General features: G+C 39.0%; 1 protein-coding gene, 3 long non-coding RNA genes and 1 other non-coding gene across 19 annotated transcripts; 3 read left to right on the forward strand and 2 right to left on the reverse strand.

Annotated features, from left to right (window-relative positions):
- Positions 1-8047: 8047 nt before the first annotated feature.
- Positions 8048-162743, reverse strand: COBL (cordon-bleu WH2 repeat protein). Of its 15 annotated transcripts, none has more exons than XM_068671105.1 (16): positions 162249-162743; positions 122856-123062; positions 114889-115099; positions 113864-114092; positions 111838-111882; positions 109692-109786; positions 106325-106408; positions 81022-81216; positions 59277-59415; positions 56242-56412; positions 33201-33513; positions 20880-20983; positions 17599-19616; positions 16826-16945; positions 14432-14686; positions 8048-9383 (listed from the first exon to the last, which is right to left on the reverse strand). In XM_068671105.1, the coding sequence occupies exons 1-16, from the start codon at positions 162578-162580 to the stop codon at positions 9366-9368; spliced, it is 4536 nt and encodes a 1511-aa protein (XP_068527206.1). In that variant the 5' UTR covers positions 162581-162743; the 3' UTR covers positions 8048-9365. The 15 variants fall into 15 exon arrangements, with proteins under 15 accessions (XP_068527206.1, XP_068527193.1, XP_068527199.1 ...); XM_068671092.1 differs by having other exon boundaries at positions 20880-20980; positions 162249-162595; XM_068671098.1 differs by lacking the exon at positions 162249-162743 and adding an exon at positions 162023-162242.
- On the forward strand, positions 156121-156192 carry TRNAG-UCC (transfer RNA glycine (anticodon UCC)). Its single transcript has one exon. It is a non-coding gene; the product is annotated as a tRNA-Gly (tRNA).
- Positions 162744-173715: 10972 nt separating the features above from the next.
- LOC137850754 (uncharacterized) lies at positions 173716-209915 on the reverse strand. The gene is made up of 3 exons (XR_011092788.1): positions 209789-209915; positions 177823-177981; positions 173716-173941 (listed from the first exon to the last, which is right to left on the reverse strand). It is a non-coding gene; the product is annotated as an uncharacterized lncRNA (long non-coding RNA).
- Positions 193265-199814, forward strand: LOC137850752 (uncharacterized). Its single transcript, XR_011092787.1, has 2 exons — positions 193265-193620; positions 197728-199814. It is a non-coding gene; the product is annotated as an uncharacterized lncRNA (long non-coding RNA).
- A 72283-nt stretch (positions 209916-282198) lies between the features above and the next one.
- LOC137851764 (uncharacterized) lies at positions 282199-286470 on the forward strand. Its single transcript, XR_011093444.1, has 3 exons — positions 282199-282326; positions 283741-283889; positions 285680-286470. It is a non-coding gene; the product is annotated as an uncharacterized lncRNA (long non-coding RNA).
- Positions 286471-288358: the final 1888 nt, after the last annotated feature.

Genomic DNA, 288358 nt, shown 5'->3' on the forward strand with positions numbered 1-288358 from the left:
GAAATAGTTGTACCAGCACACAGCCTATAAGCAAAAATTATAAAGACAAGCTCCATTTTATGAAAAAACACACAACATATTAATAACTGAGTGGGCTGGAAGTTTTGGAGCACTGGGATGGACTACCTTGTGGTGCTCATTGGCAAATGTGGGCCAAATATTCGGCGGGCAGTGAGACATTTCCAGCATGCTCAAAGTGCTACCACTGCACACCCTGGGGCTTGCTGAGGGTTTTCCTGCCTGTCCCTGCAGCACAGCCGGGGGTCGAGGTGGGAGAGGAGGGTGCCAGTGGCTCTGCCCACACCCCAAGGAGTTTCCAAAATCAATTCCGAGACCAAACCACACAGCAGAAGCTGTTCCCTTAAAAACAGAAAAATGCAACCCTCATCAGCCTGGGGACCAGTCTCATGATTTTGCGGCTCTGACTCATGATTCTTCATCACTGATAATTCTGCTTCACACACTTAAAAATAAAATCTGCTCCTCGGCTCAGGTCAGGCAGATTTGGGGTGAATTTCCTTCCCTACACATTCCACTTGCTGTTTCATTGGCAGCCTCCAGCACAGGACTGGTTTGTTGCTGGGAGAAAAATGTTACCTGCCCTTGGGAGAAACCTCTTCTCAAAACCGTTATTTCTGATCCCACCTTTGGTTGTTGGTGACAATTCGAATATATGAAGAAAGTATATATTTTTCCCATTTTGGCAATGGTGGAAAACCTTCTCCTGGTTAAAGGAAAACATACATGAAGGGACCTTGTTTAAATTATTTTTGAAATCTCCTTCAGATTGCACCCTCAGTAATGTAAGATGAGATCAGCATCCCAAGGAAAACAAGAAATCCTCACCTTTTGTTCCCAGTTTTGGGAACACGCAGCATGTTATTACCCTGGGCTGGGCTCCATGCAATCTCGTAGCGCCAGGAAAAACAGTCGGAAGATGAGGTACTGCATCAAGCTGGAGACCACACAGACCTAGAATGAATGGCTCTTCAGAGGCAAGGCAAAAAGAGAAAAAGGGTGGCAAAAAAAAAGAAAAGAAAAGAAAAAAAAAAAAGCTACAGGCCGTCCCCAAGCACTTTCATTGCTGCTGCAGTTACTGTGCTCACCAAGCTCTGACAGGTAGAGAGCATCGCTTACAGCAGGAGGTTGCTGCTGAAGTGGCAAGATTGGGAATGCCTCCTCTTCCATTTTCCCTGGGGAGAACAGCTACAGGTAGGCAGGAAGCCATCATGGGGACAGATGCTATTTCATGACTGGGGAATTTCTACCACTGAATTCAGCAGCAGTATTCCAGCTCCTTATTGTGTTATGTGTTTGCTGGAGATGTGTCTAGTTTAGATACAAGTAACTAGGAGCATGTTTACCTAGTATTTTGTACCTCATGCACTGGGGAGGATAAATAAAAAGACACGAGCACATTACTGTGTTCAGCTCTGGGGCCCCCAGCACAAGGACATGGACCTATTAGAACAAGTCCAGAGCAGGGCCACAAAGATGACCAAGGGGCTGGAGCACCCCTCTGAGGAAGACAGGCTGAGGGAGTTGGGGTTGTTCAGCCTGGAGAAGAGAAGGCTCCGGGGAGATCTTACAGCGGCCTTCAGTGCCTAAAGGGGGCCTGCAGGAAAGCTGGGGAAGGACTCTGGGTCAGGGAAGATAGTGACAGGACAAGGGGGAATGGCTTTAAACTAAGAGAGGGGAGATTTGGATTAGATATTCAGAAGAAATTCTTCACCCAGAGGGTGGTGAGGCAGTGGCACAGGTTGCCCAGAGAAGCTGTGGATGCCCCATCCCTGGAGGTGCTCAAGGCCAGGCTGGATGGGGCTTTGGGTCTGTAGGGGCGTGTGGACTAACCCAATCCCATGGCAGGGGTTTGGAACTGTGTGGTCTTTAAGGTCCCTTCCAACCCAAACCATTCAGTGATTCTACGATTAAGGTCTCTGGGGAGAAAGACAGCTGAATGGCTGCTTTGCCAGCATTCCCGATGCCTGACCTATACTATGAGAGGTTTTGTTTGTTTCTTACTCGATCCATACCTACTGCACGCAGTATATGGGCCAGGAAGCAGCATGACTTGGAGGACAGGGCCAAAATATGACACATGCATCTCAAGTCCCAGCTTTACTTCTGCCACCATCATCTTGGGTGACCACAGGCAAGTCACCTGAGTGCTCTGCTCCCATCCAATTCTCTTCCTGACTTTTCTAGTTTGGAAAGGTCTTCAGGGCAGGGACAGTCACTTGTGTTTGCACAGCACCAAAGACAACAGGGTTCAGGAGCTCAATTAAGGGTTGTATTTACAAATATAAGCAAATAGTAATATAAATAGAAGCCATTCTGCTAGCTCAGCATCCTGCTGCTGCAGAGGATTAACCCATTCCAGAAGTCCAATGTCTTCTTGACCGCTTTGATGCCAGGACAATATGAATAAAACATGCTACTCATTACTTTTACAAAGCATTTGCATAAAATATATTGCTACATTTTACTACATTTTCCTGTTATGCAAGCCCACCTTTATGTGGTAAGATTTATTGCAAGCTAAGATTTATTGACTTATTTCAGCATGGAAATGACTATTAAGATTGACCTGTCAGCAGTTTTTAATTTAATTGCTCTTTGATCCTTCAGCCCTGAACATATTTGCATTTTCAGCTTAGCATCTCTTGGCAACACTTGTAGAATACAGCAGAAGTAGCAGCCGAGATGCAGAGTCCTAAGAAAACCCATGAATTTCTCCATTTCTGGACATGTTCTGCTACTGAAATACAACAGCATTTCAATCTCACTTTATCCTTACAAGTAAGCTTGTGGGTGGGAAAAATACTGTTATTTGTTTTCATTCCCTAATCTTTTAATCCCACTCTGAGCAGAGAAGAGAGTGAATCTCAAAGGAACAATTTTCAACCTGAAACCAAAACAAGATGCATCAAAATCTGTCCATATTCGGTGCTCCCTACCAAAATAAGTGCACAGGACTCACCCACCCACAGTACAAGGGGAATGAAAACTGTGGCTGCTATGCATCCAAACGGTATTTTAGTTTGTTCCTTCACATAACGCAGAGGTCTAAGAGGATAGATGATTTCCATGGTGTTTATATGGAAAAAATAATCACATCTCATCCTTTCCTGTGGAGAACACCTGGACTAATCAATATATACTATCTAAGGCAAAGCTATTTGTAAAATACGTAGGATGATCAGGACTATAAATGAGGAGGATAGGGAACTGCCCTCTCCTGGAATGAAAGACCTGCACCGATTCCCAGCTTGAAGGTGGAAAAATTCTGCCTCATGGCAGATGCATAGGATAAAACTGGCAAGCTTTAACCTGTGTAGCTAGGCTTAGAAAAACGCTTCATACCAACACTGGCCCTATCAGCAGTAGAGCAGCAATTTTACATAACACAGAATTGGTGCTAAATTATTCATCAACAGATAAAAATATAACTCTTTGCACTTCTGCAGCAATGGCTATCTGCAAATTGCCTTTGACAGTTCCTTCCATAAGCTGGAAAGTTGGAACATTAACAGCGAGGCTAATGAACAAGGGAATACGTGCTGGGGGGAAGGCCAAATTACTGCCCTGTGCTCAGCATTTGCTGGTCAGGGATAACACAGCCTGAACCCATTGCTGAAGCTGACCGAGGGACTGAGGGCTGTAGCTGTGGTGAAGGCTGGATTTTATCAGCAATGAGTCTACAGTAGGGATGGCTGAATCTGGTTTTGAGGACATTTACCTGAGCATGTGGTTGCATTGACAGAGATGCTCGCAGTCTCAGGATCTCCCTGGTGACTTCCAACACCCAGTGCAGGTATCAGATCCCAGTGTTTTGGTGGGGTTGCTGCTCACTGAGGTTCCCCCTGCACGCCATTGGCACTGGTACGTGTTGCTGTGGAAGGGAGGGCTGCGGCTCCTTGGCTCCTTGACTTAGGCAGAGGGCAGACACATCCAGTTCCCTCTCCCCTCACCATTACCTCTGGTTTACGACCGAGAGGAAACCATGCAGGCAGCTGGCTCCCAGGACCTCGGTACTGTAGCTGCACAAAGGCTGAACCACGACTTGCTCCCCTCTTTGACTGCCTCTCACCAGAGCCTTTGTCCGTCAGCATAGTGTTAGCACTTGGTTTGCCAACTTGCATGCTGGCTAAATCAAACCACGTATTGGTTTGTTGTGAGGAAAAACATAGAAGTGACACCACAAGTCAGTGGTACCACCCAAACCAGGGCCCTCAAGTTGTGACCCCCCTTCCCTGTGCCAAGCGCTACAAGGAACAAATCCAAGTACATCTGACAGAAACGCTTCTGTTGGATGCATGAAATCAGATAAAGGAAAGCCGTGCATATTTGCACTGTGTTTGCTTTGTTCCTACTGCAGTAAACACAGGTTACAATATAGAAGACAATGATGTTCCACAGTCTTGTTCTTTCAGTACAGTTTCCTCTTTTCAGTTCCTGAATTGCAAAGTGGACAGCGTGTTCGTGTAGGAATAATGTCCTCTTTCAGCCTGATGTACAACTGCAACAATGTTGTGCTTTGTTCAGGGGGAAACCTTTTAGGACTTCAAACACAATAAAGACCTCAGAAAAAAAAGAGACATGGCACGTACATGTTTTTATAAGCATATAGACAAAAAAAGTAGAGAAGAGTGAAAGGAAAAGAAGTTGGCTGAAGATGACATTATCTGGAGCTTGCAGCAGTGACTGTGTACAACTGTTGTGACTGCATAAAAATTTGGTCCCTGCCTTTCTTGCTATTTCACAGGATAAAAAGGCTACTGTTATAAATGAAAAAAGGATCCACTGGTAAAGATCCTTTTTCCAACAACTACTAATTTCCTGAAATGATGAAGAAGACTCTGTGTGTGTGTGTAGTGACTGGCGGAAAGGAACAGACGATGAAAAGTGAGTTTGTTCTTAAACTCCTTAAGTGTGAAGAACATAAAGTATTCCTGTTAAGTTGTTCTAATTTCTCTCTCTTTTTAAAGATAAAATATTGCAACAAATCAGAAATCTGCTTAAATAGGAACAACTCCCCCTTTAATTGTTAGACAAAACTAGAAGGAGAGCATGACTTTTATATCTGGTGTGGCATCATGTAGTCTGTTAGTACTTAAACCCAACTACACTTGTTTAACATACACTTAAAAATATTTAGTAATAAGAAGGAAATACCTTTTTGCTCCTAGAAAGGTTCATCCATCTTAGTGTACTTTGTTGAACAACCCTGGGAACTGAACTACATGGAAACTTTCCCCAGCCAAATGAAGACATCAGCAATGAATCAAACTCCACACCCTACTCAGAAAAATAGAATAGCAGATCAGAACAACGTTTATTTTTTTTTCTTCATTTTGTCCTTGAGAAAGAAACTCTGCCATTGAAAAAGTCATTTTCTGCAAGTGGGGAAATGCAACCATTATGGAAGCTACAGCTCCCATGTGGTGTGGCATATTTTATTTTGTGTTCTCAACAGCAATAAGTGGAGAAAGAATAGGAATATCCACATAATCTTAATACAAGTTTCAGAGGCAAAGTGTGTTGGTACACATGTATCTCAGTGGAGGAACAAAGACGAGTAGAGGAATAATGCACAAATAAATACTTTAAATATGTTAAAAGTGCTAATTTACTGTTGTAGAAGACAACTATTTTTCATACTGCACCAACAAAGAACCGAATTATGAACATTTCATTCAGACAAACTTTGACTTAAATGAAGATTTGTGCAGATTTTTGCATTCAAATTAAAATACGTGCTTACTGCTAAGCAACACTAAACAACAGAACTAATTCTTTTCTGGAGAGATTAGAGGAAAAACATCACAAACTATCTCTGGGTGGCATTTTCCATTGTTTCATAATTGCATCTCTTGTTCTCTTCCTTCTTCCTACACACTGATGAAATGCCAATTTTTGGCTGTGGTAAATGTAGCATAAATTGTGCAAATCACTTGAATGACCTGGGGAAGTTAAAACCTGCCACGTTCAAAACCGTAGATTGATGTACATGTCAAAAAGTCTTTTGGTCCAATACTTTGCATGACCAACATTAGCAGGCTGTCTGTACAAGTTTTCCATAATGAAGTCCCCTAAGTCAAATAGCTCATGCAGACAGTCAATATTATTTAAAATTAAATATTTAATCAGAGCTATTTAATGCTAGCTTTATGGTTGAGTGATATTCTGAGCTCGGCAAGAAAAAAAAAAAAAAAACATGTAAAAAAGAAGGGGGTGAGGTGGCTTTTTTTTTTTTTTTTTTTTTGAGAAATGAGAGTGGATTCTCTAAGCCCTGAACATCGATTTATACCTGCACAAGGAATAAAGATAGCAAACTCAGATTCTCCATTCACTTTCTCTGATGATACTATTTTTCACCTCATTGGACTACATGTATACCTTACCCAGATAAAAGGGCAATATAAAGGACCAGAAGAACCAGGAGTGTATCAGACTTTCCTCTGGTCAAGTTAAGAGTTCTGTAGGGAAAGCCTAGGCCAAGAGATAGACTGTGGAAAAAGGGAGCTCACTGCTCTTATTTTGGTCCCTCAAGAAAGAAACCAGCCTTCAGATCGTCCATCTGAAGGTACCATGAAAAGACACATCGAAGACTAATCTATGTGGCACGCAGACCTCTAGACATAGGTTGTATATACACTTGCAAACTGTGTGGACCAATAAGAGAAGATAAATCTAAATACTTGGTGCTGAGGACATGATGTCTACCAGGTATCTGTCAGGGTTTTTTCCTTTAACTTATGACAAACTCCAGTCTGGTTCCATGGAGTGAATGTCAAATTGTGATGACTGCATCTCCCAAATCAATTTCATCCAGTAGCAACCCAGTTCCCAAGTCCCGAATCACAGTAAAAGAGGGGGGTGACATGACAAAGGGATTCAAAAGAGCTTGTCTGACATGCACTGAAACACCAATGTATGCTTACTTCCCAAATGAAGACTGCTGAAAGTCTCCATAGAAAGTTATTGAATGGAAGGGTCATACTTATAACTGGACTTCATCCAAAATGGGCTTATATTAAAATTTCCATTAATTTGGACTTAAATTAAATTGCTACCAGGATTTCTGCAGTACCTGGGATGACAATGTTAGTAGCACACACATCTCCCATCAGCAAGAATGCACACCCAGTCCAGCTTCTTGTTGTAGACAGCTGAACTCCCTTTGCATTTTCAGCTTGAGCTCTGAGTGAACTGGCAGGATTTTTTGTTATTTTTTTTCATGTCACACTGAAGGTGACATCTCATCTTGCAGCTGTTCTTAATCTTATAGCTTCTTTGCCATGGGAATTTGATAACTAGAAGTTATCCAAGAATAAATATTTTATGAACTTAGTTCTATGCAGCAGCCAGAGACAGAACCTTTGAGTCTCAAAGACTGGAGTATCTTATTATCTCAGAATCCAGTTTTGGATCCCTTACTTCGAAAAGTATGTATCTACACAATTCGTTACACAAAAGGGGCATTAGGAATGAAGGGCTACAGACCCAGGCCTTCAGACAACACTAAGAAAAACAAGAGGAAGAACTGCAATGAATTCCATCTCACTGCACCTCACCAAGGAAGCTGCACTTGATACTGGTGGGACAATCTGTTTAGTATTCAAGCTTATGAGTGACTGAACCTTTTCCTGCAACAGCAATTTATCATGTTAATATTTCTTATCTCAAGGACAGTGAGAAGACTTTTAAGGTATAAGAAGGCTAACCAGTCAACAGAAGTGATCTTATTTATCTTAGGGTGTGAAAGAAGACCTTAATTCTAACCATATTAGCTTCCCTAATGATGAAATGGATCTTTAGCAGAACTGGGTTAATATCAAAATGTATACAACTGATACCTTGATTCTAGTTGTTGATTTCTGACTGCGTTCCTAAAGTATTAGCTGCGAGCCCTTTTCTGTTTGAGACATTTTATATTAGAGCTGAGATATCAAACACTGCATACTGGTTTGCTTAAGAGCATCTTCAGTTCTACTTTCTTTTTTTAAACAGAAAACATTTGGCAAAAAGAGTCTTTCAAGCCATGTAAGGTTTGATTTTATGTTTATTTGTGGCACTAACAGACATCAATATTTTACAATATATAATATACAGTCATATTAAATGCAGATGGCTAAATATTCTCTTGCTCTCAACATTACATAGGCATACATTTTAAATTTCAGCTAAAAAAAAAAAAAAAAAGGATCTACCATCACTCTGGCCTGTGATTATAAAAGTGTAAATGTACAAACTTCCTCTTCCTCCACTTCATTACAATATAGGAAATACGAAAAAGCATTTTGATCCCTCTTTTATAAGTTAATCATTTCAATTTAATGAAATATTTTCAAAATATGTACAACAACAACTACCAAAGTAGTTAACATTTGAAAAAGATGCTGCTATATAAATACTCATGAGACAACATACAACAGCAGTACAACCTGGAAGCAAAAGGCCAACTTACGCATGACCTGACCAAGGGACTAAGTCCTGACTACTGATCCAAACCAGCTTCACTTCCTTTTGCAGTGCGGGAATGAATTCTAGACCTTGGACCTCTATGCAGTGCTCTGAAATCTTACTAGTAACCTTCACAGTCTGTTGCAAATAGAGATCCCTTAAGGTGTCTCAGTATTTTTAAAGTGCCACAAACGTTACTAGGGTTCGGTATATCTATACAGCTTAGTATTCTATACGTCATATCCCATAAGTAACTCTTCAGTAGACACAGTCTCAATCATTATTGATTGCCTGCTTTCACAGAGCTCCACCAAAGATATGAAGTTTATCTAATCTTAAAAAAAAAAAAAAAAAGACTCCATCATATGAAAATTAAGGTCCCTCACAATGTACCGTAACCTTTTTCTTGTGATTTTTTTCTATAGATCTTTATTCTCTTTTTTTTCTCCCTGATCACTTTCAGCCCTTTTCTCAACCAAATAAGAAGCAAGTGAAGAGTTTATAACAGTTACATATTTTTAACAACTTGAAATGAATATTACTTTTCAGATAGCTAGCAAAGCCTTTTTATTTTGCCCATAAACACAATTAAGTATTAACACAGGACTGCACAGTGTTTATATTCTTATTAACCTGCCAACAAGAATAGTTTATTGGCAACCTTAAATATTCAGAGGCAAAACACAATTCCTTGGCACAGATGCTTTACAGCAGAGCAACACATTTTTCCCTTAGAACCATTATGCAGGAACACACAGAAAATTAACTACAACTTATTTTGGCTCGTAGACAAGAGAATAAACTAAACTTCTTGATGTTTTTTGCCACTTCAGACCTTGAATGATGATTATGGGTGCATATGGGGTTAGATTTCCAATTACCTGTTCTTTATACATGATTCAAACGAGCAGAGGGACCTGTAACAAAGAAAAGCACATGATCACTCAAGATATTTTTAAACCTTCAACTGTTGACATTGTTAACCAAACATTCTCTTGTGGGGCTGTTTTCAAGCCTAGTCTCTTCATCAGCTCCTTAAGACTTAGAGCTTATCTGTTCTTTTTTTTTTTTTTTTTTCTAGCTGTATCAGTTGGTCTAATAAAAGGTTATATTATCCTTGCTTAAAACCCCACACACCTCACATACCCTTAGATCTTATAGTTGCAGTAACATTATTACTATAATGTAGGTGACATTGTTCTGTGAACTTCCTTCATCTCGTGGAATGAACAGAAACCCTGGCTGTAAGCATGCAGTATCTGACTGTCAACATCTATGCAGAATCGGATAGCTGTCACTGGTCACATAAATCAATCGATGAGTACTTTGCTTCCTGACTGAAGGAAATTCCCATAGCCTTTAATTCAGGAAAATCCTTAAACAAATGCTTATCTTCCTTCCTACTCCTCAGGTCATCTAAGCATATGCTTAATTTTAATGCCAGTGTACTCTTCCAAAATCAAAGTTGCTGAGCTTTGATTCTATCAGACAGATATACATTAATGTCACCACAAAAGCTAAACAGGAATAATGTATTTGATTAAGTTTCAACCTTCCATATTGGCCTTAGTATCCATGGCAGAAACTTCATTCTTAGGGAAAAAAGTAGGCCATGGTACAAATTATTATCAAGGTGAAGAGTTCAAATTAAGTTTTATCTTTCAATTCAAATGAAGTAGCAACATGCAAATGACTGCTTCTAACTATGCATGGGAACTAGAATCCCTTTATGTGCTCATTTGACTACCTGTATATCAAGCTTGGCCAACCTCTAAGTGGGGTCTTCTCCCCCTTTTCCAGCATAGCAGTGCCAACATCAACAGTGGATTTGAGTCTGTAATTTCTGTCATTGCTCCCACAGACAACAATGATGAGAAACAGTCTTTCTTCATTCAGAATACCACATCTCTGATTACATGAGAAAAATAATACAGTGCTAGACATAAAGACATAAGGGTACAGAACTAGGCCATACTCCCTGGAAGACACTGAACATGCCATAATTCAGATCGATGTATTACTTGCTGGCAACCAACTTCACATTATACCAGCATACAGCACTGACTTATTGTAATAGGTGCAGTAATTACCTTACCTGGCTCCTTTGATTGCCAACAGAGTGATACACTGCACGTATCAACAGTTCATGTGACTAAATGCCGATGCCAAACACTGGAATGAATGCTTGTACATACTGTGATAGAGCCAAATTCATTTTGTTAACTTAGAAACGGCTGCTTAAATATGTCTGGCTCTAATCTTTACTGGGAAATGTGAAGTCTGTAGAATACCTCTCATACATACTATTAAAAATGGTCTAGAGAAATCATTTTTCCATGAGCAAAAGCTTGTTTTTCAGATATGCAACTTGCCTTCCCCACCTTGTGCAGGCACATTCTGCTGCGCTATTTCTACCAAATCCCCGGGTACAACTCTACCTAATATGAGTAGATGGTATAGCAGCACAGGCAACTTTTTTAACTTCTCTTTGTTGGGTAAGATTTTCCATCCTGCATGGACTTGTGCTGCAACTATACCTACAGCTAGACATCTAATGGGTTATTTGCATGTGTAGTTATGTTATTTTTCCACAGATAATCATAGTAAATCCCAAGGCAAGTATACTTCTGTGTCTGTGTAACATGTAATGATACACAGAATTGCAGAAATCTAGCCAGATTAGGCTGCATTTTCTGAGACAGAAATAAAACATTTAAAAACTAATCATAAGGATCTTAACCGCGTGAACTTGTGACAAAAAGTTCTTTGACACAATTTAAAGAAAACACTAATTCACTTTTAACACCAGAAGCTCAAATGTTACAGTTCTTCTACTAACCTGACTCAGTAGAATTAGCCAATATTTGGTCTCAGATCAGCTGTTTATTTCCCCTGCCGACTGACTATCCTTTGTACAGGAGGCAGACTGTGTGGCTAGGAAGCAGGCTCCTTGCTAGCGAGGTGACTTTATTTCTAAAGTCAATTAACTGCCAAAGGCGTTAACTGGGTCATCTGTCCTGGTCAGTGACTTTACTTCACACCATCTCCCTGACTTGCTGTTACACTTTGGACATGCTAAACACGTACCAGGTTGCAGGACAGACCACTCTAAAAACTGAAGAAAAAGGTTGCTGCCTGCAATCTTTTCCAGCATGGTAGGCTCATCACATTTGCACCTCTATTCCCTTTGGGTAGGATATGAAATCTAACCTCCTTTCTGGCAGGTCTCTGAACTGCACTGCACTGCACTGGGGATGAACCATGTTCCTCAGGAGGACCAACTGGGCTTGGCACCCTCAAGAATTTTCCTTCAGGAGTCTGTGGACAGCAACAGTGTGCAATAAAACAGAAGCCGTTTCTTCAAAACAAAGTATGATTTATTTGCCAAAGCAGGCACAGTACTCCAAGAAATGGATTAAAGAACAGCCAGGAGACCCGTGCACATACTGTCGTACCTTCACTTGGCATTTCTCTCAAGTACCTATTTTTGCTCTAGTTTGTTTTGGGTGACCCACTTACAGCCTGTGTGGTGCAGACCCTGACTCGCAGCAAGGCAGGGTCAGCCTGCAGCAATTTCTTTCCTCCCTTCCTGCACAGTGGATCTTTTAACCTTAAAGTTCATGACTTCAGCAAACAGCTGTGTAATCAAGGGTGGAGTGGAGGAGTTGCCTTTTCACAGATATTAATAGAGCTCAAATTTTGGTTGGGATGCTCCTTATCTAGGCAATTGGTTGCTTTTTATGTTTGGTTGCCCTGACAGCCCCGTTTGATCTACTTCCATTGCAAATAACCCCTCATAAATAAGGCCAAATTGAGTCATACATAACTAAGCAATGCAGATCCTTCCCAGTTCTCTGCAATATTAGCTAAATAAATGACTTCACCATCAGAAGCCCTTGTTCCAGAAAACTTCGAGAAGACAATAAAAGGGAAACAGGTACAATTCAGAACTGAACTTCCCAGTCTGCTGTCTAGTTGCTGAAACCAAAATCTTCTAGAAAGCAAAGCCAAAAAAGGCTCTGTGCTCATACCTGCAAATCATGACATCATAGATCCTGGACAGAGAAGACAAAATAAAGAAAAAAAGTTTGCTGTGGTGCTGATGCAAAACCACCTGCTAGTTACTCTCTATCAAAACCTCAGTGCTCACTGGAGACATGTTTTTCATGTAAAGAGACATGTAAAGGGAGAAACCTCTGATATGCAGATACATACTTCTACCAACTCAACTTTTGCTATCACAAGTTGTCCAACTGCAGGGGAAATATCAGCATTCAGCTCTCATTTAACATAGCAAACTAGGAGAGAGATTAATACACGCTAGATAGAAAGCTCTTTGGGAAATCTGACATTCTTACTCTATCAGTGATCAAGGGCATGAGATACCAGATGTCAAAGCGATATGATTCCTTTAGCATATACAAGACTTAGCTTGAATATCCAATATCATGGAGGACAGCACAACAATAAGAAAATCTTACTTTGTCTTGGACAAAATGCTGCTCTCTTTATTTTCCTGAAAGACCTACATAATAAGAGATGCACTCTCCTGTCATCTCAATGTCAAAACTACCAAAAAATTACTCTGTCTTGAAAATGAAAGAAGACAGGCACAGTGTTTAGCAGAATATATCAGTATATCAAGATTACTTTCATAGACTGCAATGGCCATCCAACTGTTTCAAAGTAAATCCCCAAGGATATGTTAAAGACTTGCTTAAATGAGTAGTGGTACAGGTCCCCCCAGAGACTTCTGCAATAGTTATGCAGTTGGAAGAATGAGGAATTTGAAAAGATCTAGAAATCAATGAACCACAAGAAGCATTCCTGAATGTTGAAATCCCCCCTTTTTTCTGTAAACTGGTGAAGTGTGGAAACAAAGGCCTGATTTTTTACCTTGAAAAAGTATTACTTTTTCATAATTTGCAGTCTTCTACTAGTATGCATACTATAGATGTAGCTTTTCACATGCAAAATAACTGCACATCCAGAGTTCTCTTTGCACGCTGATGTAAACTTCACTGAAACACTTTGAACGATTCTGTGGAATTTCTCGTTCGTCAGATTTCTTTAGCTAGCCTTTTTATTGTTGAAATTTGGTCATCTTTTCTGAATTTTTTTTAAAGAGGACAACTGAGCAAGGTTAAAGACTATTTACATATTTAAGGCTGGCATTAGGCAAATCACATGTTGGGAAAATGACATCTGTTTCTGTACATTCCTGAAAGTCTGTGGATCAAAGTCCGTTTTTGATACTGTAGTATAATACTAAGATAACTCCACTCAAACCAATTAATCTGCTTCCCTTCACCTAGAAACATACGGTGACACAAGATTAGGAAGAGTAATTTTCGGTCAAAGAGATAAGTGAATTTATGCCAAAAAATCATACCAAGCATTTAGCCATCTGGGAGTTAAGTAACCCATAGATGACCACAGGAGTGATACACATATCATCCAATTTACAGTTAAGTTCAGACTGACATTAAAAAGAAGCCACAGTCTTACTGACAGCTCTCATCTCTGTGTGATCAGGGTGCAAATGTTGGGATTCAAAGTCTAGGACACACTACTGAAATTGGGAGAGAATTTATCTCTAAATTTGCTTCAGGGTCTCACATCTGATCTTTCTTAAGTTCACCTAGTCTGAATCATCTCAGATTCATAATAATGGAAAAGGGCATGGGAATGCTTTCTGAAATGATATTCATGCTCTCTTCAAAAAAGTACTGTCTGTTCATACTGTTGCATGTATGTACAGCTATGTTTTGGCCTCAATAGTGTGATTTAATACCCATTCAAAGGTTTGAAATATGCTAGATCTTTAACTCATTTAGAGAAAACACTGCACATACTTTCTCCTGATGGCAGAAAGAAATGCGTGGCTAGCACAGCTTACAAACAGCTCCCAGGGCACAGCAGCCCCAGATTACTTCATCCACATAGAAATATAAAAGTAATTTACCTTTTTTAACTTTGCTGCTCCAGCACCAGAGCGAATAGCCTCCATTAGGGCTCGCCTTGCCTCCCCAGGGTCACCTGCAGTTGTAGCAGAGGAATTAGGAGCTGCTGTTGACAGCTGAGTTGGAGGTGGTGGTGGTGGTGGCTGAGCAGGGGCAGGTGGGATACAGAATAGCTCTTCCTGAGAGTCTTCTGTTTTCTGCAAGGACAGCTCTGCATTCCTAAAACTCTGGAGCTCTTCAGAAGCCAATGAGGAGATCTGTTCATGATGCAGTTGAAAGGAGGAAGTTAATACCAAGCATGACTAAACAGTAATTACTTGACATTTGATGCACTTTAATTTCAGTACCCCAATTTCACTTTGCTTGAATGACATAAAACATGTAGAACTTTTGTTTGCTCATGAGGTTGAACATCTGTTACTACTCACTCACATCACTCAGCTGGGCTGATTACAAGCATCAAGGATTTGGCATTGACTCTGACTCAGAAACTCAATCTTTATTTACTGTGAGCTCTAGCATCCTGTAACTCTTCTTGGCATGTAAGGTAACAGACAGAGAGTTGGACTTGGTATTCATTTGGAAACAACCACAAGGGGTTTTGGAATCAGGAATATATATTAAGGCTGCAGTAGCCACCCAGGAATCTCATTACTTTTCACATTCTGTGCTGCATGGAAATAATCTCATATGACAGAGAGGCTCTTCTAGATTTAAGATTTCATTGCTTCATTGAAAAAAAATAGTATTAAACCTAAAGATCTTAGCCACACTGGAAAAAAAATAAGAAAAGAAAGACCAGAGAGAACAATGTGGAAGCAGTGGGAACAAAACTGATTGCTCTTCCAAGTGGCTTTCTGTAGAATTTCTGAACCTAAAATTCCTGCATGAATTACTTACTTGGAAACTCTTTCTAGTTAAAATGAATGCAGGGGAGGAGGTAATCTTTCAGACTAAGCCAGCTTTTCCATCAACTGCTTCAATAAATAGTTTTGCCATTAGCAACATTACTAGTAATAATCATGATAAATTATTTGTAATCAAATGATTTGGCAATTATTAGGAAATTCAGTTCTATGTGCCAAACAGGAGGTATTCAAGTAGATGCATTAGTATTCTGTTGCAGAGAAACTGAGGCACAACACTCCCTTAGTGAAAAATGAAAGGATTCATTGCCCGTCAAATAATCCAAACTCACAGAGCTCCTATGTTCTATTCCTTCACTGTATACACACACACACAGACATGGACAAATACGTGGTAATAATGTAATGTCAAACAAGACATGAACATCTGAGATGACATGAAAAGACAGCATTTTCATCACAGCACATCTATATCCCGCCCTGTACACATACAAACACGATGCTTCAACTAGCACAGGTGACAGAGTGTGAAAAAGAAGCGCACGGTTTCTAGGCAACTTCCTTTAAAACGATGGCAAATGCTTCTCTGCGGGAGGAAAGTATTCCAAAAAGTCTCTGTGGCAATACAACACCACTTCGTTGTCAGAGCCTCTTTTGCACAGATCTACATTTATTCCTGATGAGCACAGGCTGCAGTTAAGTGTGCGTGAAGATGGCTGCTGCGCTGCATGTTCTGCTGTCAAGCTCCCAGGAAGCTGCACCCTATCTGCAGCAAGGGCAGTAAGGTATTTAGAACTGCTCTGAGGGAAGGAATAAGTCCCTAGCAGAGACAAGGGAGACTTTCTACCTAGTGCCAGCTATTTGGATGTGTGCTAATGGCCTGAGTCATTGCATGAGGGAAACGGGAACCTCCTTGCCAAATACACATCCTTGGCTGGATTAGTGAACTAAGGCTAGAACAATGCAGGCTTCGGCTATTAGGAATAAGAGATGCTTTAATGATTAGGTAAAACTTTCAGACAGAAGGAATTATCCCGCTGTGGTGAAAGTGTTTGAAATTTTCCATCAATGACTTGCATGCACCAGCTCATATTAACAGATAAACAGCACGCATGGAGAAGTCATAGTGTTTTTTCAGGTAGCTGGAATTGAATGTATATGGAAGGAAATGCAAATATATTAACCTAACCTCATACCTCTAAAGTGGAAAAAGCAACACCTAAAATGTGAATGTGATGAACATTTGATGTCACCAGTGTACATTCACTGTAATCCATTTGGATTTCTATACACTTCTTTCTCAGTTAAAAGCACACTGGTTGAAGAAATGTTAAGTTTTATAGCAGAGGGCAGAATCTGCCCTGCCCTGCTATCTGCATAAGTCAGATCTGTTTTTTTATCATCACACTCCCTCCCTAAAGTCTTCTCTTTGCAACACAACTTGTAGTTTGCATCTTCTCCATGTTTATTCGGAACACTCAGCAGGCACAGACTGCCCCTAGGAGACCACTCATCATCTTGATTTCTTACCTTTTTCAGCTTCGAGGTGCCACTGTGGCCTCTAATTGCTGCTAGCAGGGCTGAGCGCTCATTCTCTGGCTCAGCATATGAGAGTTTGTTGTGATTGCCGTACAGTGCACTGTCTGAAACCTAGAATGTGAAAAGAATAAACCTCAGATTGTTTTTAGATATTTACTTAGAGATACTTTGTAAACACTATTAAAAGTATTTTTAGCACTTGTACCAGAATGCAAGCTATGGAAACTGCTGTCTGTCGGCTTTTGTGCCTGCTTTACAACCTGAGCTCACACTGAATGGTGAGGGTACCCATAGGTCCCAGTTAGTAATTCCATACTTATAGATTCAGTCTCATATCCCCTAAGCATAAAATCAGTGCTTAGGGCAGTGCCACTCAGTGGCAAGCTGGTATCACCTAGCAATACAAAACGGAGTTTTCTTTCCTTTGCAGGTTTTTACAAGTTTTCTACGTGCTGTGTGTTCTTGTTTTTACGTAACAGCCCAAAATGCAGGCTAGGCTCTTTGGCTAACCTCGATTACCTCTCCTTCATGCTGTATCTATGCAACCTCTGCTTCTTTTAGGCAGTGCAGCAGCAATGGTGTTGCGTAACACACAGGACGTGCAGAACCACCAGTGGCTTGGGCTGCATTTTGCCACTATAAATTTTTCAAACACCATGTGTACTCCAGGTCCCCAGCAATGGTAAGTTATAGGACCTCTTGTGTCTGTCAGACTTCTGTGGGTTTCTGCAATATGAACAGACTAAAGGAAGTCTCCACTTTACCTTCCTGAGCTTCTCCTTTCCCCCTCCTGTTTGAATGGCTTCCATTAGGGCACTGTGCAGCGACGTGTCTTTAGGAATTGGTTTTTGGACAACAGGTTTGAACTTCTTCTTTGGTCCAAAGATATTGGTCTGCACATTAACATCCAGTTCGCCAACAGCATTAGTAAGTGAATCATCAGGTTTGTCCTTCTGTTCGGACTCTGCCTTTGCTGTCACACCATTTAACTTGGGCGATGCTCTCAGCGAACTCACTTGCATGCTGTCAGCAGGAGGCCATTTAGTGATCCGCAAAGACGAGCTGAAGGGGGGTGAGACTCCTTGGAGATCAGGTGACTTGAGAGAGGAGGCTGAGTTACTACGGGGCAAAGTCTCACATTTCTGGTCCAACAAAAGACGCTTCTTTTTCTCCGCTATACTTTCTTTGCCATTTAAACTGTGCTCATCTTCTGTACCGTCGTTATCCTTCAGAGAGGATTTAGTAAGTGGGACACTGACATTCTTTTTATAGAAACTAGCAGGAGTTGCTTGATTTGGTGCCCTGATGTTAACTACTTTGTTTTCCATGCCAGAATTATCACCAGGTGTGAGCCTGTGGGATACTTTTTGACTGCTAGTAAAAATATTTGCATTTTTTTCTGTTGTTTCTGCCGATTCCGTTTCCACAGGGCTGGAATTGGCCACAATAATACACCTTTTGGGGGAAACTTCTGCTTCAGTTTTAGCCTCTCCTGCTCCATGCTTATATTCATCTTTCTCATGAAATTCTGCAGAGTCAGGCTTAAAGGTAGGTAGGTTGATGTGTTTTGCAATGGCAGAGGCGACATACTGACTTGAAGTTCTCCTATGAGGTTTTAGAAATGGAAGCTCCATCTTGTCTTTATTAACGGCTGGGGCCATTAATGGTTTTACCTGAGACTGCGTGACTGGAAGAGGTGGTTTGGTCTTTTCGTTCTCAGACGGTTTTTCAGCTACCTGGGAAGTAACAGTTTGTGGTGCTACAGGTTTTGGAGCTGCAGGACTGACAGGTTTGTGTTCCTGTTTTGTAGCGAAGGACTTAGAGTTTGTGTTAACTGCTGGCTTTTTAGCAAGATGCTCAGCAGAGTCATCGCTTTGTTTTTCCACAGAACTTGACCTCCAAAATTCCTTCACTTTCCCGAGAGGAATTTCCTCACTTTCACCAGTAGAGGAACCTGGTATGTTCTTACTGACCACAGCCTTTGGGTTGATAAGGTTGCCTAGTTCGTCTATCTTAATGGCACCAGTGGAGACTGAAGTTCCTCTATCAGAATGTTTTACTTCAGGTTTGGGAGGGACAACTTTAAAGGTTGTCAAACCCATTTTGGGTTCGTAATTTGTTCCCCAGTTCTGGGCACGATGACACCACGGGGGTGTTGATGGGACCTCTTCTGCCTCAATTTTTTTTGCTGGTGGCCATTTGATTTCTAATTCTGATTTACTTTTTTTCAGAGTTCTCTCTCTGTTACTGCCTTCATTAAATGGATTTATTTTCTCTTTTGCTGTACTGATTTCAGTTGTGGTCTTTGAGTGAGATGGAATCAGCTTAGATTTACACTCCTCAGACTTCATACCATGCCTGGGTGGGGCTTCCAGTCTTACGTTCTTTTCACTTCTTTTTTCGAAGGAGGATGTGAGAGATTCAAACATATCTCTCCTCTGTTCCACAGGCAAGTGAACAAATTCGCTTTCAGATGGTTGCTGATGTAGTAGGTCTTTGGATTTACATACAGCTCCAGTATCTGTGTGCCCTTTATCAAAGGAACCCGCATTGTTGTTTTTATTTGTAAAGTTTCCTGTACTGACAGAGTCAGCTAGTAAGTTCCGTGAACCCCTTGTCTCTTGGTTTCTAGGTGAATCAGAGATGGTAACTTCTGGAACATCATCTATGACTGTCACTGGAACAGAACTGGCAACATCCTGGGGATCCTCAACTTTTCTTACATGTGGGCTCAGCACTTCACTCATACACTCAGAGTCAGAGTTACTTTTAACATCCATTGCTGCAAAATACACATATAGTATTACATATAGGCAATATTTAGGCAATATGACTTTAAATTAGACAAACAGCTAACACAAAGTTACCCATATCAGATATTTCAGTTACACAAAAACTAACAGGAATATATTTATGCCTGTATTACAAAAAAGGAGAGATCTGGGTCCTTTTTATTGTCTGGCTGCTGATTAGGATCAGCCAAATATTCCTGCAGTCCTCCTGCTTCAGCCAGTGGGAAACATATAAATGCAGCTGAAAGCAGAATTTAATCTATTGTTCATACCTTATCTTTGACTAACTTCTCTCAGTGATAAACATTTCACCACATGACTCCAAAGGAGAAACACTTCTGAGAAACAGTGAGCAACTCCAAATTATGTTTCCCAGACCTGGTTAGTAATAACAACCCAGCTGAAGGATTTCCTTGAGCAAGCAAACAAAGAAACAGTACTTGTATTTTTTTTTCTCCATTCTTTCGTTTTCCTTCATTACCAATGACTCCAGAAGCCTCATTGTGCAAGAAGCTTAACTCTCCTCTCAAATTTGCTGGTATAAATAAAGGGTTACAACACAGAAGCTAAGAAAAAGCAGTGTTCGAAAACTCACAGAAATTAAATTGGAAGTCCACTGCAAAAGTACTGAAATAAAGATGGAAAGTTTTAAAGTATTCAGCATCATTTGATGACAAACCATTAATAGTGAAATGTTTGTATTCACAGCTGGAAAAACAGAAGCACATTATTGCTTTGTGATTAGATTTTATCTCTTCCCATTGTTTCTTCCTGCGTTTTTCAATTTTTAACTTTACAACACATGTCTGCTAATGTAGTGGAGACACGTAGAGTAGACCAAAATGTCTCCCCTTCTCTGCTTCACTAGGATAAAAGATGCAGCAGAAGTACTGTTTATAAAAGAGAGCTAAATTCACTAGTGATTTAGAATCACTGAAGTCCATGAAATTATACCAAATTTGGCCCACAATATGTGTCCACAAACTGCTGATCATCTCTTCCTAGTAGCAGACACCAGAATACAATGACAACCTGATAAACAGCTTGATAAATACTCAGTGCTGTTTTATAAGGAATGGCTGCCCCAGAAGCAAAGGGAAAGCAGCTCCTTTGGGTGCACCACATTCTGCCTCAGACCTGTGAGTTGCTCCCAGTGATCTCAGTGAGAAATGTGCAGAGTCTCAGATGTTTGACTGAGTACCTCCCAGCTATGCATATGTCTTTTGTACCTCAGAGGTTACACAGTTCCCTACCTTCTAAATCTTCATCCAGGTCAGCCAAAGTCTGCTGGAGTTGTGCATCAATGAATACATCCTCATTTCCATGCTTAGCTGCAGTTATTTCTTCATTTTTGCTGCTAATAAAGAGAAAAAAACACATTGTGTGTCCTGCTTTTTTGCTTTGTACTGTTGCTCTGAAATATGCTCTCATTGCAGCCCCTTTGGCTCCACTGGGGTTCTGAAATCCATTCCCCAAATTATGAAAAATACGCAGCCTTAGAGACTCAAACCACGCCGACACATGCGCATTTAGGAGGGACTTCAGTGATGCCCAAGCGTATTCCGTGTGCTGGTGATCAAAAGATTAGGATTAATACACCCTGTCACAAAGAAATGGTCTGGCCTCACTGTGAAGCATGCAATTCAGCTGGACCGCAGAAAAGCAACATATGCCAAGGCAAAGTTTTTGCATATCCACCTAATTTTAAAGCAGACCGCTAGCCATCCTGTGCACACTCTATGCCAACAAATCTGCACCTTAATTAAATAAAAATTGCATGGCAATGAAAAATAAATACAGCTAAATACTGTTAGACAATCGCTCTGCATCCTGGGGGGAGGGAGGAGAGGAGTAAAGAGAAACTAATCCCTTGAGAGCTGTTTCTACTGAAACATATCGAGTGGCCTGATTTTGCCAAGAAATAACTATATGGTTTTTGATGGAGTTGTACAATGATCTAAAACAAGTCTAAAATCAGAATGAGTGCCAAGTGTTGTCTTGGCTTATTGAAGAAAAAAAGAAAATGAAGATGAAACTAAGAAGAGTCCTAACAAAACAAAACAAAACAAAACTAAAATAAAAAAAAAATACACATGACAACCTGTTACACAACAGACCTTCTGTTTCTTAGGAAGAAAAATCTTGACCAGCAGAGCTTTCCTATCTAAATAATCGAAACCAGGACGTTATGTTGGACAATTCATTTTTAATAGCTACCTGTTTCTCACCTGAAGTTAAAACATTGTCATCTGTGACACTGCCTCTAAGTTCTGCCCATGTGATTAGTTTATTGACAAAATAGTTTTCCCTTCCAACCACACCTAACACACTCTGGTCAGGTGAAGCAACTTTGCCCTTTTCAATATCAAGCCCTTAATATCATAGATAAAGAAACATGACTTGTTTTTTTTTTTTTTTTTTTTTTTTTTGTAGTTTGTTGAAGATCACATGAAAAAATACTACTTTTCTATTACTCTTTAGAAGAATTTACCGAATAAATACTCATGGATGTTACCTGACATTGATTTAAATGATCTCTAACAGTGTAGCTTCTTTTTTTGCTATTTGATTGCTTTAGTTTTCTCTTGCTCTTAACAGGACTAACTGAAAGCACATGTTCAAGCACCAGATATTTCATTTTTATTTTATTTTATTATTTATTTTTTTTTGCATTCGCCTCTCCTTTCTTTGCATCTTCAGTAGCAGCCCTGGAGCCTGATTCCCTACACTAGGATAAAATCAAGGTTTGAATACAGAGGAAGAGACGCAGTGCTGCCATAGAATATCACTTCTTCCAGCATCTTCCACTGACCAGAGCTTTGGCAGGCTCTGAATATCCCAGAAACTGATGTGAACTGATGATGCTCAGGCTCATAGTGCAAGATCATGGCAAACTGAGTTTTCCACATGATAGATTAAGAGAAAGGTGGCACAATTCAGCCAAAGTCACCAACAGAAGCAATGGGTGCTGAAAGGCAGCAGTCCTACTGTACCCTGAACACATACACACACACACACACACACACACACACACACACACACAGATCAATGAGATCATTCATCTGAGCAAACTGATAAAAAGATTTAAGCTTACTTCAGCATTCAGATTGAGGTAGAAGTCTGGCAAACAAAACTCTCAACTTTATGGTGGCAGAAAGTATGAACCACCTGAATGTCATATTGATTTTGCTGTGAAAAGTTTTATAAAATTAATAAAAAATAATTGCTCTTCTGAGTGCATTTTAAAACCAATTAATTGCAAACTCAAAGAAACCATTTGTGATGGGAAAATGATCCAAACTGTGCACCAGCTAAACGATATGCAGCATGGAAGGTAAATATTGCTTTCTTCTTTAAAAAGATGGTCTTGTGGGATAGTTGTGAGCAGTTGGAAGTAAACTACTGACATACATTGAGACCCTTTCTCTAAGCTACTGTGAAGAAGGTGCTTCAGGCTACAGTGCTTGAGAAAAACCTTGGAAGATACATGTGTAAACCCCTATCTACCACAGAATTAGACCATATTTTCATGAAGGCTGTGCCAGCTCACCACCTTTTGGTACTTGATCATATCTTTCTGTCTCTTGCCTGACTGTTCTTCAACACAGGCAAAATCTGTATTACTAAGGTTATAGGTATTGGGCTTTCTCCAGGAAATAATGAAAACAATTGGCTTGAGGATTTTATGGGTGATTTATCTAGGAAAACATATTTAGAGCTAGAATGGGGATTCTTATGTTCCAAGTAGGTAGTTTGGGTTCACTGGATTGACCAGCTCTTTTCTCATGTCAATCAGGGAGAATCTTTCAAAGACTCCTTATAGCAAAATCATCTTCTCCTTGATGGGCACAACAGTCAGCAAAGGTTTCTTTTATTATCCTCTGTGCACTTATGCAGAGACTATACGTAATTTGCCTCTCAATCTCTGCTTCAATCTCCTTATCTAGACAACCAGGATAATAATATCCAATTCAGAGAATTTTTGTGAAGGAAAGAGAACAATGCAGTGAAAATGAAAGGATTCTTATTCTTTTACAGAGAGAGCTTCAGAAAAAGCAGATCTTTTCTTGTGCATTTCCAAATTCCTAAAAGAGCTATTGTTCATTTCATCTCCACACTCACCAAAAAAAGCAAGACAGAAAGTATGTATTAATCACAGAGCCCGTCTTGAAATTCTTAGCACTGAGAATTTAAAATGTGATACGTGTTTCAGGAGGTGAAAATCTGGTAGTTTCCAGTAGCTCACATAGTTTATAAATACATGACTGAAAAGACTCTTGCATACAACAGCATTTGGAAAGGAAAACAAGAGGGCCTCTGATTTTTACTTTTTTCAAAGACTTCTTCCCTTCTAACGCTATACACTTTTCTTTTGTTGACAGCTCAGTTTTGGCCAGTATCCAAGAAAAATATAGGACTTATTCCTACGTTTTACATTCTGGATAAACATTACCAGTGGCATTTTCTCACACATACTTTTTTTTTGACGTAGGGAAGAACTTGATAACCTTTTTGCTGCCTTTCTGGTAAAACGTGAGGTGCTAAAAATACACCACTCGTGAGTGTTTAGCACAAGCTCGAAAAGGCAAACTTGTGCGGTTCTTGGAAGCCTGCTCACTTATTGCTTATGTAGATTAGCTGAGATTTGTGCAGGAGCACAGAACTGAGCAAAGTGAGTACTAAACTACAGCCTTTAGTGCTCCACTGAGCTCAGGCTACAATACACAACTACTCCTCAGCAGTCATTCATGCAGTTGGAGACAAAATGAAACTTACGGCAGCATTTTGTCAAATTAGTGCCACGGGAGACAGACATTTATGAGAAAGTTTACATTCTAAGAAAGAGAGGAAAATCTATGATAAGCCTTGCTGGAAATGCATTAGAAGACAATATATTTGCCATGAGAGAAGCTGCTATTTTGTTCTACTGAGAGCAGCTTTATCTGGGGGTTTGCAAATGACACAACTGACTGAAGTCTCTTTGGGCACTTCTCGGGAGTTCTGGAAAGCCTCCCGTATGGGACCATGGGTAGAGACCACGACTCTCAGCATAATTGAGAAAATACAATCAAGAGCTATGCAAACTGCAGAGAAGGGACCGAGGAAGAGATTCAGTTGTCATCCAGCTGGGACACTCAGTGCCATATGAAACACTGTAGGACATTCAAGACATCTGCATGGGGCTGGCAGACAACAAGGAACTGATGGGAGATCCATGCCCCTGCTGGAGGTGGAACACCACTACACGTCTTCACCGAATGTTTCCCCAAAGTCTCATTCATTTTGCACCACCTTTGCTTTAACAAGACTTGAGAACACAGCTCCTATAAATTTGTTACCAGCTGGACAGGGAAGACAGAGCCCTTGTAAATCAGAGGCAAATCGAGGGAGGCCCACAGTGCAGGAGCACACACGGGGAAAGAGCAGCTTCTGTGAGGCTGGCAGTTCAATGGACACGAGAGCATTCAGCCCCTCACATGTGTCTTAAGCAGCTAACAGGGATGTGGAAGGCTGGTATTATGGTTACTCTGGACTGGGCTTTGGAGCATTTTGGCTCCTTTCCCTGCTCTGATAGTTTTCTCAGTGGGGTACTAGGGATTTAGTTTAACTCTGCTGAATGTATCCAGATTCATCCTCTTCAAAATGGATCAACAATATTCTCCTCTTACATAAATGCTGGGAAGATAAATGCTTCTACCTGGGGTTTATCATAGCTGGTGTTAAAGAAAAGAGCGATGGTGAATGATTTTATGTTGTAGAAAGTAGGGCTGAAAGTATATCCTTTTGGAAAATGCCTTTCTGTTCAACCAGGTCAGAAATGACATCAAGATATCTCAAAGTGCTTATGTATTTGTTTTGTGATTGATGCGGCAAAGTACTCTTAAAAACTGGAGGTAACTATTTTCTAGAGTAGCTGAGTTTACGAAATCTTAGGGTCCATTTTTCCATTATTTATATTTCTTATGCTATATAACTTTTTTTTTTTTTTTCCTTTTGAATAACTTCTTGCTCTCTCTCTCATGTTTTTCCTTGTAAACCAAGAGATGTTATTTAACCTCACTGCACCATCTTTTAACCTGCAGTGTTATTGCGCACAGGTTAAGTTGCTGCACTGAGATTTAAGTTGAGCTAGTCCACTTTCCTGACTATTTCTGGCAATCCTGTCTGCCTGCAGGCTTTCCTATAGAGAAGTTGAGAATGGCTGCAGAAGAGCAGTTAGTGTAAGTAGTGGGCTTTCTGGTCACTGAAGCTATGACCGGACCAAGGAGATTCTCTGCTACCTCCTGTGAACCTGAGCATAATGTTTAAAAGATCTAGCTGTGTATGACCAAAGCCTGTAAAAATGCCATACTGTGGACTGTTAAAATACTGGAAAGTACATCCCACTTAGGATTGGCTAGGTAACAAAGTCATCAGTTGTCTTCCACATAAGATTTCCAAAAGTGTCAGGAACTAGGGAAAGGAAAAAGTACATGTTCATATTCTGTTGAATGCCACATAACCTTGCTTTTGGTGTTCTTCAACAAGGAGTTAAAAAAATCGCTGTAGATACTTTTTGAGAACAAATTGCAAGTATAATTTCTGCTCCAGGTTTTTAGTTTGTGTTCTGTTTCTAGCTCTGTGGGACTGCATCATACTTACAATGGTCTTTAGGCTGCAATTATATTTGTGCTGAATAAAAATCATCAGAAAATTTAATTAATCTGTTTTCAAATTCTAGAATACACAGGTCCAGTAGTGCCCTCAGACATAACACCTGGTTAAAATAAGAACTTGCAAATACAGAGAAGGAGGAAAATGAAGTAATTTTTCATCAGCAGCTAGGTTTACAGTTCTTTTACAGTCCTCCCCCATGGCTACTGGTCAAAAACTGTAACAGAAAGCAAATGAAAAAGCTTTTGCTTATTTATAGTATCATTTTGTGGTTTTGAGATCCTTAATGCTAGAAATCTCTGAGCTTGTTACATAGTGGGATGATTTAAGCTTCTAGAGCCCCAGACATATGTCTCATATGCTTCAGGGTCCTCCCCTAGGCTGCAGAAGCAGCAGCTTGCAGTTGCTGTACAGCTGGAAGCATGCCCCCGCTCCCCCTCCTTGCACCGTCCTCTGGCAACAGCTTCTCAACGGGAAAGCCCGCAGGCAGATAGGATTGCCAGAAATAGTCAGGAAAGTGGACGAACTCGACTTAAATCTCAATGCAGCAACTTAACCTGTGCGCAATAACACTGCAGGTTAAAAGATGGTGTGGCGAGGTTAAATAACATCTCTCGGTTAACAAGGAAAAATATGAGAGAGAGCACGGACCAGAGCCTTTCTCTGCTGGAGGCAGCACTGCATCTTTAGCAACCCAAGCTGCTTCCTAGCATGCTGCGTATTATACAGCTCCAAAGTACATGGCATTTTACAAGCCGATGAGTTTAACAGAAAGGCTAATCTGGATTCTTGCTGTATAATGACTGTGAGTATCTATTACTTAACTGTAATATCATTAGTACCTTCCCTCCATGAACATCTGCCAGCAGAAAAGTGCATGAGAATATCCAAATCCAAAGAGTTTTCTGGAACAAGGGGAAAGGGAAAGCCAGAGATAAGGAAGGAAATTAGCAAAACTATGTAAGAAGCAGAGGCTTGCAAATCTGTCAGACATCTGGGTCTTAATTAAGTAATTTTTCATCCCTGAAGTTCTTCTTGTCACTTTAACCCTTTCTCTTCCTTCCTCCTCCTAAAAGTACATTTATTCTTTTTTCAAAAAAGTTAAACACATGCCCACCCAGCTAAAACAAAGCCTATCTTATAGAGAAATGAGGGAATAAAACTTTCCCATATTTCTCTAAGATTGCTACAAGTGACATGCAATTATATAGAAGATATTTGTGCACACAAATGTATACATATTATATACACAGTGTTATTCTCCTTCCTGATTGCCTTCTGCCACTCTCGATTATACTTTTTCTTCCTCTGACCTCCTTCATCATTAAATTCTCTCCAGCTACCAAGTTCTCTTTCCCCCCTGTCCTTCCCAAGTGGAATACAAAACCTTGTAACATTTGAATTTGAATGGGCTGAAAATTAAGCAGAACAAGTTCACCCACCCTTGTCCTTTCAAGCATTTTTTTAAATCTAACTCGTCAAAACTCAAAGAGTTTTGTAGCAAACAGCCGAGTATTTCTCAGGTTGGTAACAAAGCGGACTCTTTTCCTTCTCCTCCCCATAGCTCCAGCTACCACAACCAGAGCCAAAGGTAACAAATTCTCCCAAGAGAAAGGGAGGAAATAGGATTCTCCCTCTCCAGATCCAGAGCATGAACTGATCTCCGCTTGGTTCCCCCACCCCCACCCCGTGCCCTCAATTAGCTGTACGTGAAAAAATAATCCTCCTTCATGGCTACTGACACAGGAACTCAAGGGAGGGGAAAATCCCTTTTTAACCTCTGGAAGGTATCTTTTTGTCCCTGACAAGTCACCGTCTATCATTATGCATTTACTTCGCTTTAAAACTGCAAAATTCCCTTTAGATTTTAAAATACTTAAAAACAAAAACAAATACAAGAAAACTAAATTTAAAACCTTTTTAAACTTTAAAAAATATTTTGTACTTTAAGTATTTTTACTGCCCTTAGTGAGGCTGGTAGAACAGCTCACTCTTAAGGGCCCTTACAAAATCCCAATTTCAGTTGCTCATATCTCTGAGAAATAATATATCTTTGCTAGGTGCCAGTCCAAATACAACAGTTTACAACATGCCCACGATCATTCTATTATTTTCTTTCTAGCAAAATGGTTAAGTGTCTTTGAAGAAGAGAGTTTGAAGGAAATGGAGAGGTGCACCCTAATACACGAAATGCTGTTTGAATGCTCAGTCCTCTGAAAAAAATGGGTCCTGTGTGATCTAACTGGTCACTGGTCTGCCTTGACTCTGTGCATCACCTCTCCTTCTCTAAAGTAGGATAATGCCACCTCTTCATCTCACGTGAGCACTGTGAAGAGAAATTAATTAAAGTCTGCATGGCACATGGATACTAACTAGCATGATGAGTAAGATAGAAAAAGCAAGAGGAATTTAAATAATCCTGTCTCCAGAAGAGAATTTGAACTGAGAGCAAATGTTGGTATAGCTGCTCTGTTAAGTAAGTTCTGAAACTTAGAAAGAAAACAAAAGACTATGATCATTTAACCAAAGACTTTATCATACTGCACAAAAGAGGGGGAAATTAAGGTTAAAGGGGGGAAACTAAGGTTAACCAGACAGCCTTAATATTAATGTTACCTAACTTTGAGCATGTGACTTAGCATCCCTAATAACATTATTTTAAAATAATTTTTAATGTGTAATTATTTATAAAGCTCCAGACAGTAGGTGTGCATGATGCTTTATAGGCATATAAAATTGACTGATCCCTGCCCCAAGGAGCTTGCGTGATGACACCATACAAGGGATGGGAAAGGAGGGGGTATGGGAGGACAGGGTTGCAACACTGTGAGATCATGAGATGTGCTTACTGCTACATAAGCAACATTTCAGCTTCTCTGTGGTTTTCTTGTTACTCATTTAACACTATATATTAAAATTTGGTGAACAGATACATAACACAAATCAACTGTAAGGAAGGATATGAAGAAAGAGAACTATGTTGTACAGTGTTGGGAGTCAGCAGTTAATATTAAAACATTCACAGCCCAACGCTGCATGTAGTCAATTATTTATATGGGGTTAGCCCGTGGCACCTCCAGCTGAGATCAGGATTCTGCTCTCAGGCACTGTGTGAACATATCATGAGATATGATAACTGTGTGAAGAATTTTACCATAAAAACAGTAAGTGGCTGACAGGAATATCAGAGGCAGAGAGACAAAAATAGTTTAACAGGTTAGAGGCAGGTAGAGTGAGTGATTTGATACTCTACATGATAACTCTTAGGTGTATTTGGATTAAGATCGCTTGAACAAGAATCCCAAAACAAAACAAAGAAGAATGCAGGTGCAAATGGCTCCCATGTGCTGGAAAACAAGACCATGGAGGAAAAAACCCAGCCTGGAAACCCCTGCACTATGGGGACCTTCTTTTAAAATTTGTTGTCTGTGTTCTCTGGGAACTGAACAAGATTTGAACTCTGTTGCAATTTTCATTTCTGTGTGTGCAAAACCTGTGGTAGATGCCATTTCTTCCTTGGCCACACTATTATAATGCTACACAAAGACAAACCTATTGCATATTGAAGCCTGTACTCTTAAACACTCACAACTTTCCTCGAGTTCAGTAGCAGATGAGGTGCAGACCCTGCTGTGATATTCCAAAGCCATCAGGTATTTCAGCTGCTCTGAGACCACCCACGCCAGCCAGTGAACAATTCCAGAAGCTTTAAGAAAAATGAATTTAAAAATACATGTACAATTAACCAAAGTAAGCTATGTGGTAAAATATTCTTGATGATCTCCTGGAGCACAGGCTAAGCCTTTGTAGCAAACCTATCTCTAACAGCTATGATCTTGATCATGCTTTTCACTGCAGTTTGTTATGGTGCACATGCCAAACACCACTTGGTCTTTCTTTATAGCCTCTTCACACTCTAAATATAATTTGCTTCCACTTTAAGGGTGGTTCTCATTACCCACACAGTACAAAATGAATTTACTATACAGCACTACAGTTATTTCACAGCGTGAAAAGCCCAGATTTTAGTCAGCTTTATAGTTTAAAGTGATAAGCTAAATATTTCCATTATTCTTATTAACTTTTTTCCCCCCAAGTCTGGGCCACATTAGTCACTCACTGCAATTTCTGGCTTCAGTGGAGCTCAGAACTCAAGGACTCCAATTCACTGCTGCTAGCTACTGTTTCTCTACAGTAGTGACATACTCTCCAAATTTCTTTGTTCTTATCCTCTTTTTAGAATTGAGTTAGATCTAGGTACAGGGAAGAAGACAAAGGAATTAAGAAACTCCATGTAAATTTTTCCTTGAAGTTCTGCAGCTTTTGAAACACATTTAATACTCTGTATAGGTTGGTATCGATTATTCATAAAAACTGCACTTTGACTTGTCTGGGAATTTAGAAGGTTTGTTGGTCCTGATTGTAGCCCATTCATCACAAGAATTACATATAATCTCAGAGCTCCCAACAGATTTTGTTATTGGGGTGGTGGCTGCTCTGACAGCAGAAGTTGACATTGATGTTCTCCAAATTGGCTGTACTCCAAATTGTACTCAGAATTGATTTAAATCTCACCAGAACAAGAGTTTAATATGAATAGCTTAAAAAAAAAAAAACACCAAAAAACACAACTATTTTTTCTTCCCCTCCACACTTATGAAGTGACTTTTAAACACTTAGCAAGCTGACCTCAAAAGGATTTAGAAAAGCACAATTTTCACAGCTGGTTTGTTTATAAACACATGTTAGGGGGATAGCTGGATTTACCTTCAAACACTGCTGGCACATTCAGAGCACAAAAGTTTAAAAGATTTTACTACCAGTATCTCTGCTGTGGCAGCCTAAGTGATTGCTGCCATACGACTAAAATCAATCACAAATGTTAGACTGCTACTCTCTCCTAAAGGTGATCTGAAATAATTTTTCTGCCCCAGAGCCCCCCCAAAAAAATCACGATTCATGAAAAATAGCTTCACTCCCTGAAAAACAAAACTTTCTCCTCTTCTAGCCTAAAACCTCTCCTTTTTAATTATAGTTAAATACAGATTATTTCAAATGCTAGAATCACAAAAGTTTAGGTTAGTAGCATAGTCCAAGCAGGGCTAGTTTCAAAGCTAGATGAGGCTGTCTGAGGCTTTGTCTAGCTGAATTCTGAAAACCTCTAGGCACGGAGATTCTTTGACCTCTCTGGGCAACCTAGTCCACTTTTGCATTTTGAGAATGAATTTTGTTTCTTCTCTAAGGACTCCTCTCTTCCTATTGTCTCTTCTCTAAATACTTTTTCCGAATATTAACAGTTCTGTGTGTTTGTGTAGCAAAGGCAAATGTCAGTGCAATGTAAAGAAAATCTGCCTTTTTCTGAAGTGAAAGATGCAGAAAACGTTGACTTTTAAGAGCTAGCGTGTCAATTAACTACTTCTGCTCGATCTTTCATTTTACTACAAAACACCAGAAAAAGTCTGAAGTACTTTCCACTGATTAGGATTGTTCTTACAGCACCATGCTTTGATGTCTTTGTTCAATATTATGGTAATCTTTTCTTTTTTTTTTTTCCCCCTAAATGTGCATGTGTGTTTTTCTAACCAGTTTAGAACCCGGATTTTGAGGAAAGCTGCTACTGCTTAATTATTTTACTACTGAAATTAAAGGGTTGATTTTTCAGACCGAGTCTGGAAGGTTCACTGTAGCTACTATATTAGCCTATCAAACCCTCCAAACAGAGACTGTATCAAGACCTAAGAAACTGTAGAAGGACAAATGCTGAGAATAATGTATTATTGAAGAAGTATTTAAATGAGACTTGACCTTGTTCCCCTTGATATTGATGGGAAAAGAAAAGCCCTGAGATCATTCCAATAGGTTAAATACTGACTTTGGCCTAATTTATCCCTAATTTATCCCTAATTTATCGTCCACTGCATGATCCAGGATGAAGTTCTCCCTCAGAAATGTGTGGAAGGAAATAACTAGGTCATGATACATGTTCTTATGAAGGGGCTACAGATTAGCAGCTGAATGGAGAGAGACCAGAAAGCACAGACTTTGTGTCAACTGAGAATTCAGAGGAATTTCTGGCCCCTGTCCCATGACTCTGCAGCATCACACAGAGCGGATCCCTGTCAGTATTACCAGGCCACCCTCCTTGCTGGAGGCACAGCTTCCTATTTGGCCAGTTTGTATTTGCAAAGTCCTATAAATTTTGGGTTCCTTCTACAGCCCTGCCACCAACTATGTGAGTTTTGGCAAACAAACAGTGTCAGAGTCACTTCTGCTTGAGGGCAGTTTCTAGTTAAATTCCAGGTTCTCGTATTTTCTTGCAAAAACTTCAGTAAAATATTTATTAAAAAAAAAAAAAGGAAATATGCTGGGAAAAAAAAAAAAAACAAAAAAGAAAAAAAAACAAGGTACAACATCAGTGGAGGTTAGCATTAGTTGAACATACATATGCATGCACACACCCACAAATAAGCCCCCAAATTTCACTGAACACAATCCTTTTCTACCTGGTTTTCAATGACTTGAATTTTTCCATTTTACACATTTTTCATTATATGACCTGCATGTAATTTTTCTAGATCAATACAAAGTATCATTTTAAGTGCTTCATATCAGAACCACAAAATATAGCAAACTGAAACAAAATTATTTCAAACTCCTTGGAGAAATTAACTCTGGAGGGCAGCAGTCTTTAGCAAGAAATGTAACTACAAGTTCAAACAGAAAAGTGACCTTTGCCTGTTGCTACAAGTATGTTACTGGAGGGGATTTGGCAGAGAGTTTTTTCACTGGGAGGAGTCACTTGGCATTGGCAGTGGTTTATGAAAGAGCAGAAGAAAGAAGAAGTTGGTTTTCTTAAAAGATTCCCTACAAGGAGGACATGCAAGATATTTTCTAAAAGCCAACCGCAAATGAATCTTTACCTCTGTGGAGCACTGTCATATCCCATGTTACTGCAGGAGGTCTTCTTTACAGGGCATGTCTCTGTGCCACACATTGCATCTGCCTCAGCTGAGTCCATGTAGCCATTGACCAGCTTGACGTCTCTTGACTTCATGCTGTCATTTTGTGAATCCAAAGATACAATGTCAGATGGGGAGCTCACAACACCTGAGTCTTCAGTGGTGTCCTCTGATGCAAAACAGCTGCTTTCTGATGCTGTTTCTTCTACCTCAGATAGCTCCATAACCGTGTCATCCACTGCATAAGCATTATCATGTGCAGGCAGCAGGCTCTCTAAATGAAATACAGCAAGGAAAGTTAGCTGAAAGTCATTAGCAAATAAACCAAGGACAGATCTATTGCTTTATAACTAGAAAAATAATACATGAAATCCATTAGAAATAGTAGAATGGTGCTCAATATCTGTATACATGATAGAGATGATTTGCAAAGTGACAAAAATTTCATCCTTCTTTACTTCTAGAAAGGTTTTTTGCCATGCATGTCCTGTGGAGTTTGGGTTTTATAACGTTCGTATCATCTTCCTTACTTTTCTGAAGAAACAACTCTCTAGGGACAGCTTCTTGAGGAATTAGAGAAATGCAAAGTCTCAGCTCCTTCCAATGAAGCATGAAGATAAATTTAACTGATATTGTGTATAAAAAATAAAATAAAAAATTCCCATAAGAAGTCTATACAGAAGTAAAAATGGGCTGCATTTCCTAGTTAGGAAACTGAATTGGTAAATTAGTTTTTTTTATTGCTGGCCCACTCTGTGGGTTACTTTATTTTACCACCCTTCAATTTCCTACGTGTTAAGTGGGAGAATAATCACCTCTTTGCAAAGTATACAAAACCTAGTAAGTGTTACAAAAAGGTAGACAACTTAAAGCAGAACCTTTTCCAACTTTCAGTTGTTTATATAGGAGATCAAGGGATATGCCCTCTGTATGTTTAACTGTAACATCACTGCAAGTGGTGATAGATGATTAGATATAGCATTTTATGCTCTCCTTTAGTTTGGTTCCTATGATCTACTTTTTTTTTTGTTTTTTGTATGTGTGAAAAATACAACTTTGTTATTACCCTTAGGAATTCTACAACTCTGGATTCCATCCTGCAATTATGCCTTTAAAGGGGAATTCCCAATAAGGTCAATAATTTCAGAGTGACTGAAGACAGCATCATGCCTAAACACACTTCTTTTGATCAAGAGGAATCAATAAAGACTAATCTGAATGTTTAATTGGGAATTATAAGTGTGCTCCATTCTCTTCTTCAACCTCAGTAAGCAAAAGGAAGGTTACAGAATTGGTTATGGTCTGATCCTTCAGACAGTTGTGGTGGATGTTAATTATATGAGAAGTCCCATGTCTACAAGTATGATTAAGATTTAACATACACTTCACTGTTTATAAGGTCATAATCTACAAGTTTTTGAACTACACATGAAACTACAGGTCAATGAAAATGATAAATACGGGGAACTAATTCTGCATTATAAATAAAAGTATTCTCTTTAGGTCAGGGAACTGAAAACAACTTTGTTAAAGTATTATAGAAATAATTTTGTAAGGGTGTAGCTTAGCAGTGAAGCCTTGAGTAAAACTAAAACAAAAATCAAACCAACATTCTCCTTGACTGAGGTTACAAGACGCCATTAAGTACTGAAATTGATTTCTGACAGCAGAAGCAATAAAATTCACAGGGTTACAAATCATGATTAAAGTCATAAGTGCTGTCAAGCATTAATATTAATGATGGGAGATGATCCAAAGACTCTATCGTGACTTTGGAAGTAATGTTACTTGATTTCTTTGACCTTATTTTCTGTTACATTAGCTCTACATTCCAGATTTAATCCAAGAGATTGTTCCATGTAAAAATATCTGTTACAGAAAAAAAGTATGCGTCACTGACGGATTACAGTATGCTCCAAGACAGAGTAACAGTTAGGAAAACACCAATATCAAGGAGAAATAAGAATAATTTGACATTAAATGCCAAGAAATAAGCACAAACAAAAATAGACAGCAAATGAACAGGTAAGAGTGTATGGCCTACTTGGCTTTCAATCAAACAACAAGAAGCACCAGTAAAAGCTACAATAGGTTGAAAACAGAACAAAGTAAGGCATGGTAAAGAAAAGAAGCCACAAGTGGAAGTTAAACATTGGAAGCAGATGGGAAGTTTTGGAGTAATGCACCATGCAGTATATTTTGATGCAAAAAGACCTCTATGTAATACTGGCCACATCTATTGTTACTAGCATAAACGAGCTCCACCCTGTAGCTGGCACGATTTATAACAAAGAACCTTCTTCCAGTTCCCGACACCAAGGTGACAGACAGGCTTTTCCTCCTGAGCTGTCTCTCTCATTTATGGGTCCTCTCTTTGCCTGCCTGCAATTATTTCCTGCATCTTTCTGCTCAGGAATATAGATAGTAACTACACCCTAGTCTCTCACTGGTTTTATCCTCCACCCTCCAGCCCCTTCTTCCCACATACTGTCAGAATAAAAACCAATTCTCTTATTATCAGGGTCCATGTGTGATTCGATCCCTATCTGATATGCCTGGATCTCAGCAGCTGAGTCATCCAGTCCACTGAAAGCACCTCCTTGTTCAACAACTTCAACCTGAAACACGGGAATAGAGAAAGACATCTTTCTATTCGATGATTAAATTCCCTGTGCTCACACAAAACCAAAATGTCTCCCTCTCTTCAAGCCTATCGGTTTGTCAAAGCAGTTCCCTCATCTTTTATTTTCACTGAGAGGATCCATTAATTCTTAATATAGTTAACACATGTCAGCAGAGCTGCTGGCTGAGGTAAAACGTTTTGATTGCCACTACTACTCGTCTGAACACGAAGGCACACACTTAAAACCTGACTGCTGAAGTTGTGTGTCATGTTAACAACCTTGTTTCAGCTGTTTTTAAGTGGTGTGACCCTTGGATGGATGAAGTGAGAACCCGCTCTTCCTTCTACACATTTGATTAAGTCTCCACCAGTGCAAACTGAAGATGGCCGGGCTGCATGGGGACAAAGCAGCTTGCTGGGTAAATACACAGCATGAAAAAAGCCTTCCCCAGCTTACTGAGTGGTCTTGACTCTGGAAGTCAGAAAGTAGCTTTTACAACTTTCCAGTTTTACACAGCGCGCTGGGTAACACATTGTAGTAGATGCAATTCTGCAATTTTTGTGATTTTCTTTTTCAGAGGGAGCACACCTGTGGAACAATACCACACACTGAGCACTGTGTGACCACAGTGATGGCAGCCAACTCAGGTAATTCGTTGGTTGAACGAAGACAAATCCCAATGCTTGTTTCACTCTTCTCTGTCACGACACTAAAATGACTTCAGTTTGGGCCCTGATCTTCAAGTCCTTATGCAGACATGAGACATTCAGGCTAAGATGCAGAATATTGAGTAAATACTCCAGGACTGGGCGCACAATGATTGCCACGGACAATGTGTTACTGAAACAGTGCTGTTACCCAGAACACTACCTGCATTTCCAAAGGCATAACAATGCCACACTCTTCGTTCAGTACCTTGTAACCCACTGCACCGGCTTCAGGTGGGGTGCAGTATTTTGAAGGATGCAGAACGTGGCCTGCAGTCTCCAAGTCCTGCTAAAACTTGTGTGACATCTCATCCGTACCTGAAGCTGGGGGGTCCTTCGGTGCCCTGCACTCCCCCAGCACTGGGCTGCAGAAGCTGCAGTGCCCAGAGGAGTGCTACAGCAGCACAGCTCCAGCACAGCACCAGCAGGCTGCACAATTAGGTCAGCCACAACCGACAAAGGCTTTCTTGGGGGGGGTGCTGCAGGAATGCTGCCACTGATCATCAGGAAGGAAAGAGGAGAGTAGCTCATCAGTAAAGAATGCGAGCTTCTTGTTTAACACAAAAGAGATCTTGTCGCTTTAATCTCAATAGGCTGTAAGTAATTAGGAAAACACCGAGCTTGGAGTTTAGGAGAGCCGTATCTGCACTCCTGCAGCCTGATATTGCATATATGTACACATTACTCATACAGAATGCCAACGATGGGGAGGCAGATAAACCTCACCTAGTTTAAATGCCAATCAACACTTTCAGATATGAAGGCTGAATTCAATACGTGAAGACTATCATGGGTGAAATTCTCACTTTGATTACTACTATGAAAATCACCACCGTTGACTTCACGTGAGACTGAAATCAGACTTCAGTGTTCGAAGGACGCGTGTCCTACCCAGATGTACAAAATCAGAACTGAGTCCACGTCATTAAAGCCCAAACTGTCCCTCCCTCTGAGTCCAATGGGCGCAGAGCTAATTCTTTACTTGCCAAAGCCTAACTGTTTGCTAAGTGCTGTGACCTCCTGCTTTTACAGCACTGCTGGTTGTTTATTGTCACATTCATTAATGATAGAAACAGTACATCCAAAGGCATTTTTTAAGATGTAGCAGATGATATAACCCTAACATGGTGACTAACTGGAACTTTGTACTTGTTTTACAGATGCAGAGTTTCTATAATTCTTCTGAGTTTTTGCTCTCTAGGAGGTTGGCAATTATTTTCCAATTTCTTTCATCACTTGTTCCACTGCCAAAAACTTTCTTTTCATGGATTAAAATTGCTTTGCTGTAGTTCAAATGGCCTATTACAATAAAATCATAAAAAACATTACAAACTTCATGATGTTAAAGAATATTAATTCTTAAAATGATCCCCAAATTACAACATAATTATTTTACTGACAGTACTTAAAACTTCTAGTAAGAGAAAGAAACATTGCTCTAATTATTTGCACTGGCAGTAAAAAGTTGGACCATCACAAAAGACCAGTATTAAAAAAAATAGTGTGCATTTTTTCATACACTCAGAAGAAGCCTGGTGGAAAAATGGTAAAAGAAAGCATATATTATGGCAACGATTAACAGAGATTATACAAATGAGCAACACAGGAGTACGGTAAGAGTTTTCATACAAGTACAATATGTTCTGGTTACATTTCACTCGTTTTGCTCATCAACCAAAAACTTGTAGGTTTAGGTAGGAGTTAAAATACAAGACAGAATGGGCTGCCTTCTCTGTATTTATGACAGTTTAGATCAATCTAGTTCAATATATTTCTTAGCATACTTGAGCCTACATGCCTACTTCCATTTTGTTTTCAATTGAAAGAAAAAAAAAAGAGGAAACAAATGACAACTGTTATATATTAACAACAGCATGGGGGAAGTGGGAGAACAGATCAAGCTCTGAAGCACTCCTCTCTCAATTTTGTAAATGCCTTGCAAAAACTGAATGCGTGTCCTAGAAAGGCTGTGGTGAGGATGCTTTGCAGCTCTAGCCCTCCTCCAAAATGAGGATGCAGGGCAGCTTAGTGTTGGATCTGTTCATTTACCTCATAGAATCACAGGAAAAACTTCATTTGGAAAGAACCTCTGGAGGTCATCCTCCTCAAAGCAAAGCTGTCTTCCAGCTTAGATGAGGTTGCTCAGGATATTGAGAAGCTGAGTTTTTAAAATCCCCAAGCCCAGAGACTCCATAGACTCTCTGAAAAATCATAAATCTTTCCCTGGGTAATGTTTAATGCTTCTCCCCATAAAGAACCTTTTCTTATAACAAATTATTATTTTTTTCTTACTGCAAGTTGTAATTGTTGCCTCTTATCCTTTTGCAGTGATCTCTGAGTCTGGCTTGGTCTTCTTCTTCCTACAGATTCATTTCTATGATAGCATTCAAATCCTCCTGACCCTTCCCTTTTGCAGGCTGAAAAAGCCCTGTTGTGCCTCAGCACCTCCATGTACATGTGATCCAGCCAGCCATCTTAGAGACCTACCAGACTCAGCTGCTTCTGCTCCAGTTTGTCAGTATCTTGCTTGAGAGAATTCAAAACTGAACCCACTTTTGGACAATGAACACACATGTGGCTTCATGGCAGCCAAGTAGACGGGAATAATCATTTCCCTTGATCTGCTGGCTATGCTCTTGTTAGTGCAATCCAGTATGTGGTTAGTGCTTCATCACCATGAGGGCACGTTGTTGACTCACACAGTCATGCATGTGACTCCCAATTCTCACATAATGAGATATTTTCAGTCTCCTTCCTTGCCTTATGCCCCACATGTTTTCTTTGCCAACAGGTTCTTTAAATGCAGTCCTTCTCGATGCAAAAAATATGCAAACAGAAATAAATCTATTCCTTTGTACACTAGTCAATAAGAAAAATGAAGCCTCACAAAGGACGTCTCACTACACACATCAACAAAAAGGTACATACGGAGTATAATTATATACACATCTGCAACATATACACAGATCTACAACATTTCCATAGTCAATCCTAAGTTGACCACACTTAACTTAGCTACCCAGATCTACTCTGCTTTTCCGTGGTTGAAAAATAAATGCAAGGGGGACCAATTCCACCTGCCTTACTAATCTGAGCCAGTTAAGCATTTCTCACTTCTCCTTGTCTGCCGTTTGTTGATTCCTAAACAAAAAGGTAGTTTTGTAGCTTCTGCAAAAGCTTTTTTGTCAGTGGTGTTCCCTACATCAAATGCAATAGAGGATAGGATCAAGCCAAGGGTATTCTGGTTCCTCCACTGTTTTTTCCATGTACAAGTGACCACAAGGGTTTGTGCACCAATGTTTCATTTCCCTTTCAAATTTATGCTGATTTTTTTTTGTGAAGTCTCTCTCTCAGAGCAACACTAGGTAAGTGTGTCTATTGTCTCTTTGAAGGCTCAGAGGAAATGGCTGCCCTCCCATTTCAGCCCTTTATTTTTACCACCTTCCAAACAGGAAAATAAAGAAAAAAATATGAAATTATGCAAAACAGATTTTCAAACAGGGGAAAATTAACATACAGGATTTTATTATCACTATTTCTTTCCCACAATCTTTTCTTCCATGACTGCAAAATCCTCTCTGACCTCTGCAAAGCTCATTTGACCTAGAATGCTGCTGCCATTACTAGACTGATTTTTATCCTCTTTTTTGGCACCCTGTTCAACCTCATTCTTTGCTAGTTCCTTAATGTTATTAAAGCCTTGCTTGAAGACTCTGATGACTACGCACCACAGCCAGTAACTAGCCATCCTTCTTCTATGGAATCAGGCTTATAATGGCTCCCAATTGCCTGCAAAAGCAACACGAAGAGCAAAAAGAACAGGATCGGGTGTGCAAATAGACAGGTCTTCTTTTGACTAACTGAAGAACATTGCCACTTGGCTTGGAGAAGGACAGATTTTAAAAAATGAGATAGTGGTGTGAATTTTCCATTTAAACTTATACACAATGAAGTATGATGGGGAGACTTTCGTAACAGTTCCTAGTGTTCAGTATCTGAGTTAACAGCAAGCTAGGATTACATACAGGGTGCCTTCCTGGCTCTGCTTGCTCCTTTGCTTAGGTGTGAGGAGAGATGCGGTGTGCCTAATCTGTGCAGCTCAGAAGATTATGAACAAGCAGACAACATAGGTTAAAGGAGCCAGATAAAAATGGGAATATATTTAAGAATATATATTAGATGGCTTCAGACTTGCACTTTATAAATCATCATGCGTAATACTAGTAACATGCCATTATCAATAATGGGGCTCTTTGGTGGCCTTTGTGGGAAGGGAGAATCTAGATCTAACAACAGAAACTGCCTGATAGAGTAAGCCTGGTGGAGAAATAAACCACTCTCCACATTTTGCTAAGTGATGCATTTTGGCAATCTGCATCCTTTACAGAGGTGGTCGGCTTCAATTCAAGTACACTGCAGAATCTAAACAAATGGACTGTGAAGGTGATTTTCATGAGCCACCTTTGAGAACAGACTCTATAAAATTGCTTGAAAAGTGCATGCGGTATAATGATTAAAACCAGAAACGATTAGTGCACCTATGCAATAAAACAATGTTTTATTAGGTGATTTTTAAGACCACAGAAAAAAGGCCATTTGCTCAACATTTCTATTTAAACTTCTCCATCTTTTCCCCTGTGCATTCTGTTCGACTCAATTCATTCTCCTCCTTGCTGTTTGTCTTTATTGTTAACAATTTCATAAAATGTCTACTACAGTCTCATATTTCTAGCATAATCCAGAGAAAAGAACCATAAAACACTTTTGCATTGTAATTATATTTTCCCTCCCCAGAGACTAGCTGCCAGAAAGCCCAGCAAGGAAAAGACAAAAAAAAAAAAAAAAAAAAAAAAAAGCCCTAAACACACATACACGTTCACTTGCAGGTTTTAAGAACTTATTTTGTGTTACAGAGATGACATTCTGCTCACAATTACTTATTTACTTCTGATTAAAAGTAATTTACAAGTTGAGAATTGTGGAGGAGAATCAGGTCAATCTTTGATTATCTATTACTGAAGCCATCAGGAATCACACACATAAGTAAAAAAAATTGAACAGCTGCTTTCTGTTTATGGGGACAAAGTACACTTGCCTTGACAAAGTACTTCTGTTGATAACTTCTGCACAAATGAGAAGAAAATACTTGCATTATCTTTCTAACAATATGGATTTATTAACCACTAATGGCAACAAACACTAGTCTTGCTTAGTGCCAACAGTTAAGAGTGAACTCCAGACTGGAGTTCTGGTTAACAAGATGGGATTTTATCACTTTTGGTGTTGTTTTTTTTTCTTTTTTTTTTTTCTTACATGTCCTCACAGCACCTCAGTCTGTTCAGAACTGCGATGTTTCCCTTCAGTTCCTCCATCAATGCATCCGTCACGTTCCCTTACATCACCTTCTATCTTGGTACAGAATAGTATCTATAGCATCATCTGAAGTCAGACAGAGCCCTGAGAAAATTAAATGTTTCATGCACAAACCACCTGTCTAACTTACAATTAGGACGGCACAAAATAACTCCATTTAATTGGCTAAAACATGCTTCAGCCAAACCACCAATAACATAAATACCTTCACAGAAGTTTTTCGGCAGCCAGCTCTGAATTTAGATATGAAAACATTTTTATACATGTCTGTGCCATAAAGACACGAAGCTGTACGCAGACCTCTTTTGATGTATGCTTCCTGACTCTTTCCCTCTTGGACCATCTGATCAGTGGATAGCTGCTTTCCTCTCCAAAGTTCAAACTCCACGAGGCTACTCTATATACTTGGGCTGGTGGCTTACTTTGGCAGTTACATTTGTAGGAATATTTTAACCTAGAAAAGCAAGCTTCTTTTCTAAGTTTAGTTATTGAACATTTTACTCTGCATATCCACACTCAATGAGGAAGAACTACTCTTCCAGCTAACAAAACTAAGGACCAGAGTGTGGTGTCTCCCTGAGGATCTCATACAAGACCATCCACAGGGACATCGTGCCATTGTCAGAGGACATTTCATAGTCACCCTGACCAGACTTCCCTGCTGGGGAATGCATAAACCAAGGGCAGTGAGACCAGGGCAGTGTACGCCAAGCACGCTCATCATGAAACACCCTGCCAGGTTCCCTGGGGCTGTGCTGTCAGCAAAGAGCCACAGACATGCTGCAGAAACCCATAAGGGCCATTGCTTACATGGAAGGAGAGCAAGGGATGGGCCTCTTTTCCGTAACATATACCCAGGAAATGACCACGTGGGGCAGGAATCAAGTGCTGGGTACCATGAACTCCAACTCAGACTCTAGCCAGGAGGTTATCTGGTTCAGCTGTGCACACTGAAGGTCTCAATGACAGCCTAGTAAGGAAGGAATATAGGACAGGTAGAGAACATGGTGCTCACAGAAGAGCTTTGCTGTTGTGCCACTACTCTCTGACAGCACATGAACTGGATTAGGTCATTTCAGACTTAAGCAGAGAAAGCAATACTTAAGTCAGAGCTGAATTTGGCCTGTTCTTTCAACGCCGTCTTCTCAAGTCAATTATCTCATCAATCATGCTTTGCCCTGGGGCTTTCTTTCACTATTAACTTGAAATACCAGGAGGAAGAAATGCAAACATGCAAGAGTGGTAACTGGATGTTGTGCTTTGTACTCACGTGTGGATAGTAAAAAGGTAATGGCAGTGCCATCTCTGGCACTGCTGTGAAGAGTACCCTGATGCAAGAAAAGCTCTTCTTCGGAAATGGGTCTTCCTCTGAGCACCCACTTGGAATAAACTTTCCCCTTTCATATTTTGCTCTGTTAGCAACAGATCCTACATGTCCTTCCATTTTATGAGGTGGGTTTTGCCACTGACTTCAGTGGGAGCCAGATCGGGCCACTCACTGATTAAAATGCAAAGCCGCAGATATCTCCTGCATGGGAGGAATCCCCACAGGGAAAATTTGTCTGCATTTTTATTCATGTGAAGCATTTTAAGGCTTTCATTTACACAGTTCGTTCAATAATAATGTGTATGCTGTATAATGGGGTACCCGATTAAGCATGCTTAAGTGCTTTCCTGGAGCAGGGCCATTTCCAGAATTCGAAGGTTTACTATGAACATATCCTCAAAACAGACATGCTAATGTGGGGAATTCTTCACCTGAGTTAATGGGCCTAATTCTGAACAGGATCAGCATAAAGGGTCATTTTTTCATATGAAATTTGGAAATGTCTTTGACTTTTTTTTTCTTTTTAACCTCAGTTCCTACAGAAATTAGGTTGAGAAAATTCACGCTACTGTGGGTTTATGATGAAACCCTCCAGTAACTTCTAGACTGTTGGCCAGTTGCTCCTGAATTAGTCAGAAACATTAACAGTGCTAAAGTTCAGTTCCAAAAGTTTCATCAGGAAGTAGAAGGACAGAGCAAGGAGACTCATACATCTTTTTATCTACCAGAGAAAGGGCACCTATCTACTATTCATCTATCCATATACTGAGGGAAAGATGCAACAAACTATAGCTAAGCTTCAACCCAGAGCGTGGTGTTTTTAATATATTAGAGAACTGTGTCATTAAAGCAGAAGTCCAAAAGAAATACTTAAGGAATTACTTGATGGGGTCTGAGGGAAGAGAAGAAGAAGACAAAGCAAAAAAAGATTGAGTCCCCAATCCTAATACCCTATTTGGTCTTGGAAAAAAAGCAAGAAGGTAATGCTTTTGAGGTTTTCTTCTCCACCCATTTCTTTCCCTTTCTCATCCCTAAAAAAAAAGAAAAAAAGTCAGAAAAAAAGAAAGCACCTCCTCTTGTAAATAACCAATTATTTTTCTCCTAAAAACCTAAAAACACCATACAAAGACTGTGTTTGGAAAAATTTTAAGCAGGAGTGACTGGCTACTGTACCAGTTTGTACAGTACACTTTGTACTGTAATACTCAAACAATATCTTCACTCTTCTGATTGCTCACAATTGTCCTCTCACCTTAGAGTGGCCCCTGTCACCACAGAAGCAAAGAATTGAGATGGTGATTCTTTATTACTTTTCACATCATGGCAAGTAAGTTTAAAGACTTCTGTCTCCAGTGCTTTCAGTCTGCTAATTTTCTCACAGGCACTCATTTAACCACATGGAAAAACCGCAAGGAGTTGCCTTGTGCAAGGATTTTTTGTGTAGAAAAATTCAATCAATGCATTGCCAAAGCCTTGCATTATGAACAGTGACATGTATTTTGTGTACCCTGCAAGTGCAGAAAAGCCTTTTTAGTACAATCTGTGTCCTTTGTAGGAGTAGACTGAAGACAAATGATTTTATTTGAGGAACATCTGAATCACATCGATTAGCTTGATGAATACAGAACAGGAAAGCTGCCAGGTACAAAGGAAGCTGGGCATGTCCACAAGGGAGTGGAGCAAACAAGCAAATTGCAGTATATGCACTCTTTTTTTTTTTTTTTTCTTTTTTTCTTTTGACCGAATGTTTTCATTTGGAAAACCTGGACACTTAAACCTCTAAGTTTCTTTAACGGACTGGTCAGTTAATCAGCACCATGTTCTCACCTTCTGAAGGAAAGCAGGAAAGTATTTTAGAAGTAAAAAAGTATTTAAAAATCATAAATTATCAATAAAATGTCCATTTGCATTGTGTTTAATTGTAATAAAGTTACTTTTGGGAAAAAAAAAGAAATCGTTCCTCTCTTTGAGAAGAAAGCAGGGTAAGTGTTACCTGGTAGAAGAGAATCATGCCATTCCTGACCATTGATTTAGCATATCTGGAGACTGCAAGTACACAAAAAGTTTTTCAGAATAAAACTAAAATATTAATGTATTCTTGCAATCGTCCCAAAATGTTTAGTTCTACTCACAGTAATACTAGAAATTGATTCAGGCTGGCCCTTCTACAGCCCCCAGAAGGCCACTGTTAGGCTTTCTCCGTAGAGGCTAAGTATAAAAGTCTACATAGCTTCCAAAATGCTCCTTTCTCTTATGAGCATAAGTCAAGTACAGAAAATTCTTACACTGAACTCTGAAGTTTTGCTAGTAATTTGTTTATTTATTTGATTTCCCTGCATTTCTTATACAATTCTTTATAATTCTCATAGAATAAGAATTCTTGAATTCTTATATCAAGTCTGTACTGTTTCACATATAGAAACATCTTATAAATAGAGATCGCTGCAGTTTTTTCACTTAGTTGAGAAAAAAATGTTGGAAATGGTTCTTCATTGATTTTCATGCTTTTACAAAGTTAAAAAAAATATTTTTCCCTTCTTTAACCTCATTAAGTGAAAAAAACAGAGGAAAGAAACAATCAGAGAGAAAACAAAAAACTGCTAACCTGTATGTTTTTAAAATCAGGTATCAATAATAATGTTTGAAGTAAAAATAGGTTGGTTGTTTACTCTAAGAAGTAAGTAGATATTCCCCTACCACTGTTTATGAGAGGCTACCATATATTTTTAGCAACTTCACTTTCATCTTTTAATCACAATACTCTTATAAAAATATTTGCCAGCCATAATGGTCCTTTCTCATTCTTTCCTCTGTCTTCTTTTGGTTTAGGTCTTTGTCCTCCATTACACCCCACCTTTGCTTATGGTACAGTAGGTTGGAAAGTAATTCTTTTATCCATGCCAGGAACCAATTATGGAATCCACAAAAGGAGCTGACAAAAGAGGCTCTGTCTCTGCTCTCAGCCTTTTGCTCCCTCAGGCCCTAAAACCCAGAAGTGAATGTGCATGGCCAGAATTCTCAATTTCTTAAAAGAAAGCAGGCAGTCATTTTAGTGAGTGTTTACTGGCTTAGAAGTGGTAATAGGAAAAGCTGAGTATGAGCATCTCTAAGGATGGACAAGCAGTTTGGTATGGTACTATCACCTACCTGGAACAGAGAACACAAAAAATTTCAACACTTTGCTTTCTGTAGCTCTCTGTGCAATGACTGCACTTGAATTGGTAGGATCTTGCACTACAAATTTCCATGCCATTTCCAACACCAACATCCCTGTTTGATTTGGCCCATTATGCGTAAATCAAGCCTAACTTCAAATTCATACCCAGGACTGAATTTCCGAGACACACACAGTCACACCACGTGCATCTGGCTGGCTGGACACAGATGTTTAGTTCAGCTCGTTAGTGATAAAGCGCAAGTCTGCTGGTATGGGTGTGACGGTTTCTACAAATCCCACAGAGTACATTTAAGATGCTACCCAGTTATTAAAGGTAAGACTCGCAGAGTTAAACTTCTCTTATTCTGACTAAGGAAGAAGAAAACAGGGAATTTGGTTTCACTTAGAATAAACATTCACAGTTTATCCACAGACCACTTGGACTGCAGAACTGGGCTGCAAGGGAATTAGAAGAAGAGAAATGTCTTTATATTTAGTCAGGGTGGGAAATGGGAAGCTAAGTTTTATTCCACACTTTATGAAGTAGGTAAATAAACAGTCAAAGAGCTAAATATCAGGAAATGAGATTAGAAAGACTATTTGATTCACTGGAGTCCAACCCCTTACTTAATGTAAGCAGAAAATATTTTGTTATATTCAAAGGAATTAGGCTAGGGCTTCTGGCTTGAAGTCTGCAAAGTCACAAGTATTATTTCCAATACTGTGGTGGGCAGCTGAGTAGAACGGACATGTAAGGGAATACAAATTCAATCCTTCCAGCTGGTGTTACCTTTACACAGGAATGCATCTCCTTCAGAGCTTTCTCAAGGCATGAGAAAAATTAACAGATTTGGTGACCCAAATTTAGGATTTGCTTATTAGAACTGAACAGGAAAAAAAACAATCTCTCATGTTCAAGAAACATTCAAGGGATATAAAGGATGCTGCAGTTACTGCCTAGTCAGTACCTTATTCAGTTCTAGAGTAGCTCCCTTTTGCTACTGGGCTGTACCCTTTCAACAGCCACTCGCCACCTGAAGTCAGATCATCACAGAAGAACATGCAAGAAACTCGTAATAAAGCAGATCATAATGCAGACAAATAGAAGACCACCTCCCCCTTCTCCACCTCAGCAAACAAAACGAAAGTGGAATTCATTAGACATAAGTTCTTCTGGATAAGCAAGGAATAAACTGTGTCAACTTACGTATTTCAGCAGTGGATTTCTGTGGCCATGCAGGTGCTATTCGGAAGCCTATCTACATACTATACATGAGATAATCTGAAAAAGAAGTGTAAACAGTGGCAGCAAGCTTGTTTCACTGTCCTTGAGGGGGGAGTTCATAGTTTTGCAATGACATTAGAAAACAACATGGCTGTAATTTTGGAGGGATGGAATAAGTTACATTCTGTCTTCTAAAATAACATGTATTTTAGTATGGAAAGTTAAATGGTGCCTGCTGCATGAACTAAATATATATTGAGAGTCATGGTAGTGACGGGAAGCCAAGTTAGGGAGACAGAACTGCTGTCTTATACACACACAGAGAGCACGACTCTCACACTGGGGCACTTCATACTGGGATGGAACCATAAGGAAGGCTTACAGTGGCTGTAAACATAAAGAGTAAAAATAATATGAGAATCATGCCCACAGAGCTGACTTTACATATGCATAATAAAGGGACAGATGATGGGCATATGATAGGTTGCATGGCCATGTCTAATAAATAAGTGCATCCTAGGCCTTTGCAATTTAGATCACCCAGTCAAAATGGTGTAGTATCTATTAATCACTGTCCCCTGACACTTATTTGAACACTCTGGACCCCATAGCCAGCTTCAAATAATTACAGTTAAAAACAAATAAAAAGAGAAATATTTCCTCCTATCATCCATATATTTATTCTCTCATATAGTTGGAATATTCTAAATATTCTCTCCACATTTTACCTGTCCAGAATCAGTTTCAGTTCTGGACCAGTAGCACATTTTCTAAAGATAAAAATGGAATGAATTCAAAGCTTAGTATTTTGCAGCCCTGTCACTGAAAAAGAAAAAAATTCCAGCTGCTCAGTGAGAAAGTCTGCATTCATTTAAATCCTCAAAGATCAATCATAAAAAAAAAAAAAGAAAAAAGAAAAAAAAAAGAGCATTATATGTAGAAAAAACATTTAAGGGTGTTTGCAGAGTCTTCAAAACTTCAGTCTTCATCTCTGAATGACTGAATTGCTGATAACAAAGTCACTTGTCAGTGAAAGAGGATGGATACTAAAATAATCTGCACACACTTTTAAAATGCTACAAGTCATGCTGATAAACATTTCTAGCAGAACACATCCTTCTATATCAACACTAAACATGACGTATTCCTATGCACTTGTTCTTAAGCACATACAGCAGCTATGTGCACTAATTTCCACACCTTGGGCACAGCTAGACTAGATACACAGGCAATATCTATACAATATAATAGGCAACATAATATGCCAACACCCTTTGCAAGAACACCTAAAGTAGAAATTTGAGCTTATATTTGGAAGATGCCATCACACTAGCATCACATGCAAATATGATTTATCTTTGTTTTCCTATTTGTGATGAAACTGATTAAAAATCATAGAAAATAAATTTGTTTTTCGTTTTAGTTGATGAACAGAACAACTCTGTAAACTAGGTTTAATTTTATGACTTTGTTAAAGACTTAAAGCCTTTGCATAAATATGACAACTATAGCTTAAAATTCACTTTTAGCATTATCCTTTCTCGCTACCTATTGCAGATATGCGACAACGTCAGCTCCCTCTGGTGGTCAACATTAAAAAAAAAAAAGTTTTAGAGGGGCAGTCAGTAAAATCTGTGCATCATGAAGCTTAATCTGTTTAAGGACATTTACCATGCATCAGAACGGGACTAATCATAAATTATATATCTGTCCTTATTTCCTACAGGCACTCGGTGTCAATGCCTTTGGAGTCATAATACTGGAAACTGTCTTGATTTATACTATCTCTGCATGTTTTTTGTTTTTTTTTTTTTTCACCTGAGGTATCCTACTCTGAAGGAGAGTATTCCAGCATTGCTGTTTGGTAGTGCAGACAAATGCTGAATAACTTAAATGCATTTTCCTACTAACTCTGGTAAGACCATTTTGGTGAAGCATAGAATAATAGTTTAGCACTAGGTTAAAGGTTGGACTAGATGATCTTAAAGGTCTTTTCCAACCTGAATGATGCTATAATTCTAATAATTATCAATCAGTCATTCTCAGCAAATTTCTATTGTCTCTATGAATAAAATGAAAGGAGTAAACAGTCAACATGCTTTTATATCACTGTTAACTTCATGTTCCATCAAACTGACCTAAACTAGTATTTCTTCCTGCCACTGAAAATGACAGAAACACCCTTATTCTCTTCCAGGAGCAGAACTGAGGTGACTTCAGGAACACTGGGTCAAAGCCCAGAGCAAGTGGGGATTCCCCGAGCGCACCTCGGTGCTGAGATGGTGCTCGTGAACCAACATCCATCAAGTTCACATTCCCATGGTCACGCTTTGCTTGAACAGTCTACCCCCTTGTACACACATTATTAATGAATTTACAGTTGTGAAATGGCATATCTATGCAATTCCATTGAATAGATTTGGATTTAATGAGTGTCATTGGAAGTTCTTTCCCACACTGTATATACTAATGGGAGGTTTTAAACATGCTAATGATAGAGCATAAGCATAATTTCTTATAATTAAAATGATTTCTTGTAAAGATACAGTACTTTTTATTTTTTGTGTTGTTCAATACTATATACATGTACCCGGCATTTAGAAATTTTAAGAAACAAAGGATACGAGCTAGCAAAAGCATGGATTTTCTTTTTAAAAAAATCAGGAAGACAAGCTAGCTAGATAAAATGGGTCATTAAAATATTTTACATAGAAATTTGACAGACAATATCAATTTCCACAAACTTTTTTTTAAAGGCAAATGTTGCATTTTAATACAAAAAGCAAGTATATTAAGGATGAGTCATGAATTTTTTTAGTTTTCACCCAGAGCTTTTTCAAGTTTCAGCAGACCACATGGAAACAGCTTCTCACAGCAAACTGTCAGATATATGGAGAGGGTCAGAATTATATTCTTTCATGGCAAGGAAATTTTTTCATCAAAAATGTAATTTACTTGAAAACTTGAGCTTTCAGTAAGTGAAACTGGTGTCAGTACACAATACTGCTTTTACAATACACTGTACTTCTACACTGTGCTCAATATAAACCCCTTTGTTTCACCACTTCATTATTCCATTTTTATACTAGTCTTAACTCCATGGGCATGTAACTCTGTGGAGTTACAAATAGGATGTAAATAGAGTAATGAGAAGGGGTAAATTAGCTTCTTCATCTTCATGTTGTGAATATCTACTAGTTGTTTCTTTGTTTTATTTTATTTATTTATTTATTTAAAGAGAGAAGACTTACAATTAAACCATTGTCCTGTCTTAAGAAGCTATTACAAAGTACCTGGCAGCATCGAGAGTTCAATTCCACTCCACTTTTATTAGAATACCTTAGGGTATTAAGTATACTTTCTGAGGCATCACTTAGAACTTATTAACTACATGTCATATTTGTATTAAAAACCATCAGAACCCTTTTTAGTCATGTTTCATATTATCTGTAGGAATGCGTTGTTTTCTTATTCTCCATTTTGCCTACCTGGAAAGGATTCAAGATGAACATGATTGTTTGCTTGAGGGTAAAACAATAATTTTTCATCATTTAAATTATAGTTATGTATTGCAACTCACTAATTTAAGTAACATAAATGTCTTAAATCACAGTACATGTGAGGTCAGAATAGTTCTGGGTGTGTGCACCATTGCAGCTCATAAAACCTATGTTTATAATTCAGAATGATTAAAAATACATGCCTTATGGGCTGTTCACACGAAGAACTTTCTTCAGTGAAAAGAAGTTTTCGTTAAGTACAGTCCTATAACTGATATAATTATAACATACTGAGTATTCCTACTACAGCTGTAAAAAGGGGACTTGTGGAACGAGATTTATCTTGAGCAAACGGTGTTTGCATCTTTTGTTACAGAAATAGAACACACACCTTGATTTCCATAGGATGTCTCCAACATCAAGATAAAATTAATCATACTAAGCATCAGGATGAAAGCAGAAGTAAAGTCTATGAATCAGTGCATTTGGTACTGATTCTTAGTATCCCTTTTAGGCCCCTTTTAATCTGACAGATCTTTCTTTTTTTTTTTTCTTGGCACCTTGACTGATAGCCAAGATATAGAAAGAATCCTGTACTTCAACTTGCCTAGGCCATGCCCAGTTCTACTTTTGTACCAAGGGAACAGAACATACACTATGTAGGAAAAATAGGATAAATTTGAGAATGTAAAATGTTATACCTACGCTAATAGAGGAAAGAAAAATGTTTTTAGAAAGTTTTCATGAAATCTTTAGATGGTATTGAAAGTAAACCACTCTTCCCTCCCCCATACACACACTATTTGAAACAACAAATCAAATCAAACCATGGATCAAAATAAAGACAATCTTTTGAAAAAGAATAGACAAATGTACGGATAATCTTTCTGAGGCTGATACATAGATTTATATAACACAGCATTCAGTTCCGGAGCATACATCTCACAAATGAGTAGGAACAACAGCCAAAAATAATCAACAGTAATTAAAAGAGAATGTGCAAGTTCGAAAAGAAAGGAAGCTGAAATTTCAGTCAGAAAGAAAAAAGGTTCTTTTCCAGCAGGGAAAGAAGAAAGGCAACAGAAGAATCAGGGTAGCAGAGGCAACAGGAGGTTCAGAGGTATGAAGGTCATAGGAAGAGGCAGGGTCTGTCAGACGCGCTTGGTGTATGAAGGGAATGATGCACAACAATAAACTGTTGGGGGAAAAAGAGTAAAATGATAAAATTATAAACATTGTGTACATAAGGCAACAGAATGGCTAGCATGCCCAGCAACCTTCAAGAATCAGATGCCCAAAGGAGGTGTAGTTAGGTGCAGACATACAGAAATTGAAAATCCCACAGATGCTCTGAGACTAACTCCCTGGGTTTATGTATAAGCTAACTTGATCCCAACAGCACAACACTGATAGGCAGCATGTCTATGAACTCTGCTTAACTTGGACTGAATTTTAATTCTCTAGAAGGTACAAGATATATGGTGCTGGAGATTCAGCTTCGTTCTTTATTCTCAGATCAGGCTGGAAAAGAGTGATGGTGGTATAAGCCTCCTAAGTCACCCTTACTGATTTTCTTGCCTTAAAGCCCATCTTTAAAAAAGAAAAGGCTGGAAAAACTGAAAGACTCCTTTTGCAGTACTGCATTATAATAGGCAAGCAAAGTTACCTACTGAGCAGTCCACAGTTCTCTATTAATTCTGAAACACATGTAAAAAAGTCATTTTCTCTCTAGGAGTTTCTCTACCTGTTTTTGCTTAAAGTTAACAAAGTCCAACCCTTAGAAACTATCCCTAATCACTGTGAAAAACTAAATATCTAAGGTGACTGACTGGAGAAATATGGCTAAATTGCTTGTGAAACTGTCACAGCTTTTGTCAGGTGGCTTATATTACCCATCAGTATATCAACGATATCACAGAAAACGTTAAAAATTAAACACGGGGACAAGGCTCCTTTCTTCTCTGTTTCTTAAAATGAACTTGTTATTACCCATCAACTAGTAGCATACATGTTGTTCATATAAAATAATTGGGAAATACTTCTTCTACTAATCACTTCATCACTTCATCCCTACTTCATCCCCTTCAAACTTTCTGACTAAGTCAGAAGAAGAATATTTCTGACTAAGTCAGAAGAAGATTGATTATTTTAAAAAAGACAAATTCAAATAACAATCTCATTTTTAAAGACAGAAGTTCATTAGCACCTTATTCTGTGTAAGAGTGAAGGTGAAGTGTCTTTTGTTTTTTAACCTTCTTAATTTCTTACTGGATTTCTATATGACAGTTCATAACAGCCAAATAAAAATGGCTAATCAAAGAGGTTCACAGGAATACTGAATTTATTCTAATGACTCCCATGGCAGGGGTGTTGGGTTAGATGGTCTTTAAAGGTCATTTCCGACCCAAACTGTACTGCCTGATTATCTGATCTACTTGGAAACACTCCAAGGCAATATGTTTTAGTTGTACCTCTAGGTACAGCAATCTTTCAATATATGGATTCTTTACCTGATATGAGTAGTACAGAGCTTGCTATTGAGTTGTTTATTGAGAACTTCAGGAGCTAAATGCCATTAACCAAAGCCATGCAAGAGAGGTGTTAATCTCCATTTCTGTATTACCAAGGCACACTCAATCTTAAAATCACAGGCCATGAACAATCTGATTAATAAGATAAGGAAGGAGAAAGGATCCCATAAACATATAATTTTCGACATGCACACAACATGCAACTAAGGTTCAACCAGACCAAAAATTAACAGGAAAACCTGTTAATAAAAATTAACAGGAAAACCTGTAATGAGAATAAAAAGATTGAAGAGCAAAAACCAGGAAGAACAATTGCACTCTTGTTTGTGGGAGAGACTCTTACCATTAGAGCCAGAAAAACCCAAGTATCTTACTAAAAGCTCTATTCATGAATGACTTATGCTCTACCTAAGTTTGGAAAACTCTGTGAAGAGCGATTACCACCATCCCCTATGAAATGAAAATTCCTCACCATGGGTTTCTCAGAGCACAATGGGACGACTGTGTGTTTGCTGGGAAGGAACAAGGGGTGGGGCACAGTGCCTCACAAACCATAGCAGATCATAAGGAGCAAGAATTTAAACTCCACACGATCACAGAATTATAATTTCTGAACGGGAATCGCATCTTGTCAAACTGCTGCTGACAGTCACCCACTCAGCAAAAGGAGACCACAATCATCATCAAAGAAAGCTGTTTTGAGAGTGATTTCAGAACAAATATGCCTTTCATCAATATCTGGCATCAGTAGCTTATCCGCCTTCCCACCTTGTTCTATGAGAAAACACTTACTGAGGTTAGAGTCAGGAAGATTGAGAACTTTGTTGTCCTTTGAATCTACCGCCAAAGTCCTATTTGCACTGCTTGAGGCATTCTCAGGCAATAAAAACCATCATTGCAAAACTCCGTTCCTATACCACTCAGTCGCTACGGTATCTAAGCACCTTTCAGAATGGCATTAAGCAATATAATTAGCATCCGTCGTGTGTGCTGCCTTCTCTCATGGGTACATCTATACACGTTTCTCTTCTGTAAATCTATACATGACTATATCTAGGTAGCGCGCAGCATAATTATGAAGCTAAACTTGTCCCTCTTCAACACTGATGCTTTAAGTCTAAAATAAATATCCACTAAGCAGTACTGCTTTGCTCTTAGTAAACCGAGGATAATAAAAACTCATCTTATGTTTCCATGCACAAGCTTAATCAAATCATTTTGGCTGGGATATTGTGTTTGTTTAAGAGCAAGTGATCGGGCGGATAACATCAGAGCTGCATTGATTAAAGTGTATTTGATCACCAAGGTAGATCAGGAAAGTGTTGCAAAATATTGGAGTGGTAGAAACTCAAATGAAGCAGAAATATTAATGCAAAGAAGGCCACAACAGACTTTTAATAAAGAAAACATTGTAGGCAAGCTGATGGTATCTAGTAAAAAAAAAAGATTTCAAGTATGATATGGTTTCTGTGCATATGGTAGTAAAGAAATGAATTAGGTTTAATCCTCAATAAGATTCAAGTTTTCTGTTAGTATGGATCTCCTTTTTTTTTTTTTTTTTCTCTCCCCGCTATAAAGCTCATCAATCTGTATTTCCTTAGCACAGATTTGAAAAATAATACTTTAGATTTAGTTGGCACTGAGCAGATAAACCACTGATGTTAATGTATCAGTTTAACTGCTACCTGAAGAATAATTTTGGTAAAGAAAATGTCCTGGAAAAATATCTTTGTCAAATTAGCAGCTAATGGAGGCATTTCTCTATTCCACGGTTAGGAGACAGACTCCTAACCTTCAAAGAAGTGTGTCCATGAGATGCCATAATGTGCAGAGCTCTGTTGCCTTCACAGGATCTCCATGGGTGTGCAGGTCAAGCCCGCAGAGAATACACTATATGATCAAAGACTTGGATCATGTACAAAGACTTAAAGACAGTCAATGGATAAGCGTGAAAAAGCATGAAAACATGCTTTTCACAAATACACATGGATGTGGAAACTATTGCATTTTTTTGTCAGATAACAGTTATGCCCTGAGGGGAAGAGCACACAAAGGATTATCCAGAGATGTCAAGGAAGACGTATCCATTAGGACAGGAAGGCCTTTAACAATATACAGCTTCTGTAAATGGCTTCATTTTCCTGAAGGGAGACACCCTGGAGTTTTCAACCTAGACTGATAGACCTATTGACTCTCAAAGGAATTTGTCTCTGGAGAGAGAAAAAATGTTAGTACAGAAAATCAAAGATGGAGAATTAATACAAGGCAACGAATTTCTGCTTCCAGCTGGGTGAAGTCATGTTTTGATGGTTGCTTTTAAATGCTTCTAGAGAATGGCCAGGTATCTCCAGCAAACCGGTCTCCAAACAAGTCCTTAATTTACTTTACATCAATTAGTTACACTGCATTGGGCATTTCAAAAGACAACAGGCTGGAAAAAAAGGGAAAAAAACAGACACATATATCCAAAGAGCAGAAAGGAAAGTCTGGAAAGGCTACCCCTGAGAATAACCATCAACAGAGATGAGATGCATACACACATATATTTGGAAACATACGTTTAGGTACCAGCTTTGTTGGTGCTGTAACATCTGCTTCTCTGTAACAGACTGCTGGATCCATACTGTCTCTGTCAGGAGGAGGGTAAGGTGGGGGTGGGGGGATCACTAACTCGGGTGGACCCCGAGTGATGCCTCTAGGAGGCTTTTGTGGCACCTGCCGTCCATCACCTACAGGGGGGATCAATCGACTAGTTACTTCAGCGTCAAGACAACGATTGCTACGTTTGCTGTTATTTCTAAAATACACGATGATTTTCCCTCACCCACAACCAAAGTCCTTCTGGATCTAATTCTGCTCTTATTTAGCCCCAGATAATTAAGGGAGAAGGAAAAGCCTGGTCTCTCTTAAATCAACAACATTGGGACCAGAAATAGGCTAAGCACATACGTGTACATCCCAGCTAACAGCTGAAATCTTCACTGGTGTTTTGCCAAATATAAGGAAGGATGAAAATTCAAAAAAGAAAAGTGAAAAAAAAGGTGTGTAAGAAAATAAAAACAAGAGAAAAATGTTTTATTTTCCATAAGTGCCAAACTGCATGAATTTGTTGACCTCTAGGATACATTATGTGACCATTTCCCCCTCTCTGTAAGAGAAAAAGGAGAATGCCTCAGATCACTATTTTTAAGTAGGTATGTTGACGGGTTTTTCTTTTTTGTGAGTAGTTTTTGTATTATTTTGACATTGCGGGAAAGCAGCTGATTAAGTCATTCTTTATAAAACTGTTTTAAGCTACCAAAGGAAATGCTCATAACTTGCTGGAGGCTCATTTCAATGCTATGTACAATATCTGCATAAATACGTGCACCGTTGGACTACGCTGCATTAACCATTTGCAATGTCAAAAAGCTGCTGCCAGTTTGTGGTGTACAGACCTAGAGCTATTGCAGCTCAGCAAGTCCTCGGAGGCTGCAAGTCAGCTGAGGAAGCAGGACTGCCTGCTTGTTCTGCTCTCATGCCCTGCCCTAGGCATCTGCTACTGGTCATAGCTGAAGATGGATGCTGGCTGAGATGGACCTCTGGTCTGTGCCATCGCTCCTAGGCTCATGCTCTGGTGCTGCTGAGAAGGGGAATAGCGCCAAGAGGCAGGAAAAAAAGATTAAGCCATTCTGATTTGTTACTTAGGAGTCACTAGTTTGTAGAGATTGAAGACAATTAAATGCTGGCAAATGTGCAGACTTTTTTTAACTGCTTTGAGGAAATTGGGCACAATGCTTTGGGGTCAGAGGAAGTGGTTCAGTATTGAATGTGCCCCATTCACCAGTTCGAGGATATTTTTGATTGATCTTTTGCTTGGATTCATGTTGCTAACTTGGGAGATATACAGGTAGCTTTAATCCTTTTTTCATCATGAGGCTGCCTGTTTCTTGCAGCACTTTTTCCCCCTCACTACTGTCTTGCTTTTTTCACAGCTTTTCTCTCCTGCTTTCAGAGCCATCTGTGCTTTCTCATCATTTTCTTGCAAGGGCCTCAAAGAGAGGCTGTTTTACCAACCTTCCCTCACTGTAACATTTTTTTCTTGTTAATGAATGTATTCATTCAAGAAAGCAGCAGAAAATGAAAAGCACTGGGGATCGGGCTACTGTGGGATGAGTTCTTTGTTGGTGTAAATTAATAAGGCTCCATTAAAGTAAACGATACTACAGAACCCTACGTAACAGAGTCTGGCCAGCTAGCACTTATGTACACAGCACTGAATGGACTAGAAGTGGTTATGCTCTGCTTTATTTCAGCTGTAACGTTATGAGCACTGATACAAAATAAAATTAACACTTACAAAAAGTTGAAGCACCAAATGTCATCAATAAGTGACTTGCAACAGGGCAAGACATGAGGAGTTTCAGGCTGTGGCATCAGCAATAGTTAAAAGTAAGCCAATTTGCTGAAAAACCCTGTATTATATGGCACAGTGATAACATTCCCCTTGGAGGGCTTAAATAAGAGATGTCAATGGAGTCGAGCATGTCACAAGATAATGGACTCCTGCTGCTACATAAATGCTGAGGCATTAAATGTGAAGCATTTACTGTAAATAAATGTTGGAACAAAGCCAAGAGGTTTCTTTCTAAACTGTGAGGCTTTCATAATGTAAGCAATTATGTATGACAGGATGTCATATCTGTATGTCTTAGGCACTTTATGGAACATGAGGTCAAAGACATGAACTGAAGTGCATTGAGTGCATTACAGCACTTGAATGCTTCTCTTAATGTACTGAAAAAAACGTTTCAATATGTGGGGTTATTATCTCATATCTTTACCCATCACAAAATCACGTTGTTTGCTAAAAGCATAATCTTGGGGTCCTCACTTGGACAAAGCTCCCACCAACCTGAATGAGCTAGCAGTCAGATCATGACAGAGGTTTGGGAGAACATTTTCCTACGTGAGAGTAAAGGTGTATCACGTACTGCTGAAGACTACAGTTCCCTCATTGTCACCAGCTATGTATGGAATTCCTTTAAGAGAGCCAGTTCTCTTCTTCTAGCTAAAGACTCAGGAGAGATTAATTTAGGAACAAATTCAAAATAAAAACTTCACTGACCATCAACTGACTTGATGTCAAACTTTTGGAGGCCTACAGAAAAAGAAAATGTCTTCAGGCTTTAGGAATATGAGGAGAATCTGAACTAGCTTAATTGTACCTCAGTTCTAGTAGACCCCATGGCTTCAGATGTATTCAGTATTGCCTTGTCTCTCTCTTCACTTTTTACTAGCAAAATGACCATGACCTTAGAGGCACAGAATAGCTACTGCTTTTGAATTATCTAACTCATACAAAACATTCAAATCATCTGACAAGTGTCATATACATTTTACTGTTTTCTGGTCCTCTGAATGGTGCCATTAAAATGAGGTAATATAGAAACACTTATTTCCAGACTTTCATTCTGCAATGTAAATGCATTCTCCACCCCAGCCAAGTTACAAAAGCTCCCAACTCACAGCATAACAGAATTAAAGAAACTTTGAACAGTGAGTGTTGAAAGCACATGCATGGAATTATACAGGAGAAAACAGCATCTCTCACCCATTGTGCTCTTCCTCTTGTCTTCCACCTCTTCTGTCCTATTTGGCATGGCAGGAGTGGGCGGAGCAGACAGAGTTGGTGGAAGAGGCGCACGCCTCTTCTTTTTCTGTAAATCGTTTAGGGATGCTCCTTGCGAAATCTAGGAAAATTGAAAAATATGCACAGTAAAGGATGTGTGTGTATGTGTGTTTTTTTTCTTAAGTTACCGATAATAAAAAAAAAGTGATTGTCATATGCTACTTGCTAATTTCTTTAGCACACAGCATCACCAAAATATTTATACTACGTATTTATAGTGAGGAGATTGAAAAGGCAGCCCAGAAGAGCTGTAGCAATGCGCTCGGAAGGAATAGAGCAAGAACCTCAGAGATACGTTACAGCAGGACCACCAGTATGCTTCATTTGATGGTTTTGGTAGGAGGGAATTGGTGAGCAACACACAGTTTGACACTACATGTGATGTTAGGTTTAACCCATTGCACAGTTAAAAACTCCAATCTGTACATGTAGGTAATAAATACTCTAATTTCTTTCATTCTTCTCTCAAACTGATGTTTCAGAACTTGTGAGAGACGAACCAAAATTGAAGGTCTGCTTGTATGATGATAAGAGATCACAACACACTCTATTTATGTCTACTGGACTTAGACATACTTCTGAAGATCTGTAACACCTCTGCTTCCAATAATTGCGACACACTGGTTGGCCAGCCAAAACTTCATTACTGTTTATACTGCTTTTTAAAATATGGAAAATTTTATTACAAGCGACTTGGGTTTCACTGCATTGAGTAATATTTTCTGTTGATTATTGGAACTTAGCTCTATTTCCTTTCACCGGAAGAATAATTAATAAAAAATAAGTAGGAAAATCTGTTGAATTTTTGTATTTGAAAGGTACTGGCAACGCTAGACAGCACCAAGCGCAGCTGAGGCAGAGGGTAATGGAAGCTGCCCACACATAGCATGCTGTTGGCATTCCTCAGTCTTCCCTCACATTGCTTCTTTGCTCTGTCCATCCTGATACTCCACATAGCTGAAGATATCTAATATACAGAATTGCCCAGTGGTTTTCTAATATTACAAAGGTCTAAATAATAATAATAATCATCATCATCTCCCCTTTAATCCAAAGGGCTAATGATCCCCTAAAATGCATTTGTTGTGGGAGATTTCATTAAATAAATAGTAGCTTCACACTGCTCAAAGCTATTATCAGAGTTCAGAGGAAAGGCATTCATTTGTATAAGTCTTTGCATAGACTGAGTGAAAACTCTTAGGATAAATGATTTTTACAGAGAACAGGACCTGAATAGAGCCTCCCTCACTTAGCCTTCCTTTTTTAAAAGCCCTCAGGAAGGGCTTAAGTTTATAAAACACGGACATTCAGTTCCCACCTTCCAGGACAATGCTCTAACCACTACACCACGTGACATTCGGATGCTCTCCACCCGTTCTTAGCGTCCTGCACACAGCAAAACTTGGTAGTAACAGAACTGGAAATAGAGCACATTAACCAGGATGAGCCACAGCTTCCTAGCAAACAGATTCTGTAAGGTGCAGGGGGCAGACAGTGGGAAAGGAAAAGCTGTCCTGGTTTTGGTACCTGCTACCATGTTTTGTTTTTCACATTAAATATCCATTGGATAGAGTGCACAACTAAAGCCAGTGAGGCCAATCTAGATAAACCTGGCTAGAGTTAATGGCAAAGAATGTTGGCCAAAACTTCATGGAATTTGAAAAAAATAGCCTCCCCTCCAGGAAAGAGCACCAGGCCAAACATTCAGAAATAGTTACAGCAAAATTTTAGATCTTATTTGAAAAACTTTTCCCCAAATTAATAATTTTACTCTATATTAAAATAGGGCACATCTCCTGATGAAGATACTGTCTGCCACTTGTTATAAACAGATTGCAGTTAACTGAAGTCAGATTTAATATTATTTTTAATACTTATAGAACCAGAAGGCCCAATACTCAGCTGAATATGGATGGGAAACTCTGTTCAGTGAAACAGACTCATTAGGCTTTGGTTTTGCAGATGAGGAATTACACAGATGACAGCCACCTAATTCTGCATTCTGCTCCATGCCTGTTTGGGGTAATTGGCAAATAAGCAGTTAGAAAAAAAATCACGTTCTTCTGTGCTGCCTTTTAGAATAACTAAAGACATGTAAGCATTTAACACTGTATCTTGATTCCTCAGGATACTACCTTACAAAGAGAAAATTATCAAAGTTGGGACTAAAAATTTAAATCTGACCATACTCTCTCCAAAATTCAGTAGCTATGAAGAACCATCTGGGAGACAGGCAGCAACTTCCCCAGCACTTCACAAGCATAAGCTATGACTTTAGCAGCTATTTAATAGCATTTTGTAGCTTCCAAATTCACTCCTGTCTCTCCAGGCAGAAAGGTCATTTTATTTAAGGACAAAAATGGATGGGCTGGTGATTTAAATTATAAGCCTAAGAAATCTTGAGAATCAAGGCAGAAAGAAATGTGTTTTTCCACTTGAAATGACAGAGATCACTAGTCAACCTTCACTGAGTACCAGGTGAGTGAAGGATATTATTTTGCCATAATCAAATTCCTCAAAGATAAATCTCAGCTTTAGAAAGAAGAAAGAATCCTTAACAGAAGCCAACATAAATGAGCGATATGCTTCTTATTTAGTTGAACCTTCTAAGAACATTACGTAGATGTATGGATAAACAAAGTGCTACTTCTAAAGAAAAGGCTAGAAAATAGCTACAACACAACTGCAATAATGAAAGTTTGGTCAAATACACACACAAAAAAAAAGCTTTTTCATACTGTCAGCTAAGTGCAGCATACTTCACAAAACCCATAAAGAAGATGAAAAGCTTGCTTAAAGCTAGACATACTACCATGTATGTAAGAAGTGTCTAGTTCAAGAACAGGTTGTGAAAATTGTAAAAGTAGTTCTTTAAAGCCAACCTCGGTAAACCAATGAGGCTAAACATAAATAGAAGAAAAAAAAAAAAAAAAAAGAAGAAAACGCAAAGAACATTCTGTTTCCTTCTTGCAATTGTATATACCAAAACAATAGAACTTGAAAATAATTTGTTATGACTCGTTGCTTCTTTTATAAAGAAATCAAGCCCTAACAACACTATCTGAAGTAATTTCCCATCCAAACTTCGTTACAGAATCCCCTCTCCGAGAGTAACGGAGTATTTCCTATTCTTAGCACGTGTGCTTTACCTATCTAGAGTTAGATGGCATTATTAGGTGAGCTTCCAGTTCTGCAACAAATACATAACTTTTAAAGATGTTAGTGACTGTTCTCTGGCTATAACTAATAACATCAACTGAGCTAGAGATTAATAAAGTGGTCCAAAAGGACCTAAATCAGAGAAATACAGCAATTTCTATTCCCATATTGATCATACCAAATATGATGCAAAAACAAACAAACAAAAAACACACACATTTTCCATTAAATTCATGTCATGGCTCACATACTGTTTGAAATATACTTTCAATATTGCAAACAAAATATTTGAGGAATATGCTGAATGTGGTGTACCTCTCTGAAAGCTCAAAACCTTTATTAAAATTTGAGGGCTTAAAATAAAATTTCAGAATATATAATATTCAATGCAAAATAACAAATTTATATGGAGGCTATGTGCCAAAACTGTGAGGAAGGGCATCCTACAAAGCTAGTGCTTGAAAATATTAATCAGTAGCATTTGATAGTCATCTCACTACTTTACATCTTGCAAAAGGCTTGTGGATACAGTACCAGTGGATGTGTAAACAGTGGATGTGTTCATGGCACCAAGCCTGTCAGAGTACAAGAAGTGTTTGAACAACGCTCTCAGGCATATGGTTTGATTTTTGGGTGGTCCTGTGTGGAGCCAGGAGCTGGACTTGATGATCCTTGTGGGTGCCTTCCAACTCAGGATATTCTATGACTCGGTGATTCTAAACTGATATTTTTTTTTAATGTGTAAGAATCCAGTATTTTCTTTGGGTTAGATTGCAATGAATATGTATTCATGAAAAATCATTGAACCATAGAATGGTTTGGGTTGGAAGAGACCTTGGAAGACCACCCAGTTCCAACCCCCTGCCATGGGCAGGGACACCTCCCACCAGGCCAGGTTGCCCAGAGCCCCATCCAGCCTGGCCTTGAGCACTTCCAGAGATGGGGCATCCACAGCTTCCCTGGGCAACCTGTGCCAGTGCCTCACCACCCTCTGGGTGAAGAATTTCTTCTGAATATCTAATCCAAATCTCCCCTCTCTTAGTTTAAAGCCATTCCCCCTTGTCCTGTCACTATCTTCCCTGACACAGAGTCCCTCCCCAGCTTTCCTGCAGGCCCCCTTTAGGCACTGTCAGGCCGCTGTAAGGTCTCCCAGGGGCCTTCTCGTCTCCAGGCTGAACAACCCCAACTCCCTCAGACTGTCTTCATGTGAGAGGTGCTCCAGCCCTCTGATCATGTTTGTGGCCTTCTTTTAGACTGATCATCTTCATCTTCTGGACTCATTCTAATACATCCATGTCCTTCTTGTGCTGGGGGCCCCAGAGCTGAATGCAGTGCTCCGGGGGGTGCTCATGAGAGCAGAATAGAGGGGAAGAATCACCTCTTTTGACCTTAATGCATCCTTAAAAAATGCACATAGTGCATCTTTGTTAAACAACAGCATACAGTAATGTTGTAAGTCCTATAGTCTTATCTTGCCCAGTAAAGTACGAAGCAACTACCAAGGTATTTCAAAATGGTCATACCAGCAGGTAAAAATGCTTAAGGTAGTGCTAAAAGCCCAGATGGATTTTGTGGACTTTTGGGGCAGAAAGTATCAGGAAACTGCTATATTGGATGGTGAAGGCGAACTTGAAGCTTTCTATGAACCTTTTCTATGCCTTTCAAGCAACATCCTTTGTCCATTTATTGAATAGCTGAGGGAGATTTCATCATCTTCAACAATTGCTGTGTTGGGACACAGAGACCTAGGGCGAATAGGAGACAGAAGAGAGACATACTTTTTGCAGGGCTGAGAAAGAGCTTGGAAAAAAAGCTGTGTGATCCCAGCTCAGAAGCACAACTAAGGACACATGGAGGGAAGAATAACCTAAAAACTGCCATGGAAAGACCCACTTGGATTTGTGCATTAAAAGCAAACAGCACCTAGAGTTACTTGGAACAACTGTGGGTATCTGTATTGTAGTTGGTGTCTACACCTACTGGAGAAAGCTTTGTCAATTGATAGACAAATATAAACTGTTCTAACAGAAGCCCTCCTCCACCAGTGGACCTAGTCAATATGTGATTGAAGTGTTAAAAAAAGTGCATAGCTTGTCTTTCAAAATCCAAACTACTTTTCGTAATATTTTCATAAAAATGAAAAAATGTTTGTCTTAGAGCAACAGATTTTTCCTTTCACTCTCACTGTTATCATTTTTACCATAGACCAGGAAAAATGGAAACTTGAAAACCTAACAATTTTCCAGGGTTTGCTTTTTATCAAAATCACCCTTAAAGCTATTTTCTTTCTGCTAAAACGTTGCAGCTACAGATGATACGCTTATTCTATCAGCAACAGGATTAAGGACTGTTTTTAAAGGATGTCCCATGATGTCTTAGCATATATGAATCAAATATTTTATAGTGAATGATATAAATTGTGTGAAGTAAGCTTATACTCTCTTGTTCCTTTCTCTCTTTTTTTTTTTTTATGCAACATGTTAGGATCTTTTATTGTTTTTCAGAATGCTCTTATTTTTGTGACTTCTGTCTAATTTGTATGTAAAACATGTTCAGGGAAACAGTGAGTGATTATTTGTAAAAAATATTTTTAGAAGCAAATTAAAAGGATTGGAAAAAGAACACACATGGATTCAATCACAGGCATGCCCTAACTACAAACTGATTTCTGTCATCCAACACAGACTAGACACACATTGACTTAAGCAAGCCAGATTTCAATACACCTGCTGATGATGATACTGCGTGGGGTCAGAATGCCTTTTGAATTACAGGATTGTTTAAATATGACCCACAGAAAATTTCAGAGTTAACTTTTAACTAAACAAACAACAGTATCACCCCAAACTATGTGTGGGACCATCCCAATTCTTGTCCCCTCACACAGAACTGTAAGAGATCTTGAAATAATTAAGAGCCATTTCACAATAAGCTCTAGAAATAAAAAGACACATTTATTAACCACTTTTAAACTCTTGATATAACTGTAACTGAACTGAAGGTTTTGCAGCATTGTACAAAAGACAAGTGGTAGGTTGGTATGCTAGTAAGATTTATGGTTTAAGAGTTTTTAAAAATATTTCTGCTATGATTTTGTACATAATTTAAAGCAGTTGAGAAGAAAATATTTTGATCCGAGAGGAGCTGTTCTAGGAAAATCAGAGAGATAAATCTTTCAGCTGCAGAACAGAGACATAAATCTGTCCACTAAACTTGATGATATAAAAGCTACTCTATCCAGCTGATTCTGCATTTTCACAGGGTAACAGATGCTTCAACATGCCTAGCACCAGAAACCACAAGAAGTCCCAACTGAACGTTAATGTGTCTTAAACAACATTTACTCATATGTCTAATATTCCCTGGACAGGTCATACATTATTAGGCTTTTCACTGACATTAGGCATATACTGACAAAGGGAAATTCTGGGAGCTCTCAAAGAAACAGAGCTTATGAGCAATTCATGAGGCTGACCACTGTCAGTTACACTGTATTAAACTGTCTATTCAGCACTGAACTCCTAGCTTGCTTCTTTATTGGGTAGTACTCCATTACTGTTGATTAAAAACTGAGTTTCTAATCCATGAGTATGTTGTAGTGGCATTCAAAGACAGAAGTCTGATGTTTCTCAAAAACATGTCTTTATGTTGCAGAATGCATTTGAGTGGTGGGATATTTAAAGTGCCTTCTAGGATGTCATGCAATGCAACAACATATTGTAAAAGCAACATACACATGGATACTAAAAAAACTGGCACATGGAAACAGCTTGAGAGAGCATATTCTTTGAAAAACTTGCCATTTTGATAAAATGCATAGAAATGACTACATTTCAAAAATTGGCAAGAAGCTTCTCTGTCTCGGTCATTTCAGTACAGTACATCTTGATTTCCTAGACCTGGATCTCACAAATGAATAGGATAAAAGTAAAAGTAAAGGGAGATTTTGAAATAAACCATATGAAGATAAGAAACGAAACTGTGATAACAAGATTGATCATCTGACATTTGGACTGACTGGACCCAAGGTCTTGCTCTACCTAGGACACATCAGTCTCATACAGCGCATTTACATGGGGAGATTCCCAAGCTGCTGCCAAAATGCAGCACCAGCTAACTCACATGATGGTTTGGCTCATGTGATGGCTGCTCCCCCACCATACTCATGGCCTCTGATTCTGAGCTGCTTTTCTGCTGGAAGTGTTCAGTCTCTGTGTTAAATTGGGAAGTCAGGCTTATAATTAGCGTGCAAACTGTATTGCTCTTCTGAAAATACCCTTACCATTATCATTTTAATTAGATGCCACAAAATATTGTATAATTTTGCCCACTTTTATGCTGTTTAATTTCAAATTAAATTTCTCGCATTATACCATTCTGGTATTAAACAGGATTTTGTAATGAAATTTAGTGGTCATTACCAAAACTGAATCTCTGGCTGCAAAAACAGCTCAGTATTAATAACAGATAAAAAGGTCAGCATTACTGGATTTTACAGAAATTGCTACGCTCTTGTGCTTTTTTTATTCATAAAATGAAGAAGACAAAAGTCAAGGATGTCCTTGAATGCTCAGTTGATTGGCGACAGAAAGCTAAATCAGTTGACACAAGAAAGCCACTACAAGGTGAAGGGGCAAGCTCATTTTTCCGTCTGTTTTTATTGAACACACCCTTTGTGAAATGTCATGGTCAAGGGCAGTTAAAAATTAATGTCATTCTAATCTTCTTTAAACACTTTAACTTGTTCAGCTAAATGTGTCAGACAGGAAACTATCCATAAACAAATTCGAGATGTTAAATTACTAAGATAGCTGTGATTTCCTTCTTTTGCAAAATCTCATTACTAGCTGGAATATTATTTCCACTCAAGGAAGTCACTCTACAGCAGCAAATACTTTCACATGCATTGAAACATGTAGACTACACAAGTCTGCGGATGTTTGTTTTGGCAGAGAATTGAACTTCCTCTGTTTCTCTGAATACAATGTAATCCTCCTCATTTATGTCTTTATTTAGGGGAAAAAAATAAAAAACCTCAGTCACTTCAAAATCATATTTTAAACCACCACAAACTGATTTGCTATTAAGATTGATTTTTCTTCTAGAAATAGCCTACAAAGTAAAACAAAAAAAAAAGGCAAAAAAGAAAAACAACTCAAAATTTTCTTTTAATGTTTCTGCTTATCTTTTCAGTTAGAGCAATAAATTTGAATAGAACAATTGAGCATTAATTAGAGTTTAAAATACACAGTTGGACTGTAGCTTAATATTTCTTCTGGCAACTTTATGAATGAATTTGATAGGTGTCTGTCATACCTCCTTGAGCCGCTAGTGCCTTTAGGAAAGGCCATGGCACGACGGTTTTATGTATAATCTTTTCTTCCTGCGTATCTCATTCAGGATTACAGGCTGGTTGACTAGTTGGTCTGTTGTTCTGTCCCTAAAAATCTGAGAAATGTCATACAACAGCAGAAGATCTGCAAAATTTAGTTTGCATCTTTGTCTAATTTTCTGCTAAAAGGATGGGCTGTAATCTAACATGTTAGGGCCAGGAAGTGGAATGCAATCACACAAACATTTTATCAGAAGCAAGGAAAACCATATCCTTTCTGCTGCCAGTAAACTTCATACCGCTCTGGAGCTCAGGTTTTCCTTTACACTAAGAATTTTCTCCTGCAGAGAAAATCGATGGGAATTTCTAGCACTTAGAACAGCACCAAATCCTAAGCAACATCCTTACAATCCTTCTCAATTTAGAAAAGAGCACACTGGATTTATTTGCAGTATTCACCTTCCTTGGACAAGCCCTCTCTGTCTGCAAACACACAAAATGCCTGGGAAACCTGTTTTGGGCAGTAAGTCAAGTGATAGTTTCATGTCATCATTTCCCACTCCTCCCTGAAAATTTCCACTCAGTCTAGCTCCTTTCAGGGCTTACAAAGGGCAGCCAAAAAGCCCTGCTTCCACGATCTTGAGAAACCAAGGAAAAGGTGGAATAGCAAAATGGTATCATGGTGTAGATTAGACATATTACTATGGACTGTAGCGTTAACACAGCTCTACATCAAGCCACTCCTCACAAATACAAGATTTTTATCACCCAAAACAATGAACGGGCTCTGCCACAAATCTTGGTCTGAGAAACCCACCGTGGTATTCTGCTTCCTATCCTCGCCTGGAAGTGGCAGCAACACGCAGCTGAGCAGGGCTCTGGGACAGTCGGCTGAGCTCTGATGTTCTGGTTAAGGTGGGCACACAGCAAACAGAACGACGTGCCTGTACCTTTGGGTGACCTACACTGTTGGTTCTCCAAAGAGATGAAAAACTGAAGTGTCACGCAGTCAGATGAACTGGATTTGCATTCCCCTCTCCCTGTTTTTATTATCTTCATGGTTCGACTGTGAATTAGCTCAAATGGAAAAAAGCTTTAGAAAGCAGTGAACAGTTTTTACTAGATTATACCTATTTGTGATGTTTCTCCTTGGTTTCTTATTTAGCTAAAAATGACCAGAATGCAATTAAACCTGATTTACACAGCATACATTTAATTAGTTAACTTTGGTAGTATATAAATATTTACCTTTCTAATTTAAGATATAAGAAAGGTAGAATTACAAGTGAAATCTGAAGAGTGACACAAACCCAGTTTCTAAATTAAGCAAGGTGTTAGGGTCATTTTTCACTGCTTACTGAATGCCAGTTCTTTAGAAACCTTGCAGCTTAAAATTATCTGTCTATTAACTTCCCCTAAATACCTTACCTGACAAAGTCTAATAATTACTCAACACATACTTTCTCTTTAATGAGAGTTAAAGCTTACGATGACATCAGCCTGTCCTATTTGTCTGTGACTTGCAAGCCAGATGAAGTTTACTTACTAAATGTTGCAACCCTGCCAAAATTCAGGGCTGCATAGAACAGTATGTTCGGGCCCTGATGTCTTGCCAGTTTTCAATGAAGTGCTTGACGGAGACCACATGTGGAGGTCAAGTGATACTATCATGATCTCACCAGATGGTAAATTGTGGTATTATTCCCAAGGCAGGTAGCATAATCTGTTCAGAAACAGTTGGCAGGTGATCCATGAACTCACAGCCAGAAGCAACTGGATTATTGCAAAAGATCAGGAATGTTATTGATGTTGGTGAAAAGACTTTTCCAAGAATTTTTCTTGCACATAATCTAAGGACTCAACTCTCAAGCTGTATGTTTTCTTGAAAAAAAAAAAAAAAAAGGATTTATTTTATTAACTGCTATCCTAAATTAGAAGCCTTTCCATAAACAAATCTTGTAACCTTACATGATTATTATATGATGCATGTTAAGTGGTTAAAACAAAGACACAACAAGCTCAGTTTGCTTGGGTTCCTGTTACTACACAGGTTAGAGGGCAGGACTGGATTACTTTGCAGAGAACAGCAGGAAAGATGACCATGTCAGAAGTCACAAAATTCTTCAGGTCTTCTTTTCCTATCCTCAAATATCAATCAATCCAAACCCCAGTGTGAAACAAGCTGCACTTCACACAGTCCAGCCTTCAGTTAAAGCAGGTAAGAACTTAAAATCAGTTCTGGACTCATCTGACCTTTCTTGAAAAAAGCTGCAAAAATATTTCTAAAAATGTGACAAAGCTGCACAGTGGATTTCTCTTATGCAGTGACTTCTTCATAATATTTTTTTTTCCCAATCTAGAAAAGCAATATTCTCCTTCTGATAAAGACAGGACTTTACAGCAGGTTTTAAAAATTCAAGTTCCAATGGTACATTACCTATAAATTAACTGTGTGTTTTATCTGAGTAAAGACAAATTCTCCAATGGCCAGTGTAGAGTCAGCATTAGTTCTCCTTGTGCTTCCGAGAGGCTGCACCTTCTGGCTAACATCAAAACCTCCACTGAAATTCTACACTAACATCCTCATTCATACCGACCAAACTTCAGAAAAAAAAAATCAACTGTACTTTATCACTTTGTGACTGAGAAAGTCACGATTCCTTTTAATTAATTCATCACACCAAGAAATCTTACCGAACAAAGGAAACAGAAAATAAGTATATTAATTACCAGTTAGAAAAAATATGGACACAGAAGAAACTGGAAAGTAAGCTGCGTACATAAAAATCTAAAGATATTGAAATGTTTTCTGAAATATTATTTCTAAAATAGGACACATGCTGCTAGTAAATTAATGTGCAGCAAAACAAAGTTGAACATTAGGAGCTCTAAAGAGGTTGGGTAGCAATTTGCACAAGCTATGGAATTTCTTTAGAGATATGGAGAAAAATTATGCATTATAATTAAAATGTAATATATCCTTAAATGATACTCTTTGAAGATATTCAGAAAGTAGTCACCACACTGCATAAATCATCTACCTTTAGCCTTTCATAAATGTTTTGAAAGAAATAAAGTTTGCTTGATTTAGTATGCATGCACCAGAAATAATTTTTAAGAGATGTTTTTCTTTTTAGAAGAGGTACCACTTACTCCCTTTAGCTAGCAGCTTTTTTTTTGAGGCTTTGATATGTTTTCTAAAATTGATTCTATGTATGACAGCAAGATAAGCCTTCAAGCCATGACTGCACTTTTCTCTCTCTTATTTTAATTTGGGCCTGCATCATTAGCCAAACTAGAGTGTACTTGTCTAGCTAAATTAAGCATCCAGACTGCACAGCAAACATTATCTGATGTTCTGTCGGCTGGTTTCATGTTTGCCATCTGAGCATTGTTTTGTCAGACATGAAAAGAACAAGTCTGGATACCTCTCACTCAACCAACTCAATGTCATGTTTAAAGCTCTTTAGGGAAAAATGAACAAATCACCTTCAAATTACAAATTAATTGTTCTGTGTTCTAATTTCATAGTCATTTACTTCAATATAGAGCATTTTAAGGACCACAGACCTCCTTTAATACTCACAATTGTTTCTAGTAATTGGTTCTGGTACATCTCAATAATGGACCCTGTAATAGGATAGCACTAGCCAGGTTCAGCTCCAGTGAAAATATTAAATAGATAAAACTTTCCAGATTTATGACTGGTTACAAAGACCATTATTTCCATAAAACTTAATTTAGTATATCATCACAGAATTTCACATCTATGAAGGGCAACAGTTTATGTACATGGCTTTTTCAACACAAAGCAATTAACTGAAAATCATTAAGAAAAGCTCTGTGCTTACACACTCATCTTAAAGAAAGAAATATTGCCTAATCCTTTTGGGAAAACTAGATAGGATCCAGGAAAGCAGCATGCTGTAATAGATCTATCTGACTTACTATCTTCTGAAAGGTAAAAATGTCATAATTTGCTAAGCAAAACAATAGACCCATCACTACACAAGAAAGAAGTGTACCAACAGTCCATTCCTCAAAGGTCTTGTAATCTAGAAATCAAGCACAGAAAGACAAAAGAAAGTACAGCAAGTAAGCATCAGTAAAATAAACAGTTCATCTGCTTTTCTCTTAAAGAAAAATCTGTCCTAAGTTGATAACGATTGATGACGGTTGGTCTTAGAAGCAACAGCTGTGAGGATAGGGCAGTGAGCATGGAAGACAGTGGCACACCTAAATGACAGCACAAAGCTACAAGTGCAGTTTTTGGGGATGGAGAATTGAAAGTACAAAACGTGACTATCCACTTGTCCATTTTTGTCTTGTGTTCCTCTTTAAATCAATGAGCATACTTGACATTGACATGGATCTGATGCTGATTTCACATGGAATAGGATCAAATCTTTCCTGATGCTGCCTTGCATTTTTTTTTTTTTTTGGTTTCACTGAAGGGCATGTGTTCAATGGAGTGCACTGGACATCAACTACACAGCTCCCAGCTATCTGCAATTTGAGCTGCCCTCCTGCATCTCCCCATTTTGAGATTTAGCCTGAAAATATAACCCTCCTGAAGGGCACTTTGATGCTGCAGTTACAACACTTACGTTGAAACACATATACCAGGGAAGTTGCTTCAGGGGTCATCCTGGAAAGTGATTATTGCTCACATCATTTACTGGCAAAACTTATGACCTCATTCTGCAAATGCAAACCTTTGCACTTAGGACCACAAAATAGAGAGCAAAGATGGGAATAGGAATCAAAGACAGCTGCTTCTGTATTAACAAGAGGCACGTTGCCTGGTTAGCTAAGTAGTAGTGATGTAGTGAATTCATTGAGAATGTGTATTACTTCACACTTATCTACACAGAGTATCATCTGCTTGTTGAGCAGAGGAAAAAAAGCCCATCCCATCCATGAACTCTCAACATCTACAGTAATGTATAAATGAAGTTAATAAGCTTCTAAATAAAATTTCAGACGACAGAATGACTGGAATAAAAGTGCCAAAACAAGTGGGACAGTAAAAGCCTAATGGAAAGTTTCTTAACTACCATACAGTATTTGCAGCCTATGCCATCCAAAATAAGTGGTTTCTACATGAATTTGCAGTGAAATACAGAGGAATAGATACAATTTCCATTCCTAATGGGTTAGTCTATTAATTATCTATTTACTTGTTGTCTATTGACACAGAGAGAAAGACTCAGCTACTCTTTGATTGTATCAAAATACTGACTAATGCCAATTGTGTCACAAGTCCCCAGCCTCTTGATCTGGCATTGTACAGCAGTACAATGTACACTACAGCAACTAATATCCAAACTCTAATACAAAAATGAGGAAGAGAGAATGATTTAACAAGTTTTCTTAGGATCTGTACCCCCTCTATAATCTTTAGTATTATATCCCACTGTAAGCTCAAGAACTCTGAAAAGTAACATTAGGTTTATTTTTAAACCATGACAGGACATCTCATACATCCTTGACTACCTGCTGCTGACTTCTTAACATAAGAAGAGGATTTCTTCATTATGCTTACATAATTTGGGCACGTGAAGGTTGTTTTTTTTTCCAAGAAAAAAGCATCTTTAACAAAGATTCGGTATCCCTGTCGTCGTGACAAAATATTGCTGAGAGGTATCACACATCGCCTGAGGGTTCAATCAAGTCTGCCGCTAACACCAGTGAAGATTATGATCTAGTAGTCACGATGTCCTCTGTTAAAAAACAAAGACTAAGGATCTTTAAAAATAACACGTGCCATTCACATTTCAGGCCTTCTTAATACACAAAAAGAAAACTGCACCAGAACATACAAAAAAGGGGTACAAAGCCAGTGACTAAATTATTTTTATTCAACTTTAAAACAAACAAACAAACAAACAAAAAACTAAAAAGTTAAGTGCTTTCCCTCCTCTTTTAGAAGAAATCTTGCTTTCATATCCTCAGGGAGCTTACGGAAAATTGAGAAGTGATCTACAAGATGCAGTATTTTGTAGAACTAAAGGACACATTTTGAAAAACAGCTTTTTCCTGCAGCAGAAACTGATTCATTGCATCCTTCCTCAGAATGTGAGAAAAAGTATCTGTTATTCTCAAGGGAGACTTCTGGATGCTCCACATAAAAAACAAACCAAAACAAAAACACACAAAAATCCACAAAAAATGCAGAAAAAACACACCACAAAAGACCCCCACCCACCACCACCAAAAAAAACCCAACCACATCCACAGAACACTTAAGGGGAAAGGAAATGTGTCATAAGAGAAAGGTTGAGAAGACCTCACCCAGAAGACCTCTGAGTCAAAAGAAACCTCCCTTCCTCTCTGAAAGATGATAAAAAAAACAAGCACTCATATCTTGTTGACTTCTAGCAGACATTTCTGGCTTAGGTGTAACCTATGGAAGGGAGATAACTGATAACTGAGTCCACCCACCCTTTTGTTGAATTATGGGCTCCCTATTAACAAAGAATACAACTGTCAGATGATCTCCACCATGAACTGCTCATTACCTTTCACTTTACGTAGAAATACAAAAAGATTGAATTTAAAAGGGAAGCAAATACCTGTAGCAGAATCCTATTCTGCTGCATTATGAAAAAACAAGCTCTCCTCGTTCCCCAGGTAGGCATGAGTATAATCATTTGTGCAAAAGTAGGACCGACCAGATTAGTAAATCTAAACAGATATGAAATTTTGCCCCTTGGGACACAGAGCTCTGGTTAAGAGTAGGGTCTGCACAGCAGTGAACTGGAGCAGATGCACAAAGGAGGAGGTAGAAAGACTACTCAGGAAGAGTGGTCAGGCATAGGGACAGGTTGCCCAGGGAGGTGGTGGGGTCACTGACCCTGGGGGTGTTCAAGAAGAGGTTGGACGTGGTGCTTGGGAACATGGTTTAGTGGGTGACCAGATGGTCTTGGAGGTCTTTTCCAAACTTAACGATTCCATGATTCTAATACAATAATCTGGTCAGAACAGGGTGCTGACAAAGATGATTGCAGCATCATCTCTAGACACCTGTCCACTATAAACCTCAGTTCTGCAGGTATCCACAGTAACTTTTCTCATTCAGTTGTGATTCCATCCCTCAGTTTCACTACAATTGCAATACCTGCTGGTATCATGACTCTCCTTTAAAATGATGCTTCTGACAGTCCGAGAAAACCTGTCAGAATAAAATGCACAAACAGAAGAAGGCACATCCACACAAGCACAGTCTCTTTGCTAAACACTCAGCTGTTCCTTAGAAGTGAGCAAACTGCAGAAGTATTATTATTATTTTAAATGTCAAACTGATCCAGAGTATCTAGCAACAAAGCAGATTCAAGAAACTTCAACTCATGCAGCAAACAGAGAGCTCTACCGATGGCCTCTTCACTGACACAGCTGCACATACTATGAACCAACTTTACCCTTCACTGCCCTACAGCATTGGTATCCATTGCGTTAGGGTCTAATTTGCAGCCCTATGGAAATACGTCACTTTGAAAACCTGATGTGAACAGCAGTAACAGTGTGATTTCATACCAATCGAGATTATCCCTGCAGTCAGCACACCACAAATCTGTGCCCTTAGATAATGAAGATGTAAGGTGGAAGAGTGGTAATCACTTAGTGGAAATGAGTGTGAAAGATATCTGCTAAAAATCAAAGTATGCTGGGTAGACGTGAACAGCAGAAACACTTCCTTTGCTCAGATTTTTATATGAACAATTTCAATTTAAACTTCTTTTGCAACAGAAGGTGGCATAGTGAAGAATAATATGATAATAAAATCACTGTGTCCAGATACTGAGTTGCTGAGCAACCAGACGTAGCTTCTGACATCTTAAAAGTTCAGCAAACATCAAGCTACAAACTCAGCTTCCTAATTATGGACAGCAAGGCTAACCGTTTCTAAAAATCATGGCCACTGTTTAAAGTATATTTTACTTCTAAGGAAGATCATGAATCATATTTCCAAATGGCTCCCAAGTTCACCCCTGTGGCATACTCACATGTACATGGGACTTTTGAGAAATGCAAATTCAGGGACTGATTCTGGAAATCCAGGTGAGTGTATGGTTTAACAATTCTTTGAACAGATTTCCTCTGTTAATTATGATTTCAACATAATTTTATTCATATATTTCCTTCACTGCCTTCCCTTTATTTTTACTACTTGAACATTATTCCGTGGTTCTCACTGGCAGTATCAACAGCAGGTATGTTTTCACTACCCAGTGCCCATGTGCAGTGTGATTTGGAGTACTCCAGGGTTGCCTGCAAATGGACATAAATCCAATGGCTTTCAACATGGTATTTCATTTCATTAGCATATCTCATCCTTTGGACACAGTCTTAATGTGTTCCATAAACCAGATGGGACGTACCTTTCACTGATATATTCCATTTATATGGGTTTATATATAAGAGGACGAGTGGTACTGTAGCACAACTTCTCCCATGAGAAAGGCGTCATTACCAAAGGCATGACAATGCTACTCAGCGCCCAGGATGCCTAACCCAGGGGCCTGCCATCTCAGTGGCACTTCTCTTGTGGAGTGGTGGTGGAAAGAGAAGTCTTGGAAGCATAAGATGTGCTGGAGCAGAGGAACATGAGCCATGGGAAGCTGCTGTCTCCCAAAAGAGTACAGAAACATTTGAAAAGAATAAAAAAAAAAAGAAAACAACAACAAGAACAAAACACCCTTGTGTGGTTGTCAAGAGAATTTTTTAACTAAGATGGTAAAAAATAACTTTTCCTCTGCATTTGCATATTTTTAGTTTTCTTCATTTAATAAAAGATGTACAGCAAATGCTGAAATATCTTCTCCAAATATACAAGAAATTTAGCAAATTTTTAACGAGTATTTTTTTTCTCCAGGAAAGATAAAAAATCTCACTTATATTTGTTGATGTTAAAACTATCATCGTAAAGCTATCTTCTCATTTAGACATAAAACTGGTCACAAATAAACCGGAGGTAGGGAGAACAAAACCTGCCAGAAATGCTCTGAGTAAGCTTGTGATTCTCTTTGGCTGCAATATTCCTTTTTATTCACATGAGTAAGCCTCTTCAACAAGCTATTCTTGGTGAGAAAATATCACCCTTGATAAAACACTGGGGGCAAGTGGTCTCTTCTAAAGGAATGGCCTTGAGCAAGAATGGTGAGTCAACAACTGTCCTCAGCAATCCAAGCTGAGATCTACATGGAGAAGAAAGGTACGTAAGAAGCAAGGCAAACCCCACAGCATGTCACATAGGTTTGTTTGTTTGCAGCAACATCCAGGAAATCATATAAACATGGGGAAAAAATATATTTTTTGGTGCCTTCTGAAAACGTGAGGCCATTTCTTCACCTACACTAGGAGCAAAGATGCAATTTTTAATTGAACCCACTGTCTTGCCATGTTGGCAACTAAAATTAAAAACTACAAAACAAATGCTAGGATATTTATGTTTGCTATATTGCCCCATTCTTCATTCAGTACAGGAATTTGACTGGCTAATAACAAATCCCAGATGCCTCCCGTTACATCTACATATTATATGAAAGTGCTTCTGTTCTGAAAATCACAGCAGCTGAAACAGCACATGGCTCCTTTATCACAGTCTACAAATTGCATTTCTGGCTTCTGGAGTTGACATTAGAGCTATTAAAAAGATGGAGGCACTGAAGAGCCCTCTTCTAATTCTGATGTTGTCTCCAAAAAGCCTCATGATTTTACTCTGAATAAACCACTCAATTTCATAGAAAAGGCTCTTACAGAAAGCCCCTGAGGCCTAATTTATCATCTCCCCTCACTCTAATTTCTGTACTTTTCCATACACACTGAAAATAAAAAGTGATTATTCCCATAAACTTATTTGCCAGTGCACATTAGTCTTGACCTCCAAAAGACTTAAATACTCAATTCTGCAATTCTTCCAAGAAATGACCCAAACCACACTTTTTCTTTTAAAGAGAGGCCAGTGAATAAGCCCCTGAGATGTGCTTAATTCTGTCAGACTTCATGTGTGGCTTCTCTCCATGTGCTCTATAATGGAATACTCATACAGATTTTCTCTTATGTGTTTTGCCTACATAGCACATGCTTTTTGGGTTGTGAACCCAGTTTTTAATATGCCTACAATAAGGTAGCCCCAAATTTTGCTAGCACATCCTCTAAAATTCTGTAACTGTTTGCAAAAAAGTGTGAAAGAGTTTTTTTTTTTTTTTTTTTCCACCACTCCATGCTCTTTTTACTCTATACATTCGAACACTTAATGGTAAAACAGTGATATCTGAACAGTGTTATGACAAAGTGTTACTACTATACCTTGGTCTTTTAAAAAATATTTTTTCAATGGGCTTCTCATTATTCTAAATTGCATCACTTGGGAGATGTTTACAAAAAGGGGGAAAAAGTCTCCAGGGAAGAAATCCATAAACTCCTTTCTTTGACTGAATTCCTTTGTAAAGTACTTCGTGTATGCACAGCACACTCTGAAACATCGCTCAATTGCACTTCGAACTGAAATAAATACTTGCTAGAAGAGATTTAATACAGTTACAGAGGAAATACTACCTCTCAATAGACATGGAAATGGGAAGACTAGAAACGGACCAGGAAAACTAATGATGCTGCAGTAAAAAGTAATTAAAGTTACTGCAGGGGCCTTACCCTCAAGGAGGTAAATTACTATAAGAAACAAAAGCTGCACAACAGCAAAAATACATTGCCATGATCCACCTATCCAGAAAAAAACAAGCAGAGAAAATATAAATTTAGAAGTATAAACATCCTTTCATACACACAGAAATTTCTTAGTACAATTACTAGGTAGGGCGATTACATGTATACTCCCAAAGCTTTATGTATGCCATAAAGAAAAGAGAATGCCCTAGAGCTTAACAATGGGTTAAAAATAATGGGCTTGTTAGGTTGGAAAGTCAAACTACGTGTATCCGTAACAGCTCCATTATTTGCTTTTCTATGCAGCTTTATGGAAGAAGATAGTTTAAAAAAGAAAAATCCTTCTGAAAGTTCAGAATACCACTGTTTTAATTTTCTATTAATGTGCTAGCTTCACTGGAAATAAACATGTTCCCCTTTTGCAGGATCTTCCTGTTAGTAACAGTTGCACATAAATAAAGTTTTCTAAACAAACATCTTATCTTTTTATGGAAGGAAGTCCATTAATAAGGAATTGACGTCCTTCCCTGAAAAAAAAAAATCAGTGCTAATTCTTTCCCATAAACTAAAGAAATAAACTTACACCCTGAGATTTTTTACTCTATTTTCACAGCAAACTGGATAGTCTGCACGTAGATAAAATAGAACTGTTTGGGTTTTCATGTAAACAATATTCCTGTTGCTACCTTGTCACAGAATACGCAATAACTAATCTCTTCCCTCAGTTTTTGATTGCTTCATTTCAACTGTACTTCACTCATTCCCGTTTGAACTACAGCGCAGCCTGTGAGCCACTTTCAATCTGGGAGCTTCAGAAGCACATAATAACTGTTTAATATTTTGATGTGGGCAACTGTTTTCAGAAAGATGTCCATTACCCACCAAATGCAGGCAAACTAACTCTAGCAAATGTGCCCATAATATACCATACTCTTCAATAGCTTTGTCAGCTCCACACAACAGTTCAATTGACTAAAATTAATTTTGCTATGGAATATCCTCTGATGCAACCTTCATCTCTTTCCTTTTGTCAAAGTAGCTTTTCCTTTAGACTATGAGACTTTGAAGTTGCCACTGTACTGTATGCTACTTTTGACAAATTAACACTTTTTTTCCCCAATGGATTCAAAAAGCCAGCATTTCCATCTATTTGCAACAATGTTGATGCTAAAATGTTTAATAAGAGTTTAGCTTCTCACTGTTTTTGTCTAAAACAATTTAAAATGTCAATGCCACAATGCACGGAGATAAGCCTAAGAGAATGGCAGAGTAACACATTATGTGATGACTATACTTGTATAAACTTAATATTTTTATTGAACACATTGAACGTTTAACTTCAGGGGACACAAAAACCCATCACAGTATCTACAGTGAGAATTTCAAAAGGACTTTTTTTTTTAAATGGTGCACCAAATGTTGAAAAGTAATATAATTATTTCTCTAGAGCTATATCTGTAGATGAGTGTTCTACCAATGGCACCTAACCGTATTTTGAAAGATGAAGCACCATCATGTCCCACCAATCATGCTTTTGCCTATCCTAAGAATGGGAAAGTGAAATCTGATAATCCGTTACAAAGTCCATGCATCAACTTTGCTTACACAATGCCTCATTGGAAAAGGCACTGAAGGTATGCCTAATGCAGGTAAATAGAAGAGTGACAGGGAGTAAGACTGAGCACTAGACTCCTCCTCATCAGCTACAATGACCTCAAACATTCCTCCTTGACTCCATTTTGGACTAATAGAGTTCACTTTCCAAAAATAAATCTGCTACAGATATGACAAGCCCTAACCAAATAGAACCAGTCCACATTACATGACCTTGAAGGTCAACTGGTTCCTTGCATTTTATTTGGCATCCATATCTAGTTTTATGCAGTGACTATTAAAGTTTACATTTAGAATAGAATGGTTTTGTTGATGGTGGAACCAGTAGTCTTTATGTGATTGTGCATGTTTAGTAACACTTTTCCACTTAACTCCATTCTTTTCAGATGGTTAGGTCCTGAAAAAGGTTTTTCTTCTCAATTTGTGTTTAATTCAGCTGACTGTGTCATGGAACATTGAACCTTTTTAAAGGGAAAACAGAACACCACTTTAACATATCTCATGGCACAACTGGGAAACAGGGCAGATCTTCTAGTATCCAGCACAGGAAACAATCCAATAAAGCTATCTAGTCCCCCTGTATAACTACCAACTTCTCTATCCTTACTTCTTCATCCTCCTCCTTTTTTATAATAATGCTTCACATAACTTTTCTCATTCAGAAGAACTCTTGATAGTGGGAAAAGCTTGGGGAGGTCTCAAGAGAGCTAAAGTATGTACAAACCCAACGCTTTTTCTAATTTTATTTGGTAAGATTAATTTTGGTAAGTGCTGTGAAGACCTGCTGCAGTTACTTGCTAACCAACAGATGTGTGAATGACTGCAACTCTGACAAATGAACTGAGGGTAGCCAGCACATTCAGCAAAGAAGCTGATTTCTGTGGTTTCAGTTACCTGTACTGCCATCTTTTCCTGTTCGCTCATCTCCATGTTCTGCAACGGAGGTGTCACAACTGGAGGAGGAGGAGCTCTGCGCTTTTTCACTTCTGGGTTTGCTGTCATTCCTGAGATGTTACCGAGGGACAGCGATGAACCCAGGCTACTGGAACGAGAATTCACCGAAGGAGAGTTTGGTGCCGTGGAAAAACCCTGTAAATGGATTAACATCTTGGATTAACATCACTTTTTAAAAACAATGGGAAAGAAAGAAGAAAAACAAGACACATCTGGTTACCGTTTAAACAATGATATGAATAGTCATATACGTTTCTTTGCCAAACTTGCTGAATTGCAAACTGTAACTTTTGGACACTTCTAAAGGTCAACTGGAACAAAGCTTACAGGCAGAATTAATAAATCAGAAGGCACTATGAGCACCTACTGCAGCTTAACAATACTGATGACAGGAACACTACTGCTGTTTGCTATTTAAAATATAAGCTTAAATTACATGTAGCACACATTTCTGAAAGCCAGATTTACTCTCAAGTGAGAACACAATATTAATCAGATGCTGCCTGTATACCAGGCTTGTCTATTTTGTTATTGATATGCTTGATTTACCTAAGACTTCTCTGCAGCTTTACAGAAGAAAAACACTTCTACCGATAAATTATTTCAAATTTACATGAAAAATCAAGCATAAGTATTTACAATCTGCTAAAGCCAACCAATGAAGCTGGTCAAAAGACATCCCACTGACAGGTACCACTCTGGATTTAAACAGGCCCAGATGAAAGGAGAAGCAGAAACTATCTCAGCAATTCCTTAATGTTAAAATTTACTTAGGCTCAAAACTTAATGAAATCAATGGAAAAATATCACTGATTTCTGAACAAGACCTTCCTACATTTTTATATTAATATGCAATCAGAAATACATACAGTCATAGAGTAGTAAATCCATCAATAGGAATGGACTAGGAAACATGATTACTTGAAAATGTGCATTTTTATTTTAGTTTGGACAATTGAAATTCAACTTATTTGCATTTTTAAATTTGCAAATGATGATCTTGCAAATACATTTCCCTCAAAACCTGTTAGTTCCCTTTCGCTATTTATATTAAGAGAAGCCTCCATTACTATTTAATTAAGCTATGAGACAGTTGTTTCTTCTCAGAAATGGCTTCTGTGAAATCATTACTGATACCAATCCACTATGAGCTGGAGCAAGATACCTACTCTCGAAGTGAAGGTTGATGACCATGATTGATAATGCTGTTCTTATCACAACAGAACATGCTACTGCATGTGCAAAACTCACCCATCCAGGATGTAAAGCTCTCAGGTGAAATTTTGTCCAAGACCACAGAATACATACTATCAGGAAACTAAAGACCACCACAAATCTCATAACTTTCCAAATAAAAGAGGCTGTTCTTTCAACCTAAGTTCTCTAGTCTGGGAAGTGGAGGAAATGCTCTCCCTCATTTGTATGACTGCTTCATTACTGTGGTGGATATGCATGAGATAGTAGGATAATTCTTTTCTACAAGTGTAAAATCTTAGGTAAAAATTTAAAACATGGGGCATTGAGCTCAAAAAGACAATTAATTTAATTTGAGCACTGTAGAGGAAGCACTCATGAAACATAAAGAGCTAGAATATATAGCATCACAAAATATACACACATAATACAAGTTCCTGACTGCCTAGCAAGGTTCAGTATTTTGTAGATTCCTATGAAAGCAACTGAAAATGGTAATCCAGATAACAAATTGTTTTGTGTCCTGACCTCCATGTGATAATTACCACTGACTTAAAACTATTTGCTGGACTTTTTGGTTACCTTTTACTTTGCACACTGCACAGACTTCACAATATTTAGCACAAACAATGCATAGTACCAGCCTCCTCTGATCACCTGTAGTTTTACTAAACGATTAGAGCAGTATTTGCCAGATATTTTTCATGACTAATTTATCTGAACTGACTAGCATCAATAGTTTTTTCACCTTTCTAGCAAATGAACAAAAAAGCTCTAATTGGAAGGTGGGGTTTAAGAGACTTGGTCTAATCTTATAAATTAATAAGCTTTTTCCTTGCTCCTACATCTCAGGCAGTGGGAAAAATAATGATCTACTCTAAAACCTATTAAGTTTCTAGTTGATCACAGTCCATATTATACCTGGTTCTATAAAATAAACTTTGTTCACTCCCGAAGAAATGATTGGGTTCACATGGTGAAATACACAGTAGTCTCCTTTTCCCACACACTTACAAAAGGACTGAACAAAATCATTTTAAGTTTATTCTACAGGCTATGCTTTTGTGACTGTTTTAATTCTTTGATTTTCCTTACTGCATTAAAAGGTTGAGAAAATTTGTTCACAGATTTACAGATAAATAAAAACAATAAATAATCCAAAATCTTCCCTCCCAGCATTACAAATACAATGTACTGATAAGAACATAGGATGTACCTAGATTTAAATTAATATCCCATTCAATTCTAACTCAGTGTCTTGTGGTTCCCTTTTCAGGCACTTTCAGATCACTGTGAAGGAATGCAGTCATGAATAACTAAACATTTTAACCTATTTTTCTAAAGCTTACATTTCCTAAGAGAAGATACAAGGAAAAAAAAAGTAATACTAATATGAAACTGTAAATAGTCTATAATAAAAAGGCTTTATCAAGAGAAAAAAATGAAAAACTTGGAAATTCCTCTACATTTTCATCACACAGTCCAACCTTGATATCAAGCCCTTTATTTACTGATTGAGCGTTTCAAGAATATTCATGTTGAGACTTTTCCCCTACAATAAAAACATACTACATCTTCCAAGGGAATGGATTGAGAAAAACATCAAAGTAGTTTTGAAAGCCCCATCATTCAGCAGTGAGAGCTCTGTCTAACTGGAGGCATATCTTCTAGGTCTCCCACAAGTGGAGCTCTTTTCATTATCTTTAAGAAAAAAAAAAAATACACCTTTGGACACGAACCATTGATACAAGTGTTTTTGGCATTCATTTGGATTTATTTGTTGTTGTAAATCTGACCCAGAGAGACAACACCTTACCCAGCTCTAAAATATTTTAGGTTAGGTTAGATGTATTGCAGCTTCTTTTCAAATCACTGGATTTTGGAGACAGCTTTCAGACAGGTTAGTAAAACAACAAGTAAAAGCATACAACATTAACTAAGCAAACTTGCAGGGACCTGATATGCACAAGTCATTTGCCCAAATTCCCTCTCATTTGTTCTTGTTTTAATTTGTTATCAGTGGACCTATTTCAGTGGGACTACTCAAATTATAGCAGCATAGGTGAGAGGAAAACCAAACTCAAGCACTACAGCCAATATAGTTTTCTGAAGAAGACAGCCCTTATCTCCTGTTTCATTTGATAACAACAGGCTACGGTTAATGTTTTGTTCAGAATCAAATTTGGCTCCTACAATCTGTGTGTTTTGTAACTATGCTGCAGAAAAAAAAAAAAAAATCAAAAAAAATCAGGGCAATGAATTATATAAAGAGCTTTTCAAAATGTCTCCCGACTCGTAAAATCATAGTCTTTGCTAGACCACTGGTATTACAGCACTTTTCCTGCCATTCTAACAATTAAGTAATGCAAACTAGCAAGAAAAAAAGTTTCCTCTTCTTTTTTCAAATTAAGCTGAAGCAAACAAACACAGATGGACCAGCACAGGTCACCAGTAAACCTGGCCTCTAATTGAGCAGGTGTCTTGAACAGGTCCTAAACTACAACCCCAGACCAAAGTCCATTTCAGTTCCATGAAGCAGATGTTGGAAGGAAGCAAGGAACAGCTACATCTGTTCTGATGTATACATTGTTTAGTGTTACACTTGCCTTGGAGTTTTTTCCTGCTCTTTAAACTTCTGAAATACAAGGGACCTTTCTTTATTGTTAATGCATATGACTCTTTAGGGATAAGCAGTTTAATTTCTGTGTTTTCCTCCCAGTTCTTATAGTGGAAAATTAGCTTTCGAAGACCTTTTGGATGGCCAGTACTGCTTAAAACACAGAAGCATAAAGGCTCAGAGTAACCCAGTGACTTAGGCATACCAATACCATGTTCAAAAGAATTTGACTTTCCATAAGACTACCAAAGGCCATAGCCCACTGAACTCAAGACAGGTTATGAGTCTAAAGCAGAGGCTAATCTGTGTTCCTAGACCATCACCCTGCAATGCAATTACAAAATGCCTTTTGCAAACTATTCGCTTTTTAAGGATGAACAGGAGCTCTCACATCTTACAGGTACTTCTGAAAAAAAATACATAAAGATCGTATTAATAAACAAATTTAACTTTAATCTATTAAAAATACATTAATATGTAACAGTACTGTTGTGAGAATTCTGTTTTACAAAAACAGGTACCTATAAAAAGGGAAGTCAGCTTATGTTTGTTTCCAAAAGATATCCCTGATATAAAACTCGCTTACCCAAAGCCCTGTTATTAGCATTTCCTTGATTTTCTGATGACACTAAGTGGCATTTAAAGGTCAGCAAGGAAGAGACTGCAGCTTGCCTGTGAGAGCGATCTGACTTCCCGTTCCCTGTCCACACCGGTCAATAAAAATTTTTCAAAATGTCAAGTTCTTTTCTTGTGAGGTTGCTATAGCCAGGGCTTTCTTCCGCAGCTCTCTGCCAAAACTCACATGCTTGAGCTCTCAGTCTTGTTATGCAACTTCCTTCTGAGAAGTTTTTAAATCAAAGGTAATCAGTTGGGTTGTTTTTTAGCACGTGATGTATGGGACACATCAGCAAATTTCTTTTTTTTCCACAAGAACAGAGAAAAAAATAAGAATACAATATCATAACAAATTATTTTTTTTATAATTATACCATGGGCAAATATGAAAAATAAGATCTAGGGCAGGGAGACAAATCCATCTACACAGTGACAAGAATATTTATGCCTGTTGCATGTTTAAACTCCATTAATGTAAACTCTTATTGATTTGCTGAATGATACCCCAACTGGTTACAATTGGCCATTTAAAATGCCAGACATGTTATGTCAGATGTACTGCACAAATTAAAAGTTAGTCTGCTTTCTCTGAGATGATATTGAAATTCCTTATACTAGCATTAAATTTGACAACACCAAAATTGAATCCAAGCTCCTTTGCTTCAAAACTGAAGCAAAATACTGTCATTGATGAGATTGCTTAGAAACTTAAAAAAAAAAAAAAAAAGAAAAAAAGTAAAAAAGAAAAAAGAAAAAGAAACTGCGACCACACAAATTTTCCCTTTTAACTGGCCACATTGAATATGGTTTGTTTTTTGTATTCCCTGAATCATCATATCACGATGGTACTTGCATACAGCCTGCAGCCAGAAAGCAAAAAAATCTTTTATTGCTCTGATTTTTTTTAATGAATTTTTATGCAATTTACTTTATGGTGGTTTATCATCTCATTCTCTGTTCATATTGGTAGGAAATAACCTCGTCATCTCTCTCAGTATTAAAAGAGAAGGACAACTATTTAATTTTTACAGCAGTAAATAATATGGGCATTATCATCTTGATTTTAGGTATCTGATGAGGCTTTCGAGGTCTTACTGTAAAAGTTTTGAGTTATGTTTTGAAGTCTGTACAACTCCAACCCCACCTTACACTTGTGTAAGTCTATTTTAGAATCTAGCCAGCAATTCCAGATCCTTAAGGCTACGTGGTGAACATCAGAATACTTAGACAGCCAGAATCAGAAATGCCTAAAAATTTTCTCTCTCCTGTGCCCTTTCAGTTCTCCCTTACCATGGCCAACCACATTTCTTCCATTTTAGTACCAAGTTTGTTAATCAGAAATCCTAGCAATGCCAGGTGCAAGGAGATCACCTACTTTACCAGGTCGTCTACTGTATTTCCCAGCACTGAAGTAGCACAACCCAGCTGTCCCTGCAAAGGTTACTAAAACCTTCCTATGACACAGGTCCACACTATCCACAATTACTGTGTTTTACTGCTTAACTGTCCTTAACATAACAAAATCTTTTTCCTTGTACTTTAAGTACAATTTCCCTTCTGAGAAGTTTATCTGATTCCTTCTTGTCCTCACCTTAGTAAGGTCATTCAATGCAAAATATCCCGATGTCTCTAGAGCTACGAGTGCAACTTTGGTTTATGTTTACTTTGCACCTCCTGTGGTGTCCAGCCTCTTTGAAAGGGTAGAGAAAAACCTAGGTGATTGTTCTTTCAGCCTTTATAGTATGAAAGTTCCCACCTGGGAACTACAAAAGAGGAAGCCTCCAGGAGAAAAGTTTTCAGAAACAGTCAGAGGAAACTTAAGAGTGGGCTGCTTGTGAACTTCTAATATTAAATAAGTGTGGATATTATTTCAAGCCCCGTGCACTACACTGAGAACAAAGAGGGTGCCCAAGCAGAGAGCTTCCAAAAACCTTTTTTCAGTTTTTGTTAAGCTTTTTGTGTGTGAAGTAATCTTCAGAACTCCTTTGTCGCTTGGAAATCTGACAAGTATTGAATGAATATAGCAAAATTCTCAAAAAAGTTTATTATTTTTTTAAGAACAGTGAAATATTTGAGTTTGATGCTTAGGAATACTATTTTTTAAATCAGATCATTAGTGGATTAGAAAACATGGACTGGGAATACATGCATTCCAGCTAAACATAAACTTGCCTGAATTCTTGGAAATGCAAAAATTGGATGCAGTATAATCACACCTAACTGCTAATATCAGCATCACCTACTACTGCTAACTTCCTCAGTATTCAATCAGTCTCAGATCACAAATTTAATCTCAGTTCTCCAAAGCTGAATGAACTATTGTGGCACATATAAAGCAGTGGAATACACATCTATGAATTCAACAATGTGTATATAATATTCAAGTACTTTGTTGAGATTGTCAATTTATATTTTTTCAAGAGTTAATAATGGATGTGATTCCTCAGTATTTTGAGAATAGAAGCTTTCCCTGAAGTATGGCTCAATATAGGAATTTGCAATAAAACCTGCTGACTCTTCCATTTTAGCACTGTACTTCAAAACCTCTGGTGATTTAAAGTTCAGTATATTTACTCCAAATAATCTCTCCTTTTCCATTTTTTGCTATTCCAATTTTCCCAAGCCACACGACTCTTCATGCTTAATGTAATTTTTGTCTACTCAAAACCACTCCTGTGTCAAAAGTAGCAAGAATTCATCTGAGAAAGTATCCCTGCTGGAAAGAAAAAAACAGTCATGTATCAAGGGAAATGGATGCAATGATTTCCTTCCATCACAGCCATACATGCAGATGAGGGAAGACAAGCTAACCTCATTTATGCTTGTGTGCTTGTATTACCTCTTCTGTTTAAGTGACAGTGTGCTGCAAATACATTACAAAAAAAAAGTATATCCCAGCAGAATAAACAAAAATAAACTTTTTCGACAGGGGAGGGCAGACTCTACGTTTTCTAACTGGTGGACAGAAGGAAAGAAGGCAGTGCAATCTCTAAACATTCTCAGAAGGTGGGAGCAGGAACCGTGCCTCCTGGTGAAAATGGGAAGACCTAAGTATATGAATCAGTGTTTGGGAGGCACACAAGAATTATTTGTGCCCTCTGATATCAATCCAGACACTTAAGTCACTGCAGTAACAAACAAGCACGCACCCTAGGGCCTTGTGAATCAGAGCTGAGGAACTTGGTAAAAAGAAGGGAAAATATCTTGATTCAGAGCTCTTAGCATTGACAAGCCAACCTCAGTTCAGTGCAGTGAAAATGCACCTGCTACAGGTCTTTCTCATGCTCAGTTTGTTTAGATTCTACCACTGAGTGTCCTGTGAAGGATAAAAAATTATTTTGTTGAAATCTGAAGCTAATTAGTCACAAATGAAAGAAACTTAGGTTGCTGAACATTCACTTCTAAACGAATGTGATTGGTAAAATAAGTAGGTGTATGTTCAGAAAAGCAAGCTTCAGCTCATAACCACACAAGCTGAGATATTTTCCACTTAATATTCCAGATATAAAGTACCTTCTGCCTTCCACCACATTCTCAATTTCCAGAAATACAACTAAAAATCTGTGAAACATAAAATTATTGGAAGATATTTCAACGTTGTTATAAATCTAATGACATCCACGAAACAGCCACAAGCTTTAGCATGCATGCGTTACATGCATATCTAATCTCACAAAATGCCACGTTAAGATAAAGGTGACATACAGATCACAGAGAAATCAGACACATTTATGCACAAGCTCCCAGAACACGTCAAATTCCTTCACGCCCTTCTCGTGCTGTGTACCTGATACCATCCAGCTAAATGCTTTTGATTTATTTATTTTTTTTCCCTGGATGACAGATGTATTTTAAATAGCTCTACAATATAAATATTCTTGGTGTTGTTTTGGATATGTAAATCCCAGTGAGACAAAACCATCATTAACATAGCACAAAAAAAATACATCAGCGCTGTGTATTTTCTGTGCTATGTGGTAGTTTAATACAAAGTTTACTGTCCACCACTCTGGCAGGAGGTAGGACTGCATGCAGGCTGCAGAAGTGAATTTGCAATTCAAGCTGAACCACGGGTGACAGTGTGATGCTGGCAGGTGCTTAGAATAAAGTTTCCTTGCATTTCATACAAGTGTGAAACGTTTGATCTTGTCTTTCAGAAATACATAGACAACTTTGTGCCTTATTTGTTAGAATGCTGTCTTTTTCTTTCTTTAAAAAAAAAATACTGTTTGGGGAAAATACCAGAACCAATTTATATACAAAACGCACCCTCTCAGGGCTGATTTACATCTTTCTGGTTAGACTGCTAAAAACTCATCTTCCACAAGTCCAACGCTTTTTGTCACAACACATTGTCAAAATGCATCAGCCGATTAAAAAAAGACCATATTTTGAAATATAGATTTTTCATAACTGTCAGAAATATGAATATGTAAAGGCAATATGGGGAAAAAGATTAAATTCAAAATATTATCACAAGGGAATGGCTAACAAAATAGTCAGCAAATTCAGCTACTAACACTATTTATCATTTTTTGGATGGTTGCATGCATATAAACTAAATAACTGTATCATTATGACAGATAAATGACAACATGAAAAAAAATTTGTCATGTAATATGCCAAGCAATTAAAAAAAAAGGGAGGAGGGGGAGAATAAACTATGAAGAAAAGGGAAGGTTTATCCAAGATAAAATGTCTCATTAAATGGGGATGGAAGATGGACTTGCACTGATAGATGTGGAAGAAGCTTGGTGAATTACAAAATGAACTGGGAAAAAAAAAAAAAAAACATGGAAAACACCACAAGTCTCTTTTGGATATCTGTCCAAGTTGTTCAAAAGGAGAAGAGGAAGAAGTATTAAAGAAAATAGGAAGAAGTAGGAAGAAATAGGGTAGCAACAAAGAGATGGTCATTGCAGATAAAAATGAAGTGGGTATGTTCAGATTTGACCAGAGAGGAAACCCCTGCATAAATTCAAACACAATAATCTGGAAAAGGAGAGGAGCAAAGCAAAGAGCAGAAGACTTCAGAAAATGTGATGATAGAGTACTGGCTCATATCCTGGAGAAGAAACAATGAGCTCAGGAGATTATGCACAACAGAAAACATATTCTGCAAGAAAATGCAATGATTGTTCATATGTTAGTCCAGGAAGATGGCAACGCTAATGCTCAGTTGTTGACATGAGAATGGTGGTGGTAGGGAAATCACATGAACAGAACTCAAACTGGTAAAGATTCAGCACTGAAAAGCAGAGGGAAGGGGGTGAAAATATGGATTCGTGAGTATGTAATAACTATTCCTGTGCTATGAATTCAATGCATACAGACACACAATGAGGCAGATTGGAAGAAAATAACCAAAGAAACATCTTAAAACCAACCAAAAGATGTCTACAAGTCAATGACAGACACTAGTGGAAAAGTACGTTTTAAATAAAGTAAAGGAGAAGTGAGAATTACAGAGGAAAATTCACATGGATTCTAACATTCAGTTCAATCTTCGTATAGAAAGGAGACAAAAATATCACAGCAGAAGGGAAACAAAAAGGAAAGAACATTTAAAAAGAGTCTGTTTACACTTGGCCATGGGAAGGCCATTAATAAATCTAGTGAGAACAATCTTGGAAGAATGAAGATGGAAAAAGCCAAATTTTTGTAAGTCTGAAAAGGCTGCTTTCTCCTTTCAGTTACACTTTTGCATTATTTAAAAATAGATGAGCTCAACCAAATAGTAAAGCACAACCAAGCCAAAAATCAAAATCTGTCTTTATTAATGGCCTGGCAACAGACTCCAGGAAAAGGGGAGTTCAAAAGGTCAAAGACCAACAACAGCAAAAAAGACATTTTCGTAATTTCCACTGGTGTTAAGCATTCATCAATCATAAATAACTGCAAAAAGGATCAGAGGTCCTAAGCAAAATTAATTCATCATTGCAGTAAGAGGTTATTTTTTCTAGGCTCAGTGATTCTTTTAAATCAATCAGCCAATGTGATCAGTCCATGGAAGATATAAGCTGCCATATTTGTGATATATGTCTTTATAAAATTCAAAGTATTTTGAAAAACTACCAAGAAGAACTTCCACTGCAATAAATTCTTTTAACATATAGGGGCTAGAGTTGAACATCTTCAGTATATTTTCACTGTAGATATGCCAATGTATACTGGAGGAGGAGATGGAAATTTCACTTAAAACATACAATTTAAAAAATATCTGCTCTAATGCCTGTATAGCCAATTCTTACGGGACCAAAAATATGAATAAATCCTGGCATGAGTTTTTTGTGTATTTGTTTAGTTTCAAATAAATAATTTCAATTTTTTACCAAAAGCATTTTTAGGCCAGGTAAATTAAAATGAGTTCCCTCCCCCATTTTAATGGAAGTGGTGCCCCCTTCAGCAAATTTTACAGAGACAAAGAACATTAACAACTGATTCTCATCATCCTTCAGGACTGCTGAGCTTGTGACACATATGATTTTTGGCCTCTGAAAATTGTTACTTGGTAAAAATAGTATAGCTATTGATGAATGGAGAAAATCTGTACTGAAATTCAAAGGGAAATTTCCACTGAGATCTAGAGAACTTCTCTAAAGTCAAAGAAGTTGCTCTGATTTACTCAAGCTCAGGGAACTGGCTTCCAGTTCCAGTCCCTATAGTCCAATTCCCACACAAATACTTTGTTAATTTAGAATGAGGTTGTGCAACTACTTTTCCCTTTGAAGTCTATGGTAACTGTAGGTGTTTAGCTAGAGGGAGACAAATAAAATCATCCAACTGTCAAAGCAAATTTTCAAAAAGGAAGCTTTATAATTTTTTTAATGATAAAACTGCCAAAAATATTACTGCAAAACGATGCAACCTCTGAAGATTTTAAAATTTACATTAGAAGAACAAATCAGCTTCTGAACTCTGAATTTAGTGCATATCTTAACAGAAATCCTAATTACAGAGTCACTAGGAGGACTCTAGCAACATGAATCAGATGTTGACAGCCAGGAATTTTACTGTTTTAATTAGCCCTTTCAATTGTCTGTGTGCGCGCGTGTGTACATAACCTGTGTGTGTATATGCATGTATATACATACATACACGGGTATGTACACACAAATTTTATTGCTTCAATTAGCTCTTTCAAATGCCTGTATACGTGTTTATGTGTGCACATACACATACTCAGATACAAAGAGCACAACATCTTGAGACCTAAACCTTAAAGGGGAACCCAAGCCAGCCCCCAAACTGTATCTGCGGTTTCCATGATGAGCATTTCTGGCAGCAAGTAATGGCACTGAAGCAGACCAGCCTTCTTTAAGGAGATACGACAGCTTGCTACTTAAGACAAAGACAAAAAACAAATTCACACAAGTTCACGCACACTATGATCAGAAGGTTAATGATCAGGTACTGATGTCAATAAATCATTTTGATTTACAACAGCTGAATATTTGGTCCCAGTTTGACTGTGGTGGTCAGGAAATAAGAGTACAGTGGTGAAGAGAAGGTATAGAGACAACATTTTGTGGATGGACACTGGAGAGAGCACATCCAGGTGATACGCACATCCATCTTTTGTTTCATCATACTATAGATCAATACCTAGAGAAATTAAACTTGTCCCATTAGAGTTTAAACATTTAGGTAGAAAATACACACACTTATATTCTGAAAAAGTCACAAGGATCTAAAAGTCAAAAGTCATTTCAGGATCTAAGTCTTGCAAAAGCCATAAATTTAGATTTAAAGATTCCTCTCCATTCTGGAGGATTCTACAAAGGCTATTCCCTTTAGAGAACAATCAAAATCCTCAACATGCTGCCAAAAATCACACAAATTCAATAACTGGGCACAGAAGCACAGGTTAAGAATGAAGAAGCAGATCTGTCTTTGAATTTTCTTAGCATCTTATTCAAACATGAGTTCAAATAATTTTGGCCTTTTAATTCTTCTTATTGTAAGCATTCATTATTATAGTTATAATGCTGACTTCTAAATAAAAGTCAAGATAGAATATAGGATACTGCAAAATGACTGGACGTACAGCTGTGGTGGAGCTCAAGAAACTGCCTTTTCCACTCACCCACTTTTATGTATATCATTTCATATTTCATCTTCCTTTGCAGAATACTGTGGCCAACTATGTTTTTCCAAGTCTATAAATTCAGTACATTTTTCCTCCATAGCCTGACTCCAGAGCCTGACTTTTGATAGTCCTAAAAGACCAAATTTCCAACTGTGTATAACTTTGTTTCCTATGCGGATTTAGTGTGAAATACTAAGAAATTAAAGCACTCTGATTTATACGTTCACGTTGACTGGACTATTCCAAGCCATTGGAGTGCACTCCCCATGAAGGAGCCGTGGAAGAAATTTTTCAAGTTCAGCTCTGAATTTAAGTGACAGTGAAGTTAAAATCTGTGGAATCAGATACAGCATATACCTACATTTGGACTTTCACCAGCACTGGGACAACTACCTCTTATAAAAAATTAGTGCTGAGAACTCTGCTTATTTCTCTGGGTATGCACTTCTTCAGATAGCAAAGAAAAATTTGCCTTTGCAACAAATTATTGGTTGGGGAAAGCCACTCCTTCCTTCACCACTGTTTGCAATTCATCTTCTGCAAGACTTAACTTGTTTACTTTGGGGTTTTCTCCCTCCCCAATGGGAAAATGTTCTATAAATTAAGCAACTTCAAGGGGTTTATCTGTGTCAACTGTCCATCAAAAAGGAGCTAAGTTCTTATGTTTTCAAAGAGGACAGTGAAGTTGCCAGCAGATCTTTCTCCATACAAAAGAGAATCTAAAGTAGCAGAAGAAAGAATGATTTTAAAATGGCCTAGTGTAGATAATGGCTAACAGCTTGTAAAAGACATGGTCTGAAGCCAATTGAAACCAGCAGGAATTTTTCCACTGGCTCTAGTGAGTTCTGCATCAAGTCTCCAATGGTCACTCTAACTTTACGATGCCAAAAGACAGTAACAATGTGATCTAAACTATGCTACCCCTTCTCCAGGATATCTTTTTCTTCAGTATATTCCCAAACTCAACGAAAACGACAACAATGCCAGAATAGAAACCACAGCTCTTATTTTTTAAACACTACATTTGACTACAGATACTGATACTTTAGTTTCTGCTGCTGAAGAAACGAAGAAATTAAAGCCCCTTCCAAAAATACATGCATTAATCGAATCACAACCAGTTGGCAAAGAGTTGTATTAGATGTGTTACCAAAATGCACATTATGAACAAAAAGCCTAAGGAAAGAGCACATGATTAGACACACTGATGTATAGCCTGGCTCTGTAACTATTTCGAGAGGGTTTAAAACAACAAAATGCAAGCACCCTCACCCCAAATGATGTTAAACAGAATTTGAACAAATTACTACAAAGCTAACAGACCCTATACTACTTTCACCCTCAGCATGATGCTTTCTTTTGATTTAATATTCAGCCACATGAAATTAAAAGTAGGATAATATATTAAGACAGTACACAATCCAAAGCAAAAGCACTGCGAAGTCTTGAAGCCTTGTCTTTTCTTTGCACAGGCATAGAAGGAAGGGTTTTTCCTTAATTCAAAGAGGTTGCATTGAATTTTTTCTCCCAAAACATTTTTTTTTTGGTGGTGGTGGTGGAGGCAGCTTTGGAAAGGCACGTTGCTTTTAATTATCTACTAGTTAATGACTTTGACTGACTTGTACAATTGCCAATATTTTTAGTTGATATTGCCTTTCTGACCTGTAGCCCTTAAACTGGAACAAGGACCTTGTTTAACGTTTGTTAAATTTAGACGGCGCCACTATCCACTATTACCCCCCTCCCACCCCTGCTGCACTAATCTCCCATGCCAGCTGCTCAAATGTTTACATTTGAAGGGCTTTCTCTGTTTGTGCAGAAATGGTCTCTGCACAGTATCTCTCATCTGTACATTTGCCAGAATCAAGGCAAGAAAAGCCTCGCTGCTGGAATTCTTGATTAATAAATAGTCTTAAATGCTTCTTCTTCCCTTCCCCCTTCTGTCAAATCCATTGCCATTAGGTTTTTATAAGGCAAAACTCCATAGTGCTCTTTATTGGCCTGACTCTTGTCCTATGCAAACAACTGTAAATCAGAACAAGCTCCATTTGGAGTCTATGAAATTACACCATCTCTGTGCTGAAACTGGGAGAGATCAAAATCAAGACGTGTACCTGAACATTTGCTGGGATGGAAAGAAGAAAATGTTATAATCAGAGGAGGGAAACAAACCAACGGCACTAACAGCCATAAATCTTATGCTAATCTCTCCATCTCTCGTTGGTTTGCTTCAGAGTGGCTGTACAGCTCACGTCCTAGACATCAGTTCCACCCGGCTCTCACCGGGTCACCAAGGTGCTGAACCAGCAAAACACATGAACAGGTGCTCAGGATGACACTGGAAAAGTCAATGGGTCCACCTCCTGCACCGACTGCTCATCATCAAGCTCTCCAAGGCTATGTCTTGCTATTTGCCTTGATCTCATTTCCCTTCTTCTGGCCTTCCAGGTGACCATTTTTAAAGCCAGAAATACTTTCCCCAGTTTTCCCGAGTACTTTGAGAATGGCTTAAAAGTGTAAATGACAAAAACAACAACAAAACCAATCAATCGAAAGGCAACAAGAAAGTCATCTACCTGTAGGTATCACAACTTCACGCTATGCAAGTCTTCACAAAAACTGACCACTATTTGTCGCTCTCCTTTCCCTCTCCCACTTGACTCCCAAAATGCTGCCATGTGAACTCGAAAGAAAAACTAAACACAGGAAGGTAACAGAAAAAGCAAAGTCTGAAATTACTTGTAATCATTTCTGTTAAACACAAGGGGGAAGATCAGCATTGAAGCTACAAGTAATAAAACCTAATTTAGCAACTGTTTATTAAAAAGAAGAATGTGAAACAGCTACACAGACTGCAGGCATTAGAAGGTCTCTTGCAGCAATTAACAGCTGAAGAGCACACACGGAACTGAGAGTTATACAGTCCTTGCTTCATATGCACAACTCCTATTTGAGTTAAAGGGAGACCTGCAAGGCCTGTGAAGACTTATGTAAGTTTGACTTTGCATGAGAGAACTAAGCCACAAAGTTCACTTAGGAAAACTCCCCCATCAAAGTGAAATGTATTGTGTCCTGTCAGCAAATGTTGTTTTGCAAATCCTCTCTCACCTGCCATAAGATATTATTGAGACATATGGTTTCACACACTACCAAGCAGCTCAGTTTTGCCAACGAACAATAATGCACAGAACAAATATGTGTGGAAATCATGAGATCATCTAATTAAAAGAAATGTTATTGTTTGCCACTACTTTTAATGAAATCGAGTCTTTGCTGTCCACAGAAGAGGCTGGAAAAGAACCAAATCCTATTAGCGCTCATGCCTCAGAAATTCTTTGCAAGAGAAGAGAAATTATACCTTAGCCAGTGTTGAAAATCTTTGCTGTATCTAAAATCTGTATATGCTAATAGGATATTTTAGACTAGTATAATGAATCTATGGTTACATGTGATTCAGATTATGCCACTACAAAAACAGGTGTTACTGTCTGAAAAAAAATTTCCATTGTGTATTAGCAACATGGAGTCCATGACATGCAATTAGCCATTCCTGATTTCATCTAGTAAAGGGCACTGGCATAAATACACACTAATCCTTTCATTACAGTAGTTACATTTGGAAAGCTTTAGAAGAAATATTTTGGATATCCATCATTAAATCAAACAGAAATGTACTTTGCAATGGAATTAATAATTCCCTGACTCATTCCCAGACCATCCCAAACTTAAACACAAAAAGCATTTTATGTACACAGAAATATGTGAAATCCCTTTTTAAGTAACTACATTTCTGCTTATCCAAATGCAGAAAAGCCTGATTCTTGGATAAACTTTTATTTAAAGGTGGTATTTTCAACACCACTGCGTGCTGGTCAGTTACACTAAGAACAATAAGCTGAATAAATTATGACCAAAGATGAATTACAAGGCTATTATACACTATTAAGGGTCTCTGTTAATATTAAATACCAAGGAAGCAAAGCATGAGTGGTTGAGATGTCACTAGAAAAATCTCAAATGGAATTTAAGTTTGTCTTTGTTTTGTTTTTTTAATGTCCCCTTATTAATGTAAATTAAAAGCCATCAGCCTTATTAACTGCTGCTTTATTCTATTTTTTTTTTTTCAGTGAGTTAACTTCAAAACTTTTCAGTGAAATCAGTAACAAAAGATGAATCAGACATAAAAGGATTTGGGTGGTTAAGGGTGTGTCGTAAGGTCTTAATTAAACATCCGAGGGAGATATCTGAGCCAACTTACGCCAGCCCGACTAGGTACATCCACACAACACAGAAGGATGCCATGGAGCCCAGGTCTGGAAGCTCAATTGCCTCACACATCTGGCCAGCCTAACTTACTGCGTTCTTGTTAGCTTGGGCCTCTCCAAGTCACACCTCTTTGTGCTTTCCCTTCAATAAGCCTGACACATATCCTTATGATGTGCTTACTCCCGGCTTTGGTGCCTGAATTCTGCTTCTGGGCATGCTGAGCATGAAACTGCTGAGAAACTATGCTGCTAACCTCCTGCCTAAACTCCTAACCTCCACTGGGATCCGTAAAGTTGGCAAGTCTCTCTGTCTTCGTCAGCAAAGGGGCTTAATCCAAGAGGTGAGCACAAGGCACAGCTAAGAAACCTGGCTCCAAACAAATCCTAACTGCTGGAAGAGGCAGCTATTGGATTTCTCTCCTGTCTTGTCCTCCTCATCCATCCATCCATCCATCCATCCATCCATCCATCCATCCATCCATCCATCCATCCATCCATCCATCCATCCATCCACCCCCCCACCACTTCAACAGTTCAGCAAGAACATGGGAAATCCAGGTTCAAAACTTTATTCTAGTTAGGAGGAATCAAACTTCCTTCTCTCCGGAGCAGATTGAGATTATGCTCTGTTCAAACACACAAATACGCTAGAAGAAGAGTGAGACGAGGCCACTCATCCCAGCAGTGAACAGCAGCCATTTGGCTCCCCTGCTTCTAACTTCGGTGACAACTTACTTGCTGGATCCAACATCTGCTTAGCATAAAGCATACAAAAACATCTCCAGCGCTGGCACTGGAACGCAGAGCTGCCACCACACTTAAGTTATTTTGTTACTGGTCTGAATAGTTAAGCTTGCTCTTGGTCTGTCTTTCTGAGTCACTGAATATTTGGGTATTTTTACGAAAGGGTGCTTCCCACATCAAGAATACCTCACAGCTTTGTTCCAAGCATCTCTAGCCCAGCAAGTATTTTGGTTTTCATTACAAAGGAGGAAATAATTCTCTCAATAATGGTCCTGAGAGAGATAGATTGGCTGCTGTCTCCAAAGGCACAGAAGGGATCCAAACTTTGATCTCTCGCATTATGGCTAACAGTGGTAGGTGGTAAGTTTTTAAAGTAAAAGCCTTAAACTCAAGATTTCATCCAGAGTAGAGGCCGGTAGCAGATATACATGATGGTCAGAGTTTAACATGCAGCTCAAGTGTTGATTTTGGTGGCTTCAAAACTCAGCAAATTAAACTCTGATGCTTAGATCCAGTGCCCTACATAGCTAGAGAGCTTTTCCTTCAAAACGCCCTGCAGAAGCCACTGGTGGAACAGAATCTTCAGAGTTGCCCTTTCACCAGCAGCAACTAAGGGAGAAGAATGACACAACTCCAGTTTTTAAAGATGTAGCCATTTTCTTATTACCTGGTTTCATCTATGACAAGCAGGCAAATGCAATGCACTGTAGTGATTTTACTCTGTACCACACAACTTTATGTAAAGATGCAACTTCTGGTGATCACCGACTACATGACAATCTTTATTTTTAACAAAACCTTCACTGCTGCCAAAAAAGTGACCTGTGCAAACCCTGCACTCTGAAGTGGAATGGAGGGAAAGAAAGTCTAGCCTAAGTGATTTGTTACCAAATCTCATGATCTTAAGCCACTTTTGTGTGGTGAGGGAAGGAGCTGACAAGTGATTCCTGAATGCATGAAGTTGGCAGCATTTGGTTGTACAAGCTAAGAAGCACAGCCAGAAGATGGGTCAGCCAACATGTCTCTTTGCAAGAGTCTGTTTTCAATAGCTTGTAACATTATGATGCTTTAACCAGAGCTGCTGAGACTTTCCATTCCAGGTGTCTGCCTAAGGCTATTTTTTTTTTTTTTTTTGAGACAAAGTAGTTCAGCTGGTTCTGAGAACCAGACTTCTTTTACACTCCACACTAACTCCAAGGACCTTTTCTTTGAAGAGGTCTAGTAACACCATGCTTTGGAGCGAGAACTTGAAGGCTCATGGCAAGCAGCCACTGTTCCAAGCTCTTGCCTTCTGCTATCACATAACTGAAGAAAAAACTAAAGGCATTATGTTAAATATATGAACATATCTATGATTCACATAAATGAAGACAGTGGATCCTGTAAGTGCACACCACATAGCTGCATCTCTTCAGCAGACATAACTCTTGATGAAAGGCACCTAATCCACCTAATCCATCCTTCTACTCCAAGACAGAATCAAGTATGTGTAGCTCAACCCCAGGATATTTTCGTAGGTTTTGCAGCCCAGATTAGGTGATAAGTATTTCACAGTCTCTTAAATCCCTTCTGAAACCTCCACACAGTCAGAATTATTTCCCAGTTAGATTTTCATTGCTATATATAGAGCAAATTACTTCTTCCCCTGCCCTCAGTGGACAAGGAAGAAAAAAAAGTTGATAACTGTCTTGTTTGCTACCTATCTGAATTTTGTGAATGCCAGTTACAAGACTGTTGAATCTAGCAAAGCTCAACTACTTGGCAAGAAAAGTTAACAACAAAATGTTTTTTTTTTCCAGAATATCAAAGGACATCAAAATAAAACTGACATCACTAATGTGATGGTGAATCTCATCTTAGATAATTGGTATGTAATAAATCTATTTTTCTTTTAACCATGTAAAACTTTGCACAAGGGAAAGCATTTTTAATTATGTTGCATCTTCTTGAGTGTGATTTTCTATTAACCACTTCTACTGGCTTATGGGCACCCTGTAACAGAAGAGTGATGAGGACAGACCAATCTGTTGTAATGTTTAGACAACTCTCCATGTTCATCTTGGGTTTTAAATTTTGCAAACAAAACTACGCTAAGCAAAATTGCTTCAAAGCCGTATCACAAATCTACGCCTTTGACGTCATTGCTCAGATATCTCTAACTGTGTAAAATGCAATAGAAGTATCCCAGAATTTGACCCTGCAAGTACAAATAGATGCAGACAACATCCTAAGCACTGCCAGGAGACCAAGAAACAAGAATACAGATCTAAAGTGAATGCAATTGTCAGAAATAAAAAAAAAAAAAACATATTAAAAGTAGATGTCTACTCACTTCCATTTAGATGACATGAACAATATTCTCATTGCTACAGCTCTTACTATCTGGCTACATGAGGTGAAATCCTAAACAGCAAAGATGATATTCACTGGTCACTTGGAGCCTGAGATAGTTGAAAAGAAATCACGTTTTCTTTTATGTTTGCATAACCATACTTGATCAGCCTCCAAGCACTTCTGAATTTAGAAAGTGCATCATGAATAACTCCTGCCAGCTCTGAGACATCATAGTTAGAATATATTAAGAGCAAACAAGGCCCTGAAAAGGTAAATAATAAGTTTTTTAAAACCTTTTATAGGGAAAATAGCTATTTCAACCATTTAAGAAGTGACTGCCAAAGTTACTAATGTACCAGAAGTCCTCAAGATTTGTTTTCAAACTTTAGGGCAGTATTTTTCTTCTGGATTGATGACTTTGTTTTTTGTATGGGGACTGGTATGTAAATCAAAGAAAAGAACAAATAAATAAAAAAACAACACCAGAAACAACAACGACAAAAAAATTATACATATGTCCTAAATGTATCTGATAACTGTTTGAAACCCAAAAGTACTTTTTTTTTTTTCCTGGATATTTTTGTTCATGAGCATATGTAATAACGGCCATGACAAATTCATTAAGCAGAGAACTACTAAATTAGCTGCTTCACTGAGGTTCAGTGATTCTGAGTAATATATTAGTGATTCTGAATAACATATTCAGTCATATATATACCAAAGACTAGATTTTTAAATATGTGCTGATGAAAATCTTCTAATATTGTTCTGCAGAAATCGTGTTTGAACTAGAGAAACCTTATGTGATAAGACTTTGTGCTGAAGTTTCAAATCCTCTGATAAGTGTCCCTGGCTGTACTTTTAAATATTTTTTCCCAAGCTGATTTATTACATAAACAAATTCCACATCAGAGATACACGTCGTTCAGCACTTGGGATGTGTTTTTTTCACTCTTGATTTATGAAAACACAAAGGCCCCCAAAATAAAAAGAGCTAATTTTAGTACTGTGTTCCAAGTATCAGGTTTCATCTTGATCAACTGTTCACTTGAGGACAGTGACACCAAGTGGCAGAGATGACAAACTCCTCCTTTCTTTCCCAGTACTCAATTGCAGCTGAGTCCGTCTTTGACGCACAAAAAAAAAAATAGGGTTAACTGTGCTGCAACTTCCAACTGCTTCATTTGTATGTTGCATTTATACAAGCTCTTCTGCTTAGCATAAAATTGGTACAAATTAAAAGAAGAGATTTCTGCTTTGTTTACGACATACCATTAAATTTCAGATCCATTCTGAAGACTGTCATGAAAAAGACTTTACTTCCATTCTTACCGTCTCTGCAGTGTTAAATTTTTCTTTTATCTTTTTTCCTTTATTTTTGCTGATACTGTAAGTGTCCTTTCATCTCAGCATAACTGTTGACTTTCCCATCTCGATTTTGAAAATCAATTTCTTCATCAACAATCAACATTTTAAAAGCATTAATAATTAAAAAACTAATTATAAAAATAAAGAACTGAGGATGTTCTGGTGTATATAAGGGGAATATAACTTGTTCTTCAATAAATATCAAAGACTTCCTAATTCTTATAGCTTTATTCTATTCCTTCATATTCCTCAGTTAAAAAAACAAACAAAAAAAAACAAACAAAAAAACACGCTAACTCTAGAACAGTCATTACTTTTTCTACTTTTTTTTTCTTATTTTTTTCTTACATTTTTCAGTGCACATTACCACCATATAATAGTGAAAAAAAGTATTTAAACAAGGAATACCAAAGTTTTTCATCATGCCCACAACTCATCTGTACTTCACAATTTGCCTATTTCCATATAGGCAAGAAAGATTTTCCTGATCCAGACAGTGTAACTCCTTGCACTATGCTGAAGACAATCTTTGAAAGGCAATGCCAAAATATTTTCGTTTCAAAAATTACTCTGGAACTTTGGTTTTAATTCCTGCACTACAATGCAAAATCCTTTCAAGATGACCTGCAACAGTGAAAAAAATAAATCTGAAGGACAGACTATTCAGTGGATAAGGAATTGGCTGGATGGCCACAGCCTGAGTGTGGTCAATGACTCTAAGTCCAGGTGGAGGCTGGTGACAAGTGTTGTCTCTCCAGGGTCCATCTGAGGACTGATGCTGTTTATGATCTTTATCAATGACATATACAGTGGAATCAAGTGCACCCTCAACAAGTTTGCGGGTGACACCAAGCTGAGTAGTGCAGTTGATACACCAGAAGGAAGAGATGTGATCCAAAGGGACCTAGACAAGCTGAGACCATGTGAAATGAATGAGGTTCAACAAGTCCAAGAGCAAGGTGCTGCACCTGTGTCAGGGCATTCCCAGACATGAGCACACACTGGGAGAAGAGCTCATTGAGAGCAGCCCTGCAGACAAGGACTTGGGGGTTCTGGTGGACAGAAAGCTCGACATAAGCCAGCAGTGTGTGCTTGCAGCCCAGAAGGCCACTGCATCCTGGGCTGCATCAACAGAGGGGTGGCCAGCAGAGCAAGAAAGGTGATTGTGTCCCCTTGCTCTGCCCTTGTGAGGCCCAACTTGGAGTACTGTGTTCAGGTCCGGGACGCTCAATCATAAGAAAGACATGGAGCTGTTAGAGCAGGTCCAGAGGAGGGCCACAAACATGATTAGAGGGCTGGAGCACCTCTCCTGTGAAAGAAGGCTGAGAGAGCTGGGGATGTTCAGCCTGGAGAAGAGAAGGCTCTGGTGAGACCTATATTGGCCTTCCAGATGGGGGCTTGTAAAGAAGATGGAGAGCAACATTGTATGCAGGCAGATAGTGGTAGGAAAAGGGGGAATGGTTTTCAACTAAAAGAGGGGAGATTTAGATCAAATATTCAGAAGAAATTCTTCACTCAGAGGGTGGTGAGGCCCTGGCACAGGCTGCCCACAGAAGCTGTGGACGCCCCATCCCTGGAGGTGTTCAAGGCCAGGCTGGATGGGGCTTTAGGCAACCTGGCCTGGTGGGAGGCGTCCCTGTCCATAGCAGGGGGTGGGAACTGAGTGGTCTTCCAAGGTCTCTTCCAACCCAAACCATTCTATGATTCTGTGAAACCACGAAATGGGAAGCCTCTACTGCATGACAATTTGCAAGAAGTCCTGTCTTACCCCATTAAAATTTCTTCTATGTAATGAGATCTACATGTATATTTGACATACATGGCCATGTAAGATACCATTTAGTTTGAGTAAGGATACTCAGTTCCCCTGAAGTATATAAATGAGACTACAATCACTGGAACAAAGAATTATTCAGAATGACTGGGGGTCTCAAAGTCCAGCCCATACGGAATTGCTGAGCTGAATTTTAGAAGTAATGGAAGTGCCTTCATTGGAATTTCCAGATTAATTTTATCTTAACATATGTTAAGATACGTATGTATCGGACGTATGTTTATACAACTGATCTATGCTAGCTGTCTATGCCGAGTTTACAGTATATTAGAATTTTTTTCCACCTGAGATCTCACAATTGTTTACCTTTTTCTTAAAGCCTATCTAGCTTGTTTGAAGGATTCATGTCCTGAACTGCTGAGAGAATCAGTTAGACTTATTTTATACATTCTCATCAAACTTTTAACAGAATAGTACAGAATTAAATTGAACTATTTAAATACATTCATTCAAGTATGTACTTATGACTTAGTAGGATCAGTGCTCAAACAAAAGTGCCAAGCCAGAAGTTGAAGATATAAACACTGAACAATGGCTACATTGTTCTTGAAGATTAATTGCTCTTAAGAGGAAAGAAAAAAAAATCCCTGACCTGAAGGTGTTGATGTAGCTGAATTAAAAGGTAATGCTTTTTTTACCTCCTACTACAAGATCCCTTTGGTCTCTAATCTCTATTGTTTGTGCTTTCAAAAGACAAAAGTTACATTGTTTTGACAAGACAGGTTTGAACATTTTTCATCAATGACAAAGGAAAAAAAAGGTCTTCATTTGTAATTTGCCCTTTGAGATTCCCTACAAAAATTAAAAAGAAGCATCCCTCTCTCTTCTGAGGAAGCACAACACACTAGTATAAAAGACAGTTCAGCATATTTGAACTACCTTCATGATATCTTCACTTGGAATCCCTCTTCTTCCTCCTCCTCTTGTCATAGCTGGGTATTAAGACACTGAGATTAATGTTTAATGGCAGCGAATACAACAGATATTTTATTTTTTGTCAAGATTATGAAGGTTTTTGTAGACTTTTATCTCATGTATTTCAATTACTGACATGACCTTCTACTATAACTTTATATCAATAGAGACCTCAACAAAACAGTCTTTTGACAGTGTCACACAAGTTTTTGGTGTCATACACTACTTTCTAACTTTTGTACTCTTTCATATAAGAAGGCTTCACAGATTTGAAGAGTTAGGTGTTTTTTAATCTCACAACCAATCATTTCTCCATCTATTTCCCCATTCTGAGTTCTTTCATATAATTTTTATTCTTCTTCTTCTTTAATTTGGGTTCTGTTTTATCACTCCTCCTCCATTTTTTTCTGTAATTTTCTGTCACCCTTCACCCTGACTAGTGATTTGCACATTTTGCGGATCAGCACTCTTTCTCCAAATATTTGTTTGTAAAATGGGGATTCAGATCTAAGTCTCACATTTCAGGCTTCTATCATGTCATCAACACAGTCTTCTCCAGGTTTTGAAAACATAAGAAAGAGCCAAGTAATAATAATAGTAATAATAATAAAAAAAAAAACAACAGAAAGACACCACGTTTATTATGATTACAAATCCAAAAGAACAGCCTTACAAAAATATATAGAATTCACACTTACTAATTATAAACCTAAATCCTGGTAGTTTCGTAGTCTGACAGGAACTTAAAAACCTTTCTAAATGTGGTTCACAGGATTTTTGTGCCCCCAAACCTACTCACGTATGTAACAAAACCCCCTTCTGTTATCAACAGTATTTAAAACAAAAGTATTCTCCATCCCCAGCTACTTGAGAAACAACTTGAATGCTGCCATGCGGAAAGCAGACATATAAAGGGATAAAAGAAAGGTGTGGCTTTATAAGAAATGTCACAGATAAGGCACATAAACACATGCTTGCATCAGGCACTGTTTGGATGTCACAACTACGCCCTTGTTTTTTTGCTTTTTTGCTCATGATTGCTTAGAATTTAACTTTGAAAGAAACATGATTTGTGATTAAGCTAGCAAGAGTTTTACCTGAAGAAAATGCATTGCACTTCAAGATGTGAACCCAAGTAACTAAGCTAGGAAGTAGGCTATTTCTACTTCTACTTGGCTAAGCACTGGGAACAGCAGTGGGTTCTGGCTACTCAAACTGGAGGATCTAATAGGAATGCAGTAGCATCTACAGGCCACATAAGTACTTACATCCAAGCTTCCTTCACTTGTAGATGTAGAACTAAAAACATCCTCCTCACCATAATCTCTGTTCATCCTCAAGTGTTCTTCTGTCTGCAACAGAAATAAGTATCCTACACAGAAGTAGCAAAGCAAAGAAAACAGCAGAAACATGCCACAGCAAAGCACCAAACCTCATTATGGAACCAGGATGAATTGCTGCAGTAGCATTAGATCTGATTGCTGAGAAACACTGAAGTAGTCTGCAACATTTTTCTGATGTAGGCAAGGCCCCAAGAAATCTATTAACAGGAGCATATAAGAAAATAAAACCAGAACAATTCTAAGGCAAAGAAAACAGGTAGCAGAAAGCAGGTCCTGCAGCACCAAGGGCCAGGCTGTCACTCTCCTATACCTGCAGAGACAGGGTTGCAAGCACAGAGCTTCTTTTCCCCCACATGTAAATGACAGGACTGCTTCAGATATCCCTCTCAAGCCTGGATCCCATGATCACCTGCAAAGGATCTCTGCACTGCTGTATTGCTTAGCAGTGCCAATTTAATCTTGATTTAGCCTCAGGCACGTGGCTACATTTCACATCAAAAAGATGTGGGGTTCATGCCACCTTTATGTTTTTTATGCCAGCTCCAGGAGAACAGAGGGTAACTGATCCAGCATAAAATTAGAATAGACTGAAGATGATACCTTATCTGGCATTAAGCCTGTAAGCACAAAGTTAACCAAAGAAATACCTTCAATCAGTTTGTATCAAACATGAGAATAGGTTTCTGCTTTTATTCTGTGTCATGGTGTTCTTCAGACAGCAGAAAAAAAGTACTCTAAAAGCTAGATCTAGTGTATTGTCATACCATGATTATTGCCTTCAGCGAGCTCAGAAAGCAAGTATGTGTGTGGGCATGGAAATCTGAGTGTGGGCCTATAGAGTGGAGTGACACTTGATCCCAGACAGCTTGCAACACAGGCTAGTGCTCTCTTATTCCCTTGCAAAAGAAGTCGTCTTCCCTGTAAATGTATGCGACTCTACAGCACACCATGGGTTCAAGACTCTGGACAAGTCTTGCCAGTAATTAGTTCTAAAATAGAGACTACACACAGCCCCATGCGGTGATTCTGTATTTGTGTGTGTGTATGCAAACGACGAGGCAAACAAAAAGAAATTAAACAAGTAAGCAGAACCAACTGAAGTCTTGCAGAGGAGTAAAACTCTAAGGGAGTAACAATTAAAAACAGTTTTGGAAAAAACCTTCTGGGCCTGCGTGTGTGTGTTCTGAAACCACAGCACATCCCCCCATACAATCCCTTCATAAACTTATTAAATCATTTCTTAAAAGAAGTTAGTTTGCCCCCATTCTGCTAACTACATCTGTTCAGCAGTTTCACTGTTGTTTTGTCTAGAAATCTGCCATAATACTGAGCCAGATGTATTACGGCCACTTAATGCTTGCTCTTGTGTGCTGCACAATTCTTCAGTTTTCAGTAATTCTCCTGAATATTTGGGCTCAAATTGCTAGAGGTTCATACTGGAAAGGTAATGATGACTTTCTTGCAGGTCTAAATAAAACTGTTGTTTTAATCCCTCTTCCTACAGACTATTCAACATCTGAAAGTAAGTTCAATAAAGACATCATCATGAAAAGTCAATTAACTTGTCAGCCAGCAAGACTTGTCTGACAGCAAGACTTACACCTTCACTTCAGATTTACAAGTTGTTCCTCATTCTTGTTTGAACAGTTCTTACTACCTACCAGGACAAACATTACTTGTACCTTATTAATCGACCCTCCGTATCTTTAACACTTATTAAAATATATCTTTAAAAAAGCAACCTCAGAGTATGACCTCCTGTGTCTGACTTACAAGCATGAGAAAGAAGAGAGGGGGTGGTGTATAAAAGAATAAAGAGTTTGTAATCTCTAGGACACTCATCCCAAACTCAGCTGTGAAAAAAACACTGCAGTAACCACAGCACTGGCAGGCTTCAAAGCTGTTTTCCAGTGTTGTAAGTGAAATTATTCTATAAGCTAAATCCGAGCTGCTTAAATCAGAGCTGCTTAAACACAGCTCTGATGTATCATCCTTCATAAAATGTTAAGAATAGATCAGCATCCATGTTTGACCAAATTTTTCAACATAGTGTCGATACAGTGTCCACACAAGAAGCCATTGCCTGATAAAAACACTCCAAATTTGATCATAATAAAAAGGGCTGAGAACTAATAAAAATTTTGGAAAGCTTATACAGTTTTAAAAATGTGACTGAGGAGACTGGAAAGGTTAAATGTAACACTGGTCCATCAAGGAAGTGTACGTTACTTAGTACCAGTTAACCTGATTTCACTGCAAAAGCCTTAGAAAGCTTTTAAAATAAGACAAAAGAAAAATGCTATTTTACTCTGACATTCTCAAGTAATAAATACTTTATAATCAAATCATTTGACACAGCAAATTATAGTGAAGGAAGTAAAAAGTGTGAAGTTAAAAGTGTAGTATGTTCTTGAGCTAGAAATTTTTACTATATTTACTTTCTGCAATGTGGCACATATTTTTCAAAAAGGCATCTCAATAAATTCTAAGATCTACAGAGAATGCATAAACATTATTTTCTAGTTTTCTCCTTATAAAGTTACCATCACATCTTCTTCTCTAATTGTTTAAAGTTATTTAAATTTAGCAACTCTAATTGTATCTTGAGTTTAGTTGAAGCAAGTTTTTATACAAACTTTCTTTTTTGAATTTTCCAACTCCAAATTAAAAGCAAAGTTAAAAATGTCCAACATGCACCCCGGTGGACACTGATCCTTCAGTTTATTACTCCTTTTAGTACTGTGAGCTTTCTTCTACACCTAATTCACCAGTTTTACAGACTGGAGATGGCAATAACACAAAAGTACAGATTACTGAAAATATAAATGCTTTAAAACAAAGTATCACACACACACACAAGAGTTAATAAGACACTTCTACTTGATATCTAGAGTAATGTTTTCTATATTGCATCAGTTCCTTCATAAATGCTTTTTTTTTTTTCCTCTTCAATCTGAGCGCTACTAATAAGTGGATATAAGTTGCTTAAAACTCCTGCCTTTTGTTGCTACCTACTGAAGTAACAGCACTTAAAAAAAATAAAATTAAGTGGTTAATATGCCCAACTCCTTGAATTAGCAGCTGAAATCCCCATCGGACTGTACTGATTAACTGTAGTTTATGCATCTGCTAAAAGATGACTCCATGGAGGAAAAAGAAAAAAAAAAAAAAAAGCAGAACAAAACCAAATCAACAAGAACAACAGATCCCATTGCCCAGAGACAAAATACAAAAACACATCTGGAAATAAATCAATTCTCTTTATCAAGTTAGTACATTGATAAACACTTACCTTGCTGTTGCTTCTATTAGCTTTGAAAAATCCCAGAAACCCTTTCTTTTCTTTTTCTACTGCATCACTGCTTAGCGAAACACTTCGACTTGGTTCTGAAACAATTACAATAGAAAATTTTTACATTTCTGCAATAAAGATCAGTATTTTAATACATTCTGGGTTAATGCTGTATTTTTATGAGCTGGCGATGTTATGAACTGCAGTATCTAGTAAATGCCAGATCCTGCGCTTTCTTTTTCATCAGACTTCTATTTGCTCCAAGTTTGTTCCCATATCCAGTGAAGTGAAATGCAATAAGAAGTGAAATGCAATAATAAAGTCATAAACTTAGTAAATTTTTGATCACAGTTTAGTACTCCTCAGGATTGTCTGACCCCCTCGGTCTCCCTACAACTTCCCCCTCATCAGCTCAGCTGGATGAGTGATGTGATAAGGTCATATCTTACGGGGAACAAACATTAGTTTGACATTTGATATACAGACTGTCAAGCTCAATTTTATTTTATTTTTTAAATGAACACTGCATAAAGCTAGAGAGATTTATTCTCTTTCAAGAACATCAGAATATCCCACTAGCACAAAGAGTTTAACGCAGAAAAGTTGCTTTCTCTTTTAAGTATTTACTTGTTTAATAACAATTAATAAAGCATACAAAATAACTTGTTTCTTGACATAAAAGTCTTCACATACACACAAAAAAAGACAACTTTATCCCAGAACTTTGGTAAACTAACTTGCATTTCACACAAAGCACATGATTTTCACACAGGATCACTTGCACATCCATAACATAAGGTGTTAGAAGGTGTTATGCACATAGAGTAGTTCAAAGCACAATGGAAGAGTAGAGGTGGTGAACCCTGGGGAAAACAGGGAGAAACTATCCCTAAGAAAGACTGCAACTCCACTGCAAAAAAAAAATAAAAATATCCAGTAACACGTTAATACCTTCCTCAAATACGACGCACTGCCTAAGCTCATTCACCAGAAACTTCTATTTTTCTACTCAGGGCTGGGCTGCACCTGGATGTGGATCGTGATTGCCTTGCTCAGCTAGTCTTTGACAATGACCAGTAACAATCAAAGGCTCGTGTAAGCCATGATAGTAACTGCTGATATCAACAGTTTGATGGAAATCTCAATGGAATTGGGATCTTAAGCACTGCATACCATCTCAAAACAACAAGCATATTTTTTTTCTGAAATAAGCACAGCAGCTATTCACTTTAGCATCATGCTCTGTATAAGAAGAAGCCACAGCATGCAACAACTTAAGAAAAAAAGCACTGTCTTCAGTGAAGCCATGAGGGAACAGGCCATGAATTAAGATCCACTCAATGTCTGTCACTGTTTGCTTCCTACCTGAAAAGTTATAGAAGTTATTCACTGTTTTATTTTGGTTACGTTGTATTTACTACTAGCAATGCAAAGATGTAACTAATCAATCATTCTTCTCTTGAGGATAATTAATTTAGCTATAACAGATTTAGTGGAGGAAAAATATATTAAATATACACCTTTTCTGTATAACTGGAAGCAGAAGCACAAATGTCATCTAATCAAACCCTATTTAGCGTAGTAGTTCAAAAGTCAGCATCTACCCAGAGCTATCCAACATGCATGCATACGTTTAAGTTTGGTATTAAAATGCTTCATTACAAGTAAATTGGAATTAGTGGAAGATCTCATTGGTCTCAAAATACTTTGTCTCCACTACTATAAAAAGTTTCAATGCAGAAGACTTGAAATTTCAGTATTCCTGATATTCAGCTAATCATGTTTTAGGTAACAATAAAAGGCTTGGAATCTGCATAGAAGCATACTACGCCAGACAGTGGTTAAATGTCAGGATTTGTTAATTGTTGGTATTTTGATGGACAACAGTTAAATGACAAAATTTGTTAATTGTTGGCATTTTAGTGGCAATTACTGAATAAGCATTACGAGCATTATGCACATGTGTGCTGGTTCTGACGCAAAGCATGACCACGGGAACAACACGGTCCAAAAGACAGCACAGACTGTGAAAATAGCTTTTTTCTTGACAGTGCTTTACACTAGGATGTTAAAGATCCATCTCCTAGAGCCACAACAAACAGCAGGAAGGGAAAGCTGACTTCCCCTCAGCATCATTGTACAGTACCTCTGTAGTTCAGAGAAGGTTCAGACTGAGTTTTTGATGGAGGAACTGGAAAAGGCAGGCAATGAAAGGACAAGAGAAGACATATTAAAGTTCTAGTATTGCCCAGTAAACCGCAGCATTATTCATTCATCACTCCTAATGTTTGTGTCCTAAGGACTGTGGAAAAAAAACCTTATCTGATATCAGGCATGCAGCGCTCCCACTAGAAGCTGCTTAGCTGAGAAAAAGTTTGTGTTCCTTGTCGGTTCACTAGGGAAGTTGCTTCAGCTGCTACACCAAATTGTGTTAGCAGGTGGCAGCAGAGATTGTCTTTCTATATTTTGGCTTCGGTATTTTTACTTCAGGGAAGGAGCACTTTGTTTTTTTCTAGAATCTGCTCTTATAAATGCAGCCTGTGCTTTCAGCACCTCTGGTGCCACACTCATTAGTGAGAATGTACTTTAAAAATCTGTTTTTTCTGGTAATTAAATAGCCTGGACAACCTACTCCATGCACAATCCTTAGGCCAGATGCTTTTTGGAGCAATGGGGTTACTCCTCTGGAAGGTTACAGATGAGAATATGGGAGGAAGGAATTTGCTCGAACAAAGGGAACCTTTTGTAAATTTTATGTGTTATTTACTGTTCTCATCAGGACCACAGTGCAGACTGAGAGGGATACAGAGAAGGCTGACATACATTCAAGAACAGGGGATACTATCAGAATGAAAGGTATACTAAAAGGTTCAAAATGATAACATATATATTTTTTTCTGATGCTGAGAGCAGCACCAAGTGTTACAGAATTTTCTTCTGTAATCTCAGGCCTGAAGTCAAGTCTTGTTTTTGACTGTACAAGATAATTGGATTCTTCAAACCTGGACTTGCAGACCTATATAGCACCTATATATAAATGATCACTTTCATTTAAAACATAAAAATGTAAGGAAGGACTAGGTTAATTTTTCCGTAAGTTGTCCCTGAAGTATGCTGAACAAGTCCTGTTGAATACTATGCATTTTCAATATGTTGCTCCAAAATGCTTAGCTTAATTACAGTAAACATGTCTTTAAAGAAAAAAGAAAAACATTAAATTCAGTTATGACATGTTGTCAGCAACTTTTTGAGCATGCTGACAATTCAAAGGAAAAGGAGACATTTAGTTTACTTAAGAGTCTAAACTCATTGAAATTTGGCTCATATAGAGTTAGAACTGTCACTTACCACAGGAGTTTGAAAGGAGAGACAGAACGTCAACATAAATAAATAACCGTATAAATAAAAAATAAGCCTGCTGCTCAGTGTATACAAGACTGACATTATCTAAACAATAAGTAAGGACGTCTACTGTGCTAGAAATGATACCAATTGAGACAAACTGCAGGAGACAGTTTTAATGAATATCACTTTCTGACCTCAAAGGAAGTAGCACTTGTCAGTATGTACTTTAAAGCATGTATACTTAAAAACACATGGCATAATTCTGCTACTTGAATACACAGCCTGATGAAACTCAAGCCCAAGAAGCTACTGCTACAACATCATCTATGAGAAAAGAAGAGGGGGGAGAAATAACCAAGAGAACAAAATTTTAAATACAAATACCTCTCAGCTCCTCTTCACTAAATCGTCAGCAGCTTTGCTGTTTGGAGGAACCACCTCTGCACCCATCCACAGTCTGTTATCACAAGCCCCGCTCTGCTGCCTCTGCCTCTCCGCTTTCGCGGCTGCCATGACTATGGCACGTCTCCTCTTTCTTTCTCTCTGACCCACAGCACAGGTCGGTGACGGGACCCCAGGTGACATGCGTGGTACCAACAGCAGCTCCGGGAGGTACAAAGCTCCTCCTTTCGCCCTGCCCTAAGCCAACGCGTGCTAGGGGCTAGCAAAGCCTGGTGCTGGCCCCAGAGCAGCTAGCAATAGCTGGGCACATCACTGACCTGGCTGCTACTCTCTGGGACTGAGGCCCCCAAAACGTCCTTCAATTGCCCATAATACCATTGACACCTCATCTAACCCAGCAGCAACCGCTTTCAGCTGCAGCTCACCTCTTTTTCTGTCCCAGGCGTACAGCTCACTTATCCCCAGCTCTTCCAAGGACTTGGTAAGCTCCAGCTCTTCCCCAGTGATGCTGTCTCGCAGAAGAACGATGTGCTCCTGACTGACCTCGCACTTCTCGCAAATAGCCGGAATGATGTTGTGGAGAGGCACCTCCGGACTGACTCGAACCACTGCCTTCTGTGTCTTCAGGTAATTCACCACCAGCCTCACAGACTTCTGTAGAAACAAGCACAAACTCTCAGCCCTCCCTCTGTGATGGCCATGCATTCTTATAATGAGAAAGGTTTTCATTCAGAAAATGGAAAATGTACGAGGGACATCTGTATTGTCTTCTTTCATTTTACACAAGCTTACCCCACATGCATATTTATTGCAAAACAAAACAAAACAAAAACCTATTGAAAATAAACAAAAATTCTCAGAACACACCTATCATTAAGGAGAGAATCAGAAAAAACAGGCAAGTAAAGAAAAGGAATCAAATACTTTTTTTTTTTTTGCCAATGTTTACATGTGCCACTCTGAAAAACATCGCAGTATAATTAGCTATCCTGGTCCAAGATAATGAAAATTCAACAAAAAAATATTTCAAAAATGGCTATTTCTCTATATTCACAATTCTGTGAAATATGTTTATTACTGATCAGTCTTCTCCCTTATCTTTAATAAAGATAGCAAACAAAATATTACCAAAGTTCCATCTACTTCCGCACAATCCCATAACCCTTATGTTAACCACTAATGTCAATTTCCATCAGTTAAGTCTTTGAACAAAGTTCTTTACAAGAGCAAATTTCCATCTAAACAACTGCATGCAACAGAAAGTTGTAAATGCTGCAGTCCAGACTGGCAGCTGCCAATCTGCGTGCAAATCAGTTAACTTGTAGAAAAAGGTTAGAGTCAATCTCAGGCCTCTCTCACCTGGTCTGAAGATGCAAAGATTGGAAAAGCTTGAAATGTAAAGAATGAAATGACATCTCACGTCACTGTTTCAGTGCTACAGAGTACTGACCTCAGGGGCCCGTGGCAGAGGTCGCTTTATCTTTTCTTCAGGCACCTTCTCTTTCAGAAGTACTGTCTGTACGTCCAGTGCTCCTATCAAAGTGTTTGCCTTGTAACTCAGAGGTTGCTCGGTTCCCAAAGACTTCAGTTCAAGACTGTATTGGGATGGATTCAAATGATACCGGCTGCATAAATCAACCAACAGATCCATCACAGCTTTACTGTAGGGAAGAAGACATTCACTGTTAGCATGGAGAAAAAATAGTTCCTTAAAAAAATGACTTTTGTTTTAATATTGGAGAAAAGACAGGACAAGCTGTGGATGTGTCACAAGGAAGTAACAGTGCTGATGCTTTGAAATGCTAGAAATCTCAGATAAAAATATTAGGACTTAAATACATTCATGCTTTAGTGTGTGCTTATGAGCTGGTAATTAGCTATTCATTATGAGGCAGACAACAGTGCCAACGATAGCACTAACAAACCTAAGCCAAAAGCAGAGAAAGTGCATCTTATCTGCTAAATGCATACATTAAATTAATTCAAACCCTGTTCCTTATCAGGAAGGCAAGATACAAATAAATGACTCATTCAAGGTACGGTAAGCTCTACCTGCATTTGAACCATAACATAATGCAGACCAAACTGCAACACATGAATTTGAAACGAGGTAGACAGGATTTCTTCCAGTTTCCATATTTTTGTGTGTGTTCATCTGCCCTCCAATTACACCAGTAATATTTCCAAGTACAATTACACCAGTAATATTTCTAAGTACAACTGAACTCCTCCAGATTTATTTTGGTGAGAATATTAAGCCAGTATAAAAATATCTGACTTCAAGTATTTGTATTATCAAGACGTCTCATTGCAGATGTGATTCCCAAACCACGAGGTTAAAAAGTCAGTCACTACTCCTTAACACAAAGCAGAGGCACTAACTCCGCTTTAACAAAACAGCAAGGTGGCTTGATACTGTCGAACACAGCAGATGCAAACTACATTCCTCCACACACCAGAACGTCTCCTCTTAACCGAGGTACTGAAAGGTTCTTTTTTTTTTCCAACTTTCCTCATTAAAATTCCATTCAGGATCAGAGAAAACGTGTTTATTATAACTGGTTATGTTTATGAAAAGTTTTGGTTTCATAAACCAGCATTTGTCATTAACAAAACAACCAAGGTTGAAAACATTATTGGCCCTACTTGAAGCCTCTGATATGCAAAGGATACTTTTCTTCTAGTGGAGAGAAATTAAATGTGTAGACAGCTTATCTCCCAAAGGAAGTGACACCTTTTTTAATGTGTATACTGGAAAAGTGTATACAGATTCAAAATGCAGCAGACAAATTCAAGGGAGAAAAAAAAAATCCTTCAGAGATTCAGTACTTGGAGTACTGCGTTCAGCTCTGGGGCCCCCAGCACAAGAAGGACATGGAAGTATTAAATGAATCCAGAAGAGGGCCATGAAAATGACCAAGGGCTGGAGCAGCTCTCCCATAAAGACAGGCTGAGGGAGTTGGGGTTGTTCAGCCTGGAGAAGAGAAGGCTCTGGGGAGACCTCATATTGGCCTTCCAGTGCCTAATGGGGACCTACTAGAAAGCTGGGGAGGGACTCTGTGTCAGGGAAGATAGTGACAGGACAAGGGGGAATGGCTTTAAACTAAGAGAGGGGAGATTTGGATTAGATATTCAGAAGAAATTCTTCACCCAGAGGTGGTGAGGCACTGGCACAGGCTGACCACAGAAGCTGTGGACGCCCCGTCCCTGGAGGTGTTCAAGGCCAGGCTGGATGGGGCTTTGGGTCTGGTGGGAGGTGTCCCTGCCCATGGCAGGGGGTTGGAACCGGGTGGTCTTCCAAGGTCTCCTCCAACCTAAACCATTCTGTGATTCTAAGATTAGTAAATCTGTAGCTCACGAACTGCCCCTCGGCTGCAAGCTGATGGCATCTGAGAGACTGCTCTGTGGGGGGCTGCCCATCTTCTTTCTAGGCATGTGCTCTTTGCCTAGAAGTGTCCAAGAAGTGTGAAGAACCTTGGAGGGCTAATGACAGAGAAATACCATGAAAATGGGAAATGAGTCTGATCCCTTATTAACAGGCAAAACACTAAAACATACATAAGTGCCAGCCAGCTTTTGTGCAAGAGATGAGAAATAACTCAAGGACCTATTTCACAGTAACCTATTTCAAGTTAACTGAGTTATGCAATATAAGCTGAGAAAACTGAAGGTGTGGAAAATTTGAAATAGGTGATCGTATTTAAAGGAAATGAAAATAAGTGAGAAAATGAAGATCAAATGAGGAGAACTTTGTTAATATGTATAGAAGGCTTCAGAAAAACTGAGGACTGTGGCAATGCTAGCATAAAGAGCATCTAAACAGAAACGGGTATCAGGTCACTCCATGACATTTTCCAGTGCCTTTTTCTGGCACTGTCCCCAAATTGTGAATGCCTGTATTTCACAATCATTGTTACTTCACACAAAACAGAAACTAAGTCCAGGCTATACAAGAAATCCTGCACACACTGACATTTGAACAAACATTCATTATGTTGTGCAGCAATCAGAATTCAAAAAAGTGTCAGTCTGTTTGATAAAGATCTCAGCTCGTCTGTTTACAGATATCTTACTTTTTAAGTGAAATTTGCATGTTGTTCTTTTTTTTCCCTCAGCCTTATTACTATTGTTTCAGAGAAAAGTAAATAACGTGGCAGAACCACAATACATGGTATTCTATTTGATACACATTTTAATTTAACGTGGAATGCTAATGTATTTCTGTAGCGTATAATATTGATATTATTCATTCAAATTTAGACTTTTACCTCACATGAACTACTTCATTCAAAACACTAAAAAATGCAGCACTTGAAAAAAAATTTTATACCCATAGTCCATCAAAAAGGTACTTTATGATGCTGTGTACAGAGTGTTAACACTTAATGAAGTCTGAAACACCCCATCCTGTTTCAAACCGCTCAGAACATATGCAACTGCTGAAAAGCATCCCTAGGCTTCACCTGTACCATTTAGGAGTACAAATTAATCAAAATCTGATTTTTTTTTTACAGACCATCAAAGTGCACAATATGCTCTTCTCAAAATGTAAATTTGGGAAAAACATATCCACAAAACTTCAAAATGATAAAAAATAAACAAAAAAACATGGGGACAAAAATTTTAAACTCATGTGTTTCCAGAGACGTTAGAGAGCTCGGAAGTCCTTCTAAGGAGGTTACTCTTTTATCAGACTTTAGGATCACCAACTCTAAAAATTTCCCTTCTAAACTGCAATAGCGTTCAGCTTGGTTTTAAATTGGAGTTTTATTTCAACCAGTTCCATACACAAGGCACTCACAGAAGAGAGCCACCAAGCACAGCCAAGAGAATGGTACTGAAACAACTTTTCTTTCTAACTTTGAGCTGAATATGGCTCTTGGAAAATGCAAAAAGTTTCCTCCCCATTTCCATCTTGTTCCAGACATACCAGAATTTGATTGTAAACTGTTTTTGAGACCTGGTACAGCATATACTTGATTTTGAAACTCAGGCAGGTCTGATCACAAAAGACTAATTCTAAAGCTGAAGCAAAAGAGTTAAATGTCTCCTGTATTTCCAACTACTCATCTATGAAACATGTTACTTTCTTCTGCTAAAAACCTTGCTGGAGTTTGGGAGGAGACCAAATGCTATGTGACAGACACTAAACATTCATCACTGATAAGGAAATACAAAAGCACAGAAACAAAAGTGGAGAACGAGGCCAATACATGATTCACACAAGGTGGTCCAGACAACTATTTTTAGCAAAGAAGAATACTTTGGCTCTATCCTGGTATTATATTACTAAGCTGTACAACATTAAAAACCAATTCTGGAAAGTGAAGAATAACTACTGTGTCAGCAGCGCTTTTCAGGCTGAGGTCCTGACCAAACAGGAGTATGTCAGACCATTTGTGTCCTGCAGTTCACCAGTAAAATGCAGCAAGGACATCAGGAACTTAAGAGGTAGAAAAAAAAGAAAAAAAAGAGTTGTTTTGGGTGTGGATTGGGCCGATCTCTTTGGGATCACACAGAGCAATCCATTTTAAAATACAGCCTTGCACACCTAGGAAATAAATTTGTAGGATAAAGTTGTACTCTAAAATCACTGACTCTCCTGTTGTCTTCTACTTTCATGCTACAAATGCTCAGAAAGTAAGACTAACTAGAGGAAAGAATTTCCTTTATTTAGATTAATTTCAAACACACATCAGAAAGCTAAAATGACAGACTGGAAAAGAAAAATGTAAGCATAGAGGGAATGAGATGAAGTCTCTAAGGCTTTAACTATGCACATTTAAACAGCAGAAAACAGTGTTAGTCATTATTTTCTCATGCTCCAAAGCACAGCAGGCACTTCATGAAAAGATTAGAAGTTTTCCTACGCAACCAGAAATATGTATAGTAAAAAGGCAAACTGCATTCAAAGAAGCCATGGAAGCATGATAAGTAGGTATTCATAAATGCTGTCTCTTCCTTTTGTTATTTTACTGATGTATATTTCCCTCTCATTTTCCATATTGGAGAAAATCCACAAAGGGGCCATCAGTATGACATGTATGCAGCAGCAGAGGACTGTGTTTTTTGAGCCTTTCACACCTTCAGTCTTCTACCATTCTGTATGTTGAGCTATAAGCCACCAATTATTATCACTTAATTCTCTCCCGGAGAATAATGTGAGAATATTCTTTCTGTGATGGCATTAGGTTTATGCTCTATGTAGTGCATGCTTTTGCACTCAGCTGTGTCCTCTGTTATTTGCAGAATAGGACTAAAGCTTCAGCTAGTTGATTATTTGTACCAGTGTCCTCTTCTGTGTATCACATGTACAAGCAAATTTGCCTACCATGTAAGAAAGCAGCAGTTACAACTGCCCCATCTCCTCTTCTATGGCATCCATGTGTTGACAACTCCAAACCAAACACTATTTATCTTCAAGCATTCCCTTTTTTCTGCAGTATGTTTCAAATACTACTGATTTCTGAAGCTGCTGACACTAGAGCTCTGTATCTGCACTAACCAGGAAGCTCTCTTCAGTGTGACAGACACACAGTCCCTGCATTTGCAGGTTACCCATTCAAAGAATTACCATTACCATACAAAGAATTGTGAGTATCACAAACAGAAAAGGTTTCTGGTAACTCTTTTAAGTTCTTCCAATTATTTTCTTTCTAAATGTCTAGTCATCCCCTCTGTCAGACCTGATAATAGTTTGTGTGGATCTGCTGTATGCACAAAACAGTATGTTTTACAGTATAAAGCACCAACACTGTCTATCCTTTCAGGATTTCATGCATTTCTCATACAACAGTACAAATATAGATTAGTTGTGGGGGGTACTTTATTTTTTTTTTTTTGAGCGGGGAGGAAGAAGGGGGAGTTAGCACGAATGCTTTTACATGTTTTACAGTAGAGTTTACAGGGACCATTTTTTTTTTTTTAAATACCATTCTATTGCTACACACACTCTGCAAGGACTCAACTTTGCTCTTAAACTGTGCTACTCATTTCCAAAAGCTGCAATAAACTATGTTACAAAATGGCAATAAACTTTTGAAGACGGACTGTCAGCTTGAGTTAACTTTTACAAATAAATGTACTTAAAATTTCCAGATTCTAATAAAGGATCTTTAAATACTATGTACTTTTTTTTTTCTTTGAACAATATTTCAAGGAAATTTAATGAGAATTTTCTGCTCTCTTGCTGTTGCTTAGAAGAAATTTCTATAAAGAGAACAAAGTAAAATTGATGACATGCTGCTTTGCTTACATACAATGAACAAATTGAAAGAGATAATTCTGACTTTCAATTTAGTGCATTTATAATAACCTTAAGTGATACTAATTAACTACATTAGTTACATTTTCAAACATCCTCTAGAGTACTTCATTGCTCTGTGAACTGCTTTCCTTGAATTACAGAATGATTTTTCATTATGATGATGCTCAGAGCAAGATTTTGTAATTTTTTTCTGAAAAAGTTATGTCCCCAGGGCACCCAAGAGCAGATTTTGAAGAATGCAGTTCCAATGTTGGCCATGACAATACTCAAGATTTACAGCAGTATAGGCAATAGCAGAATTTTCTGAAATCTCCTTCCATGGTACCACCATTGAAAGTGAAGAGGGAACAGAATTTATTAACTAAACTAGCCCCCATATTTGCCTCTAACTAAACTAAACTCATCATTTTTTAAATCTGTTATCTTGCCCATTAAACATTTACCTCTGAAGACCAACACATTTTGTAGCTGTCCAGTTTGCAACATCAAAACAACACAAAAAGATGAAACACTCTCACCCAAACCTGGAGACTCAAGACAGTCCACCTCCTAAAAATTTCAAATGCTTTTGGAATTTTATTTATTTACATTTGTATCCCGCATCCCTAAAACCGTAACAAGTGCTAAGGTACAGACAATTTTATCTTCTGCCTGCAAGGAAGAACAGCAGCACACACAAGGCAGTTGTCGTACAGGGCTCATGAGAGGGTGCTCTTTTCTTCATCGCTCGTTCAGGTAACGCAGCCCTCCCCTCGGCTTCCATAATTTACCACACCGCCCACAGCAGCCTGCCCATGCATTATGGTCATGGGAGAACACCTCCTGCGCATTGCACGTGCCTGAGGTGTGCAGCAGAGCAGAGGAGAGCCAGCAGCAACTCAACCACCGCCTGTGCTGGGGCCTAGACCCGCCATGAAGCCTACAGGGGAAGCGGGCACCCCACTGAACAACCAAGACCTCATTTTGGTTACCTCAAGTACTTCACATAGGCCAGAGGAAGAGCTTCACAGAAATGTCTGAGGTTTAATTTGTTCACCTCAGGTTTCAGTCCCCAAACTAAAGATTGTAATAATCAAAAATAACCAGCCTCAGCATAAGTGATAGCAATGGCACCTGAGGCAGACTGCTTGTCGTGTAGGGATTTTCCCTTTGTTCTTTGCTCTTGTGACTCCTTCAAAAGGTCACACTGAAACACTACTCTTGTAATGCTGTTGGAGTGTTTTTTTTTTGATTGTTGTTGTTTGCTTGTTTTTTTTTTTTGAGGAGAAGAAAATCTTTTCTACCCATACAGCAAAGATGTATCTCTGCTCACAAAATGCTGCAGGAAAATTTGCCTTATTAGCTCTCCAAGTGGCTGTGATTTCCATTGAAATAACAACTTTCTTTGGCATCTCACAACCACCTCTGGCTTTGGGGTAGACCCACAGAAATTACTGCTTGTGTTAGTCTCCTGAGAGTGGCTAAGCAAACACTAATTACTGCAAGAAAAGCAGGGGGAAGAACGAAGCACCAGACACTACAAGCTGCTACACACCTCTTCCTCAACCATCAGAATATACTAATAGACAGTTAAAACAGACTACTATATCAGACCAAGATGAGCAGTTTTACAGGGATGCAGACTAACTATTGCAAGCCCCAGATGTACAGACCCTGATTTATCAGCAGGCAACTACATATCCTAATCTGATATTATTACTTTCCACAATTTCTTGACTGCACTGTGGTCACTCATATCATGGTTTGCTATAGTTTCATCAATAGCATTGAAGATATTTTAAAAACTCTTCCTCTATAAATATGCCAGTTCCTTTCTGTCCAAGCAGAATGGATGAGAAGATGGAAGAGCTCCCACAGTGAAGACAGGTATCTCAAAACTACCCTTCCAATACAACTTGACATTGATAGCATCTTAATTACAAGGAGAATGTTTCTCTCTCTTCCAATGGAAAAAGGACACACATACAGAAAAGGGTTCCCAAACTCCAGCAAATACTTTGCTACCTACGCAAACATATTACACTTATGAATGCAGGATCTCTGAATTTGATGAATCATTTGTCTTCTCAACCTAGAAAAGGAAACACTAATATCTGTAAGTATCCTACTAGCAATGGAGGGCTCCAAAAAAGAGCTAATCAAAGCCTTACCTTCCTTGTACTGTGGTCTTCTGTTCCACCCCGTTGGGTAGAATAACTGTGAAGTCCACCGATCTGTTTATCATATTCTCCTTCATACTCACAAGGTTCTGATCAGAAATTACTGCTGTCTCTGCAGATGACTTGTGTTCGTTGTTAATTCTACTGGCTGCAGAAGGTTGATTTGGTGGAGGAGGAGCGCGAGCTTTCATTCTTCTCCTTAAGAAATAAGGTGAAAAGAAAATAAACAAATTATCATGAGCAAGTTATAAACTTAATAGTTTATCATGAGCAAGTTAATAAAAAAAAAAACATTCTTTAAGCCATAATCTCAGATTATTTTTACAAAGCTCCTACAGCATGAGCCATTTTTCTTTACCGTAAAACTTCAATGGAGCTGCATTTTATTTTTACCTCTTCCTCTCTAAAAATACACTAATTTTTTAATGATGCATTCACTCCTACTGCTTGCTTTCCACACCCCAGGGTATGAATCAGTTCCATAATTAGGATATGAAGTAATCATTCTTCTGTTGAGTATGAAGCATGTTTCTATGAAGAGAGAATCAGAAATACTGGGTCCAGTCCAGACCTGACTCAATAAAAGAGTTGTATTTATGTAAATTAATGTTTTCTCCAAGCCAGAGAAGCAGGAGGGGAGGTAGGGTGAGCTTTCATTCAGCTGTGTTTGGGTTCCATAATATTACTCTAGTTAAAATATTGTCTCTGCCTTACTGAGCAGTATTAAATTTGGTTTATCATACTTGATAGGAAAGGGCCATGAAAAGGTCAACCATGAGTGATACCACTTCTTACCATGCCACACAGAGAGCTCTCTGAAAGCACCCTGAGGAGAGCTTGCTCTCCAGCTTTTCTGTATGAGTGGCATACAGAAAAGCTGCATTGACTTGCACCATGTACTTTGCAGGGAGATAAAACCACCACAAACTCAAAGTTTCCTTCATTGGCAAGCAGCATGGTTGATAAGCAACATATGTGTGCCGTTAACTTCTGAATAGCTGGCCTCATACCAAGCACATGTTTAAGAGGATTTATTCGGATGAGTAATATCTCAGTGACCTCTTCTGACTAGATGTATGCCTAGTTTAAGTCAGATTTCAACGCAACAGATGGAAAAGACAGTAAAATATTTACTGAGAAATTATTACTCAGGCTTACTGCCTGAATTTTTTTAATCTGTTGTTAGGGTAGAAGAAGCGAACAGATTATGATTCTGCACATCATTTTCACCCTGCAAAGAACATAAGCAGAGACCCAGAAGAAAAGACTACAGAAAGAGTACTCTAACTCTTAGAAACCTGCAAAGCTTAGTGGTTCAATCAGACAAGGACAAAATTATGTTCAGGAAAACATGCATTTTAAAAACTGAACAGGATTAATACCAGACCAGCACTTCTTTAATTGAAGACAATGTGTATTCTCACTGATAAAAGGACTAAGCATACAGACTGGATTACCAGCCTAAGTTCCTGGCAGAGAGCAGAGGAAGAGCTCCATCACAAAACAGTTCAGAAACAATCCAACTCCTCTGTACTTTTTAATCAGTATTTGTGTTTGACCACTAATTTCTGTGACATGTTTCAACTTGCAAAAAAATCACTACGCTGCCTTGAAAGTGTGTTTCAGTGAGAGCACATCAGGGTGCTGTAGGATGAGCTATGCAGGTACTTCCATTCATCCACTACATGCATAACAAATAGCATTCCTTACAAATAAGCAGGGAGAGCTACTGCCATCTTTACTAGCACACAACAATTTTTCTTCTACGGGAAATTTTCCCTGGACTTTCACTTGTTATCCTATATACACCCAGTGAGTCATGCAGGCATCAGCTACTAACCTGGAGCTTCTACTTTCCTCCCCACGGAGGTGATAAGAAGCTCAAGGCTTTACTGTTTGGCAAACCACCTTTGCTTTCTATACCTCCCAGAAACAAACTCCTAATTTATTCACTTGCCTATAAAGAAGGAAAAAAAAAAAAAAAAGAAGGAAAGAAACTCTCATGCTAAGATCCCTTTACGTCCAGCTACAGTTGTTACTCATAAGCAGGTGGTGAGTGACATGGCAGTTTTACATAAATCCATTTCTCGCCAACGTAGTCTTCAATATAACTCAGCGTAGCAAGTGCAACACTGAAGGACTTCAGATCAATTTACAAACTACATAACTCTTGCCCTCCATAACACCAACTGCATTAATATACACAGCTTATTCACAGCTTTACACAAAACCATTTTTGAAATCAAAGCTTGTTTTTGTTTTTTAAGGCTTTCCTATAATGTCAGGGACCATCTCCAACACAGTGTTGCTAACAGTGAACCGCAGGAGTGGGAATTAAAGCAGCAGCAGGTGTAGTGAACCTTGCATGACCGTTTTTGTTTGTTTGAATTATGATTTACCTGGACTTGTAAATTCTACATCTCAGGGCAAAGAGAGGAAAGAAAGCAATCATAATAAAACAAGCATGAAACTGAAAGCAGCTGAAACAGAAACCAGTGGAGAAGTAAAGAACAACCGAGTTTTGAAGCTGATGAAGGAGCTGGAAGTGAATTGGGAGTGTGCTACACGCATGACTGTTGCTTTGCAATGACATAAAGGTGCATCTACTTTTCTGAAGGAACAAACAAGCAAGGCCTGACACCTTAATGTCAATTTATAGATCCGAAATGGGAGGACAATCTTTATTTGACTGCTTTTTAAGTACTCTTTACGTTTCCTGCTACATCTACAGACCTCGCACAAGGCTGCTGGCAGGGGGAAGCCAGGCATCACACCACCACCAGCTTCAGCCATATGCTGACCAGTGACGCTCCCTTTGCCTCCACGAAGTATATAACAACATGCATTGGTTTTGGTGTTAGGCAGTCAGGACCCTTCTCATGTTATAGCTCTCCTCGTCTTCCGCTCAGAGAGGACGGCGCAAATCCATTTCCTTCACAGAAACTAGAGAAAAGAAAAGGGAAGCATTCCCACTATAGCCCTGTTAATCCACCAACAGGTCAGGCGACCTTGTGAACTTCTCCACTACAGTGACCATATATTCTCTTGAGACACTCTAACTGCTTAAAATGCCAGCCTTTCAGCCTTTTCCCCAGTGACAAATCTCAAATTATTCCCCTTGAAGCAGATCCCTTTCAGGTTCACGATTTTACTGTGATACATGGCACAGATTTGCACTTCTCAGTCGACCTTCTGCAACATCTTGGTGGCAGAAAGCAGCTCCACGAGCCACAGACTGCAAACCACAACTCAATCTCACCCTGGGATGTGCACAGAGCGGCTGCTGCCCACCCGCGCCCTGCAACCACAGCCTGACCGAGCGGAGCAGCCTGGCAGCACTGCACAATGCCGGCCAGAAAAAGAAACCATCTTTCTCCAGCACAGCTACGATGATTACAAAGGACAACACAAAAGCACTCCGTAATGAAAGATTTTTTGTTCCCCCACTAGAATAACGCACATAGAAAGAGCGTGATTTAAAAGACAGTTTTAAACAGGCTTGCTTTCCATGCTACAAACACAACATAATAATAACAAAGGCAAAAATACCATACCTTAGTCTGAGCTAAATTCTAACTAGATTTAGCTCAACAGCGAGTTTTGTCCAGAAACACCTTTCCCTGTGCTCAGCACCGAGACACTTGCTAAGCTCCCAGCTGCCGTTAGCCTGCTGCTGAAGTCGCGAGTGAGAACACCTCACGCCTCTGATTCACCCACGGTCACACCACGGCTTCCACCTGGCCCCAGATAATGAGACAAAGCAAGAACAAGCGGCTGATCCTAACACATACATGTACAATAGCTTTTAACGAGGATTCATCTTCGTAATTCATAATTCATCTCATTTTCTTCCGAGCTGACAAAACGCATGTTGCCATGAAATGACCAGGTAGAATAGGAAAACAACCTACCAGCACTGTTCTCATCAGGCTTCCCAACACAGGAAGGGAAAAACAACAAGCAAACTGAGCAACAAGACCAGCTTTTCTGTAGCACAGCCTGTAGAAGAAAAGCAATAGAAACAAAGAAAAGTTTCACCAGATTAAGGAACTTCAAGACGAGCCCTTTGGACCTACACTTTATTAATATATAACTACCAAGCAACAGGATCCAACCTTGAATTTACAATCCCATGCTGAAAAAACATGCTCTCTTTCTAACCAATGTGGTCCTGGGACTTCTACCCTCATGGCAATGCTATTCAGGTTGTCTCCTTCAGATAAGCTCTAAGATGCAGAGGGGAAAAAAAAAAAAAAGACTTTATTGACTGCCAGGTGATTGCAGGCCTACACGCACAGCTACAAACCCATCCATGAGGCACACCTCATACTTCAGACCATCAAAACACAGATGGTATGGCAGGAGGACCTTCTGCCCAGTGATCCAGAAGGCAAAGCAGACATCCTTCAAAGAACTCTGTCACTCTTCATTGCTCATGGCAAAGTAACGCGGACCTAAGTCACAAACTGGGAAAGAGACCCTCTCTAACATGAGTAATGGTATGCCAAGTTTTTTCCACAGAGCGGAGTTCTTTCACCTTGTAGACAAGGCAGTTCAGAAAAATTGTCATTTCAACACAGATGTGAAGTAAATAAAAACAGATTAGAACCAAAATAAAGCTGCATCAAAAATTCTGAAATGGAAAACAAAAAATGAAACAAATCCCACAAAGACGTAAAACAAGGAAATGAGATTATGCAGCAAGGAAATGAGATTATGATGATGTCCATAGCTGCTACAGGAGTTCATCCAGACAGTCCTATGTTGTAAGCTAGAACCTGCTTCCACTTAGCCATCAGCAACATTTAAACTAACTAAACTGAGGTTTTATTTGCTCTTTATCTGAAAAAAAATAAAAATGAAACAGCTTTCTCAACTTCAGTCTGCCACAGGCACTCATGACATGTGCAACATAGGCAGCTTATGTCCTTAAATGCCTCATACGTAGACAATAAATTACAGGTCTAAAATATATGACTCCTACAGTAACTTATTTCCAGTATCCTTTTACATTCCCTAATGATTTATAATGTCACAAAAACATTACACTTGCTACACAGCTGAAATTTTCAGCAGAGACTAAGATCTAATTAACTGGATTACTCCCATGCTGATAGAGCACTGGGAAAAATTAGCACTGCCTGATACTTTATTTCCCCACTTTTAAGAATTCTTTGTCTTTTAAACTCAGTCTTCACTCTGAATTCCCTGGCTATTATGGCATATAATTGTTGTATACTTTTCTCTTTTCAAACATTTATTTGAATTTCATACTGCTTTTTAAAGATCATTCCTTTTCTTAGGAAGGATCACGCTGACAGACGTGATGAAAACGATTCCCTTACGGGTGTGATCAAGTCACCCAAAATAGACAAGAAAAAATAATTTGTCTTTGGCAAAGAAATGAAAGTTATTTAATTATATTTTTGATCTGCCATTTGATTTTACTGATGAGAAACTCTACAGCTTTACGTATTTTAAAAATAAAGTTTTAATGCCAGAAAAAAAAAAAAAAAAAAAAAAGACCAGAAGCTAGCTGAGTGAGAGCACTTGCGGAGGAGGAAGCAGGGATAGAAGTACATGGCCATGCTTGCCCAAGGGTGAAATTAAAGGAAAATAAACAAATAAAAATCCAGCTGAGATGACACAATCTAACAGAAGTAGTTCCTAGCACTGTAGCTCTAGTTTCAAACCTTTCATAGGCTTCAGCAATAGCAATCAATCATTAAAAAGCACGGTGCTGCAGTTTCCCAGTCTCACACATGCAGGCGAATGATCAAGGTGTCCCCCACCGCAGGGCAGAGACTTGGCTGCAGCATGTGCTGTCCAGCTGCTCAGCACAAGAAACCTGGTGTCCTCCTGTGTCCTCCTGCCCTGACCCAACTTCACTCAAGTGACGAGGACCAAATGATGCCAAATGACCTGTCAGTGTACAGCTGGTGTCCTCAGATATGTATTTTTTTGGGGTTTGCTTTTTCTTATACATCACCCGAACTTTTGATTAATACCGCATTATCTTCCAGTAAAAAATCTTCCTCCCAGTCACTGTGGCATCCCCTCAAGATCCAGCACAAAGAAGAAAACATACCAGTCTTGTGATGCATCCATCCTTTAGGGCCAGAAGAAACCACCAGGACACGAGCCTGATCTCCTGCATGGCATAGGCAGTGCAAATCCACCCCGCTGCAACCTCACTCACAGTGAACGCAAGGATGGAGCTGTACGTGGGGTGGGCTTTAAATGATCAAGGAATAATACTGCAGCTTACAAATGCTTTTACACCTATTAACCACAGACACACTAGGGAGCCTAACAGATCTACCTGTATCAGTTCCCAAAACCAACTCAAAACACGTAGACAAGCCCTAGAGAAAATCTTTTAAAAAGCAGCCAAATCCCAGGATTTGGGTAGATGCCCGCTGCAGTTAATGAAAGCACTGCCTGAATAAGCACTGCGAGGCCTGGCCTAGTAGCTGCGTCTCAGGACTTTGGGAATACCACCCATGCGTTCAGTGTGTGGCAAAGACCACACTACGAGCTGGTGCCACTGAGCGCAATTCCACCAGCCTCGCGTTAGTGAACCGGAATGAAATGGGAGACGAGCTAATGATAGGTAGTTATTTGCCTCATCTGATAGAACAGATTTCTTTTTCTTTTCTTAAAGAAAACCAGAAGTCCTTGCAAGGCAAGAAAGCACAGATGAGTTACTTTTATTTCAGCATGGCCAACTCCTTTGATTTTAACTGTAGTACTATAGCATCTTGGTCTAAGAGATACCAACACATTAACTCTTTAGTGTGGGAGATGTAAAATAAATAATAATAATTAAAAAAAAAATGTAACCGTTCACACTGGAGGCTGGATAACGATCTTTACCTCCATAAAAAGCTGCTCTAGAAAAGCAGTACTAGAAAAACAGCTCACAAGGTCATGATGGTGGAAACTTGCTCTTTCTTCACAGTGACATCTGCCAGAGGAGAAAAGATTCAACAAAGTACCAATAAAGGCAAAATACATGTAGGCTTTGGGAAACAAATGCTTAGCCTCCAGCATCTGAGCTAAAACCACCTGCTAATCTCACACAGACCAAGATCCAGATTGTTGGGAAATGGCAGTTTGAAGAACCCACAGAGGAATCAGCAAGAATTGGTGCAAAGCATTTAGTGACCAACCTTCCAGTCCCATTCCCCCCATTATTTTTGACTTCTTCCTCCACCACCTACACACTTGCATTGTTTTTTCATCCACTTACCAAGTACTGAGCTATTAGTCTCATTCCATTTGTAGCAAGGAAAAAGAAAAAAAAAATTAAAAAGCAAAATCATGTTGCTGATGTTCATCTGAAGTATTAACCAGTGTCTTCAGTTTTGGTGGGACTATTTTACATTATATGCTTAATAGAAAAATGGATGACAGCTATTTCTATGTTAATAAAGCTTAAGCACAAGTGGCACTGCCTAGCAAAAACAAACAAAACAACAACAACAAAAAAAAAACAACCTCCATGCTGAAATCCCAAGAGACATGCAGAATATCAGTGCTTATACTGCAGTACGTCAAGCCCTGCTGCCAACATATCCTGTTGTGTCCTCAGTGCTCCCTGATCTTAACTGAGCTTCTGTAAGGATGCTCAGTTTAGCAAACAGAGACTACAACCACACAGGCAGCCACTGCACAGGGAGCTCCCTGCAGACAGCAAATGCTGTGGCTGACCTGGGAAAACCACGGCACTAAAATACAATTTGCAGGTGAGACAACTAGTGAGCTTTCTCTGAACTATTTGTAAAGCTGTAGTTGGGTTCATGCTGACTAACTAGATTCTTACTCACCAGGTTCTCCTGTGGGAATACACTGGCATGAACACAAAGTCAACATCATTTCTAAGTGGGCTGGCATTACCACAGGCATTGTATCCTATGCACATTCCGGGCAAACATGCATCCTTCAAACAGTGTGCACTCTCTCCGACTGTCAGCTGTGTTTTTTTCAAGGACAAAACAACTCTCAGTTTGTTGTCTGTGCTTGGTGCCACAACACCATGCTAAGCTCTCCAGTAAAAATCTGAAGTCTGGAAATGTGATGTATTAGTTTGATGGATTTCAATAACCAAATAATTACGTGAGTGCTCATCAATCATGTTTATAAATAGCAAAACAAAAAAAGCAATGGGAAGATAATTTGTTTCTAGTTGGGTCAAAGACTACAGATGTGATTATGCAAACCTGGGACTTGCTCAGAAATACTCACGCTTCAAGCTATGTCCTCTGAAGACACAAGTGCTATGTGGATTTCAGTATGGTTGTCCTTTCTTAATCTTTTCTTATCAACAATCACTTTCAATAAGGTTGTTTAAACAAATAATAGAAGTTTATTGCCTAGCAACACTGATTTACAAACTCTCCTGTGGTGACTAGTATCATCGACTGAGATACAACTTCCACATGCATATGCAGTACATTGATGATTAAACGCACACTGAACTGTGCTCTATCTTCGTGCCCGCAGAGCTCTTACCTCACTACCATCTACTGAAAATTGCTCTCTCAAGGCTTGAAGACTGTAGATTAGGGCCCTGCTGTAATAAAATGCTTTGTCTGTTTACAAGGGATAGAGAAGATGGAATAATTTTGAAAGACAAGGGGAAAATGAGAAAGACATCTTTTGTGATTTACCGTGATAATTCCTAGTTTTATATATGCTTACAAGTGGACACTTCAGTGGATAATCACTGACATTACTGTAGGATAATACTCCTTCTGATGCCTTTTGCAACCAGGAACACCCTTAAAAAAGCATTCAGCTGACGTGCAGATGGGGAAGAAGTATTTAGAATGATTGATTACCTGCTTAAATATATGCATCTGTGGTAAATGTTAATGCACACAATCATTTGCTGAGAGATCATCATTTCTCATTTAATGACAGTGCTCCAGAAATATGCTGCTGAAGTTCATCTCACCCATTCACCCTTGCTGAATCAGATCCTACCAAAACACCCTGGCAGTGGCAGTGAGGGAGTTTAGCTTTTTGCAGAATGAAACCAATGGTCTGCTTCTCTATGGCCTCTATGTTTCCTGCCAAATTTCCTTGCCCTCGAAGAAGCACTTGTGGTCTTGTCACGCTGACTGTACACCACATTTCTTGGGGGCAGGCTGCATTCTCATCCAGTGGGCAATTCTACGTATTCCAAATCTAGATCTGCTGACACACTGGAGGAGAAGCAAGGAGACAATGCGCTTACTTTGCATTGCCCAGATTAGAACACCAAAGATTGAATCTATCCCCTTTTTATTTAAAATTATTCTGCAAATCTCAACTCTGTAAAGCACTACATGTCCCAGAAGAAGGCAGCACCAGAACTACAGGGCCAGCAAGCTGCTCTCTAGAGCAAGAACAAATCCGCTCAAAGGTCTAATGATGCATTTTTGTAAGATACTCTACATTCACTTGAAAGGAGTAAAAATCAGAAATGCCAATACATTCCTTGCTCCTTTAATCATCTTCTTAATTAGCATTTATAATTTGTTCTTAATTCACACTCCAGCACATAGTAAGAAAATCACATACATCAGTATATTAAAAAAATGTTAATGAAGCAAACATGCAGTGTCAATGAGATAAGGAAACGCTCCACTTCAACATAACAGTCTTAACTATTGTCAGACACCATATTTATGGGATGACACAGTTACTTTTACTAGAAAATCCCACTGCTTCAGCCGATTTTCTACGTATTTTCCTGGAGCTGATTCACTTAATAAAATTTCTTATAAAAAACAAACAAACAAACAAACAAAACCACACAAATATATTTTTCTTTCGGTTTTAAGATATTCTGTCCTTCCCAAATAACACAGGAATCTAGTATTTCTTAGTTTGAACTGAGATTTGAATATTTTCTATTTAGTAAATCTTAATTATAAAGTAACAAAACTTAAGTAAACTAAGTAAACTTAAGTAAAACTTAACTGTCAAGTAACAAATCCTACTCCAACCTTAACTCCAGTGTAAAAGACTTACATTAATATAAAAACAGAAAGTCTGATTGAAAAAAGAACTGCAAATGCTAAGTTAATGTAAATAAACTTACAATACCAAACAGCTGCGAAGTAGTGCTCTGAAGTTTGATCTTCATTTATCAAGACCAGAAATATTTTCGTGATTTTTAGAAGTCAGCAAAATCCATTTGTTTGGTTAGTTTCCATTTAAAATTATTTTTAATGTATCCTTTAGGCATATTCATTAATAGATTTTAAATCTCTAAACAAAAAGGGATGTGGTATCAACCTAAACTAAAGCGCACTCTGAAGATCTTAATAAATCAAAGCACAGGCGTGCCAACCCACCCCCAGAGTATCAAATCAGAGGGGAAAGAGCCAAATACCCTCCTCTCTTTATCGCACACATTCCAACCAAGGTTGAATAATTTGGATGTTTTATGGATGTGAGGCACTGGCTCAGGACACAGGAGACAGATGATGCCATTATGGATGTCACAGGGCAAAACAAAGACTTTGAATCACTGCCCTGCAGCAGACGAGAAGCCATGGGAATATACTGCATGTTTTATATGAAAATCCCATTAGGAGAGCAAAGGTACCTACCACTGTAGAGGTTAAATGCTACTCAGAGATAACCCAACACAAACATGCTTGAGGCTGTTCTGCAAGTAGTGAGGGGGCATCACAGCAGCGACAGCAAGTTTATGTAGACGTGCCTGAGCTAGCTGCAATCGCAGCACAGCCTACAAAACCCATGTAAGAAGCAGGATATATTAGACAACCTTCTAAGATGAATTTCCATAGACACACTAGAAACGGCACAAGGTACATATACCAAATACAAGCACCAATGAGTACAATCATTTAGAAATGATCTTTTAATCAAGAGAAAGGATTTCTGCTTCTGGAGCACTGGATGACTGTCTTCAGCTCTGGACCTCATGCTGCAGCTGAATTAAAAAAAAAATGAGGAAAACTGAGAAAAAATAATAATGAAAAATGCAAGCACAGCTATCATTGTACATCACCTCCCTGAGGACTTGGTATCATTTCCGGCTCTAAAATTGGATGGGGAGGTCAAGGAAACCTGAGGACGCAAGATGAAGTGGGAGCTGCCACACCGCAGCCTCTCTGGTCACCCCTCTGAAATAGGAAGGTCGGTGGCATAGTGATAATTGGTGACATTACCAGCACAGAGCCAGCACTGCCCGGGCCAGGGCCTGACAGCTGCTCACTTGACAGATGTTGGCACCGCTCTTCCCAACGAGGGAAGAGGACGCTCGGCTGCAAACAGACCCAAAGTAAATCCTGAGTGCTGCTCACTGAGCAAAGCTCCTCCAGAGACCTCTCTTCTGCTGAGCCTGACACAAATGGCACCCAGACGAAGCTGCAGGGCAGGGGAAACCAAAATCTGAGTGAAATCTGCCAAAACAGAAAAGACTTGCTTTCAAAGCTGAGATGCTGAAGCTTTCCACACTGAATACAGGAGCACAGATGGAGGTGAAAAGGGAGCTGAAAGATACAAAGACAGCATTTCAAATTCCCCAAAAGTCAGAGCTGGCCCCTCAGCAAATAACACAGAGTTCCAGGATGTCTGACAGACCCTCCAGAAAAAGCGCTGCCTTTTATTTTGGAATATGCAAAAAGCATGCATATTTTCCCCCTCTTCCTGAAGCAAAAGTAATAACCTCCAGCATAAAAGCTTGCCTACAGCATTGTTTGAGTGTCATGTTTGAAGTATAGGCCTTATCAAAGTTGTGCATACAAGTTCTTTCCCCCCCTCCCACTTCCTTTCATAGTACAAATTGCAGCAAATAATTACTGTTTTATATAAATAAAACATTTTTTTCCCTACAAAATTCAACCTACAAAAGGTAGACCTCTGCTGCTAGGAGGTGAGGCGAGTTCCAAATCATCTCATTACCATAGCTCTGCTTCAAGTAAGAGGGGTAACACAATCTCGTGACACATCCCAATACAGTCCTGTTACGTGGCTCCAGTACTGGCAGACCTACACCTAAACACCGCTACCATTCATTATGCTAATGCAGGTTTTGTTTTCAGTGTCTTACTGGCACCCGGAGAGAAAACTTCCTCCTCCAGTGGCTCCCCAGCTAGCCCAGGTGTGCCGCAGCACGCAGGGCTAATCGCAGGCACGTATGCCAGGGGTGAATCATTAACCCGGTGCTGGGGCAGGCAGGCAAGAAACGACCGGCCTTCACTCCACTGCCTGTTCGATTCTGACAGAATAGTCCTTGACAATAATTTAGATAAAGAAATGATGAGAGACATCTACTGAGCCAGGTGGGCCGAAGGACCCTTGCTGCTCTACGGAAGGATGGCACCAAACGCTGCTTCTGAGGCGGAGCATCGCTGACCCAGGCCTCCGAATTCACCTCAGGCAAATTTTTTTACCACAACACCAGCACATGGCATCAGCCAGCAAAAGCTGGCTGTGTTCAGGAAACTTCTAGACCAAGCTGTTTTCCTCCTCACCTTGACCTAGTAGGCTACAGCATGCCAAAAATATTACTGTGCAACTACGGAAGGCATAAGACAACCTTAAGCATCTCTGTGTCATCACTGCCCACGTGCAAACCTAGGGAGAGACACACCACGGAGTCACTCAGTGACAATACTGTCTGCATCAAATCCCCACCAGAGGATGTGCTGGTTTTGTCAGCACAGTTGGTATGCCAGGTCCATCAGCTCAGAAATGGAGCTCAGGGATGTTCTGCCTGTCCTGAGAGGGAGGAAAACCACGTCCCTGCTGTCAAACATGATGTATGCTTGGTGCTTCATACCAGGCAGCAGAAGAACGCCTGGAAGCAAGCACCTCCTAACACACCAACACAGGTGTCAGCTCGACATAAGCAGCAATACAAATTCCATACCAAGTGCATCAGACACACACAAGTCAAAGTACTACTGGCAAGCAGTCCCATCTCTCCGTCAGTGTGCAAAGATTTGTTAATGCATCAACCTTACTCCAATTATCATGACCACACAGCTGTTAGAAGCAAGATAAATTTTATCACAGAATTCCTTGATCGCAGGATTAAGGACCAAAGAGACAGGGTAGCAAGAGAAGAGTGAGAATTTCATTTCACCACTGCTGCTTCTCAAAATAAATAATGAATTAAAAGTTTAATCTTTCACTGAATACCTGGCATGTTGATAGTCTTGGCAAATGACAGCCAAATTAAACATATATGAATGGTGTCACATAACAAGTCTAACCACTTATTTTTAAACTTGGAAGAGTCTGAACAATTGAAAATATCTGGGTTGGGCTTACAAAGTAATTCCACACACCCTTTTCATGCACTCAGTCTGCATAGCTGGTAGTAGTATATGGCACTGGAAAGAGATAAGAAATCTAAAACAGAAACACACAGCTAGGAAAACTTGCTATATTCATGGTATTCATGAGAAAATAGTATGCTGCATACTACTGGTCTTAGTATCTGCTGCAAAAAAAGGATTGGGGAGAACTCTGCATATGATATTAAAATCAATGTATAGAATTAATGTTAGCATTAAAAAAGCTTCATAAAAATAAAACGATCTAGCTTTAACTTCAGTCAGTCATCTCTCCCCAAATCAGGGAACTTATCCACATGAACTGGTGATGAATAGACAAGAAATGGGCTTTTGCATTTTAATTATGCATGTATGCATGAAAAGAGAATTTCTGTCAATCCACAAACATTGTCACCGTTGAAAGAAGAGCTAATCTTAACAGAAAGCTTATGCTGGCTTCAGCTGTTATTATTTAACAAGTAACTTCCACAGCTCATTAATTTAACCACTTTGGAGTTTCCACTTCAACCAGTCTGAAGAAAAGCCAGACATACATAGCCCAAACACAGCGACAGATTTCCAATTTTCTTTTACCAGATATTTTCCATCAGAGTTGTGGCTGGTTGGGGGAGCATCTGAAGGGTGCATATAATGGCCCACATGTCTAAGTGGAAAGGCAAGGTCAATCTGCAGCATCTGGGCTGCTTGTGACTCACGAGGAGTCCGAGTGCCTGGCTGTGTCTGAGCAGGCTTGTGCTAGGTAATTCAGTCACCAGACCAACAGCAGCAGCTGAAGCCAGCAGCAGCAGATCTCACTAAAACCCAGGTCTGTGCCGAGCCCAAGAATGCTATGCAGTAAAAATAACACAAACCTCCTGGGGCCAGCTCATCTACCTGTGAGTCACCCAGTCCACCTTCAGTCCGTGCCAAGCCTGGTATGTGCGTGATGAAACCAGACAAGTCAACTATGAAGGCCAACAAGAAGCTTCACCTGTGGCACACAGGTGGCCAAGTTCCTCATTCTATGGCCAACACTGCTGGATTACACATGGCCTCAGGATTTTGGCAAGAGGACTTCAGCCTTACCTTTGTCCTGCAGCTTTGACTGGTGCTGTACCTTAAGAGTCATCCCTATCAACATGGAATCTCTAATTATTTCAAGAAAAATAAAGTTCCTTATCATTTTTGCCCTGATATTTTTTTCCTCACTCACTCAGATCTAGCACACAAGTGATACGGGAATGTTTTACTATTATAAATACTTCAAGACAAACTTCTGTCAAGGTGTTAATGTTTGCCATTCAGAGCTAGCTTTCATTTAAATGAACTTGCAAAACCTGGACATAGAAATAAAATAAACCCAAGCACCCAGTGAAATCAAAACCACAAAATGTAAGCTTACAGACAACAATTTCTTAAAGCCAGCTGAAGAAAATGCTACTTCAACCACTAAAACAAGGTAATTGCAACTTCCTCTTACAGTACTGTACTACAGGGGTGTAGTGACAGATCTCGATGATGGCAGACAGACTCTGCTCATTGTTCAAACTATGAAACTCCATACCCATGTTTTTGTTTCAAGTTTTTGATTACCTTGCTACCATATGCAGGCCACTAAAATAAGGTTCGTAAGCAGTTAAGATACTAACTTCTCAAACAGAAAAGTTGGCAGTAACAGTCTTCAAAGTCATGAACCAGATGATCCTACTCAACTCGGACTCTTCATACACATCACATCGTCTTAATAAAGCAATTCATGAAATAAAGGTACCCATCACTATAGGCAATGCATCTGTACTCCTGCAGCCATTCCTCTGCTCACACCCTCACACCCTTTTCCTGTGAGTCAGAATAGTGACAGTGACTTGAACGCTGCCTTCCAAATTTGAGAGAGATTCACAATCATTTCCTATGGCCACCAGAAACAGGGTATGCAAAACCTCATCACGTAGTATGCCTCTATTTAAATGGCTCACGTTTACAGCTTTGCTTCTATTTTCAGAAGCTTTTAAACATGTTATGCTTCTCTTGGGAGGGATGAAAAGGAGAGAAAGATGGGAAAAAAAAAAGATATTTACTCATATTGGTATTGCACACTTGTCTCTAGATGCTCGTAAATATTTTTAATGAATCTACAAAGCAGGAAGGTTTTTAACCACAGTTTTAAGATGACAGCATCTCCATGAACAAATTGTGTCCAGTGAGATGAACAGGGCAGCCAGGGGAGCTGCACTAACCCCGAGCTGACCAGCAGCAAGATCTCAATGAAAAACCAGATGTAGCAGGCAGCAGGAGCTGCTGATTCCTGTATCCCACACCATCCCTGCATGTCAGATGGGACACTCAAACCCATATTATTCTCAGCACTATTTCACCTACTGCATTCTTATTGCTCATGATGAAAAAAAAGTGTGAGAGCCAAAAAAAGGGAACGCTCTTTTCCTCTGATAAAACTGCAAATTATGCCACCACTGAAGAATTCGCTTAAAGCACAAAAGGCAAGCAAGCATCTCAGATGCCTTTATTGGACAAGCAGGGTTAAAAATAAACAGTCTGCTTGATTTTGTAATAGCCCGTACAGAAATATAGATTTATAAGTGGTTAATTCCCTTGGCATGTAAATTGGCATAGTCCATTAAATTAATAGAATAACTCTAATTTAACCAACGAAATAATCTCTTCCTGGGATCTCTTTAACATACACATCCTATTACTGAACTGTAATTTTGAAAGAAATACCCATGTGTCAAAATAACTGTGAAATTCAGAGCTTTCGTTTTTTTCATATTCTAAAGATAACCACATAAATTGATTAAAGGAAGCTACGCATGAGGTATGGAGATTTAAAACTGATCCCAGCTGTCATTACACCAACAGAATTAAAAAAAAATAAATCTACAATAAAAAAATGTAAATAACATATGTGAAAATTTTATAATATGCAATGATTATTTACAGGCAATAGGAAACTAATCGTTTATTTTTTTAAATCATCATATCCTGACTGTACAGCAAGCCCCAGATACAATAACAGCAATGTTACCTCTCTCAAACCGAGCAGCCTAGGACAGAACAGTAGTAGTGCATGAATCGTGTCTTTTGCATAGACAACATCAGGAGAAAGAGGAGAGTATGAAAGGTGTATTTGTGCAAACTGGGATCCAGCTGGGAAACCAGCAATACAAAATATATCCCTTCTTCTGAAAACATTCAGTATTAAACTTTATATATTACTACTGGACCACTCATTCTTGTAACACTTTCTATTAATTACCCATATACTAATGGGGAGTAACATTTTACATTTTCAGCACGATTTGCAGCCATTAATAACAGGTAGACAAGCTATCCCTTTTCGTAAGATGGAAACAGAAAAGGAGTGGGCAGCAATGTGCCTCCCTCCCTCCAAAAATCAACAGCGGGACTGCCAGAAGAATTTGATGCATGAACCACTTGATTTTGCTGCTCTGCCCACACAGGAGGTTTAAGAATTGGGGTTCTCTGAACCTAACCTCCTACAAATATTTACTTAAGCTAATACTAGGAAATCTGTCACTCTGCAACTTAGCCTGCATCTCCAAACAACTCACTCTTATGTCTTCAAATATTTTTTAAGAATGGAAGCGATGCTCCATCCAGACTTAGCCAGCGGACTGTTAAAATGCCCTGCCTTCCAGCTGAACAGAATCCGCAGAAAAACCCAGTACTGCCAGATAGCCAGCCTATCTGTGCTTTATTCAGTAATCTGCTGAAAGCTAATCTTCAGTATCACAAGTAAGTCATTGTGTGCAAGAAAAAGTCCACTGTCTCTACTACTACTGCACATACAATAACTACTCTACAGTATCCAATTTTGAAGCAAGAAAGAAAAGTAGAGGCAGTTATTTACAGACAACATAATGGATTAGATCATGCATCAAGGGGCACATCCATTTCATGTTGCTGAGAGTAAGAAATTTATTAATTGAAAAAGACTCAACAAGTACATCCTACTTCCTGACTGTTTATTAGTATTTTTGTGCAAAGTTCCCACCAAAAGAAAAATGTTTAACATTGCATGATGCATGCTGATTTATATACTGAGGTAACATTTTGGTTTTCTTTTCTGTGATTGTTTTGTCACATCAACTTACTCATCTTGGGATTAATTCTCAGCTAAATATCCTTAACTCACCTTCTGCTCTGTTCTGTATAGTGAGACATACTGGCAGTGCCAATGCTTGAACTGAAGTCAACGTCGTAATTCATGACTTCTCATAACCTCTCAATCTGATGCCAAGTACTGCCACAGAAAACTAACAGACCACTCAACCTTGAACATGAATTTCAACGGAGAAAAAGAAAAAATACATGTCTATTAATATTTTATGTGCTTAAAGACACCTGGAACCAAACTGCTCTCTCCCACTTATTACTGTTAGATCCTGCATGTAACAAAAGCTTTAATGCTGCACTAGCAGAGGAGCTGAAAGAGATTAATAAAAAGAAAGAGATCTGACATCTACCCAAGATTAGAAATAATGTTCTCACCAGCTACAGCAGTGGTGTGGATCAGTTTCTGATAGACTAAATTCATTTTGCACTTGCTTGTGAGTCAGATCCACAGCTTGAACACTGCAGATCCCTGTTGGCTTGTTGCACAATTAGTTCAAAAAGGCAATAAGTGGCTTTTAATAGCAACAGCCAGAGATCTCTTCGCTGTGGTACTGCGAGTTCACTATGAAAGCACACAGCAGGTGAAGAACACGCAAGTCCTGAACAGCAACACGTGCTTAAACGAGGACTCCCAGATGACAATGAGGTAAAGGATAAGCTATCAGCAAGAGCCAAAAAGGAATCCCACTGAAAGATGTTTTTACATATTTTGTGTCATAACTTCATTGTAGAAAAGCCACTGATGTTCTGCTACAGTCAAAACAACCTTGACAAAAACTGAGTCTGATTAACTTCTCAAAGTGAGCTCCACATTCCCTCTTATTACCAGTCCGGTCTCATATTAAATGCAGTGTACAACCCAGTTGAGAAGCGCTCCTGAAGTTTGTGTCTCTGTATAAAGTGCATAGTCTCTAGCTGTCACCATCTACGAGATAACCTGTACTTCTTCCTAATTTTATGACCAAAATTTGACATTAAGAAATGACACAATGACATGGAACTTGGTATTATACCTTGTGAATAGCTGCCACATGAAACTATGCAGGTGTAATTTGCTTTTTCAAACTGAAAAAAAAAATGCTTACAAAAGTTAATGATAGGATATTTGTTCACCATGTCCCATACGAAGATTTAACATCAGAAAATAAAATCACAAAGTTGTCACAGTGGTATCACCAAGAGACACTGGACAAAAAATATCCCCTCTGTTCTGCAATACTGGATGGTGCCCTGTGCTAACTATCCACGTGGTTTTACCTCTGCTCAGATCAAGACTAATAAATTACAGCCTTTGTTAAGTCTCTGCTTTCAACCACCTCTTCCAGTCAAATCCATATCCCATTTACTTGAAGAGCTAAGGCTTGCAAAGCACACAAGTTATTTATTATAAGCAGCAGCACCCTTTTGAATACCTCCCTTTTTGCTTTTGCCACTGTATTTTAGCACCAGTCTACAAGTTAATATCTGTATCTACCTGCCTCTGGGGGGGACCCGTATAGTAAATGGTACAAATCTGAAAGCTGAAAATCATAACTGAACTGGGGGTGAAAAACTTGGACAGATCTCCTTCTCTTATTATCTTGGGCATATCACTGTACATGTTTCTTCAAATATAATGGATACCCAGACAGTTACACTACTTGTTTTTTTCTAAAACAACTCAAGAAAATGAGATGGTGCATTTATGCTGCTTTCTGTATAATGTTATTTTTATTTTCAGGTAGCTACATTAAACCACGTGATCTACCTGGGGAGAATTTTGCCTGAAATCACTTCAAGCAGCAGCTTAATTTCAGCTGCTGAACTATCACATGTCCTTCATTCATCCTCCTAGGGAAATGAAAGGGAAACCATTTCCTTTGCAGGACTGGAGCCCTGCTTTGTTTTTCTTGATGTTGGATTTATATTCGTAGCTGATCATCAATGAATCTTTGGCTGCTGAACAACAACAGCTCCTCTGTCTGCCATCAGCAAGGGCATGAAAGGGAAATGACACACAGACACACACACATACAAAAAAAAATAAAAAAAGGGGAAAAAAATCTCTGTTGGATCCAAGCCTCAATTTATACACTGTGAAGCAATCTCTCTGCAAGCTGGCTTTTCATCTGGGCTGTTTTTGTGGCATCGCAGTGTGGCAAAAATGCATGGGATGCTTTGCTTATGCCCTGCTCCTGCCTGCTCACGCCCTCCTCTCCGAAGGCGGTTTACATGTGGCAACACCTGTGTTATCTTAGAAATACTTTAGCCAAGAATAACCCTGCACACAGCAGCAGACTATTTACACCTGACTGCTGAGAACAGAAGGGCACGTAGCCTGGCCGAGTGGTTTTGGGTTGGCACAAAGAATTTTTGCTCTAAAGCAAAGGAGTCAAGGCAGTGGCTGTGGAAAGGTGGGATGTACCAGTAATTCAGCTCAGCAAAAAGTGCAGATGGAGGCTTGAGAGGTGCAGCCAGCTGGAGGAATGCAACGGACAAGGCAGAGGTCAAAGTGTACGAAATGTGTCAGGGGAGGTCAGGGACCCTGCATCACATGGGACCTGCATGCAGTGCAATGGACACACCACCTTTAGGTGAGGAATGCCTGCTCCCATGCCAATCGGAGGCTTGCAGCAGCTTTTAATGAGCATTTCTGAATACTTCTCCTCCTCACCCTATTGCTCCCTGTCCCACGCCAAGCAAACCAGAACAGAACTTGCACAACTCAGTTAACTTGGAGCTGGCTTAAACCTTCCCAGATGGCTTGCTCTGGGGCTGCGCCTCAGTTTGCAACACCTCTTCCCATGGATTCAAAAGCCACGAGGACTCAAAATGTATTTTCCAACAGCTGGATCAGCTAGAAAAATCCACCACAATTACTAACAGAAAAAACAAACAACAAACAAACAACAAACCACCTTTGCACATCTCTTACAGATGCCTACTGCACAACAAGGGTCTAAGTACAATATTATATAGAAAGGAATAAATAAACCAAAGATGGGCAATGTGAGAGACTGTTCCCCCTATGTGAAGGGAGTGGTGGACCAGGATGCATTTTGTGTGGTGTTATTGTACGGCAATTTGGCCTTGAAGCCCCAGAGCTGCATAATGAAATGGCACCTCACTTGAGCAGTGTGATGCAGGGTAGCTCAGAAATGGGCTTTCTGTGCAGGAGCAGGGTTTACACTGTTTGGGCATCTGTTGCTGTGCCTATGTTTGCAAAACTTACTTCTCGTAGAGAAGTGAACTGGCTCTGTTTCTGAGCCTGGCCCTTCTCTAGCAATTCCTGATTTGCAGAGCATCCATACACTGAGGGAAAACACCTCCCACCACAAACCCAACACAAAGGGTTTGGTGGTGTATACCACTTTCAGGTGTACAACTAAAGCTTTCCAAGGGGCTGCTCTAACTTGCATGTGAGGCATTCCAGCTCCTGCAGCAGCTCGGGACCCAGAGCAAGGCCGAAGGAAGCAGCAGGCCGCTCACACAGGACACAGCTCCGATGCACCAGCCAGGTCTTGCCATAAAGCTCCTCAGAGCGACTGTACATCAACCTCTCACTTCCCAGGAGGAGTCTACTTCAACCTCAGCTTCAAAAGAGACAGAATTTGACAGAATATGGAGCCATACACCTGGGTAAACAGTTTAATCCCAAGTGCTGTTGAGGTTTCTGCCTGCCCAGTCTGACACGGTCTAGTCTGCAAACTCTGCAAAATCATCCGATCTCGCTGGCTCGCATAGGCAAAGCCAAGGGCTGAAGACCAGAGCCTCAGGCTGAAGAGCCAGACCTTCCAGATTAGCTCCCACAACCCCCAAAGAGTTGTTTAATTATGATAAATTATAAACATTTTCTATGTATTAATAGCGGTTTTTAAAAATAACCCTGTAATTTATATTAAAATGCTGTACAGCCCAGACAGGTTTAAGATTCCTATAATTTATATAAATCAGTGGCTACACTCTCACAAATCACCAATTTCCACTGAAATACTGCTGATTTACACTGATATAAATGAGCAGAGTGAAGTTTATGGTTGTCTTCTTCCCTATATATGCAATGGATAGCACTCTGCCACCAAATTACACAGGGGTGAGCCTGAGCTTTACAGATAACTTGTGATATCACCATCCCACAGCTTGCAAACTGGTGCAAGTGAAATTAAATTAATCTGGCCAAATACATATTCTCTGGTCCTGAATATCTAGTTCTGCTTGTGACGAGAATAATTTTTGTTCAGGAATCCTTAAGGTACATCAGAGATATGCTGCTCTCAGGAAAGGGAGCAGAATGAAATTAAATTCTGTAACATATATATAGTCTCATATGCAAAGACCAAGCAGCCCATTCTCATATTTAGACTTGATGTTAAACACTGGAAATGACAAAACGGACACTATCCAAAACCTTCAAAACAGCAGAAAACAGCAGACTACTCTATTGATTCTGTGTTTGAGTAACTGCAGGACTTTACAGGCAGTAATGCAAAGGCAGATTTTAGTCTTGGCTTAAAGCACTGAGGCACATATATATATTAAAAAAAAAAAAAAAAGCATGGAACTGTCATTTAGAAAAATACTGAAACAAGCAAATATCCAGACTGAACTAGCTAATCTGTACAACTGTACATGGAAACAGCTCGACTGCTCCCTGAGGAATCGTCTTTGTGACAAAGGCTCATGCTAAACCCCTGTAGGATGGAGATACTCAATCCTTTTAAAAATATTCCATTACGTTAAAATAAAGCCGCTTGTGGTGCTCTTGGCATGGAGATGACAATGAAGTGCCCAGCTACCTCTCTTTGCCACCCCACCTGCTTCCCAACAGGCAGTGCATTCATGCAGCACGGCCGCTCTGCAGCGGAACATTCTGAATCCCCATCAGAATGGGGAGCATTGTCTCGAGGATTTACACCAAGCTACTCTTCTTTTCCATTAAGGCTAAATTGCAGTCATGTGTACAAAGATGGAAAAGCAATTACCTTCCGAAAGGCAATTAAAGAATCCTTAATTTCCCTGTAAAAAAAGCTACCAGGGAGTAACTTTTTTATCTCTGTAATAAAACCACCCCTATGTATATACATGCAATCAAGTAATAGTCTATGGTCTGCATACATACATTACTCTACCACATGAGATGAAGAAGGTAGTTTCAAAGTTTCTTCTTCATCCCCTACAGAACAGGAACGTCTTGAACCAGAGCCCCAGCCCTCAGAAATAGCCGGGGGGCTTACGTCTCGACAAGGGGCTGCCGTCAGCATCACCTTCATGACGTGTGGAGCCTTTCCTGAGACCTTCACCCAAAACCTCCCGGCCGGCCCCAGAGCCCGACCTTTCTCCTCACCTTCAGTCAGCTGCTGGCAGGGAAATAGCAGAGGAGATCTGACCAGGACACAGCACCTTCGTATGTTAGATCAGTATTATGTGTGTGTCCAGACATGACTTTGGAGGCGGGGGAGCAGTCTTCACTTGGTGTTGTTATTCCAAAAATCCCAGTCGGCGCCTCAGAACAAGATGAGCTCACTCGGTCGAGTGCAACCCCGCCGATGCCACGGCTGTCGTCAGCGCAGTCACACTCAGTGGCTGGAAGGTCGCTTCCCTCCATGACTGACTAAAAGGAGTCACAAAAGCTTTCAGCATAAACTAGGGCAATACCATTTTCCTGTCTGTATTGGTTTTGTACCTGAAAGGCTTGTGCACTAGAAAATTGAATCACTTTCACCAAATTGATAAGCTTAAAAACAAAAAAAGACACTTTCTTTAACGTGCGGAAATTGGGACTTACAGACGCACATTTATACGTAATCGTTGGCTTTCAGGATAACAAAATATGTCATTTTTACACAAAGCCAGGCAGATACTCCTCATCATGTCTGCATCCACAGTACTGCAGTGGGCAAAGGTATGCCAGGGTTGGGGCGCAAAGGAGCAGGCTGTGGTGAGGGACACAGAAAACTCAAGACAAGCTTCAGCAAAAGACATAGAGCAAGTAAAGTTTCATCTCCCAAATAAACAGCACTTCTTTGACAGCTCTCTCAATTAATTTTTTCCTCCCAATCCTGTCTTGTTTCTGATTCTCTCGCTTGGCTGCCGCCTAGCACACATCACTGATTTATTAGTCAGTGTTCAGTCACGATTTAGGGTCCCATCCAGTCACCATCTGACCTACTGCCACTCAGTGGTTTATATCTGTTAATGTTTGCGTTGAAAACAGTGTAACTGTGGGATTACTAATGGCACCCTTTTAATGTTACTTGCTTTTCCACACGTATTTTTTTTCCCTTAATTTTGTGACTAAAATGCAGCCGGCAACCTCCTTGCATTTGCGGACTTTTGAAAATTTCACGACTTCACTCCCAAATACAAAAACCCACACAGCAGTCAGGCTGTCCTTCCAAGGCGAGGAGGACAAAAAGTCCCCCCGGCCCCACGGCTCTCCTTTGAGGGCCGAGCACTGCGCTAGCCCACACACCCACGCCTCATGCGTCCCAGGAAGATCATTTCCCAGCAGACATTTGCGGACGTGTTACTAATGATCCAGCTGCTAATTTAGCATCTGCTCGGGTTCTCGGGTTACCGGCGGGTGCCTCCCCACCCCGCCACCCTGCTCTGAATGGGTAGTACTCACGCACGGCTTCGCCTCGAAAACACGGTGGTATATTTAGAAACAGCCAGCCACTTCACGCGATAAGGTGGCGGCACACTTCGCTTTAAGTAGGTAAATAAAACTCAGTCAAAAGTAATAAAAAGCAGACTTTCCAAGAAAAAAAAAATAAATCTTCCTGATCTGGGCATTTCAGAAAGATGTGAAGGAGGAAAAAAACCTTTGTATATTGCAACTTAGTCTAGGGAAAAAACATTTCTTTCTCCCTCCCCTTTCTCTAAAAGGCAACTTGCTGCAGTTTATCTGAAGTAGAATTTCTTCACTATGAAATTAAAACATGCAGGATATGTCATGTATATTTGCTGTAGAAAGTGAAAACTCCCCTGTTACCACAAGTACATTTTTGTTAGAATTGGATATTAAAAAAAATATTAAGATATTAAAAATTACTTTAAGCTTCGTTGGAGAGTGAAACTGCCACCAGAAAAGCTCTGAGCTTCCACTTTAGACTAAGTTAGTTTTGCCGATAAAAAAGTCCCTGCTTTTTGTATGTAAGGCATCTTTATTTCTGCCTAGAACTGAACTTCATGGCTTGAATAATGTTTTTACAAGGCTACACAGCACTCACTTTTTGATTAAGTTTTAAGGTGGGGTGAAAAAAATGAATGTACTGTAGTACTAAACCACTGTAACTATTTACTGAATATCTACATACAAATTTAGCCACTTTGCGACAAAAAAAAATTAACACAATTAAGTAGTAAATGCTATTTTAAAAGGAAAAAAAATACTATAAAAAATAAGCGCATTACCATCTACTCAGTTCTCTCATTTAAATTGAAATACTAGTCCATTATAATACATTTATTTACGCAAACTATAATAGTGACAGCACGTTATTAATTACAGGCTGATTTAAACACTGAGGCATACTCAGACATAATAAATGAGCTGATGCCAATACTTAGATCTGTAACCAGAGGTGATATGGCTTGTTATCAATTTTATGTCATTGAAAAGGCGCGTAGCAGAATACACCCGGGTTGTTTAAGCTTGAAAAGAGCTGGGAGCAGATTATGTGAGAACACATTTTTCTCCGTTTTTCCTGCAGCACATGAACCCCGGCTAGATAAGATCAGCACAGAGAACTAAAAGATGTCAGGATAAAGGAGAAGAAGTGGCTTAAGGAACAGGATTCATGCAGCAGTGCACTTCTAGACCCTTCCCACCTCACCACGTGCCCCGCAGTGTCCTTACAGCATCTGCAGATTTGGGACTCCCAGCCCCACAACAGCAGTGAGGGCACCATTTGGGTCACCAGTGCAGCAGCCAGCGGCCAGCTAGAAGACAAGCAGGGATGGTGGGGGCTCCTTCCAGCTCTTGGAAATCCCAGCCCTCAAGCAGCAATAACTCAATCCTGGGTGCAAGTTCAAGGATGAAGCTCGCCTTTCATGCCACAAAACTAGAAACTTGCAAGAGTTTAAAAAAAGGCTAGAAAGGATAAACTTCACTATTAAGAGGCAGTTACTTTTTTTTTATTTTTATTCCTCAAATGTTTTCTTCAAGTTTCTTCTCTATTTATTCTGAGCCTCCAGGGATGTACTTCCAGACGACATGAATAAAACCACAAACACCAGAACACCACCACTGCTGAAACCTGAAGGCACCACTGCCCTACCCAAGATATTGACCATGCAGAAATCTACAAGACTTGTAGACTCCTGTATGTGCAAGTAACATGAACTTCACCAAGGAACACTATAGGAACACAAGGAACACTATAGCTTGCATGGTCTGTCAGACTATCATCCTCAGAAATTCCTCCAGGACTCGACACTTGCCAGATGTAAACTGACCCCAGTCCAATTCTGGAGGGAGCAGCACAGCTGTACGATACTGGGAAATGCTGGCTCCAGAAGTAAGGTCCTGCACTGTAACATTTATTTTCAATATTACGCAACACGCATTACCCAAAGTTTAATCTTCCCTCTGCAACTCCGTGTGAAATGCAAACACAATTAACTCAAGAGATAAGCGCAACTTTCAAAGAATCCCAAAATAGTTACACGTTTGCTTTTAAATGTCCAGAGAGCCTACCAAACCATGAGGATCAAAGAACACACTTCTAAGAGCAGTAAACCAGCTCAGTGCCATGCACGCATTTGTTCTACCCCTTAGCACTAAAGCTGGAGACGATTTGCATGCAGTGATTAGAGCTGTGCATGAAGTACCTACATATCCTCATCCTTCCTCACACCTCTCCAAAGCAGCTACCCTTATACTACTTACCAGCACCAAGCAAAGCAGTCCACGACGAAAAATCATCCGCTTCCAAAACAGGTCCCCTGTGGATCTCCCTATGCCTGTATAATTTTATTAGGAAGAACTGAGGCATTTTCTGCCTGGTACAAATCACAGACACTTTGGAAGTCACAAAAGGAACATGAAGTCTCCAGTTCACTCAGAACCCTGAGTTTTATACAGACATTTTACCTGGCTGCTGGAAAATAAGAAAAATACTATTTTTACTCCCTTAGCTGCATCAGAGTAGTATGGTTGATTACCATTACACTTTACTGGTTCTCTTTCTACTACAGGGTGGTGATATCCTCGGTAAAAGTAAGAAGCAGCACAGAACACTAAGCAAAGTCTCTCTAGATAATTTTAATCTTTTAACCTTAAATAATGCTTGGCAAAGGCAATTTGATGCAGGAAAAACCCTGTTGCTGATTTGGGGTTTTGTCTATATAAATAATGTTTATGAAAGATTTATAGATATTTGAATACTGCTGCACACGTACAGCCAGGTGCTAAACAGAGCACGAGGGGTTTGTTTGCAATCTGAGCTTGCACATTATGTTTTTCCAAGTAACTCTGCCTACCCCTTCCTGGCCAAGCTGGGGACAGAAATTCAGCCCCCATGCTAGCGACATGTTCGCTCCCATCTGCTCGGATAAAGACACAGCACAAGAGCGAGCTAGATCATTGCTCCGAGATTAATCAGAAGGCTGAAATACCACAGATAGCCTCCAAAAGAGCAGCAACAGCGTGTCTTGCCCCTTTGGAAGTTATTTGGGTCATTCACTTTGCAGGGCTTGTCTGCGGCAGAGGCTGGCACACCCGGGCTGCCTAACCATGGAGCGCTCTGCCCCCGTCGTGGCACACTGTGGGGTATTATTCACACGCGGCACTGAAGCCCTGCACGCAGAGACTGTTTACATGAACGCAGCTCCACGCATTTCTTATGCTGCATGGAGTTGTTTATCCTACAATCAAAAAGGTAGGTGGGAATTTACATTTTAAAAGATTGACTGAAAACTGTTCATATATGCATCGCTTTTAAAGCAAAGTTAATTTGCACACACACACACAAAAAACAGTGCTATAAAATTATTTCCAGGCAAATTAAGCTAAGCTGGAAAATACAGGTACTTCAGACTTGCAGTTTTCCTATCAGTTCAATACTCCACTGAATTAAAAAAATAATCAGAAATTATTCTCAGGTAGCAAATTAGTAATATAAATAATTGGCAATGCACTGCAAGCAATATTTCTTTCCAAGTAACTCCTTATGAAAATGAAGCTGCATGGGGAATTTACGGTGCTTTTCATGGCAAGAAACCCGAGGTATCTGTATAAACAGGTTTTATACTTCAGGCAGTTTTATATTTGTAAAATACTTTCCAGTAGACCTAGATCTCATTTTTAATAGGAGAAAGTATCGTATTTAACCACTTGAATGCAAAGAGATTTCATTCCAAAATAACTATGGCTAATTTGAGCGTACACAATAATAAACGGTAAACAATGATATAGATGAGCAGCAGTCTTAAACGCAGCTGGCGCAATGTCATGACAAGTTGTGGGCTTTTTAAAAAAAATAAAAAAATATGAACGCTGCCTGGTCCTGTGAGAAGAACAATAGTGAGAACGGGAACAACTGACCTCTTTATCCTCAGCCAGGACGAGCAACCTGTCCTTAGTGTGGAACAGGTCCTTAGCTGTAAAATACCACTGGAAGCATGGTGCTGCGAAGCTTACTATCATGTAAATAAAGAGCATCCATGGGTGGAGGAGAATATAGGGGAATATAGGCACCTAACTCACCTATCTCCACATACGTGGACTTCTGTAAGGAGGTACCTCATTTATGCTAGTTCAGCAGAAAATACCAGCCAGATCCCCATTAAAGAGATGAGGGCAGTAAGCACCCACAGCCACCCCACAGTGCACACAAGTGGCCCCGTGCTGGTCGCTCTCCCACACCTTTGGCCCTGCAGCAGATGCTGTGATTTCATCCTCAAAATGGGCACAAGTGAGCCCGGTAAGTGAAGCAGAGCAAAACTGAACGTGTCCTTCACATGGGCCCTTCACACCTAAGCTGAGCTCTGAGACAATGGAAGTGTGGATGTGCCCACCCCCCTCCAAGCTCAGCGGGTCCCACCAACTCAAGCTGCTCCAGAGCAGCTGACCAAAGCCCCATTTCCAATACCGCATTAATTAATTAATTCCAATTAACCCATACTGCTGCTGTGCAGGGCTTCCTGGCAAGTGCATGCAGACTCACCGTCTCTGTCCCAACACAGCCCAAGAAACCACAGGAACAGACAGAATCTGCCCAGCCCCTTTTACTCATTTTGTACTATATTATACTGGCAGTCTTTAAAAGAACAAAAAAATATATTTAAAAATAATTAAAACCAAACATAAAACCAAAACAAACAAGCCCCTGGTTTGTCTTCCATAAGGAAAATAAACCTTTAAAAAAGTTGAAAGAAATAATATAGCGGAGGGATGGGAGGCAGACCCTGCTTCTTGATCCTTGCATTGAGTGCTAAACCACTGAGATGCTGTTTATTAACTGCAAAACAGAACTACTAAAATCAAAATAAAATAACAGCTTTAATTTCATCCACTGATATATCACTATTTCTAGAATTCACAATTGGTCTTCTTCAGAAAGAGGAATTCTTAAACAAAGGTATAATACAGTTTCCTTAGAAGAGTAACTTTTTCCTGATACCAGTGAGATTGAACACTGGCCAAATACTAGCTGCAGAATAACTAACTGCATTTTCAAGATGGTATTCTCTTGTTTCTCACAAATCCAAGCAAGAGATGGAAGAAATTAGTTAACTGTATTAACTGCTTAAAAGTTAAGAAGAAAGGCAACTTCACTTTCATCATGAAACTGTTTAATCACCAGCATATAGTTCCAGGACTGTCTCTTCCTAGATAGCTTGTACCATCTGTGTAAGACTGTCTGCAAAACTTGAATTGAGGAGAGAAAATAAATCAACTCAACTTTTTATTTAAAAGTGAAGTGTAAGTTTTTATCCTCCTTAGTACACAGTAATTTGTAAAATCCACAAATCTCTTAATTTAACTTAAATTACTCTTCTGTAATTACCCACGTAAAAGGATAATTGTCTTTTTCCTTTCTTCTACACTTTGGGTTTGGTGCTGGACCCTTTATCCATCACATGTGGATGCAGTGGTGTTTGTCTCGCAACAGAAAAGCCAGGTTTGGTGAGGAGAAAGTAACGTTGCATTAATACCCATTCAGGAGTAACAGACTTGATGTGAAGACAGGATGCAACTGACTAATTTAAGTGCAGAAGTAAAGATATATTCTAGTCTTAAAATAAAGTTTCAGTTTAAGGCTGTGTTAAATTCTCGGGTGACGTCGATGCAAACCCTGGTTTCTTCCCCTGGGACTCACAGCCCAATTTGGGAGGACAGGCACCTCCTCTGGCTGCAGACAGGGCTCCCTCCAGACACACAGGGACAGGAACTGGTCCCGGTTTGTCTCCCTCTAGGCAAAGAGCTACCCAGGGAACCAGAGTGTAAGGCAGACCTTAAGCAGCAGTAAAACAACAGCAAGAAGTCCGTGTGCCTCAAAAAGCAGATTATGAACACCTGGCAGCAGATCCTAACTTCTGCATGCTGTGCTGCTCCGCGTTGCTGGTAGGCGACCAGTGACTCCCCACCTCAGCACAGGCAGGGAAACAGAGGTAATTAAAAGTGAGCAAAATAAATAATTTCCTTAATTACAACACCTGCAGTTTAGCAACATGATCTGACCTAGCTGTAATCGTATGTAATGAGTTCGTAGAAACAGACTTGGGAAGGTGTCACCGTACCAAGATTTTAATCGTGCCAGGAGGCAATGCGTGGTATCCTTCCCAAGGAGAAAGCCCAATATCGCCGAGGCTCCTCAGCACGGCCCGGCACGTTGGTCAGAGCGACTGGGAGCAGCGTGACCAGCCCAGAGCAGAAAAACCGTGCTGATCCTGAAACATGAGATGTACCTCCAGGGAAACCAGGAGTCACTTCTTCGGTATCCTTGAAAGTGTAGGCTTGGTACTAAGAGAAGCTACTCAAAAAAAAAAAAAAAAAAAACAAAAAAAAACAATAATAATAAAAAGGTGGAATCTGGAGTCAGACCAAGGTATTCCCTCACCACCATACAGAACCCTCAGAAATGCAGAAGAGGATATAAAAGAAGTGCACACAAGAAAAGAGAAAACAGTCTTCCCTTCAAATTTGGCTGAAACTGCGTATCGATTCAGAGAGAAAACCAGAATGGAAAATACTCGTCCTCTGTGCAGTATGAGCAGACATGCCGTCCTCGGTGTATTTATCTAGGAGGTATTTTTGCTGTATATGCAAGATATTCACCTCAAACAAAAGAAAAAGGAAAGAGAAAAATAGAAAGAAAAGCCACCTAAGTGCAGAAGTAAGCACAAAAACGAGTAACTGTTATATTGCAAAACAACCTGGAGTTTTATGCATCATTTTGGAACCTGTCAAAGCAGGAAAAAAATGCTTAATATAACCCAAAAAACTCTACAGAACCTACACAGAAAATGAAATAAAGATGAGTACTTTAAAGGGTGCTGAACAGAATTTGCTGTTTTCTCTTTATATACACCTCCACAGCTCCCAACAGACCTCAGGGGTGAGCACAGGGACATTCCCGCTGTGGTATGTGTAGGGCAGGCAGAAAGAAATGTGCTTTTCAAGCAAAAGCCACATAGACAACATAAAATGGAGCTCTATTTTGCAGCTGTCCTCTTGTTTGTCAGCTTTGACTGAGCTGTTCCCGCGTTTGGTGGGTCTTCCAAAGACAGCGGCCTGAAGACCTTGGCACAGCCTGGAGGACAAGCTCCTCCTGGTGTCATCACTGCCCCATCTCTTAACACCAGCAAGTAGGGAGGAGAAACCCAGCAGCCTCACCCCAAAACAACCAGCTGCCTCTGAGAGAAGCCTTCAGAGGGAAGAGGGCTAGCAGGCTACCAGAAACAAAAGACTTAGGAGATGGGGACAAATGATCGTCAACGGAGTGCTCATATTTAGGAATTTTGTTGGTCCCTACTGTAACTAAGCCGTCATCTTCAAGGAAACTCGCTATCAGACAACCAGATGTACCTACTGTAAAGATAAGTAATTAAAAAGCTGCAATATAAAAAGATTTAATATCATCTCACTATAGATGGTGGTAGCACATGGATTTACTAAAAAAATGCCTGAAAATTCAGGAAGCACCTCACTGACCATCAGTGTTACCCATATTAAATCTCTACGTATTTGTGAGGTTTTAAAAAAAAAATGGCATTAACCACCAATTACAGAAAACTAAGGGAGTTCCACCCTGCTGGCTCAACTTTGCCATAAGGTCTCAGGAACAGTTGATAAGCTCAGTGTGCATATATATAAATAAAACCTGATACATAGCAATGGAAAACAGGTATGGCAAACAGGGAACAGTTCTGCTCATTAGCTGTTCTTACTAAAAACACGAAGGAACACTTATCTGATTAAGCACTTCTCAATTGGTACTTGCTGTTGAACCTTGCAATATGGCTATATTTAGAAAACTGATAACAACAAATTTGATTTTCCTGCTCAAGCTCCATGCCAGTGGTGCATCTGGCAAGCTCCATGCCAGACTTTGCATCTTGTCTGTTCATTTTATAGGGTATGGGAAGTTTTACTGTTAGCACCCCAAAACCAGCATAGCTCAGAAAGACTATTTTCTTTTAGCCTCGGTGTCATTGCTAGAGCTTGCTATGGAACAGCTTTAGGAATATAATGAGGCTTACATTTATTTGGCTTCTTGTTCAAATGAATGCGGACTTTCGGGTGGTCCTAGTAATTTTGTGTGGCAAAAGTTAATGCTGACTTAATCCTCCACCCGTCCTACACACAGCAGGTCTACATATGTGGTTTTGTGTTAGTAAGTTCCCAAACAAGCTGGCTGCTGATTACTGAGGTGAGCGACTCTCCATCACACCTTACCAAGCCATGACACTTTATACACACCGCAGTAGCACAGAGAAACTCACTGACCACCCTTCTAACTTGCACACAGCTTAATCACCTTTAATAAAAATAGACACTGGGGAATTCAGAATATCACCCCAAAATGCAGTCTGTCTACTTCACCTCTGGTGAGTATCTTGCACCCAGCCTACACCAAGCTCCTACTTCATTCGCTTGTTTCCTACCTGCTTCAATGCTGCTCACTGCCTCAAAAAGAAAAAGAAAAAGGAAAAAAGAAAAATAAAAAAGAAAGTTTATCAGTGTTGTACCATTTTTTGAGCATCACAGAAAGCTCTGTGACTCAAGTGCCATCACTGACACCATTACAGGCAACTGCCAACTCTTCCCATGCAATACATTGCAAAGCACACACAAAATGCAGCTGAACACTCAAATACCAGGTTGTATTTACAGGATCAGAAATGAGATTTTTTTTTTATTATTTTTATTTTTTGTCCAAAAGACCCTCTCAATCTGTAAACTATACCAAGAACACAGGAACATCAAGAGAAAGACCATTTTGGATCTGCTTTTTTGCCACATCTCCCAATTCAACTGCTGCTCTGCACAAATGCCCGGCGTCCTGTGCAGCTCATTAGCTGGGGGCATAACGAACCCGCAAGGGCAGCCTTCCTTGCGCAAAGGTGCTAAAAGTGGGCATCAGGCACCACGTGTGCCAGCCACCTTGGCACTGCCCCACCGTGCAACCTCTGTGAGTCACTCCTTGGCACGAGCAAAGTCCCTTGCTCATCGCTGGCATTGTAATGCTGAAACTATGACAACAATACACTATTCCCAGGATCACTCATTTTACGATAAGCAGCCTGGCTCATGGGGCAGCTAGCAGTGCCGTGGCGCAATCGGTTAGCGCGTTCGGCTGTTAACCGAAACGTTGGTGGTATAGTGGTGAGCATAGCTGCCTTCCAAGCAGTTGACCCGGGTTCGTTTCCCGGCCAACGCAAAAGGGGTATTCCAGAAATATTCAATATCTTGGAGAGCTATTGTGACAAGCTCAGGGGATAAGAGGGTGGTGAAGGAGGAAGGCAGAGTGACCCAGGAGGATACAGGGGTGGTGAAGGAGAAAGGGAGAGTAAGCAAGTAAGGAAAAATATCCTCCCCTTTCCCCTCCACAGATTGACTCCATAATGGAAAAAAACAATAGGTATAATTGCTAATAGTTTCCAAGATACAGTTTCCAAAGTACAGAGTCGACGATGTTACTGAATACAAATAACAAGTTAGAGTCATGACCACATATTTCATCGTCTCATAAGCCATTGCTACAACACACAGCACCATAATGATCTGAAACCAGGGCCCGGAGAGAATAAACAACACGACAGAGAGCAAATACGGAAAATAATGTACTATAATACTCAATTTGGAAAACAGGCGCAGCAGAGTTGAGATTAAAGCAATCAGCATTATGACAAGTGACTATTAAGCAGGTCTAATCCTTACACCAATTTTAGTTTAACACACTCTGATCAGATCTGCCGTTATCTCAACCTTTCGGGCCCCACGTTGGGCGCCAAAAAGGCTGTCGTGGTTTAACCCGGCCGGCAGCTAAACACCACGCAGCCGTTCGCTCACCCTCCCCCCTCCCTCTCTGGGACGGGGGAGAGAAATGGAAAGTGAAGCCCGTGAGTTGAGATAAAGACAGTTTAATAAGACAGGAAAATAATAATAACAAAATAATAATAAAATAATAACAATAATAATACAATGGTGATAATAGGAAAGTAATAATAGTATGTACAAACAAGTGATGCACAATGCAATTGCTCACCACTCGCTGACCGATGCCCAGCCTAACCCCGAGCAGTCCGGCCCCCTCCCCCCGGCTAGCCACCCCTATATATTGTTTAGCATGACGTCAGATGGTATGGAATACCCCTTTGGCTAGTTTGGGTCACCTGTCCTGGGTCTGTCCCCTCCCAGCTCTTACTGCACCCCCAGCCTGCCCGCTGGCAGGACAGAGCAAAAGGCTGAGATGTCCTTGGCTTAGTATAAGCACTGCTCTGCAACAATTAAAGCATCGGGGTGTTATCAGCACTCTTCTCATCCCAAGCCAAAACACAGCATTCCACCAGCTACTAGGAAGAAAATTAATTCTGTGCTAACTGAAACCAGGACACTCTGGAAACACCCTACACATTAAGAGGATTTAGCATGTGCTGTAATATCCACTATCTGGAAATGCAGCTACTTTTTAAGATCCTTCAGTCACAAATTTTGATGGAAACATGGATCTTAAGTCTTCTTCCACTCCCAGCTCGTAATGCAGGAGCTGGCTTAAGCCACTCAGGAAGAATAAATTTCTATAGACCCCTCAGTCTCTTAGAAGAAGTATTAAAGTGTGAAAGCTGTCAGTTTTCATGGAAATCACAATGCCAGAGCACCACAAAAAAGCTGCAGTATACAGACCATAGTTGTTGCCAGAAAATCAAGTGTTTGCTGATGCTGAGAGAGTAGCTAAAAGCTGAGCACAGGGGAACACTTGTTCACGCTCTGAATTGTGATTCAGGAGAAGCGAGTTGCTTCCCCAGCTCTGCCACAGGCCTCCTGGCAGCTTTCTGAGCAAGCCACGTAAACGTGGCCACACTTTTGCCTGTATAAAATGGAGTCTCCCAGGTGTATTTCCTTACCCCTGAAGAATACTGTTAGGAAGCCTCCATAATGCTTGTAAGATAATTCAAGTCTGTGACAACGGGAGTCTAAATAAGTATTTAAAGCACAATAGATGTTTAAGAATATGTACGTTTATTCAAGAAAAGTCTCATTCCTTCAAAGGTAACAAAAATATTTTTTCCTGGTCATAATCACAGTTGTACTCTGATCTGAATCACTCTGCAAAAAGCAATACCACTTCACCAACAGGACTGACTACACACAAAGCAGCCATATATTTACCAAAGTGACTTCCAAATCAATATTTAAGAAGTTGGTTTTTTTCCTTAATGGCTAGCATCAGCTAAAACTGCACATATGGGAATGCTCTAACTTGTAATCAGCCCCCCCTCTCCCTGACTTTAGCTACTGCAGCATCCTGGATATCCACCGAACTTGGTGCAGCTTGCCCAGACAGGGCGGTAGGCAAAGTCTATCCCATCAAAATGTAGTGCTACCCCCTGCTGAGCAAGGACGTGCTTTTATACAGGCAAGCAATTTGACCAAGATGTAAGGTTATAGGAGCAAAAGCTGACAAAAAAAAAAAATGAAGTTAGAATTACAGGAAGAAAACACGAGGAGCAAATGAGAAAGGAGACAGCAGGAAATAGGAGTTTCAATTTCATCCACAGTGGCAGAAGCAGCATAAAAAAGCAAGATGAAAAAATATGGAGGATACCTATGGAAAAGAAAATAATGAGACAATTAGGAGACTGGGAGAGTGAGAACAAATCCTGAATATTCTGGGCAGCCCAGAAATGGCAGGGACTTCAAGAAGCCATCTATTTCATCCCTCTGCTCTGGTATGAGGCTAACAGACTTAGAAAGGGAAAAAATGAGGAAGGATAGGAGAAATGGGAAACTGGGATTCAGAAAGAACAGCTGTAAGGACTGAACTGCACTGCATTTACCTCTCCCTTTTGCTTATTGTTACAATTAGCTTGCTTATCTTCAGCAATCCTGAGACATTAGTCATAACTGAAAATACATGTGTTTGCAGTATATCAGGTCAATAGTCATGTTCATACAGAGGTGCAAAATACCGTAAAACCCACCCTATTTCATTTCACATAATAGCAAGCATAATTCTTCTGGTACTGACACCTGAGGGTTTCTGCTTTGTTGTTGTTGTTGTTGTTCTGTTTTTTATGTGACATATCTCTGCTGACATGAAAAGAAATAATTTGGATCTCAGCTACATGTGAGAGGAGGACAGGGCTAACACCAGTGCGAAAAACGTATGTGCCCATACTAAATGCCATCTCAAGTCTGCAACAGCAGCATACGTACAAACCAGGACACAACAGGAAGGATAACACCAAAAAACACGTGTCAGACTTTCATCTGGCCAAGGCAGGAATTATCAAAACACTCTGATACTCCACATTTTTAATTGTGATCATGTACCGTTGCTGTACAGCACTCCGCACATTTCACACAAATCTCTCATAAATACAACGCAGGTGAATTATGAAAATTGCCCAGTTTTCCAATTTAAATGTTAATTACACCATTTTCTCTATATAACTTAAATCTTGTAACACCGGGCACGCCGCATAAGATCTGTTATGATGACATTCACACAGACATTCTGAGGACAGCAGCGCTCTCCAGGCTTTTCCAACACAATGTTTATAAATAATATGCTAAACATATGTGTAATGGTTTTGGTTTTTGTTTGTTTAAAAGCTGGGTGTGGAATTTCACAAGGTAACCTGCTTAACTATGTGGAGTAGATACAGAATAAAAGGGAAAGGTTTCAACAAGCTGAGGTGTGTGACCTATGCTTCTTACCCATGGGTTTCATTTCTGAGAAATGAAACGTCACTAACGTTTCACAGCCTTTATCTGTCTTACCCGGTCACTTCAATCCAGCAGATAAATCACTCCAAAGCAGGTGTGCTTGCATGTGCCTGTGTTTGTGCTAAGACCCTGTGAGACAGGGAAGGAAGCCGAAGCACAAACAGTAAAAGTCCAACTCAAAGAAAGTGCTCGTGTATCTTGTTTCTTGCAGGGACTTTTCCCACCCTTGCTGAAGACTACAGAGGCCACTTGAGGAATGAACTGTGGGCTTCAGCTGGAGATAAAGATGCTTGCACTCGCAGCAGACGATGCTCTGCTCTTTGCACAAACTGATCCTGCAAGTGCTCATTTAGGCTCAAATCTTTTATACTGCTTATGACCAATGTATGTCAGTTTTGCCATGCTACTGTCAATAAAATCACCAACCAGCTGTTCAAGAGACCCGGACAGAGAGGCCTATCTCTGCTCTCCCTACTGAAATCAGCACAGATGCAGGCACCAAGGCAGTAGGTTTTAAACATGTGCGTTTCTCTCTTCCAGCACCCATTGAGTGACTACAGAAGAAATAATTCCTATTTCTGGTGCTACTACTTGTCTTGAATACCCCTTCATAACCTAAAATAAATGTTAATTAATTAAAGCATTACAAACCCGATCAAGCTTTATAAAACTTGTGCCTAGAAATTACTACTAATAAAATTCTTGATACTGAAGTCCACAATTATTCTTAAAACTGAGAAATGGGAAAAGCTCTTCAGTAACAACACAAACTGCATTTTTTTCATTTTGCCATTGAAGACCAAATAAAAGTCCATGAAAACCAAAGAACAGTATCCTTCTTTTAAATGTGCAATTCTCAAGCAGCTGTGCCACGAAATACATGCAGTCGACTCATCTGTGTAAGGCATACAGCAGAGCTTCTTCACTCTTTACCAAATTATACATTAAATTAGTTCACCATTGAACAAGTGGAACTCTTAACATTGCTGTTAATGATTTACATAATGACAAAACAGCTCCGCCTAAATTTTGTGAAAAATTGTAAACTTGAGGTCATTTTAACCTCTTGCTTTCGTAACTGCCAGCTAACCCAGTCAACGAGCTGGGAATTTATACAGCGTTTCTTCTGCCACAACAGGAGTACTTCTGCCACAGTCATGTTAAAATCACACTCCTGGACAAGTTCTACAGATGTAGGTGACATCTGGATTCATATGGGAAGCAAGGCGGACAGATGAAGCTGTCCTCATTGCATTTTCCTGGTCCCAGCTGATTTCCCAATGGAAAGCGAAAATCCTTATTAGGGACCAAACATCCACTGGTTCCTGTACAGCTGCTAGAAGTTCAAGGAATTACCAAGATGTCAGTGAAACCCACAGGCACATCCAGGCTGAGATTTTCCAGTTCCCAAAAAAAGACAGGAGTATTTCCACACGTACATGAATTCAGGCAAAGCGGACGGGCAGTCCCTGTCAGCGTGCATCACAGCTTTGCCACCCGCACGCCGCTATGCAATATGCGAAGCATATCTTAACCTGAAGATTAAATTCTGCTCCTTGAGCTGCTGGGAACAATCTGACTAAAGTTAGTGCAGTTCTTGTAACTTCTGGCCAGCTGTGTGATACCAGAGTCTGGGCATGTAATAACCTCACTTTCACAGCGATGAAGATACCAGGGGCTTTATCCAAAACGCCCCCCAGACCTCAGTGCTAACCTAGTCAATCATTTTAATGAAACTTTGGATACCTAGCAAACAGGACAAAATTTTAATCAGCCCTGTATCTAGAGGAGTGCTGGATATTTGTCAAAGCACACACATAAAGTAGTATCTCTACTCTGTCAGGATTTTAGGCAACAGCCACCCTGCTACATCAACTCTAACATCAGAGGGGAGAGGGGAGGCACATTATGCTTACGGTTTTTCATAAAAGGTTAGCTGAAGGGATCATAGTTAAGGGTCACCATCAAACAGACCTGTCTTCTAACAGGAATTAAGCATTTATTTACAAAAACAAAACAAAACAAAGCCCCGGCGAGCTCCCACAGGTGTCAGAAGCCCAGCACAGGGGCAGCTTCACCACCGCCACACCGGCACCGGCATCTCCGCACCCGCTCCCCCAGCTCCCATGCCCGCGGTGCATGCTACAGGGCACAAAAACCGAGGAAATTAAACCCAACGCGGCTCCTCGGGCGCCCTGACAGGCACTTGGGGGCCGCTTTCTGCTGAGGGGGGCGGACGGCTCGGGCACCTGCCGGCCGGCTGGCGGGGCGGCCATGCCGGGACGGGGCAGGAGCGGGGGGTCGCGGCGGTGCCTTACCCGCTCGGAGGCTTGCCGGCCGCGGGGCGGACCAGGGTCTCCATGGCTGCTCAGCAAGGGTCTGGACACGGGCCCGGCGGCGAGGAGAGGGAAGAGAGGGCAGCGCTGAGACGCGGCTCCCCCCCCACACACACACCGACACTCCGCCACCGCCCCCGGTCCGCCCGCTCCGCGGCGGGCGGCGCTCCCCGGCCGGGCGCTGACAGCTCCGCCGGGCACCTCCTACCTGCGGGACGGGACGGGACGGGACGGGACACAGAGGGACGGAGCGGGGACGGCCGTGTCGCTGCCCACCCAGCGGGGGCGGAGGCAGAGCCGGGCCGTTTCCATGAGACTGCCCGCGGCAAACACAAACACGGCGGCCGGCACCCAGGGCACGGCCACGGCCACGGCCCGCCGCCCCCGCACCAGGAGGGGAGGAGGAGGAGGAGGAGGATCCCCGGGGATGTGTCGGAGCCGCGATGTGCCCTGATTTGGGCACCCCGGCCTCTCCAGCCTCACATCAGCCTCGTGCAAATCCTGCCCCTCAGAAAGCTCCTCGCCCAGCGCTGTGTCCATAGGAAACGCTGTAGGCGTCTCTGGCCTCAGCAGCCAGAGTTTCTTCCTCAGCGAGCAAGATTTGGCGACTCTGTGCCAGAAGCTGCACGCCAGTGATGGCTCTGCTATCCGCGAACTATTAAATATTTGGAAAAGTTCAGACACTGGATTAATTCGCCAGTCACAGAAAGGAAAAGTATGCCTTCATCTTTCCTGTACTACGTGGGTGGAAGATGACCATAAACCCCCACCTTTGTCTTCAACCCATGCTCCTGCATTGTAATCACAGCACCTGTTTATGTGCATGGGTTTGTGAAGGGTAGGTCCTGCCTAACTAACCTGATTTCCTTTTATGATAAGATCACCCGTATGGTGGACCAAGGGAAACCAGCTGATGTGATTTTTTTGGACTTCAGCAAGGCTTTTGACACGGTTTCCCATAGGATCCTACTGGACAAAATGTCCAGCATACAGCTAAATAAAAACATCATACGATGGGTGAGCAATTGGCTAACGGGCAGGGCCCAAAGGGTTATGGTGAATGGGGCTGCATCAGGCTGGCGGGCGGTCACTAGTGGGGTCCCTCAAGGCTCCATTTTAGGGCCGGTACTTTTCAATATTTTTATAAACGATCTGGATGTAGGAATAGAAGGTATTTTGAGCAAGTTTGCTGATGACACCAAACTTGGAGGAGTTGTGGACTCGAATGAGGGTGGAAAGGCCTTGCAGAGGGATCTGGATAGGTTGGAGAGCTGGGCGATCGCCAACCGCATGAAGTTCAATAAGAGCAAATGCCGGGTCCTGCACCTGGGATGGGGAAACCCTGGCTGCACGTACAGACTGGGCGATGAGACGCTGGAGAGCAGCCTAGAAGAGAGGGATCTGGGGGTCGTGGTAGACAACAAGTTGAATATGAGCCGGCAGTGTGCCCTGGCGGCCAGGAGGGCCAACCGTGTCCTGGGGTGCATCAAGCATGGCATCGCTAGTAGGTCAAGGGAGGTGATTGTCCCGCTCTACTCTGCGCTGGTGCGGCCTCACCTCGAGTACTGTGTGCAGTTCTGGGCACCACAGTATAAAAAGGACATGAAACTGTTGGAGAGTGTCCAGAGGAGGGCTACGAAGATGGTGAAAGGCCTGGAGGGGAAGACGTACGAGGAACCGCTGAGGGCACTGGGCCTGTTCAGCCTGGAGAAGAGGAGGCTGAGGGGAGACCTCATCGCAGTCTACAACTTCCTCGTAAGGGGGTGTCGAGAGGCAGGAGACCTTTTCTCCATTAACACCAGCGACAGGACCCGCGGGAACGGGGTTAAGCTGAGGCAGGGGAAGTTTAGGCTTGACATCAGGAGGGGGTTCTTCACAGAGAGGGTGGTTGCACACTGGAACAGGCTCCCCAGGGAAGTGGTCACTGCACCGAGCCTGACTGAATTTAAGAAGAGATTGGACTGTGCACTTAGTCACATGGTCTGAACTTGGGTAGACCTGTGCGGTGTCAAGAGTTGGACTTGATGATCCTTAAGGGTCCCTTCCAACTCAGGATATTCTATGATTCTATGATTCTATGATTTACTTAAATGTTCAGTAAAACACTCATTGTGCTGTAGGCATCCTTAATTTCATCTTCCCTCGCTTTGACAGCCCAAGGACCGACTCCTGGCTGCTCAGCAGAAAGTTGATAATGCTGCTTTCTGTTTCCTTCTCCCCTTCCATCTTATACAGAGAGGTCCTAAGGGTAAGGGAGGCAGTTGGCTATCCCAGCCGTAGGTAGAGAAACAAAAATACACGTTTGCAAAAGCAAAGCATTATTGGCCTCTTATTTCCCTGTTAACGTGGGTAAAAGTTGACTGAGTCACCACAGCTCAGTAATTACCCCTGGTCATCCGAGCCGTACGCCGCAGTAATGAGCCACATGCATGTTCTTAATTTGTTCCCTTATGAAAATAAATAGCCTAGCTCGCATACTTTGTTTTGCAAGCTTTGTGGATTGGTTTGGAGTCTGCACGCTGTCACATACCATAGCTCCAGGAATGAATGGTGAGCTATTAAATCACCGGATCTTGATTTCGTAGCACCGTTCATCGTCTATTCAGTGTATTTTCAATCTCCCTTTTTCACTCCTAAATGTAAATGAGCTCCTGCCTATCCTAGAATACATGCTAAAGCTGCACGGGCACAAAATCTGTATACAGAACCCCCCAGACCTTCCCACCTCCACATCAACAGCAAACTACATCTCTCGGTCCATTTCAGGAACCTGAACCCTTGCCTCAGCTGTGACTCATCCCACTGTGCTGACCCTGAAGGAAGGTGTATGCAGCCTACATCACACCCACTCCTCCCATGTCCTCCCATCACTCACACCCACCTACGTGACCAGTGACATCCCCACCACTCCTGGCCCTTTCTGAAGCTGTTTCACAAAGCAGCACCTGCATTGTCTTCTCTCCCTGCCTAGACTCCTGTTGCTGTTCCCCCTTCTCGCACCCTCTCCTTGACTTCACCATTTCACGTTAGTTTATTCTCTAGCAACGTTGTCTGAATGTTTTCTATGTGATAGCATCTTCTCTTCCAAGCCATGTAAAATGTCATTATGGGAGTACATAAAGGCTGTCATGACCCAGCACGAACAACAAAGTAGTATTTTCTTATTATGTCCACTTTATTTTATACAGCACAGCAGAAGAGCGACGTGAATCACTGAAATCACCATCTCAGTGCATCTCCAGAGCGCTAGGAGCAGCAACACAGGTTGACCACAGCCAAAATCCTCCAGTACCATTTAGCTGATGGAAGAGCCAAAGGAAGTTTGCAGAGCGCGGGAGTTTGCCTGTGGTCTCCAGTCTCCTTGGCAAGCGGCCCAGCTCTCCAGAAAGGGCAAAGGCTGCGCTTCTAGCGAGCATTGTAATCCCCACAATTGGGATGCTGTGCTCAGTTTTTAGGCATGGTGCTTTAGGGCTGAGAGGGGCTGTATGAGTTCTTGCAGATCTCATAAAATGTCTGTGAGAGTGAGCATTTTAACCTTTCCCTGTCTGTATGGCTTCATCAATGATCATTTCTGTTCAGATGGCCTTCTCAATATGTTTCCTATGACTATTAGGTCATCCAGATGACATTTTTCCTATAAAATAGTTTAGGCCTTTAAAATAAAACTTAATCAGCTGTGCAAATTCATGTTTCTGCTTTTATTGTCTTCAAGACATTCTTTGTATTTTTCCTTACCTTCATTGCTAATTACATTACCAAACAAACCTTGAAGACTAGATTCTTTTTCCAACAAATCTGGCCTGCTGGGTTTCAAGGATTTTAGTTTGAATTATAAACTTAACTGAACACAGAAGGAATATAGTAAGAAAAGTCTAATACTGAAGATATTTTTTCTAATGTAGCAAAAAGAGGTTAAAATTAGGTCAGCATTAGCTAAAATGCACCAATTAACCATGCCCTTTCTCTAATCTAGCACATATCTTTTCCTGTGATATAGCTGTGTGAGGGCCATCCTACAACTGGAAACTAGGTTTGAATGTAGAAAGCAAGGCATAAATGCAACAAACTTAAGTTTATAGCAGGAAAAAATTGTGAATAGAATGTCATTAGTTAATGTGGTTAGGTTTAGTTAATAGCCAACACACGTTTTTAACCACATAAATCCAACTCCTTTTCCCATTCTAAGTAACCTGGAAGTTGCCATTTAGGCTTTATTCCCTTTAAGATAGTATGTTTACTGTACAGTTGCAAAATTCCTGGCTATGTAATTATAAAAATTGGAGTTGTGTAGCCTCAAACTCACAATATTAATTTATTTTTGCTATCCACATATAAAAAAAAAAAATGAAGGGAAATGAGATTTTCAGGGCTTGTTAGACCATTGCTTTGAGTCCCAGAGCCACCCTTCTTCAGAGAGCTGTTTTGGGATTTAACCATACAGGTTCTATTGGTTTTATTAGGAACTTGAAGTAACTGTGAGCAAATTACATCAATTTTAGAGGAATCTTTCAAGCTAACAAAAGTGATGAGTACTTTTTGAATAAATGTCAAATCATTACTAATCCATTCAAAACTAACATAACATTATCAAATACCACTGAAGAGACTGAATTTACTTTAGAAATGTACAATTACTTAATGACTATGTGGACTCAAGGGGAAACTGGGATATTGTGTTTGGCTCTGTCTATAACCACACAGCAAATCACTGACAAGTTTCTAGGGTCTTTGGAACAGTGATTTTATTTTTCTTTGTGGTTTTAGAGACATAGTGTAAGCAGCCTGTGATGTCATTTGAGAACCCGAAGCAATACAGGAAGAAGCAAAAAGATACTAATCATACACAAACATGACAAAGAAGCCATCTAAAAGAGCACGTGGATATGGATGTGGATTTTGTATTAAGTATTACGTAGCTACAGCTGAGGTAATTTATAATTTTGTAGTTACCAGGTAATGACTTACTGTGTATGTAGAAATAGTGAGTCTTGGCCTTCGTCTTTAATGATTCCTAGACCTGTCCTGTTCAGTAAGATAGATCCCTTCAGAGATTTCTTTTTATCTCCTGATGCTTATTGGAGTCAGTGAAGAGGATGTTTTGCCTTAAGACACCTAGAAAAGGGAATTGGGAGCATGCATAATTTCTTGCTTGATGCAAAAATCTGGAGACTTTCCCAGCCTGTGTGTGGAAAAAGCTGCTGAGGAAATCCCTGCCTGACCATTCAGTCCTGCCTGCACACCTCGGTGCGATCTGGCAGGAGGATATGTGGGGTAAGGGACTGCTGGAGAGAGCGCACATGATTCAGGACCGGCCAAATGCTCGTGCTTAGGAGCTGCAGACAGATTGAGCACCGTCATGCACAGTAAAAGCGTCATGGAAAGAGAGGGTGCTTTTGCCCTAGAGGGTACTGCAGAGCATGCGTGCAGGACATGGGATGGGATACCAATCCCATGGGCGGGGAAAACTGTCTACAACTGTGATGTGAGTAGAGTAAAAGGAATTTCTGTGAACTCAGCCATCAGGAAACTAAAAACAAGTTATATTAAATGTGGCTAAAAGTGGATGTGGTAGACATTGGCATTACTCAGACTGAAGCTGGTATGTCTCTATGGTGTGCTGACACAGTCTTAAATCTATGAGCTCTACACTCTGTGCATTTTATTTTAAAAGTTGGATATTTATTACATGCTTATTCTTTCTCTCTCTCTTTTTTTTTTTTTTTTTTTTCCCCAACAGTTTTATGGTTTATTGATTTCCCACAACATTTTATTTCTTTATTTTGGACAACTAATCTGCTATATTCTCTGTTTTCTGCCATTCCTATTAGATGAACTTTTTTTTCAGGATTTGAAACCCCAGCTCTAGTCTGCAGATAAGCTAACAATAAGAAAAGGATACCTGCGCAGACTACTGGCCTCATGGAATGACTCAGACCTCACATTCTTGGGCTCAGCTGTGGTCACAGCCTTTCTAGGAAAGATGCTAACTTAAGTTGCTTCCCAAAATCGTGGAGTTGCATCGCTCAAACTTATCTGAGAACAGTATAAGAGAAGACAATGTAATTATCCAGGGAAAATATTAGATTATTCTTTAAGAGCACATCATATAATATGACTGAAAAAAAATTGGGCAGTCTTCACCAGCTTGCAAATCAAATCTATATACCAACAAAGTATTAGCTTATTGACGTAAATGTATCTTCATTGCACTGAAGCGAGTAATCTCACTCAACGTGCTGGTCAGGATGACCCAGCTACAGCCCTTCCTTACTGTAAGGATTTTGCTCTTTGTTTGTCAAGCCAAGGAGAACCTGAAATTGTCAGAGCAGCATTTCAGAAAAGAGACTCACAGCCTCCCAGATGCTGGTGCCACAAACACTCCCTCCAACATTACCTCTTTCTGTAATGAGAAAATGTTGTGCTATGCTTAAAAATATCCTCTCAATTTTCTTGGAAGAGAAGTAGAGCTTTTGGACCACTCAGCCCAGCAGGTTTAGTAGAAAAAGAAACTCCACGAGCCTTCTGTGTAAATAGCTTTCCATGGGTCTGGAAACAAATCATTTAGAAGTGATGTCAAATCACAGCACTTTATTTTGGTATGACACTTTTCCGGTCATTTGGGTATAGATAGGCTATGCTTTTGTAAAGCAGGGTAGGACTGGCAATACAGCAGAAGGGATGTTGCATGCATTGTCTTGTGCAATAATGAGGAATACAGAAAATTCATTGCATAAGCTATTGACATGGCATGTTCCCGATTTTCCTCATGCAGCACACTGCATACACAACAACACGTGGCTCCGCCATTTAAACTCGCCTCTGCCCCTCCCATGTATTGTAGCCCAGATTGCCTCTGAGCAGCAACTGCTTGCACTGTAAATAGTGGCAGTGAGGAAGACCTTCTTTGAAACACTTACTTTAAGGATAGAACTGTGCTTCTAAATGCTGAAGTAACTCAAAAAAATTAGTCCCTGCAGTGACCAAAAGCCCTTAGAAAACAATTCTCCAGTGAGCTATGTCTGCACTGAATATTCAATATCAGGGTTTCTATTTCAAGAAGGCTATTTCTATTTTCATATATATAATATAGCCAAGCTATAATCAGAAGAATTATATCCACCCACAGTCCTGTCTATAAATATTAAATACTGCATGAGATAAGCTTTATTAACAACGTCTGCAACTATGTTTTAGCTCACAGACTGGTTTGAAATTTCTACTACTTTTAAATAGATGTTTCACTGCAGTCTTTCACTGAAATTTAGAAAGTTTCTCATTTCACACTTGCATCACCCAGTGGACCTTTCATGCCAGGCAATTAATCCTGATTGATAGCAACATAAAGTGAAAACAGGTTTTGGTTCTGTATTTAAATCAAAACTAACATGCTACAGAGAGAGACATACATGTATGAACTTACCCCAAACCAGAAAAGTATCACTCTTGGTTTGCTGGTATTTCTGTTAAGTTACTCAACTTGTGATTGCCTTAATTGAACAACACCTTAGAGAACACAAAGATACATACACATGGAAGCTCACCAGTATTATGCTGAATTTATATTCTTTGATGCTTTAGGAAAAAGATAGGACCCTTTAACATATTATCTCTAGAATCTTTTATCTACACTGAACATAGACTTGAATAGCTGCCTGCTGTTAAATCACTACATGTGCCCCCAAAAGCCTACTATGCATTCTTCCCCTAAACGTAGACCTCTTGAACGTGGTGAAATCACTGAATTATATCAACATGAGAATCAGATCCCTTAAGGATGGAGCTTCAATGGATGCTATTGTCAGGAAAGCACCTGAAGAAGGCAGGTGAATTCTGAAGACTGGTATACATAAGACCTTATACACAATTCATACCCAGGTTACAAATATAAGGAGGTAAGCAACAAAGAAACTTACCTTGAGGAATTCTCACTGAGCATATTTGGATTGCCATCATGTGCAATGCATTTTTCCCAGTCACCACCATGCCACGGCACATTTACCAGTGCAGAGGCTGGTTTCCCCACCACCCTCCCTTCTGAGGCCAGCAAAGATTTCTTGACTCTCCTTTCAAATATTTCTGAGGCTTTACATCTCATCACAAGACAGTAATACCTTTCTCTCTTTCTGATAACGTACCTTGAGACCAATCCTGCTGTTTATCTTTATTTCCAGAAGATATGGGTTAGCTGGGTATGGCAAAGGAAGAAGAAAGGAGGTCTTCCAAAGATGTTGTACTAATCCAGGAGAAGCTGGGCTGAGATGATGCACACAGCTGGCTCACCACAGTGCCATTGGACAGCCGCAGTCACAAGACAAGGTAATGTTTTTCTCTTTAGAAAGGGCTGTGGTCACCTTCCTCACCCTGCTCCTGCAGTCAACATATAATTAGAAACAAGAACAACTCTCTTTGAATTAACAAGGAAGAGATTGGATGAACTGGTCAGCAAAGAGGGGTGGATGAAACATGGGTTATCAAGAGAACATCACTGGCTTGATTCAAAGCCTAGAGATATTAATGAGGTTTTCTACTGGCTCCCACTGGTTTTCCCAAATTTTTCACATAATTTGCAAACATGGGCAGTAATGACTGGGCTTTTTGCACAACATTTCTTCTATCATTTCTTCCCTTCTTCCTCCTTAATGTGAAGTTAAGCATGTCTTAATCATACCTCTAGTCCCTTGTATTGGTGCACCCACAAATAGTCTGTAACTGCATCAACTTTTACAGGAGCCTACTGTTTAATGGCCCCTAAGGGCCAACATAAAGGAAAAGTCTTTAATATACTTTAAATACCCTGTACCTTACATTAGGTGACTGACTAACCTTTGGTAACTTTTTATTTCTCTGTCTTCTCCTAGTGTGTCAGCTCTCCTCACACTCAATCTCAGCACAGGGGAGGGGTATAAGTTATGACATAATTAACCTGAAACAACACTCCCTTTCTTTAGGTGAGTCATCTGCAGTTATCCAGAAAATGTGCAGTATGAAAATTACCTCCAGTTCAGGGTATTGAGAATACAAAGTAGCCACTTAGAGTTACTTTGGAAAAATAAATATGGAACACTTCTAATTTATAAATAAAGAAAACTAATTTCCTACCATTCACGGTAAGTGGCTAGAATAACCAGATTACACAGCCCCCCGTGCATTCCCAACCAGGCCTGTGAGCAGGGTGGTGCACTGCCGTGTTGCTTGAGGGACAGCCCAGAAAGCAAACGGTGATGCACAGACCTGGGCCTGGCTTCCCCTCTGCCCTGTGGCTCTTTTTCCAAGAGCATTGCCTGCAGCAGCCGGTGTCTGGCACGGCGCTCGTTGCCCAGCCTGCTGGCACGATGGTGCTTTCCACAAGAGCAGGCAGCAAGCCAAAGCCCCACCTCGTCTCCACCTTCTCCTCTCTCAGCAGAGAGGGACAAAAGTGAAAAACAAGAGTCCTGCAGGGGCTGAGGTTTCCACACAGTGCACATATGACAGAAGTGCCTTACCAGCCACCTACGGTCTAGAATAGAGACCCCAATCTTTATGAAATAAACATCTATCCATAGTAATTTAAAGGAAGACATTGGTTTAATTTTTATACTTATTCATAACCTCGTGAATTATTAAAGAAACCCACTGATTTATTTACTTTTAACAGAACATGACAAATGAGAGTGTAAATCCTCCTGAAACATGTTAGATTAATACCTGTCATAATGATGGAAGTGCTTTCACAGCACTGGTTGGTGTTTTAAAACTAGTTGTCACAAAAGTCACACTGACTTCAATGAGCACAAATGAACCAAAACGTGCAGATCTTTGCAAACTTTCAGTCAAACTGCATTTTGAAAACTGTCTACTGTTTCTTTGAACTTCCAAGGGGAAATGAAAAACAAGAGAATGACATTTCCATTGTTCATATCTCATTTGCTTATGACATGCCATACAGTCCCAGGATTTATGAAGTAGGAGCTGCTTAAGTGAGACCCTGTACATATGCACAGCCAGTAACGAGCTGTGAGCCATGCAGCAACCTTTGTAGCCCAAGGCATCGCTTCTGTGGAGATTTCTTGGGGTGTTTGGTGCAAGCAGCACCCTGCTTGTCCTCATTAGTGTACACACAGGAGATAGTCATCCTGCAGAGGGGATGGGGACCTTTGAGACAGGGAAGGCGTGTTTGCATGAAATCACTGGCAGCAATTTTGCATGCAGCTGCTTCCTGGAAGTGGTGAATTTTAAAGCAGGGATTTAGCACTCTCAAAGTGGTCTTGCCCTGATGTCGGAGTGAGCAAGCTCCCACTCGTAAACACTTGTGTGCCACCATAGCCTGGCAGAATGATTTTTTTCTTGTGCAAGGAGGTATGAACTGGAGCTGGGTTCGAATTGGAAGCGGTCACGGGGGACCTGGGCCCACTCTCACTGCACGTGGGGAGCAGCAGTGGCTTCTTCTCAGGTGCACGCCCTGATCCTTCTCCAGCAGAAACCCTGCTGCACAGACATAAGCACAGCACGTCTGGGGTGCAGAGAGTGCTTTGCTTGCCTGCTGCATCGCTTCCAACCTGCAGAGCTCCCAGACACTGTAATGCACCAGAGCGGTGTTACTCTATGTTATTGCTACACACGCTTTTCTTTTTGTTGCACGCCAGCCGTTATAGCAAAAACATAGGGATTTTCCAAACTGAAGGCTTTCCTGCACTTCCCTACAGCTACCACAGCTCTGAAACCCTTCTTTATCAGGTTGCCCAATCCTAGCTGAATCACTGCCAAGCTGCCAGCCTATGTTATGATCAGCCTCCAGTGCATGGGCGTCGCAGAGCAGGTACAGATTACCCATTCCCCATTAGTCTCAGACCATAGCAAAATAAGTGGACAGCTTGTCTCATGCAGCTGAAGCTGTAGCATTTTTAATCACTTGAAAAAGAATGACATTCGCAAGAGTGCCATTGCAAATTTAGTTTCAGTAGAGTTTCGTATTTTATGAGTTTCTATTTTTTTCAGTTTAGCAGATTACATGTGGTTCATTTATGCATTGCAGTTGCATCTACGAGCTGTTGTCTAATACAGATATTGAAAATTACATTTGTTACCCTACAGCTTTATGAGTACCTCATTCCTTCCCAAAAAGTAAAGGCTAATAATGGCTATGCCTGGAATTTCTAAATGGATTGAATATAGACTGTAAATTTAAAAAATATATCTTTATGCACATATATATGATTTTAAAATTCTATAATTTTTGTTTTGTTTTGTTGTTGTTTGGTTGTTTGTGGCTTCTTCAGTGCCCAAGTGAGTGTAAGTGCATATTTGGTTATCTATGTTAGTGTACCCAATTTAGATCATTGCATGTATTGTTGGCACTCTGAGGACATTTGAGGTCAACTCATAACTGAACCCCAAAATTCTGAACTGTTATGCCTAAACGGAGGTTTTTCAAGGGAAAGAGCATACAATCCTTCAGCTGAGTCAAGAAATTAGATAGGAACTTTCCCTTTGTTTGAATTGGAAGCACAAAATGAAACCAGAGGTTTTGCAGTGCTCTGGTAAGCAAGGACAAAACAGGCTGTGGAAAACCCAGGGAAGGAAATTTCAATTACTATGCTATCTTCAACAGTCTTGTGACAATGCGTAACAAGAAAACAGCCAAGGGAAGTCCTCCTAACATTTAAATTATTGGGTTAAGGCTTGTAAAGGAACAGGGATTGAGAAAGGGAAGAAAGGGATCAGCAGAAAAACAAAACAAAAACAAATTTTCCCCAAGGTCTTATTGCAAAATTAGGCTCTAAAATGTTTGTATCCAGCACCCCTACTGGGAGGCCTCTGTCACTGGGCCCTGGGGACATGGGGCCAAGAGTCCCCACGTGCAGCTCTGGCAGAAGGGTAAACTTCATTTCTGAGATGGCAAGGTGAGCTGGGTATCTCTGCCTCCTGGAAAAGAGAACAAGCTGGTTTTATTTTAATTATGATTGGCAATCCCCAGCTATGTCCTAAGGAAAGCCAAACTGTTCTAACTTTTTACTGCAACTGGAAACCAAACGCGTGGGCATGAAGAGGGTGCTCCAGGGAGGTGGGTGATGAAAGATCCTGCTAACACAATCATAAAAGCAAGGCTGCAGCAGGGTGCTGAAAGGATGCCATGGGTAGCTTTCTTACTGGAACTTCCAGTTTCAATGGCAGAGCGATTGAAAAGTGAGAAAAAGGATTTTGAATTCCTGAGCTCATGGCTGCTTTGAGAAGCCGAAGCAGGGGCTGCCAAGCACCTAGCCAGCAAGGCTTAATTCAGTCCCTTTGAATCCTGAACCTGATGTCTCAGCCCCAAAATGAAAGAGATCCCCCCCACACCTTGAATCCTGAGGGGAGGGAAGCCCCAGCAGAGAAGTGCTCTTTTGCCATTCAGTGGGGTAAGGGGGAGGCGAACAGAGAGCACCAACAGACGTGCCCTAAACAGTTTTTGTTGTACACTGTGTTACAAGGCTTGAGAGACATTGCTGAGAAATGGAGTTGCAAACTGGAGAAAAGTTTGCAGCTATAATAACAGTACTTATTGTTTCATAATTTGCTTGTAGCTGTGTGAAATGTATCTGGGTAAATGGCTGTCCTCATCCAAGGCAAGGACAGCCTCTGGCAGCCGGAGACAGGTTAGCAGTTCTGCTCAGCAAGCAGGGAGGCCATGAGGTTTTGTGTTACAGACCATACAAACTTAGGAGGCAGAAAGCACAATTTCCACCTCTTCTTGAAGGTCTTTCCCCTGATCCCCATTCGATTCAGTTCAACTACTGGCTATCTTAGGACAGGAGCAGCTGGTAGAGGCCCAGGGGCCAGGGAGGGCTGGAGGCACAGCCAGCAGGGAGGCGAGCAGCTGAAAGGGAGTTTCGTTGCTTGAAACTGATGTTTATCAGCCAGCAAAACTCAGCGTTCACAGTTGATGGGGAAAGGAACAGCCTAGAAATTGCTTCCATACAGGAAAAGACTGTGAGCTGTTGCAGCTGAAGAATAGCTATAGCAATCAGTTACTGTTACTCTGCTTATCTACCCAGTCAGATCGGTGGATTTTTGTTCCCCCTTCTCAGAGAAAACAAACAAACAAAAACCCTCAAGCAAACCACAAAGTAAAAGCTTAGTTAGCTATTTGATTCATATCTGCCATTGGGAAAAATTACCTAATTCAGCGCAATTTTCCCAGTTGCCCAGGTGTGGCCTAAATCACTGCTTCAGGGGCAACTCCCTTAGATTTGAACTCAGACCCTGCGATGGCCAGTCACGTCCTGGCAGGAGGGTTGCATCTGAACAACACGAGCAGTGTTTCAACTAAATGACTGCATTTCTTTTTCTAGAGGATCCCTGCTACCACTGGTTGTAGGACGGAGGCTAGTCTGAGGATACACTGACTGCATAGTCTATCTCATTAGTTGGGAAAGGAAGCAAACACGGAGATTCTAGGGGGAAAAAAGGGCAATGTTGTATTAAAGTAATTAAATGCCATCCCAGGCTCCAACAGACTACTTGGCTCTGAGCAATTATGAATAATGCTGGGTACACGGGATGAAACTTAATTTAGGCTGCAGTTTCATAGTCACTTCAAGCTAATCTAAGTTGGCACCATATAAAAGAAATTGTCTCGCCTGTCTGCCTCGCCTGTCCCCAGCAACACTGCTCCCTCTTTTTTTTTTTTTTTTTTTCTGCTGCTACTCCATTCCCTCTTCCTCCCACCCCCTGGACACACAGAGCAGTTTTATCTGTCTCAGTGTGGCATGAAGTGGGACAGGAGGCATGCCTGCGCAGGGACAGACAAAGCTGATCCCTGCTCTACTCAAGCACACTTAGAGCCATCCTGCTCCAGGTTAGAGCTGTCCTGTTAATAACATGAAAAGAAATAAACAAACAAAACCAACCCAACCAGAAACAACAGAGAAGGATTTTGGTTTCCTGATCTTGTTTGGGGTGGGCAGGTGCTGCAGCAACGATTTCAAGCACTAGTGGAAGTGTGGCCAAACACCCCAAGTATGGTAAAACTGTGGAGCAGCTGAAGCACCAGGACTTGAAACTCCCTGCAAACAGCACTAATTCTGCCATTTGCTAGCTTAATGTTGCTTTATGTTATTGTTGTGTAACATACTCACTTCTAGGGGTCACAGCCCATCAGCCCTCATCCACTCATCAACTGTCAAAGTACAGGCAAGCAAAACCCTACCTATTTTAGCTGGGGTTAGGAGGTTTTCTTTCTAGCATTAAAAAAAAAAAAAAAAAAGATGTTTGGCATGTTAGGATATTGACACCCTTCCACCAGGGTGGAAGGGGAGTTTGTCTCTGGATACTATGATGGGACATTGACCTCAATCAATGTTTTGGAGTCATTGATCCCATGTCAGGAAGCCCAAACTGAACTCAGCAAACACAAACAAAGTATGTGCCCACAAGTGTAAAACTTAATCTACCTTTTCTACATTTTATATTTATTTTCATGGGAGAAATCTCAGTGTCACAACTGAACATCCATGCTTGTTTTTAGGTAAACACACAAGACAAAATATGACTGAAGTGCACTAGCATTATTTAAGATACCTAAACTACAAATAAAGGATTAGTAATCAAAAAGCCCCTATGATAATTTCTGAGGTCACATGCTCATTTTGCAGGAGGTAGGCTTTCTAGTGCTCTGGAAAAGTAAAGCAACTGTAAGGCAAGTGTTACTTGGGTGTAAATTTTAGTAAGATCTGCTCTTTACTGCCAGAGATATGCAAAGGAGTTCCACATAAACCAGCACTGTTTCCAGATATCTTCTCAGTAGTGGCACTCCATTGTTAAACATTAATTCTTAGGAATGTGTATGTTGTGCAACCTTTTTACATGCTACCTGGATCTGTTAGCAATTTGTAAGGACACTTTTGGTAATTTAGGATTAAAGAATAGGTTTGGAAAAGTTTCCTACACGAAATATAGGAATGCACACATTAAAGAGGTTTTTTTGTTTGTTTGTTTGTTTGTTTGTTTTTTCCTGGCAGTAAAGGATCCCAGAAGTCTGTGTAACAAGCATTTAACTATTATGCTATCATTAAAGAAGGGGAGTAAAAATGACATCGACAACTTGTCTCCTCTGGTATATTTGCATTCTGCCAACAAAAGTGAATAGGCATACAAGAGGTAAAAGCAAGCTGGCAAAAAGACTAGGGAAATAATGTAAAATTATTTCATTTAGGGAGGAAAGCAAGCAAGAATACTATTTTTAATGTAAGTTTCCTGTTGAAAGTGTCATAGGTGAGAGGTCTCTGCTCCGCCTGTTGGTGGAGAGGAAGAAAAAATTCTCCACAGAGAATTAAATAGAGTGAACACCCACATTTGACAGCATCTCTCAGAGTGTGCAGCAATAGTTGTGTGTGAGCTGAGTTTTCTTTGTCTTTTTGGAGAAGAGAAAGTGAATCACAAACCCCCAGAGAGATTCCAGAAAAAAAAAAAAATAAGGAAAGAAAAAAAAAAGGAAAAAAAAGCAGATGAGTTCTTGCCAGCAGGCAACCTTGCCTGACCTACAGTTGTGACTTCAGGGGGATTCATGGACAAATGCACCTCACTGTCCAAACCCCACACAGAGGTGTTTGCTTGCTTGTTTGTGCTTTTTTTTTTTTTTTTTTTTTTGGCGGGGGGGGGAGGGGAATTTTATGGTTTAGACAAGGTCTGTTACTTCACAGCACTTTGACTACTGGCTGTGAAGGGAGCCCACCAGGCTGGGGGTGGGATGGCGGTGGTGTCACGTCATCTAACAATGGAGAGGACTTCATTACATTGTTTTACATGGTGTTCAGCTTTTTGCTTACTGCAGGTTGATGTCCATGGAGAAAAATGTCCAAAGTGCAGATTCCTTGGCTGTTTATTAGTGTTATCCTGGATTGATCTGCTCGGTATCTGGAGGTTTCTAGGACAAACAGCCAGTAGTTTATATGTCAAGAAGCATCACATCTGACATCAGTCCTTCCCTGTGAGAGGTTTGTTTTGGTGATTAGCTGAGATATTGGAGTTTCACTTAAATCTTGTCTGTGGGAAAGCACATTACAGACCATGAGAAAAGCACACACATTGCATACATGGCAACATGTGTTAAAATGCTTGTGTAAGGAGATTAGGACTGACCCTAGCAGGCAGAGAGAGCTAGAGTATGCACTTACAGCAAGTGTCTCATTCAGTGAAGCACAACGCACACTGCAGAAAGTTCAATGCGGTGTCCAGGTGTCAGAGCTGGTCCATATTTTTAGACTCTACAGCCTCAGAGTTCGGCTATAAAACTGTGCAATTTCCTTAGCAGTTTTGAAAGCCTAAAAGCCTGATTCTTGTTGGGGACATTTTTCAAAATGCCCACGGTAGGAAGAAATTGCCCACCTATATCTGAAGCCAAGAAAAATTCCTACAGGAGCTGTCATGACTCAAGAAGAAACGTGCTCTGCCAAACTGGAACAACTTCTAAGGGAGCAGGGCTTATGATCAATCCATTACATAAACCTCAGATAAGGGAGTGGCAAGAAACTTTCCTGCCACCAACCAAGAAAAACAGTTAAGGGAAAACAAAGCAGCCACTGCATCTGCTCTTAACAATCTACTCCATCTCAGTAGCACAAGGGCCCCAGAGGGCCTGGTGGTAAATACAGAAGAAATCGAAACCAGAGATTAAGCTGCTGTGCTGAGCCATAATGTCATTTCTTCTAACATTTCCAGGCACAGACAGCAGCTGCCGTTAAGTAGATAGCCTTAGGAAATAGCTTCTTAGTGCAAGAAAGCAGGAGAAAAGTCATTTTCTTTCCTCACATTCTTTTTGCAGTATTTGTTGCTGAAGTTACAAAACTGCTATGAAATGTAAGAATAAAAGACACTCTTGTGTAGTAAGAACAAATGAGAGAAGTTAAGCACCATATCTTGATCCCAAACAAGGTCCTGCATAGGTTTCTATTCACTGATGGTGTCTTTGTGCATCAAAACACCACAGACACATGGAGAACACTATTATCTCACAGAGGTAAAGCCTTTCAGCAGAGGTGTCAATAGAAAATTAATGTGAAACAAAATTTGAGGCTATGTTTCATACTAAATCTGTCATAATTCAGTACTTTGTTACATGTTGACATTAATGTCCAGAACCCCTGCAACAGCTGTACTATGTACTGTGCAAGATAATACTGTCAAAATCTAGTGGGGGAGAAGAAAACAGTGAAATGGATATTTATTCAGTGGTTGCAGTGAGATAAAGATCTTTATTTCACCGTCATAGTTCATCCGTAGGGAAGGGAAATTTTTTGTGCAAACAAAACATAAAAATGTTCGACAGGTTGAATGAGAAGTCTTAATAATCTGTGAAATGTTTATCCATGGACAAAATATGTGCACATCAGAAATGAACTCCAAGCTCTTTCTCCTAATATTGTGGTACTTTTTCATCATGTAAGAAGACATGTGTTTCCCATTGTTTATAACCATCACTTAAGGGTTCAGATATGACACTTAAAAAATGCAAAAAATACTGAAACCTCCTCATAATTTTCAGTTAGCTACAGAATACCTTAAAAAGCAAATTCTTTAATAGCTGTGGAGAGGAACTGCAGTTAAGTTACAGTAGAAGAGTGTAAGTCTCTCACACGTCCTAGAAATAATTAATCTGGCAATGTCTTCATTCTGTCTTTGCATTTCCCTTACAGCCCAGTTCAGGCCAGGACAACAGGCAGGGCTTAGACTGACACAGAGGAGTTCTCCAGCTAAGGTGCCCTAAGTCAGAAATGAACCAAAAAAAAAAAAAAAAAAAAAAAAAAACACACAAAACCAAACCAAACAAAACAAAACAACCAACCTACCAGAAAAAAATACCACCACAACCAAAGACCTAGGCAAATAAACAAAGAAAAAATCCCAAACATAGTTAAAAAATACAAAAGTAAAATTTTGTAAGAACAACCAGATTAGCTCAGACTAAAGATCCACCTAGCCCACTGTCCAGCCTCTGCCGGAGGCCACCAGCAGTGAGCAGCTGGGGAAGAGAGTAAGATTGGGGTAAAAGTAAATTGGTAATTTCAGGTGCCTCAGTAAATGTTCACCAACATAAGTACATAAGTAAGCTAATGCTTAATTTGTGTTTAATTAAAGTCTACAGCCTTTATAGATGCCTTTTTTTTTTTTTTTCTTCTTCTTTTTTTCCCTTAAAATAAAGGAATAAGGGAGAGAGGAGGAAGTTTAGCAACACCATAATTAACTACTTAGGGTAAATCCTCCCATCAGATTCATGAGACAGATTTCAGATAAGCAGCTCAAATGAAGGATTATCTTGCCAGCAATGCGGAAATGTTGATCAGCTTGATATTTCCATTCTGCAGACAAGAGTTCACGCTGGCTGTTCACTATTTTCTGCAAGGAAGTAAATCTCCACTAAGGTAGCAGGTCTGATCCAGAGGGGATTTTATTTTTAAAACCCTGGCATGTGACAATCTTGTACTTGTTGGTTTTCAGGCAGAAATGAGATCTGAATATAAATGATGCTCAGCTACCCCATTTGAGCAGGGTTACTAGGCAGACAGATGCCCTGGTGATATATGATGGATGGGATAGAACGTACTGCATATGTGCTAATATTGTCTTAATGCAAACGTTAGCACTTGTGAGTATTACTGAGAATTCAAGCATTCTGGAAATATTAAGTTCAATTAAAATAATAAAAAATCTCCTGTGACTGATACAACTCTCTCAGCATATCCTTGGTTCCATTTAAAGACAAGTGGAACACACCTAGCCATTACCATTTACATTTCAAGGAAAAATGTCCTTTACATCATCAGGAATCCACTGAAAAAATGTATACAAAAGTTAAACTGGAGCCTTTTGATATGGATAGCAGCGTTGCACACACCAGTCTTGGCTGCTGTCTGGGCAAATAATGTGACTGAACAAAGAAGATACTTCCATTCCCGTTGGAAAGGAGGTACAACATCTTGTGGCATGTCATACCTAGCTCTTACCCTGCCTGCTTTTTACTGAGACATTTTCAGCCCAGAGGAGGGGCTGCTGTGTTGTAGTCACTTGCCATCAGCTAGGCAATATACTGCAGAATATTTTGGTATTTCTGACTGTTTTTCTTTGCAGCTATATCCCCTGATATGGACAATAACATTGGCATAGCAGGTAGCCTGTTAAAGGATCAAAACCATGGTCAATGGTCTGAAAACACTTTCCAGACAGCCAGCAAGAACCCGGTCTTCCAGGTGATAGACATGCACATCTGACATTGAACTCTGTCAGGAAGGTAATGCAAGCAAGTACAAATAAGTTGTTCTGTGCAGCTGGGCCAGGACCCTACAGACAGAAAGTACTGAAGTAAAGCTTTGATAAGAAGAGGGAACATTTGCAAACAAAACCTTCTTGTGCTTCAAGTCCGATTAATTCATTCGCTGCAAACCAGTCATTACAAGGAAAAAAAAGCTAACAGTATCTGTGGGGCAGGCAAATGCAGGTGCCTTTTCTGCCAGAACCTATAAAGTATTTACACAAACCCAAAGAGGGAGGGCTATCATTTTGTCACACTGACATCTCACAAATAACAGAAGTTTAACACAAATTTTCCTCTTGCTGCCAAGGTGGCAGTTGAGAATATGGGCTGGATGCTGTTTTTCTCATGTATCATCTGCATCAAGCTCTTTAATTTCCAGCAGCAAGACTGGATGGCTTTTGTCTCATTCGGAAGTGGTAGAGATGGCTTTAACAAAATCCTAATTTCATTGTCAGGAGCTAAAAGCAGTTTGCTGCATAGGGTTCAAGGATCTCTCTCTTTTCTTCCCTACTGAATAGAAATAAATAAATACACACTTTAGTTCTTTATCTTTTTAACAAGCAAGGTAAGATCCAGAAGCCTTTAGGAAACAAACAAACACAAACAAAAAACCCACAACCAAACACCAGATAATACAAGAGTTGCTATTACTGCACTTATAGAAGTAGTACCAGTCTCTTCAGATTTCATCTCTTGAATACAGACTGCATATTTGACCAGAGTAGGTACAAGAAATTCTGTATGTCCAAGGAAATGTTTTTCATTCCATTGTTTGACTTATGCAAATAGGTAAGACATTTTGCCACAAGCAAAACACCATATTGCCTATCCTGACAAAAGAAAATGTATTGTAGTCATGCCCCACGGTTTCCCCCTGTGAAATTATTATTTGGTGTCCATATTATTATTATTAGGGGTCCATAAGAGAAAGGTAGGCAACAATATGTTTCAACTGGCATTTCTTCAAAGAGGAGGCTGTTCACTTAAAGTTCATCTCATTAGCTACACTTTTTTTTTGTGTTTTGCAGTGGTATAATGAATCTGTTACAACAGAAAAAAAAAAAAAAAAAAAGTGTTTTAAACTTGGAACCTAGCCCTGTCCCATCCTTAGTCATATGAAATCCCCCCAAAAAACCCCAAACAAAAATAATTTTTCCTGAATGCATGCCTAAGAAGATAAGCCTCACAGTGAGATTTCCAACCAGTACTCAGGAGACTTAGGTATCAAATTCCCACCAACTGAAAAAAAAAAAAAAATCAACAAAACCCCTTTTCCCTCCAAGAGCATTGAGATAAGATCATGTGCAGACATCACATCACACTCAGCTCATGTCTGCGCATTTAGCTCTCAAGTGTTTGTATTGTTTCTGAAGATGTTCAGCCCTGGGCTCCCGGCATATGAGCTGAATCTGACAGCTGCACCCTCTTGGAGATTTCCCTTTCTCACTCCAGAAATCGGCACTTCAGGTACCATGGCTGAGCCCAAGAACACCAATGGGGCAGCTCACCAATGAGTCACTAGGATGCCCACACTGCCCACACAAAATCATTTAAAGCCCTACAAAGCAAATCCAGCACTATCATCTTCAAACAGGCAGCTGCTGCCTGTCAGGAAGAAAAAGCTCCACATGTTCAGAGAACAAGACACCTACCATATTTTTATTTTTTATTTTTAATTTTGCTAGCTCTGTCTTCAGAGGTGTCCATTTCAAATGTCTCTGAAAACAGTATTGCATGACCAATATTGGTAAAAACAATCAAATGACACAAAAAAAAAAAAAAAAAGAAAAAAACATAAATAAATACAGTAGCTGTCTGTACCGTACACACAGAAACAATGATCACTTGTATGCTCCCAGGCATACAAGCACTTACTGAATGTGGAAGCCAAATGAACAGGTAAATTGTTGATCAGCCCTCCGGCAGCAGAGTCACTAGGTGGGATCATTTGCATTACCACCCTTAACCTCTTTATCAGTAATCACCTTGTTGATAACATGCACGCTCATAGGCGCCCAGCTTCCTTCACTGGAGGATAAGAAAAACAGTAACATCTCAAGCATCCTTTCATCTTTCCTCTTGCAGTGATGCATATGTAACCGCTGAAAAGTGGAGGCAGCTGTGCACGGAAGGCTTGAGTCCCAAAGGCACCCTCTGGATATCTCCCTCACAATGCCACCAGGAGGTGGCCCTGCCTGCAGCAGTGGATTGCAGCCCTGTGACACAAAGGACAACGGCCTAAAAGGATTTTTGGGAAGCACGCAATGGCAGAATGGAGCCCAGGATATTGCTTTCAGGCAAGAGTTATTCCTTAAGAAAAATGCCTTGCTCACAGGAATAGTTCTCATTTAAGGTTCACTACAGCTATAAAATTCTGTTTTCATCTTTCTATACTAACCACTACTCTTTCAGGCAGCCTGCAAGGCTCAGCTTTATAGCAGCAACAGCACTGGATATAATCCTGTTTTACCTCCGTTCCTCCTACAGATAGCCCTGAAGCTGTAAAGAAAAAACAATTCTCTGAATGCTTATACATAAGGTAACATTTATAGCGGACATTGAAAACAGTTTCAAACACTGTAAGCTGAAGCTTGCTTGAAATTTACTAGACTGTATGAGATGCTTGCCAAAAGTCTTACTTTCCACAGCTACAAGTGTATGAGAGAGGAGGGAGAAGCAAAGAGGAGAGCAATGCTCTCAGAGAGAGGAGGGAGAAGCAAAGAGGAGAGCAATGCTCTCAGTGACCTTGCCCTGTAAAATTGCTTGTGGCTTGGCCGTGACTGCAGAGTCCCTATTCAGCCACATTGGTGTTTGCAGTAAATCTAGTTCAGGTTGTTCTTGTGAAATAATCTGTACTTCCCACAGCAAAAAAAAAAAAGCAAGTACCTGTAAAGTAAAAGGGCTCTGCAAGTAAGTCTTATTTACTGCCAGGTAGCTGCTGGTTATCTCAGTTATTCAATAGCAGAAGAAGCTTTCACAGACCTAGATACTTCTTACGCACTCATTAATACTCTCAGCTCTTACTGAAATTAGTGGTATTATGGGATTGTTACCTTCAGGCATTTAACTTAGATAACCAAGTTCATCCTCTCTTGCTTTAGATATTGCCTCCCAGAGACAGAATTCAGTTCAAAGCACTCCCAGTTTCTTGATTTGGAGAGAAAGCTGAATCCCTCTTTCTTTCTATGTTAGGAATAAAGGGAACTGTCATTCTCATACATGAGCACTTGCACATTAGACAGGATGGAAATCTGTATCAGGATGTCCTAGTAGTTGATATAAAATAAACAGTAATAAATACGATTTAGTCCAGATAATACCAACATAGAGAAGGAACACCAGAGAGAAGTCACTTGCCTAGAAAGTAGTAAGTCTTCTCTAGTGTCCTTGTCCAGTCATATGTCATATGACCAGGAAGACAGTCAAAATAAGGTGCAAAATAAACAAAGGCCAAAGGGTTTTCTTAGGGCATAAAAAAGGGAGGAAAGTTCAAGGCTACAATAAAATCATTTTTAACCTCGGCTTCTCATCTTTCTATTCATTTCATTCCTTGCTGTTATACTGTAATTTTCTTTGGCAGAAGATATTATTTGCATTGCAAATAAATTTGATTTATAGACACGAAAACCATATTTTAAAAGGCTTGAAAAGAATTGAAAACTTTTGTTAGCACCAGTTTGCTGATGAATTCTCCAAGTTCCAATGCAAGGATGTCTATCAGAAGTGATGGTATTAAAAACAAAAGTACCATAAGAAGAATTTGTACCTCTCCACAAAGTGATTCAGTTACTACTGGATGTTAAGATCCACATAACATCAGACCTGTCCCTCTGGGTGCATATCAAACAATATGGAAAATTAAACCTTTGTGCAGGAACTATTGAGAAAATAAACACATGGGGAAAAAAATAAAAGTAAACTTAATTAGAACAGCTTTCTAATGCAAAGCCACTCAGATAGGGCTTCTATCCAAAAGACACTCACTAACGATATTCCAAATGCACATTTAGGGAAATGGCTCCAAAACCCAAACACCTTTCTGCTATTTCAAGCCATTTTTTTTGTGAAGTTTAAGTGCTATACAGGTATCTATTGGACTTATTGTTACCCTCACAATGGAAGTGCACTGATTCTCAGCCTGCTGTCAGAACACAATACATAGAAGATGAACACACGCCCTGCAGATATCTGGGAACCTCAATTTTAAGGGATGTGGGGTATATAATGTACATGCTACATGTTAATGCTGTTCAGATTTTAGCTAGTTAACATGAGATGAGATGGATGGTTCCAGTTGCTTATCATTCTGATGAACTGTGACACTTCAGATCAAAAGTTAAAGGACATCAAGGAGCACTATTAACCAGCCCATTGCCTTGGACTCTAGTGGAGATATAGGAAAGGTTGACTCTAGAACCTGTTCTGCCTGAATAAAATGTACTTATTCACTCCTGATTCACTGGAGAATTTGTTTTTGACATGATTTTATGTCCTGTCTTTTATGGCAGATTTTGTTCATATGCTTTATTATACAATCAAGTTCTTTCCAGTTAATTTTTTTTTCAAACCAGAACCTTTCCACAAAATGTGTTTCCTAGTTAACAATTTTTTTCCAGCAGCAGCAGCAGCAGCTGCTGATTTCCAAACAGCTCAAGGAAAAATACCGTGGATAATATTGCTCTTCCCTGTAATACAGTTAACATAGCTAACGTAATTTATGTAATAGATGAAATCAGCATAGTACATCTTGCTTAAGTTATCTGTGACTAAACATTATATACAAAAATATATGAAGTCAAACGCAGGGTGAAATTTTCTAATAGCTCTATGATACAGCATCCTTTTTTTTTCTTTTTTTTTTTTTTCTTTTTTTTTTTTTTTTTCTGAAACATCACAATCTTCTCATTGCTTTCATAACATTCTTAAAGCTTGCTATTCTTTCGATTAACATTTTCTCTATTAACACTGGAGAGATGTGGATTTGGTGGATGGACTATTAGATGCGTAAAGAATTTTCTGGATGGCTGCATTCAGAGAATTACAATCAACGTCTCAATGTCCAAACAGAAATCATTAATGGGTCATATCCCTTGAGGGTCTGTACTGGGATAAATACCATTTAATATCTTCATCAGTGGCATAGATAGTGGGACTGAGTGTGCCCTGAGCACTGCACAACACCAAGCTGAGTGGTGCAGCTGATATGCTAAATTAAAGAGATGCAATCCAAAGGGACCTTGACATGCCTCAGAGGTCGGGCCATGTGAAACTCATGAAGTTCAACAAGGTTCTGAACCTGGGTCAAGACAATATCAGTACAGATATGGACTTGTTAGAGTCCAGAGGAGGGCCATGATGATGATCAGAAGGATGGAGCATCTCTCCTATGAAGACAGGCTGAGGGAGTCGGGGTTGTTCAGCTTGGAGAAGAGAAGGCACTAAAGAGACCTTAGAGCAGCCTTCCAGTACCTAAACGGGGCTTACAGGAAAGCTGGAAAGGGACTATACCAGAGCATGTGGTAATAGGATGAGGGGTAGCAATTTTAAACTAAAAGAGGGTAGATTTAGATTAGATATAAAGAAGAAATTATTTAAGCTGAGGGTGGTTAATACTGGAACATGTTGCCCAGAGAAAGCTGTGGATGCCCCATCACTGGAAATATCTAAAGACAGGTTGGATGGTACAATCTGATGTAGTGGAAGGTCATGGCAGGAAGTGTGACCAGATAAGCTTTAAGGGTCCCTTCCAGCTCAAACCATTCTACAATTTTCAACTCACTTATTAGAGAAGTTTCCTTTGTAGGATTCTCATAAATGTTAGAGCTACTTGTGTATTATATTATTCACAGAGACTTCTTCACAAATCCTTAATGTCTAGTGACATGGAGTTTACAGATGACCCAGGAAGTTACAAGTTACTCTAGCTACTCTATATCCTTTTTTTTTTTTTTTTTCTTCACAAAATGAAGACCCTGTTTCTGTCATTCCTGGTTGTATGGACAGGATATCAATGACTGGGGATGTCAGTGGACCAGGTGCCAATATACCTTTACCCCTCATTTGATAAGAAAAATATGGGGTTACATATTAAAAGCGTCACCCTACTCTATGAATAGCTCCATTGTCCTTAAGAACCTCACTGAGCAAGCTTCTGTTCGGAGTAAATGCAGTATATGTCTTGAATATTTTTTTCCTTCAGGAAAATATTTAAACCACTGATTCCTATTAGTCATCAGTATGAACAGAAAGCAGGACCTAGCCAAAAAGGAGCAAACCCAAGTTTCCTGACCATCTTGAGGGTCAATAAATATTTGATACTGACTGTTGCCAAAGACAAAAAACCACCACCCCTTGGACTCAAACATCTCTATCAGAGCTAATTTTTTAAAAATTCTGCTATAGGTTTTACTGATGAAGCTCTTGATCAGCCAGAATGCAGAGATGTCTCTGTCTGATGCATTCAGGTTCATCTTTTAAGAAGTCAAATATTTCACTGTTTCTAATACTGTTTGCTTACTGTAGTCTGCGGGAGCTTTGCTACTCCCTTTTAGTTTCACACCAAAGGATGAAACTAAATATTACATAGAGTTACTAACACTGCCAGTTTACTTCTCACAGCAAGAGAACAACTCACAAGCAGCATGCAGGAAAGAACAGTTTTTCCCATTTTCATAGAGAGTTAATTCAAAAGCAAGGAAGACTTAATCTGGATCATGCCTGTGCCTTTCTTTTTTCCTTCCACCAGTGAGAATGTCACCCAAGTTCATCCCCTGTTACAGTCAGTAAATCATACTTGCATTAAACATTCATACACATAACCTCAGATATTGTGTTGCGTCAAACTTCACAGAACTAGACATGTATGAAATGGATCACCTTTAGTTTCACAAGAACAGCAATAAATTTGGTTTCCCTAAGCCAGGTTCTTAACATTGATTTCATTCTTTCTTCCCTCTCCTTGATAAAAGTGCAAATTAAAGTATACGTAGCAGGACACACTGTCCTCTTACATGGCAAGGTTGCAGTTTCCTATACAGGAACTGTATTTGCAAGTCAAAGCCTTTCAGAGCAGGATGCAGCAGTTTGAAATTTCAAAGGAAAAAGGCTTGATACCACTGTATGTGTAAGTGAGAATACTTCTCCACCCTTTCAAGATTAAATAAGAATTTTCTGCAAGATATTAGGGAGTTGGCCTCAGCTTGAGCCTCAGGAGCAACCTGTGGTTTGGAGGACTCTGTGCCAGTCAGCTGAGAAGGAAACTGCCAGGAATTCAGCAACATGGAGATGGTCCATCACTGTGTCCACACAGTTCACAGAAGAGATTATTCAAGGCTCAAAGTCTATTAAAATAATTCTGTAATTAATCAACAGGTGAAATGGAGGCCTTGTTTCCTTGGAGGAGAAACAACATCACTGCTTGATTCTGCTAAACTACTCTACTGCTAAAATGGATGCATCTTAGTTAAGAAGGCAATGTGCACTGTTTAAAACCAGATAAGAAAGCAAAGCAAAACAAGAGCAAACAGCAGCACTTGCGAGGCACTCTCCAAAGTCAGTTCCCTGTCTCCTCCCCTGCCCTCCTCTTCTTTCCCTTTCCCTCAGCTCCATAAACATAGTTAACAGTATAACATACTTAACAGTGCCTTTAGAGAATCTGGTATAATAATCATAAGCAAAAATGACATTTGATGAAAACTATTTTTTAAGAATAAGTAGGATGGCTGGAAAAACATTTTTCTCTTTTAAAGGGAAGTGATTATGTTCTTTCTGTGAGAAAGGGAAAGTATGCTTATAAAAAAAATATATAAAAAAATATACTAATCCAAAGTCAACTCTGCAATATTAAATGATTCAGTTTACATATCTTGTTACCACAAATTCTTTTTTTATTTCTCATGCAAGTTGTTACTCTTAAATCTTATATATATATATATATATATATACTTCTGTAACATGTTTTGATTTAGCTGGGGTTTGTTCCAAAGAATGGTTATACTTTGCAATCATCCAGGCAAGTATTTAAGATGAGGCTCTGCTTTGCTCCTGCTTGTACAGAAACATTGTCCTCACATCCCACCTTCATGGCAAGCCAGAGGCATGGGACAGTGCTACTCATGGGTGTGTGTAAATGTTCTCCCTGACCTCTGAATCGGTCACCAAATCATGAGCTGGACATGTGTCCTCCTCTATCACTTCCATTCAGCACCAGGGTTGATCAATCAGATATCAATCAGATATGACTGAAGGGGGGACGTGTGGGTCTATGTTTCTGCTGATAGGAGGAAAAGGAAGACATAGGTGAACACAGAAAAGTTTTATGGAAAATAGAAACTTCCCAATTGCCATCGCTAGCTGCTGCACTAGATTGTCAAATGCAGGAAGACCATGGTTTAACTCATTTTTGTACTTTTAGGAGAAAAAGAGCTTGCTACTGTTAGTGGCAGAAACACTAACCCAGAGAACATCTCAATCTCCTTTAAATTCACTTTTAGTCAGTCCCTGAGCTGCATGTGCAGACAAAGAAGGGGAAAATGAATGCAGCGCACAGCTGCGTAAGTACCTCACAGGCTGTGGCCAGCTCACAAAAAAACTTCTGTCTGCGTGGGCTGTTTGAAGGTGACAAATGCTGGTGGCCCCAAAGATTGCTACAGCAATGCCACTTGCACTTTGGGACCTGGCTCTGGTTGATAATGCAAAATAACATGGATACTATACCAGTCCTCCCACTCTTGTGCCAGCTCTGCAGCTGTACTGAGACGAGCAAAGTGCTAAAGACCTTCCTCAGCTGAAGGTTTGGGTTTTACTTAACTATATGGAATGTGTGCATAAGGTCAGATTGTGAGCAAGATGCCACGGCCATTAAAAAGCTGTCTGGGGCTTTGAATGCCGAAGGGCATGCAGATGACTCACTGAAACTCTGTCAAAACACAAGACATCTGCTTAAAGATGTTTCCTGCCAGTCCTTTTGCATGGTTGGAAACAATGGGCCAGGGATCCTCTCCTGCTCCACCAGTCCTGGCAATGGTGGGCTGGAAAAATGCTGTAAGCCATGTTTCCCCTCCGAACGATGGCAGCTGCTGCTCAGCTCCAGGCAGCAAAAGGAACAAGGGAGAGTGTCAGCATGGGAGCAGCTCATGCCAAGGCCCCCGTGCTGTGCTCCTGTGTCCCCAAGGGCTATCAAGTTATGTGAAGCCATTTCTATTGCCGTCCCCTGCTCCCAGAGCTTGTGGCAGAAGGTCACAGCTTTTTAGGAGGTCATGCCTGCTTCCATCTCTGTTCTCACCTTATGGAACCACACGTCACTTTGGGACATGACAGTTTAACACACAGCAATAGCTGCAGTGATCCCAACAACTCTGAGGAACACACTAGAATTATTAAGGCGATAGATAATCTTCTCCAACAAGAGGCTAGAAAAATAAACACTTTCAAAATGAAAATAATAGCAATTTGCCAAAGCTTTTAATAAGATTTGGTGCTGAAGGTGCAGCCCTCATGACACAACCTAACTTCAAAGAAAGCGTCGGTGTGTGAGATACATAGACATGCACCTCTAAGCAAACATGCGATAAACAACAAAGCACCGTCACTGGCTTGCCTGTAACAGCTCTACCTTAAAAAGCGTGTGCTATTGTATTTTTTTCCCTCCTTATGAAGGGTCAGGCCTAATTGTGCTGCCCTGAGAAGACAGCATTTCAACTACAAATGAACTCTTAAAACTATTTCATGTTAAAAATAAACTTTAAAGCAAAGCACCAGATGCTGCCTTGGAACATATCATGGGGCTTTCATGAGATGCATGCATCTGTCCAGCTAGAAAAGCAACTGCTTCAAGCAAACTAATGGCTTTTCAGTGCTGAGAAAAAGGGTAAAATGGCAAAATACAGCAGAAGGCATTGGAAAAAAAAAAGTTAAAAAGGTCTGTGCTGGAATTATGTGACTCGGATAAAGTTTTGGATCAAAATTTGAATCACTAGTAAAAACAGATTGAAACTGTCAGAGATGCATAGAAATATTTGTTCATAAAGCAGAAGGAAGGGAACTACTTCTCATATGCATGAAAATATAAAGGTTTAGAGGCAAAGATCCATCTAATTTTATGCTAACTTATTTTTACCTGAAAGCTTGGGGAACATGACAATTTTCTTGAAATTTTAGCTTTACAGAAGCTCTAAACAGATGCTGATGCTTAGTGAAACACTAGGGAATGAAAAAAAATGCTGAATTTAAGTGCTAACTTTAGTTGTTCTACTTCTTACTACTGATTTATAGACAAATGTGTGCCAAATGGCACCTCTGTTCTTATTTTTAAATATTCAGCTTCCTGTCTTGTTATCCTAATGAGCATGGGCCGTCTTGGAAATGCTAATATATCTAGAGTGAACATAGAGATTTCACAAGTAAATCTTCAAATGCTTTACAAGTCACCCCTACTAACACTTTACCTAGGTTTTAGAGCAGGAACAGTACAGGTATTGAGAATTACATCAATTTTACAGAAGAGGAAAGTGACACAACAAAAATAGGTTAATCAACCCAGGCCATAAAAAAAATACTAGTAAAAATGCATCATGAATTCTTTTTTTTTTTTTTTTCCTGCTTTTTGGACCAACACAACGTTTAGTTGCTATATAATAGTTAAGCATCCTAAATCAGAGCATATCCAGCTATTTAATCATTGATGTATAAGACGAGGTACTGGAACATTTACTTCATGTGCTTACCATGAGTTTCTCCATAAAGCAAAGAATGGACCTATATTGTGTTTTATCATCTCAGGTCTTTCTGTCTCCGATGGAAGATAAAGACACCTTCTAGTCCTGAAGGAAGATCTTTCCACCTTGCAAAACAGAGGGCTCATGCTTGCCAGCAGAGCAGCCCTATCACACAACTGTGAAGCAGGCAATCAATTTATTTCTCAAACACGAGTGGCAGAAAAATGGAAAATTTTGCAATTTTAAGAGTTTCATATTGGGAATAAAATATCTTATTTCCTGTAACTGAAGTAGAACTGCAGATGTAACATACAAACTTTTAGAAGGATGGAAATGGAAAGAAGAAAGTCTAAACAGTCTGCTCTGCCCTTTTTATAATTAATCCTGCAATTGTTCTTATACTTCTTTTACGTATTGGGCAGACAGGGTTCACACTGAAGCAAGTTTGAACACCTACAATATCCATACTTAGGTACCCCTGAAAAGCAGTCCCCAGTACTACTTTTCTGAGCAGGTTTTCTGAGCCAGCAGCTCTAAATAAAGATAATTGATCTTTAATTAGTGTTTAATTTAGTCTAACATTTAAACCATTGTGAGGTTTGTAAGCTTGCCAATAATTGATCCTAAATACTTTTGCTTGCCAAAATCTGATTCAATGCTCTGTGCTCTTCCCTAAACATCAACATCTGAAAACAAACAATAATTTACTTTTTTTTTGCTATTGCTTTAATTGTTATGGTCACTAACTTTTATTGTTAGCAGAGGAGGAAAACTCAGGAACTCAGGTTCTAAAGCCAATAATATATTTTATTGTTTATTTATTTTTAACAGTATGCACTGTTAATATAAAACATTTTTTTTTTTCACCAATTGTAACTGTTTCTTTCTTATTGAATATGATCACTTTTGCAAAGCTTGCTATATCATGGGATATTGATAGCTACTTTACAGGCAAGCAGTAAAATGCTAAAAGCACTTGACATTAAGTTTCTTCTGCCTCAAACAGATTAAAAAAGCTGAATCCACTCAAACACTTCATCATTTCTATGTTCCCTTTAAAAATGAAAGCTCATCACCTCAGTTGTAAATCAGAAATGATTGAAAGAGACTAAAACACCTCCAGCCCTCAATAAACTTTTTTTTTTTTTTTTTTTTTTTTTTTTAATTTGTAACCAGTCACAAGTGCAGAGAAAAACCACTCTTGTCTCTTTGGTATGCTCTTATGTAATTTGACACGGGGCATAAGTAAATCAGCTGGTTGGCTGTGCCCGAATAAGACACTGAAATAGTAGCTTCACTCATTATATAACATCTTCCAGCCTTCTCTTTATAATTCAATACCTAGCCACAACAAGAGATAAATCTTTAATGGCACTACACAATTTGGGTAGGGTAAATCATTTACTCAGATGGAATTTATTTCATCAGAAGTCTGTTATGCCTGGAGTTTGAGGACAGCTTTTCCTATTGAGTTTTTAATGCCGACTGTCCTGTTATTCATTGACATAGTGTTCCAGTAACACACACATGGAGCAAAATCCTACTGTAGTAGTGCTCAGACTTCTGATCAACTCTCTCCAAGGTTGGATTTGTCATAAAAGGTATGCATTTGACCCTGTATATTTATTTTTAGCTTGTTTCTGAGCTCTGTGTCTCAACATGACCAATAAGTCAGGGATGAAAAGATAAAACTTGTGGTCACAAAACAACTGTGTAAGACATTAACAGTGCTTCTTTTCAGTTTACCAACCTTAATTATTTATTTATTTTAAACCAAATTCCTTGCCATCAGTAACTGGCAAAGCGTTTTTGTCAACAATAGGAAATGTTTGATTCTTTGCTCTTACATGAGCATTAAAAATTATTGTTGTAAAGAAAGAAACGGTCCAGCCTTTTCCATCACCATAATTTTCTCCCCAAAACTTCCTTATAGCTCTGCTAAAATATGATCGCCCTTTTGAGAATATGCACTGCCTGGAAACTGGCTGTTTACTGGAGGATTTGTTCAGACTTTCTGTACAGTCTGCCCATTAGATGACCGCAGCATTTGTTTTCAATAGATGCCTTCATGCACAGGCAGGGAGCAGTGTGTACAAGAAGGCTATTTTGTCTCAAGGTAGATATGAATTAATGTGCTATGCTGGAATGTCTGGTAAACCAAACTAAAGCCATAAAGTTCTCCTTTTTGTGGTTGTCTATATCCAAGTAACAAGCAAAAGTCTTATTTAAAAAGCTTGCAAAAAGATAAATGTACATATAACTGTTTTTTCCTATAGGACAGCCCTTATGATAGGTGTTCAGCAGAACACTTCCTTCCATTTCTTGTAGAAACATCAGTATGGATTACAAAGACACATTGTAGTTTGCACTAGGAATAGCCTCTGCTTGTGATCTGTTAAGTGCACTTGAAAACACATCCCTCACATGAGAACAGAGTTCATTCTTTTGCTAGAAGCGTTCCCCACCTAAGAAGCAGCAGAAGTTTCTAAGTGTTTAGACTATATTCTGCCTTCATGTTCACTGACTTCTAAGTGCAACAGTGAAAAAAAAAAAAAAAAAAGAGGTTTTAGCAGGTAGCAGAGGTAGCAGTATTGTTAAAAGAGCTATGTCAAGATAACAAATGCACAGCTCATTCTTTCCAGCACATTTTTATCAACAGACTTAAACACTAATTGACTAATAGGACCAGCTACATTCAGATAAGAGCACAGCACTTTTGAGATGGGAATACCATTTAGGGATTTTTCCATTCAGCACCACTGTACTAATGTATAATACATAATGTAAACATCAGAAGACATTTAGTGAACATAGAGTGATTTAATAAGTGGAACAATTGTGAAACCAACACTCTAAGATTAGGCTTCCCGGGATTTTTTTCCAATGCACACCTGAGGCAGGCTGTGCTAAGATATGGTGCTTAGTGAAGGAGAACTACACCTGTCTGGAAAAAAGCTGGGAGCAATTGAAAAGCCGAGGCTGGAGGTTTGTCAGCTTGTCACTTCGATCTCAGTCCTCAAATGTCTGGGCTTTTCTCAAAGGTATTTTTAACATGGTGTTCACAACTGCTTTTTTACTTTGTTTATTCAACAGACAATTGCTCACTGTCTACGTTTGACATCAATCAACAATTCTGGGGGATTTCTTGTTGAAGGAAAGGCCATCTCTTTTTTTAACCTGCCCAACTGGTTTAAACAAACTCTGTTTGGCTCTTGCAGATCCCACAAAGGGTCTTTGTTTCCCTGCGATTTTTTCCCCCCATTTTACTTCTTGCAGTTTGCAGTTACTTTTCTTTCTTTTTTTTTTTTTTTTCCCTGTATGTAAATCATTTAATTACTAAGAAGTGTAAATTGGTATTATTTCACATAGTTCAAAAACTGTGATTTCCCTCTGGCCCTCAGATGCATTGGGTATCCCATTATTCATCAGTGGGATATAGGCAGAGAAGGAGGGAATGACATTTTAGGTGCCCTGGGATACCCAGCTCTGCAGGCTGTTCAGCAGTTCTCTGGTCAGACATTTCACAGGTAATTTATATTTCTTTAATGGAAAACATTCAAAAACTGTGGATTTGAAAGGGAGAAGAAATTAATATTTCATTAAGAAATTAAGATTATATTTTTTTCCATTAAGGAAAGAAAATATTGTTAGCTACTTACTGGAGAACTGAAGCCAGGCTCCCCACCCACAAATTTATAGAAAAGAGAAAGAGTTATGAAAATCTATACAAAAGCATGGAAAGTTGAGAATTTTTTTTTGAGATCTAAGGATATTTTTCTGGCAGCTTTTGTTCATAATAATTCAGTCAAATGGTCTTCTGATAAAGAATAAGATTATCTTCTAAACTCTTTTAAGGAAGTACATCCTTTCAGCAAATTCAACAATCTGGTATTGAAATTATTTTTCAGGAAAAACAAAACAAAACAGAACAAACAGAAAAAAATCCTAAATAATATGAGGTCTAAAGAAGTATTTAAAGCAAAAAAATAGCTGAAATCTGGACTGCAAAACCACCTTAATTATTTATTTGTTATTGTGCCAAGGCTGCTCCCATGCTGTGAGTGTGAATAGAATGCACTATTCATTTGGGCTCCCATGACCAAAAAGCCCCACTTAACACATAATTGAATATTTTTCTGAACAGACATTTCTGTCAGCAGTCTCACTGGATGCCACATGGACTCCAGGTAGTTTTGAAGTATAGGTATGCAGACTGTGAAAAAACACTCTTACGTGCACTCTTAATGGAAAAAGATAGATCTGAAAAAAAGCCATCCAAACCCCAATTGACTGCACAGGTTGTACAAAAGTGTTGCACTCCTGTAGCTCCTGTTGCTCTATGAATCTATGTGAAACCATAGAAAACCCATTACTAGCATCTACAAACAGATTTTTGGTTTCAGTTGAAGTAGCTTTACTCAGCTGGGGATTTTTTTTATTTTTTTTTTCCCTCCTGTAAAAATGGGAAAAATGACATTGATTGATTCATGATGTCCATTTATTCAGCAGTGAATTTTAAAACTACATAGGCAATATCTTCTTGTGAATTTCTTTTCTTTTCTTAACATGTTAAATATTTTATGCAAATTACATATAATAATTATCCAGCAGATAATTCATCAACCATATTTAATGGTATTTAAAATAAGGTATTTTGGAAATGTGTACAAGCAGACGTTGATTTTTCTATTCAGATGGTTAACCATCATTTTTTACTCTGTAAATGCTGCACTTCTGAAATCAGGTCTTGCTTTCTGTGAACTCTTTCCAATCACTGGTTAAAAATGAAACGTTCCCAAGCAGATTCGTGCAATTAATACTGCTTGTTTGGGTATTTGGTGAAAGGAACACAAACAGGGCTCAAGTATGAACAAAGTACATTTGTTTAAGTATTCAAATAAATATCTATGGAAATATGTGTTTGTCAGGCTACGGTTCCCAGCATCAATAAATGTTAGTTACATCAGAAGGCTTAAGGAAGAAACATGTCTGCACCAACACATCCAAGCTCAGGTGTCCAAAGGCAGCACCCTCCTTATGTCTGGATACCAAGAATAGTTTCTTTGTCTTCAAAATTTAAACCCCATCAAATATGGGGCAACCTCCCTCCCCAGGGAAAAACAAACAAACAAACAAACAAAAAACAGCACAACACAGATAACTTGTTTTCTGGACTCCTGGAGGGAAGGTCCACTGGGGATAGGGAAGACAGGGGCAGTGACAAGGGAGGGAAGAGTCACCATTTTCCCTGCCTGCACAGGCCACTGAGCATCAGCAGCCATGAAGAACTTTTCTGAGTGATATTGAGATCCTACCTCACAAATGTAAAATGTGCTGGGCAACACTGTTTTTTGCTTTAATTAAATCCCTACTAATTTGGCCAATAGAGTAAGTCTTGGAGGGCTGTCAAAGGTAGTCTGCATTTTCCATCCAAGAGGCACATTTGCTATTGTTAGTGCCTCACCTATGCTCATTACTATAACCCTTCTGAACATTTCTTGGCTAGAAATAACAAACAAATACACAGTGAGACAGTATAATCTACACAGAAGTGTGATGTTTCCCTATATATATGACTGCTGGTTTATATAAAAACACTGAATAGACCAGACGTAAATAATAAAAAATAAATTCAAACCACACTCAAATATTTGAGTTTGTGAAACACATGATCCTAACATACAGTACCACAACATATATCTCTTCAGAAGCTTTAACAAAAGTCCACAGGAATGCACTGTGATGTCCTCATGTCCTGTGAAGAGCAGCCATGACAACACCCCAGAGGTGCACGAGTACTAAGAAGATGAGCTAATCAGTGTTATCCTGCATAAAAAAGTCTGCTTGTCCAGCCTTCATAACTCTGCTGAGTAAACCAGATTTTTTGTTTAATTTGTGTGCTATTTCAGTCTCATCATGTCCATGCAGCTTCATGCATGTCTTGCTCTTAGTTTTGCTTTTTATTCCGATTTGGATCACTTCTTTCCTACCGCTATGTGAACACCCACCTCTCGGGCTTGTTCCACACCCTCCTCGCCCATTACATGCATAGACATTTCAACAGCAACTAGGGATTTGGTGGATTTATGTATTTACTTAAACATCCAGTTGCAGACAGTTTAACATTCCTAGGGAAGTGTTCTCATAATATAGTTTTCCTAAGATGGCCTGAAAATGGGATCAAAATCAAGACACTTCAAGTAGCAAGTTATCCTTTAAAAACAGGAATGGTTTTTAAATCTCAGTTGTTACATTCTCCTTCCTAAAAGTCACTTTCATGAAAGTTACCCTCATTTTTATGACCTTTTTGCCCTCTTAAATTTGAAAATTGTAAAGAAATAGGTTTTTCCCTTATTAATTCAATGGATACTTACCACTCAGGCTTTAGACAAAGCAAGTTGTTCTAAATAACGAGACTTAATGAGATGACTGTCTGTATTTATGATTTGACAGTCAGTTATTTAAGCATTGTCAGAACAGAAGGTGGTTAATAGTGGGGAAAAGAAAAAGAAAAGGAACTCCATAGTTAAAACTGAAAGGCTCTTTAGGTTGCAACCTGGAAGCCTGCCCAGATTGCTAACCATTGACAATGCTGCCTAATTGCTACGGAGCCCTCAAATGTGAAGCTTCTTGATATCTCATGCAGAAACATGTTTGTCTCCCCTGAAGTTCAATGGTAATATTAGTGTATTAACTGACAAAAGCTGACCACCTGTACTTTCAGTTCTGATCTTTGCAGCCAAGTAGGGGGCTGCCAAGGTGGGGGGCAGCACACAGGGTGCCAGGGATGCGGGGCCCCTGACCACAGTGGGCTCTCCAGTGTACTCTGCTCCTGCATGCCGCAGCCTGAAGTCCAATCTTACCCCAACTCTGAGGTCCTCCTCAAACATCTAGTAAGGTAAACAGACCACAGTCATCTCCCAAAGAGGTGATTTGTGTTGTGGTTTTGTTTTTGACTGTTCTGAAAGGATATTTTCAATGGTGTCTATTACAGGTCCTTTTCTGTCTTAGTCTATCACATTTTTCACTTCTTGCTTCTTAATCTCTTCCTTGTTTCCTTTTATGCTTTGCAACAAACATGAGGCGGCACAGGAGTTCACATAATCTTTGTTTTCTCTGTAACTCCAGATATCTGAAGACTTTCAGGGGCAACAAATATGCTTTGACAAGGATACTGAAAACAACTCTCTGGTCTCATCCAAAGCTACAACATAATTAAAGTCTTACTTTTAAAGGAAGTGAAGTATACAGAACAAAAGAGGAGCAAGTAATATTTTTATTAAGCAAGATGAATAGAGAACACACTGAAAGCTTTTTCATGTGTTTTATTCCCTATACTTTTTCTTTATCTGTTGGCAGTGGAGAAACAATGGAGAAACTGCCATTTTCTTCCTCTTCCTTCCCCTAGGACTGCAGTACCCTCCAACTGTGTTTGACAACATCACCTGATCAGGACATGTGCTTTCAGACTAGCGTTATTAAACACCATAAGTTAATCAAATGACAGACTTCACCAAGGACATAAAGCAGTGTTTGTCCCACAAACAATACTGTGCCCCAAGGCTTAAAGAACAGTACAACAAAAGCAAATTACAGCACACAGAAACTTATGACTGGAGTAAGGAAATTTATGAGTGCTTTTAAAGTTTGTTGACAAACACCTGCCCAATGTATTATCTACCACTCTGCCTGGACAGCACTTCAGTAAACTTACATTATGTTTTTCTGAACTAAGAAGGAAAACTATGCTTGTTTTTTCCACAGCATGTTGAAAAAAAAAAAAAAAAAAAACAAACATCTAGAAAGTAAACCTAATAATGCAAAACCAACCTCCAGGCTGTCAAATGAACCTCAGAGAGCTGTTTAATAGAAAAGGAATAATAAAAAACAGAGAGCCAGTCCTGGGATCTCTTTCACAGAGTGTCGTGTGTCATGTGTGTCTTCTATACACAATAATATACGTGCAACAACAACGCCATTTGTAATTAACAGAGGTATTTGGGTACCCGAAACCATGCACCTGTCCTCACAGGAAAGGACAGCTAGAGAAGAGGCAGGTCTAGTTAGCCAGGATGACTTGCTTGCTGTGCTTTGTAAACAGCACAGGTTTATGATCCAAATACATCCCAACCTTGCCTGCCCAAGGAGCTTAAAAATTTTCATCTATTCCACTCCAAAACTCACACAAAGACTATGATGTTTCATAAGACTTAGAATAAAGTTTTGCTCTGCATTTTCCTAGGGCTTTAATACTCATCTCTCAGTCTTCCTATCTGCAGAAAAAACAAGAAAACAAACTATATTTTTGCTTTGCTTTAGCAACATGAACCACTGGGCTCACAGTGAAAGAATGGCACAAAAAGTACCTCTCACTTTGTGTTGTGATCATACAATCACACTTACTATTATTTTTAAGCGATAACGAAAATTCTGGCTGTCTGTTGTCCTGGATGACTGCTTGCAATTTAGACATCCCAGATGATGCACTGAATGCCTCCTGGTTTCACAGCTCTTTGTCCTCTCTTGCTCTGTAATCTCAGGGCTCCTTGTCGAGAAAAAATGAAACCCTGAAGCTTGCTAGATATCCAGTGTTCAGAAAGTCATGAGGTTCCAGTACATCGGCATTTATTTCAGATGTGGATGACAAGAGAATCTGGACTTGTCAAATAATGAACTTCTAGAGGGGCTTGCAGATTCAACGCAGCAAAATACTTCACAATCAGATTTCTGGGAAGTGCTTGGAAGAACTTGGAAAAGAATTACCTCATTGGAGAAATACACCATTTTCAGATAATGCTGTATAAAATGTTCAGACATGCTTTTAGTGGGTGCAGTTGGCAAGACTCCTCTCTGGGATGGTAAAAGGCCTTTCCCTAAATGCATTTTAAGTATTTTAGAAGAGCTTTTATCTTATTTTTATGCTTTGGTGACAAGAAAGCCATATGGGCAGAAAATCAGTGCCTTCATTACATGGTTACCCCAAGAACCGCTTCAAGAAATAATATGCCAAAATACTTTCTGAGACTGAGACAAATTTCTTATTACAGTTTAAGCCAGAGACTCCACAACAACACAAACAAATAAATGGATATAGTGTAAAAAACAAAAAACAAACAAACAAAAAAACCTACTTACTAATGCAGGGAAATTTTCACCTTAAAATATCACTTACTCTTATCTGAAGTAAAGATTGGCCATGAACACATGCACACCACAGACAGCTTATACCAACTCATAAATTAGCTTAGTCCTAAATTTTAGTCATAAACTTCTAGTTATCTGGACATGAGTTACACACAGTCGTTACACGCGATTAGGTGCACACACAATCCTAGGAAGGCTGAATGGGAGTGTCAAGCCCAAAGGCAGCAGGAGATGGCTAGAAGCAAACAATGGCAACCAATCCCCAGCATTACGTCTTCCTTTCAGTGAGAAGCAACCAATTCTTGCATGTTTAAGTGATGCAGATGCCATGCCAGTTAGGAAACTGAAGAGGAGAGATCCTATGCTGATAGAGGAGATGTGCACACAGAACTTTGAAGACCTTTGGAGTTTTCCTATGAAGTGCTACAGAAGTGCTGGAGGGGACACTGTGCCCCGGGTGCACTTGCAAAGAAAGAAATGGGATAACGCCTTCAATAAGAATGAAAATTTTTCTCTCCATTACATGGTATCACTTTAAAAATGGAAACTGCACTGAACGGTTAGGTGTTTTGTTTACACGTCAGGCTGAAACAACTTATTTTTAAAAGTCAGCTTTCTCCCTCATATTTGTCCTATCAATCATTTATGTCATGGCTTTTCTCACACATTCCCAAGCTGAGCTCACCCATTTTTGCAAGCGCTTTTGACATAAAGCCTGGATCTGGTTGATCTCTTGGATGATATTTAGCCTGAGAAAAAAGCATAGCAAGAATTTAGCCTTTAACCTTTGGCTTCCAGACTGCTAGGAAAAACAAAGACATCTTTTCACAGGACAACAAAGTGATCAATACTGCACCATCATGCTTTGGGTTTCTGGAAGAGATGCATTTACAAGTTTTGCTTTATGAAAGAAGTTCATTTTCTCAGACTCTTACTGTTATGGGCCACTGGGAATGAATGTGCACATAAACTGGTGTGGCTGGTGCTTGCCAGTGCTTCGGTTGCAAGGCCAAGCTTGGGCAGCATTTTGATCCTTCCCTTCCAGAGAAGTCCTGCAGAACTACAGCAACCACAGCAGGTCCTTCCCCAATACAAAATCGCCTACAGAAACATTCCCACACCTTCTGTTTTTCCAGTTTTATCACTCTTTACCTCGGGGTCAGCTTGGACCAAAGCCTAGCATATTGCAGAAACGAGGGCACATCTGGGTAGAACAGTCTAATTTGACTTTGTTCAGTCCATCACAGTAGGCAGTCTCACTATTAAGAAAAAAAGCTCTTTAAAAAAGTTTTCACAAATGAATTAGGTGGTTTAGAAATGCAGGAGTTATCTCACAGAAGAAATACTGAAGTCTTTTTGTTCTGAAGTGACTCTGAGATGATTCTTTCCTTTTTCTATTTGTTGGTCTACTGATGTAAATTTGCCACATGACCAACCTGCACTACCTTTCTTTTTACTTTATTTGCATAGCACCTAAAAGAGGTGGCAGCAGACTTAATTTTGGCCAGTCATTCCCTCTTGACAGGTGCTATCAGGACACTGACTAAAAGGATTTCTGATGATATGATTTTGTGATGTTCCAAAACCCCTCATATCTGCCATTCTTGTCATCATTGTCATTTAAACTGAAAATTCCATACACACATTGAAAAAAACAAAATCAAACAAAAAGAAATACCCCCCCACAAACAAACAAACAAAAAAAAGAAAACAGCCATTATCATTTAAAAAAATCACTACAAGAAAGCACCTTTGACTGAAGTGTCCAGGTATATTCTGTAATAAATGTTAATGAAGTTTGGTCAAACCAAGCCTGATCTAATAGCCTGATAATGAAAAGTGACAAACCTGAAGGACAGAAAATTATTAACTGTTTTTTTTTTTTTTTTTTTTCTTTCCCCTGGAGACTGGTAAATCTCATTATGTTTTATAACTCACTTCTAAGTTAAATTAGAAAATTATGTTATATTATATAATTTTAAATTAAATTAGCAGACCTTTAAATAGAAGACAGAAAATGGAAGAAAAACATTTCATATTCCTCATATGCATATTTCCCAGTTTTGGAAAGTACAACTCCAGAATGAATCACTAGCAGACTGGACTACATTCTTCAAGTCACAGCTAGTTTCAGTCACTGTAATCTAAATCTTGATGAACAACTGGACTGTTCCCATGCCAACTGACAGCCAAGGTCTATGATGTTTGTCTGTCCCAATTTTTTAATGCCCCAAAAAAGAATAGATGGTAAAATAAATTGCAGATGCTGTCAGGCTACACTATTTTAAGATTATCCTGGTCATTTCCACTGACAGTAGGGAACATGCTGACTACAGTAATGGCATTAAAAAGGGATTTAAAATAATTAAGGAATTTCAGTGTTGTGCCAGAAGAGGTAAATAAGGTGACATGCTGTCTGAAGGTATCATGAAAATACTAGCTCCTCTGAGTATGTAAAAATCAAGGTAATTTTTGAAACATCTATCACTATCCTGAATTTCTTACACAGCACGTACTTCTCTCCCTCTCCCCCCCCCCCCCCCTTTTTTTTGTTAGTTACCAAATAGGGGAAATTTAATTTTAAACAACAATTGGATATTTGGGATGTCCTTATACAGTGACTGAAAAATATCAAAATACACTGGAACTCATGAAAGAAAGATAATGCCCGAGTGTACAGTGTTCACAAGAAGATTTAGTTGTTTATTTATTTGGTTGGTTGGTTGTGTTTTTGGGCAGTGTGGGGATGGGGGAAACAGTTTCAGTTTCTTGATGGGAAAATTTTTGTAAGGATTTTTAGTTATAACCATGGTTATGACAAAGTTTCTTAGTAGGCTCCACTCAGAAACCGAGCCATCCCAAAAAACCTGTCAAGGAACTTGGGTCAAATGCAAAAATAGGTCTGACACTTAAATACATTAGTTGTGGCAGGATTTATACCTATTCCTTCTGCATTTCTGTGAGTGCCCTAATGACCAGAAGAATTAGCTATTTTTAAGCATGAGAAATGAAGCAGAAGAGTGGAAGCTGACATACTGTTGGAACAAAACCACTGACCTGACCTACATTGTAATAGCTCACATTTTTTAGCCGGATGCCACTGTTACAGTTATGATATTTTAGCCAAGACAGCAACTACAAAGGGATTTTATGTTATGATTTTCACACATTAGTGATGGTTGTAACATTATAGACAGCATTGAAGAAAGCCACTTGTCCCAAATCTTATTTTCTTAGTCAGTCAAAAAGGACTTATCTCACACGACATCAGTTCAATCAGGATTGAAAAAGATTGGAGGACTAGGGCTTAAAAGCCTCTGAGAGAAAAGCTTCAGTAGACAAAACATTACAACAAGGGAAAATAAAAGACATCATTGATAAGATTTCATTGACAGTATCACTAATTATTTGAGTCAAGTTTACATAATCAAGAATTGACCCAAACCCTCAAAACTAATAATAGAAAAACACTTTCTACTAGGATTTTCAGCTCTGCAAATCGGAGATTTGCCCCAATAGTCATTCCTTAACTTCAGTTCATTTCATTGTTGCAAAATGTCAATACCATCCCAAGCTGTGGAGGTATTTCACACACACTCCTCCATCCCAAATCCAAGCCCAAATGGAAATTTAATTAGGTGCTTTATGTGTGCACTCCTGAGAAAAAAACAAAACAAAACAAAACAAATCAAAGCAAATCAAAGCAAAACAAAACAAAAACATTTGAGAAGAGAGATACTGAACCTCAGCACAAATTCTGGACCTCAGCACATCTGAGTTCCTATCACGTGATGCTCAAAAGGAAGTACCACAACACTGCACATGGTGAGTGGCTGCCGCTTCTTTTCTCCTCTTTGATCAAATTTTGCCCAGGTGTTCAGATAAACCAGACCTAAACCACTAGACCATTTACAGATGATAATCTTTCTTCAGAATTCACATTGCAAGAGCAAAACAAGTTGATTCAGTTTTCTGAAACAGTTCCTCCAAGACTAGTCTTAACCAAACATCTGAATCTCTTTTCCCCTCCAAGCCATGATGACTGGGGATGGTTTGGTGTATGGGTCCTGTCAAAGCTTTTCTTAGCACCAGAACTGAAGTCACTTCACCTCTCCATGGTTTAGCTTACTTCTCTGTGTCTGTTCTGGCTTAAATTGGAGCTTCTTGCAGGCCAGCTTCCAAATGAAAACTACCCTAAGAAAAGCTGGGTTGCTATCTTAAGGCAAATAGTGAGCGTTAAGTAGCACTGGAAGCAAATATTTGGGGTTATGACGTCTGTCCTGATCCAGGGTCATCACCTGACCAGTTTACACGTCACAGACCTAATGGAAACAGGATATGGACATCACTGTAAAGTAGCAGCTTCAGACTTGGGGTCAAAGGGGACTCTTTATTTACTCTTTATTGTGAAAAGGAGAAGGCCAGGCACATCTCACAGTGTATGTGTATGCAGCAGACAAGCAGAATGCTAGCCCCTGGGTGGGAGGAAGCATTTACGTCCTGTTGGAAATGGATGTCTGTTTATTTTGTATTAGAACTAATTAACTGCAAGTCACTTGTCAGAAGAGGAACAATTTTTCTTGTGTCAGACATTCCTGTCAGAGGGGCCAGGCAGGCACAGCTGTTGAGCAGGGCCATATGCTGCTCATGGGTGTAGGGTAGTTTCTGAGTTGAGCCCAAGGAGGAGGTGGGATGGTACAACTGGGCATAGTTGTGCCTCACCAGCAGAAAAATACTGCCTGAAGTTCACTGGGTAAATGACCATTTCATTATTATACCAAGGGGTATATACCCAGGAAAATGACAACATGAAAAATAAAATCTGTGCTTGACTTCCTGATGGGTCCTGTGATAATGGCATGCTCTTATTTCTCTGATGGCCACAAAAGCTCTGAGATAACCAAAGCCTTACAATTCCCAAATCAAGCACCTCCCTAAGATCTGAAAACATAAGTTAACCTAAAAATGAAAAAGTTTAGTTGTGGTGACCAGAATGCCAACATTCCTATCCTTGTAGAATGACAACAAAAGGTTTCCCCAAATATAACTCACCACATCTGAATGTCAGATGTTACTAGAGGCTGAATTCATCCCAGATGTTATCAGGTACACTCAATTTCCTGCAGAAGGCTCAAGAGAAGCAATTCTGTTGTGTCCACCCATACTATCACATTTAGAGCTGGCTTGGATGTTCTGACCTGCTGCACAGGTCATATTCATGCTGCTGCTAATGTCTTTTTTTTTTTTTTTTCCTGTCTGCATATTTACCTTGTGTCCCAGTACCATACCTGACAGTCTCATGTTTTTCAGATATAATAGCTTTGGCTCTGAAATGCCAATAGGTATTCAGAGCAATTAAATAACGTTTACAGGTGTAGATCATTATGATAAGCATGAGCTATTGCTTTGCTTGTTACCAGAAAATGCAGCTGGGTTGGCATGTGCAAAAGTTATTTTAAAAGATGGTTTGAACCTAACAAATTCAAAATCTCAAGCCATTTATGCTTAAATGATTTAAGAATGAATTAAGAAAATGGTGCTACATGTCTTTAAAAAAAAATAAATTAAGCACATAAGAGGGGAAAATGGCACAGAGATAAATATTTTTTAAGCAAAGCTCAAGAAAAGAGCCTGTAAGAACATGAACACAACACCTCCTGTCAATCTCTAGGCAGAATTATCTCCTAGTCATTTCCCAAAATGTTATATAACACTTATCAGGATTATCAGGCCTGTCCAACTAGTAATCAGATAGTTCAGAACCACAACAACAGCGAATTGTGTTAGATACACCACAACCTCGTGCTACCCACAGATACTTTGAAAGGAAAAAAGGTCCTAAAAAAACTAGATGCGCAGCACCCTCTAGTGACATTCGCATGTCCCCACGCTCGGCTTTATCAAGTGGTGCTACTGAGGAAACACAAACAAACAAACAAACAAAAAAACAACACACACATTAATGACAGAAAAAGCTTTCCAGAAATATAAATGTGCAGAAGAAAGAACCAATGAAACACCAGTCACTGTGAAAAAATCCAGATCATCTGTCTCACCCCACTGCCAAGTCATTCTATTAAGTTTACTGAAAAATTTTCAGTTCACTGAAAATTCAGCGATTTCTTCCGTTTTCCTTGAAAGTTAGGTCTAAAAACAACCCTGGAAAATAAAGTTATTACTAAGCAGAACATCCTGCTTCTCTAAATTCAGAGCTTTTCACTCTATGTTCCACTTTTCAAGGTTTTATTGTATTTGATCAATTTACTTAGGAAAATATTAACATTATACTTCGCATTTAAATTACCACTGATTTTTTTTTTTTCCTCTAGAAAAAGTTTACAGAGAAATCACTATGTCTTCATTTCCACATTTTTTTTTTTTTTGATGAGAAAATCTCCATTGGAAAACTAAGAAATACAGAAAGCAAACGTTTCTATTACTAACTCATGTATTACAAGACCTATGCCCTGGAAGCAAATGTAAATTTATTTCACTCAACAATGCAAAGTTACATACAAAATATAAATACTGTATTGAAAAAAGTTGAGAACTGAACACAACTTTTTAGGATGTAAACAGATACCTATGTGTTCTTCTGGCACTGTCAATTCACTGTTTTATGATCTGACCTCTCAACTCTTCTTCCCCCCTCAAATTCAAAGATCAAGCTCTGGGAATCATCATTAATGCAAGATCTCAGCATTTTTGGGGGTGCTGTTAAATAACATTTTTTTACTCTTCATCTGAAGAAATACAAATGAAAGGAAAATACAGAAGTTCATGATCCAGGATGTGTACTTTTACCCATTTTAAGTTCCTTATTACAAGTGAGCCCAAGTATTTTTATTATTATTATTATTATTATTATTATTATTATTATTATTATTATTATTATTATTAATTTTAATTTTAATTTTAATTTTAATTTTGAGTATGATAAGGCATATTTAAAACAATACTGGGGTCCTGCAACATTAGTAAGGGAAGAAGAATACAGATTTAATTCAGCACTTAAAAAACACCTTATTTCATCAGGATATTTAACCTCTGAAGCTTAACTTAGTAAAAAACATGACTTAAGCATGTGATTAATTTTTCAGTGGAAAGCAACAAGATGCTTAAGGAAAGGATAATTCATGGACATATGCAAGTTGCCTAGCAGAGGGATATGCAGGTTGTGTTGGACATACGGAGAACTTTTGGCTTCACTTCTGAGCTAATTTTCCTTTCCACTCAAAATATAAATACATTTTGGTGACATGCAACCTAGATACCTTAAGAAGCATTTTAAAAACTTGGTCAAAATAGGATTGCGATTTTTTGATTGAAGCCAAGGTCAGGGACTGTATAACTTGGACCCATCCAAAACAAAGCCCAACAAACTCCTCCTTCCCTTCCCAAATACACACAGACAGACAGACAGTTTCTCAGGTTGTCTTACCTGTGTCTCCTAGTACCTTGACAGGACAATTCAGGGCTGCATATACATCTACACACACCGTCAATTAATTAATAAAACAAGTTTGCTTTCTGGAGTCATTTCTCTAAATCTCAAATGCTTGAATGCATTTCAGTCTGAATAGGGAAGAGAAAAGCTTCCCACAGTGCTGGTGCTTTCTCGCCTGTGTGTTTCAGATTGCCCCTCCCTTGCGTTCAGCAGATTATGGCTGTCACACTTGCCTCTGTTCATTTATGCTAGCTAATAATTACGCCCTTCAGTCAGGGTCTAAGAGGTCCCTATATCATTTACCAGCACCGAATAAGATAATATCATTAAATTCCACAAAGTTACATTACTCCTATAAGGAAAAGTATACAAGAAAATTGCAGGAAAACAAGAAAAATGTTTTTCAACTGAGTCACCACAGAGCTGCATACAGAGGTCGGGTCTGATGACTTCTTACTGGGTTGCACTGCTTTGAAGAAAGCTTCAGTGAGATTTTATAGTAGGCAACGTTAAATGACATGCATTCACAAGAGCACAAAGAACATTTAAAACCTTAGAGACACTTTTCAGAAGCAGTTAAATAAAGTATAACAAAGTAAATAAAGTACAAGGGACTGCTTTCACAAGAAGCTTTCTCGTGAGAATTGACATTTTTATTTTCCCTGTTAGTCACAGTGAGAAAGCTTTGTGTTCTATCTTACCACTTTGAGTTTCTTGCAGGGATACCTTTACCACTGCAGTTTCAACCAATATTTTAATCAATGTTTTTTAAATGGTATCTTTGAGGATATTCTTCACCTCTAAATTTGATGTTTCTCTTGCACATAAACATGCATCCTTCTGTCCCTAAGGGTCAATTCATTAAGTTGATTTTTTTCCAGCTGTAAATTTTTGAAGCAAAGCTGAAGTACAAAGATGCACATGAATATAATAGCTTAAATCACATGATCATCATACAACAGAACAAACACCTCAAAGACTAGTAGGATATAGATACAATACATATACACCATTACTCAAATCTCATAAACCTTTTTCATGGCATTTCAAAGCTGCCATTAAGTTATAATCTCCCAAAGAACTGGAGATTATTATTTCCATTGCTCAGAGCTGAATTATAATGCTACATTATTTTATATAATTTGTGCAGTCATTAAATAGATATACTCATACATTACCATAAATCAATGAGCTGATCTCAAGAGTTTAGGAATACTTTAGCATTCAATTTGTAGCTTGGATTGCTGTTCTTTTGTGTTCCCCAGTAGCACATCATTTGTGTCTATGTCCCAGTGGGATCTAAACTTTCTCAATTTTAGTGTGCTGCTTTGACTTTCTGACCTTCAGTTTTAAATACAAAGTCACTGGCAAGATCTCAACAACACTCACTGCAAAGCTTGAAAGGATTACCTTCAGTCAGTGCTGGAGAGCTCTGCAGGAATGATCAAAGTTTAATCTGTTTCTAATTAAAAGCTGATCTGCTTGACCCTGTGTTTTAAAAATATCAAGCTGTTTATATAAACTCTTTTGGTTGTTTTTTTTTTTTTTTTCTTTTTTTCTTTTTTTTTTTTTTTTTTTTAACCCCCATGATTTTATAACAGAAATAAAAAGAATAAAAGGCACTAGAAAGATGTTTCTTTAGTGGTTCGGGTAGTTATGTTTTAGAATAATTAACACAAGAAACACCAAAATTGACTTATAGAATGCTAGAAGTGAAAAGACTGAAGAGGTGAATTGGTAAATTAGATGCATGAAGCCATCTTTCACTAAAAAGAGCAAAGTTAATTACAAAACAGCAACAGACTGTATAAATAACCACTGCCTGCGTGATGTACCCAATCTGAGATGCTATAGTTCAGTTAAGCAATGACAGGCCACCAAGGGGACACAAGAGTCACAGAGGAGATCATGCGGATAAATAGCATTGCTGTTAAGTCTTACTTCACAGTATTTACTAGATAACTAACATTAGATAACAGCCACCTCCAATTCAGACGCATAAGGTACTTGAGAACAAGGATTCAGCAGTTTGTATAAGCTGGTTTATCTGAGCCACCCACTCCCTTTTTATTTTCTTCTTGTTTCTCCATTTTTCCTTCTTTCTATTCAGACAGACCAAAGAGGTCTCCTGGTTTATTTTTATTTTTGTTACCCAACCAAGAGAAAGCAAAAAACTAATCAACCAATGAAAAAACAAACAAACAAACAAACAAACAAACAAACAAACAAACAAACAAAATAAAAAACAGCAAAGCAAGCAAGCAAACAATAACAAAACAACCTAGGCTATTCTTTGAAATAATATTTTGTTTTACATGAAAGATTGAGTGTACTGGTTTTAGCCAGGATTGAATTAATTTGCTTCATAATAGTTTGTATGGTACTTCGTTTTGGATTTGTGACCAAGACAGTGCTGATAACTCACCAATGTTTTAGTTGCTGCTGAGCAGTTTTTGCTCAGACTCAAGGACAATTTTGTGCAAGGGCTGGGGGTGCAGAAGAAATTGGGAGGAGACACAACCAGGACAGGTGACCCTAACTGACCAAAGGGATGTGGCCATATACCATACAACACCATGCACATCAATAAACCTGGGGAAAGAAGGAGGAGAGGGGACATTCAGGGTGCTGGCATATGTCTTCCCAAGTAACTGTTAAGTGTGACAGAACTCTGCTTTCCTGGAAGTGGCTGAATATGTGCCTGATGATTAGAAGTTGTGAAGGGATTCCTTTTTTTTGCAAGGAATGTGGAACTTCTGCTTTCCCTATTAAATTGTCTTTATCTCAACACACATTTTACCCTTCCAATTCTCTTCCCCATCCCATCTGGAGGGAATGGGCTAGTGATGCTTAGCTGCCTACCAGGATTAACAAGCAACATCGAGAAAGACTGAAGTTTTACCTCTGAACAACAGCCTTTTCAGTCTGACTGTGATGTAGGCTGGATTTTTTAAAACAAAATTTCTCCTGAATATCCTGTTTCTGAGAACTCTCTCACACATTCTCAAGCATGCTGCAACTCATGAGTTTACAGATTACTGGGGGTTGGGTGTGTGTTTCACCCTGTGTGCTGTGATGCATGACCTACAGAAAGCTACATACTAAGGTTAAAAATTATCACAGTCAAGTGCTGAGCAGCACATATAACTTGTTTCCTTTTGTTTTCAGCCTACCTTGAGTTACACAGTCCTTTCCTGAGGTCTGTGCATTCACTGTCAGAGGCCCTGGGAAACAAAAGCTCCTCTTCATCCACCTTCTTGAACAGCACAGAATGCAACAGAAACTCATTTGAGAAGCTTGTTATAGTAAGGCGTAGTGCTTTCATCTGAAAGCTGTTCATAGCTAGAGGCTACAGGACCCCATTTTGTAGCCTGCTTTGACAGAAATAGGATGAAATGAAGCCATTATTTTTGTTAATAGGTGTGCACAATACACAGAAGATAACATTTAGCAACACTACTTCTTGGGACACCCAGATGGTACAATGCTATGACTTCCATGTAAAAGTTCTTGTTTGGGTTTGAAGATGGGTCAACAGAGTTGTGACTATGGCTAAGACAATAGTAGCACTCACCTGAAGGAACTGGAAAAGATTTCATGGTTTATATTTACTTTCCTTTACCCTAATCTTTTTTCTCCCTCCCCCTGCCCCATTTTGTATATTTTTTCAACTAGAGTTTGAAAAGATAACTGCAGGCATTGTTTATCCCTGTGAAATGGGATAAACAAATATCCCTGTGAATGTCCTGTGAAAACTTTTCTCCTTAGATGTAGTATTTACTCACACTTCACCATGTCTGTGTGATTTCCAGGTTATGCTGCTGTAGCGCACTGTACTTGAGGTTATGGTTTATTATGACAATGAAAATGTAATCCAAATGCATTGACTCATTTGTTAAACAACCCACCAATAAACTTGCATCAGTGCTTTGTAACTCTTAGTGATTTGTAGTATCCTCTCAGAAAGATTATGATGTTGGTCACCTCAGCTAAAGCCAATTGTCCCCACTAATAACATACACTCGAGGTTGTTTTTAAGCAAATATCTGTCATTGCTTGCTCTAACCAGCTGAGAAATTACACAGATTTGAAGTAATTCCACTTTAAGTGCTAAATATTTCCTTTCCTTATGTGGTAGATGTGAACAATTCAAGAAGTCTTGAACTGGTTTCTCTAGCCAGTTGAGTCTTTTCAGTGACAGCTTTGCATATTATAACTTCAGGAGAGAAGGTATTTCATGAAAATGGTTAAACGCAGCCTGGGTTTAAGTGGCAGAAACAGTGAAGATTAGAGATGGTGTTGTGACTTACTTATTCCAGGACTTGATGTCTATTTGCTGTCTTTGTCACAGCAGAATGAGTCATTTCCAGTAGACAGCTGTGCAGATCAGGCTCAGATGTGTGCTGGGTTGGGTTTTGTTAAAATAAACAGATGCAGCTGCATTTTTACCCTACATTTGTGACTGGGTATTATAGAAAAATGTGAATCAACAATATTGACTTCTGAATTATTAGTGTCCACTAAGCTGACATTTCCATGGTTTGATCCCTGGAGAAAATACATTCTCTCCATTCCAAAACAAACTTTTTTGTTGTGGAAATATGAAAAGCAAGTCACAGGAAACTCCTGAAATGGCAGGAATGGTCTGGTGGAAGTAAGTTTGAGAACAAAAATGAGACAGAAGCTGTCTTTTCTAAAACAGCAGGACGCATATGAAATGTTTTGAATTCCCTCAAGAGTGACACAATAAGGAATTTTGGTTTTGGGAGATTTTCACATAACTCAAATTAAGGATCTGGCTCTTGGGATATAGAATCATGGTGTGACCAGGCTTGAATAGATGTTTTAGGGTTGGAGGGACAGGCTCCATGTATTCAGCAGTTGCCAGATACTCTGGAAGGGCACCAAGCTCTTGCTGTTAGATAATCTAACTCACCATAGATTGCTAGATATAACTGAGGTGGGAGAAGAAAAGCTGCAAAAGAGAGGTGGAATCTATCAAATATTTGCATGAAAGCTTTCTCTGAGCTGGTTGTAGACTGAGAGGAGGGAAGAGCAGAACTGGTGATTTTCTTGCAAGGGTACTATAACTTCTGTCTTATTACTACGATGGGAGAGCATTTCTGCAAATGGGAAAGAGCTTTCTGCCAAGCAAATCTGCTTTTCTCTAAAAACTGTACTGGCACTGCAATCCCCACATCCTTTGAAGAACTAATACATGTGACACTGCAGCTACGGTTATGGAAATACTTACATTTCTGCTTAATGCACTGTTTGCTTTTCACAGTTCTGCTTTCTGGAACATCATGTGTCTTATACCTCCAGAAATCTTGTCACTGCAGGGAATGGTAACAACAGTGATGTCTGGCATAAAAACAAGTGTCCATAAAAAAGAGGAAAAACTTCAGTAGGAATAATTGCCTACTTGGAACAACTTAACACTGGATAAAAGACACTATAATAAGTCTCCTAACAACAGGTTTGGCATTGTTTTTGGAACATAAGGAACAGCTGGCACCTCAGTATAAAGCAAGCCATATCAGCATCTGTTGTCCAAACCAAATACTCCACTGCATTTTTTCTGAAGAAGGAAAATAAAAAGAAGTCAGCTATCCTGGGAAAAACCTCAAAAGTGCATGTTTTTATGTTCAGGTTGCTGTTTTGGGAGTTGTTAGGAGTTTCTAATTAGATGCAACTACTTGCTAATATTGCAGTGAGACTATAGACTACGGGTCATACTTGCTTTACACAAAATTTCCTCTGAAACAGGCATGAGTTGATGTTTTCAGGAATGATGTGGTGCATGCCTGTCTTGGACATTTTGCACTGGACAGTTAATGAACATCCGAGAAAATACTGAGATGTGTGACTGTAAGGGATATGGACTTCTTATCTTTTCCTGAGATCAGTTAATAAAATTTGTATTTGATCTTATAGCCTATGTGCTGAAATAGATATACTGTAGTTCCCACATCCTTAATTTCCATAGAAACTCCTCGTTACCATGAACTGTTAGAGAAGCATCTCTGCAAAACAAAGAAAGAGGAGTCTGGCTGGGGATTCCTTTTCCATAGCTTGTACAAGTAACAAGAAAGAACTTTTCTGCAGGTTGGCATAAAGCACTGTACAAACATGAATTCAGATTCAGAACAGGCACATATTAAACCATCAGTTGACCAAAATAAAGTGTTATAGACTGTCCCAGAAGTGTGGGAAGGTCAGATTATAAATCTTGAAAGTCAATAGCTGTGTTTGTGCTGATCCTGCTCCCATCACTCCAGCAGGACCTGAGTGCATTTGCAGAGCTCGGAGCACATGTAACTAACTAGTCCTGCCTGGAGAACAACAATCCTCCAGGCAAGAGGAGGAGGCCACATCTCTGTTCCTCATCGATCAAATGGAAAAAAAAATAGTCCTATCCCTGTTGTCAGTCATTAAAGTTACTCTTTAATTTAAAGTGCTGTAGTAAAAAGCAAGATGGATGCAATCAAGTTGCTTTGAGTCTTTGAGTCTTTTGCCATTTAGCTGTGAAAAGAAGAGCAAAGGGGAAAGAAGAGGGCAACCAGCAAGTGCTCTCCCTAGTTGGAGACATCCCTGAGCTCAGAGCTCTTATCCAGCAAGCACCTGTGCAAGCCAAGACCTGTTTAACTGCAATTTTTCTCTTCAGTGGTGTGGTTTTCATCTGTCTCTGTTAATAGCTACAGGAGGTTTTTGTATATTTTATTAATTCCCTTGGTGATGAGTTTGCAAGGATGCATACTGATTGAGCTGTGTTAGGTATTTCTCAGTTTTTATTTTGTTACAGTCCTTTATATATTTTCATTTCAGTCACTGCAGATGCCGGTAAATGTTTTGCAAAAGTCAGTGTCTAATATTTTAAGGGGTTTATCCTGACCTTTTCAATGTGATTCATTTCTCTTGAATAAGGAAGCTAAAATTTGTATTTTTATAGTGATTTGGACTCTGTATAAATATCAGTGACCTGTGGAAGGATGTTTCTGAATACCAATTAACTCAGCTTTCTAGTGGCAGTTTAATATTCGGGCAATGGTGTTTTCTTTCTATGACTGCTCTGAAATTCAGCTTTTGAAATTTTGCATTGAGTTTAGTTGTATTCAATTCTGTGTTCCTTCACAGTGCAGTGACAGTCTCTTTTACTACATTTTCTTGAAGTTAGACCCTCATTTGTGTTGAGGAAGTATTAAGGACACAGTTAGATGAGAGGTATACCTGGATGCTAAGTGAGAAAGAAATCATCATTCGCATGGCAGCACAAGTACAAGGGCTGTATGCAGCCAGAGTAAGGAGGTGGAAGCCAAAGCAAATAAACTGCTTTTCATCTTGGGAAGAACTGAAGCTGCAGTATTCAATCTTTTTTTTTTTTTTTTTTTTTTTTTTTTTTTTTTCCCCTCAGATCCACTAACTTCTTTCTTGCAGATATAGTCGAGCATGCATTGGAATGTTGTTATTATATTGTAGCTTTTCCAACAACTCCGTAATGTCTCGTTATGTTGACAGTATCTGTGAAGAACTGACCTCAATTTTATTCAGTTTCTGGATAATTTAAATTTGCAATACCCTGAGAACAGCTATTGGACTAGATTTTAAAGGCTAGGTGATCTGATAATTTGTTCTCATGGTCATCAATACAATACGACTGAAATGTTTTCCTTTTTTGATAAGGCAAGGCTATTGATTTGAAAAAGAAAATGTCATGTTTGTTTGTCTCCAAGACACAGCAATTGCAAAATAAGACTTCTTATGTTTACTCCTTGTGTTAGGCAGACAATTCGTTTTCAAGGTATGCTTCTGTGGAAATTATACTTCAGTCAGGTTTGATAGGAAATCTTGCTTTGGCACAACTTTTGTTTAAGTTCCAGATGACTTTGAGAATGTCAAGCTGTCATCCTAACTTCCAGTACTAATACTACCTCTTATTTATTTTTACTGATATCATAAATATTAATGGAGTTTTGCATCTACATGGTGGTTTTCATCCGTGAATTTCAAAGGCTTTAAAAACAGTGAAAAAGTCTCTCTCTCTGACAGGTAAAGGATTTTAAGCACAGATTTTGTACCTTTACCTTAAAAGCTTATCTACAGAGTGTATTTCCATGGATATCTTGAGTAAGTCCCTTAATGCATGGAGCTGAATAGCATCCATATTTATGGCGTTTAAATCATTTCACCCAGAGTCACCTAGCCAGGCAGAGAACTCCTGATCACCATACATAGCTACTGGGTTGTAGCTACCTGTTCAACTGGAAATTATTTACCCATATTGAATAACGCTGTGTTTTGAAACCAAGAGCTGAAACCAAGATTTTTCTGTGATAGAAAATGAAGAAAGAATTCTGAAGCCACTGGGTGTCACTGCTTGACTGCAATTTGGTATAAGAAATATGTGAAGGTCTACAAGGACTAAAAATAATCTGCGGCAGCTCTCAGTGGTGCTTCACCTGGAAAATGCTTAATTGCTTGTTCAACAAACAGCATTTGTTATCAGTATCATAAGTACCAAAAAACTTTCCACTTTGCTTGCAAAATGATATTTCTGAAATATCATATTCATTTTGACTGGTTTGTTTTTCTGGCAGCTTTTAAAATATAGATTTATTTATTTTTTTTTTTTTTTGGTAATAAATGATTGGGAGAGATTTTGAATACAGTGACTTTCTTATGCAGGAAAGGAAGAAAAGGATTTTTATATTAACTGAAATAATTTGCACTTGCTTGTTACTTTTAAACACCTTCATATCATCAGTTTACTATGGCATAAAGTTTTTTGTTTGTTTTAAACAAACAAACAAACAAAACAAACAAGGTAGAAATCCCCAACAAAATCAAATTAAAATTTAAATGAGATAAATATATGTGTGATTCACTCTTTCCATTTCTAGTGTCTCATTTTTAAGGTAGCATAGACGTAATTTGAGGACTATTGCCAGAGAATATTGGCCAATCCTGCAACCTGAAAGAAAAATCTACCATTACAGTAGTAGTTCAAGCTGAGACAGACTGTATTTGTAGCTTTACTCAAATAGTTAATAGATGTATTGTGTGTAGTATACGTGATAGAAAGGACAGGAAAGGATAAGAAAAGTGTTAACTGTCAACTTAAAATGGTGTCCATTAGCCTTATGCAGCATTGCTTCATGATCTTGGAGTATCTGAAATTTCTGGAATGATAGCATAGGTGTAATTTAAGAAAGAATCAGTCTTCCTTCTCTCCAATTCAGTCTCCCTTCTCTCCATTTCAGTCTTCCTTTTCTCTTGGTTCCATTTTTTTTTTTTTCCCCCATGATTTTCTATTTTCTTCCAGCTCTGGCCACTCTTAGGGATTTTTTACCCCCCCCCCCCCCCGCAAAACAAGGTTATTAACAACTTCCCAGATATTCAGAAGGAACACTTCTCAATAAACAATTCATTTCAGAAGTTCACAAAGTAAGATCCATACAAAGAAGAGTAAGCACACACACAACAAAATAAAATAAAATAAAATAAAATAAAATAAAATAAAATAAAATAAAATAAAATAAAATAAAATAAAATAAAATAAAATAAAATGAAGCAGCTAATAACTAAAAACTTTTAAAAGTTGCAATAATTTTACCTGTTTTATTTATGGAGTTAAGGAACATCTAATTCTGAGTTTAATGAAAGTATTGTTTAAACCTGGGTTGTAAGTAAATACCTACACCCAAGCCATCTGAATTTACTTTATTTTAACTGTTAAATTGTTAAGTGCTGTTTAAAAAAAAAGCTAGAGTTTATGTTCATTGAAGGAAGGGTGGGTCTTTGAAGCATTAGAGCCTTCAGTTTTTAAAAAGGTATTTTTTTCAGAGAAATTCAGGATGCAAACCAGTTAAAGACTGTCACATTCAAAATTAGGAGCAAAGAACACATAAGTAAAGAGAAAGTATAGCAATTGCAGTGAAATACTGGAGGAACTGAGGACAGGAATACTGGAGGAACTGAGGCCATACAGTAGCCAAACACAAACTGGTGCACTCCAGGAAAGCACTGGGGAAATTCCAGCCATTCTGAGAAGCACACAACCCTCCAGTCACTCCTTCCTGCCTCTCCAGTAAGAGTTACCTTGCCCTGCATAAGAATGGTTCTTCGTCAGAGGGAAGGTAGTGATATTCATAGTGCTGGAAACGGCTGTTTTGCCAACTATGTTTTGATAAAGAATGTGTTTTTCAAAGCATATTAGTGTTAGTACCCTTCTTCCTTTTCAAAACTCATTTATTTACTGCACATTTCAAAATATAGTAGGGGTCTCTCTCTCTCTCTCTCTCTCTCTCTCTCTTTTTTTTTTTTTTTTTTTTTTTTTAACCTGCTAAGACCCTTAGTCTTCTATCTAATTTTCTCCACTTGAAACAGGATAAACAAACCAGAGGTCATCCTATTAGTAGTGGCTGGTAGTATCACAGTTGTCATGACGGCTGAAGCCAGGAGGAGCTACCACTGAAGCATAAGATTCAGTGTTTGGATTCAGCACCCATTCATTTTCATTACTGAGTTGGAGAGTCTTCTTTCAAGCAAGCATATTCTTGCTATATTGCTAGATTTAATTCAGAAGAGTCAGCCTGAGAAATTACATTTTGTACAACAATTTATATAGAATGTTGTGACTGCAACATATGTCCTTTTCCATAACCTTTTCCTTCATCTGGGTTCTGCTCTTAAAAGAACCTAAAACAGTATCAAAATAGATCAGCTGATGTTTGGACTTGATGATCTTGTAGGTCTTTTCCAATCTAGAAGATTTTATGATTCTACGAAATAATATGTTCCTCACCTCACACATTTTTTCTCCATAAAAATGTTTTCATTCTACATATAAAATTACAAGGGTTGCTTCTTCCTCCTTCCGTATTCACTGCCAGCCCTGCAAATTCGATCTGGCTCCTAAAAATAAAACAGAGTGGTTATTTTCATTCCTACAGACTGCTGTAATTTCAAAGGTTGCTTTATATCAAATAAAGCTCACTTAGACCTTCCCACGTGCATTGTCTTTGGAATTTATGCTAAGTGATGTTTACAGAGTTGTTGCAGTTCTTTCATAGTTTTGCACAGAAATAACAGACTAGATTCGGTATTTTTTGGACCCTGTTTTGGTATAATTCCAGCAATTAAAAAAGTACTAGGTATGATGTGGTACAACATCTGGTGTGAATTTAGATATAGTTGGATAAAAATGATGATTCTCAACTCCTATGCCAAACTTCTTATAGATTTTTAGGAATAGCATACACACGTGCAGAGGCCTTCCTGTCTCAGACAACACGTCTGCACACACATGCAGCCTACATCACCCATCTCATCCTTTTTCCATAATAACATCTTTTTTGATTGTGGAGGAGTCAGCTAGCCATAGATATGCAGTGCTTACATAGAAGTAAGTATTATCTGTCTCTGCACATCTTTTAAATGCATCACTATTGTTCTGCACTCTTGCTTACATGAAGGCTTTGTCACACAGGTTCACATCCTGTCCCACCACATTCAGGGAAGCTGAGGTGTTAGTAAAATACTTTTCATTTGGGAAATTAACTTGAAACCACATTTGAATGTTGGGAAGAAACACACTTTGAGAGTGCACACTCAGCTAATCACAGCAGAGGTAAGTGAAAGCAATTGAATTGTTTGTGGGAGAAAGATTTATGAGGGGAATTTTAGCTACAGGCTTAATTGGATGAGGGAAAAATTATGGAAGGGCTGTGCCAACAGAACATGTATGATTGTCCACAAAGCAGAAAACATGAACAGTATGTGCCTTCCTCTTTTGAACAAGAAAAGCGACATCCTTGTCTGAATTTAAAATCGGTCAGTCTGTCAGCTCAGACTCTTAAATCTTTATTAGCCCATTTTCCCTTCTAGGTTTCATTTCTGCAAGGCATTTAAACACATGCCTACTTTTAAACACAGAAGGACTGCTGTTGAAGGCAATCTGAATTCCAAATTAGCTATATATATTTTAGTACTCTGCCAAAGAGGAGCTTTGAATAACAGTATCAAAGAGTTGGATATTTTATTCCCTTTACATTGATTAACCTGAGATGAGTGTATGTCTCAAAGCTACTGCAGTGGCCAGTCCATTTGTCGTAGCAAGTATTGACCATCCTGTGTTCTTTTTGGATGGCAGTTTGGAATAATATGCCATCAGGAAGAGCGATTTATAGTATCATTTTTCTGATTTGTGAAAGACCCAATCTCTTACATTCAGGCCCAGGATTTGATAAAAGCTCTACTGTAGTGGTTGCTGGTATTTATGGTGCAATATATCTAGAAGGCTTACAGTTGCCATCATGTTGCCTAATGCTGTTTTCCTCTTGACTTTGAAATATATTATCATGCTTATCGATGGGAAGGCTTTAGTTGGTGAAGGCTGCTGCATAATAACGTAGCTAATGGCATGTTGATAATTATTTATAAAAATTACTGAGGGAAATGCAGCGCTCAGTAAAGGTGAAGGCTTGAAATCCCTGGACATGGAAGTCCTTTGGCCTTTTCCTTTGGAAAGCTATTTCTGTAGCTCTGGGATAAAGCCAAATGAACTTCCTCATCCCTACTGTTCTTCCTCCCACATGTAGCCAGGGCACCTGTGCAAGCAGAAAGTCAGTTTTTTGTTTTTGTTTTTGTTTTTGTTTTTTTAATTTATTTTTTTCCCCCACCTTTAATCCTTGACCTTTTGTTGAGACTGCAACCAATTAATGTCAATTGAAGTTTTATTTTGTTTTGTTTTGTTTTTTTCTTCCTTTGTGAAAGCTGTCTGCAAAGCCAGAGGACTAAACCAGCAACACTTCATACATAATAGAGGATTCTGCAAATGGCTTGTAGGCAGGAAAATTTTCAAAGACTGATGGGCTACACATTTTTTAACTCCCTGGATACCAAGCAGCCTGGAGATAACATTCCCTCTTCCTCACATTGTGTTTTCAGCCCAGGCTAGTAGACAATATTTCGAAGTCCTGAAGTAGCATTACAAATGCCAGTTTTCCCTATGGCTGGAGACAGCTCACAAACCCTATGGAGAAGTCTTTTATAAAGGGCTTTGCATAAATCCTATTAAAATGGCATATAGACCTCTGTAAAACACCCGTCTCTGCCAGCTTACTCTTACTGCCTCATTAACATTTCCATGATTAGTTTCACATTAAATCACATTTTCAGTGGTTGTTGCTTTTAAATTTGCTAATATAGAAGTTCATTGAGACCAAGGGATATTAAATCCAGTAAAACCTGCTTGATATTCTTGTATAGGAAAGAAACTCATTTGAACAACTCAGTATCTGGAGGTCACTGACAGCTGGAGGTCACCGACAGACTTGGATGGCACCACTGAATGTGTGGCTATGTGAAGGCTCCTTTGCCTGTCAAAAATCCTACAGTTCCTGGGAGTAGCTTTAGTGTATTGTGGTCATGCCCTCTGGCATGTGGTAGTCAGGCTTGACCTTCATTTTACTTCGGGGCTCTATTTACTGCTCACAAGCTTTGGGCAGGACTCTAACTTTTGACCTCTGTGAAGCGGGTGGAAAAGGAAAGTGGCTGTAATTAACGTAGCAAAAAGAGTGCACAGCCAGCAAAATCGATAACATACCTTTTTTAATGTTCTGTTGCAAATATGAGCTATGTACCTTTTCCCCCAAGAGACATCAAACATGTTAAAAACAGTATAGGATTAATACATACTGCACCTCTGCATACTGATGAGGGCAGCAATCCATTTCCCTCAAAATACCTTTATGAACTTTTATCTATTGTACACACAACTTTGCAAAGGTCAACTTTCCTTCTTTTAGAGCCTGCAATACAGTTAATTAACAGTTAGTTAATTTCATTATTGTAGATTTTTTTTTCCCCTTAGGCTTTGTTTAAGGTTTTTTTTCTTCCTTTTAAGCATAATAGTCCTGAGTCCCAAATTAATTTTGTCTACTTGTGCCAATAAAGATATAAGGTTCAGCCCTTATGTTTTATTTTAATGAGCATTCAGATGATACTCCTCCTGTCTACTGCAGAAACTGTAACCCTTCCAGACTCTGCTTCTGAGAAGTGGTAGTTTGAATTTGAATCATATATACTACCTGCTGTTCTCACTGCATCTCCAAAGCTAATGACTGCTATTTTTGCCCAATTGCTTTCTGCCTGTGTACTGTGTGGAAATAGTTGCAAAGTGATTTTAAATATTTAAAGAAGCAGGAAGACAGCATATTATTTAATAAAATTATTATACCTACTACAGTATCTGCATTTCCATTGCAACTGAAGGATGACAAACATTGTGGCATATCATTTGTAAATAAAATAAGCTATTAACAAATAAACTTCTACTTGCAAGTAAAAATGTGTATGTTTTGGGCAACCTCTTCCCAAGCCAAGGCTAAATTTCATGCACTAGATATAAGGAGCTCTGAGCAGCAGGGAAGAAAGTAGGGAAAAGGTAAGTGGCAACGAGGAGAAAACATTAAAATACAATGTATGTACTGAAGGAAATGAGACAGAATAGGAAACTAGATGTATAAATTGGGGAGTGGTTATGTAATAAAAGGATTAGCTTGCACAGGAGAGAAGACTGAGATCAGAAAGCAAAAGAAAGCAGTAAGATCAAAGAGAAAGATGTTGAGGGAACGGGAGAGTGTGAAAATACTAGGCAATGAAGTAGGGAAGACGGATAGAAAAAGAAAACTTCAGCAGACAGCTAATAATGGAGAGTGGAAACTGAAAAGAGAAGTTACAAGTAAAATAACGAACCCAGAAAGAGAAATTGCTAAGTGGGAGAGACTAGATCTGTGGGGAGAACAGTCTGTTCATCCTGAGGAAAAGGACAACTTTTGTTATAACTGTCTCTAATGGTGGCAGCACTGATAGAAGCTGTTGATATGGAAGATGAGCACAGGAATCACTTACAATTAGTGTTTTAAATTGGTGTATGCCTGCTATGACCTCATGAAAACCATTTTCTACCAGGTGATGACCTTTGTATTACTCTCTTTTCCATATTTCTAACCTCCCAAATTTTAGGTTAATGTTTTTATCTTCTCAGGAAGCTTTAAGAATTCATGTTTTAATCATTCTCCTTAAGAAATCATGATGCTCTTCTGCAATAACCTGGTCTTGATCTAGCCCAGAACAGCAGCTATTCGAATTAAAATTTTCATTAATGGGCTTTATTTCATAGAAAAGGAAGAATCAGACAGTCCATAAAGCAGCTACCACTTTGCCTCATGCTGAATGAGAGTGTCCTTAAGTTATTTTAATTTACAGGGACAGACCTCTGCACCCAGGAAGTATTTTTCAAGTTCATGCTTTTCTTCAGCACGGATACCACTCTGGACTCATGGTTTTGTAATAAATCCTAAGTATTTGGGCATGCTCCTCGGCTCTTTTTTTTCAGTAGATCTTCTATTCAGCAGTACCATTTACTTACCTGAACCATTAAAGAGATTATATGTCATTTACATACCTGTTCTCTTCACATCCAGGAACAAAATTTACCTTCCAGACAGCAGTGGGATAATATACCCTGCAACAACATTTCGATCACTTTAAATTCAGCCAACATAAGGAACATTTTGGTGATGCTAACAATATCTAAGTTTCCAACTCATTGTTCACTGCACAGACCTCAGAATTACCACCTGAAAGATACAAATAAGTCTCTGGCAGCCACCCTGCACAGAGCACTTATTCCTCATGTGTCCAAGATGCTTTGTGCTGATCTGTGGTGAAATGAATCCCAGAACAGGCATCTGGCCTTGGCTGTTTCCATTTTTCTGCACTGGGCTTTAGAGTAGAGCAGGTGGAAGAAACAGCTGGAAACCTTCTGGAGTGTCTTTAATAAACAATTCCACCAGGCTCAGCTGCATAGACCCTCTCTGGCTGCTAAATTCCTTTCACTTGAAATTTATATAAAAGATTAACAGCAGCCAAATAAACATAAGACAACTGCAACAGGTGATGAGCCTTTCATTTCTTGAAAGGAAATCCTAGGAGCCTGTTCCTGAGATAAAGACTCACCACAAGTCACTTCTAGCCCTAGAACAAGACATGTGGATTATGTCTGAGATCTGCAATTACTTTCTGAGTGCTATTTAGCATTTGGAGAACATAAGTATGCTGAAACCTCTCCTTTCTGATGTTGGTTCGCATATTTTAGTCCTGGCTTTGTTAACACTCTGTTGGAATATGCTAATGTCCTGATTAAGGAGCTTCAGGATTCTGCTGCTGATGGTCTGTGGGTTGCTAGAAATTCTCACTGGTAGGAAAGGCCAAGCTAAAGCTGAACTGTGCCTCTTCACGGGGCTTTAAATTGAGTGCCAGTAAAATTCTTCACTGGTTTCAGAATTATACAAAGGATTTAGTTAAACGTGCTTTGTACCAACTTAAACTTTTTCCCACGGAGATTTTACTATTACTTTCACTAGATATTTATATTCCAGTTGCATTCAATGCCTCAGTGCAGATAAGGTCCTATGAAGAGCTTTCTCTTGCTTTTAAAGTCAGGCAAAGATATACAGTGAGACGGGTGAAGGGGGATACAGCTTTGCTCTTGAGGTGTTACATCCCCTGGAGCAATCAATGTGATTTTAAGTCATCATACAGCAGGGACTGCAATGCTGCCCAGCTCCCCATGTGCATCACTGCTACCACTCCGTGTTCAAATCTGCTGCAGGGCTCTGACGGGCTGTGGAACCTGCTGGGGAAGAAAGAAGAGGATCCTTGCTGTCTGTCAGGTGCATCACTGTCAGCCTGGAGCAGCTATTGTGGAAATATCTGATAACACTGGCATAACAGGAAGGTCAGGCCTGTGATTTGCAATAAGGAGTTTGCAATCATAATAAACTCTGCTAGGTGAAGTGGACATTTTGTAGTTTAGCCATGCTGGAATTGAATCATAAATAAATCATATGCTGCTGTAACAACATTGACAGTACTTACAGGAATAAGTTACTTCATCTTACTTTATATATATGTCTGTATATATATGCAGATATATGCAAATATATAATCTAAAAAATAGACAGCCATGAGTGTGGTTACTAATAGGTATATAATTGCTGCTGATACAGTATTTTGGCCTCTAATTGGAGGTGTAGTAAAAATGAATACTCCATTTACTGGAATGCTGACTGCATGTAACACTGATTGATCTACAGGGCAGCTTATAAAGGACAGCAGATCTGCTTCTCTTAACCACTTGGCAAAGCAATTAGACTATTTTTTTTCTTATTTCTTCTTTTTTTTTTTTTTCTTTTTCCAAGGAGCAAGGAAGAACAGAGTTAGCCTGGGTAGACATACATAGCAATAACATGGACAGGGGAATAAGTGAAATGCTCTGGGTTACAGGAACTTGAAAACTGGTGCAGTAACTCATTGTGCTGTCTGTCAGTATGAGCATCCAAAGTCAAATTCAGAACATTGCATTCTCTTCCCCTACCTCATGTCCTGAGGTTGCAGAGTTACAGCTTTTAAAGGTGCATTGGAGCATACTTCTCTCCAGTTACTCAGAAAGGGCTTGTGCTTATCACAGGGTTTACTGGCTTACCCTAATCACTCACTTCTGTAATGTATTTTATGGCACTGTAGGAGAAATATGACAAATGTCATTGAGGAAATTTGAGCTGAGCCTTCCCACTGCTTTCCTTCATTTCCTTCTGCATCCGTTGCTGTTTCTCACTCTGCTGAGCACACACACCAAGGCTCTCTGGATTTCTCACACATTTCCTCCTTAGTCAGTATTCTGTGATAGAATATCTTTTCTGAGATGAAGACATTCAACTAATTAAACTAATTTCTGATCTGAAAATATTCAGTGAGTGTAAATCCACAAATACTTTTTGGAATATTGTGCTGTATTTTCCAGAGAATTTACTACTGGCACAAAGATGTCTGCTAGCCTCTACTTGTAAAGATATAATGCTCAAATAATAATTTACATAATAATCACATTCATAGCTGAGGAACAAATATTTCTCCTACTAAATGCATGGGTCATAGAGAAGAATTTGAAACACAAGCTGATTTTTTTAGAGAAGATTTGACTATCTAGTGTCTATTCATTTCAGTGACATGAAAATCTCTCTGATATGTAAGCATTTTCAACTTAGCTCAACAGTGACTTCTATTAAAAAACACTGTTACACTTAAAATGTTTCTGTTATCACTGGTGTGGTATTCCTGGTAGCCTGCACTTCCAATACTGTCATGAAATATCACTAATTCTGTTAAGATTTAATAATCTCAATTGTCTACAAAACTATAATGTGTAGAAACTAAAAAGTGGCAGTTTTCTTAAAACAGACTCCTAGCTTCTTTAATAAACACTTACAGGATATTGAAGACAGTGGAATGCAAACAATAGTGTAAAACATGTTGCAGTGCAGAAAGTCACATTATGGATGCTTTGCTTCCCCTTTGCCTTGGGCACATCTTCACCAGCTTGCATCATGTATCATCCTGATAGCAACTACAGATATTATTTAATGGATAAATTTATATTGGGCAAACACGCATATGAACTCCATAGATATTCTTACTTGCCTCCTGGTCTTCTGTGTCACCTGCTGTGCTTTGGAGTTGTGTTGCTGTTCAGCTGAATTTATAGTTATCAGTGCAATCTTAGTGTATTTGGCAGTAGACCAAAGGCAAGGAAAATGAACAATGGCTTTTTGAAATAATGGACTAGATCCTCAGCTCAGCTGCTTCAATTTATGCTAGCTGAAGTCCCGTTCCAATATCATCAGTGTCTTCAATCAATCAATCTTTATTGCCACAACTTTTGTCACAGCAGTTACATAAAAGCACTATCCGTATGCTCACTGAAAATCCACTGCACTTACATGAGCCTCTGAATACAGGCAATGTTTTGTTAATGGTCCGTAGATAACCATCCAAAATTCAAAGTCAGTGCTTTTTCTTAAAAAAATAAAAGCAATAAATACAATTTCGGTGGTATAGATTCTGAAAACAGTCTCTGGATATCATTACCATTTTGGCAGCAGGATGAATATTTTAGAGGAGAACTTTTGAGCTCAGTCAAGTTCCAGAAACATTTGGATCCATCATTTATTTCAGGGACGTTTTTCCTATCAATGGCTAATTAGTGAAGATGGATGCTTGTAAATGGCTGCTCTTTCCTTATGCATCTTAAATCTAGGTTTTATTGATGTGAAGACCATAATCCTTTTTGAAAACTCTCCCCTTGAGGGGGTAGTTATGATGCCACAAACAAAAGGTGACATTTATAGGAGGTTCAGATTAGAGGAAAAAGAAAATTCCTTTTGACACACAAGTGTTTGAAAGAGCAGAATAATATAAAACAACAGAAGGCAGGCTAATGCAATGAGGCTATTGCACTGAGCGTGGAGCTTGCTACCATTACCTTTGAGTGTAAATGAAAATGGCAAGTAATTCCTGCTTAAACAGTAAAAGAAGTGGTTAGCAGCTTTCACAGGGAGAATAAACAGCTGAGATGATTCTAGCTCATTTGTAGAACAACAAAACTCTGATGTAGAAAATAAATAAGCTACCACCTTTTCCCCTTTGATCATTTATGGTAAGAGGCTCAATCCTCTAATTTCAGACTGTATAGTTCAAGTACTACTAACTGCGGGAACACAATAGAGCAGATAAATGTATATGCATACATCTACAATACACTGTGTATGGCATTTTAAGGTAAGCTATAGAACTTAAAACTGTAATTACATAAAGAATTTTAATGCACTCACATACACACATATATGTACATGTGTATGCATATGTAAGTAGAAATGGGAAGAGAGAGGCTCATGGAGTAAGGATACAGCTTGTCTGATGTATTTTGTTTTGTTTGTTTTTAGCTGTGACAATTCTTAGGTTACGAATTTTGAAGTTACTGTGTGTGAAGCAATGAAGAGGATTTGGAGTTCAAAAGAAAGATGTTAAAATGCATACCTTCAATTCCATACCTAACAGTATGGAGAGGGCACAAGGATTTCCTATGTCACATGGCTTTCTGCTGTGAAGAGAGAAAATGCAAGAGCATGCAATGTCATATACTAGCCCTTAACTGATGCTCCAGCCCCTCCTGTGCAGAACAGTCCTTAACATACCCAGCTCTGCCTTAATCCAGTTGCTTTTAGGCAATAGCTGAAGATTTATCTGTATGGTTTAGAACTTCGTAAGTGATAGGTAATAGTTGGTGTACTGCTTTTAAGATACCTATATTATATTGATCTAAAGAGAACAGAATTCACATTCTTCCCTGGTGAAATGATATCCACAACGTAGCCTGAATTCCTTTACCACTATTACCACTGTCCTACAGCTTCCAGAAGCTCACCACTGCCTGAGTCCAGTTGCTACAGGTCATTTCTACCATACCAGCCTCTGTGTTTACTTGTTCCCTGATCCACCACGTCCATGGATGAGATACCTATTGCGTTTTTTGGAGTAATGCACTGCCTGCACAGCACTGCCATGCTGCCCAGTCTCCTGATGGAAAGATCACTGCCCTGCACAAATGGAAAACTTTGTGTTGCTAGGGCCTTGAAATCACGTACGGTACAAGCTGGGTGAAAGTAAGTGGACAGGAAAAGTCTGTCCATTGAATCCAAATATAGACATTATCATTACAAAATACCTGACACATGCAGGACAGCCATGTTGCATCTAGTTGTGTTAAGATCTAACCCACCAGGTCTCTCCCTCCTTTCCTAAAAAGGACTTGTTCTAGGAGTTGGATACTCCTACTTTTTGTCTATTGGCCATTCTGTCTTTCTGGAATTCCTAATGTACCTTTTGAATGTCTCCACGCTTGATCAAATTTTTAATGTCATTAAGCTGTAGAGGGATAAATGTACTTTCTCTACTGGTGAAACAACCCGTGTCATCGTTTGAAGCCCTTACAGACATCAAATTTAATTTCCCTGTGTACTGGTACCCAGGCTTTACATACACTGTAGTGTTTTTTTTTTTTGTTGTTTGTTTGTCTGTTTGTTTGTTTTGCTATGCAGTCAAACTCCACCACAACCACTGTCTCACTCCTCCTCCTCAAAAGAAGACTGGGGAGAAGAAAGTATAATGGAAAGAAAAAGGCTCACGGGTTGAGATAAGAATAATTTAATTAAAGGGGATAAAAAGAGGGAAAAAAAAGCTAGCAACTGCTCTGCAGAAGCAAAGAGAGAGAAAAACAAACAAACAAACAAACAAACAAACACAATTATTCTCTACTTCACATCCAGAAGTGTTGTTTGACCTCCTGGGGAACAGTTATTTGTGAGGACAGACATGTTTGTAATGAGAGCTCCCTTTCTCCTTCCCTTTCCCAATCTCAACTTTTATCGCTGATTGTGACACAATGTGGTATGGAATATCCCTTCAGTTGGTTTAGGTCAGCTGCCCTGGCAATCAGCATCCCCTCCCCATCTCTTGCCCACCCCCAGCCTGCTGGCTCTTGGGGGGGTTGGAGTGAGTCTTGATGTGGTGCCACCACTGCTCAGCAATAGACACAACACTGGTATGATGCCAATGCTGTTCTATCTGTAAGTGCAGAGCACTGTATGGGCTGCTGCAGGGAAAGTTAACTCCATCCCAGTCAGACTCAGTACACGTAGACACCAACGTGATAAATATATGCAGCTCATTGCTGAATCTTGTCTCAGGCCAGCTTGACAGCAATCAGTCACTTTGATGTGATAATGGATTTGTGGAGGCTGACCTTCAGCCATGCCTTAAAGTATGCCTTGACAAGCCACACATGGCCATTGTGGCTAAAAAGAGATTTGAAAGCACTGACAAAGAGATGAGTACAGATCTGTCAGGTCTTGTGGATTTGGCATGGTAACATGATTGACATTTGTGTTCTACTGTCACCTGGGAAAAATTGCTTTCCTACCTTTCTGCCCATGAGATGAGATATCTGTGCACTGTGTTGTACTGGCCTACCAGAGTTATATATCCCTGCAACTCAGCATGTGGCCAGAGCATTTAATGCGATATAACAAAGTGTGACTGTTGTGGATATCCTGTATCTTGTGTCATACTTCCCCTTGCAGTATTCAGCACCAAGGAACTTCTTTCGTTATGCCTTTCAGCACATTTTTTCAAGGCCAATTTTGTTATTTTTGATCAAATCTCTATGAAAAAAAATAAAACCAACAACTTTTAGATTTGATAGTTAAACTGAAAAGTATTTTAAAACCTTGGCTGACATTTTTACAGAAAGAAAAAAAATGTAGAAAATAAAAACTTGGGAGAGCAGAGTTAGGTAAAGGAAAGATCTCTCTCCTTAGCCCAGAGGGCTAAGACACTTCACTGACTATCAGCTTCAGCAAATATTTAATTTTTTGATATTTGAAATATAGAAAAGTGTCAGCAAAACAACACAGAATGTATCTCTGACCTCTTATCCCACTTGTCAGCTCAGTATACTTGAAAAGTGACTCTCATGAGAAATGAAGATTCAAAGAGCAAAGGATTTACTAGGAGGTAAAGGAGCCTGTCATCTTCCTATTTGTGCTACGCATTTCCCACAATGTCTTATTACCTGCTCAGTTTTGTAGCTGAATTCAGCCCTGGGTTTCAAGTCCTCTTTGGTGGAGGAAGAAAAAAAAAAAAAAGAGGTTTATTTCTTCAATTTGACAAATAAAATTTCAAAAAATGTTTTAGCAAGCATGAGAATGTGAGATCGTGGAATCAAGCTGATGGATAAAATATTTACAAGGGTAAATATCAGGTCTATTATGAACAGTTATCTTGAGAAAATTAGATGTCATATGTTAGCGCCAGCAGAAGAGAAGGGAAAAAGAAAAATGTACCTGCCAAACTCCACAGTTTCTAAAATAGTCTGTTCAAAATTGAATAAATTAGACAGAATTCTTCCTCCATGGTATAAATGTATATAACTTGTCAGAGGTGTTACTCGGTCTCCAGATGACCAATCTGAAAGAAAAGCCTGAACCACATTTCTCCCATCTGCTGATCACACTGATCATTTTGGCAGGTCTACAGAACTTTTAATGCTGTTCAACAAAGAAAAAAATGTGGCTTCAATGGAAAAGTAAATTGGCAACTATTACAGGGCAGATCCCAGCAGTGAAAATTAGTTGAGTTTAATAAGTTGGCATCAAAAATCTGTAATTCAAAGTGGAACTAAATTCAAACCTGCCAGGTTTGAATTTCTCTGGACCTTTTTGAAACAGCTTGGCTACAAAATGTTTCTGGTAGCTGGTTAGTTCAAACGACAGTTTTGCTGAGCTGCAGCTCAGGAAACTCCGGTCCCCTTCCTCCCTCTCTCTAATGTTGGACATTATTTCCCTTAGATATAATTGTCTAAAATGGTAAGAAAGTGGAGATGCCACAGAATTATAATAATTTCTAATATGTCAACACAGCACTGAATCTTCCTGATTAGCAGTAAGCATATGAATTATCAGATCAATACAAAATTAGCAAATCTCTCTAATCTGCTCATCCTCTCTCTCTCATTCACATCCTGTGAAACCAAATGAGACATGGATGTCTCAGCTCCACACCTCCTTCCCATCCCTGTATCTCATTACAACAGTATGCCCTAAAACTCTTTCATCTCCTTCCTCCTGATGAAGGCACGGCCCATTTCATTTTTAAACAGGATCTGCTCCCTGTCAGCAGAGTGACACTGCATTTATTTTTAATAAGTCTCTGCCTGCACTGTGTCTATGGCATCAAAGATATTTAGGTGCTCAACTTCTCTGAATTTTAGTGATTGCTAGGTGGCTGAAGGGCTCTGTGGATGGGTGCCCAAGTGCCCAATTAAGAAACTCACAAGCTCCTCATAATGCCAACAACCACTGGTTTTCTTTTCTTTTTGAAATTTCCCTGCCCTCAGGTGGGATACCTTGTCACATTCAATTAAGCTTCAAGGTCTATAGGGGAGGACTTTGAAATCCGTCCCAATGGCAGACCAGAGAATGAATGTTTACCCTTTTCCCCACCTCTTGGTTTACTGAGAGAACCGAGGAATTTATTCAACCTCTTTTCACAAAGCAGTTTATTCCTTGCTGTATTTGAGGCTGGTAGGGAGTAAAGGCTCTTGCAGATGGATTTTTCTTCCATATAGCTGTCTCTCAAGTGACCTTACTTCCCTTTATATCAACAGGCACCAAGGCAGATCTGTGCCCTTCTTTCACCAAGTTATGTGGAGCTGCCTACCAGTAACTGTGGACATATTTTGTTCTTCTGTGCTTAGCTGTTTCTCTTCTCCAAATTAAAACCTTGGAGAAAAAGAGAATTCTTTTCTGCAAGTACTTATTAATCTGAAAGACTCTGAAAAGTTGTTTTTCGGGATAACTTCTCCTGACATACTACTGAAAATAATGACAGCAAACCAAAACAAATGCATTTAGCCATTTTCAGAAAATACAGGCAAGAGTTGTTGAAGTACACAAATGCTTATTCTGTTTATTTTTCCTGGCATTTGCTGACATTTTACCTTTAAGGCAGTTTTAAGTATATTTGCCATAGATTGCCTCTATATTAATCTTTCCTACATGGCCATTTGGGGTTTGTGATCATAGTGAATTATGGACACATACCTCTGGAGCATTCAAAAAGGACCTCTTCTGGTATGGTTTTCTGTAACTACAAGTGAAACTAAAAGCTTTTTGCAATGACTAGCTATTCACAAGCTGGAAATTTTCTTTATTGCAGTTTAGCTGAACTATGGAATGAAATATAAAACACAAGAAGAGTGGGCTAGACACCTCATTTAAAAAGTGTATATATATATGCTGAAATCTCTTTTATGTATTGTATATAAATTGACAGAAAATGGTTGCAAACATGTACACAGGTACTGATTTTCACTACAGCTATTTAGATATATGTTTTTTTTTTCTGCTGATACAAGTTAAGAATGAACTCTTTTCACTTAATATCCTAGGAAAAAAGATAAAGCCATAATTGTACTATGTTGTTTATGTTCTCTGCTGTTCTATAGAGATGATGCTGTCCCTGTGTAAAAGTGACAATTTACTAGAGAACTTTTGGGGAGGTTTTTTGATAGATATATATTCAGAACACGCATGCTAAAAACTAACACAGTGCAATGAAAACTGTTCATAACTAAACTTTATAAATTCAAGAAACACACAAACTACTTCTGCTCCTGTAAGGTCTTAAACTTTGAGAACCATTGATTTGCAGAATTAATTATGTGAGTAACATTATAATCTCTCTAGGAGGGCAAATAAAATAATGATTTAATGTAATTATTGAATAATCATAACCTTCATAGTTATATCCAAACAGAATTGAGTACAGATTGAAGAGGTATAGTGAAAAGAGATGAATCAGAATCCCAAGTTGGAAGGAACCTACCAGGATCATTAAGTCTAGCTCCTGCCTCCACACAGGATCATCCAAATACCAGACCATGTGTCTGAGCATTGTCCAAATGCTTTTTAAACTTCAGCAGGCTAGGAGCTGTAACCACTGCCCTGGGGGATCTGTCCCAGCACCCAAACACCCTCTGGGTGCAGACCCTTTCCCTAACCCCCAGCCTGACCCTCCCTTGTCCCAGCTCCATGCCGTTCCCTCGGGTCCTGTCGCTGTCCCCAGAGAGCAGAGTTCAGCGCCTGCCCCTCCGCTCGTGAGGGAGCTACGGGATGCCCTGAGGCCTCCCCTCAGCCTACTCTCCTCTAGGCTGAGCAGACCAGGTGACCTCAGCTGCTTCTCACATGTCTTCCCCATCTTTGTAGCCCACCTTTGGACACTCTCAAATAGCTTTGTGTCCTTCTCATACTGTGGTGCCCAGAATGGCATACAGTACTCGAGGTGAAGCTGCAGCAGTGCAGAGCAAAGCAGGACAATCCCTTCCCTGTTCCAGTGCCCGACCATCCTCTTGGTGAAGCCAGCCCCAGAAAAGGGTCCCTCAGCCCCCCAACCCTCCTCCTTCCTCTACATGACAGCATCTTCCAGGCCACTTCCAACACAGCCGCCTGTATTTGGCCACGCAGGGGCCTCTCCATCACAGAGACTTGCTAAGGTCACAGTGGCCACCACTGCCCTGCCTTTGCTGCAGGCCCTATAAAAAACCTCCCCTGCCACTGGCCCACCACTCACTGAGCTTCGAGGCCCTGTGAGATGCTACTTGTGTGGCAGGAAGAAGAACAGAAGCAGGAAGGTGAGAGGCAGCCCTTGATGGTGTGAGGGGACCGCGATGCAGTCCCAGCAAGCACCAAGAAAGAAGGCAGCTGATGAGAAGTGTCATGGGCAGAGGCAGAGCACCGGAGGCACAACTGACACCAGTGCCCAAGGGAGCTCAAGCGTGCAGCCCATAGACACCTATAAGCGGTACCGTTGGCACCACAGCGACATGGGGAACAGGCCAGCCCCTCAGCCATCCAGCGACAGGGGGTCTGGGCCTTCCCAGCGGCGCAACGGCAGTGTGGGGAGAAGGCAGGAGCGTCATGCAGACAGCCGTGTGGAGTATAGGTGTGCCCATAGGTGTGTGTAGTCCACAACAGACTGCAAGACCCAGCCACGGCTGCAACACAGACATCAGTGTTGGACCCACAAACAACAGTGAAGTGCACAGTAGCAGGGGACTGTGGCATGGAAGCGGACGACCCTGTGGTTCAGCACCCCGGCCTGGAAACTTCCCAGATAGAAGGCATCCCATGCAGGCTGTCCCAAGAAGGGATGGGCTTGATCATCAGCCACTCCGGGCCATACGCAGTCCTTCCTGGTGACGATACAGCGACAGGGGGTCTGCGCCTTACTACCACGGGCGCAACAGTGGCATGGGGCAAAGGCAGCAGGATCAGGCAGACAGCCATGGGGAGCACAGGCATGCCTATCATCCGTACCACAGTGCAGGACCCAACCAGAGCCATAAACCAGATGGCAATGTCAGACCTACACAAGGAAATCAATCTGACAGTGGACATAAGCACGGAACTGGATGACCCTGTGGCTTGGCACTCCAGTCTGGAAACCGTACGGATGGAAGGCATCCCGTTTGGGCAGTCCCAGGCAAAGATTGGCTTAGCCTTCTGCCCAACACCGAGGAGCCCGTGGAGGTGGATCCTCCACAAGACATGGAGGAACCGATGGAAGTGGATCCACCTTGGCCAGAATAGACCTGGGACTACCGCGGTGCATCTTTGCTCTCCGCTATCCAAGCACAAAAACAGCGTTGCAGGAGTGCCCGGCCAGCCCCCTACTCGTTGTCATGCAGGCTCCATCCCAAGCATTAGCTTGGAGCCCCCACACACCACAGACATCCCACAGGCTTACCTGCAAGTTGTCCCGGCAATAAACCACTCCGTTGCCAATTTTCAGGGGTTGTGTGAATGCATCTTTCCCATTCCCCAGCCCTTGTGCCAGAGGTGGTATCCCTTCTGCACAGAGCCTTGAGGAAGATCACAAGAGAGGACCCAGCTCCCTTCGGGCTGCTGTGCTGGGATGACAGGAGGAGTCTGCGAGGGCCACCATGCACCTCTAACATTTGTACAAATAGTAGACTGAGGGGTGAAAATAGGAGTGTGTAAGTGATTATAGATGGCTAATTTCTTATCCTAGGAGTGAGTTTCTCTAGCTGAGTACTTGGTAACGACAGACATATGATTCTGCTGTCCCCCCGCCAGCCACCCCACAGTACTTCTCCAGCATAACACCATATGGTACAGAATGTGCCTTTGGCCAGTTGGGGTCAGCTGTCCTGCTTCTGTCCCGTCCCAGCTCCTCCTGCACGCCCAGCCTCCTCACTGGCAGAGCAGTATGAGAAGATGACAAGTCCTTGACTCGGTGTAAGCACTGCTCTTCAACAATTCAGACAAAACCTTTCTTCTCAGAAAGAGCAGTCAGGCTTTGGAATGGGTTGCCCAGGGAAATGGTGGCATCACTGTCTCTGGGGGTGTTCAAGGAGAGGTTGGACCTGGTGCATAGGGACACAGTTTAGTGGGTGACACTGGTAGCAGGGTGGTGGTTGGACCAGATGATCTTGGAGGTCTTTTCCAACCTTAATGTTTCCATGACTCTGTGTTTCCACATAGCACTGGGATTATTGGGAAGGATACCCAGCCCATATCCCAAGCAGCAGCTCTGTCAAAAATGCACAAGAGCAGTGACAGAAATGTAGTAACACCATTCATTCATTGTGGCCAGCTAAGGATTAAAATGTTGACTTATTTAGGCTTCTAATGAGAAATAGTTTCTTTTTGCAGCTTTCTCAGAAGGACAAAAAACTGAATGGAAAAAGACTCCTAACTTTTCTGCAGAGGTTTTTCTACCAGACTCTGAAATTTGACACAACCTAAATAGCTGAACCTATATGAACCTATATGAACTTGTGGAAGATGAAGATAATATATTTTCTATATTTTTAGGGAAAACATCAGGAACAAAGCAAAATGATCTGTTTAAATTGGATATTTATTTATTTATTTTGAAAAGGTCAGGATAGAGCTGAATGTGCAATTACCATAACAATTAAAATCTGCAAACTAATGCCTTGTTCTCTCAGTAGAAAAACAAATGAAACGTGTCTTCTATTAATTTGCTTCTTACTTGGGCTTCGAACTGGACCTGACATGTAAAGACACTATTTTACTTTCTAGTGGTTAACTTGGTGACATATCTTACATTTTGGCAATTTGAAAGTACCAACTTGGTGAAATATAATTTCCATAGCTAACTATTTCCTTATGATAGAGCATAAATATAGTCACACTGTCAGTAAATTGTCTGGAAAAGGAAGATGGAACTTTAAAACACAGAAATTGTGTCACCTTGCATGGCACTTGATTACCATTTCTAGCCCATAGGCATGACATATTATACAAGCTAAAGATAAATCTTGTTTTGTGAAATTTTCAGAGGGCTTTGATATTGGTTATCCAAAAATTACTATTAAAAAAAGTAATCAGAATTTGTCTTGCACACTAAGCCTGAGGATTACAATCACTCTTTCTGTAATCTGATTTGCAATTAGTTTTGCAAAAACTTCCAATTGAAAGTGTTTTGCTACAGTAGAGTTGCATATAAAAATGTGATTAACAAACTGTTAACACTATGCTTTTTTTTTTTCTTCCCTGGGAGGGGGTGGTTATTTGTGCTAATCTTATTTATTTATTTATTTTTTCCTGAGGTTTCAAGAAAAAATTTTCAAGTATTCTAATGAAATCTAAAGATGAGGTAGGACAAGGTAAATTTAATTAGGTGTTTTCTTTCCTGTTGATATTTTTGTGCTTTGTGGTGTGATCATAAAGATGCCCAGAAAGGAGCCTGAGGTGCTTGACTTGCCATCCAGCTACAGAAATGGAGAAAAGGAAATCTGCACAGAAAAGCAATATGATGTATTATTAAAATAGTTTATACCAGGCCCTTGCTATGGAAATGGCCTGTGGGAATGTTAATTACCAAAGATACTCAGGAGATCTATACTAGATGCTTTATATTAGATTGTTTTGTCCAGCTTAGTAAAGATTTGCAGGTTTAAAATATTTGTGTATTCTAACACTTTGCAAAATATATTCATCTTTAGAAAAAAAAATAAATCTCAAAACACAGAATTTGAAGAGAGTCTGAAGGAGGCAATTCTTTCACATAATTTACAGAAGCCTGAGAAAAATATTGTAAAATTATGTCATAATTAACACAGATATAGTTAAGTGAATCATGTAATAACTTTGCTCTATGAGGAAGACAACACAGAAGATAAATGTTCTCACTTGGATACAGTATTTCTGGGTAACAATGTTACAGAGTTTTTAATTTACAAATTATATTTTGGGTGATTAATATTGTCAAAAAGATAAATAATCTGCCTCTGTATAAATATAGATTTAGAAAATTGTACTTAAGGGGTTTACCCAGGGGTTGTATATCATTGTCAGGTAGAGCAAAAACTGAGGGGCTGAAGGTACATAGCTCTGCTCTGGAGCAGCACATTGCTGACTAATGTACAGCACAATTATGGGTATGTTATTATTTTTTATTTGCAAATTAAGTTTCTGCCTCTTCTATATTGCTTTTAAAGACAGAAGAGTACTTTCTCTTCTTTCCCCTCTGCTGCTTCAACCCCAGGCTGCTCTGCCTTCAAACAACAGCAATAAGTGTTACTTCCAGATGGGAGGAACAATCAGAGGCTCTGCTATGTGGCTATGCACAGGTATTGATTACTTATCCCTTTATTTGAGTCACTTCACCTCAGTGTCCTGTCTCATATTTTTCTCAGAGTTCTGAAGAACACTGTGAAAGCTGCTCCCCCTAATTTGTCCCAGAGGCCACAGTTTGGAAAAGTGCTTGAATGTGGTCTTAAATGTTTTGGTGAAGAGGGCTCAGTCAGGCAGGGAATGTCTGGGGCCAGGGAAGTTCCCTCTGCTGCAGCTGAGCAGCTCTGCACTACTCAGTCTCATGTTGGGAAGGGGAGGTCACAATGAAAACCTGTTTCTCATTCCATTTCACTGATGAAGATGTGACATAGAAAGAAACAACCCCCTGGGCCACAAAGCTGTAGATACGTATGAACACTTCAGAATATCCAGGCTTAACTACTTGCTGAGATTATTTGGAACAAAACAGGGATCACAAATTTATTACTGCAGGGTTGCTCCCAATCTTAATTTTTATTTGGGGATGGATAGGGGAATTCTTCCCCCCACTCTTTCTTTTTTGTCTGCTAGAAACTAGACAACAGCACAACTGCTTAGTATGGGGCACTTTACTCTATTCACCTACTCTGAGAATGAAATAGCCCTTATTTCTTCTGCTTAGAGCATTTTGAGTTTTGAGACTTTTTTTTTTTTTTTTTTCATTTAATAGCATCCCACTGAAAGCACTGGGACAATGGTAATCCTAATAAGAAAGATTGATTTTTAAACGGACATAAAGTGGAACTGCTGACTCACTTATATTCCTTAAAATCCACCTGGCTACCATCTTCTCTGCTTACTAAAAGACCAAACAGAAAAGATGAATTACTTGATCGTATTAAAGCAGCCTCCTCTCCAACCCTGTCTGCTTAGGCTGTCAGCATTGCAGGGGGGGCTGAAAGTGACTTCTTTTCTATCCTGTGAATTACATGCAGTCTTAGCCCTCTCTGACAGCACGCTTAAATGCTGTGATAGCTTGGGGCTGGTAACACTAGCCCTGTAGCGAGTGATGGGAGACACTGGGGTTGCAGCAGGCTATTTCAATCTCTAGGCAAATGAAGTAGTAATTCTGTGCTGACTTGCCCCCTGTCTGTTGCCTTCAAATTTAGTAATTCCCATCAACCCCAAGCTACCCATGCTTGTTTTCCAGAATATCTGCCTCCAAAATAACCTTCCAGTCAGCCCCTAGAGAGCCTTGACACTCATGACTCGTGTAAATGGCTTAACTGAAGGTAAGGCTTTGAACCAAACAGTATTTCTGTATTTCCATAAAAAAATGAATGAATGACAAACTTGGCCCTTTCCCTTTTGTCTCAGTCCAACAGAATTAAGATTCTAAAAAAAAACAAAACGCCAAAAACAAACTAAAAGTGACTGTACAGGCAATGTGAGTGAGTTAGCCGCACTGTGATTTAAAAATAAAAACAATAAAAGTAGACCCCTTTCCTCAGGACTGCTCTCTAGCTTCTTGCCCCCCAGTCTGTACATACAGCCAGGGTTGCCCCTTCCCAGATGCAGAATCCAGCATTAAATTTCATGCAGTTGGTGATTGCCAACAGCTCCTTTTAATTTAGTGTCATACACTGCAATAAAATCCAGCTCTGTAAGGTGATTCTCACATATCCCAAAAGATGTATACATGTGACCATGTAGCACTCAGAGATGGCAGAAGTGTGGCTCCATCATCTGGTCCTGTCTGTGCAAGGACAACAGAGCACATGTAATTGGTGTCAATGACTCCTGATAGCCCTGCAGCCAGACAGGACCATACCACACTGACATAGTTTTAGCTTCTCTCATGTTTTAAAGTTATTCTGCTGGACCTCTCCCTTCCCTGTGTGTGATATTGAGCACCCTGGGGCCATGTGCTGTCAGCTAGGCTCTCACAGGCTCACTGCTGCTGAGTTTAAAGCAGCTATTAGTTCCAGGCAGGGTGGTATTTTCAGGGAAAGCAATATTGATGGATTTTCTATTTGACATATTCTCTAGCAATTTCTTAACATTTTAAGATGAGAAGATAAGTGTGCATTCCTTGACAGGGTCAATGCAGTGGAAATAATATATTTCTGTAAACAGCCACATATTGTAGGGGTCTATGGTCCTAATGAGTTAGATGCTTTTCTCCAGTGCAAGTAGCCTAACAGCTTTATGTTCAACAACACATCCAAGGTTGTATGCTCTATAAGCCATTAAAGTTCACACTCTGTCATATATTATTCCTGCTATATACAAGCGAAGCCTGAGATTCCCATGCAAAAACAACAACAAACAACAACATCAACAACAAAAAAAACACTTTATGAATAAAAAATATTTCTCAAGCTCCATTATAGGCTGTGAATTATTGATAATGTTGGAAGACATTGCTGAGCAACTTTGACCTGTATCAACTGCAAAAAGGGAACCACGAATAAATAGAGTTCTCAGAAAAAGTCTAACACCTGGTTCAGATACAGAGGTTGTTATGCAAGCACTGGCCTACAAAAAAAACAACAACAAAATCAACAAAAAAGCACCATGTTTTTCCCTTTGGAGTGGCTGTGCTGTTCTAAAGTACATATGAATTACCAAGAGGAACAATTCAACGTTTAATTTCAATGTTGTGCAAGGTGCTAAAAAAGATAGACAGATAGATGAGGAAAAACTCAGAAACCCTAACAAAAGCTTGAAGTGCCAATGCCAGTCAGTGCAGTGAAGAGACAAGAAATCTGACATGCAGCTGAGGGGGATCTCTGACCTCAAAGAAAATGTTATCACAAGTCATTCCCCAGATGAATAGACTTAAAGGCCAATGAAGAACAAGAGAGAGAAGCAAAAGCTTTAAAGACAGTGGAGAAAGAGACAGAAAAAAAACATTTATTGAATCATTGTTGTGGGTATAGCACCTTCAACAGAGTCTCAGGCAACAACTGTTTAATGGTTCAGCTTCTAAGTTCTGTTTTTTAAAGCTTGATTGACAAAGTAAGAATAGTGTCCAGGAATGTTTACAGTTCAGTGCAACAGAACAAATTCTTCCATGGCTCCTGTCAGAACTCTTGAACTTTTGCAAAATTGTTTTACTGAAGTGCCATAGCTCCTCTCCTCACTTATCCCAGGGCAATTCTAAGTTGGTCTTCAGAGGAAAAGTTTGGGCTACAGCTGCTGAAACTCTTGCAAGGAGGGACATACTAACACCCCTCCCAACCTCACCTTCCTGAGAACAAAATCCCAAGGCATATCTGAACCATGAGCTATCTTAATGGCAAACCTGGGAAAGTACCCTTTTGTTTATCTATGGTATGTTTTATGATCAGATGATGATCAGTGGGCTGAAGTGCCTCTTCTATGAAGTCAGTCTGAGAGAGGTGGGGTTGTTTAGCCTAGGGGAAAGAAGACTCTGAGGAGACCTTATAGCGGTCTTCCAGTACTTAAAGGGGGCCTACAGAAAAGCTGGGGAGTAACACTTTGTCAGGGATCATAGTGATAGGACAAAGGGTAATGGCTTTAAACTAAAAGATATTTAGATTAGATATTAGGAAGAAATTCTGTACAATAAGACTGGTGAGACACTGGAACAGGTTGCCCAGAGAAGCTGTGAATTACCCCTCCCTGGAACCATTCTATGGTTCTATTATCTAACACAGCTATCTTTTTAGAATTAGACTGTAAAACTAAAAGCATATTTGCAACCATCTCTCGTTTAGTGCACGTTTGTAAATTCAAATAACCTTTGGACCCTGAGTACCTGCAAACACCTGATATTTTCATGAACATGAAATACAATGAGCTTGCAAACTACAAGGAATGTAAGAGTTTAATTGCACTCATCCAGTTGTGAGGCTGCATCTCAGTCTGTTTATCACTGACAGCTGTGCTTGTGGCACAACTCAGGGCTCTGTACAGGGGTGAAATAAGGAATAGTCCGTGTCACAAGGAGCTTTTAAGACAAAGGGAGTGTGAGAGGGGAAAAGAGCAAAGAACTGGAGCATAACAACTCGCTTCCTTCACATAGAAAGGTAAAAAACAAACAAACCATGTTTCCTGACTACTATCTGGGGAATTTTGCCTTTGCAACACTCATATTTCCAATGTGAACAAAAAGAGACTATTTTGTTTTATTTCCTGCTTGTCTTAGGAGACTTCTTCACTTTACCAAGATAGCCAAACCCTGGTTTGGCTGTTTACCGGTTAACCTGCACTGGTTATTTCCCTCGGGTTTCAGATTTTTCCCAAAAGTGGAACCGCATTTTAGATTTGCTCTTATGTATACATGTCTGCATTACACAATCCTGGTTTAGATGAGATACTTGCTCTGTAATGTACAAATTCAAACTACCTGAATGGTTAAAATCTTTAAAGGCCTTTAGCTGCAAGAAAACACGGTTGTCTCTACAGTTTTAAAGAACTTCAGTAGTAATACGTACCTCAGAGTGGGTTGCAAAATATTTTGCTGTTGACAACTTGCCAAAAAGTGTTCCTAGTTCCTTTTCTCTTCCTTCATTTTAGGGACTGAGAAACTTTATTTACTTTTGTAAGTAAATAAAGTTGACAAGGGACTTTACTTTTGTAAATAAAGTCCCTTGTCAACTTTCTTAAAGAGCTTGGAATGAAACTATAAACTACGAAATGCCTGGATAGGAAGAAAAATATTTAGCAGGATCTAACAGTTGGATTTCTTACAATATCCTATGATTTGTTCCCAATTTATCTTTTGTGCTTAAGCACGATATAAAACAGAGTTACTTTTAATTGGTTTTGGATCAGGCACTATTATTTATTCATTGCATCACAGTGGTGTTCAGGATCTCCGATTCTGGAACTTTATCCTGCTGTGCTAGAAGCCATACACACAAACCAGAAAGTCCCTTTGTGATTGAAATCATCTCTCTCAGCATGACTTATTCTTCCAAAAGTTATCTGAAAATAATCTTGGTTATTATTTAAAGTCCTTTGCAGTGTAATTTCAAGGTAAAATGCATAACTAGTAGGAACAAAAGTAATTCTGCTAATGTCCTAAAAGATACAAACAAAATATTTTCATCTGCCTACCTACACAAACACACATATATGCTATGTAATTATATATTGTTCCAAGATCCACCTAAGTACTTTTTCAAAAATGGAGACATATTTGCTTGAAAAATGTATGAATATCTGCTGATTGAAATGCTCTGCGAGAGGTTTAGAAAGTTACTATTTTATTATTTATAATTTATGTTACAAAGAAAGGGAACTGAAACACAACAAGTTAAAGAAAAATGGGATCCTTGTCCACTAAGGCTCTTGTGCTACTGCCCGAATTGCAGGGTCTTCAGATGTCTATACCCTTTATGCAGTTTTAATATGACAGGTCCTAATATGCAGGGCTTCTTAAAATTAACATGGAGACATGTTAATTTTGACTTTAATGCTGTATTTTGATAGTATCCATATCTTGCAAAGAATAATCAATTCACTTATTTTTCCTTTGGCTTTATATAGTCTAGACATGCAATTTCAATCAGAAATTTTGGGTGAAATTTATCAGCACAAGTTGCTGTTCTTGTTTGCATGTGTAATTTTCTTACTTTGCCTAGGAGTTTTGATAAACTTATTTTGTCTAGATCCCAAAATGCCCTGTAATATCATTGTAACTGTCCAGGGAAACCTTTATTGAACTAGAAGTGTCAAGTAGCACCCTCTTTCATATTGCAGTTTAATATTCAGGATGAATATTACAGCCACATGGATTAGCTTTCCTTGATGTTTATGGCATTGCTGTAAAAGCAGATGGATAATCACTATAGCAACTTAGCACATCAGGAGAGAGCCATTGAAAAGCATTCCATAATCAGGACCATGACCTTGACAGCCCTCACTTTCAATTGCCTAAGCAATATTTTTCATCTGTTGCAATCAGGCAAATTTGTTGCATGCCAATAACCCTAGCTGGATTGTCCCAAAACACTGTCTGTGCCGGAATGGGCAAACCTAAGAAAGGCCATGCATCTCAATGTAAGATATTTTACTACATTTTCCCCTATGGCATGTCATATGTTACTTCTTGCATTTCAAACTTAACACGCTGAAATAATAAAGTAGCAAGTGGGTGTTATTTATTCCATCTTCAGTAAGATACTGTCTCTCAAAACTTCTTTAGAGACAAACTGAGGAAGTACAGCCTAAATAAGTGGACCATGAGGTGGACTGAAAACTGTCCATACTGCCAGGGTCAGAGGACTGTGATCATAGGCACAAACTCCACCTCCACCTGGAGGTCTGTCCATAGTGGAATACCCCAGGTGCTGATGCTGGAGTCAGTACTGTTTGATAGTGTCATTAATGAACTTAACAATGGGACAGAGTGCATCTTTGGCAAGTGTGTAGATGGTACAAATCTAGGAACAGTGCATGGTTGTGTGGCCATTCAGAGGAAAATTGACAAGCTGCAGAAATGCACAAGTTCAACAACAGAAAAGGCTAAGTGTTGCATCTGGGGAGGAAAAGCCTGATGCACCAGTGCAGGCTTGGGGTGACAGGCTGGAAAGCAGCTTGGCAGAAAAGGAGCTGGGTGTCCTGGTGCAAAAAAAATTGAACATGAGCCAACAATCTTTCCTTGCAGTAAAGAAGTCCACGTTTGGGGTCTTGTACAAAAAGGAATTGGATGTACAGGAGTGAGTCAGAAAAGGGCCAAAAAGATGATTACAGGGTTGGAGCATGTGTCATATATGAGGAATGTATGAAAGAACTGGGACTGCTCAGCCCAGAGGAGGTGGCTTGAGGCAGGTTCCTATCAATATGTATAAATTCCTGACTGGGGTGGAGAGCTAAATAGAGTCTGTATACAGACTCTTCTCAGTGGTGCCCAGTGACAGAACAAGAGGCACTATGCACAAAAAGAAAATAAGAATATTTCACTTAAACATAAGGAAAAAAAAACAACAAACACCATCAATACTTAACTCTGTGGGTGGCTGAACATCAGAACAAAGTGTTCTCTTTCCTCCAAGACATTCAAAATCCAGCTGGGCCTCCCTCAGCAATCTGTTTCAGGTCAACCTACTCTTGGCAGGTAGATTGGACTAGACAGTCTTCAGAGGTGCTATCCAGCCTCGGTGACTGATTCAGGCATTGCGATAGGACCATAACAAAAGGACTTGATATCTGATTTTCTCCAGTTAATTTGCTCATCTGAAGTTGTCCAGGGACCTTCACATTTCTTATGAGACCAGACTACTGTTCCTGTTCTGCTGTTCCTCTTACGATAGGGGATCATTATACAACTTTATAACATGTAAACAGAAATGAAAAAAATCCAAATCACAACATTATCAGAAAGAATTGTTGGAAGACAAAAGGAAATATAAGGAATGAGGTACAGCCCAACCTTGCAACAGTTGGTATGGACTTCTCTCCTCTCTGGAAATTGCTGTTTCCAGCTTCCAAAGGTGTGGAAAAGTCTGGTCTTCTTTGAACCAACAGGTAGTGATCATGAATCAATCTAACCTTTATCGCAATAGGATTAGTAATGAGAAACTTGAGATGTCTCAGCAGTTTAGTTGAGCTACTCTGCAGATTGTCTGGGCATGTAATGACCAGTTTCCATGGAAATATCAAAGGATTATATTTTCTCAGAATTTCTGGCATTTATTGATACTCAGCTGAGACGAAAGTATCACCTGAACAGGCCTCATAATATTCTAGATATTAGCTGGTGAGTCCTGAGTATTTCTTTATTGCTCAGAGAGATTTACTTACAAAGAGAAGCAGACTTTGTCTGTCTTACAGACAGAGAAACAAAGGTACTGAAGACTCAAGTGGCTCATTCAAGGGAGGAAAACTGGCTGACAGAAGAGAATGTCATTGCCTTATTCCAGTGAGATAATCAGCAAACAAGAGAAGTCTCTTTCCAGTCTTTTTGTGCTTGTGGTCCAAGCTGAAAACAAAAAGCTCCGGTGTACATACAAACAACATTAAAAATTAACCAGCTTGTCCTGATTTAAAAATCTCCATATTCATGAGATCTTGGATAAGGTTTTTGTTCTACATTCAGGCCAACATTGACAGCCAAAAAAACCCTTACTAAAACCAGCAACAACATTTTCTTCACACTCCAGCTGCTCTTTGAATAAAAATAAAATTTCTAACTTGCACTATTCAGTTGACTAATGGAGACTTTCCTGGCTGAAAATAAAGATGCAGTTCTATTGCCTGTTTGAAGATATGGGATGAATTACAGAGACCCTTCTTGCATAGTAGAAATAAGAAGCACAGCTTTTTCATTTATTTTTAAAATTTCCCCATGGATAGGAAGAGGGGAGAATTCAGTTATGACAGACTCTGTCATGGTGAGGGACAGAGTATAACTCATCCTGGAACAGTGGCAGTGTTTAATGCTGCAAGATGAACCTCCCTGGGAGTCCCTGGAGTTAATTTTGATTTGAAAAGGCCAAGAGGCTCAAAGATGCTCTTAACACTTTTGATTACAGCTGACCAAAAAACAGGTAGGAGAAATACAACCTTGTAGAGAGAATTTTTCATTTGAGAAAATGAAGTAATTAAAGCACCAGCAGAGGAACAGACCCTGTATTTTGGCATATAAGTGAAGTAAAGCTTAGCTCCCTGAAGTAGCTGCACATTGTACATTGCTAATGGGCTGTCTGTGCCCATTGATACTGAGTCTGCACTGCATTGCCCAATCTTTCTCATTTGCCTCAAAGAGTACACAAAACACAGACATAAGCAGTCACAGGATGATTGATATCTGCAGCTTGTTTTATGTACATACATCTGAGCATCTGCAAATGGTGACTACTTGAGAAATGTTTGGTTTTGAAATAAGGATTAAAAATGGGTAGATGAAACTAGTATACTTCATGCTTATTTTGGTCTTTGTTTGATGATGACTACTTGCTTTGGAGTAAGTATGTGCAGCCTTCAAAATATAGCTAGAAATAAAAAACTGACTTTTCATGCTGGGTATAAGGCTATAAGCCACCAGCAAATTTGAGAATTGCTAGTGCTCCTCTGAGAGCTGCCAGCTTGGGAACCAGCTCACTTTGTCCTCACTGAGGGCCATCAAATTGCCCCTCACAGGGATGCTCCTTTGGATCACGGAAAGTCACCTGCCAGCAGTTCCACTTGTGCAACTCTCTCTTCCATGCTTGGCAGTGAGATCAGGGCAGTTAGTATTCCCATGCCTCTAGCTGGAACGGATTTTCTTCAATAAATATGATACCTACAGGTAGCAAAAACCATCAGAGGTGGTAGCTATTTTGCTAGTATATATTACATATGTTGTATTGCCTCTAGTAGACAATAGGGTTTCATGAATCAGCACTTATTAGTAAACGTGTCAACTTGACCTCTGATCTCAATTTGAAACTCAGTGATTACTCCTACTTTTAAAAAGCTGGTCCCCTGAAGAACACTGTAATTTTTTAGTGACCCCCATTGGTAACTGCATAGAGCATGGAGCCCCATATAATGTTTGTATATAAGCCTTTACAAAAACATTGCATTACTGCATCCTATGCCTGTTGATTCAGACTGTTCTCTTTTTAGCCTACTATAAGTACGATTGGAGCAGACTTACTGCTTCATAGCTGAATATTAATGCTTATCAACAAAGCTTAAACATTTTATTGCAATGGGAACTTTATTAAAATAGCCTTCTGGAAGAATTTATATCTAAAGATAATAATAAAAGGTACATGCCTAAACAACTACGTTGATACATTCTGCACCTTTAGAAACTGTTGTGAAAAACACTGCAAGTTTTATTTACATTTTACTGCTTGGAAAGTTACATTAAAATGCTTAATTGGCTTTCTGAAGGTGACACATTAAAGTCACCGACAGAGTGGCAATTGCAGGGTAGAAAAGCCAAGGAACTGAGTGCTAGCAGCCATAGCACTGGCATTAGTGCCCAGCGTCTAAGTAGTGCCTGGCTCCTCTAGGATAAACGCAGCAGGTTGTTTCTTCCCTTTTCCCTGAAGAACGAGACGATTTGCTATTTCTGCTGGCTGCTGTGGGTTTGTTTTGTGGCTGGAAATGAACCATCAGCAGGTGGCAGCAGCTCGTCAGTCTTCCAACCTCTTCTGCGTTCGCAGGCAGGAATCTCTGGCACAGAAATGGCTTCTTGCTTCCTGGGTTTGCTCTGTATTCCTGCAGAAGAGAGCTGTGACTCCCGCTAGCCCCCAGGAAAAGCCGGGTACTCTCAGTGAAGCGAGGCATGTGCAGCACCAAATAAATACGTACCAAAGGCGTCAGTGGAAGGCTGCCTGCTTGGATGCAGAGGGCAATGGGGCTGTTCTGGGAGGCTTGGGTATGATGAAGAAAAACGGGGCAGATAATTTTATAATTTTCTATCAGCCTCAGGAGTACTACAAGTGTACCCTGATTTAAGCGTGGTGGCTAGAATGACTTACACAGACATCTGAAACAAGGCTATTGAAAACACTTAAATATTCTCTGTGAAATAAAGCAATTAATAGGTTCATTTAAGTACTGAGTTTTGCTACGTGAGAATACATGCCAGTAATTGTATTTATTTATTTATTGGTATATTTCCAATTAACATGCATGGTTTCTTCCTTTTTGAGTTTTACAACACAAGCAGTTTCTCAAGGATATGTAAGCTAATTGTTTTGCACTGAAATGGCTGTGTTTTTCATCTGTTAGCTACAGTTATTGTTGTGTGCAGGAATGCTGTTAAAACCTTAGTAAACATTATTAAGCACAAAAAGAATGATGATAGTTCAATGAACACTAAGCCGTGGACTAATGGAATGATGCATGGTACAATGTAAGAACATGGGGAAATGACAAAAGGAACTCCACATTTGCAAGCAAGCTGAACTTTGTGAAATCTCTAAAGATAAATTCAGCAGGGTAAGGAGTGATTATGTACTTGCTGCAAGCTGTGTTTCTCGGTAGAACAAGCTGGCTCTAAGAACCCTTAGTAAAGGCTCCTATTTTCATGGTCTTATTAGAGGAAAGAAAGAAAGGAAAAAAAACCCAAAGCATTTATCTATATACACATTACAGCTTTTCTACATAACACTGTGATGTGTAGAACTACACATTTTGTAGCTTCTATACACTTATAATTTTCATAATTCAATCCACGATATGCTTATGGCTATACTCAGGAAAACAGACTCTAGAAATACAAACTCAGTTTCCTCTCACATTTTGATCATTAATAACACCATCCTTTTGCACTTAGTATGGACCACGCTTTATGAGTTAGGAGTACTAGGAGTGTACCCTAAATTAAGTGTGGTGGTTAGAATGACTTATGCAGACTTCTGAAGCAAGGTGATTGAAAACATTTAAATATTCTCTAAGAAATGAAAACTGAGGCTGTGAAAAGTGACCTCCAACCCTCTGCATATGGCCCTTCAGTTCCCTGAGTTACTGTTGCAGAAGGTTATGTGCCATTTTTTTCAGAAAACATTTTTCCTTTTGGTAACCAACAGAGAACTCCCACACATGTGCTTGCTGTCCTTTTTGTTTGTTTCCTGGTGGGGTATTTCCTAGTTCTAACCATGAGCTAATGAGGTCCCTATATTGTCTGGCACAATCCCACATCTACAGGGATTAGGTAGGATTTGAGCTACCAGAACAGAGCTTTGATACATCATACACATGCCTTTTCCTCTTTCTACTTTAACTGTTTTCTTGGTACTTAGTGAGGTTTGACCCCTTTAGCTGTGCTTCTCTTGTTAGACAGATTTGGATTTGACAGGTAAAGAAGAAAGTACCAGCTGAACTGAAAATGCTGCTTGTGACCCACAAAGAAAGAGAGCACTAGCAACAGGAATGCCAGGAGTAGATTTTAATAGGCAGCTCGCAAACTGGTTATGTTTTTAGCAGTTTCTATGTTTGACTGAACCGGTCCAGACATTCTTTGCACAGCCCTCAATCAATGGGAGCAAAAGTAAGTTCATAGGTATTAAAGCCATCCCTTTCGACAGACTGACCTTGAGAGAGAGCTGCAGACTTCACAAGCAAACTCCCTGTCAAGGTGTATAGTCCTGAGTATAAAAGAACTACATTTTGCAGAAAGGAGGACAATTGGCTATTATTTAGGGTTGCTTTGGGACACTTGTCTTGAACGTAATGTGTCCAGCTTAGTTTGAATTGTCTTAAGCACTGTTCTCTTGGTTGTTATAAAAACTGAAATTTGCTTTAGTTATCCTTTATTGGAAAAACAAGGCAAACATTAACTTTCTTGGGTTTTTGCATCAGTGTCTTTTTAATTATAATATGCAATACTTTGCTGAATTTGAGAAGAGAAAGTCTGTTTTATTAGACTTGGACTTGAAGCATATTAAACTGATTGTAAATGTTTAGATCAAGTCCCCTAAGGATTTAGGTCTGTTGTTCAATACCCATGTGGTTAGGGTAAAACTAGATTCTCAGCTGGTTAGTGAGCTGCAAGAGTCATTTGCTTCAAGTATGTCCTGAAAATACTGCAAACTGAATAAATAAAATAGTAACAAACCCAATCAACTTGCTCATTTTCACAGACAATTCAGTGAGATGCAATGTTCTCAAAAGCACAGCTCTACCTGATCTCAGACAGAAGCTGCACAGGTTAGAGGAAGAAAAAAGCCATTGGCAAAAGCAGACTTGGCACTTATAACCAAGTAATGAAATGCCTTTAAAGTACTGACATTAAAAGCAACCATACAGTCAGCTGAGAATTAGTTTATTCTGTGCTCCTCTGACTTCTTTAGCCTTACTACTCTATAACCCAGCTGTCATGCAGCTGACAACAGGCCCATTAACTCTGCCAAATGATGGCTTTCCTATTTTCAAACACTGTAGGCTCCTAAGTATTCATTCTCTAGTACCAACAGCTGAGTGTCAACTTTCATCACCAGCTTTAAGCCACTCAGTACCCAGTAATTTATCAGGTTAAATAAATCACTGTTTTTCACTGCATACCCTCCTTCTCTCCATCTCAACTCTTGCCGAGAGTTTTTCATTGATCTTTTATGTTCATATTGGCAGAACAAAGCCTTGTTCAGGGAAGAATTTGAACACATATATTCTTAAATTATATTAGAACTCCCCAAAACAATGTAGCACAAGTAATTTTCAGAATCAGGGCCAATCCATGGGAAATGCTGCTCTTCAAAATTTTCTTCCTCATACTTGTTTTAAATTCACTCATGCTTCTAACTGTATTCCAAATCATTTGTGCTGTTACTTTCCAGAGTTTTATGATATATTTAATAGATCCCTACCTCTCTAGTTTAAAGGTGCATACACATTATTGCTCTGAAGATGGAGCTAAAGATTTTTGCAAAGTTAGAAGACACTGAACACAAATAAGAACAGACAAAAAGTTGTTTTTTTTTTTTTAAAAAAAATTCCTTGTAAGGGACTGATAAATAAGACATGTTTTCCTGACTGCAGTTTATGGAATTGGACATCTGTAGCTCATTAGTTGTTGACGACTGTCATTCAAATCAATTAATTGAAAGAATTAGGTGCTTTCAAAAAGAGGAACAGACCAAAAATAAATTTACTTTTCTCCATTTCTTTTAAAAGTCTTTCTTGCATTATTATCTGCTAAGCACAGAGTAGCATATTGTTCCAGATCTTTTATCTTTCCTTTTCTTTCTTCTCCTTTGCATTATCTAGTGCTTTGTTTGCATTCAGAAATATCCAGCAGTTTCATTCATACCCAAAGCTTTCAGTTTTGGAGAGGGATGCTTTAGATCCCCACAGTTATGAAAAGGCCCTTTTGATACCCTGTTTATTGTACTACAGTGGCCTAATATTTGAGTATTACATCTTCTACATGGTAATTCTGGATCTGATTAAAATTATTTCAGGTATTCGTTCCATGCTTAGGGCTATGATTTTCCATGATGTTTTCCACTATCCTAAGTCTCCTAGCTTTCCTTTCGAAAGGTTATTGCAAATAATCTTGCCTATATTTGCTTCAAGAAATTTTCTCCAGTATGAATTACTTTACAGGTTGCTGGGAGTCTGTGTTATCCTCTTTTGTTGGATATCAGGAGAGGAAAACTTAGGCAGTCTTCTGGAGTAGCAATAGAAGATAATGAATTTGAGTTTACATGAATTCAACTGAAAACTCCATAGCCTGCTGGTACTACTATCATGGCAAGGACGACTGGACAAAACAAATTCAGTTTGTACCAGTGACTAGAAACTGAGGCAATCCTTTGATCACACACAGAATCACAGAATTTCTAGGTTGGAAGAGACCTCAAGATCATCGAGTCCAATCGCCTAACGTTGTAATTGCATCTGATTTTCTTTTGTGTAGTTGTTTGTAAGTAAGTATCAGTGCATTGAAAAACAGCTCAGATATCCTGCTATGACGATGCTGTGCCTCTGCAGAGAAAGATATAGTCCCTTTCTACAATAAGGAATTAATTCCAAACACTATCCCTTTTGTATACTGCAACTCAGTCTACTCCTGCCAAAATCATGCAGCTCTTTTTATGGTTGCCAGTAGCAAAAGCTTTCTGTTCCAGTCTAGGTCATGATAAAATCATTGTCAAACCCTCTCGTGATCAGCACTTGGGATCAGAACTAAAATAGTGAAACCATCAGACGACCTGAGATAGGACCTTTCAGTTTACATGTCCTACCTCCATTTTGTCCATCTGGTTCTGTGAATACCAGTTTAAGATCATAGCAAGGTTTGACTTATAATCAGGTTCTAAATGATCTTGTAATCAGGTATTCTAAAGTTAAGTAAACCTAAAGATTGCAAATTCCTCAAAGAAACAGAGAACTCTACTTTTGTGGTATCTCTCACACAGTATAAAAGTTCTGTCACTCAACAGAAGACCAACTACTGGACAATGCACTCAAAATATAAAAAAACAAAACAAAAACAAACACCAACCCATTGACTGAAAATTAACATAGCCCATAATGAAGTAGCATACAGAAATAGAAAGAAACACACACACACACACAAAAAGTTTCTTTCCAGGATTCATGTGTGTTTGCACGTTTAATGTTCAACTATATGCTATTCAAAATCTAAAAGCATTATTTATACTTGTTCCCATTCCAGAAACCTTTCTCACTCCCAGTGGATATTACTCACGTGCTACACGTTTCTTAGCTTCATGAACTGCCACAATTTGATGGTTCTGGTTGTGTGGAAACCACTCCAAAAGCCTTTCATTTCATTAGTGCCAGATACTACATGGAAAAAAAAGTACAGAAAAATGAAAGATTTCTGATGACACGTAGAGTGAGTACACGAAATTCTTACCTTTTTTTTTTCTTTTTTCTTTTTTCCAAGTTTCTGTCTTCTGTCTTCTCCTTCTGTAGGCTATTTCAAAATGAAAAGTTAGGCTACAGCCTAGTGAGCCTTCAGATACTGAGACCTTCCAATTAAGATAGGAGAAAAAAAGTGGAGAAAATGAAATAATGTTTTAGAGAAGGACCAAATCTGAATGATAAAGACTAGCCTATACTTTTATATTGCATAATCTGACAGCTCTGATGGAATGCAGCTCACCATACAGCCTGCTGCCAATAACTACCTCAAATATTCTTAATTACTCTTTATGAGAATTCATGTTAGCCCAGAAACTTGTGAACCATGTGCTGGAAACATCACTGTTAGGAGCTGGGCCTAGAATCAAGGATTCTTTGTTATTTGTAAGTTACATGGCACAGAGATTTGCTTTAGTGGCTTCTATAACACTCAGATTGGTGTATCTAGATGCTACTATTACACAGAATATTAAACATTAATAAAAGTTATTGTTCCATCATCTCTCCCCTAAATATTTTGATTTTGATGATGAAGACTGCTGAAGCAGTCCTGTATAAAGTCAATGTAGACAAAATCTAATTGAAAATAAAAAAAGGAATTTAATTTGATTATGAGTTCTAAATTGTCAGTGTGTTTGTCTTTCAGTCTCAAGATAAAATTTAATATTAACTAGAAAAATGGGCTTAGACAGCAACCTAGTTAGGAAATAAATGTGCCTCTGGATTGAAATGCTCTTTCGCAGTTGAGGATAAAAAAGTTTAGATCGCATGGGAAAATAGGAACATGAAACATTACCTATTAAGTATTACCAAAGTTGAAACAGACTGGTTGAATCAATATAGTTGATTAGGTCCTACAAGCAAACTGTTTCTACTCAGGAGAACCATTTGAAATAAATAACTTTTCCCATTTTTCTTTGGAGAAAAATCTAAGTATTTTGCTAATTTTCCCTAGAAAAATATGTGATTTTTTTTTTTTTTTCTCCCAGTATTTTTCAGAAACTACATGTTCTATAAAATATACCTTATGGATACCTCAAAACTCATTGTGTAGGTAAAGTCCTAGAAATCACACAAAGCTGTGGCTTCCAATACCTGTCCTTGCTTTTTGGCTCACTATCTGCAGCTAAATGAAGATTACTTGCAACCTTTGCTGAAAACATTTACAGGTGATGTTTGCACAGCAGACTACAAATTATAACATACTTTCTCTACTTACAAACTCTAATTATCTTTGTTACCTAATGCAAATGTTAAAGTCTTAAAGTTCTGCTTAACCTTTTGTGAGATGCTCTGAGATCTTCAGAAGAAATGTGTGTTTTAGAATCAAGGCACTTTCACTCTTAATACTGCTATTTATACTTGACAGGATAATAGGAAAGACAGCTATTAGGGTCTTTCAGATTATGAACCTTTCTTTGAAGTACTGAGACCCTACATCAGTTTTAGTATTTTTTTCCCTTTTCTTTAAAGCAAAGTAACATTTCTCAAACAGTTTTGCCTAATGCATCCTTGCAAAGAGGACAAAAGCATAATTAATATAATCAGAAAAAACACAGCAGAATTCTTTGTCTATTCTCCCTAAAAGCATATCCTACAGTTTAGGTGAACAGTTACTGACACTGTCATGTGCGTCACGCTAGGAATGAGCCAAAGTGATTTTCTAGATTAAGGTCAAAGCTTTCAGCATCCTGCAGGTTTGACTCTGCTTCTGCCAGATTTTTAGTTTGTGATAGATGAAAAGTGTTTTAAGTGTTTTTATTTAATGTCATGTACCCAAAACAGTAACCACTTCTGGCCATTTGGCCCGGCACAACTTTAAACCACAGTGGAAGGAAATGTGTAACTGAACCAGGTCTGTCTCCTTTCTAAGCCAGATGGAGATCTTGACAGGATCTTTAGCTGAATGAAAAGAACATCCCTACTGAACACATACTGAGGATGTTGCCTAGGACTTCATGTCCCCAGAATCATAAATGTTGGAGCTTAGTAGCAGGGATTCTGAAAAGCCTTGATAACTAGCTCAAAACTGTGCTAACCTCCAGTATTCAGGATTGCTTTCCATTTTCTAGCATATTATTTCAATGAAAATAATAGAAAATGCTAAAATCAGCTAAATCTTATATGCTCAGCCCTGACAACCACACATGCCTCTGGCTGCAGGCTTCCTGCTTTCCAGGAAGTGCTAAGGGAGCTCTGCAGACTCAAGGTCTGTAGAGAGTCCCTTTCCTGCTCACTGCTATTTCTGTGATGGCTCCTAGAAATTCTAGTGGCGTCAGGAGTTTAACACTATTTTCTGCTTCCTAAATCTTTCTCTGCTTGTTCTGAGGAATTATATTTGATCTGCTTAGTGGTTATACGTCCTAGAAAAGAGGATCGTTCCTGAAGTTGTCAGTTTGTTTATTGAAAAATAATTTCTCAGCACGTCCTTGGCCAGAGGCAGATAGGAAGGACACAGGATCATCCTTGCCCAAATCAGCCTGCTCTCTGGCAGACACTCTTGCATAAAGGTCCACCGTTTTTGCAGAATATATGGCTAAAGCCTTGTTTTACACTGTGTGTACTAAACAAAATAAAACAAAACAAAACAACAACAACAACAACAACAACAACAACAACAACAACAACAAAAAACACAACCAAAAACAGCCAACAATCCTCCATTGAAACATGGTGTTTAGCATTGTGTTTTGAAAACAATTGAGATTTTTATTAATAGAACTGAACCCCATAAAGACCTTTTAAAGAGCTTCACATTATAAACACACTTTATAAAAGAGCCTTCTTCACTTGCTGGGGCCAGTGGGAGGCAGCAGGGATAAGGAATATCAGGCTAAAAAGGCCATGGGACAAAATTAACCTGCAGTCCTATTTAAGATGGCTGCAGGTAAATACCACCTTTCTGAACTACAGGTGGCCCAAGTGGCTGCACTGTGATAGCTTCAGCTTCACAAGCCGCTTGAGAAAAGCAGGGATTTTCTACCAACTGCAAAGGTCTGTGATTGCTTAAGGTAATCTGATGTTGTGAATACTGAGATATGATTTAAACATCCTTGGTAAGCTGTATGAAAAAGTAGGAAATAGAAGGATATTCCTATGCTTAAATATGCAAATATAAATACCTTGGGCTACCTTGGGATATAGATTTTCATAGAGAATGCTGCTGGGAGCATCTGGGTTTGAAAGATGTCCTGTCTTATCCATAGTCTCCCAAAGATGAAACATTTACATCCTGTGAATGGCTGTTGGTAGTTCATTGCCCTCATTATTTGTAAAAAATTAGATATAAACCCTCACTACTTGTTGACTTCATTTCCATGTTGTTGCTATAATTTTGCCTGTTAGCTGAAAGAATACCTCAGCATCAAATTTGGATCCATAAGGTGAAACTTGAGGTCACTGTTCTCTCTCCTCTCTGCGGAGCTTCCAGCCTACTCACCCAAGTGCAGCAGCGTCCCGCATCTCTCCTCCTAGTTCACAACCCCTGAAAGGTTTGTCCTCGCTATTGTCTGATCACAGTTTGCTCCTGACCTTTCCACTACAAAATTGTCGAGTGGTTTACCCAAATGTCACAGAAAAACATGGCTCTTGGCAGAAGTTCTCCCTTGAAACTGATTGCTGATTCTTATTATCAGGTTTGAACCTATTTTCCTCAAATATGATCTTCTTAACATTTGTAAGCAGGAAGAACTAATGTGCAGCACTACTTCAGCCTTGCAAACAGTCCCTGCACTGGAATGCAAACAAATTTTATGGCAAAATGCAGCCATCATTCCTTTATATCTTTTTTTAGCTTGGAGACTGAAAGGCATTTTTATTGAACGTGGATTTTACAATGGTCAAAGGCTAATATTTCATAAAACACTTTTTTTTTTTTTTTTTTTTCACTGAACATTTCAGATTATTTTTGTAGGCTTGACTCACTCGTATTTCTGCCTCTTGCTGTAACTGCTCTATTTCCCTTCTGAAAGGGTATCCTGATGTATGATTTGCAAGGTGCTCCTCAGCTTTCAAGAGGGATGCACTGCTGCTCTTACTTCTGTGCCTGCCTGTTCAGAGTGTGTCTGTAGAGCATTTTCTTTTCCCACTGGAGAGAACTACCTAACTTGTTGCATTCTAAGGTGAGCTGATCATTTTAGACAATGCCAGTGCCGAAATTTTTGGACCATTTCAATTACTATCATTTTGGTATTTATCTTTGAATGGAGAGATGACAGCAATGCCAGAGAAGAGCAACAGTTAACTACTACTGCGTTATTTGCAACCATGGCAAACTTTCCAGAGATTTCACTAGGTCTTCGACATCTGTGAAATATTTTCTGTGGTAACCATGGGGTTTCCCCATATGCCTTCTCTTGTTTATCTTTTCCCCGATTAACTTTTCATGCTTTTCTATTCTGCTCCACTAGGAGACACTGTTTAGTAAGAAGCTCCGGTTAGTAAGGAAGTTGTGCATGTCTTATGGTGAACATTTTTTTCAGCAGCCTCTTCCCTAGACTTAGCAGCTGTCAATGATATAGAGATTTGGAAGTTGCCTGCACATATGGGCATGATATAAAAGATATCTTGTAAAAGTAACAAAATAAGACAGAAAGCTGAATTTCCAGATGCTACTTTTAGATTAGATTCTGGTTGCAAGCCCATATGTAGTCCATACAGAAATGTACTGTTCCAACACAGGAACCAGAAAAATAGTGCAAATGATGTTTCTTTTAAAATCAGCTAAAGGTTAAGACGGCAATCATTAAGCATTGAGAATTAGCAATACTCTGCAGATAGCCTGTATTCAAGATAGAATCATTTTTAGGTTCTTCTAAAAAGAATAAAGGCAGAGAGAAGCAAGTCAGAACTGCTGAGAGTTACATTGGCTTGCTCTTAGAAAAATAAAAACTAAATGCATGAAATTGCAATAGCATACTATACTCTATAAAACAAATAAATTGATTTCAGCTAATCATCTGCTGAAGGACTTGCTAAAGTAACAGCAGAGAAATAATAAATTCTGTGAGATGCAAGCGAAAACGAGTGCATCAGTGATCTTCACGCGTGGGAGAAACCAGTAACATTTGACACAGAGCGAGAAATTATAGTGCTCCTTTCTGGAAATGTTTCTCCTACAGTGACAGAGTTGACATTCTACAGAGAATAGCTAAAGTTTCTATTTATGCAGTAGAAAGAATGGATCCCATATTTCAAATCTCACTATATATATATATATATATATATATATATATATATATATATATATAATTATTATTATTATTTATTTATTTACTTTCTATCTTAGCTATCATTTGTGGATGTACTGGCTTTAATGAATTATATTTTCATTTCCTGTTTGATTTTGTTTTCTCAGATTAAATGTCTCAATTTCTTACGAGGATATAAAGGAAAATATGGAGGGTCAATTTCATTTGTTTTAACAGCAATGTGTACGTGAATAAGAATAGGATGAATAAGAAAAGAACAAGAATAGAATTCCATTTGGGAGATGCTTTTGCTTAAGGAAATGAAACACATTCAAATTAAAATTTCATTTTAAATTAAAAGTATTTTATTTTTCCCATCTTCAAGTTCAAGAAAGAACTCTGTGTTACTACCCACATCTTTACTGATGAAACCTGCCAGAGCTATTCTGTGTGGACATCACTTTGGAGCGTTCTATGAAGTTATCACATTTGAATTTCTCCTGGTTATTATGTATTGTCATTCTCTTTTGGTTATTGTTTTCTCACTCTGTAGTAATGGAAGGAGCTGTCATAGGAGAACTGCAGGTAACTAATTGGGAGTCACTCAGAGTGTGATTAATTAACTGCAATTTACTTTCTGACATTTTTGAAAAGAACAAATGCTTTCCTACAAAAGTAAAGTTGCTGAATTTAATTTTATCAGAGTTGAGTTGTTTTCTTCTGAACATAAATGTTTCAATTCCCTTATTTTTATTTAATATACAGTCACAATAAACTGTGCATAATCTCTGTACCACATCGACTGCTACGTTATATCAATTTAAAACTGGTATAACTCCGTGAAATAAACGGAAAAAAAATCTAATGACTTAAGCATACAGAATGGTTATACATTGGTAAATTAATTGTATAGTATAATCCCCATGTATTTTGATTCTAAGGTTTGCAAAAGTCGTGTAACATGAATTAAGAAAATAATAGAATTTGGCATTATTTTATAGGTTTAAAATATAAAAATGTCCTAAATTCTGTTCTAATTTTTAATAGGTTCATATATTTGGATGAAAATAAAGTATTGAAGCTATCGGAGTTAAAGGATAGGATGAGATATCTTTCTTCCAGTAAAGTGTTGTTTTTTGTTTGTTTGTTTGTTTTGTTTTGTTTTGAAATTAGAGATGAATTATTCCTGTAATTCTAAATTACTGTCACATAACAACTACAGTAATATTAGTAATTTTTTTTTCCTCTCCAGCTAGCTTAGTACTGTTTACTTTCTGGTTGGCCTATTTTCATCATGTCATGATGTAAATATCTGTGAATTGTGGGGTTTTGTATGTTCAGCATTTCTTGCTTTACCAGTCAACTATACATCCACACATTACATTTTCTGAGTGCCCTAGGATGTCAAGTTTGTAATTAATACTAGACTTGTCAAGTTTTCAGAGAATAGAAAACATTGAACTTCAACTCATTTTTGACTTACAGATATGTGCACTGACAGTGAATGTTCAACATGTGTATAAGGAAGTGATTGTGAACTGATGCATTTCTTAAGAGAAGTGGAAATAGGTATTACTAACATTTTTTCCAACTTATTCATCACAGGACTGTATTGTCTTGCATTTAAGTTAATGCAATTAAAATAAATGGAAGTGTCAGATATTTGTATGACTGATATTTTAAGAACTAGTTTCTTTGATTTATAATGCATGCATTTGGAGAAAATTCATATGAAAAAGTCTGAACCTGGCTTAAAAAAGACATTTTTTTTTTTTGAGTTTAGGAAATTCATTTTTTAAAAAATGAAATGTAGAAGGTAAAGACCAAGGAGTAGCAAATGCAGTAAACACAAAAAGTCAGGCTAATGGATGAAACAGCTGACTAAGAAACTGGTCAGCCCACCTGGTGCTGCATATGCTTCTTTTTTTCAGGTGCTGCAAATAAACTGCTCACAGAAGTCTGCTTCTCAGATGGCAAAGTGTTCCTAACAAAGGCAAAAGAGAGAAGAAAAATTTAAAGTCACAAAAGCTTGCTACAATAATGCTTGTGCCTGGGTTATCAATTTATCACTATAAACCTCAAAGCAGATACTCAAAATCTAAAACCCTGAAAACCAGCATCCCCTCTGCTTGTTGGTGCAATTTACTGGGGAAATAAACAAGAACAAAAGCCTATGCATATCAGCTGCTCTACAGTGCCAGCTTGTAGGCATGCATATTCTTATAATGCTCAGGGACAAAAGAAATACTCCAGGGAAAACAGCAAGAGAGATCAGTGGTCTCCTACTCATGGTGTTACTTGAAGTTGGGGAGGGTAAGAAAACCTATTTCTACCTTGAAGAAGATAAATAAATAAATAAATAAGCTAACACATTACAGGTTCTTTGAGTGGAAACAGTTTTATATTTGGCATGTCAGTCTAATGAAGAGGGCTTTTTGTTTGTTTGTTTGTTTGTTTTCTCCCCGTTGAAATACAGTGGCACGGTCTTGATTTAGGAAGGAAGCTTTGATATTTTAATATTTGATATATCACAAGCAAGCCTCTCTCACAGGTAACACATTTTTCATGATATTGCTGTATTTAGCGTATTTTCCTATGAAATTTTTCCTCAGAAAGATGGCAAATCTGAGAGAAAATAGATACAAGAACACCAGAAAATGAAAGACCTGATATTTACCACTGTCTGTACTATACTAAACCAAGTATCCAAATATGGGCTCACCATACTTGTGACAAAATCTCTAATGTGAAAATGAAATTATACATGAACAACTCATCCTTGTTATAATCATAGAACACCATACATCTGAAGCATTTAATTTATATTGCTGTAGCTTCTCAGGAATGGTTTTGAGAAAGCTCTTAAGAACTTAGGGTAAAAATAAATAAATGTCATATGAACACTGAGTTATAAAAAACAACCCTATGTCTTCAGAATTGTACAACAAAAAAACACATAGATAATTATTTTTGTTGGAAAATAGAATAGGGAAATGTAATATATAAATGTTCATCCTTGTTAAACTTGACAGTTACTGTCACTGGGTCACATATGGTTCTTTCGCTTTTGTCAGCCCTACATTTTGCAGCTTTTTGATGCACTGCTCAAAAAACAAATTTTAATAAAGCTTTGGTATCTGTGTGTTGAATTTTAAGGAAAATTATTGTTCATGAGAAATGGATAGATAGGTGAATCTTCTCTGAGAGAGGACTGCTGGAGAAGATCAAATCTCCAATATTTTAGCTGCATCAGTGGCCTGTGCTCAAAGATCTGATGATAATGATGGTGCTGTAAAAAAGCAATTACTAAACATGTAGGTGCTCAGTTAGAAGAGGAGGAAAAGAGGAACACTGCCCTCTCTTTCAAAGTCAGTACTTCTTGGTGTTGTAATTTTGCTACTTAAATTGTTCTCTCAGTCTCCCAGCAGCTAACAATTTCTGGATGGCCTCTGCCTGCCATTATTTTATCCCAGTTGTTACTAGTCATCCAACTAACTCCACTAGGTGGGTAGTGGCTTTGTCATTTAAAGCTTTTGTGACTCTCCTCGGATGATTTCTTTTATATTCTCTCACAAGTCTCCCTCTCTCAAAAGGCAATAAAAGCATACTCTCTAAAAAGTCTCATGTGCAAGAATAAAGTCAGTGTTCCCTCCATAACACCAGTTCTCTATAAAGATAAGATCTGCTTGTTAGCCAGAATGCCATCATACCTTCTATCATACCTAGCCACCGCACCCGTCCACTTCTGTTGGATTTAGACACTCTAGCAGGACACTGCCAGTCAACAGCAGTTACCTAGATGGTGTTATCTGAAATCCTACTGACACACAAGCACTCTCTTCAGGTAGGCTTCATAATTTATTTTCAAGTGTATATCACAGACCTATATGTCTTTTTAATAATGCTGCTATAATCATCTCTGAAACAAAGGCTTGGAGAATGGTTTGACATGAGAAACCAGGAATATCTGAAAACTTGCTAAATACACAGACTTTGTTTGTTGTCCTCTTCTCCCCCACACCACAGATTACCAGATGCTTAAAGGACCACCACACCTTCCAGTAGACAGAGGTTCCCATAATGTCTGTCAGGGATGCTGCTGTTATGCAGCTGTTATTTCATTTCCTACCAATGTTGTCATGCCATGGATTGTGTCTTGTTCTAAAATCACTGCAGAAGCAGCATGTTGTTCATAGCTACTGCTTTCTAACCGTCACTCGCTCCTCTAAGGCAATTCCTCGTGGTTAAAACATCTCCTGGATGCCCTGAACTACCAGCTGAGTTTCTCAGCAAAAAGAACATCTCTCCTATTCAGTATAAGAGGCAGAAAATGGGATAGTCACACCCCATTCTTGCAATCCTCCTTTTTATTCCTTCTTAGAGTTATGATCTGGCAGCTCTCTGCTAGTATTTTATTGATGATGAATACCACCCAGGGCACCTCTCAGTTTCGCAGCTACCATCCCTCTTCCAAGAGATATCCTTTTCTCTCAGATGTTGCCCATCTGTCAGCTAGCTGCAAGCATTAGCACTGCTGCTCAAAGCTTAGTGTCTGTTGTAGGCTGAAATATATAATGCCACCATGAGAATGATCACGGTTTTGTAAAAAAATATTTTTCCTATTTAAGAATGGGAGATGTGCCCCTTCAGACAGGTGCAAGCACTGTTTGTTTTTGTGGCTGGAGATTTTGAATGTACCATTGGCCACTCAGAGCTGCTGACCATGAAAAATAATGCTACTGGCTGCTGGAGGCACTGTATGGGCTGACTTTGAAGCAATTCGATGCAGTACTTTACTGCAGATACTGACTCTCTGCTAAAATATAACTTTTCCTTAAAGACAAAATGAATGCTTCAAGAAATTCATCATCTTTGCTTTAGCTTCTTGAATGGGCAGCTTTTGACTACAATTTGTAACATTATCTCAAAATAGTTTGTGAGGGGCTGCCTCACTTTAGGAAGTGCTGAATTGCTCTCATCGTCCAAACAACTTCTGAGTTTTAATCTGGATCTAAGCTCTCAGATCACTATCCTTCACAGATATCCTTCAGAGATTGATTTTAATTTATTTTAAATTTTGACTTTCCACTGTACAATGTCTTGCTTCCCTTCCCAGAGAAATTCACTATTTTTCCTTGTAATTTTGAAGTCTGTCCTGAATATTAACAACAGTTATTTGTTTTGAATCTACATTTTCATTTGCTTTATTTTCTTTTGCTGATGAAAAAAATCAGTTCCATACTCTGGCAAATTATTATAACTTCTTTCTATGCCACAGCAGTGTTACCATGTTCAAGCATCTTGTTTGTCTTCATTTCCCGAATCAGCCTCTGAATGTGGTCATTAGGAAGGGGAAATTTGACTGTTTCCATATTCTCCCTAAGGACAGCAGAATTGCAAATGCTTGTTGAAATGTAATTGTGCTCTGGGCTTGGGTAGATTTTTGTTGCTCCTTGATCCTCAACAGTCTGCAGCCATTCCATCGGAGTAAGGATGTACACAGTCAGAAGAGTTTGCTTTGCTAGGAATCCAAAAGAGATTGCATTCTTTAACAGCCAGCTTTCAACCTCCTTCATTTCTTTCTCCTGTTCAGTAGTACTTCTTACAAATCCCATTAATGATCCTGGAAAAATTGGCAGATTTTGCTGCTCATTCAAGGATGAGTCTTTGCTCTACTGAAACCCTTTTATTAAATCAAAATTTTATTTGCTACAGAAGCTAAATCAGCCTGAATGCTGTGCTTTGTAACTATTTGTTGTGTACACAGTTTGCTTTGAAGAAGCTCAACTGGCTCTTAGAGGAAAAGCTCTAATTTCCATGCTTGCATAATGAATAAATCTTATTAATGTAAACATACATTTAAAGTGACTACTAAAGCCATCATCTGACAGTGTTAAGTGTGTCAGTATCAGTGTCTTTGCACAAAGGTGATTAAACCCCTGTGCTCACTCATTTCTTGCCTGTTCTTACAACTGATGAGTAATTTGATGTGGGTTTTGTGTCATTTTGGGAACTGATCTGAGCTAGTAGATTGATTTCAGTAGGTTAACAGCTATGTAGCTGTTAGCAGGTACTTCTGTCACCCTGTGGTTGACTCTAATACTGGTTGATATGCTGGTAAGATTAATATCTACTTTGACAAATTGTGAAAGAAATCCAGTGAGTTTAATATCTGATGGTTTTGGGGTATCCAGATGTTACTGGGCACACAACATTGTTGTGTCAAAGAGGTATTTGTCTAAATTCAACCAAATTGATACCTGACCATGCCTCTGTGGCTTCTCCTAGGAAGACATCAGTACAAAAAGGTAGGATACTTCCTACCAGTCATCCACGTTAGGAATGAACTGGAAGTGTTCTCAGCCTTTTATATAAGACACCAAACAGTATTTGATCTTGAAAAATATGAGATGCAGGAAACCTTATCTTCCTAAATTCAGCTACACAAAATCACACAATGTAGCCTCTTGCAGTCATCTCCTCAGTCATATGCTGGATTCTGGTCCTTACTTTCCCTGTAGCAGACCATTTGGAGTGCTGAGGAGTATTTGAGCTGAACCAGACACTTATTTTATGCAATAGATATTATATCTATGCATGGCTGGTATTTGGGATTGTTTCAACATGACTCCCATTTGGGCAGAAATGTGAGGGTCCTGGAGAGGTGTATGCTCACATTGCGAAATGGCACATACAGATTTTAACTGTGCCTACACTGCAAAAGGCAAACAGACTAGCAAGTAGTTAGTCATGGAAAGTTAAAAAGATAGGACTTCATACTAAATATTAACTAAGATGAATTAATGTTTCTGCAGAAAGCTCTGGGGACAATGTGCTCTCTCTAAAGTGGTGAGTCAGACAATTAGGTTCACACTAAGTCTTTATTTAAAAAAAAGAAAAGAAAAGAAAAAAAAAACACTTTTCTCTGTTAGATGTATGTTCAAGGAACCTAAGTTTGTAACTTGCTGGCTGCATCTAAGCAGTGCAGACACCTACCCTCTAGCAGTGGTAAAAGCTTTCGTACAATGCTTGGTATCATTCTCTTTTTATCTCCCTTGAATAATCACTTTATTAAAAAGTGACTTCATCCTCACTTTCAAAATCCTCACCTATGAAAGGAAGAGAGTGTTTTAAAACTAAACTGAATATCTTTGGGAGCTGAAATAAAAAAGGTTTGGGGGGAGGGACACGTAGCTGCTGGGTAATTCTCCCTCCCTGTTATCCGCAGCTGACATTTATTAAAACCTTCAAGCATCTGCAGAGGTTCATATGCGCTTGTGGCTAACTTTCAATCAGTCCTATATGCTTTTATTCCCGAAGTGAATCAATACAGAAAGAGTTATTTTCAAAAGGCCCGAGTCATTTGTAGTCTATTTGTGTTTAGAACATTATTTCAGCTTCTTTCCCACAGAGCAAATATCACTGGCAGTAAGACCACATCTTTTCATATCTACACAGGGAAAAGGACAGCTTAGCACTTTTTGCAAAGATATAAAGATATCATTGCTTTAACTATTTGATATTTTTTTTTAATCTGCCCCCCAAAAAAATACAAAAGAAAGAAAATGGACTAGTGCTCTTTGAATTTTGTAATGTTATCCATTTCAGAAGAGACTGCATAGCAACCCTGCAGAAGGATGGATTCTGTGAAATAACATAAGAAATATGCTAGCTTTCAAAAATGAACAAAAATCTCTTACTCTAAAATCAAATTAGCTTGATACATAAACTGTTAATACAGCATGATGCCTAGCATTTTTGCCACTAGCCACTTCTAAGTATGTAGATGTCTAGGGATTAAGGAATGACATAACACATTTTTATTGAAACATTTGTTCAAATTTCAGAGATAACTTAAACTTGACAACTATTTTTTAATGACTGCTTATACAGCTAGGCATTATTAGTATGCATATACAGCTAAAGTGGATTTTGAAACTGATAATAAACAGAAGATCACTTACATGAACATGCTTTTTACTGCATTGCTGAAAACCCGATCCCACTTAAACACAAAAGAAAACAAAACTGCAGGAAGATTTTACTGATTTTCATTGATAATCTAATCTCTGTGGATTATTTATTCCATCAGACATAGCTCAGAAAAAGTAACATGTAACATGTAAATAGCTGACAAAGCACAGACTTTATAAAAGCAATTTTTTTGATGATACTGTTTTTGTTATTAAATTGGATGATTTTTCTAAGCTTTCATTGCAGCATTTATTCCAATTACCACATTTTCAGTGGTGTAAATGAGAACTGAATTGGTACAGTATTTTCTCTTGTTTTGCCAGGATAGCTCCTAATGTGCTTTCTCAGTCCAAATAGCATTGACTTGGATTAGGAATGACTGAAGATGAATGAAAATGAGGTAAGTAGAAGAAAAATTGTAGGATTCAGCACTTTATATTAATGCATGAAGTTCACTTGAAAATTCCATTATGTGTGGTTTAATAATTGTTCAAAATGAGGTCCTTTGAAACGAGGATGAAAACTGTAGAGGCTTTTCATAGCCACCATTTCCTGAGTTTTCAGAGTATCACATATATTTCACAGAATTTATTTGAACTATCTTCTATCTTCTTTGAGATAAAGAAGTGAGTATATCTGGAGAACAGAGGTGTAGCAGTCTTGTGCAGAAGCTGCGGAAGTATGGGAGCTCCGTCCTGCAGCTAATGCATACAACAAGTGACAGTGACATTTTGGGAAGTGCTGGAATGGTATATAATCATTTTCTACTCAGTTTGACCAACATACATGTTTATTTCTTGTAAATCTGCTAAAGAAAGGAGAGCACTGTAAACTTTAAGACCAACAGAGCTGGATTCCAGACAACACAGTGTTATGTTTTGAAATGCCCAGTCTGGCATTTTAATCTGACAACAGCTCATCCTATACTACTGTTTAATTCTACACTAATATTTCTTGTAATTGTAATTCTCCTAAGTTTACCTGTTGGCTTTCTTTATAAGATGAAATTTTCTGTATTGACATTAAATTCTACAATACAGCTTAAAGATAGAAAATAAGTGGAAGAAGTGGTGGAATTGTACATGCATTCTGGCTGTGGCACTCAGAACTGTTTAACACTTTTATTGTAGATACAGCAATAGGAAGATCTTCTACAAAGAGATATACAGTAGTCCTTGCTTGTGATTGCTTATATTGCAAGGGCAAACTAGCATCTCCATTGTATAGTAAGTGTCAAGAACGAAAGGAATAATTTCATCATTCTTACTGGATTAAGAATACAATATATAGCACACTTCAGAACTCAGCTTAGCTGCAAGCTAATTCTTCCAACAATTATTTTATTTGTGTATAATGCAAACAAATCCTAGATAAAAGTTAGGAAAAATAAACCGCTTGTTAAAATTTTTTGTGGTCTACTGCTTCTCAGAATCATAAGACTCACAATGTCAAATTAACCTTCTGAATTGCTTAATTCTGAGAATATAATTATTTTTTCTTTCATGTGTGGAATGTATGACTTGCTTGAGCTTGCAGTGAATATATATTTCTTAATTGGTTTAGCATTGCCAAAACCCAAGAAAATATACAGCAGCCTGAAGAGTCATGCAACAGAAACCTTGCTGCATTTGCTTTATCAGACATATATCAATTATTGATCAGGTAGAAGGTACAATATCACTTACGGTTGTTGAATCTATGGAAAATTGTAGCTGGCATTTCTGGAACAGAATGGTATTGCAAGAACTTCCTGGTATTCATTTGTCAAAGGTGAGCCGCTGAGTAACCTCTAAACTAGCACAATCCTCACTTTGGACTAATGAGGTACACTGCAAACCTGCCTGCAGAAAATGTGCTCTGAGACATAAATACTAGGGTAATGTTCAGAAGTCCATAAAAAGTATCACATTAGTTCTAAAAACAAAAGAATACTGCTGCTATAGTTATGGCTGTATGACATTTTCTGTTTTCTTAACAATGAGCCTTTCACCTCCAAAATTTAAATTGAATCAGTTGGAGGCTAAGACAAATTCTGTTTATCTGAGGTGTTGTAGTCAGCCTGTGTGTATTATTTCATAGGGCAGAAGTCTTTTCTGATGTTCACAGTGGTCTGAGAATTTTCTTGCACTTTCACTGAGAGACAGAAATTGCAAGGCAGGCCCAGACTTGGTTCAGTGGGCTTAGCTGGCTGGAGGTTGTGAAAGCTAGTCCAAAAACTCTCAGAATGAAGCTTGGCTATGCTAAGAGCACTCTCCCCTTCTGTACTTTGCATTCTCTAGGCAGAGCGTAGGATGACAGGTATCAGTATTGCAAGTAGAAAGGTTACATTCTGCTTTCACTAGCTCTGATATCTGGGGGAACCACTTGCACTAGAAATGGTAATTTCCTTTTGGATTCAATGCCTGAAAACAGAATTTGAGCACAATCACTTTATTCACTTGCAATTACAGTCACAGTTTTATATTAAGCAGGAAGATATGCTTCAGCATATGAAAAACCCAGAACTAACAGTTCTGTTTGCCTGCAAATTCAGCTGGGCACAGGGAAATGGACAGAAACCAGAGGCTGTGCCAGCTTTCCATCAACTGCACTGATTTACAGAGGCAAACAAGTATGGTCCAGCTAAAATGTTCCTTTGTGACTGAATTTGCTTCTAACAGCATTAAGTCTAAGTATCCAAGGGGGCTCAGTTTGGTGTTGTAGGGCTGAAGATGGAGGCTAAAACCAAATCTGTATACACCTCATCTTAAGTAAACGAAGTGGGGTCCTACTTCTTCATCACTGATTGCTCAGGTTACCACATCTGCCCCCAGGGATTCCTGCTGAAGATATGTCTATGTTGTTCATAAAACTGGGTAAATAAATAGGTACATGAGAAACATGCTGTTCAGTGCAGAAACGTGAGGAACATTTTGGTCTCCATTACCTGGTTCCCTATCCAGCTGGTATAGTATTACATGCCAAAGAAGGAACAGGCACACAAGAAATAACAGTGGGCCTAACATGTTGGTCATTACACTGGAAAGTCTATCAAGTGGATGAGGTTTAAATTTGAGAGATTTTATATTACGTTAGGCTCCATCTGGTCTAGAGAAAAGTCAACCCCCTGTCTTGATGAGTTTAATAAAATGGCACAGGACTAACTTCTGATGATACTGAAGCTATCCAAGCACACATTGCAGTGCTATGCAGACAGTGCAGAAAAGCTCTGGCTGGCAGTCCTGGGAGAAGATTTAGATAAACCAGCAAGGACTGAGTATAATATGTGAAACCTGTTGCCATAAGTTATAAACAATTCAAGTCAATTATATGGATGGAAGTGGAAACTTTGTTCAAGTTTCAATGCAGCACATAGGGTGTATTAAAATGATGGAATTAACAAGTAGTCATGTTAGATATTATAGTTTATATTTCCTGACAGCTGAGTACTATGGAGACAAAAGCACTTTGTTGCCAGGGTAGATTCAGAATGCTGCTACCAACTTTTGAGCCTTTTATAAAAATTGAGATGTGTCAGAGCAACTAGTAAAAGGAAGAGTTGTTAGCAAGATACTGAGTTACTGCACATACTGCATTACTGTTGTGATACGTGTTACCACAACCATTTTCTGTTAGAGTACTTACTGAGAACTGCCATGAGAAAGTTTCATAATTTGTCCTGTTTGGGGTCTGATACCATGATGTATTTTTTTTATTATTATTATTATTTTTTTTGGGGGGGGGGGGGGGGGCGGGAGGGGAGAGGGATAGGGGAACATGCATAGTTCTAGACACAGATAGCCATAACTAGAAATCAAGACAGTCTAAGCTATCCCTGTAATAACTGTCTCTATAAACACATTGTTCCTTTAAATACAAAATTATTTTCTATAACTACTAATGCACTTCTATTCAGCTCAGTAGAGCAGTATAAATGCATGAGCTGATCTCAACCATTAGAGCTTGAAACTGCAAGTTATTTAAGAAGGTCACAGAAATTGTGGATTTTTTTTTTTTTAATGCATCTATATATACACAAACACTTTCAATAAAATTTGTCTCACTGCCGTTTTGCATAAAGAAATACAGGAGTATGTGTATGTGAATAAATATACACTCCTCAAACTCACTCCAACCAAACAGCAACACAATCACTCTCCCATTACAACAGCACAGTTGGCTCCCAGCTAAGCCCCAGTATTATATGGAATAAATCCCTCATGTTATACACGGAAGCAATAAACTAAAAATACTACTGCCAAAGAGCAGCAAGGTACAGACCTCATGACTAGGAACTGTCCCACCACCCTGAGCCTAAGGGGCATATGCAGTCCTGGCCACCTGGCCTGCCCTAGGTCTGCGTGGGCCTGTGAAAGGAAAGGGGTCTCTGCTACAGCCTCCTGGCATGATTTAAAACATAATGCCCTCTCTTCCTCTTTGTTTCCTGATTTCTGTATGGTAAGTCCTTATTTGCTATAAAAACTTATAAGTTTACCTTTGAGCTGTTTGTTTTGACTGATATGTTGAACTGGAATATCCTGAGTTGGAAGTGACCCATGAGGACCGCAGCCCTACAGTTTTGTTCAAATAATATGAACCTGCTAAAGCCAGATGGTTTTCATAGTCTACTCCTGTATGAAGTTGTTAATGAAATTTCAGTAAACTAGTTCTAGAAAGAAATGATGGATATATAAGAAATTTCAACTTGTTATGTACTGTTAATGAAAACATGATTTATTTACTTTTAATACATCCACACTCTTGTTATAAGAAGACTAAAACTGTATGTTATGAAATGCTGGTTTTAAATCAGTGTTGTTTTTTTTTTTCTTTCTTTAAAAAAAAAAAAAAAAAGAGCCAAAACTTTAGATTCTTCCTCCAAAGCAATTGACCATATTTTTTTTCCTTTTCAGTGCTTTCCTGTGCTGTAGAACTGGCTGCTAATATGTTTCCATCCTGCTAACCCTTTTGTGGGCGCAGATTTTCATGCAGCTGGGAATGGAAGGGAAATATTGTTGCTTTTCTTAATGCTGGCTGAACAGTCCTTGGTGGGCCTAGTGCCTTTAGCAGCCACTTCAGTGGGCCAATGTTTGTTGACACAGCCACACTAAATCTTGAGCGATGAGCTTACCATTTGTGAGAACAGGGCTTGTCTATTGCTAATGGGTTTTGTGTATGCTGGTGATCAAGAAGATTGTAAATTAAAAATGCGCATCTGGTGAATTCCAGAAGCAATTTTCACAGCTGGCTGATAGCTTGCTAATTTGCAAAGCAAAAGGAGGGGGGGGGAGGGGGGGAGAGCCAAAAACAAACCCCACCACAAAACCACCCAGCTGTAATGCAAACAAACTGTAGTTTAGGGAATTTGTAATCTGAGATGTATAAAGGACCATGCTTCTCCTTGGTACCCATAATAAGATAACATGAAATATACTCTGGGGAACAGACATGGATATGAAGAATAAAGCGAATGCTGTATTGCTACCATTTTCTCTTGTTTAATCTAATGCTTAACCCTCCTCCTTTCTCTACTGATCATGGAACTATCAAGTAGATTTTCTCATTAAAAGAACTCAGTTAATCTTGATAAACTTAGTTTTCTGTCAGCTTCAATATGCTGAGATATGACCTGAGAAATGATTTGTGTTTGGGAATCCAAAAAGTGGTAATAGTTTTCTTATGTAATAATAAACATCAATAGAAATACAAAGCCTGAGAAGTACCTGTGTAATTTTAATTTCCTCTTACCTCACAGGCTTGCCAGTGCTATCTTAAAGTATCAGATCTATCTAATGTACAATATCTCACCACTTGCAACACCAACTCAGTGCCATTTTTAAGGGAGAAGACTATGGATCCATTAGGCTAGCGTTACTCATCGGTAGTTGAACTTCTCTTGTTAACCTTACTGCTATGTAAGAACAGATATAAGATTCAGAGCATACAAGAGGTGATATATGAATGAATATCCCAGCACAAAGAATACCAAATTGAAAGAGGCTTTTTCAACAGTAAGGTATTTACAAAATGTAGATCTGAATATTGCTCTCCTAAACCCAATCACACACAAGGTATCTGGTGAGTGCAAGAGTTAATGTGTCCTGCAATAGTGTTCTCATGTTCCTTTGTTTCTGTTTTGCAAGCAGCAGTGCCGACACAGTAACACTGAGCAAGGCCATTGGCTTTGTTTTCTGCAATTTAATTTCCTGTAGTTGATCATCAGATCTTGCATTCCAAGTAGTACTCTGTGAACCATAAATTGAAAACTGCAACAATAAGATTGAGGATTCATGGTGTTCTTTACTAATCTATGGATGTTATGGATAGAAACACTGATATCAGCTTTCTTAGGTGGAAGCAGAGGAAAAGCAAACTTTTGTAATGAAGTGGTACAATCTGTTTAGTGCAGCAGAAAGACAGACCTACTTGTCTTTAAAGAAGGTAACTCAGAAGTTGTTTTGTATTTATGTTGTAATTTTCACAGAATCATCTAGGTTGGAAGAGACCTTCCAGATCACCTAGTCCAACCTCTGACCTAACACAAGTCCTCCACTAAACTCTATTACTAAGCTCTACATCTAAATGTCTTTTAAAGACCTCCAGGGATGGTGACTCAACCACTTCTCTGGGCAGCTTATTCCAATGCAGTGCAACCTGCAACCCTTTCAGTAAAGAAGTTCTTCCTAATATCCAACCTAAACCTCCCCTGGTGCAACTTCAGCCCATTCCCCCTCATACTGTCACCAGGCACATGAGAGAATAGACCAGCCCCCACCTTGCTACAGCCTCCTTTAAGGTTAATTTTAAGGAACTCTTGAAGTGTTCTAACAGACAAAAATGTGCAAAGCCTAAATGACTTTGATTACTTGTGTATTTACAACTTCTCTTGTGTACTACTTTATTCAAATGCTGTCATTAGACACCTCTGAGAAGTGGCCTTGTTTTCTTGTGATGGTCACTGCCAACAATAAGGTAAACATATTTGGGTGTTTTGTAACATGTACAGTGGTTGTTCAGAAAGTCTTTGGAGAATTTGACCAAACCTCTACGTTTGATAACAAACAAAGGTTGATCATTCATTCAATTAAATATATATATATATATATATAAACATTTTTTCTTTCTGTGGTACTCTAATAGTCTAATGTGAAACTTAGCCTACTTGAAATTAAGTGTGAAATGAAGTTCTACAAGAAAACCAGATTTCAATTATGCTTTAGAATTATTAAAATATACTCAGCAGATTTTGAATTGAAGGTTGGTCTTAATTTGAGTGTAACAACCTTTGTCCAAAATTGCTTAATTTTTTTTTTTTTTTTTTTTTTTTTGTAACAAAAAGTGTGGAAAATAGATTTTTGAAGCGTGAATGCTCAAAGCTAAAAGCAAATTTTTAATTACCTGAACACTGCAAAAGCACAAGCAGTTCTCTGGTGGCTAGTTTTGTAAATCACCTTCCTCTTAAATTGGTCAGAATCTTGAAACTCACTGCTTAATCTAAGTGTTAAGCAAAAGTCAGGTGTGTACTTTGATCTGTGTTAGACTACTTGATATGCAAGTCAGATGATGGTTTCATTACTCCCGTATGAATAAGCTGGGTGACTGAGTAATGCAGCATGAATTTCAAACTGTGTATTACAAATGCATTTGAATAATTTGCAAATGATTGTGCTAGTCAATTTAATTTGTAATTCTTTGGAAAAGTTGATATTGCTTTATTATATCCTTTAGAACCTCCCATAAATAAGGGCAAGCTAAGACTTGAAAATGCAATATCAAAAAGGTACTGTACTGAGAGAGTCATCTTTTGTTCCTCTGAATTTGTTTTAGTAACATTAAAATTCAGGGTTGATAGCAAGCTGAGAGGTTATGTTATGAGAAAATACTTATATGTGGTTAATCATCTGACTTACTCTAGGAAATGTACCAAATGAGAATGTGATGGCAGGTTGTGAAGTTGAGTTGGAGTTCACCCCACATGCAAGATGAGTTTGGATATGCAGGATTTTAATTTGAGACGCTATTTTCTCCCACTTCAAGTTGTCATGCTGTTAGGATCAAAACAGCAAGAGCACTCTTGAGACTCGTAAAATAGCATTGTACAATGCATACACGCATCTGACATGTTTTTAAAAATCTGTCACTTATGACTCATCAAGAAAGGATGGGAAGCCTGCACAGCACTATCCTTAGGATTATTTTATATATCCTGAGGCCACGTGATCAGCCTGTGTCACTGATTAAAGGAAAAGTGCCTATAATCATATAGGTACTGAGCACTGACCTGGGGCTGCAAACATGACTTTGTGTCTTCTCAGACTAAAAGAAGAACATAGCGGAGGTAAAACAGAGACCAGCAACTAAACTGGTTAAGAGCTTGGAGCAGCTACACTATAAGGAGAGGAAAGGGGTGCTCAGTTTAGAGCAGAGGGTGCAGGGGATCCTGAGGGCTGAGGCTCAAGGATCCTGAGGGCAGTCAAAAAGAATACAGGACTACTGTTGGCTAAATCCCACAGTACTGGAACCAGGGGACACTTAAGGAAATTAGCAGGTGGGTTTGGGGTGGATAAAAGTAATCTCCTTATTCAGGGAGCCTCTGTGATGGGAGGACTGGCAAGTGTGTGGTATCAGCAGATGGACACATTTGGGTAGGCATTCAGATGCAATAGGTTTACAAACTAATGGGAGTAAGTAGGGATGGTACCCCTTAACTAGCCACACTTAAAAAAAAAAAAAATCAAAAAAGGAGAAATAAATAAAAAAAAAAGATGCTAGGAAGGTGTGTGGAGAATACACAGCAGAGAGGGGTGGGCTTGCATGCCTTCAGTAAATAGCACCTTACTCTACTGGAGACCAAATACTGGGTACGATAAACCACTGGCCTGATTCAGTAGGACTTTCCTAATACTCTGCACCTTAAGTCTCCAGATCAACACACATCTGTTTACTGGAATAATGAACGTTCATCCTTTAAAGATTTTTTTCTCCTTCTCTGTCCAAAACTATTTCAGAGTCTTTTTATAATGCTGAAGAGACACTGATCAGCTTAAGATGAATCCAGCCTAAACCTGAAGAGGTTAAATGATTTGGAAATGACTTCAAAGTTTACTTTCTCATCTTTGAATCTGTTCAGAATCCTTCCCTGAATCTTTTTTTTTAAAAAAAAAAAAAAAAAAGTTTTCCCTTCCTGGGATATGTCTCGTTATATCATTGAATCTTTCCCAATACCTGAAGTCACCAAAATAACAGTGGCATATCTGGGTCATAAACTTCTGTAATGTTTGGGATTTTCTATTCTGTAGTGAAAGTTTTATGAAATTATGGATCTGACAGATATTTAGACCAGGGAAAGAGTAGGCATTATTTCTACTGTGCATTCAAGCAGAGCAATTTCAACGCATATATGGTTAGACAGCCATAGTTATCACATGGCTCCTTAGAAATCATGCTTTCTTTTGCCTCTTGTGTCTAATTTCAGATATCTCAAGAATATTTCTGTGCACAGAATATTAGAAAGTGATTAACGGCTCAATGTGCTTTCATCACAAGGCTATTATCTTCAGTGCTTTGCTTGCACAAAGCATGGGCAGCTGTGTCCTATTCTTCAATGATGTAGCAATGCAGTGTCTGGTCATTATAACATCCTAATATGTCAAATTATACCAATATCATAAAGCAACAGTAATTTAAAAAATAGAACTGCTCAATTACAAAAAAAAAAATAAATAAAAATTCCTCCTCGACTACTCCCCAAGCTTTTCAGAGGAAGCAACAGATGTTAATGGAGACTGGGAGCCTAATTTGGTCAAACACTCTTTTTCCAAATCCTATTTTAAAATAGGATTTTCTTCAAAAGAAGAGGGAAGGGTAACAGACAACTTAATGTCCTAGATCTAGCTTTTTTTTTTTTCTTTCCTAAATATTTCTAAGACTCCAATTTTAGGATGCTGTACTGCATTGGCGTATGGAGTGACAGGCAATTCACATAGTTGTTTTCCATTTTGGGTTAGCTTATCCATGCTGTCTAAATTAAGAAAAGGAGATGGCTTCTGCTTTGACATGTCAGCTGGCTGCCCTAGGAGGTAAATTCAAGCCTGAATGGGAGCAGATGTCTTGCAGTCAAGTCTTAGATCTTCTTCAGCATGCACAACAGTTCTGACCCCTGTGTCCTGCCATCTCTGCCAGGCCCCTGAGCTTCTGTGCCATGTTATCTAGAGCTCTTCAACTGATATTCCTTGTGAGAAATGATCTGATGTGATAGATATAGCTGGATACCTAAATAAAATTAGACATGACATTAAACTTGCACCTTTGTGAGCCAACTGAATTGTACTGTGTTCCTCCATGATGCAATGACATTAATTCTTTTATTATTATTATTTTTTTCTGGTGTGGAACAGGAAAGGATGGAAAACTTCAGGAGGAGTTACTGCTTGTGCCTGTGAAGGTATCACAGCTTATGCAGTTGAGTTTTTCATGCCAAATCCTACTGAAATGAAGGTCCCAGGGATTTGGCTGGTTGAAGCCATTGCATCCACACGAATGGAAATTCAATATCATTCACAAGGAGCTGTTCAAAGAGTTAAATAGTATTAGTATGATTGTTTTCAACCTTGTCTTCACTTCCCAACCAATTCTTCACTTTTAACATGACCACTTCGCTTTTTGTCTGGTTAGGAAGATAAAAGCTTGGAATAACAGTCAACTGCTGTCAGATTATCAGGTACTAAGGGGAAGGGAAGGAAAAGTTAGTAGTATAAGCAAAGCTGTATGTGAAAGAACTCATATTGCTGTTCCCAATGCTGATTTTTCCCACTGTGTGGGTTGCTACTTAAAAATGGCTGATTTTTTTTTTTTTTTTTTTTTTTTTTTGACTAAGTTACTAACTTCAGTTGTAAATTTTATGTAAAACTTTGTCAGGTCCAAAATAATTACTGGCCATAATATAAACAAAGGGTTTTTTGTTGTTGTTGTTTGTTTGTTTGTTTTTATTTTTTAAGAAGGTTTCAGTTAGGTGTTTTAATCATAAATTTTGCTGAAAAGTCGACCACCCAAAAAAGATACTGGAACGTATTACATGTAATAATTACTAATGTTGTTACTAGGCCAGACAAATGAATCACATGTTTTTCACTTCTAGCAGTTTTCTATTTCATTTGGATTTGAGAAATCAAAGTGAAAGCAAAAAGCCATAGCTGACTGCTCCTAGAAGTATTGAAGGGCATGTGTAAAGAAGTTTTTTTTTTTCCTTCAATTATATATATATAATTATAATAGAATATTATAATAGAATTATATATATATATGTAGTATATATATATAAAGGGGTGGGGTTCTGGTAACTTAGGTGAGTCAGCTCTGCAGGGTATCATAAAAGAAACATGCAAGAGAAAAAAGATATTATTGGTTTCACAGCACTGGTAAATATTGACATGTAAATGGAGAGTATGTGCCAGCATATTTAATTTTAAAATCATTCTTAAGATCTTCCGTAATTAGGGTTAAAATTGTACCATGAATCCGAAATAGAAATAAATTTGAAACTACATGTTTTCATTATTAAGTATTGATAAATACTGAAAGATAAAAGAGACAACGATTTGTGAAAATTAGTTTCCCGAATCAATGCTTTGTTTCATGTGTAGTAGTTCAATGGAATGAAACACTTGCCTTTGTTTTTTTTTTTTTTTGAGGATTTTAAAGGACCACCTGGAACATCATGAACGTGCAGTAACTATTCACTGTATGTCCTATTGAAGAACAGGATTAGTGAAGGAAGTAAAGCAAATCGACACAGAAAGCAGAAGCCAAGTATAACCTAGCCTGTATGCAGTCTTCTAGACAACTGTAACGACATCTTGTCAGTGTAGTGGTATCAGTTTCCATTGAGTAGGATGATCCAGAGCAGTAATGCTGTTCCTTCTTTCTCTAATGTGTTTGCCAATGGAACGCCTCAGAAAAAAAACAGAGTACTGATATTGCTTCAGTAGTTATTTAGGGGAAATGACAACTGTATTCAAATTCAGGCCGCATGTTGCTGAAAGAAAAACTTTGTTTATTTTTCAACATTTTATGTAGGCTGTTTTCATGCTTTTAATTGCTGTAAGAATATTATAGTTCTGTTTTATGGCTGCCTGGAATGCTGAATTCCCCCTGAATACAAATTACAACAGTTACTTACAGGTAGCCTTTAGTACCAACATTTAGCCATATTCCTCCTGTAATTATACTATGTCTGCAGACTCAGGCTTTCTGGATTGATGCACTCTACCAGACAGTTTCAGTCTACCAGTTGTCTCTTGGTATGCTTTAAATACTAAGATCTTAGATCAGCTGAGGATTATCCTCTTCATGAATCTACTCATAAAAAGATTTTTTTTTTTTTCTATTGGGAAGTGTTGCTGTTGTTTCCCATCCATAGGAGGTTCATCTTGTTGTTACTCCCCCTGTCCCTTGAATATCTGCTTGGAATATTTTTTGGAGAGTTAAAACTGCCCTAGGAGCCCAGAAAGGCACTTACTCTCCTTAGCAGCTTTAGCAACTCAACACTTTGCATAGCAAAGGGACTACTGTGACTGGGAGGAGAACTTAGAATTGTCATAATCCTTTTTTTTTTTTTTTTTTTTTTTTTTGTCAACAAATATCTGAAAATAGATATTTTGTTTCTCTTTAAGAATGAAAAATATTTTTTTTTTTCGCCTCACAGCATCAGTGAAATGTATTCCTTGAAATGAAAAATAGCTTCGTACTTGGTACTAAAATGTCACTGGTCCTTTACCATTTCATTAACGTCAAGTTACCATTATCTCTAAAATTATCTCCATTAATGACTGCGTAAATAAGATGCAGGAGCACCAGAATCTAATCACACACTGTGTGGGGCATTGTAATGAGTGAAGTCTTACAGGAACGTGTACAGTCACTTTGCAATTAGTGCTGTGTTTGGGAAGGACCTCCAAAAATTACTTCACTTTGCTTCTTCTTTAGCTTGTTTTATAAGTGCTTTTAAGCATACCTGCTACCTGCATTTGCTTCACCAGTGAATGATTCTCTTCATGGTGTTACTTGGATTTGCAGGTTCATGGTTCTGTAATCTTTTTGTAAGAAGGCAGAAAGAATTCTATTGCAAACCTTAAAAGAACAGAGAAACTTTCTGCAGTCAATTCATACTTAAGTATCTCTTTTAAGATGTGAAATTTAGCTCACAAATTCACTCTTAAACCATTTACTAAGGTTATTAAGAGGCAGATGAGAAATGGGAATTGGATTTTTTTCAAAGATTATATGCTTGGGGGAAAATTTTTTTTATTTTTTTTTTGATAGTCATCTTGCCAGTCTAACATGCCCTTCAGACTTTGAAACTTTGGAAACAATACAGATGTTAGTACCATTCTCTGCATCTGTGGATGGGGTGGCTGTTACCTTCCTGTTAAGAACTTAATGTTGTAACTGTTCTCATAGTGCAGGCTTCTCTATAATAAGCACAAAAGCTTCTGACTACAACTGTTGGATGTTAAGGTGCTTCTGTCTGACTTTTCGTTGAAGACGATGATTCTCTGCCGGAGAAAGTGAAAGATTTTAGAAAATCTTATCACAATCTTCATCTGAAGACAGATTGCTACAACATCTTCATGTGTATTCACAGTGAATTTTCACAGGTTCACGGGGAAGGACAAGTTAATCTCAAATCCATTTACATGAGTACTGAAGATCTCTGCATACTTGTAGAGGGCTGTCACGCCTGGTATCTCCTGGTAATTCACAGATACTCATAAGTGTGATTCAGTAATCCTGGTTTAGTCCCAAGAAATTCCTCTGTGAGTTTCTGAAGTACAGAAATATTCTTTCTGAATGAGCCCAACTGTGAAGGCTTGTGTCAGCATCTCAAATACACGGTTTGATGGGAGTGGTACCTGCAGTATGGTGACTGTGCCTAATGTGGCAGTGTTCACCAGCTAACTATCAGTAATTTGTTGTTCCTAGTCAGGTTTGTGAATGTTTGTAATGTCATTTGGAAAGCTAGACTCAGTAGTGGGTAAAGATGGGGATGGGGGGGAATCAGCAACTGAATTTTTTTTTTTAATCTGGTAACCAGAGAAGTACTTTAAAGTTTAAAACTGGATTTGGACCACATTTTGAGCTGCTGCAGCTGTCAGGCTGCCTCTTCTACTTATACAATGTTGGTGCTGAATTTAGTGCGAGCTGAGTCTGGAGCGTGCAGCCTAGGGTAACACAAGATAGCATCAGGATGAAAATGTGTTTTCTTTCACTGAACTATTAATCTTTTCTCTTCTACATGCCCCACTAAATTGTACGCAGTTGCAGATGCTGCGTTATGCTCCAAGCATTTGCTGTGTGGGATGGGTAATGTTTGTTCTGGTAGTGAACAGAGGAAAAAGAGTGTGAAAAGAGATGGGGGTTGTTAGCCAGTGATTAGTTTGCCCCAACTAGTAGGAAAAAGTGAGAAGGCTGAACATGGCTGCTGGTCCTCAGTGTCCCTCAAAAAAGAAGGATCAGGTTATAGATACCCTCATAGGCAGGGTTTTTGCTGAACCTCAGCACAATGAAACACATCAAGTACCCTGTCAGCAGGAAGGTGAGTCCACCACAGCACATTCATAAAATCAGCGAGGATAAATTAAGCATGGCTTCATGCAGTGCCCACTGAAGCAAAAATAAGAAACACAATTTATTGGTTTTCCTTGGGGTACCTGAGTGTCTGTTTCCAGGGTAGGCAGCACAAAGCATTCAGAAAGGAATGTGGACTCCTGGGAAGCTCTTAAAAGCATGTCTCCGCCATCCAGTGTACTGATGCATTACTCAGATTGATACAACTCAGACTGGCCACTGATTGAGGAGGAGAGTAGTAGTGATGCTCAGAAAATGGCATGGCTTGAATGATGATATATGATTAATACATCAGCATTTGTCCTTTGTATCTCTAGTACACAAGAAAGTGAGGCAGAACCAAAAAAGTCTCATGCAGATGGATGGGGTGCCTTCCAGGTGCACACAGAGATTGTTTAGTGGCCCTGAATAGCTATTAAAGCTTGGTTGCCTGAAGCAGCATGGTGGAAGAAGCCAGAGCTCTCTGGTTACTTACCTGAGTGGCTGCTGCCTCCATGCCTTGAAATACACAGCGGTTCTGCTGGCTGGATAACAGTGACTTGTTAGACCCTTGCTCCTGTGAGCAGAAAGACACATCAAAGGTGACCAATCTGTGCATAACCACATTTTTTTTATTAATTTCTCCAGGGGAAAAAAAATAATATATATATATATATATATATATATATATATATATAAAACTTAGAATTGCTGAGTTTTGTAGCGGTAAAACTTTCGGTTCCTTTGTCAGAATCACTTTATTTCATATTCAGGGCACAAAACTTTTTCATCAACTGTATTGGCATATTGATCAAGTCTGAAGTCAGGGTTCCCACTGGTACCTCTATGATGAATAAAACCCAAGGATGGCTCAGCAAAACAAATTCATACCAAAAAATTGTATGCTTTTTCATTCATTATTATAATTGCATAGTTACTTCTAGTTACTTTAGTTGCATTTTGCACACTTCAAAGTTGTGTTGTTGTTGTTCCACTGTAATGTGTTTTACTGTTGACCATGAAATCCTGTAAGATATTTGTGTATCCTGGTACAACTGCATACAAGGACTATTACCAATGATGTGTTTTATATTTTAAAGTTCACACTGCTTCAGAAATTATTTCCCTAAGCCTGCAGCTAAAGGTGCAGATTGAATTGTTTTGCTAGTTTAGGTGTATGTGCATGTTTACTCTGTATATAGCATACTGGAAAGCAGCAAAATGACTTTGCAGTCTTCAATTTTCTTGATTTTATGGCATTAATAGTTTCTCAGAATGATCTATCAGTCTTGTATTTCACGTGTCTTATCTTTAAATGCTAACTATAGTTTATGCAAAAATGAAGATTATTTCACTATCTTGCTGCACCACTTATCCATACCCTCCTCCTCCTACTCATACTCACAGTGGCATTCAGAAGCTTGCTGAACACTTTTAGCCTGACAAGGTATCCTAGAATAACATACATATATACCCGACAGCATGACAATCCTCCTTTCAAACTCTGTTCTAATCTGTAACAAACTAAAAATGTTAAAGAACAAAGTTATGTTTCCAACAGAAATTTCTAAAACACGTTTATAATCTTAAACTTCATCATGGAATCAAGTAATTTACTCTACCTTAATTTTTTTTGGATTGGAGTCCATGGCTTTTACTATTAGAAGAAAAATAAAAACCAACAATGAAAGATCAGCTGCGTGGCTGATGAGATTAGTTTATCAGCCAACACTGTTACTCTTCTGCTAATGTAGATCACGTGCGTCTCCCAGGTACTGCTTCAAAGAGTTATCATATCTGGGAGTAAAAGCAATTGTTACAACACAATAGAAGGCTCTGTTCAACAAACAAATGACTTAGCTCGTGGGGGCCTACTAATGAGAAAGCTTTACTTCCCTTCTATTCACTTATCAGTGAGATACGGTTCACCATAATGTTCACATTCCTATTGAGGAGAATGGCAATGAAACTGTGTTATTACCAATATAAATGCTAAATTTGCCTTTTCAATTACAGGCTGATTCTTTCCAGGTGGGAGCAATAGAGCAAAAATGATGATTAATGGGCTCACAACAATGCTGTACATAAAATATTCAGTCAAAACCCAAGAGGAGTATGTCTTAAAATGGTTCTGAAAAGCATGTGAATTGCTAAAAGAAACTTGGGTATGTATTTAAGTCAATTAGAAGTCCAAGTCCTGTTTTCAAAGGCAGTAAGGTGTTTAAGAGTTTAAGCCTCTTTAAAAATCAATGGTAGTTTCTAGTAGAGGCCTACTATAGCTTTTTTGATGTTTTGACTCTCTTCCTGTAAAAAGCATAATTTCACCTCTACCAAGCTAGAACTAATGACTCAGCTAATCTGGGATAAATTCATTGAATAGAAGAAATGAATACTGAAGTACTGAATACTTCAGCTGAGATGTTTACCTGGAAAAATGGTGTAAAAACAAATAAATAAAGTTGGAGAACTCTAGTACCTTTTCCCTATTTTTTTTTATTTTTTTTATTTTTTTTTTTTTGAACAGCTGTTACATTTCCTGGATTCTAAGGTAGTCAGGAACATGTGTTTTGTCTCTTTGAACCTGGTGTTTTTAGATTTTGACTGCAAATTATAGAAGGAGGCAGATTAAAGTTGCAGGTGTGAACTGAAAAGAGAGGTTATTTGGCTCTTTATGTAAAACCAGAGCTGGGGGTTAAACTGTTATTGATATTGAAGAGACAGTATCCCTTTATCAACTCAACTTTATGAATCCTGTAAGAGTAAAGGTGGGTTCCTTTGCCACATTCCTTAATGTGCTGTCCTAAACAATTGCTACAGATACAAGAAAATTCAGTGTACACAATGCAGTTGATCTTTCCATATAAAGCTTATTTTGATAGATACAGTGGTTTCTGCTATGGTATACAGAAGCAAGTCCTTGCTAACCATGTCCTAGAAATGAGCATGGGGCTTTTTTTTTTTTTTTTTTTTTTTTTTGTTAAGACAACAGTCAGTATCAAAAATAGGTACTACATTCCAGATAATACTACATTGCTTTTATCCTTTAAGTCTCTCAGACTAAAGAGCAAAGTTCAATTAATCAGTTTTGCACCCATGTGAGATACAGTGATAAAGTATCTAAATTTGTTGTCCCTAACTCTGTTTAGGGAGACACTGTAAAAAATGATTATTTCATCTAGTGTCTTAAAGAATCTTTCTGTTAACATTAAGGAAACTTAATTCAGTTATTAATCTGGACTTGCTGAATATGAATAAGTAACAGACACGGTATGGGAAGGTGAAAGAAGCAACACCAACTAGGAATCCTTTTCATATCCTATGACTACAATCTGAAAAACAGAACTGTTTAGCTGAATATGCTTTCTTCACTCTCCTTTTTCCACATATATTTAAGCATGATTTATTACAAAATCTACAGCAAATACATACTTTTTTTTTTTTTTTTTTCGTCTCTGGCAGGTTCTATCATGCAATTCTAAACTACACAGAGGCAGAGTATTTCATTTCTTATTGCTGTCCATGTTCCTTTGGGAAACAGCTTATTGTTGTAGGGAAGCTTTCATTAAACTTCCTTTTAAACATAGCCTTGAATTCTATAATTAGTGAGCTTGCCTATCACCTAATTTCTTTGCCTTTGAAGCACTGAGTTTATCTGAAGTAAGTGCCCCTGCATCCCTTGGAGAATGTTGGAAAAAGTTGCATACTGCATACATGAAGTGTTTCCTTTTATCTCTAGAAAAAAACAACAACAACAACAACAAAAATATATATATATAGTCTTATTTCAATTCTACAGCAATCCAAAGCAGACAAAAGGGTTTTCTACTATAAATTGATCTTCATATAGTTTCTATAGGTCTTCACCCTGTGGAAAAGACTGAACTTAGATTTTAACTTTTTCTATGCTTTGCTTGGTTTTATTCCATCTAAACCTATTTTTAATCTCACATCTTAGGTCTCACATCATGGTTCAAGCAATTACTGTGGATATTTTTGCATACTTGTTTCAGAGAATTTTGGAGGAAACATGAAACAACAAAATATATTGAGAGCAAAGGCTTGAAAAGAAAATACATTTCCCAGCAAAAGCTATTTTTCCTCTACAGAAAACAGGAGGGTTTGTTTTTTGAAAGCAATATGCCTCTGTACTTGTGTGAGGCATTTGCAGACAAAGACTTAAAAACAGATATAGAATATCTTCCTGTCTATGTAACTTCCTTATACTTTGTAAATGCTTCATTGCCAGGTTTGACTGAAAAAATGAATATAATAGGAATAATTTATCATTTTGGGTGCTTACCTGAATCCTTGATTTGTTATGTAATTGAAAAATTTTGATAAACTATATTCTATTGAGTGTATGTGTATGTATATATGGTGGGTGAATGGATGCTAATGCATTTTCTAAGCTGTATTGGAACTGTTACAGGAAGTGGGGAGAGCCGCTGGGATCACAGTGAATTTGTTGTCATTTATTGAAGAGTTTGGATCTGTTAATCATTTACTAGCCTTCAGTATAGAAACAGCAATGAATTGGACTGCTTTTTCCCTCCCTGCTTCTGATAACAGGACTGAGACCATTATATAACCAAATTAATATCACTGTTTTGATGGTGATTTATTTCCACTTAGCAGATCTAGAAAATTTAGGCTTTTCCAACAATATTCAATACAACCTTCTCCAAGGAAGTTTCTGCTGTTCTTACTGCTTGGAGTAGTAGTCCTGTGATCAGAACTGCAAAATTTAACAACAGAATTATATTGCATGCATGGTTTTGCTACAATCTGTCTGGTCTCAAAGCTTTGTACATTCAAAATGATTTCTTAGTCTTCTAGTAAAAATTTAATTCAGAACTAATATAAATGGAACACTTTTTAAAATGCCTATTTCCCAGAAGAAAAAAAGAAAAAGGAAAAAAAAAAAAAGGTATATGCCCTATATACTGGAAGGCTTATTATGAATAACTATTCTCCTGAAAGATTTCTGCTTTGTACTTGACCATTTCAGACCTTCTGTAATATTGCAATAGCTCAAAACAACCTATGATGAAGTATAAAGTTTAGATGAACTCTTGTGCTTAAAAAGCAGAAAATACCGAGATTAAAAACTATCATCGCGCTTTAAAAATTAATGTCTAGAATATTACTCAAGCACACTTTAGAGAAGTGAACATCTGACAGGTGTCTGCTTCCCTGAGGAGACATCACAGTGATATGAAAATAATGAACTAAACAGCAATGATTAAACAGTTATTTTGATAAGATTCCAACCATTCCAGAGAAATAATGTCATTTAAGAAAAATTAAAGTTATATAAAATTGATTATAAGAAAGATGGTGTTAACATAACACTAAGGTACACCAGCTAAAAATGCAATCTTTATGTAAGAAAAGAGCAATAAACTGAATATTCAGAACATGCAAGTTTAATAAGGACTCTGAGCTTCTGTTTAAGATGAAAACTAGCATTTTACCAGTAGTGCAGTTAGATTTCTCTGTGATATCTTTTTCCTTACTTACTCTTAGAAATACTTTGAGACTAATATTAAAAACAAACAAACAAAAAAAAACACAAATTAGTTTTTGAAGGACTGGCATTCTCTAGACAATCATCTACTAAAATCCTCCTAAGCAGCTCCTGACATAAGGCGTGATAATAAAGTATATTTAAATTACAGTTGGCAAAATACTGTAACCAGGCATGCTGGATATCATAGCTTACTGTCCTTACTCCATTGTATTTAGTTATTAGTTCACTATTTCTCAAATTGTAGTTATTTGTGATATATTTTCCAAATAATCAGTATGATTTAATGAAAATACGTGACAATTTTCCCTCAATAAGTCAAGCCTGCCTCCCCCCCCAAAAAAAATAAATAAAATCCTATTGCACTGAAATGTGTGGATGACTTTGGGCACAGATTAGATAAGAAAAATGGATGCCAAATATCTGTGGAATGTTCTGTAAAATTATGAGCTCATAATAACAATTTTTTTTTCAGCCTTTTAACATCAGTGGTGATGCCTGTTTCACCTACAGTTTTAATCCTAAGTGCTATATTGAAAAAATATTTTTTTAAAGCTGTCTGTATCCATTAATATTGACAGAAACAGATCTGTCAGCTTTAGCTAATTACTTATCGATGTGTCTATTTTTAGCTAATTACGGATCAGGTATGAATATATATATATATTTGCTATCATATCGTTGCTGTGCTACCTATAATATGTTGCAGTCAGCATGATTGTTAGTGTAGTTATAACTACTAAATTCTTACACCATACATTTTTTAAACTGATGCTTAAGAGAAGCTCACTTTCATGGATTGCTGCCAAGCATAACAGAATCAGTAAGTTGCTTCTATCCTGAAAGAAAGGGGAAAATAGAATCATTTTGTATTTTTTACATATATTCTGATGACCTGCAATAATCTTCTGATGATCTTGCTTTATGTTTATTGATAGAATGCTTTTTCCCCACTAAAGCTCACAATATTTCCATGAGAATCTCTATGAGATTCACATTCCTCACAAAACAGATCTCCAGGATTCTTGCAAAAAAGTATCTGAAAAGATACTGAATATCTCTGCTCTAAATCATTTATTCAATCATCTTGAAGTCCTCAGGAAAATC

This window comes from Anas acuta, chromosome 2, assembly GCF_963932015.1.
Source record: "Anas acuta chromosome 2, bAnaAcu1.1, whole genome shotgun sequence".
In the NCBI taxonomy this organism is placed as follows: domain Eukaryota; kingdom Metazoa; phylum Chordata; class Aves; order Anseriformes; family Anatidae; genus Anas; species Anas acuta.

Coding starts and splice junctions, on each gene's coding strand:
- COBL (XM_068671105.1), bottom strand. CDS start 162,580: ATGGACACAGCGCTGGGCGAGGAGCTTTCTGAGGGGCAGGATTTGCAC. Junction 123,063..162,248: donor CGTCCCGTCCCGTCCCGCAG/GTAGGAGGTGCC, acceptor TTATTTCTTAAG/GAGAAGAATGAAAGCTCGCG. Junction 59,416..81,021: donor AGGAAAAGATGGCAGTACAG/GTAACTGAAACC, acceptor CAATTTTCCTAG/ATTTCGCAAGGAGCATCCCT.